The sequence below is a fragment of the Phalacrocorax carbo genome, chromosome 5 (assembly GCF_963921805.1).
Source record: "Phalacrocorax carbo chromosome 5, bPhaCar2.1, whole genome shotgun sequence".
Classification (NCBI taxonomy): Eukaryota; Metazoa; Chordata; class Aves; order Suliformes; family Phalacrocoracidae; genus Phalacrocorax; species Phalacrocorax carbo.
Genome location: NC_087517.1, coordinates 28,027,138 through 28,315,495, shown reverse-complemented (window position 1 = coordinate 28,315,495; position 288,358 = coordinate 28,027,138). Strand labels below are relative to the sequence as shown.

Here is a 288,358-nt window from a genome sequence, read left to right as displayed (position 1 = left end):
TTGTTTAAGGCTGCATCTGCACTGCATGATGTTGTTTTGCCCCTGTGTGACTGGGTTTCCTGCCCATGATAGTTCCAGGTGATAGTGCCAACCCAGTCTCCTCCTGTTATGTAGTCAAGATGCACACTCAAATCCATAAGATGGGAAGCATCCCAGTTTCAGTCTGTATGCAGCTGGACTCACCCAAAGTGACAGCGAAAGTTGGGATCAGAGTTAAAAGCAGACTTTAGTTTCAGCCGCCCAGCCTTTTATACACTGTGTTGGATAACTTCGTTTCAAGAAACCGGGAGAAGGAATGTTTCCAAAATTTGTATCAATAGAGAACAGTAGGGAAAAACCTGTTGTTTTTATAAAATACTAAAATGCAATATTTATTAATTCTGAGTGACAGCTTCCATATTTCATTTAGGAATTCACAAGGGATTTGGTACTGAAGATATTCAGTACCCTAATTGCACTTTATGTTTAGTCTCGGTTTATGAACGATGGAGCTAAATCCATCAAAATCTGTTTACAAAGGCAGTATTCAGTATTAACTGTTTTTTACTTGCATTTAAATCACTCTGTCATGCTTCTAGGTAACAGCAAGCATTTTTTCCTACACTTCACATTAGCAGATTATGTAAGCGTGTACTGCAACTTATTCACAGGGTAATTTGTATCAACATGGTATTTACAATTCAAATAGGAATGGAGATGTATGTAACTTATCAGGTCACACTCTCTCCATCCATCTGTTACACTGTGCTCTTTGAATGCTCTGTAAACGTAGAATATTCAGAAAATACTAACCTTCATGTCTTTCCTCAGTGTGTAAACCATTTGTCACCATGCACTACACTTGTGGTTTAGTCCAGATTGTTTTGTCCAGACTATTGTCGTTTAGTCCAAGTGCCTTCTAATCACAAAGAGCTTGACTGAAGTGGCTTTGCTAAGATTACTCCTAAGAGTAAGAAATCACAGCTGCTTGTGCAATTTTTAAAAAAATTATCAGCTGTTATGGTTGTTTGTGTATGTGTTTTAATATGTCAAAATATATTAATTCAGCAATCATATACATTAATGCAAAGCTATTATTTGTAATTTTTTTTCATGATTTGAAGAGTAGTCAGTGCTTTTTCTGCTCCCTGTCCTTAGCACAGTATGAACACAGAACTGTTAATTTTACAGGCTTTGTGGTGCTTAGCATGGGTGTACAAAAGGTTTGTAAGTATCAACCATCTGATATTCACAACATCCCTCTGAAGCAAAGGGATATTTCTGTTCACATTTTAAAATTGGCAGTACTATACTCGGATTAATACTGGAGTAACAAGTAACTTTATGTGAACCTTTAAGGAAAAGAAAAACTCTGTGGCTTTCTGAAACTAAGTCTAGATGCAGGTCTTGTTCTAGTTCCACCGATACTGGCAGAGGTTGCCAGCACTCCTGTTTTCCTGAAGGTCTGTGACATAAGCAATTTCTTACCCATTAGAGTAGAAATAAGCTGGGTTAGTTTAAATAGTAGGAATATAGTTTTTCTGACATAACTTTTCTTTCTTACTAAAATGGGCTGGGGTATATTATCATACAAGCAAATAGGCAGCAGATTTGGAAGGTGTGACACCCTATTTCAAGAAGGACAATAAGCAGCTAGAGACAGAATGACTTACTAAACTCTTCAGATGACACGGTGACACCAAGAAGAGAATATAGTCCTAAATTAGCAGGTTACTTGTAGCCTAACAAACTGTCATGTTAGGAATTTTTTTTGTAACTACCTACCACTTACTAGCCTTTTCCATTTCTAAAATAACATGTTAGTTTGCCCCACAAAGGCATGTGAATCCCAGTTCATTTTTGTCAGTTCCCTGCCCAGACTTCTTGATCTTTGATTATGTGTTGTCCTTGGGGATTTGGCTCTAAAAGGCACCTGATAGTACTGTTCAAGTAGCTCTTTCTGTTAGATGTGGAGTTTAAGGACCTGGGGGTGTTGGTGGACAGCCAGCTGAACATGGGCCAGCAGTGTGCCCAGGTGGCCAAGAAGGCCAACAGCATCCTGGCTTGTATCAGGAATAGTGTGGCCAGCAGGAGCAGGGAGGTGATGATGCCCCTGTACTTGGTACTGGTGAGGCCGCACCCAGAATACTGTGTTTTGGGCCCCTCACTACAAGAAGGACATTGAGTTGCTGGAGCGTGTCCAGAGAAGGGCAATGAAGCTGGTGAAGGGTCCGGAGAACAAGTCTTATGAGGAGAAGTTGAGGGAACTGGGGTTGTTTAGTCTGGAGAAGAGGAGGGTGAGGGGAGACGTTATTACTGCCTACAACTACCTGAAAGGAGGTTGAGGTGAGGTGGGTGTTGGTCTCTTCTCCCAGGTCACTAGCGATAGAACGAGAGGAGACAGTTCCAAGCTGTGTCAGAGGAAGTTTAGATTGGATTTTAGAAAAAATTTATTTACTGAAAGAGTAGTCAGGCACTGGAACAGGTTGCCCAGAGAGGTGGTGGACTCACCATCCCTGGAGATGTTCAAGGAACGTGTAGACGTGGCACTTCAGGCTATGGTTTAGGAAGCAGGGTGGTGTTGGGTTGACAGTTGGACTTGATGATTTTAGAGGTCTTTTCCAACCTTCATGATTCTATGATAATGGGAGAAAGCCTCTCTAAAGGACTGGCTGTGAAACCAGATTCTTTTGTTACATGGAGAAATGAGCTTCTTGAATTGCAGCCAGCAGGCTATAGGCTTCTAAGTGTTCTTCAGTTGACCTGCAGTTGACCTGGCTGGGACTGATGTGTTAAAACAGTATTCAGGTGTTGGTGGAAGGCTGTACTTGCCAGATTTCAGTGTCTGGAATTCAAGTTCAGAGAGTCTGGAGAAATGCACAGACCTGTGGATCTCAGAACTTTCCCAGTAGCTGGAGGTAAAGATTTCTGGATGTGAGTGGGAAAAAGAATCTTTAACAGAAGTAACAACTCACAAGTAGTGAGGGACTGAGGTTAAGTAGCTATGAAAATCTTCTGAAAGCATAATTTGGAGGAAAAAAGTTATTTACTTGTTTGAATGATTGACAATTCCATCACTAGCATTTTACACAGCCTAAAAGCTCTTTCCATTAGACAAAGCAAAGCATATGCTAGTCCTGCATCACACTGATGCATTTAGGACATAATTCTAGCTTTCTGTAATTGTTTACATGAATAACAAGCTTGAAAGAAAATTACTGAAAATTAATTGGTGAGTCTGCTTCCAGTCATGTACACAATTGTATTTGAAGATAAAAATCTGGAAGTGCCCATCAGACAAAATTGTCTTACATCTTTATAATAATGGTGATTGCTAACTTGCAGGAGTAAACCATAGCAGGGTTTTTCCACTTGCCACAAAGTGGGGGGGGGAGGGGGGAGAGGGGAGAGGGCAAGTCCCAACTACCTGCCTACTTGTTCCATGTACTTTCAAGTCTATTCCTGTGTAAAGAAGGAAACTCATAATATGACATTGCTTTTGTATTTACAATTACTCTGAGCACTGTTTTGTTTGCGTTCCCTCTCTTTGCTATGTGAAATATGTGAAAGGGTAGAGCTGCAGCTGCAGTAAGAGATATCTTGGTAGAACCTTGCATTATTACAATTAATTGTCTTGACCTGAAGATGGGGAAAGAGAAATAATACACTAGTGGAAATCTGTATTTAAGCATAGCTGCAGAAACCTGTTTTAGGTAAATAGCATGTTGTGTGCCCTGTACTGCCTCATGCAGTAACTAGAAAGCTTATGTGGGCTTGAATTTATTTGGCTGGTCTCTGATGAGGGATTTTGGTTTATTACTGATGTCTGTAAACACCAACTTCTTGAGAATGGGCTCTATTTAAAGAGCAACGTGCTGGCCAGCACACATGAAATATTGGGTAAACAGATGATGAGCCTTGCACCAGTGCCTGTCTTATTCTAGCTGATTCACAAACTAGATAAAAAATTTGCTGAAGGATTTTGTTTAATTCGCGTGATTAAGACACATATTTCTACAATAAAATGCCCAGGACTGCATGTTTCAAAGGCTGTATGAATATATGAATAGTTTTCACTGTATGTGTATAATCAAAGATTAATTCCAGAATAATATACTTATTTTAACCAATTATTTACTCTACACTGATTATTTAATATCCCTTTTGAGGCATTATTGTTGTGAGACTCTGTTGTTGTAACTGGTGTCAGTAAAATGAAGAAATATGACAAAGTAAATATACTTGAGAGGTATGCAAAGTAAATTTCAATGAAAGATGTCTCATTTTAGGATTACTTTCTGTTTTGTGAGAAAGAAGAAAGCCAATACTTGTGATTTAGATGTGAATTACACATTTTCTCCGTCTTAAGGAATTTATAAGGTACTTGTACCTTTTTCTCGAATCCTTAACCAGATGTGGGCTTCATTATTTTTAGGCAGATGCTTTTTATAGACTGTTATGTTTTATTGAACGGTAAATAATTTCCTACTGTATAAAGTCACAACTCTATGGACTAAGCTTTTCATTAAAAGGAATATCTTCATTACAACTTAAGTTACCTTTAAGCTGGAGGGTGATGAATCTGTGGAAGTATGGAGGTATGACAAGGTAGGGGTGACCATGAAGTGAGGAACTTGCACATGTAAGTTTTGAAGGGTGTCCTCTGTGATACTAACAAACTAGGAGACCAAGGGGGACTGGCAAGGGTATCGTCTTGACCACTGGTGATCTTGCTGGTTTGTACCATATTACTGGGTGATCCAGAGTTTCTTCTCTCTTCTCCTCTTTCTCCAGCCCCAGTATAAGGAATGGGCTTCTGTGGTTCTTCCTATCCTCTGAAACAATGAAGGCTGAATGTGGAAGAAGGAGATGATGTACTTTATCAGAAAATACAAAATTATTATTTCTTCTTGTGATATTAAATCTCTTCAATTTCAGAGTTGGGATAACTTGCAGTATTTGAATCTGGATGGAAATTTCTGGTGATTTACAGACAAATAAAAACAATCAAATTGTGTTCTAGTTCTTGTAACATGGTACATTATCCACTTCAAAAGTCATCTGGTAGTTTTGTCTTCTGAATTCCCTGCTGTTCTACCTCATATTCAACTTAACAGTTTCTGTGACTGCCTTGAAAACTAGATTGTGATTGTGTTTTGGCTACTTAAAATATTCGCTTTCTTATTTAAGAAGTAAAGGTCTAATCCTGCTAAATGGTGAACAGCTTCCATGGTTATAATGACTTTTCATACTTCCTGTTGTGAGGAATACTTGAGTGAGCCCTTTTTAAAGGTAGCTTTAGCTTTTTGTAAGCATGAGTCTGCTGCATAATACTACTGGTAAGCTCAGATAATAATATTATCAAATAATCTGATTCTCTGTGAAGGTTAGTGTGGCTAAGGGGTTCAGAGTGATTATTGATTTTTATTCCCCAATGTAAAATCTGGATTCCACTAAAGCAAGTCTCCTGTTTACAGGACTTGAGCAAAAACTTTCAAAATATGCTAAACCTTAACATTCTGTATTGTGTTATAATTTATATCCTTCATCTTATGTCCCCAGTACTAGTGCTGGCAGATAAATTCTCTGTTGTCATTTGTAGGGAATATCCTACTGCTACTTATGCAATCAATATATGAGATTTTTTTCCGAATCTTTGTTTGCCATGTGCATTTTATATAGCCATTTATTTTCCAGCATATACTTGGGGAACACTGCAAAAATTCTGGTTGATTGTCTTAAAGTCTTTCAAAAAATACATCTCTCTGTCTTGTTTGAACATTAATTGTTCACTTTAGAAAAGGTCATGTTACACGTAAGTCTGATTTTAGAAATTTTTTCAGAATCTTGCATATCCAAAGATGAATAAGAGCTATGCCTGGCATTACTTTTGACAGATAATGGCATAGTTTTTTCTTTATATAATTGTAATTCTATAAGCTAATTAATTATTTTTGCAAATTAAACTGGAAATGGGTACTGATAAATTATATTCCAGTGCTGATCGACAGCGTGGTCTAGGGTTACTTGATTAAATGCACTGTGTATTTGTTGAGAAAAGATGGATAGAATGTGTCACTTGCAGCATGGGTAAATTGCTATTGAGATCATTGTACTATTTTTCAAAAAGCAACCATTAAAGATAAAGGCTGACCTTTCAAGTATGTTGCAAGTGAGATTAATGCATGTACAGAAGTGGAGAAAGTACTTTCTTTAGAGACTACGGCATTGTCTAGCAAGTATAGATTAATGTGATGTACATAAGTTCAGCCTCAGACTATGGCTGATTTATTCTTGCCTTAATCTCTTTGCCTTGTTTTTATCATGCTAAAAATTGAATCAATCTATTAAAAATGCTGCATGCAAGGAATCTTCATTCTTTTATTCATCTGTGTAATATATTAGAGAATCCCAACAGAACTGGATAGAAAAAATCAGAATATTTAGCAATGTGTATATATACACATCTCTATGTAGGACATGTGTACATGCACATATATAAGTATACGTATGATGGACGACAGAATTTTCTGTGTCCTTTGCTTCTTGTGAAATCATTGATACTTTTTTCAAAGGAGATCCTATTTCTTAAGTATAGTATCACTTGTCATATAATTTTAAGCAGATATTGCTTCCTAAATATTACTTGATGATATTAAGCATCACAATACCCTTTACAGAACTGTGACTTTATGGTGTGCAGGTTTGTTTAACAAGAGTAACCACAGTAATGTGAGTGCTTGTTTCTGTAGATAAAGAAATCACATGGAAGTTAATGTTAACAGAGTGGTGCAGCAGCAAACAGTAGAAGATCACCCAAGTTAGGGGAGACAAGTGCTGCATTAGATATTTCAGGTGGCAGGAGTCATATATATGTGTTTAGTTTGCTTCTTTCAGTTATCTGCTGCAATGATACAGGCTGCTCTATAATTTTAGAATTTAAAAAATATTTTTTACCTGTGAAATGCAGCTATTTTTCTAGCATGGATTTATAGACATTAACATCTTGTCATTTCATTCTTCATAGGATAAGATCAATCTGTTTCTGCCTCTAATACAAGTTCAGTTTTGTATACTATACATGGTGTTGTATCTCAGAAGACAAAAAGGCAATAGGTATCGCAAAAACATTTCACAAACAATTGCCCTTTTTGGTTAATTTGTAGGTTATATGTAGTTTTGCAAAGCATCCTTAGGGTCCTTTTTACCCCTGTGGTCTGGATTGAGTCACTATAATGTTATATCTTGTGTGTGGCATAGTGAGAAACTTGCATTTATTAAAGTGGGAATTTCCTGTGGTTAGAAGCGCCTTTGTACTGGCCTGGTCAGATAAAAGTTGTGGGAGAAACTAAGGCTACTCTTGTATTATTAGCCCTTGAATCAGAATGAGTGGGGCAAAGATGTGGAGAAAACCTGTGTATAGACTGGTGGGAGAAGACAGAAACCCATGCCCTTTTTGCACTAAAGAACAAAATGCCAATAGAGTTTTATATTCTGGGAAGAATATGTAGAATGGTATAGTGCCTTTAGCTGCCAATTCTTTTGGACTACTGAGTGCTGGGGGGATGCTGTGGTGTTGGAGATGCACTTTCTAGAGGTGAAACTTCTAGTTGCAAGTCAATACCATTGGCAGTTAGAGAGTGGGAGGAAATAGGGATATAGCTATCCAGTAGTTTCAAATGCATGCATTTCCTTAAAGGTGTTATCTTTCATTATACAAGTAGTGGCATTGCAGCAGTCCTGCATGAGTGAATGTTGTAGAGCTCAATAACATCTGTATATGTCTTTTGCATCCTTTTCAAAGGCAAGGTGTTATATAGCCATACACTTACACTAGTAATTCTTCCTGTTTTCTTTCATGTCTGATACTGAATATGTAACTGAACTTCCATTCAAGGCACAAGGAGCTGAAATCTAAGAAATTCTGGGATCAGAATTCAGTGTTATGAATATCTGTAATATTGGAAGGATTTAATTAAATCCTTATGCACTGTTGAATGCATCCTGAATTTCATTTCAGTTGCAATCAAGCATCTACAAATGGAGTTGGTGTAATTGCAGGTTTTGTGACATCTGATAAAGGATTTTTATTAGCAATCTAAATCAGCTACAAGATTTGAGAATAATTTGAGGATTTTGCAAGTCCAGTAGCAAAAGATGAGTTTTATTTCATGGGAAGTCTAGTTGGTAGAATATTTTTGTTTAAAGAGTAAAGATCCTAAAGCTGTCATTCAGGAGTAATCAAAAAGTTAGGATTTAATGTTTGAGGTTTTTGTGCTTTTATGCAACTGCAAGAAATTGGACTCACATTTCCATTTCCTTGGGGAACTGTGGGCTCCAAAATGCTTGTATCTTTTAAATAAGCCATACGTCTCCAAAAAAGGCAAAAATGTCATAGGAATGACATTTTAAAATAAACTGTGTTTTTTCCACATTAAAGTTTCTTGTTGAAAGGCATAAGTTCCCTCACCCCCACCCTCATATGGTAGAAATAGATGCAGTTTTGCATAACCACTTCTGCATGATAAATTATCATGTTGGTCTTGAACACACATAAAAACGTGATTACAGAAGAAATAGAACTGAAGAAATTAGATTGTGCTTTTTGGTCAATAATGAAATTGAAAAGCTTCGGTTGCAGATATATCCAAATTATGTGAAACTAAAGCAGTTCAGATGTGGTTATTTTACCCGAAGAACCCTGAGCAATGGTAATGCCTCAGAGAGATATGAAAGATTTGCTATACCATGGAAATATATTGAAAAAACCATGAAATTAACAATTCAAGCTGCAGATCCTGTAGTTTCTCTACTTTATGCACTGAGGTCTCTACGCTGGTTAATTCACTCCCCACCTATGACTCATTCAATAGTATACCCAGCCACTGTTTTCATGTTTTGGAGCACTGACTGCAGAGGTACTATTTTGGTCTCCAAAGTAGGCTTTTGGTTTTATGAAGCGTGCACCATTTAGACCAAGTTTCACTGCTAGAATGACAGGAACGGTGTTACTTTTCACTTCAGTAAACTTATGTGCTTAAAGAAAATGATAAGCAGTCCTCTATAATCAAAGATGTGTTACTGAACCAAGTATCTCTGATTTTGATTACTAAGGAGATGTTGGCCTTTTTTCAGTGCATCTTAATTGAGGATAGAAGATGTACAGTCCATGGCTCAGATCTCCATTCAGATTGTTTAACTAATACCATGTCTCTAACGTTGGTGGTTTTAAGCCAGTCTTCTACTGAAAAGAGAGATCCTGCCTTCCCTTTCATCCTCTGCCATGCATTTTGCCATGTCCTTTGGGCTGTTGCCAAGGGAGCGCACAGTATGCTGGAGCAAGGAACCATGCTGATTGAAAATGAATCAGTTTTTATGGTTTTTTTTTTTTTTCTGGCTTAGTTCCAGCCAAATCAGTTTTCTGATAAGCTCACCATGTGGCCGCACAAATGCTTGCACTAATACAAGGGAAGCAGCACTGCTTAGGGTAAGGGGAAGTAACTTGCCCCTTTGGTAGCAGCGTGGTATTAGATCAGATTCATGTGGCCCATTGAAGCACAGTCTTTGTTGTCTGGCATTAAAAAATTAAACTAAAGCGATTGCACTCATGTGACTGTAACCACTTATGTCTAGGGTCCTTCAAAGGGTTGGAAGTGTCTCTCACCTTCTCTAGTTTCATTGCTCCGCATTCTCCACGGGGTCCATTATTACAGGACTGTACGGTTGATGCACAGTGAAGCATGGCAGTTGAAAGCTTCTTCCTTTCCTAAAAGTAAAGGTCTGCTGTTGTTGCTGTGCGACATAAAGAGGGGTCTTATGTGCACAGGCATTTTGCCCTATATCTGCAACAATAGTTAGCAGCTAATATAGTGATGCTGATGGAACTTGAAGTGAGAGAAAGAAAGCAAGCTGGCTTCCAGGTGAGGTAAGCACTGGTATTAACAGTGTTAGTGTTTGTAGTGGTCTTGTAGATACTATTTTTTGTTTATATCAGTAGTTAAATCATCAGTTGCTGTTACCCAGATGATTTCCTGTATTAGACATTTTTCCTGTCTGTTTAATTGTTTAATTGATATCTGCTCCTTGCCATCATCAGTAAGCTTCTCTTCTAAAAGTATCCAGCTCTTAAAGGAAGTAATTTAAAATCTGTGTTTTAGGCATGCAAATTTTCTTCTGTGGTCTAAGTTGCACATTCGAGTCAGGGATCTCGGTCCGTCTGCCAGTAGAGATTCTTGCTGCTGCTGCTGCTCCTTTGTTCAAAGCATTTTATTCCAACTTTCTGACTTTCTTAGTGGAATTTTAATTTTGTGTTGATGTAGCAGTAGCCTTTAGGGGTGGCAAAGATCTAGAGGTGGAGACTCCTTATTTTTCAAAACACACCTGTTCGTTAGCCAATCAAGCACTCAAACCAATACCCTCCAACCTCCTGAACATCTCTTTAGGGAGGAGTGCTGCATCTGATCTGACTAGCTTGTGGCCAGATGTGTGATGGAATGGAGCAGGTCTGGGAGTGAAGAACTGCTGCCTTCTGTAGCAATGAGTTATTACCATGTTCCTTGCTGGTCAGTGATAGCATCTACTGGCAGGTGGTTTCCTGTGGCAGGTGCAATGCCACAAAGAGTTGCTTAGTCCTTGCTTGGGCTGCTGATTTCCTAGGAGAAGGAAAAGAAGCTGAAAGGTTTATTTTAGTCATTAAAGTCAATGGCTGTTTCTGTTCTCAGTGTATATTCAAGTAAGAAGTTGGGGTATTTTTTGTTTGATTAAATGTGCAAAATTTAGAATGTTTTATGGAGGCCTTGATCCCTACGTTACTGAATGTGGGGAGAATGGAATTCCAAGTTAAGAACAGGTAGAAAAGAAGCAAATCCTACAAAAAGGGAAGTATTTACTGTCTTTGTTCTGTCAAAAAATGTATGTGATACAAGTATGTGACTGACTTTTTTTAACCATCAATTTATTGTTGTTTGCAAATCTTGTAAGGCTTCCTGATTCTTTGCCAAATCTCTAATTCATCTGATTTATATATTTATTCTTGTAACATGAGTTTGCTCAAGGATATAAATAATTCTTTTTTTTTGAGGGTGAGAAAGACTTTCATGGTGATGTTTTGGTAACTAGAATAATAGGGCCTCAATTTAACCATAGGAGCAATGCAAAGCAGCCTTAGACATGCTTGTTTTCAGGCAGTATTTTTAATGCAGTACTCCATGTAGCTTGATAATTCTTTTAAGTAAGAAACCCTTAATCCCATATACGCAATAACATTTTCACAAACTATATAATTCATTGCCAATCTATGTGAAATACATTTTATCCATTAATACAGCTATTGCTAGATGATGTTCCTATTTCAAACATTTGAAAGGTTAGACAATCAAATTAAAAGATGCGTGATGAAATGCAAACATTCTGAACTTGCTTGGCAGTGAATCTTAGGTTATGTTTCATGTAAGGATGCTTTTCTCCCCTTTTCTTCCTTCATACTCTCTCCAATCTTCAGATACTATCAGCTTTTCCACTTTTGGGATTAATGTGAGCTTTGGATGTTTTTAATAGGAGGGGGAAGGAAGAAAGACATTTTAGAAGATTAAGTTCTGAATTTTCGTGTTAGAATTGCAGAATTTCTGCAATAGGAATGGCAAACAATGAAATAAGAGTGCAACAAAAGAGAATGGGGGAGACATCTTGTTGATGATTAAATCCAGGTACTTGAGAGACAGTCACTGCTAAAACTGATACAGTTTAAGGTCTTTTATATCTTAATTACTTAGAAGAAAGGAAAGGTCATTTGCATGGCATGCTCTCAGACTTCGCAAACAATTCTCTAAAACATGAATTTCAAAGTGCTGCTAAAAATGTAGTCTTCCTGCTTGTTCGTACCGTTGAAGAGACTAACTTAGGCACATTTCCAAAGAACTATTTAGTGATTTTTTTTTTTTTCTATTAAGTTTTAGAGTGTATGGGGGTGATGATATAACAAAAAATAAATACAAGGAATCTTCTGATGGAAGGTATTTTGAGGTCAAATGAACTGAAATGCACTCATGGATTATTCTGCTTTCTTTGGCCATTTGTTTGATCCTTATTTTTATAATCAGTTTAACAGAAGTAAATGTAGGAACAACTACTATAGTCTTATTCTTTAAGATGGTTGAGGAATTTAATTGAATACGCAGAGGATTCACAAAAACACTTAGTGTAGGATGTGTACAATTTTTCATGCTGCACAGTTTCCATTGGCTGTACGCTCTGAGGAGTCAAGTTTGCATTTACATGTTTCCTTGTGAGCACATGAGCACAGGCTTCTTAGCAGAAATTTTGCATCATAATACCTAAGCTAATGATACTGGCCTCTATGAAGTACATGGAATGAAGAACAAATTAAATAAATAAAAGAAGTTTAATCAAATTATCTGCTTATCACTATTTTCCAATTTTTAACATTAGAGCTGTAAATTCTTCCAGTAAATCTAGTTACAAGGACCAGCATCTGGAAAAATTGCAGTGACCTGTGAGTGCTGTGGGTTGTGGTTTTTTTATTTGTTTGGTTGGGGTTTTGTTTTGGTTGAAACATTTTTGGCTTATTTTCCTGTCTTGCTGATTTTGCAAACATTCAGATGCTACCTGAGTTTTTTCATACTGGGGCTATTGTAAACTTTGGAAGTTTCTAGAAGAATTTTTACTAAATGCTTCTTGACTAATTACTGTTTCTGCTCACTTGATTTTTTTCCAAATGTGAAACTGTTCTGATTAGTCTTTGGTACGATATGGGTTAGGATTCCCAGATGCAAAATGAAATTGTCGCATAACATCTCCAAAATAATCTGGCTAAAAGCAGAAGCACTTTTGGCCCTGGGCAGAACAGTTCTGTCCCATTCCTGCTTTTGCCTTGTGTTCCTACTGGGCTAAATGTGGTTTGGCCAAAAAAAAGATTCAGAAAAAGTTTACTTTAGTAAAGACATTACTCTGATTAATACTGGTGTGGCTGAAGAGTATCAGGTTAAGGGTCCCTGTGGGCCAGCCCGTACATCTGTTTGGAGCAAGAAACCTTAAAGTCTGAGCCTTAAAGTCTAAGCCATATAAATTGCTTTATTGCTGCAATAAAGTTTCTTATTATGACAGAGGATGGAGTTCTCTAAAGCACAGAACTGGTATTTCAAATATGTCCCACATTGTCCAGCGTTGTGCACAAATTAATTTGAATCACAGAATCACAGGTTGGAAGGGACCTCAGGGATCATCTAGTCCAACCTTTCTAGGAAGAGCACAGTCTAGACAAGATGGCCCAGCACCCTGTCCAGCTGACTCTTGAAGGTGTCCAACGTGGCCGAGTCAACCACTTCCCTGGGGAGACTATTCCAGTGGTTGACTGTCCTCACTGTGAAAAATTTTCCTCTTGTGTCCAATCGGAATCTCCCCAAGAGCAATTTGTGTCCATTCCCCCTTGTCCTCTCCGTGTGACTCCATGTAAAAAGGGAGTCTTCATCTTCTTTGTAGCTACCCCTTAAGTACTGGTACATGGTGATGAGATCCCCTCAGCCTCCTTTTCTCAAGGCTGAACAAACCCAGTTCTCCCAGCCTATCCTCGTATGGCAGGCTTCCCAGTCCTTTGATCATCTTGGTGGCCCTTCTCTGGACCTCCTCCAGCTTGTCCACATCCTTTTTGTACAGCGGGGACCAGACCTGTACACAGTACTCCAGGTGTGGCCTGACAAGCGCTGAGTAGAGCGGGACAGTGACTTCTTTATCTCTGCTGGTGATGCCCTTTTTGATGCAACCGAATTTGGTTTCATTGTCTCACGTTTATATGCTGTAACAATGATCCAGGGAGTTCATAGTAGTTCAGAAGCATCTTGAATCCTGAGTTGTTTGTGGACCTCAGTGCTGGAATTGTCAACATATTTTTTCCAGTTCAGCAGTAGATTGTAAATCAACTATACTCTGGCAGTTTGCAAATTTAATTTCAAAAAAATTAAACTGGATAAAGCCCTGAGCAATCTGACCTCATAGCTGACCCTATTTTGAGCAGAAACTGGGCCTAGAGATCTCCTGAAGCCCCCTTTGACCTGAATTATTCTGATTCTAAATAGGAAGTGGGTTGGGTTTCGGGGTATTTTTTTGTTTGTTTGTTTGTTTTTTTTGTTTGGTTGGTTGGGTTTTTTTGGGGGGTGTGTGTGTTGGGGGGTTATTGTTGATCTGTTTTTCCCCAGAATGGGACTGCAGGAATTCAGGTTTAGGAAATCGTTCCCTTTGTGGCCACTCCACAGTCAAGAATCTTGCAGAGTGCCAGAAACTGGAGTGGTTGTGTAGGTGGATCTGAGAACTCATTTCTACCCACTTTGACAGTGTAAATATTTGTTCCACTGAATAGTGCAATTGCCTTTTCCTATGGTCTTTCATTGCAGTTTTTGACATGGATAATCTTACTTCAGAATCACAGTCAGAAAAGCAGACCCTGTGTTACCCACTGGCATTTTCTACATTGTCCTGTCATTTGCAATTCGGGTCTGTGTGTCTTTTTAAATTAAAGCAATGCATATGTTTTGTAGTCATAAAGTAACAATACCTTGGGACCCATAACCAGGTAGTGACATCTCCTGTCCATCTTTATCCCTTCTAGGTATAAACATGTCAGTCAGAGGTTGTATGTATAAATTCCAGGTGGTCCCTTTATGTCTCCAAAGACCAGCACATGAGAAATGGCCTTGACTACTTCACAATGAAGAATCAAAATTTCTGCTTTGAAACTGCATGGGAAAAGATCTGACAGCACAGGCACGTATAGTTTATTTTACTTGAAAAACAACTTTGTCTGTTCTCGCTTTGACATTGTTTATATCATGAATTCTTAATAGGGATAGGGAGTATAGAAAGCATGTCTGTCATGAAAGTGGTGATCAAACACTGGCACAGGTTGCCCAGAGAGGTTATAAAGTTGCCATCCATACAGATATTCAAATCCCGACTGGACATGGTCTTGGGCAACCTGCTTTAGGTGACTCTGCTTCAGCAAGGGAGTTGGGCTGGATGATCTTGATGGGTCCCTTCCAACCTTGACCATCCTGTAATTCTGTGAAAGTTTCCTTGCAACCAGAGAGCTGCAGTTCCTGCATTGGATTGCATTTTACTGTCAATAATCCTGTCTTGAATGATTTCAACATTTTTTTTTTCACTATATACATCATCCCTAAGGCATTTAATCACAGCGTAATATCCTGCTATTGATTTTAAATCAAAATTTCTGTTGATTCCAAGGGGAATGATGACAGAATATGACTCTGGAGAGATCAATCAATGTCATACTCAAGTCTCCTAACACCTAATTTCCTACATGACTGAAGCTCAGCACTTGTAAAATTTACTGCCTGCTGATATTTTTAAAGGGCCATTTTGATTTTATAAACCATCCCTCAGCAATCAGGGACTACTTTGAAATGAATTACATTATGCATCTGGGAACTCTTGTTGTATGTGTAGTGAAATATGAACAATGTTTAGCATCTGGACACAATGAATCAGTCAAAAATTATAAGTGAAAAAACAAGGCATCTATTAAAATTTATTCCAATTGCATGGGGAAAACTCAGGACTTTTACCTAGAAATTTCTTTTAATCTTTTTAGTAGACTGCTGAGTTGGTTCACAACTGAAATTTGACAGCAGTAACTGTGGGTTTTATTTTAAGCTCCTGTAGTGTAGTAATTCTGTAGTTGATTTTTTCCCCATTGTATAAAATACTGATAGGAAATAACCACCAGGTAGAAACACCTGGTGAAAGAACAAGGAGTAAAAACATGATAGAATTTATATAAAAACACAACCCTAAGCGGTCCGTAGCATGAGGAGGAAGAAACCATCCCTGTATATCACAGAATTACAGAATCACAGAATCGTAGGGGTTGGAAGGGACCTCTGGAGATCACTTTGTCCAACCCCCCTGCTTCAGCAGGGACACCTAGAGCAGGGGCACAGGAACACATCCAGGCGGTTTTGAATGTCTCCAGGGAAGGAGACTCCACACCCTCCCTGGGCAGCCTGTGCCACTGCTCTGTCACCCTCACAGTAAAGAAGCTTTTTCTCATATTTAGGTTGAGCTTCCTGTGTTCCAACTTGTGCCCACTGTCCCTTGTTCTGTCATTGGGGACCATTGAAAAAAGTCTGGCCACATCCTCTTGATACCCACCCTTCAGGTATTTATAAGCATTGATAAGACGCCCCCTCAGTCTTCTCTTCTCCAGGCTGAATAAACCCAAGCCTCTCAGCTTTTCCTCGTAAGGGAGATGCTGCTGTCCCCTGATCATCTTCGTAGCTCTTGACTACCAAGATGGACGTGCTTAAGCAGTTCCCTGTCCTTCTTAAACTGGGGGCCCAAAACTGGACACAGTACTCCAAATGTGGTCTCACTAGGGCAGAGCAGAGGAGGAGAATAACTTCCCTCGACCTGCTGCCTACACTCCTTTTAATGCATCCCAGGATACCGTTGGCCTTCTTGGCCACAAGGGCACAGTGCTGGCTCAGGGTCAGCTTGCTGTCCACCAGCACTCCCGGGTCCTTCTCAACAGAGCTGCTTTCCAGTAGTTCAGCCCCCAGCTTCTACCAGGGCCTGGGGTTGTTCCTCCCCAGGTGCAGGACCCTACACTTGCTCTTGTTGAGTTTCATGAGGTTCCCCTCATCCCAGCTCTCCAGCCTGTCCAGGTCTCTCTGGATGGCAGCACAGCCTTCTGGTGTATCAGCCACTCGTCCCAGCTTGGTATCATCAGAAACCTGCTGAGGTCACACTCTATCCCATCATGCAGGTCATTGATGACTATGTTGAACAGGACTGGATCCAGTACAGACCCCTGGGGAACACTGCTAGTTATGGGCCTCCAGTCAGACTCTGCCCCGTGATCATGACCCTCTGAGCTCTGTTCTTCAGAATCCTCCTTATCACATACCTCGCAAAAAAGAGGATTCTCTTCTTTCTCCCTTCCCCCATCAACATCACCTCACCACCATCATGCTCCTCCAGTGAAGATTTGGGACACCAAGGCCTCACTATAGCGTTCTTGTAGGCTGAAGCGACTGACCTTAGGACCCAACGGGCAGTGAAAGGCTATGCATAACATCAGAGAAATGGGTAGATAGTAGAAATCTTGTGCATGTCAGTTCTGACTCAGTAAAATTTGAACTATAAATGTTAATATCACACTTTAACTGGACAAATAATTCTTTGATTAGACTGTTAAGGTTTTAATTAAACTATTGTAAGCTGTAGCTTTGCATATAAGTAGTATTCCCCCTTTTGCCTGCAAGATGTGAGTAGAACGTGAGTCATAAGTAGGCACATGCTCACACTCTGCTCCTTCTCCACCCAGTTCAACAGCGGTGTAGGTATGTTCGCATCCTGTGTTTTGGGGCAGTGTACGTGGAAGAATTGACATGTCCGTGGGATACATGGCATAGAACTGAGTGGACTGAAATAATTCGTACCATATTTTTCCACCCTTCTTTTTTTCTAGAGTGATCTGTGTATGAACAAAATCTTCAGAGACAAAAGATTGTGCTTATGACTATGCATCTGCTATCTCAAAGGGCTCAAGAGGAAACATTTGGCTTTTTTGTGATTATAGTATTTTTCTCTGATAATTTCTCTAACGTGCTAGCTGGCCTCCTACATCAACTCCTGAATGGCAACTGACAGCATTTTTTCTTCATGAAAAGAAATTTTTAATGGGCTCTACCATAAATAGCTAGAACTTGCTGTCTTATGTGAAAAATACAGGATATGAGTCATTATCAACAGTAGGAGACCTTAGATCCTCTGTAGCTTTACATTTCTTCTGTGGCCATATCAAGGAGTGCATTTAATCTGAGTAGCACATGTTCATTCCAGATAGCTGTAGGAGGTGACTTGTCTCCCACTGGCTGGTTTCGTAGTACCTGTTCTCTAGTAAAACCTACTCCAGTCTTTCAAGAAACTCCAGTTCATTTTGCAGTCACAGTTTCTGGTACCTTAAAGCAAAAGTGAGGAAAATTCAGTAAGTACTGGCTTGTCTTTGGGACAAGAAAGAGAACAGGCTAACTCAGGAAGCCAGACTTCTGTTCTTTTGGGAGTTTCTGATGTCCCCTGTTCTGCCAGAGGGGTCACTTTTGTGATGTAGCTGATGTCTTTCAATGAATCTTTAAACTAGGCTAACATTTTTAGTAGCCAAAGAGAAATTATTTGTTATTATGCCAGTTTCTGTAAATCTATTTTTTCCCCCTAACATTTTTAAACACAGTTCAAAAGCAATGTTATCTATTTCTCCTCATACCCCATTCCCAAGAGTTACATATAGATTTTGAAATTCTTGAATACAGTTTTGAATTGCTTTACAGTTCAGTCTTTCACAGATAAAGCCCAAGGACAAACATTATAATTTACATTAATGTAGGGCTCAATGGAAGAATACAAAAGCAATATCTTCCAGATCTTTTGACCCCCCAGGACTGTGCTTTAATCAGACACCATACTTCTAGTTAATTTAGCAGTAGTCTGCTAAGAAAACTCAAATTTAGGAGACCTTATTGCTTGAAACCAGGACTGAATAAACAGCTTTAATGGTTCATATCTGGCAGGTCATTTCCCACATCTTTTAAGGTAAAAAGTTAAATGTTTGTTTAACACAAGGTGAGAAAATAGTGGTGACACACTGGTAATGGCTGGAAAATCACATTTCGGGTGGTCAGCAGGAACTTCCAGTGTCCTTTGAAGGCTAAGCAAAGTCTGCCTGAAATCTGTCCCACTTCTTAATATTTCAGCATGCTGTGTTTTGTTGTGTTCTGTTATTAGAAAACACCAGAAGCAAGCATTGGAACACAGGTGATAATGCAGGTGTCTGTCTCCTGGGACACTAGCCACCTACTTGGCAATAAAGTTAGGCTGTTCTTGTGTACATTCTGTTTATCATTCTTTTATGCAAAAAATGTAGCCTTTTTAAAGAAAAGCACTGAATGAGTGCTTGGGGCCACCTGTCCCTGTTAACCTGGTGGTTAAATAAACTTCTGACAAGTGTGACCCATGAAGATCACATTTCTGTGTCCCTTTGTGGGTCCCAGCCCAGAAAGCCTTGGAATGAAAGACTGAAACGAACCTAATAGCTGTAAACTGAAAAACTACCTGGAATTTTTTCATCAATGTGTTTGAATACTGTAACTATAGTTATTTCTTCCCATCAGCCATCGTATATTGCATTTTTTTGAAGGTAGCATCCACAAGGAAATGAGGTACTACATAACTGCAATTTAAGCTTCAGATTTACAATTGTAGCTACAGAGAAATTCCATGTTCTGAAGAAGCAAGTGGAGAGAACTCTAGTTAGTACTAAGGGCTCTTCTTTCAAGAATGAAAGTGAATAATTCAGCCAGGATTAATTCTTAACAATTCTTAACAGAATTGCTGTTCTGGATGAAAATCTCTATATTTTTTCTGCCACACACGATGAATACATATATCTGAAAAAAATGGAGAGTTGAACTGAACTTTACTCAAATATTTCAAATATTTAGCATGAAATCACTTGTTTGGATTTGTCCCCATAGAAGAAAGGCAAGAGAAGGCTCAGGAACGTGGCTGGACTTCTGGTAATAATACATGTTTTTTAGGCATCAATCATTATTTATTAAATGTAAAGTAGAAGTAATACTTGTACTTCAAATGTTGATAGTCTTTTCCAAGTAGATGATTTTTATGTTTGGCAATAGTTAAGCTCTTATTTTAAATTCTCATACAAAGGTTGCCTGTTACATGTTGATGATGGCAGCCTCGTACCATGAGGGGGTTGTTCTCACATAAGAAAACCTACTGCCTTGTAGCTGTGATATTATACTGTCAAAGGAACTAATACATACAAATACCAGTTTTCTGCATACATTTCAAAGGAAGAAGATAAAAATGATGTATACAGTGCTGATGTTCCTTGGGAAGTCGTTTGGATTTGTCAGAATATATGCAGTGCTATTTAGTGTTATAGACCAGCAAGAACTCTAATCTGAATTTTCCTTAGGTACTGTGGAAACATCTTCTGTAGCTGAACTTACTTAAATGTTAATGGTTACTTAGATCATGATACTTTCATCAGAAACTGCATAACGTGTTCCTGCAAATAGCTTGTGAACTTTATGGTACATTAGGTCATATGGGAACACCTGTTAAGCTGATTTCTGTGGCTGTGGCAAGTAATAATGTGGAGATTTTGACTATGGAATTATGAAAATCTATACCATACTTACAGTAGGGTAACTGACCATGACTGGAAGGACATACCTATCTATGGAGTCACCACAGTGAGCCGAGGTTTAAATTGTGGTCTAAAGTGGCACCTAGCAGACACTGGTTTCCAAATACTTTTCATTCCCATGGAAGCTACCCCTTCAGCTCCCAGTGCAAGTATGTGTCAAGTGACTGTTGTTCTGCTAAAGCTGCAGAATAATGCACTGCTGGGGAGGCTGCTGCAGTCACTCAGGTGGAAATCTGGTATGTTTGGACTATAAGACTAAAGACAAAAATCTTACAGCTGTGTCTGAATAAGCTGCTTATGACATTTGTAAGTAAATAAGTAGGACAGGGCTGATGGGCCCTTGACTAACCTTGAACTGTCAGATGTCAGGCCAGAAAAAGGATGGGCGGCAATGTGCTTTGTATTTTTAGATGTCAGCTCGAAGCTGATTTATAGTAGCTTTCCAGTCTCAGAGCAAATGGCTTTAGGGCTTCAGGGACTGGGCTGGATGTTACAGACTTTCCGGCATGTACGCAGGCAGCTCAGAGAGGCTTTCAGTACAGAAAAAGAGTGGTCAAATTAAGGGATTTATGTAAATCCACACTCTGAAGTTAGTCTTTCTGCTATCTGAGATTTCTGATTCTAAAAGACGAAGTGCATAATCCTGAAATTTGGCAAGTGCCACTGAAGATGAGTAGCTGTTGCCTTCTATCGGCCTGGATTTTCCACTTCTATCGGAGCAGTTATGTGCAAAGTTACAGATTTCTGGCATTGCTCACCAGCCTTCAATGAGCACTTTTGCTTTGGTAGCAAAATACCTATTTAATGGTTAAGAAGTTACCTGCAACAGAGCAGACACGACAATCTCTTTCATCTGCTGAATTTTAATTAACTACCTGTTACAGATGTATAAAAGTTAGGACATTAGCCTGATTTGTATAAGGCCAGTTAACATCTGTGCTTGCTTTGTAGCTAAACAGAGAGGGAAGTTGTATTCTAGACACCTTTCCTTTGTGATACACTTTGATTTAGGGGACTAGCCAGAAGGTGAAGGTGCATATTGCTTCTGCATCTATCACTTCGTATGCTCCCCATTTTGTGGCAGGCAGCGAAGCTGACTCACAGTTCAAACACTAGTGGCTCATGATGTTCACCAAGTGGCGGTCCCAAATTTCATATATGCTTTCCTCCCATCTGGTAAGTGGATGAGTCATTTATGACTCAATTTTCTCTGCTCAGTTTAAGAATAATTCCTAATGAGTCAGATAGAATGTTTTCAGGAACTTCTGCTGTTGGAGAGCACTTCACCTCTACTGCTCTCATTTTCTCATCTTTCCCATACTGTCAGCTGTGGTCTAACTTCCAGAGCAGAATCCTTTTACTCGAAACTCAGGATTGGTGAATTTTCTGCTTTAGTGAGCCAGTTCTGATTCAAGTATGACTTTTATCTTTGTCTATAGTACTGTCACGTAGTGAGGTGGAGGGTCAGCTTCATGGATTGTAGTGAATTGCAGTGTAAAGCCCAGGTGCTGGAACTCGTGGAGGTGCTTGTGGTGCATGCAATGCTCCTTCACAGCACGCTGATATAGGGACAGGACCTGTGCTTTCTGGTGGCCATGTCCACCAGTGCCAACAGATGATCATGCTCATGGCTGTCTAATCCAGCGCCTCAGCAGCACAGGTACAGGCTTGCCTTCAACTGGAGGACATTCAGTGGGCCAATTAGGGTGACAAGTTTGTTATTCCTTCTCTTGTGCACAGTGAATAGAGAGACTTGGCCTGGGCTTTTGTACTAGATCTTTCTTAATTTGAGGCAGATCTTTGTATGTTGGCTCTGTATTTGGAGTGCAAGTTCCATATAAGTCCTTGTCATGGATGACTGTACTCTAACACAAGTGACAGTGAGAAAGGGCAGGCGCCAGGCTGCTGGCAGGCTGCTGACAGTCACTGGCAGGCTGTTGATCAGCGACAGGCCTCTGGAAAATGGTTAGGACTGCCACATTTGTAATAATATAAACTGGGCAAACTGTCTGCTAGTATGCAGCAACGGTCTGCATTTGTGCAGAGAGCTTCAATAATATTCTTAAAGTTGCTAGTAAAGTCTATAGGTGATTAAGAGGAGGTAAAGGGATGGCAGAGAACTTTTGGTGGACTTATCTTCATATGTATATATGTACTTTCTTGACATACTGCAGCTAAAAATGTATGCAAATGTACACTTCCCAGGGAGAAAAATGCAGATAGTGCATCCACGAGATGCAAATAGCAGCTCATGCCTCTTACCATTTTCCCAACCGTATGGCCAGTCCTATAGATGTGCCCCTTACGTAGGAGAGACCCTGTTCCATGTTTTACTGCTGCACGATAGATCGCTGGAAAAGGAGTTTGAGAACCACTAATTGAAAGAAATTTCAAGTTTCTTCCATATTTGAATCTCAGAGCTTTTTAATTTGCAAATAGTTCCATGAATAATAAAAGTTTGTACATTTAAAACTGAATCTTTGGACTGTATCTCCTTTTACTTATCTTTCCATTTAATTGGAACCAAATAGCTGTTTCTCCTAGGCTCATTCTTTTGCCTCTAAAGTAATTTTGTTATATTATATCCTCACTAATTATTAAAATCACATCTAAACAGCATCCATTCCTGATGGCTTCTTGATTGTTTAAGGATTCAGCACCAGAAATAGTATTTTCTTCACAATCTATATCTGAAATTAAATGCCTCAAAATAATGTAATTTACTGCTTGACTTCATTCTCTGTTAGCAGATATTTTCTAATTGGTGAATGAAGATAATGTGGATATTGCTGCCAAACTTAATACTTTGCTTCAGTTTTTAGTAAGGTTGATAATATAGAATGTAGAGGCAAAAAAAATGGATGGTTAACAGAAATACAGTTAACTGCATGAAAATGAGGATTCCTACATCTGGAAGGAAAATGAAAAACATTTTAATATGATCACCTGAAAGGGATCAAATTATTTCCTCTCCAGACATCTGATAGCCATGGAATGTGAAAGGTTTTTTATTTAATTTATTTGACACCAGAAGACTCTAGGATTATGTTTAAAGTAACTCAGTTTGAAGAAAGGCAGTGAAACAGACAAACTGCAGTCCCCTTTGTTATCAAAATAATAATTAAAAAAATCCTCTTAAACACATTTTTGAAGGAGAGAATATTTAAACAATCATATTTGGAGACAAACAGTTATGGAAAAGAGAAACAAAAATGCGCTAAGACAAAAGAAAAAAATCAGGGTGGAGTAAAATTAGTAGGTGATACTCCCAAGCATCAGCTTACAGCCTGGTCTTGGACTTTGGTCTTACTAATAGCTATAGCACAAAGTAGGAATGTACTGATTTCAGTTTATTCATGCCACAAAGTCAGGAGGAACAAAATAGTGAGGGTGATAGTAAACTTATTGCATAAAAACAATTGCATGACCTTGTGAAACAAAGTAATATCAATAGTAAATTTAATAATGGGAAAGGTAAGGTTATGCTTCTATTGATTAACATTTCTGTTAGAAACTAGAGGCCATCAGTTGGAAGTGACGGACAAGATAAAGACTATCTTTCACAAGGTGACTATGAGGCACAAGAAGATGTGTAACCTTGAAAAAAGCAAACATATTCCTAGGAGCATATTGGCTGAGGTCATTCCAGCAAAGATGTGTACCCAAAGATGGGTTCAGTGCTGTTGAATAAGGGGCTGATTAATCTTTACATGCTTCAGCATACTGAAGCCTTGCTTGTGAGAGAAAAAAAAAAGAAGTATGGAAACTATAACTTTTCAGTTCTGCATGCTAAACAATATATATAGCTTACATGCTTCCGTGACTGTCACTTAATAACATTAGTGACTGTAGAGGTGCTTTTAGCATCACTGGAGATAATGCTACTGGCTGCAGATTTTATAGCTTGAAGAAGATGCTGTTCTCTAACATGTAGTTTTCCAACGAAGCACTTCGATTTATCTACCACTGAACAGAACTACATTTCATTACTGACTTTAATGGAATTGGGAAGGGACCCAAGAATATCCTTATTGGTATCTGGTGTTTTGTAGATGCCTTTGGAAAATCTGGTATGCAGAACTGACCAAGAATAGCTGTCTTCTCATATGAAGTGATCTGCAAATAGAAGCAACTGAGAAAAAGATCTATGTTGTTGCCATTGGTATTGTTGTTGCCAACTATGTTGTTGCCATTTTATTCAAATTAGAAGAAATGGTAGGAGAAGACAGTTAATTTCGTTGCACGCACTGGCATATTATTCTTTATTCATCACTTATATTTTCAATAGCACAAGCTATGAAGTTAAAAAAAAAAAAGTAAGATAAATATTTGGAGAGTGTCCAGCAACAAGCTATGCCGATGGATCCTCCTGGATTCTTTTTGAACTCCAAATAAAATGTAATAGGTGTTTAGACTCAGTGTTGGTTTAGTTTGAAAAGATGTATTAAATTAATTTCTTCCATTTGTTTTGCTGGAAGAAATGATGCAATAAAGAAATGGGGCCAAAACTCTCAGCATTTTTGCATTTCAGTGGGTTGATAACCAAATTATTTTGTTGTCAGTGAAACATGCATAGATTTACATCCCTCACATCATAACTAGTATCACTAATGAAATATGAACTAAAAAGTAGTTACTGAAATATTAACATCCAGGGCACCTCTGCAGCCTGACAGTCCCACTTGCATTAAATCCTATCCTCTCTGTCCTGTCACTGGTTTATTAACTATTTTACAATTCTTATACTGACCCTCACTTTCTCCAGTGCATTAAGAAACTTTCCATGTGGTTCCTTATGGTTTGTGGAAGTGTGACTTTACAAGTTAATTGATATTTATACTCTGGATCATTCTCTAGCTCAAAAGAATTTTCTGAAACTTTTAAAAAGTTATATTTCTGTTTAAAGGGAAAAGTAGCTGAAGTTCTCCTTCTGTACCTCCCCAAGTTTGTACATCCATGTTTTTGCTGAACCCAGCTAGGATTCTGGGAAAGTAATTAAATTATCACTAGTCATGGCTAGGCAAGTCAGTATTTTCTAGCAAGGAGGAGTAGAGCGATGGATATAAACTTAAATGTCAGTAGATAATTCTCCCACGGATAGCGGATGTGAAATGAAGAGGTGAGGTGGGGCTGAGCAAGAGTTTGATGCATGCTATCCAGGATCTATTACCTGATATGATTTTTACCATACGTAACACTTATTTTTGGATTCATTATTACTTTTTCCCATAGTATGTGTTCTGCTACTGTGTTTCAAATAGTTCAACAGAAAATCTCCAATAAATTGTCACTTTCCTCAAAGAAATCTAAAGGTTTATCATTCAAGATGCTAGTGTTAGAGAGGTCCAACTGTTCAGGCAGGGACATCTGAGCTTTGCATGGATATTTTGGGTGAAGTCACGCGAGTTACCACAAGTAATGCCGCAAGAGTAATATGAGCAGCACTGGAGAGCTGCGCTCCTCAAGGTGCCAAGGCCAGAAGGCTTCTGATATATGAGGGCTACATCTAGTCTAGAAGATAATTCTTAAAAATGTTGTAACTGATCTAATTTTCACTTTGAAGAGTTAAGCAGGTGCATCTGCAGTTGTCTTCACTTGGTACTTCTGTGCTTACCTCTGCAGAAGGGTAGTGCTTGGATCCTGCAGGGTATAAACTATTCAGTATTTTTTAGTTGTATCAGGCCCAAAGAAATCCCTCCACATTTAATTAGAGGTGTCAAAACAAGTTTCTGTGTGATACTATGACCTTGGTGTCTTAAAAAATTTCAAAATTGTTTACATGTCTGGAACTGTATATTAAAAAACTCCCCAAAGCCCAAACTGTCTTAATTCAGTTTAATTCAGTCCTCTGGACTTGCATATTTAAAATAATTTTTTCTAGTAATCTTTATGATGTTAGCAGTTCTCCATTTTTCTTTGAAAATTAGCAATAAACTGGATATTGTCAGTAAGGGTTCCTTTTGCATGCAGAGGAACGCTTCTTCAAGGTATTATTGCCGTCTCTGTCTTCCTTCCAAACCTATAAGCATATACTCAGCTCGCCATACAGAAGACAGATGGAACAGAAAGTCATTGGATAATAATTCCTTGTTCACTGATTAGTCTTTGCTTTAAAAGTTGTGTTTGAATTTACTGCTCCATCATGCCAGAAAGAAAGGGTGAAGTTGGTTTTTTTTCCTCCATGTAGCAAGCACATGGCAAGCAGCAGCAGCAACATTAACTTATCCATGTTGCTCTGGCAATGTACTTCACTCCTCTGCAGGAGCCATCCCCTGTGTGAGATAAAATGCTTATCTCTGTAGCCATCAGTTCTTAACATTTTAGATAACCAAAGTGAAGGGCAGCTTTAGTGGTGATTTGCACTCCTCCAACTATGTTAAGAATTTTCTTCCTCAGGAAAGCTATTGAGTTTTGTTTCATATAGACCAGTGCAGAGCAAATTAAAATTATTGCAGGGATATGAACTGAAACAGCATTCTAAAGTGAACATAATTTTTGGAAAAAAAAAAAAAATCTGCAATATGATTTTCCACCTAATTATATACATTTTATTAAGGATTATATACCTGTATTTTAGAAACTTTCTAAACCCATTGTTTTATATTGAGTTTAGCAAAGGAAAAAAATGAGCCACCTTTCTGTTTCATTCTTTTTTTCACTCTGTATTTTCAATCTTTATTTTTTTATCACAAAGGCAGCTTGTTTCCACATCGCTTTCCCAATCGAGTGCTCTTTTTTTGATGTACTTAATTAGATGACTCCAGACAGCATGAACTGCACTAAGCTTAAGCAACATCAGCAGCTGATGGCATTGTGTTGCCTAACAACTTCAGAACAGTTTCTCCAATTGTGCTGAGTTGCCATAGTAATATCTGCCCACTGGTGGTGGACTTGCTTGAGAAATTTAAATTAAAAAACCTGTCAGACTAGCGTCATGACAGATACATTAGCCACAGCAACAATGAGCAACTGGAAGTTAGTTACAAACATAAATGAAGCTTAATTTTGCTTAGGATCATCCCTAGTTCTATGCCTGGTTTGGGAGGTCCAACATTGTGCTGCTTTATTTGATAAATATAAGTATATAAATATAGGAGAAGCGCACACATGAGTCCACAGAATTACTTTCTATCCATGACACCACTGTCTCCTCTTGTATAGGGTCAACTGGATTTGTACCTTACCTTATATTTGTGCTTTATTCTGTGGAATATTTCAATATTAGACACGTAGCATGAGTGTCAAATACTTGTCTCATGTGAACAGTACTCAGAGAGGACTGGTTTTAATACTGTGTTTCTGCAACATATTTCCTTTTCCTGCTTTTTGGTATGGAACCATGTTTTATTGTATTTCTTCAGCTTGCTGCAAATGTTCTTGAGATAATCTCATTCTCCTTTTTAAGCAGTTCAGTTATTTGGAGAATATAAAGGAAAGAGGGAGAATGTTTGTGGATATGATTTTTAATTATATTTTTTTTAAAATACCTCTGAGTTCTGAATACTTCTTTGTCTTCCCACTTCTTTAGAGTCTTTCAGATATTTTAATGTATATGATATAGTTGTAGCATTGAGGTTTATGTGCCCTGGAAAGCTCGTGTAGCAACTTTAGCCCATTAATAATTATTAGCCCATCTGTTTTGCTTCACTGTCCTATTGAGACAGATAGAAATAAACCCAAATCACTGCCTCTGCAGAAGACGTCGGAGCCTTTACTTTTGATGCGTGTTTCCAGAGTTGTTCCATCTAACTCAACAGATTGAGAGAACCCTTTCCCCTCTGCTGTTTGGTCTGTCTGTTTAGGTTTCCTGGATTAAAATGCAGTTTGGTCAAATACTTGCACGAAACGATGCTTTAATTTTGTCTCCTTGACAGGGATTTTTCCTCCCCTAAACAGCAACTGCTTGCTTTTCTCAGTATGCTCTGCAGCTGTGGTATTATGTGACAATTGACCTAGGTTTCTGTCTTGAACCACAGTGTCGAAACCTGTTTAGAAAGTATCGTATTGTCCCATCCCACTCTGCCTTAACTGTCCAAAATTAAATGTGATCAGAGTGGGACCCTGTTTAAACAGACACAGCGTGGAATATTAACTGCTTGCAGATGATGTATTTGCTTAGCAATTTGCAGGCTATCATTCTGATTAATAAAAAAAATCTCTGTATCTATGGAAACAAAGTGTGGAAAATAGCTTTTACGTCTGAAGAATGTTCAAGGAAAATGGCTAGGTGGTCTTAAAAATCATAGCAGATGTCTTCAGAGCAAAACTCAAGGCACTGCTGGCATAAAAAGGAATGTAGCAATGTGCAGTGTGTAAAACCTTAACATTTTAACTGCATTCCAATCAAAAATTGTGTTAGCAAATTATATTTATGCAAATCATTGCATCTGGAGTTTTTTATGTTATGGGTGTCGTGTCCCCCCCCCCCCACTTTTGTGAATTGCCATATCCTAATTAAGAAGATGTCCCAACAGATTATTTAAATCACATTTATTATTATTAATGAATTGCCCCATGTTAACTCTAAAAGAAATTAAAATTGCCATGAGGAAAATAAACAATATTTGCACCAAATTTGCCATTGCTTTGCTCTCTTGAAGAGCTTCTGTGTGGAACTGTGTCTCCTGCCCAGATTTGTGCTGTAAAGTAAGCACATAGGCATTCTTCTTTCTTTCCCCTTTTATTTTTGTGGCTAAGAAGTGTTGGCCAACAAACAACAGTTTTAGAAAGGCTCCTGGCATTAAAAATTCTAGCCTTAAAGATGTGTTTTTCCCCCATTTTATTGACTTCTACAGGTTATTGTTTGATCTGCTCAAAGCATCTGTTGTCATGTGCCATTGTCATGGGAAACACAGGAAACGTCTACATTCTTGTTATGACAAATAAAATTGATGACTCAGTTTACGCACCTTCTCTGATACTGTTGATAGATGTGGAGGGTCATAATCTTCCTCAGTTATCACACTTCCATTCATATTACAAATTTGTCTTGGAAAACATGAACTAGATTCCATCTGGATGAAGGTAAATAAGATTTGCTCCAGGAACACACACTGCTTTCCAGCCAGTAAGTGGTGGTTGATCCAAGGGACTAGGCAGAGCTTCTCTGGAGTAAATTCCCCTGATACACATGTAGAGGAGACATCATGCCCTAGGCTCTACAGACTTACTCCTATTGCAATCTGTTATCGAGATAATTAACTGAGCTGTGAGTAGACTGGAGTGAAAACCCAGCTCTCCCAGGATGATAGCTCTGAACAGGGCATTTTTCCTTAGAAAAAAGAAAGGACCTGATGGAGCAAGTGGATTTTATATTTCACTATCTTCACTGTTTCATTAAGCATATTCTTTAACAAATTATTGTGAATGAATGAAATGTCAAAAAAGAATATTCAATTTTGTTAGTAATATGTTAGTATAACATATTTCATAATTCAGGTCCTTTATTGTAACCTGTTCCAACGTGCAGTTAGGCCGAAGGACTTGCCTGTTGATTTGCTTAAAGGAAAGGCTTAAACTGAAAGAATAAACAAAAGCTTATCTAGTGTATCTTACCTTGGTCAGCATTAAGCAGGACACAGATCTGAAATCCTTTGTCAATAGTAATTTCTATAGGTTTTGGGTAAAGGCAAAAGGGTGGAGCTTTACAGAATGTACATTACATGGCCTTGGGTGGTTTTTCCAATTTTTTTTTTTCAGTGAAATACTGCTCCTCAGGGGCCAGTGAAGGCATCTTGAGTATGATGCAAGCTGAAATGAGGTGCAAGCGCTGTGTGGCAGCAGAGGCCCCCCCCCCGTGCTCCTGGTGAAACCAGCCTTTGCTGACGGCCGGAGAGCGGCTGAAGGAGCTCTTCTGTGACCGTGTCGCATTTAGATTGATTGCAAAGTTTGGTTTTCATTTAAAACTCATATTCTTGCCTGTGCTCTGTGTTCTAAGGGAAAAGAAACTTCTAGAAGTAAAATATTACTAGTGAGTCAACCGTGGGAGCTTTTGCTTGGGTCCATCTTGTAGACAGAATCTGAATGTATATTTGGAGGCTTAGGGTCCTTAATTTGGCCTGGCCTGGACCTCTTTGTAACAGTAGTGGATCAGTTAGTGGGGAACAAAAAGTAGATAAAAAGAAGGAAGGAAAAGAAAATGTGATATAACACATGAAACAAAAATAAATGAACAGACAGTTACCAATAAATATTTAAGGTATGTCTCAAGATATATTTAAGGTGTATAATATATTTAAGACATAATGCAATATAATAGAAACATTGTCAAAATATACATGCATGAGCCTTTGAACATTTTAACACTTTTTAGAGGCCCATATAAGGCATAAAAATTCAGCTTTTTAAAACTGCTATTATTGCATTGTTGGACTATGAACGTTTATTTGCTTGAAAAGAAACTGAGCTCAGTGAGGTATCCAAGTATATTGCAATAGTTCTAGCTGAATTTACACCTTTTCACTACATGTCAAAAGAACTGTTTACATGGATGAAAATATTTTAGCAGTTAACTATTACAGTGGAATTTATGGGCAGCTGAGTTTGGAAAACATTCATGTAGAGGCAGTACAAAATTATGTAATTTCATCTGCAGAAGTGCTACACTGTGCTTTATCTAGCCGTAAGCAGCAAAGCGCTCCTTGGTGGATGGTACAGCAGAGTTTTTCTGTGCAAAAGATTTTTGTTTTGTTTTGTTTCCATATGCTTCCAGATATGGTAAAAGTTTACAGGAGTGTTTCCAGATCATCCTTGTAAGCTATACCGTGTGTGCAGTTTGGAAAGTCAAATGTCTGCAAATGTGTCTGGATATTCCAGACATCATTGGATTGGCTTTGCAGTGGGATTCTCTTGGAGGGACACAGATTTAATTCCAACGAGTGAGACAGAAACTTGGCAAAACTTGGTGAACAATCCTAATGTAGACAGTCTTCAGATTTCTAGCACTGAGAATTAAAAAAAAAAAACAACACAACCCCCCCCCCCAAAAAAAACAAGAAGCAAACCCTGCTCCCCCCCCAAAAATCCCCAACCCCCCAAAAACCAGAAAACCAAAAAATCCTCCAGATGTAATACATACCAGATAGCTGCAAAAATGCCATTTTTTGTTTTGTCATCCTCTTTAAGAAACATGTCAAGGAATAGTTGAAAGTTATAAATATTACATGCACAAACCTATGATGGGACACATGCTTCGCTTTCACTTACTAAAGGGGAGTCTGAGTCATGGGGAGAGTGAGCAAGTTAGGCAAGGTCATACAGTCTACCTGTGACAAAAATAGACCCTCCCTCTCCAGATTCTCAGGCTGGTGCACTTAGAGCAATGCTTTTTTCCAGTTTGACGGTTTTTAAACTAATTTAATTGAGAAGACGTCATCACTGATAACATGTAAAAGATAAAAGGATGAAGTAGTTGAGAAGACTTTTAAAAAGGCTTATGCTAAATTAATGGTGTTTCTGTAACAAAGTTTGGCCAGAGACCAGAATATTCCTTACTTAGTTTCTAGGAAAGGTTACATCCTCAGTATATAAATGAAAACAACTGCAAATAAAACAGTACTTTATTCTAAATCTAGCAGATATGACCAATTTACCACAGTATAATTTGCGTAAATTACCCCATTCCCTTCAAAATCTGAATCACGGCTTTTAAAAGTTTCCAGTTCAGGTCTCTGTATCACTGCATGTAAAAGAAGTCGTATAAAAAAATAATCAGAACATATTCTTAGGATATCACATCTATTAAAAAAATTATTTCAAAAGCTCCTCAGTCTATGTATGTATCTATATCTGAATTAGAATAGTTTATAATTGTACATTTAGTGTGATACTGGTAAAAGATACCGAATCTTCATCTGCAGAAGCCATACTTCAAGAAAGGCACACTTCTGCAATTCCTTCAAAAAGCATCTTTTTATCAGTGGAAGATGGACACAGGGATACAAAGATATAAGAATAAAGAATTGTTAAACTTGGAACTTTATTTAAATGGCTAGTGTCTGTGGAGACACAGTGTGGTTACAAAATCACAGTTTACTTACAAAATCATTTGACTTCAATATTACAAAAAGTTATTAAAAGTAAACAGGAATACTCTTTCATGTTCTCTCAAGTATGAGTGGGTACAGAAAGTATCCCATCTATTTCTTTTAAATTTTCCTCACAGGCTTAACATCCTCATAGGTATCCTCATGCCCGTCTTCCTGTGTACCAGAATGAATTCTTTGTGAAGTATAAGAGTGGCTTGAATGGGTATGTGATAAAATAAACCAACTGGAATTAATAAATATTATTATTCTATAATATACACCATAATTAAAAAATGTACTTAAAAAGAATGGACTTAAGCAGAACATGCCTTTGTGTACCATATAGCAAAAACATGAAAATGAAATTTTTGCTGATTATAGGTAGGCTTTGTTGGGATGACCTGATTGAGTGCAAGCAATTTGTAACAGTGGCTTTGGGTTTGTATTTACATAAATCTTCACCTTGCACCAATTTAAATAAATAGGTGATCATGCAGAAAACAACACATAATCAAACCTCACAACACCAGTGCCCTGTTAACGTGAACGTCCTTTAAAATGCAACCTTAGTCATTTCGGTCTTTGTTTTTAATAGAGGGAGTTTTCTGCAGGTGACTGAGAGAGAATGTGGAATATACAAATGACTTTAATCTAGGACATGTTTTATTATTTGTGCTACCTTGCTTAAGCCGAGTTTTGCTGTCTGCAGCTGTTTATGATTTTAATTTATTTTCCTTTGACAGAATGCTTTTCTTGCATAGTATTAAAATGTTGCCAACGTACTTTTGCTAGTAGGAAAAAAAAACCTGTGATGGTTTGTTTGGAAGAGAGGTTCATTTTAGCTTTGCCCTGCAGTTTTGTTGGTGTAGCAGGGACAGGGTAAGTGCCAGTTCAAGTCACATTTCTGTGTACTATGTACAAAGAAAATAGCACATGGTTGATTTCCCTTCCCTGTCTGTCATTTCTTACAGAATTGTTTCATCACTTAGTAGATGCCTCAGCTTATTCAGTTTTCAATTCTTAAATGAGTATTAAATTTCTACTTTCATTAAACCTCGGTGTATGTGTTACATTACAGCTTTAGGGTACTCATACAGATGATTACACGTATAAATTTAGTTGCAACTGCTGAAAGTTGTGTAGGATTTTGGTCTGCCTATTTGTTGAACTTCCATGCCGCATTTAAAGGAAAAGAAAAGGCCTCTTTTAGTTTTATCCACTGGAACTGAAAACTTTTAAAAGCCTCTTATTTTAAGGCAAAATGAACACTGCTCCAACACATTGATTATTAAATAGTCTGCTCTGTAATAAAGTGTGAGCAAATGTTATCTCCATCTGTGGTCTTCACTGAAGACTAAATAAGGGAGAACTTACATCTAAGAACATTTTGAATATGATGCATTTGCTGTTGAAAAGGCCAAGCTTATGGAACTTTTATATTGCAATATTAGTACTTGGAAAACATGGAGTCTGTCTTCATTCATGTAAATGAGACTGCAGATAGGAGGACAGAAAGACTGACAACTCTGCATTTAAAATAAAACTTGGATATCAGTGTCCCATTGCTGTGCTAGGATGCATTTTACTGAATATCTTTGAATCCTAAAGGTCTTCTTCAGTATAAAGGTACATTGAATATAATATATTCCATGCTTTACTGTAATTTAGTTTTGAGGATTCTTCTCATGCTTCTGTTCCTTCCCAGTTTTAAACTCTATCTGAGAACAACAGGATGCTCTGTTTATTTTATATAGAAAAACAAAGAAGCAGAAGTGTAGGGCATAATTTCAATTATTTTGAGAAGTATAAAGCATCTTCAGTGATACCTAAAATCAGTGGGATTTAATCAGTAATTCTCACAATTAAAGGTTTAGGTAAGGACCCAGATTGCTATAGCTTAAATTAATAAGAATTTTTAAAATGTTTTTTTAAGAAAATAGGAATTTAAAAAAGCAGACTGTAGCTGCTATATATTCCGCATAACAAAATTTAAAATAATTTTTTTTGTTCTGTAGTAACTGAAGAGACTCCTAAGTCAGCTTCAAGTTCACTCTGATGTACAATGTCTGTCACAGAGGACCTAGCCTCAAGCGAGTGCACTATATAATTATGGACCCATGCTAGTATTTCTGTGGAAAACTTGCAACTGTCCTTGAGTACTTAATGCTGAAGGAGAAACAGGTTCATAAAGTGGCACATGAAGGGGCTAACTTGTCCCACTGAAAATATAGCTCCTTCAGCTTTAAAGGACAAATCCAAAACCAAATCTGCTAACTCTAAAGAATTTCTGCTTTCTGATTTTACAACATATTAATTAGAGGATTAGTAACAGTACCAGTTATATTGTTACAATGATATTGCAATGAACAATCACTAAAATGCTACTGGGATGATTAGTTCTTTTTCTTATTTCCTTTTTTATTTCTGTAGGGGCCAGCAGCTGCACCCCCTGACAAGTGGCTCTGCTTGCATTGTAGGTTGAGGCAGAGCATAAAGATAGTTCATAGCTTCAGAAAAGCTAGCAGAAGTACGGGATGCCTTCAGCACATAGTGTCAGGGTGTTGTGCGCAAGCCCACTTACCTGTTACTGTACACCATCCATGCAGTGGTAGCTAATGGCTATTGATACCCACACCAGCCCGCTCATAGCTCGCTTAATAACTGTGCTGAAACATCCACTGTAGGCAAAGGTGCCTTCCTGGGTTAGCAGGTCTGCTATTCAAAGTATAAGCAGACACTTGTCCGCATAAGCATCTTCAAATGGATATTAATGTATTTCAAATTATGCTCTGTCTTAAATACTTCGAAGTAGGTCTGCAGTTACAGTTTTTATTATTTGCTTTTCTAAAATTCAGTGTGTAATTTATGCAAATTTCCAAGATGTTTTGTTTATCAGTTAATTAAAAATCCAAAATAGTGTTTTTCAAATTTATTCTCCTGTTTACACTTTCTGTTCAGCAAATGGATTCTTGGCTTGGGACCAAATAACTGTGTTTTTGTATATTTAAGTCCTAAATGTACATATATAAGAAGGACAAAAATGAAAGGGATAGAAGGATAAAATGCAAAGATTTAATTTATTTAAAGTGGCAGTCTTGTAAATGTATTATTCTTCTTGATGCTGTTCTTGCTGTAAAAGAAATGGAAATCTAATTAGAAACTTTATTTAGAGAGCATAAATTCTTCATCAGGGAATTCTTTTTATACTTAAACTCCATGTTATTTCTTGCATTTTGAAGACAGTTGCCAACTGCCTGACAGTGAACAGATTATGGATAAAAAACTATATCTGCATTAGTGTGATCAGAGTGATGAGTGTTTTAGTTTTGTCTCCTGTTGTTTGTTTTCTTTGCTATTGTCAGTTTATTTTTCCTTTGTTTCTTTTCAATTTGAGCTTTCCAGCATGTCTGTAAATATTTTGTGGCATTGTTTGGGATGCCCTGGGCTTACACTGATTTTGGATTAGGTCTATTTATACTTACACTGAATTTACGGCAAGAACGTTGAACATAAACCTCACAGAGTTTTTTCCCTATTGTTTTTGGTGCATTACAGAAGATCTTTCTAAGCTGCTGTCTTCATCCAAATGGCTGAAACCTTGTATACAAAATGAAACAAAGTGCTGCTTTGGAAAATACAGAGAGATTATGACAAACTTGAGATACTCTGTATTTTTTAAATTTCTAGCAGAAATATTCTGTTTAATCCACCAGATACTTGCTATTAAAAGTATGTGGAAAATAGGAAGAATCAGAAATGATGGACAAAAGTAATTCTACAGAACAAAATATTTGTTAGTTATAAAAGGCCACTTTTTTTTTGCAATTTACACAAGTGCCAAGTGTAATTTTCTTTGTGCAGCTCTTGGTGCCTTGGTCTGGTGTTAGTTTCTTATATAGGAGTATACAAGGAAAGGTGGCCATAGTTTCTCTCCTGCATTATTTTGTGTCAGAGATACAGCCCTTTTATCACATGCTATAAAAATCTCTTATATTTGCCTGAGCTATATGTAAACTATGGGATACCAAGTATTTTACATTCATAAAGATTCAGATTAGAATAATAAACTTTCACCTACAAAGAGGGGTATGAAAAAGCATTAGAAAAGAGTTTTAAAAAATGTACTTATCCTGTGTCCTGAACTGTGTCTTACAGAGGCACAAGCAAGCAGTAAATTAAAGATGGGGTGAAGTTATCCGTAATGGCCTTGGTTAGCTTCTCCATTTATGGCCTACCATTGTGTCCCCTTGGAGCTGCCCCTGCCTTTCCTTACGTAAGAAGATGCTGCTCTGCATGCTTCCAGCTGCCAAGAAATCCGTATTTGGCAAACTTTAAAAAAGGTGGGTGCTATTGTCTTTTAAAATCCTTACAACTCTAAATCCAGAACTTTTAAAGGAAATCAGTTGTTTCGTGTCTGACATGATTGGGCTTTTTTATCTGAGAAAATAATTTGGAAGAAGACTTTCTGAGGTTTATTTGCCTTCAGAAAAGACTAGAACCCAGTTTAAATAGTTCTGACCAAATGGATCAGGCTTGCTTTTGAAACTTAATCTCATCTATCATCAGGAGCTTCCTGACTTTCATGAGTTACTGAGGAAATCTAAAACCATGTATGGTTTATCTTCTTTTTCTTCTCCTCCTCCATCTTTAAAAAAAAAACCAAACACAGAAAACCAGACAAACAAAAAACCCCACCCCAATTATTACTGCTGTTGGCAGAGGTCATAGCTGAAGAAGAGTTCTCCCCTTTATTAGGAAGTGACAGATGGAAACTGAAGAAAGGTAATGGGGAATAAAAAATTTATCAAAACAGAAGCTCCAGCTTGCTTAGGAAGTGGTTGCAGTGTGGGAAGAATTGTTTTTATCTGCTAGTAATTGTGTGGGGCGGTGTTGGGAGATGACATTTATTCTATTAAAACAAGTTAGAAACGTGTTTGCCTTCTAGTACTCATTTTAACGAAGTTCAACAACTTTGTTAGCATGGAAGTTTTTGTGCATATTCACAGTCCACAAAGAGAATGTATCTATTGTTGTATCTCTCAGCTTTTTTTCTGAAATACCATTTCGTAGTGTATAGTCGACTATGGAATTCTTACAAACAGAAATTTAATTTGAAGATATTTATTGATTAGGAATGTAAATCTAAGGAAACGTGCGTAACTAGATTTTCACTGATGAGCCCTTTCTTTTTTCAGTGATCAGCCCAAAGGCCACGGATATGTTGAATAACCTGATGTTCTGAGTGAGTTAGCAAAGCGTTTTTTTTGGCATGTTTTTTTTCGCCTTCTAGTCTAAGGGGTAGGAAAGCATTTCCAAAAAAGCTCCTGGATATGGATTTAATCTTTATCATTACCTCAGCTTTATTTTGAGGTATACTTACTTCTTTAACATTTCTCCTGTGAGGGAAGGAGTTGAGGAACTGAGAAGGGACTGGAGAAGGGGTTTAATATTATGTGCTTGGCACCTTTTGGGTTTTGTTTTTAAATGCTGTAATTTAAAAAAAATAAGTAGAAAATAGTATGTGTATGTTTCATTGCAACTGAAAAGTATTTACCCTCTCAGATATTTACAGATATAAATCCTAGGAACTATAAAAATACACACTAATGAGGATTAATGAACTGTTATGTAAGTTAGTATTTAATTGATTTGGCTAAATATCAGTCTGTATGAACAGATACAATTTTTTAAATGCAAGTAATGTTTTTTGCATATGCAAATATATGTGCTTGGAGCTGTGTCAATCCCCAGCAAATTCCAGTGTGGTCTTTTGTGAGATTATAGAAGGCTTTGCCAAGTGTACTTTCAGATAATTTTTCTAAGCAAAGTTGGAATCTAAAAATTTCCCAAGAAAGCTTCAAAGCATGCAATTTCCTGCCAATTTTGCAAAGTCAATAACAGGGATGAGCTAAGTACACTTTATTATCTACCATAAAAAGTAAAATAAATATAATTACTTTTAATCTTCCTTTTACCGTTGTCACAAATTTAAAATCTTGCTAAATGTCATGGAGGTAGGCCCGTGGCAGAGGTTTTCCCCAACTTGGTCTTTCGTTTTCTCTATTCTGTGCTTTGCTCACCATGCCGTACATCTCTCTTCAGTAGTAAGTACATTGTCACCATATCAATATATCAAGTCATCAAATTGTGACACATAGCATGAGTGTATCTAAAAGAAAAAATACATTCAGAAGAACTCTAAAGTCTGTGCTGATACTTACTTGGAAGGGCATAAACCATGCTAACAGTAAGCAGCATCCAATAGAACATTGTCCCAAGCCAGTTTAACATAGATTTCATCTATCCTTAATTTTAAGAACTGTTTACAGAAACCATATTTGGTTAAGTTACTTTTTATTGTCACCAGTAGATGATGTCAGTCAGATGGGTCTGAATCTGCAGAAGGCATTACTTTTACTAAAGCTTCACTGAAATTAAATTTGGAATTTGAATCGATGCCCAGGAATGATGTCAGCTGTAGCAGATTAAATTTGCTAAGGTCTCTTCATTTTAAACGTGTTTTTAAAACAAAGCAGATAATTCTTCCAGGCTTTGGCCTTTTAATGTTTTTAGCCTTTGTTTGGGCTGAATGAATGTTGTACTTTGGTTTATCGAATATTAAATTTTAAATCTACTTTGTAGTACCTTTTGCATACAAAAACATGGATTTCATAGATGCATATATTTCAACAATAATATGTAAGTAGTTAAAAATTCAATATTTTATCTGTCTTTTGCATGCTGTCAAAATTGTTCTTGTATGTTTTGGAGGAATGAGTAAAAGGAAAGGCAGATAAATAATTACTGTTGTGCAGTACTGTCTGTCACTTATTCTCAAAAAATCAAATACAGAACATAGTTCTTTGAATACTTATTAGTGAAAACAGTATGTATAACATGTAGGAAAATACTTAAATAATTCAATTTTCAATTTTCTTTCTGTGATAGTATTGTGTATTAGATACACCTGTCCAAGATTTTGTATTGTTGTAACAAGATAATTTTATTTTTGTTCCATCTGGTGATATGCTTACGGTCTGACTAAAGCCTGAAAATTGCAAGCCTTTTTATTTGTATCCTATGTTACATTAATAGCAGTTCTCACTATTATTTATACTTAATCTGCTAAAAATCTTAATAACATAATTAAATCAATTGCATCCTGCAGCAATGAATTCTTCAGGTAAATTATATCATCTATATCCTGCTACTGGAGACAATGTGAAGTGTTCAGACCCAAGTACTTTTTTAAAAGATCTTTCATGTAATTGGAAATGAAAAGTCACAACTTACTGCAGTGCAAAGCACAGCTTTGCTAATACAACTTATACATGGTGGAAGTACTTTGCTGTTTGTTAGAATCTTAGAGCCCCAGTTTTAGCTGGAAGGGACCTCTGGAGGTCATGTAGTCAAACGTGATCAAGATACTTGGGGACTTGTCCAGCTGAGCCTTGAACACCCCCTAGGATGGAATTCCAAAGCCCCTCTGGGCAACCTCTTCCAGTACTAACCACCCTCATGGTGAAAATTCTTTTCAAAATATTGGAATTTCTCATGGTAATTTTACCCCCCAAATACCAGAGTTTCTCATGCTTCTACTTGTCTGTTGCCTCTTGCCCTATAAACGTGCACCTTGGAGAAGAGTCTAGCTCCATATCCTCTGTATCCTTTGACTAGGTAGCTGTAATGAGCAATAAGGTCTCCCCTGAGCCTTCTCTTTTACAGGCTTCCCAATTCCCTTGATTTTTCATAGGTGATAGAGAGCAGCCTCACAAGGACCTTGTCCGGCTCCTTCAGCGCTTTTGGATGCCTCCTATCTGGTCTCATGGATTTATGTCCAAGTTGTTTAAGTGATCCCTTCCTTTTCTCCCTTTACAGCAAGCAGTGCTTCACTCTCACAGTGTCTGCTAGGAGCCGCTTAGGGACTTGGGAAGCCTCCGGACAAGCTTTTCCAGGAAAAAATAAAATTGGTCTTGTCTATTCTTTTTTAATGCCTTCCAAAGAAGGTACTTAGGAATATTCTTTACCATCCCTTCTTTTCCTCTTTTCCAGATTGTATCTTTATCTATGTTTACACCTGTCTTTCGCCAATGCTCCTAACTATCTCAGTACCATGAGAATTTCTTGTCTGGGACCAGTCAGAGAAGGCAGAGGGAAGAGGTTTGCCATTCCTGCAGAAAAAGGTTGGCTAGGTTGCACCTATGTAGCTTTAGTCTCTGTTTTTTCTATGGGATATTAACACGTGAGGATTCACTGACACATAATGCTGAAATAAGGAGGTACTAAAGTAACCTTTGTTGTACTGTTGGATTCTTCTGTTTCTGGACTCTGGCTTATACAAAGGTCTTTATGTGAACTGGCCTATTAGTTTTTTAAAAAATTTAGACGTAATGTTACTTTCTGGTGGAAAAAATGTCAAGCAGTAGGTTGCTAATGCTAGAAAATGTTTGTTAGGTTTCCTAGTGTAATTAATCACTTTGATCTCAGAAGTGGTACATGGGTGCTGTTTCACTCTCTTAGAAGAGCAGAAACAATGTTGGTCTGACTTCTGAAGACAAGTGTAAGATGAAATCTTTCGATCATGTTCTGCCGTTATACTTTTTTGGTCTTGTATACTTGTCATAGCACTTGGATAAATGATATTTCTGCTTGCTTGTTTTCCTTGTGTTTTCCTCATAGTATAATATAATTTTCCACACTGCCAGAAGTTATTTATGAAATTCAGAAAGCCAGGCACAAAGTTCTTGTAAAGCTTCTAGCTGCTTTTTTTTTTTTTGTACAAAATAGCTGCTTTTTTATGCAAGGTGAGTATATTTTAAAAATGTATTAGAAATCATGTTATCCACTACTCCTAAATTTTTCTAGTCTTCTTTATCAAGTCTTTCAAAAGACAAGGGAAGTTATATTTAAATAAAAAAGTTCATGTCATACATAGGAATTGTGTAAACCTTTGCTAATTTTAGCAGCACTCTTGGACAATCAACCTCTCTAGGCCCAAAAGCTCTTTCCTCTCCAGAACTCATTAGTCACATAATTCAGTCAAGTTTTAACTGGTAAGCAAAGGTACCATAACATGGTTAAGTGAGGAAATTTTACTCTGACCACACATTTTGCACAACACTTGAGCACAATTTTAGCACTGCTTTGTAACCTAAAGTGGGAATTCTTTGCTGTTGGACATCTGCACAGGGGATGTTTCTTTTCTTGTTTTATTTTGTTCTCTGCTGTGGCTCAAATTTTGACACCAGGAGTGGTCTGTTTTTCCTGAGAGTGAGGTGGCAGTGTATATCTTCTTACCTGTGACTGTAAGCTCTTCTTCTGTAATAAGTGGGAAGCAGGGTTTGTGGAGAACTGCTTTTCTTGTCAGTTGAATAGGAGAAGGAATAATACTTTACCCAGCTGGCGTGTGCTGGACAGTATCATTGCTTAGGGTACTGTGTCACCAAACAGAACCACCTCAGATACCTATCTTTTGAAACATCATGAGGACTGGTAAGCTGCTTGCAGTTGTCTCAGTGACAGTCTCACTCCTGAACTGTGTGATTTTAAAATACCAATACAATTGACAGAGAAAGAAAAGTTTAATTTGAGAGCGTTAGGCTTCCTCCTGTAAAAATCTCCCGAGTCAGCATTTTTTCATAGAACTGCTTTGTTTAGCTTCAGTTACATTCACTATTATACTTCTATTTTCAGAGAACACAATTCAAACTTTTTTGAATATATCTAGTGTTTTGCAAAGTAAATTTATACTTCTCTGTGAAGTACAGCCTTTCATTAAAACTTAGTTGTGTAACTGTAGAAAAGAATAATTTCTAAACTTTTATGAATTATGTATCAATGATTCAGACAGAGTTTAAACTCTATAATAACTGATCAGAATTCAGGAATAGAGCTAAATTCTAATACTGCAATAATAAGCTGCTATCAGTTTGAGATAGGTTACAGGGCCCCATCGAGGCATTCCTAATTTGAGGACCAGATACAATATGTAATTTGTGTTCTATGAAGGTTTGTTGGAATGCAAAATGTAGCAAAATCCACATGATGGAATGCTGAAAATGCTGAATTAGAAAAGCATGCTAGAAGTAATTGATAGGGTTTTTTGTTTCTTGCTAAAGTTGAGCAAAGAAAACAATGTTACGATTTCTGACAAATACTAGACAATTTGAATGTAGGCAATTTGTGGATAAATGAAGAATCATTAACACAGGGAGGGAAAAAACCCAGTCCTGAACTATATGTACACAGTACTGGCCTATATAATATTTTTGTTACTCAAGAAAGTGATTTCAATATCATTTTGATACTTATCCCAAAATGCCAGCTCAGGGCTCGGCAACCATGAAAAGACACGTGAAAAGTTTGTAATTCTCAGGAGGAGAACTGAGAATAAAGCATGAAATATTATGCCACTCTGTAAATCCACATCAGTTACATGTGAACAGCAGGGAACTGAATGGTATGGAGAATGTGAACAGGAAATAATCATCTAATGCTCCTCTAATGCAAGAATTTAGGGATATCATATACAAGTAGCATGTGTTGCTCTTAAAGCATACAAATGACAATATATTTTCTGTAATGGGTTATTGAAGTGTAGAATGAATTGCCCCAGGATGTTGTGGAGAATAATAAATAAGGGATTTCAGGAAAGCTTTAGGCAAATTCACATGGAATAAATGTAGCAGGGGCCATGGGACATCCTATCAAATGTAATCTCTGGCTCAAAAAGTCCCTAGTTTGGGAAGATGCTGCAGAAGGCTCATTTTATGCTTACCTAATTTCATATTTGTACTCTAGATACGTAATGTTGGCTGGTTTTGCAGACAGGATATTGGCATGCAGTAATCAAATCAAAGTCTTTATAGCCCTTATATTCCAGAAACTGAGCTGTTTTAATGAACAAAGGAAAGATATTATTCCAGCTATATCCAGCATTTTAGTCATCTCAGTAATATTCTGGCAGGTGCTTCAGTTTAAACTTGAGCTGTGACCGTTTAGTGTAAATGTTTGCAAGAATTTTAGTTACAGCTCAAATCGTGCCGATATTAAAAGTTTAAGATTAACAACTGGAGCACATTCTTTCTGTTTTATCTATCAAAATTTAGTACCTTTACTTAAAAATAGGATCACAGGAGATATTTCCTGTTGAGTAAAATTCCTGCTCTGTGACATAGAGGCCAGATCCTTCATAGTGCAGCAACCCTAAGGGACTTACTACCCTAAGACCCATTTGTAAAGGACCACCCAATGCAAAGGATTGTGTCACTGTGTGGCCTCTCTTTTGCAGTTTTTGTGTCAATTGCTTTTTATGTCAATGCTGATATGCAAAACAGCCTCACAAAGAAAAGTTCCCTGGGCCAGAAGACCTCAGTGAGAGCTGAATCAGGCCTTATAGAAACAGTGGAACTGTCTGAGTTATATTACCACTTTCTCAAGTAAAAGCCCAAAGCAGAACACCTTAGTTCACAGATTCATTAAAATCAGTATGGACTCACCAAAGTTTTGCCCTACATGAAAGGTAAATGAACTGTTATTTGCGTGTGTAAATACAAACTAATGTCATTAAGTTCACTGAGTTAATTTAAATGTTATAAATTACTTGGACCGATTCTATAAACAATCAAAGTATATTAATTACATTTGGGTACTGGAAATGTTTTAAACTAGGTTTGGGTTGATTTTTTTGTCAAACGGCAGCTTTCTGTCAAATTTTTGAGGAAGGTATATAGTAGTGAGGAAATCCTCGTAATCCTCAGACAGGCTGCATTTAGTGAAAATTTTGTAGCCTGAGATTAAAATTTATATTATTTAAGATCTTGTACCAGACTAAAAATGTTACATGTGAACTGCAAAAATTTATTACTGTCCATTGGAACCTAAAATGAATGTTGATGTTGTTAAACTATGACTTACTAAACGTCCTATTTTCCTCCAGTAATTTTCCATCACAATATAGTAAATATTTTTCATATCCTAATGTACAGTCATCTTTAAAACAAAACAACAACGCCCCCACCCAAAAAGCCACATCACCATGTGACGTTTGTTAAAGCTAGTTGTTATATTAGAATAGAAACACTGCACCTCTTTTTCTATCTATATTGGTAATTTTGTGTTTGACTTGAAATATTCCCTGAACTTAGCATTTTGTAATTTTCAAAGGGTATGCTGTCATTCTTTTATCAGAGGAAAAACAAGATGTCGGGTTTGAATTCCACATCTAGCTTTTCTTTTTCTGCAGTGATAGTGAGATATCTGTCCTAATGGTCATCATTTAGGCATCAAATGCTGCCCTGGAAGGTGGTTAACAGGGTAAAGATGCTTAAAGTAGTTCTGAACTAACAATCAATCGTTAGTCCTCTATCCTGTTTTACTGGGTTTTTTGTCTTACGTGTTCACCCAGGCCATTCTGTAGCCTGAAAACAAAGGGCTTACTTTCTTAAATAAGAAAAGGCTTATTGTCTGTGTTTTACGCATCTTTTATTAAAAGTCATGTAACTAATCTGATTGATGAACCCATCAATGTTGGAAGCTATCAAACATACGATACATTTGCTAACCACTAGTTATTAAAAAAAATAAAATTGCATGAACTTAATCTTTCTGATGACAAATTAAGTTACTTCACAGAAAACAGCTGTGGCAGCACAGAAAATAGAACTGTTTGAAAGCTCAGCTGGGACACTCAGGCTGATTTCACAATGAATTGATGTTAGCGAACACTGAAAATTGTTTTGATCTTGTAAAAGAGTGACAAATGTACCTTTTTTGTTGGAGATTTAAGAACTCAATTTTTTTTTTAGTTAATCAGTATGATTATGTGGTGATTGGAATATGATCCGTAGGTATGGACAAGAGGAAGGAATGTACTGCAGAGGGGGTTTATAAGGCAAGAGGTGAAAATGGAAAAAGATCCTATTATTGGAAGTTGGCGCTAAAGCAGTTGGAAGTGAGGGGCAAGTTTTTTAGTAAAAAGAATAAACACTGGAATAGTTTAGAAACAACTTTGGTTCTTTCTTACTGTCATCTATTACTCTAATCTGTAAAATTAAGAAAAAATAGTGTTTTGTAAAGATATACTTCAACGATACCATTGCTCTTGAAAATTATGTGGAATTGGTCAAACTAGTGAGCTAATCTGTGTTCAGCAATGCACCTGATGGGGTGAAACAATGCACTTTTTAGCTCACAGAATATGCACATATAGTCATTGCTTTCTGTAGATACTTTCTGAAGAGTCAGAAATATTTTCATTTTGAGTGAAGTACAAACTGCTATTTGTTGCTAAAGTGTTTCTAGAGTGTTGGATTGATAGCACGGATATTTTTAAGAACACTCTCTCTTTATAAGGAAATGACTATACTTTATTAATAGAAATGAAAATTAGATTTTACCAGTCACGTGAATTCTTCTGTGAGTAGCTGAGTGTTCTTGTGCTTATAATGTGCTATCCCATTGCTTCTCTGTGGGACCTGCTGCTCTCTGCTTTTTCATGGGATGTATTTGAATATCTCAACCCAAGCTAATTAAAATGCCTATTTTCAAAATCAAGGTTAAAAACATGGAAATAGAAAAGATACAAGGGACTGCCTGTATTTCTGATAGATTTTTGTCTGTCCTGTCCTTAAGCCTCAGTGGAAAAAAACATCCATTATCACCCTGGGTATCCGGCTCTAGTGTTTAACTATCATAATTAGAGAATGTTTCTTAATTTCTCAACTAAACTTTGTTACAAATTAAACTGATTACTTCTTCTGCTACCCTAACTACATATATTAACAACTACTGATTTTCTTTTTAGTTTGGCATCCAATATATATTAAAAAAGCATTGTATGTAACCAAACTCTTTTATTTTTATAGACTAGTAAATACAATTATTGCATCCTTTCTTTAAGTTAGCTTTATTTATAATTATCTATACTTACGCTATTTTTTATTGTTGTTCATCTCTGGACTCACTCTTATTTGGCCAAACTATTAAAGCTTGGTTCCAAAAACTGGACAGAAGGGTTTACCAGAGATCTCTTAAACACCTCCTGTATTATGCATTTCCTTATTTATATTCTGAAATTTGCCATTTTTGCATCATGGTTACTTTGTTGACTTAATAATGAGGAGGGAGAGCCCTGATGTCCTAAGGTAGCTGTATCAGATCAAGCAGAAATTCTTCATCTCTTTTCACTTCTGTAAGCTGATAAATCTGTACTTGGTTAATGCTCAGTCTGTGTTCTGTTTCAAGGGAAACCTTTTTTTAAACTGTTTTATTAACTGTTTAATAACTGTTTAAACCTTTTAACCATTTTATTAAGTATTTTTACATTTTTTAAAACAGTGGAGTGAGTTCACTCCTCTATCTCCCAGAGCTTGACATAGGTTCTGTCTGAATTAATATCCAGACTTTTTTTTGCTATTGATAGGAAATTTACAACTATTTACATATGCTAAAAATGGTTAGAAATTATATTGATGAAGATTAATACAGGCAGGAAGCATTACAAACGAACAGAAGGAAAATAAGATAGCCCAGAAAAGGATTCTGATGAGCTACATAGGGCTTACTTTTCCTTTACACTCCTTTTTTGTAAGTCTTTATCGCTAGTGCAATTTCACTAACCATATCAAAGTTTAGTCATCAGTGTTATTAACTGTACAGAGTGATTAAGATAAGAGATGGAGTAATGGTATTTTTTGGTTCCCACTTTACCCAGCAGTCCTATCAGTGGTCTTAGAATAATGTCAGGTGCAAAAAAAAAAATTAATGAAAACAGGCTGTGGTGGAGGAGTTATAGGTATTCTTAAAGTAGGAAAAGCTCTTTTTGTTGTATACCTGACAAAAGAAAAAAGTAGTTTTGCTGGCCTCCACTAACAATCAGTCTTTCAACATGTGTTTAACATGCAATTGCTCAGCAGTCAGTAAAGTATAAATTAATAAGGTAGATAATTAAATCATGTTTTTAGAACCTGTCATTCTAAGCAGCCTAACGTTTAAGAAAGAAAAATTCGTTTTATTTGAAAGCTCATCATTTTAGTTGGTTTTTGACTTGAATTCACATATTTCTCTCTTCTAATTTTTGCTTGGAAAATGTATGCACAGACATTTATAACAAATCATGGGTTGACAGGAAAAACTTGAGAGAAGATATTTTGCCAGCACAACTTTAAAACTTACCTAAACTTTACCTTTACACTTTGGTTGAACTTGCATGTTCCAATATCATTAAACACATTTAAGTGATACTAAACATCTGACTGTCAGCACAGTTTTGTTCCTGTCATTAATCTTTTTGCATGCTAGACTGTTGAACTAATTTTTAAATGTGCTGCCAGTTCTTACCATCAGTTTAATACTCCACATATCTTTTAAGATGCTGAAAAGCCAAAAGCTGGAATCCATCTTGTTGGAATTAAGGTTACAATGCAGAATATGTGAAGAAAAGGCCCTCCTGATTTCAGCTGCACTTAGACTTCAAGTCGTGTAGCAATTGCCTGAAGTGTAGAGGTTCTGAATAGACTAATTCTGAATCAGATAATATTGTGCATACTCCAGCACAGTCACATCATGTACTTAATAATATCCAATACAATTAGTTTCTCTTTCATACTGACTTTTGGAGAATATTAATTTTGTATAGATTAAATTTTTTTAAATTAGAAGCTGTGGAAAGTAAACTTGCATTTGCTGATTTTTCTCAGGTTCCTTACATTTCTACTGTAGTTTTTGCACTACACAGCAAGTTATCCAGGCCAAGTTGAAGGATGTGTGGAACGTATTCTTGGCTTTTTGTTTGATTCTCTATATATTTACTTTTTTACCATGCATATGCAGTACCACTGACCCATCATCTTGTTTACTGAAGCAGAAAGCATTTTGCAAAGGTTTTATCGGAGACTACTGCTTTATAAATTAAGGAGGAAAACCACTGCATGTACAGATACAGGGTTTTTTTATCTTGAAATTAAACAGAAATATTTTTCTATGTCACGAGAAGCACTTTTATATTGAATAAAGGTGTAAGAACTACCATATTTCTATCACTCAGTATTCTGTTCCCACTGATGGGCAGGAGAAAAAACTTAGGAAAGGAATATAACAAAGAATAGATTCATAGAGTGATCCTTCTCTACCATGGTTTTTTTACCTTGTAACATCCCACAGTTTGTTCACATCCTGAGCTGGAGGTTTCAAGTGAACCATTTTGTTTAACACTCATTGTTGGACTTGTGGTTAATATCTTATCTAGTCCTTTATGGAAATAATTTATATTTTTGGTATTTCCCATTGCTCCATGATGTCGAGTCCCACATTTAGTAATGCAGAAGGTGCAGAATTACTTTCCTGGAGATTTTTAGTTCTGTTCTGTTGCTCATTAACACTTTTATAAATCAAAGTAGTTATCAGGGATGTTGTGAAGTGAAAAAACAATTTTTTCCTGTTAACTATTTATGTGTTTTGTTGATTCTTATCCTCTGCTTTCCCTTTTGTTTTACCTGCCAGTCAACCACTACCGAATGCCCGTTTTGTCATGTTTTCTCTAAGGATGAAAGATTTGGTGTGGGACTGGGACTTCCTTCTCTCACTGGTAGGCAAGGTTCCAAGTGAAACCTGACAACCCAGGTTAGAATGCTTTTATTTGCAGATGTTTGTCTTTCCCCAGAATATGTAAAGTAGGAAAGAGGCTATAGTATTCAGTATTAACTGCTTAATTTTTTGAGGGGAAAGACATTTTCTGATAAGCCAAACCTAAAATCCTCTAGCTACAGTTTAGATAATCATGGTTTAGCTTTCAGTACACACCTGAATTTTTCTGATTTTTCAAATGCAAATTTTAGATGACTCTATGGGACTGAAACAGGCACTCAGAGAGTGAGAAGATAAGCCTGAAAAACTCGTCATCTTTGTTTTGTGCTTTCTTCTGATTGTTGGAGCATAAGTTACAAATTTAAACAGCAGCACAATAGTTGTGACTGTCTCTACATTGAAAAAAATATAGAGAATCAGATTTCTTTTACTGCCTTTCTCCCTGCCCCCCCCTTAAGCAGGAGCCAAGGTGGGTCCAGGTAATATCTGCAAGAACGTAACTGTGCATTTAGGGTGATGTGTCTAATTCTTTTTATTGCTTTCCTCTCTTGATCAAGTGGCTGTTTCATAGATGCAATATGCTGCCATTACTGAATAGATTTTTCCTTCAATATTTTTGTAACCTGGATTGAGGAGGTCATGATCATCTTATTTTTCTTTAAAGCAAAAGCATACATGAATGAAGACCTTGATACTTTTGAAAGCACTGTTTGATGTAATCTGCTTTTAAGTTATCACATGCAATACTGTATATCATCCAGAAGTGCCCCAAACTTACAGGAGACGTTATGATGCAGAAGGTCTTGTGTCTCAAAAAGGTTGCCTTTGCCCTTCTGTCCTGAAAACTCAGATTTGTAGTTCAGGTCTGGAAGGGACTGCTGTGTGGGGTGTAATGAATTGATTCCACCTGTTTGGGGTCAACTACTGGTGGAAAGCCGATTTACAGTAAAAACAGCTACAGTAAGGGTAGATTCCCTAATTTACATCTTTAGTTTGAGATGAAGAGACATTTTTTTCTTTGCTGGCATCTGTTCCATTATAGTCCTTTACAAATATCAAGAAACATTTTCTTGTTGCTATGGTCTTTGTGTAAGTAACGTATAGCAAAAAAGGAATGATTTTCTTGATTTCTTTTTTGAGTAGTCTAAAATAAATGCTTGAAATAACCTCTTTTAGACAATAATTAGCTGAAACAACTTTACTCCATGTTGTCTTTGTCTACACACATCTTGCCACCATGGACTAGTTATTTTCTTTACCTCTGATGTAGTTCAGTGGAATAAACTGGCAAATGCTTTGCCAAATCTAGATTTCCTAATTCCTTTTGCTTTGTATTCTATATTCTCTCTCTCTCACTGTTTATATGCTTATTCCAATAACTTGGCAGTTACACTTTTTCAGTCAACCACAGCTTTTTTTGTTCAAAGGACTTTTACCTTACCATTCTCTCTTCTGTCTATGATTATCGAAATTATAATGGCTTCATAAAAATTTCTAAAGAAGAGGCCGAAAACATATGAAATGTGATAAACGGGCCATGGCCTCTGATAAAAGGAGCAGAACTAACCTGGAACATTTGTATTTATTCTACAACTGTCTATTCTACCTATGGAGTCGGTCTTGCCCTTTTTGACAATGAAAGGTAACAATTTCATGTTGTTATGAAGTACACTGTTATCCTTGTGATTCTCTGTGGGAATTTCAATCCATTTTATTTCAACACTGCTGCTTATAGAATGGTTTCCTCTTCTTGCAAAAACCAGCATATTAGTTTTGTAGCCAAACTGCTTCCTAAGGGGTTCCTAAAAGTTAGTGTTTGTTTCATAAATGTTCCTTTTCAACATCAGACAATGCTTTTCAAAACCAGCTTGCCAATTCATCCTAAATAAAGAAGTTAAAAGCCACCGAACCTTAAAAACCTGTAACCTCTGTTTTCTTAGGTCATGCTGATTGCCCCATGACACTATATAAACTACGTGCAATTGCTAAAATCCCTGTTTTCAGAAACTTTAATCTGGGTTTCAGTGGTTCTCTATAGTTATGTTTTGAAGAAGGTAACCACAACCTCTCACTTTCTTTCTGAAGTACTACAGTTAAGTACTGAAAAGCTATAACAGAGTCACTTTTAATGGGAACTAAGACTAAAGAAGACCTCAGAACTATTCTGTAGTTCTATTTTTTCCTCACTCAACATCCAGTTTGTTTTCTGTGTATGAAACAATTGTCTTTCAGCTTAAATTACCAGTGAATTTCTGCTGACCGGTTCCCACATACCTGGAGAAAGATGTAGCACGCAACTGCCAACTGAGCATCTATCTTAAAAGCAGGTCAAGATGATCCTTTTATCACCCTGCCTTGAACAACTCGCATGCTTCATTTCATTCACTGACATGCAACACACTTTCTGCTGAACATTTGTTTCTTCTTGATTGACAGCTGTCTGTCTTTGTTCTCAACACTTTTCAAACTCTGCTTCCAAGGCCTCTTTTCCAAGCCCAGCTGCTCAAAAAATAGTCATCTTTTTATCTTCTTCTGTCTTGCTACTAATGATGCAGTAGCAAGTTTTCCCATGCTGTTCTTTTTGTTCGGGTTTTCCATAGCACGACTCTCATGCATTCCACATCTCTGCAATTATTCCTTTTTCACCATGTCTTGATCTCCCAGAATTTTCAGATTGTTTGGTTCACTGAAGCAAATGAATGATTCCTTAAAGTAAATGAGTGAAAGACCATATTCAAATTAAACTTAAAAATCGATGTGCCTACGTAAGGCACCTGGACACATAAATTCTATTGACTGCAGTGAGGTCCTGGACAAGATTACTGCAGATTTAAGACATCTGCTATAATCAACCCAACTTTACTTGGCACTGAACTGGTCTGTGAACACTCAGACACAGTCATGACAGACTTTTGGAGCTGGTGACCTCTAGTAAGGGCCAGTATTGAACAATCAAATGTGACAAGGTCTTAATATGTCATAAGTAAGTTTGCAGATATATGTCTATTTGTACCCTGAGGTTTATCAGCTGCTCTGCTTGCAAGCTTTCATGGATATTTGTTTTCATTTTTAGTTGCCTAAAAGCTTTGATAAATCTGACTCCATGTTCATTACTAACATGATATGCCATGCACTTAACAAATAGAAGATATTTTTTCTCCCTGCTGTACTTAAAGCTTGGCACTTGCAGGACACATGAATGAATATACATACTTTAGTGATTATATGAGAGAGCCTCAAATACAGTAAATCAGATGTAGCAGAAAACACTAAAATGTAAAAAAAAAAAAAAAAAAAGAAAATGTTCCTTGTTGGGTCTCCTGATGTAGATCATCTAATCACTGTTAATAAATCAATCCCAACTTTTTTACCTGCTTGAGTCAATGCCAATGCACTGTGTAGACCATATGTGTATGTCTTTAAAATTGCTGTTCCTCAATTATGTAACTCTACTAATTTTATTAATATATTCTATGGAGAATCTGAAAATCCAAGATTATAGTAACATTAATATTTTGCCATTGCCAGGTTGCTGGTGACCTATGTATTTAAATAATTCCATGAACTTTAATAAGACCAAATATTCCTTTTTCCTCTGCTGTGCTTCTTATTGATTAATAATTCACACATATGGGCATTGCAAGCAAGCTGGAAACTCTGCTTGTGAAGAAGGGTTGCGCATCACAAATGCGAACGTAATAGACAATGAGGATGGCAGAAGGAGACATGGAGAACGCTGTCTAGCAAGCCATTGCTTTTCTGCAAGGGCAGAATTTGAGTGATGGGATCTCTGTCCTACCTTAAGTTCTGTTCACTAAGTCCCCTGGCAGGCAGTTCCTCAACGATTTAACTCTTATTTACAATGGTGTTGAACTCTGCCTCACCTAGCAAATAAATGCAATGCTTTACCTGCTTAAAATTAAATGTGTTTTAGGGCTTGCTAGATCAGGGCCAGGCCAGTCAGCATACAGATCGAATACCTGCTACTTACAATAAATTTATCTTATCTTTTTGAGGGTTTGCTGGTTTTGTTTTGCCTTTGAGTTTGGGTTTTTTCTCCCTTATATTTTCAGATTTCTTAATTTGTTTATGGCTCTCCTGCAGTTCCACCACAGGGAAGTTTGTGTTGTCAGGTTTGGAGGGATGAGTATTAGCCTGACAAGTCACCCTGCCGGCCTCTTGATACTTCCTTAGTCTCCATTTGTCATGAATTAGATATTTTGAAGATAATTTCAAAGAAAGCAGCATATTTAAGTTTCCTTCAGGAGCAGAGGATTTATGTGAAATAAAGTTCTAATTCTCATCAAAACCTGCAGGATCCCTTTCCTGTTTTCATAGCTAATCTCTAACTGGGCTAGCTGGAGGGTTTTCCCAATTTTAAGGTAAGTTGTTTTCATTGTAAGTGTGTGATTTTGGCATAACTGTAAAGGTCTCTCAGTACTCAATATTGAAAAGCCAACCTGATTTCTTTACTGTTGGGTGTATTTTAAAATTATTTATTTGGATTGATATTACTACTGAAGTGAAGTGTTTTTAGATGAAAGAAAAGGAACTTGGACACATTATCATTAAGTATGGGATCCTATCTGAGGATTAAGTGGTACTGGGACAGTTTTATTTTTCCATAATTAAGGGTGAAAAGTTAATTATTCCTATTTTAAGCTCCATATTGACTATTAGAGGCTTTCCTTTAGCATTCACTTTAGTATGGAAATTTTAAGCTGGAATTAAAAAAAAAAAAGAAAAAGCTGTGGGCAAATGTCAAAGAAGGTTATATTTTTATGGGAGGAAGGTAGATTGTAACAACAACTTGCTAGAACTATAGCGCAAACACCAGGTTAGCTGGGGCAAGAACAGGAAACTGGAACAGGAACAGGAAGTGGAAAGAGAAAAACTATCTAAGATAACTTATCATTTCAGGTGCTATCTCTCTGGTTGATTTGGCTTCCTGAAGTAGCTGCTTCTTGTTTATTATTCTGGATCTTCTTTAGACCATTTTGTTCTGCAGGGGCACAAATGTATTTCTGAGCAAGTCAGGTTGTCCATAATTCCTCCTCCAATGCCCTCATTGTCATGTACGGTCTGTACTGTGTGGTTGTCCTAATATTCCCGTGGCACACTGCTGTCCTTTCTGCACCATGTCACCTCTTGCAGCTTTGGCTCTGTCATTCTCAGCCTCTGTGACTGCCTTCCTCTGAGTGGTAGGAGGCATGCAGGCTCTCCTGCTTCGTTCTCTGAGTGTTATTCGTAGAAGCTAAAGGGAGGAAAAGTCCTTCCTCTCCCCATGTCTCCATGAGGATTTCTTTGCTCACATTTCCAAGATAACAGCATACCTAAAAGTTGTTTGTTTGTTTTAAATGGTTTGTTTCTCTCTCCTTAGGGATATACAGGACGTGTGCTCTGGCTACTTCCTTGATTTTCTAATGCCTTATCTATCTGTTTTTTATGTGTTTCCTGCTGTTTCTTTCATTTTCAGATTTCACAGTTTCATCTTTCAGTGTTGTCTCTGATGGTTTGCTGTATCGGTCCTGAGGATAAACCTTTGGGGAGGAGGCTGCTTTGTTCATTCTTAGCTTAAGCCATGCCAGGTGCTTTCGCTGTAGGACTTTCTCTTGTTGCATTGGCGAGGTCCTGCAGAGCAAAGTTTTTACAGTTTTCCCTCGTGGAGTTCTGGTGAAGTTAACAGGTGTATCTCCATTTGCAGTGATATTATGTGGGCAGTTTATTCCTTCCTCCCTTCCTGAAGGATATTACATGTTCATAATACTTTTCTCCAGTAAACCAAAGCAATATCTTTTCAACTACTTATTTCCATTTAAGAGAGAGAGAACAGCTTACAAACACCACTATTTTTTCCGTTATAGAATTGGACAACAAGAGCCGGGAATACTTTATGAGAAAAAAATAGGCCCTTAAAATTCCCCTCTGTCCCTGGAGGTTTATGTGGTTTCTATAAATACTTAATTTCTTTGCATTGCTTCAGATGTCTGGCAGTTAAAAGGTCGGGAAGAGCCCAGATTAGTGTGAGAGGTTCTCATTAGTTATTCCATGGAAGGATATTTATACTCTTTCTTACAAAGTTTAGTTGGACTCCGTGCATAACAGGAGCAGAAAGTTTGAAAGTTTTTAAGTGGTTCCTCAGTGAGTTTTCAAAGATACTACCGCTGCCTTTAACCAAATACATGCTTTGCAGTTTTTGAAAAAACAGCTGCTTGTATCTCTTCACTTTTGTCCTGTGATGCTGTACAAAAATTCTAAGAGATGTCACTCACCCAGTAACTGTTTTCCAGATATTGCTAGTAAATTTTATGGGACTGAGTCTTATATGTCTGAATCAGGAATAATTCTGTGAAAGTCCGTGAATCGATACCAGTTTAAAATTGTGTATGTGTTAAGTCCATAGAAGTAAATGAAATGTACTATTTAATTATCCACCTGAAATCAGTGTGTAGAAGACACATCTCAAACTGGTTTATAACTCTCATAGGGTATATTTTAAATCTGTAACGTGCATAAAAGGTGTCCTAGAGAAAGAAAATTGATTAGGAAATTCTGAAGTGTTAGGATTTTTTCAAAGCAGTGAGCCTAATTTTTATTTTTTCTGTAAGATCCTGAGTACTTAACATTGTTATTAATTTCTGCCAATTGCATCAGATGGGAGCCTCTCGTCATCTCACATCGTTGTAAAATTTAATGATAAAGCTGTCTAGCTAAAGCCATACTGAGATATGTATCTCCTACCCTTAGGCTCCTTCCAGTCAGCATCCGAGGATACTCATCCTCACTGTTCAGTCATGGACCCAAAGCCCCTTTTTCCCAGCCATGAGTGGCACCAGTAGCTGGAAAAGCTCAGACATATTTACTCCTACTTGGCACACCCTTCTTGCATGGCTACTTGCACAGCTCTTACTCTGACTGAAACAAACATGATCATTGAGATAAGTCTGTGGTATATTTGATTATTTGGCTGCTGCTTCAGAAATGAAGATTGTTACTGACTCACCAAACAAGACAGGTGCTATTGACGGAGTACAGGAGCTGTTCTGCAAACCCAAGTCTGTGCCTGAGTAAGCAGTAAAGAAATCCTCTCCTTTGCCCTCTCCAAAACCCAGCTTTGGCTGTACAACTAGGTTCTTAGGTTTGCACTTGAAAGACAGAGCTGGCAGTCTGCTGCGTGGCTGGCATACTGTTTAGTCCTCAACCTTTTTGCTCTTTGCATGCACTTAATTGTTTTTTGCTGGTAGACACACACAGTTCAGCATCAGATTTTGATACACGCATGCTGCTACCCTGAAGGATTCGCTGAGCAGGCTGTCTTGCAGCTGCTACGTTTTTCAGCAGTTAAATTGACAGTTACCTACTGTGTGGAGTTGCTAGGAGAAGGTGAATAGTCATCATTACAGCATATTCCTTCAATAACAACCTGTAGAGCTCTCTGATTTCTCTTCTGCAGGGATTTATACATGCCTTCACTAGTGACTTAGCATTTGTACAGTCATATTTTTATTGAGAGGCTGGTAGATATTTATTCATTAAGAATCAACTCAGGATCAACTAAAGAGAGGAAAGCTCTGGCATTTGAAAATGCACTCTTTTTGTAGGGTGATGTGGCTGATACTGGCTTCTACCATCTGCTTTCCTATTGCAGCCTGTTTCTCCAACCTGCAGAGCAGAAACCAGCCTTTCTTTCCTTCTGGATTGTTAAAACCATTCACATTTATCCTGCATGGCAATGAATTATAGTCCATCTTAAGGAATCTTTTGTGCTTCTGTGCGTATTCCTACAGCAGAAAAAGTGCACGGGAAAGGAGCTTGAGCAGTCGGTAGTATAGTAGCTGGCACACACGTATGGATTAGACTTGTGAGGTCAGAGGAGCTGTGTGTACTTGCTCTGTGCTTGGGGAGGGGCGGGGGGGAAGACTGGATTTGTCTATCAAAATGAATAGTGATTCAGGCAGGATCATCCCTCAGCTGTTGTAATTCTGATGTGTTTTGATATGACAGAAGCTACCGTCTAACATGCGTGGATATTCTGCCATTTGTAGTGGACTAAAGAATGCTTTTACTTGCTGCTGAGCCTGACTGTAACTGTATCCCTGTAGGACAATAACGATGGGGGCTCGAGCGACGGAAACAACTCGGGAACTGGAAAGCACCTCTATAAAGTATCAAATAGGAGGACACGCAGAGAAAATGTGGCAACGGCTCAAAGGAATGTGAGTAGCTTCTCTCCTTGGCTTTTGTTCTGTTCCCTGGGAAAGATCATTTTCATCTGTTTCTTAAAATGACTAATTAGCAAATGAGAGAGTTATCTCTAAGCTGTGAATAGTATTTGCTCTCATAATACAGTACATCGCTCTCATATATGATGGTACTTAGATTGATGTCAGACTCTGTATAAGGTTCAATCACCTCATTTAAAAGATATATAACTAGTGAGAGTTATTATCCAAATTGAAATGCAGGTAAGTCCTTTCAGGTTAACACTTCTGTAGCTCTGCTATGATTTTGTAAATGTTTTCTTCAAAATCAGCATTGCTGGAGGTGTTTCATCATTCCTGTCAGTATATATGAGTAAGTACATATAGGTGAGTATATTATTGCAGTTCCAAAGGCATATCAATACTTTGCCTTCTGAGAGTTCAGATAAAGAAATCTATGTTAAAAGGTGTTTAGCTATTAGGAGGATGCTAAGTCTCTGGGGTTTTGTCAATTATTTTGGTGCTTAATGATGCTAAAAGCTGATTGAAGGACTATTTGAAGGGGCCACTGTGCACCTGCTGTATCTAATTCACTCCTTTCAAATGCAATTTTCAGTGTAGACTTTTGGTGCAAATGATCAGTAAATAAACATCTGCAACCTGTCAGAGAGAAACTCCATCAAACTAGCATGTTCTAAACCCCTTAAACATCAGCTCCTCTTTTTAAGTATTTGTCTGGGTTTTGCTGTGAAAGCTGATGTCAGGTTGTTACAAATAAATACATGTTACATTTTGTTGCAAGGAAATGACACTGTTGTTTTTGCTGGGAAGTTTTGGAATACTGTGTTTCTAAAGGTATTCCACAGATGCTATATAGTGCCTCTGCTGTTGAAGGAAAACAGGTTACTTATAGGGCTAAGAGGATTAGATACACTGGCTATGGCACTGCCTGTTTCCCCTAAGCATTGGGTTCAAGCTGGCTGTGGGAAAGGGAGTTTCCACCATCTGCTTTCTTTCAAAAGAAAGTTGGTTTGCTTCGCTGGGAAGTCACTTTTCAGTTGCGGCCAGGGATTTATCAGAACTTCTCTATGATATGTTTTTGAATATGTGCTCTGAATCCTATCATCACTCTGTTTAAGATTATGCACTTTGGGAACCATTTTGCGCCTAGAAACCCCAAAGCAAATATTTTGATCATTTCCTGATGCCACACATCTTACTTCTGAGTTTCTGCTACTACAGACCTCCATCAGTTTATGCAGATTTCTATTTGTGTAGGGTCTATGCTGCTGCTTTTATTCGTTGGGTAAGTTCTCTGTTACCACTAGGTTCTTGGGTTGCAACATTTCCTTTCAGCTGCCTCTGGAATGGTTCCATTAAACAAACTAATGTAAATAACTAAACATTAGTGACACTCAGTACAACAGCTCCAGGAAATAACGTTCATGCTTCTTTAGGAGTAGTTAAAACAAGAGTTGGAGTTTGTGGTTTATCAAAATCAAATGGAGCTTAAGTGTTTGAAAACCGTGCACTTTTTGCAGGTTGATGCCAACCTCAGGACTGTTGTGACTGCAGGACAAGGTAGTGCTAAAATACTCGTAATTAAAACCAACAGGTTAAATTATTAGATATGTGCTTAGCTGACTATTTTTCAGACATCCCAATGATTAAATTTTAATTACTTGCTAGTCAAGTGGAAATAACTGACTAGTCAATATTGTGAATATTATGTGGGGAAATTTCAGAGAGTTCAATTTTTCAGAGCAGCTCTCTGTGCTCTGTAGTGTAAGCATCAGTCTTTAAGGAAAAGGACTCATTTTGCTGATGTAGAGACATCGAAGTAGAAGTATGTTTGTATGTGGTAGGGGAGAGGGACTCTTAAGTGGGACTGCCGCAGATAATCTGACTTGGGAAGAATTCTGTTATAAATTGTCAGTCAGGAGAATTGTTTCATCTTAAAGAGGGGAACTGTTAATGAAAATAATATGTGTGAAGCAAATTATTGAGTTTTTAAAGGAGTGTACACTAGTATATCGACTTCAAAGTCAAGATGTGGTGTGAGTTATGAAGCTGAACCTATTCTTGCTCATAGAATCCACAGGTCTACAGAACTTTTACCAATGTATACATGTGATTTTGACAGTTTTACCATATTTTGCCAGTCGAAAGTGCTATTATTATCTTCTTGCAAGCAGGTCATTATTTCTGAAAGTACATTGGATTTCATTTAGGTAACTATCTGGATAGTGTTTAAAAGCTACACAATAGGTCCTTACTTAAAAGAAGCTTTTATTTTCTTTTAGCATTTCAGCTTTTCATATAATAGGCATTTAATTATGGATTTGGCTGCAGAATTCCATGTACATTTAACCTCATATGTCATGGGGTGTTTTTGTTGTTGGTTTGTTTTTTTCGCTTCTGTAAATGGAGGCTGTTCTGTAAGATAGTTGAGCTGAATACACTTAAGGATAAAATAAAGTCCTTATTTGAGCGCCCAAAGAGAAAAGCTGGGTATTGTGAAAGCTTGAATGAAAAGGCATTTCTATGGGTTTTCTACTCTATAGGCTTGCATAGACCTTCCTAACCTAATGCTCTTGTTAAGTGCTACAATAAAAGCTTGGATGTTTTGAACAAAACTAAAACCATGCCTAACTTTCACCAGGTCCATGTGGCCCTACAGCCAAGCTCTGCCTTCTGCATGGCAAGTCAAAATCCAATTCTATTTTCTTTACATTGCAATTGCAGCAATGCTGCAATTGTCTGGCATAAAAAAGGTTGAGATTAATAACTTCATCAGCATTGATGCTGAGTTTATTGATATCTGAGTGTATAAAACAAGCTCACTGAAACAGGACTTACTTGTGAAAATGAGTCATGTATGTTTCTGTCTTGACTTGAGCTTCTGATCTTTGAATTAAGACATTTTCAGTATGCAGATTGCGAGCTTCTAACATTTTGTACTTCAGGGGGAAATAAAAAACAAGTGACAACTAAATAACTTGTATAATAGAGGGGCTTTTATAATTCGTTATGCGGAAGAGTAAAAGCAAAAGCCATTCAAGCCACTCTGGAATTCCAGCTGCATGACTGAAGAGGAGTGTTGTACACCTTCCTACTTCAGAAGGCATGTCGTCACTGCCTGGCCAGGGGTTTTCTTCTCAGACTGTTCAGTACCACTGATTTATACTTTTTCTCCCTTAGCCTTTCATTCTCTATCAGATGGAATCTTACTTCAGACAGTAACTAAGTCTCCAGCTTAAATGTATTTTGGTGTCAATAGGACTAGCAGATTTGCTACCTAGGAGTTTCTCTTCAGATGCTGATAGAGCATGACAGTGAGGTCTGAAAAAGAAGCAGCTTCCTTAAAGCGTTTGATTCAGAACCCAGATAACCAGATTTAAAGCAGAGCTCTGTATGCTTACTGGCTGTACAGTGTTTGATATTCTTCTTAATCTGCAGATAGACTTGACTTTGTGTTTTACATTATTCTGTGAAATGGTGTGCAGTCTGTTTACAGTATACGTTGCCTGTCTTCCACTTCACTCTGTCACCCACGGAATGGCCAGTCCCCCTCACCTTATCATATCCTGCAAGCATCTTCTTTGCAAGTAGCTTCTTGTACCCCCACCACTGATGAACCTAGTATTAGCAGTGAGTTCCATTTCTGAGCTTTGAACTAATTAGTGAGAAAATAACTTGCTTTTCATAGATATACATATTTGCTAGAATTGTCTCTAGGAGGCCGGAAAATCTCTGAATGGAAAAAGTTCAAATCCAAGGTCCCGAGAGTTTGGGGGATTGGAGTTCACATGTGGTTAGAATAGGCGACTTTATGGAATTGTTACTGATTTAAAAAGAGAATATGTGTTATTGCTATCACTGTGCTAAAACTAACTTGTGCTAAATTGGGTGGCAAAAGGGATTTGAGAAAAAGCATAAGCTTCTTTCCTTACCTTCTTCCTTTTCTTTTCCTCCATAATAAACTCCAATTTCTGCACCATTTCGGCAGAAAGGGCAGCCTGTTTTAGACACTAAAAGAGACTGATTCATAGACCCAGTTTGTTGATCCTGCAATGCTGCAGTGACAAATGCCTGTGTACACATTTTGTAGAGACAAAAAGAGGCCCTCGTCACTGATTTGAAGAAACTTGACTTGATGTCGAGGCAAGTAGAGAAATGGCTTCCTCCACACCTGCTGAAATAAAAAAAGCAGAGAGAATGCCTTAAAAGGCATCAAACAGATTCCAGATTAGCAGCCTGTTAGGTCTGAAAGGGACCAGAATGGGTAACTAGTTAGGGAACCTCACCTGGTCATTCCTTCACCAGATCTGTGAATACTGGCAGAAAAGCTATAGAACAGTTGCCAGAACTGAATACAACAAAGAGGTCCTACCTTTGTTTTTCTAAGTTCCATGTTAACATTATATTTTAGAGTGTATTTGGTGTTTGTGTTTGCTTATTGTCCTTTTTTGTGTGATCAATTTGCCTAAACAATGAAAGTTCAGTAAAGGTTAGTTGAAGAGATTATCATTATCAAAACTTAACATTTTGTGATACAAATTTTATAAATTTGGGAGTACTGAACAATCAAAGAGAGGAGAAGAGGTAGAGTTACAGGTGGATAACTATGATAAAAATTGGCAAGACAGAAATTGTCATTTACTGCTAACTACATTGGGAACAAATGGATATACAGTTCAAGTAGTTTTTTACTTGTAATGTTGCCTATTTTTACTTTTTCCTAATGTGAAAACTTTAAAGGAAAATCTTAAGCTCTTAAAAAAATTCAAATGACAGCTATTTCTATAGGGAATCTAAATAAAATTAAAGTTGTTATTTGTCAAATATGATTTGAGAAATGCTCTGAACAGAAAATTGAAGACATTATATAATGATTTACCTGTTGATTGATATGTATCCTATTAGTGCTATAATTACAGTAAGAATTGTTCCATCATAAATCATGAATGGCTTCTGAGTAGTCAAGGTAAACGATTTATAATGATAACTTTGTAACTTAAAAATATTTATCTAATTAAATTTATAATATGATAAATGTTAGAATTTTCAATAACTATAGATATTTTAGCCATACTCAGCTACTTAGCAGTAGCAATTTAGAGAACACTTTTATCCAGTCATATTAGAACAGGGATCTTATTTTGCCTTTAGAAAGGTATCTCCATTATTATCATGTACAGGAGACACAGAATTAATTTTTTGTCTCATACTAATTTTTTTTTCTGAAATTTCTGGCACATATAGTGCTTTTGATGGATTACAGTAAATACTAATCCTCCAATTTACTGTGGGTAGGTGAATTGCTGTGCTTATAGAAAGCTCTACTAGAAATGATTGCAAATTGAAAGAGTGGTGTACAAGCCATAATTTGCCTATGATATCACTAAGAACAGCAGCAGTGTGTCTTTACAGGCCTCACAGTCATAATAAATATAATATAATATAATATAATATAATATAATATAATATAATATAATATAATATAATATAATATAATATAATATAATATAATATAATATAATATAATATAATATAATATAATATAATATAATATAATATAATATAATATAATATAATATAATATAATATAATATAATATAATATAATATAATATAATATAATATAATATAATATAATATAATATAATATAATATAATATAATATGATATAATTCTAAGTCCCCCATTTCTAGACCTTTAAATGTACGTGTACATGCTCTCTTCACATATGCTTCCAATTAAAATGAAGTATTTTATCTAAGGACACTGCAAAGGAAATTAATGATAACATTTCATGAAGCTGACTGCAAAAATGCAATGAAATGCAGTCTCAAATTTCTATCCTCTGTATTTTTGTGTAGCTTAGACTTCTGACTCTACTTATGCTACATCAAACATTTCTAAGATTTCCTAAAATATGCTTTCTGTGACTATTTAACTTATAAATGTTCAATTCAGATCTCCGCCTAGAGAGAGATTGCACATAACCCACTACACAAATAATTACTTTCCTCCTATTTTGAACTCCCGCCAGCTACTTGTGTAGGGGCCCTTGTTTGCCCTGCAGACCGAACAATTACTATAAACATTTCTTTCAAAAACCTCGTCCTCCAATTAGCTGGTACACATTGAAGCCTGCCACAAAATGGTTAGCAGTTTCTCAGAGCTTTTGGTCAAAAACCCTGAGTTCATACTTCCCTCCCACATGTAACTCCCAGTTTCTGCTCCACCTCCACAATAGAATGAAGTCAAAATATCTGGATAGGCAAAAAAGTGCCTTTTGTCTTGCTAATTATATAGAGTTGGAAAAATGCAAATACCTGAATACTGAAATTACATAGCTACAAGTGGAAGTTATAATAAAAATAGGCATTGACTTCATACATCTGAAAGAGAAACATAACCCCAGGTTTATCAAAATTGTGTCTGACAGAAGTTTTCCTGTAAAATGTCAAAATAATCCCTTAGGAGTGAACTAAGCATTTAGCACTGTTCCATTTTGTTTGCGTTTGCTATCTGATCTGGTTTACTCACGATATCCTCTCTGGAGCAGGGCTAGAGCAAAATAGTTGCCATTATTTCTGCTGCCATTTACTGGAGTCTTTAGAAAATGAAGACTGAAGAAAAAGGTTTAAGATTTACTGTATGGTAGCAGGTCCTCCTGTGCTACTGTATCTAACAGGCGGGTTTTCTTTTTGTCAAACAAAGAAAACATCCAAAGTGCCCCAAAAGGAAGCAAAATCGACCAAGCAACCAAGGACGGAATGGGCTAAGCTTGACCCACAAGCTGCAGAGTGTTGATGTATTTTGCACATCCTCTGGAGACAGCAGGTGTTTGGGAAGTTTTCTTTTTTCCCTTTAGTGCCTTCCTGTACAATTTCATTAAGTACTTGAGGTCACCAATGCAATTTCTGGAACTTTTAAAATAAGGCCTTGTAGAGAGGAGCTATAGTGGCAGTCAAAACTTAATGTGAAGTCAATCCTTTAATTTTACTAAGGAGATAGGGAAAAGGGAGCAGTTGTGACTAAAATAAGAGAAAATTGCACTCTGCTGTGTTTAAGGGAAGCTGAACAGAAATTGAGTACATCAGTTACGAAGTTACAGCTGACAATGAAGTGACTCAGTTTTCACAGTCCATAAAGCTTTACAGTTAGTCAGGCAGTGTTGCAGACTAAACAAGCCAGCCTTCTCCTGAACCTCTCTTTTCTTTTAGAAAACTGCTTAGACTTACTTGTAAATAACTACTAGAGGCATTCAATATCTGTTAAAGGCTTCAGCTGGCTGCAGAGCAGTCTGTGGCTCAGACCATAGACACACAGTCTCTGAATACATATATGCAAGGAATAATGGTCTTAAAGGAGTAATCAACTTACTCCTGAAAGTTTGGGTGATTCTGACTATTTACCAGCATATGTAATTTCATGAGTGTAATTCAAATAATGTTAGCATGACCTGTTGCATTTATTCCTTGTGGATTCTGCTAGACAAGTGATTTCCAAACTGGTGTCTCTGTGAGCTGAGGGAATTTATCAGCAACATGGTCCCTACAAGATGACTTTTTTCAGCAGCCGTCATGGATTAAGTTATCCCCCATGACTCATTCTTGTCTCCTAACTCTCATTGCTGCCTCCATGCTATCTTTCTTAGCTGTTCTAGTATGACTGGTTTGGATGCCATGTGGGGAATTCTGTGTTGAAAATAGCCTGTAATAACCTTTTTTTTTTTTACCCCTACTATGAATTCAAACTTGAATGAGTTCCTAGGTTGGATTCCTTTCGTGTTTCCGTACCTGGCTGCATCCTTACAATGGAGGAGGTTGCCTGAGGTTGGGAATATCTGAAGATAAAGTGAAAGAGAATGGTCCTGCTTGAGCAGCTCTCCAACAAAACAATCATAGTCTTAAAATACTCCTGCTTTAAGTCCTTGATTCTGTGATACTGTAAATTCTATTCTAGGGTACCTAGTATTGGATCAAAACATGACAGAAAGTGTTGGTTCAATATGAACTTGTCCTGAGGGTTCAATTCAGTTCCAGTATTTTGAAAGGTTAACTTTGAGCTTGCAGATTTTATAAAGATCAAGTACTGCCCACGTCACTCCAGCTTTATGATGCATCAGATAACATCTGTGCTCCTGTAGTCAACAGAAAGCTGGCCTGAAAGAAAGCCAGTATAAACATCTGTGTTGTGTACTTTGGCTAATTCAAAGCAATTGTAATCACATATTTGCACCTCAACTAAATCAGTTAAGTACTGCTAGGTAATCTGTAACTAGCAGTTACAGAACTGTAATCTAAAATCCCCTAAACCTATTGTTTGCCTTTGCTGTATAAAGCTCTTTGCCACCACTGGCAATATTTCGTGTGTCCGCAAATCAAAAAAGGTGAAAACTGCTATATTAAAATTTTGATTCTTCTTGATCTGAATGCCCTGAGAATGAGTACTCATTAGCTGCCATGGTGCTGTTTATGGTCTGTATGATGAAGCTGGACAGTCATGAGGTTTAATATGGGTTCCTTAGAATGAGTAAGAGAAATGATGCTCATCTGAGTCAGTGTCATAAAATGACAAAATAAAAGTATTCCTAAACTGCTTCTCTGTTTGGCAATTCAGGCAGATACATCTGATTTTAGACCTTCCAGAGAAGCCAGTATTCCTTGAGGTATCATCTGCTGGAGAACAGAAAAATGTGAGACATACATTAAAGCTTTACTTTTTCCAGAGCTAGTAGTTCTACAAATATGCCTCCAAAGTTTAAAAAAAAAAAAGTATCTCAAGTCTTCCTCAGTGATCTCATGGCTGCTGCATGATGGCATAACTAAATGTTTGTAATACTAGTCATTCAGCATGTTTGCCTGGTTTTGTTGCTATTTATTTAATGGATTTTTCAGCTTTAGAGACTGCTGAATTACAGCAGTGCAACCTTCCAAGCATAATGCAGATATTATTCGATGCAGTGTTATTTAACAGGGAGAGATCTAAAGGAAGACGTTTGTCTATGCAAGCGCTTACGTCCATTATCTATTGTTTGACATTGGCTGCAGTTTGTTTGACCCAACCCTTCTCCAGACTTTTGGCGCCCCCAGGAAAACAAGTAGCCTCCATAAATATTATGCAGACATTTAATTGTTGTGAATTTCTCTGACAAATAGTGTTTGGAGGCAGTTACATCTGAATGGTTCACTGTTAGTGTAATTTATGCCAGAAAGACTCTAAGGAACAGACTACTGGGTAGTATTTACTTCTTTCTTTTGTTCATCTACAATACAGAACTGTTTTTCTGCCAGGGAAATTTGAAACGAAATAATATTGTTGGCATTTTTCTACTGTATTGTCCGCAGAATTTATTGAAGAATTAACATCTAACATCATGCTTACCTGCAGTTATATGTTTTATATTTTTATTTACTGTTTGTTTTGAATAGTTTCTTTATTTTTAATACCACTGACACCACTTAGTCATATTCAGTGTCTTTCTTTTCCCTTTTTATTAAAGGCTTGATGAAGGTTTGAAATTTTTTCCTCTAAACTGAAGACTTTTCTTAATGTCACTGTATTTCCTAACCCCAAATACTGAGGGTACCTAAATAACTGAGACACCTGTTTGGTGGAGATGCCAAACATGCCAGCCTTAGCTGGATTGTGAATGGTTATCCCTTTTGACAGTCCCTTTTTATCATCAGTGTGTTATTTTCTGATGCACAGACAAGTGCACTGCAAAAAGCATTACATTGTTGGCATTGATTTCCATTAGGGTGGGCTGGAATGCAGAATTCCTGCTCTGAGCAATATTAAATACATAAAAAAAAAACCAAAACCAAACTTGAAAAAGGCTTCAAAAACTAAATCCTCAGAAGTATAAATATTGTGAAATGTCTTAAAAAATTTGAATCAACTTCCCTTTCTGACTTTTTCTCCTTCCAAGACCATAAACTGAGGTGGCAGTAAGCCAGTTATTTGAAGACCAGTGGTTCTAGTCCCTGTGCTGACAAAAATGACTCAGGAGCACAGGTCTGAGCAACCCAGGGGAAAAATTACCTATAGTCAGGAAATCTCTGAGATAGATATAATTTTATAGCAAAGTAAGCTGTGCACAAAATCTGAGATTTTCCATCTGGGAAAAAATTCAGTTTAGAAAATTACTGACCAACTTTTATTTAATTCTTTCCAACTTCACTAGAAATACTTTAGATTTTATGGGTAATTGAGATGTTTCTCTTTCACAGAAAACTGTTGAAGTATCACAGGTTTTCTCTCATCTTGTATTTTTTCTCTGGTAGTTTGGAATATATGTTTCAGTGGCTACTAAGACACCTTCCCAGCTGTAGTGTCAGTTAAAGTTTACAAACCAGGTTTTTAGGATAATCCTATAACAGTCAATGGCAGTAAGATGGAGATATAATAGTCTTTTCCCTGCCATATACTGCTGTGACAAGGAAACGCTATTTTAGTGTTATACCTCTCTTGAACAGACATTATTGGTCTTAATTCTAAATAATTGGAACAAAAATGAGACTTCAAATTAATTTACCTGTGACTATTTTGCGTGTATGCGTGTACTTACAGTTCTTTAAATGTGCTTTACAGAAAAATACATAGTGTTTTTCTTCTTTCTTTTCTTCTTGGTTACAAGCTTGGTTACAAGCTCAAGTTAATAATGACATGAAATTTCTATCTCAGTCTCTCCATGTAGTGCATGTATGTGATGCTTTTAACAGTGGCGTGTTATGATATTGTGCTGGAAAGTGTTGAGCCCTTCCTTCCTATTCCCACCATGAAGACTTCTCAAAACTGTGTAACTGGTTTTTTTTGTTGAGTGAAACATTACACTTACCTCTGGAAGGAAAACTGTAATCATTAGATGATAGGAAGTATTATGTAGAGGGGTGAGACTATAGGTAGAAAGAGTGAAAAAAATTTATACTCTTCAAAATAAGTTTATCGCTACTAGATACTTTCTGGTTTATGTAGATTTTGTCAGAAGTATTTTGTTCATCACTTAAAATGCTGTAGATAAAAACTTTGCCTTATTTGGGCCTTTTGACTTTGAAGTTCTTTTCTAAACAGATTGATTTAATATTGCTGATTCTCTAGAAATATTAAAAAATATTTGTCAAAGACATGTCAAAATGAAGAATGTTAATAACATATACATGTAAATAGTTTAGTGATAACTGTGAGGAAGCTTTGTCTCCAAGAGAGGAATATTTAATTCTATTTTTGGTTGTTCTCTTGAGTAGTTTGGTTAGCTATTGTCTGCCTTGTGTGAGCTACGCATCAAAAAGGGATTCCCTCTCTGCTTGATTACTAGCACATCCCTACTGTTCCAGAAATGTTTAATATATAACGTGTCAAAGTACCTAGGCATGAAATTGTTAAAACATTTTGGGTCAACACACTTCTGAACCTATATTATAACTAATAGGTTTCCTGGCTTTGTAATTAAAAAAAGTATGATGCATACTTAGTAGCTTTCTGCTGTTAAGTGGGTTATATCAGATGACCTTTTTGGTAAGAAATGAAAGATTAATAGTATATTTCTGTCCTGTGAAACAGAATTTGATTTTCCAAGAATGCCAAACAGACAGGTCACAAACACTTATGGCCTAGGCCTTATGATTCCTAATTCTGGTTTAATACATCAAAACCCTCCCCTTTTATTCTTCAGTACTGCAAAAATGCGCACATACACCCCTGTTGTAGATTGAATGTGGTTCCTATGCTGTGTGAAACTGAACATCAGCTAAGAGAAAAATGGTTTGCCTACATAGCAGATAGGGACCAAAAGGTTTCAAAGTGAATGTACAACAGCTGCAAGTCTGTTTTAGAGATGGATATGAGGTAAACACAGGATGTGAGCATCCCAGAAGGTTATGATAGTTCATAGCTCAATCCAAACTTTCTGAGTTGTTTCTATCACTGTTACAGACTAACCCAAAGTTTGTGTTCAAACACTTAGAGCCTTATAGAAGACTAAACTGTGATAGATTTGATACAACAATGCATGTCCTGATGTTTGAAATAAACACGGTATTAGAATAATTTCAGAAAATCTTAGCTTTGATTTAGTCCTCTTAATTGTGTTTCTGCTTTTTCATTAGAATCTTGCATATCTATTTCATATCACATGCCAGCTCTGCTACAGTCTAATTAAATTCAACACTAACAAACGTGCCATGATGTATTGCTTTTATCACTTTCTGGAAAAACAGGTGGCTCAGATGGGCATGAGCTATATCAAGCTATCTCTGTCACCTACTTCACCCTTGACTTACACTCAGCTTTGACCAGATTCGTTCTGGATGCACAAGAGAGTCAACCTTGTCTTAGCATGTTTTAGCATGAGCTCATGTTTACCCTCTGGCTCTGTGCTGATCTTCTTTATGACAAAGGGCTATATCCAGAAAGTGTGTAGTTTAAAAGTATCCTTATGTTCAATACAAGATGAAAGCAAAACGTAAAGAATGGATGAGTTAATTGAAGTATATAATTTCCTACAAATTTTACTGAAGACCTTTTAATTTGAAAGTTCAGAACATTTTCATCATCCGTTCAATGCTAAAATCGTCTCTTGCTTGAGGAGAGAACTCAGAAGTTGCAGAGTCCTTTAATCATGTTAATGTTTAGGGAAACATGGTTGTTAATAGAGCTTAATTTTTAAATACTTTTCAACCTTTATATATTAAATGTAATCTCAAATACATCCTTAGTTTGAATAAGCAAGGGAATAGAGTAAAACTTTATACTTTATAACATCAGTTTCAGTAGATGAAGATTTCAAGGGCAAGGATCTCGAGGAAAAGGTAGAATTCAGAGAATTTTTAGAGATTAACTATATTCTTTTCATTCCCATTAATGAAAAACAGTATTGCAGCTTTACATGCGGTGATTCTGCATGCAAATAGACTCAGAAAGATACTGCGTAAAGCTCTATAATGACAATGTAACGTGACAATAGATGTGATTTCTCATACTAAAATGCATTCTTAGCATTTGACAATGATTAACTTTATGATGATCCTCTTGGCAATGAACTTTCTATGTTGTACAAGCTATATTAAATCTGCCTTTAGCTGGCACCCATGCCTTACTGAAGTTGGCAGGCTACCACATGCATGGAACCAATTTCAGCTTTATACATGGGCATGAGTGCAAAAATTTCCATATCATGCTTCACTTCTGAAAATTAGTTGATTTTCACAAGAGGGCTGCTGCATAATACAATTCTGTATCTCAGCAAAAAAGTACTTCATGGCCCAGTTATGGGTTCTACTTGCTCAGTCATCTGCTTTTATCCAGTCCATTAGGATCTAATAATATATAAAGGCACTCCAGTTCCTGGCTGTTCTGGGACTTTGTGCTTCAATCTGAAAGATCTGAAAACCTTGTAGCTTTGTGAGACTGCGGTTCAGAGGCATAAGAAGATGTCAAGATCCAATAGTCAATTTATTCCTTCAGGTGAAATGTGGTGTTGGACTACAGATTTTTCTGAAATGGACAATGTGAAAGAGATTTGGGGTTTTTGAATGAGGAAAAAATGGTGTGTAATAATTAGCACCAAAGGGATGTCATAATTAGCATAATATAGTTGATGTCATGCCCATAGACATTGACCATAGAACTTCAGCCTGTGATTTCTCCATCATGTCCATAATTTAATAAAACTAGTCTGGTTCTGGCCTCATTTACACTGATATAATTGGAGGCTACTGAATTACAGCACAGTAAATGAGACCTCAAAACAAATTTACCTTATTGTGACAAAAGAGCACAGTATTTCATGGATGCAGTGGAATTTGACTAAGATTTATTGGTTACTCCTTTTTATGAACACTTTTTACAAACTATGTCAAATATGTAGTAATTTTTCAAAGTTAGTTTTTACTGGATGAGATTCTTCTTTTCTTAATTGCAAAGTGAGCAAGTCACCTGACAGGACAAGAATGGTTCCCTGAAGCTTCTCAGTTTTTTCCTTTACTTTTTTTTCCCCTTCTCCCAAAGGAAAGAAACATGTTTACCTCCCTTTGTCTGTCACTTGGCTACAGCAATAGTAGTAACAAAGAAACAGATTGCAACAAATTTGCTATTTATTGCTATGATTTTGGATTTTTGCCACTCTTGCTAATGAGCTATGTTTTTGCAGATAGACAAACTAAGGATTGGCTCCTCAGCTCACATGCACTTGTTTGTATCCTGGTTTGTCACTGAATTTATTTTTAACAATAAAATCAGCAGATTGTAATTAGTATTGTGATCGTCATTAATAGATCTTGCCATGTTTAACGCAACCGTGAAGCCTTCACTGTGCAGGTGAGGGGAGTTAGACATTGAAAGAAAAAATGGTTGCACAACATCATCTAAAATTTTGTTTTAGCGGTTCTTCTGTAGTAATTTGGGGAATGGAAACAGGGAGGAAAGGAGAGATAGGTGGAAAGGGAGACTTTTATCTAAAGCCACCCACACTTAGAACAGCATGCAACTAGCATGATCCACGCAATATTGAACAGGATTTGGTATAATAGTAGGAGTATATACTACATTAAGTGATGAAGTCTTAAATGTTGTATTCACATTTTTATAGGTAGCTGAAGGCTTCTCACTATACACTCAGCACTGCTAAAAGAGTATAACAAATAAAAGTTTGAAGTTTTTTTTTTCACTGCTGAGTTGCCCCAGAGGAAAGTGTCAGAAGCACAAAAGCCTTTGTTGCTTCACTTCATGATTAAATCCAGCCTTCCCCATTGAAAGAACTTCTTTTGCATTATTACCCTGTTACAAAATGTCTCTTCCCATCAAAAATATTTCAGTTTCCCTATGCTTCTCTTCCTAGTTAGCACTGAAAGCCATTCCTAACATTGTGTGTCTAGAAGCCTCCATTCTTTTGTGTGCACAGAATTAAGCTCAGCAGTTACACATGTAAAAGAGATGTTTTACTGAGTAAACTTTCTCTGCACCAAAAGTAGACTGCTAATGAGCAAATGTAGGCTACCATTTTTGATTTTTAATTTCATTATCCACAAAGCACCAATGTGTGGTTGCAGCTACCCAGACTGCCTTACCTGTGTAAATGAATTATGAAAGTGAAAATGAACGAAGGCATTGTCTGAGCAGCAATATGTTACCAATTATAGTGGTGTGGTTATACAACTATAATACTTCTACTCAGGCATTTGCACTTCAGTGGAAGGTAGCTTATTTCCTGTTCACATTAAAACTTTACTAACAAGTTTAGTAAGCATAAAAAGGTCGCATTTATACTGTGGGAAAAATTATTAACACCAGAAGTTATCCCACTTATGTGTGTCCAGCTTCAATCCACAGCTTTGGGTACAATGACACATGCTTACTTCAGTAGTCAGGCTAGTTTCTTCTCTCTTACTTCCCCACCTTTTTTTGGAAAGGAGAGTTACCTTTAATCCAGATTGTTTGTAGGAATCCGGATAATTTTAAGGATCTGATTTATTGGCACAGTTAAAGGGATAATGGATGTGGCATGGGAATGAACTGTCAGAGCTGGGGTGCAAGTACTAATTTACTGCTGAAACTGGTGTATTGAGAAACAAAATTCCTAAACTGTATTGAAAAGATTTTCCTTCGCTAAAGCTGACAAACACAAGGAAATGCTACCCCAGTGCCGTTCACAGCAATGCCAGTGCTGAAGCACTGTTAACAAAACCATGAGATTGCCTCCATCCCTCCCCCAGTGCAATCGGAACAATAGAAAACACCGAATCAAAGATTCAGTGGTTTACATTTGCTTGGCACCATGCTAACTTAATCAAGAATGAACTTGCTCAAGGATTTTTTCCATAGAAAGAGGACAACAAGACATTTTGGTAGCATTCCCAGAGTATGACTCACAAAGAGAAGGCAGCAGAGAGAGTGTGGATTTTTTTTCCTTTCACAATATCACTCTCTTCCTTTCAAGGTTATGCATTTGTTTTTGTTTCTAAATATGTTATTTGATTATCTTCCTATTAATATTTGAAAAAATAGTCTTAAAGGTAGATGACAGTAATATTTATGGAGTGCGTTGTCATTCCCGTCCACTTTTGCTGAAAGATGCATGCTAAATTCCTTCTGTGTTTAGTCACTTCCATACAACATGAAATCCTGACAAGATTGCAAGTTGTCTTGACTCCTTACTAAAGGGGTTTGTTCTAGTAAAACAGACCAAACAATTTATTAAATTGTCTCTCAACATTCATTCATTAGCATTAAGAAGTATTGTGATGGGCAAGACTTCTCTTGATGTTTAAAGTACTTCTCACTCAAGCTAAGCCCAAGGGCTAGCTTTTCATTTCTTTTTGCCCTGTCTGCCAAGGTGCTAGTCATTTTTTATCAGCCGCTTCTAAACAATATACTCAAATAAGATGCTCAGATTGCTCTCCACTTAAAAGTACTGATCAATAGCTTTGTCCTACTTATTACAGAATGCTAAGGTTGCAAAGTCCTAAACTTGCATTTAGTTGCAGTTACTTGGTATAAATTAGGCCGTTGTTCCACATTCTTGTTAATGTCATGCTTCCCATCTGCTGTAGTTCATTATGATAGTATTGCTTATACTGTCTATGTACATGGCAATCAAACAACTTCTCAAACATTTCAAGTAGTTCTTTGAGCTCTAGTAGCACAAAAACCTTAACATATCTGGGACTATTAAGAAAATGCCTGTTGTTCTGAGAGCAAGGGAGTGAATTAGTACCCGACCTAGAATAAAGGATTAATTTCTAGTTTCAATTGATTCTGTTTTGGTCATGTCACTGTGTTTTGCAAGCAAGAGAGTTTCTTTTAACACTTCACCTCTCAGAGAAAGAGGCTGAAGTAATATGAATGGTTGGTGGTGCTGAGGGACTTATTAATCAGTAAAATCTAGTAAGTAAACCTAATACATTTCAGATAAACTTATGTTAATGGGGCTTTGGGAAGTGTGCATTTTTTGGGTGGATGGGTCCTTGCTATTTCTTTGCAAGACAAAAGTATTAAAAAGGTATTTAAAAGGAACAGTTAAGACAAAAAAAAAAAAAAGAGAAAATATATTTTGGAAACATGAAATATATATCAATGCAAATTATCAGGATTTATTAATATGCCGAATATTTTGCTTTAGATAAGAAAGAAAGAAAAATAGGAAAGAAAGTGTCACACATGTTTGTGTTACCACCATGAGACATGTCTCTGTGACTACTGTTGATTCTGGATGTACCTAATCACATGTACAGATCTATGAGTCAGAGCTGATGTGCACTGAGGACTGTAGCTGAGGGCTATATACTCTAGATAGTTCCAGTAGCCGCAGTGTCAGGGTTGATTTCTGTGTTGGCTTTTCATTTTAAGGGGAATTCCAGCTTTTTTTTTCTTTTTTCTTTTTTTTTCTTTTCTCTTTTTCATGTCAAAGGTAGCAAAACCAGCTAACCAAATCACTTGACTAGAAAGTTATATCAAATTCTCCTCATCTCTACTCCTGTTTGCCTCTGTGGTTTTTGGCTTTTTGGTTGCTCGGTGTTCCCCTGATGTATGCCTGCAGGAGACTTCATTTCTCTGGACTGACTTCTGAGGCCTCTGAAATCCAGAGTCACTGGTAAACCTGATTAAAAGCTAAAATATCCATCCTATAAGAAATGTTAAATTCTGTAGGCAGAATTACAGATTGGAAACTGTTTCAAGGTTGGGAAGTTCGTGCATCTTTTATTTTTCTGATATCTTATACAATCTGTTTATCTGGGAACTCAGTAGGAGCCCAGACAAATGATTATTGATTGGTCAAGTGATTTATCATGACCGGACTTGCCCAAGTCCACCTTGCAAAGACATGAGAGTGGTATCTAGTTAAAGATGATGATACACAGGGAGAACGAGTTACGAAACCTCTCCTCACCCTCTTCCCCTCAATCTACAAATGAAAGCTTCTGGACAGTGGCCAGACTTGGAAAGTAGCTCTACACCGGGTTCACAAAAATGGTTTTTCAGTTTGACTTATCCTGGTTTGCTAATAAAGACAGTCTTTGTAATAGGGAGTTTTTACAGTGGATATATGTGGGTGCACCACAACCTTCCACCCTCTGCATACTCACATAGACTTACATCTCATTACTGTCTAGCTGTTAATTGTATGTGTCTGTGAACAATGATGGCTTCAAGTACTAAGCTGTCAATATGACTTTCTCAGATGAACATCTGAGTAGGTGTAAATGTCATGATAAGCATGCTGCCTTTATGTATCACAGAAAGTTATTATCTCCTTTTTGCTGATTCTTATGTAACTATACTTTTGGCTGATAAATAAGGATTTTTTTTCATAGTCAGTTGTGTTAAGCATATATGCATATATATGGGTGAAAATTCCTCTTACTATTAGTGATACTTTTTCCTTCAAAATACTTGTCAAGTCTGACTGATATTTTTTCACATGTTGTTACTGAGGTGAAATTGAATGCTTTAGAGCACTTAGATATGTGAAGTTAAATACACCGATATAAATTCAAGTCAGCAACAGCAATTGGCCCTCAGAAACTGGAGAAAGAAATTAATCAGATACTTTCTTTTACATAACAAAATGTAAGAATAATCTTTAGGGGTAGCAGCATTGCATACCATTGCCAAAAATGTATCTGGGGGGCTAGAGGCAGGTAGACTCATCCATAGTTTTGAAAGTTATAATAAATTTTAAAAATACTATTTGTATTCATTTTGGATTTTTTTTCTGTCAGTTTTCCAAACTGAAATAGTGTTAGACTCATAAAAATAGCAAGAAAACACACAGGAATAGTAAAAAAACACAGCACGAATTTGATATGTTAAACATAAATTGAAAACTAAAGAGGCATCAAAAGTAGGGCAGTGAAGTCTCCACATTTAAGATAGGTGTTGTTAATGCAGAATCTCACAGAAAAACATTTCCTTGCACAAAAAAAAAAGCAAGATCATTAAGCTCCTGTACAAGTTCTGTCCTTATAAGCACTTATTATTATTTAAAGTACAGCAGCTAAAAAAATTTTAGAGGTTTCTGGGCATTATTCTCTGGGCTGTTTAGGTTCTAGGCTGCTGGGGTAGCTGTTAGGCTGCCCTGTTAGTGTTGCTTCTTCCCAGGAGACAAAGTCTGACAATTGTGATGAAATGCAGAAAACTGATAATCAGACAAAAACCAGAATTTAAATGCAACAAAGGTTTGGGGAAATTCATATGTGAACTTATAGGCTGCCGGTACTCATTTTATTTAACATGTACTGCTACTCCAAGCAGGCTTTTTTTAAAAAAGATCTTTATTGTAGTTTTGTGTCTTTTGTGTCAGGGTCATGAGCAGATGCTTGAACTTTCTAATCTCTTCTTGGCAGATCAGGGCATGGAAATATCAAACAACGCTGCCTGCTACTTTTAAACCTTTCTTTTTCAGTGGCTATTGGAGAACATGAGTTTGAAAATGTTCAAACCAAACATTCGCCAGGCATCTCTCAGTGTTCACATAATCCTCAGTGCTCAAAGGCTTTGAGAAAAAGCATGAAGAGGAAAGTATTTCTTATTTCTTATTCCTCCTTAAAAGATACTGCTGATTATACTTGTCCATTAATGCCATAATTGGATAAACCAGAAAATGCTCCTTTGCTTCAGTTTAACTATTCTAAATCAAAGTTTCTAAATATTGTTTTCTTAAGTTACCTCTGTGAAGAGCATAGCTGTGTGCAAGACATAGGAAACTATGCTCAGGAGTGACTGACTTTTGTCTTTGTTTTTAATTAAGTCTCAGGTAAAATGAAGAAGTGAAGGCTGTACCCAGCCTTTAACTTTTGATGGAAACTAAGCAGAGGACTTTAAGGCACTTTTGATAGTCTTGCCTCAATCTGTGATGTAGATAAATTCCACTATTACAAGAATCTGCTCAGATAATGGACATAGCACTAATTATTTCACTAAGTATCAACATGTCACAAGAAACAAACTCACAGAATTACAGAATCACAGGTTGGAAGGGACCTCAGGGATCATCTAGTCCAACCTTTCTAGGAAGAGCACAGTCTAGGCAAGATGGCCCAGCATCCTGTCCAGCTGACTCTTGAAGGTATCCAACGTGGCCAAGTCAACCACTTCCCTGGGGAGATTATTCCAATGGTTGACTGTCCTCACTGTGAAAAATTTTCCTCTTGTGTCCAATCGGAATCTCCCCAAGAGCAACTTGTGTCCATTCCCCATTGTCCTCTCCATGTAACTCTTTGTGAAAAGGAAGTCTCCATCTTCTTTGTAGCTACTCCTTAAGTACTGGTACATGGTGATGAGATCCCCTCTAAGCCTCCTTTTCTCAAGGCTGAACAAACCCAGTTCTCCCAGCCTATCCTCATATGGCAGGCTTCCCAGTCCTTTGATTATCTTGGTGGCCCTTCTCTGGACCCCCTCCAGCTTGTCCACATCCTTTTTGTACAGCGGGGACCAGAACTGTACGCAGTACTCCAGGTGTGGCCTGACAAGCACTGAGTAGAGCGGGATAGTGACTTCTTTATCTCTGCTGGTGATGCCCTTTTTGATGCAACCCAGCATCCTCTTGGCCTTCTTGGCCGCAGCAGCACACTGTTCACTCATGTTGAGCTTCCTGTCCACCAGGACCCCCAGGTCCCTTTCCACAGAGCTGCTCTCCAGCCGGGTGGATCCCAGTCTGTGCTGCACTCCCGGATTATGTTTTCCCAGGTGCAAGACCTTACACTTGTCCTTGCTGAACTTCATAAGGTTCTTGCTGGCCCACTCTTCCAGCCTATCCAGATTTCCCTGCAGAGCAGCTCTCCCTTCTGGAGTGTCTACTTCCCCACTCAACTTGGTGTCATCAGGCTACACTTGATGCTGTTCTCCAGATCACTTATAAAGATAATGAATAACATTGGGCCCAATATCGATCCCTGGGGGACTACACTTGTGATGGGTTGCCAATTGGAAAAGGAGCTATTTGCCACCACCCTTTGGGTGCGGCCTGTCAGCCAGTTCCCCACCCACTGCACAGACCACTTGTCTAGGCCATAACACATTAATTTCTGCAGGAGGAGGCTGTGGGGAACTGTATCAAAAGCCTTGGAGAAGTCCAGGTAGACAATGTCCACTGCCCGCCCCATGTCAGCCAGTCAAGTCACTTTGTCATAGAAGGCCACCAGGTTTGTCAAGCACGATCTGCCTTTAGTGGAGCCATGTTGGCTTTTCCCAATCACGTGCTTCATTTGACTTGTGATGGCCCCCAGGAGGATTCGTTCTATAACTTTCCCAGGGATCGAAGTAAGGCTGATGGGCCTATAATTACCCAGATCCTCCCTCGAGCCCTTCTTGTAGATAGGGGCAACATTTGCCTTCCTCCAGTCGTCTGGGACATCCCCTGTTCTCCATGACTTCTCAAAGATTATGGAGAATGGCCTCGCAATGATGTCAGCCAGCTCTCTCAACACCCTCAGGTGGATGGCATCAGGGCCCATTGATTTGTAGGGGTCAGGCTCCTGTAGTAATTCATGTACTAACTCTTCCTTCACTGATGGTGGGTTGGTGTTTGGATCAACTGGCAATTTCATTCTCAAAGCCTGGGACCCAATAGTGTTGTTAAAGACCGAGGTGAAGAAGGTGTTGAGGACCTCTGCCTTTTCAGCATCGTTGGTGATTGGCTCTCCTTTTCCATTTAACAGTGGGCCTGTGTTTTCCTTCTTTTTCAGCTTATGGTTGACATACCTGAAGAAACCTTTCTTGTTATTTCTCATGTCTAGAGCCAGTTTCAATTCAAGCTGGGCTTTTGCTTTTCTAACTGCATCTCTGTACACTCTGGCAATGCCCTTGTAGCTCGACAGATAATCCTCCACTTCTCCATCTCTGGTATGCTTCCCTTTTGGATTTGAGTAGACCCAGGAGGTCATGGTTGAGCCATGGGGGCCTCTTGCTCCACTTACTTCCCTTTCCTTTGTAGGGGATAAATTGGCTTTGTTCTTCCAATAGAGAGTTCTTGAAGAACTCCCAGCACTCACTAGCTCCTTTGTCTTCCATGGAAGCTTCCCATCAAATCCCTCCCAGCTGAGCCCTGAGAGAGCTGAAGTTTGCTCTTCTAAAATCCAGAACCCTTGTCTTAGTACTGACCTTCAGCACACTCAGCAGGATCCCAAACTCCATGATATTATGATCACTGCAGCCAAGGCTATCGCTAACAGAGATATTACAAAGCAGGCTTTCTCTGTGAATAGCAAGTCCAGCAGCGCCTCATTCCTGGTTGGCACATCTAACGTTTGTATGAGGAAACAGTCCTCTATGCATTCCAGGAACTGGGTGGATGACATGCGAACTGCCATATTGTTCTTTCAGCAGATGTCCGAGTAGTTAAAGTCACCCATAAGGACCATGTTCTGGTGGCCAGAAGCTTGCTTTAGTGCCCCAAATATCGCTTCATCGGCATCGTCGTCGTGGTTAGGAGGTCGATAGCAGGTGCCCACTGTGAGGTCCTGCTTGGAGATGGCCCCTTTGACTTTAACCCAGAGGCATTCGATAGAGCAGTCACAATCACCATAGGTGACTTCGATACATTCAAGGTTTTCCTTAATGTAGAGTGCGACTCCTCCACCTCTTCAACCCTGCCTGTCCTTACGAAAGAGCCTGTAACCATCCATTGCGATCCCCCAGTCATTTGAGGTGTCCCACCATGTTTCAGTTACTCCTATGATGTCATACCCTTCTGAGTGGGCATGGAGCTCCACTTCCTCCTGTTTGTTGCCTAGACTGTATGCATTTGTATATATACACTTGAGGTGATTACTCTTCTGTTTCACCTCTTGGGAGGCAGCTAAGGAACCTTTATCACCACACTGCTTGGCCTGACTTACTCCCCCATTGGATGTGCTGGTGTGAGCATTTTTGCAACGGATCCCACCCCCCAAGTCCTTCAGTTTAAAGCCTGCCTCACCAAGTTAGCCAGCCTACTGCTGAAGATTCCCTTACCCCTTTTAGATGGATTCCATCCCTCCCTAGTATGTTGTAGTCAGTGAAGAACACCCCATTGTCATAAAAGCCAAACCCCTCACGGTGGCACCAGCCACGTAGCCAGAAGTTGATATACATTATGTGCCTGTTTCTGGCTGTTCCCTTCCCTCAAACTGGCGAAATGGAAAGGAAGATCACTTGGGGCCAATGTTTTTCACTTACTCCTCCCCCCACAGGGCTAAAAAGTCTTCCTTGATTTTACCCAGGTTGCGGCTCTCAGTGTTGTTCATGCCTACATGAAATAGTAATAGTGGCTAGTAGTGGATAGTAGTCTGTTTTCCTGATGGGTTGTGGCACCCTCTCAGCAACGTCTCGGACCTTGGCTCCTGGAAGGTAGCATACCTCTCGTGACTGCTTGTCAGGTTGGCAGATGTGTGCCTCAGTACCCTTCAACAGAGAGTTACCCACCACGAGCACTCATCATTTCTTTTCATGATGTCCATTGTATGTTGCTGGTAGTTTCCCCTTGCAGGGACTCAGCTCTGTCTTCTTAGCCACTCTCCTCTTCTTAGATCCATTTACATGTAACTGGGTTTCTGCAGCTGTTTCATCATATCCCATAGCTTAAAACTCCTCTTAGTTCTTCTTCAGGATTTTTTCTAGAGTTCTATTCGATGTTTCCTCCACATACCAGTGTGGAAAGCTTAATATTCTTGCAGTATAAGTAGAGCCTTATACCACATCTCTAGAAATTCTTGGACTTCTGTTGCCATTGGCTTTTCTTCCTTTCTTTTTCTTGTCTTCGAGCAGTTGTTTTCTTGTTACATTTTTCTGTGTGTCTGTTTTAACCCTTGGTCTAGAAAAATATGCTACAGCTTTTTGGACATATGCCAAAATAATAAAAAAAAAGGGATAAGTGCCAAGTTCTTAGTTTTAAAATAAGACCAGCAAGAGAGGATGAAATGATTCATCACTTCCTGGCAAGTGTATTTATCACTGCAATTACCATTCATTATCTATTTGCACCCTTTAAAGATGGGCTAAATATTACTGTAAGTTTAGAAAGTTATCATTTCAACTGAGTAATCTGAAAAAAAAATTAAGGCAGCACAGGTGTGTGCGTTAAACAGGAAACGATACTGACTTCTCTCCCTTAGAATGACCTGCAAATTACTTCTGTGTAAAACTGGTATATGCTGAGGTTAGGATAGCAGCTACACAAACAAAACTATTTCAGCTAGTTTAGCTATTGTGTTTGTCATTGTTGGAAGCTGACTGCTGAAATGTGAAACCTCTTAGCTGTGTGTTTATTCGCTGTCTAAACTGGGACATTGGAGGTCCACTAATGTTTAGTATTCAGTTTGTGTATTTATCCATCCTGTTTTAAGCAAATCACTTGTAGCTTCACTCCTATAGATGCAATTATCTATAAGCAAACAAGGAATCTTATTTTAACAAGGTATAGTTGTAATTTATCTGTATTTTGAACCTTATAAAAATGACTCAAAGCATAATTCATTCTCCCTATAAATGAATTACTGTGGGATGCAGATTCATTCTCACCAGTCATTGCTGAAAGTTTAAAACAAAATTCAGACTTGGTAACATATCAGTGTACTCATTTCTCAGATGACTTATTTTGTGAGATCTTTGGAGTAGTGATCAGCTTTCTGTTCTGTTTGTATAGCAACTGGTACAATGACGTCTTTACCTACCACTGGGAATTTTGGGTGCTATCACAGCAAACAAATGTTTAAAACACATTTTTTAAAAGTCTTACAATGCATGAAAATTTTTTTCCAAGTTGTTATGAATGACTGCTATGTTAGTGAAAAATCTTCACCTAACAAGTAAATGCTATTATTTAGTATTTCAACATCTATTTTTGCATGTCACCTGAGCTCTGTTCATGCCCAGGGATGTTAGGTGCAAAGAGCTGCCTTTATTCCCCTGATCCTGTGGCATTCAACTCTAGCTGAAGATCTCTCCTGTGACTTATATTGTTGTACGTTAGAATCATAGCCTTCCCAAAACACATCTCATGCTGCAATACCACAAAAAAATGGAGGAATCAAATGGTGTGTAACAAAAGGAATTTTAAGAGTGGAAGGGGGGGAGGAGGGAATTACTTCAATGGAATTAGTAAGGGAGGGAGAAGACCTAAAACTCCCCAGAACTGATGTGTGTGGGGATGGCACTAACCTGCATTATCTTCTAAATTCCTTGAATCACTATGCCCAGCTGCTGATTAATTACAGTAGGACAAAATAGCATTTCAAAGTAGGTTTCAGCTTTAGAATAAGTTAACATGTTGTCTGTCTAAAAGGGCTGTGTCAAAGTGTAGACATTTCAGTACTTTTACATCAGGAAAATAAATGGATATTTTGTACACTGTGATATTCAATTTAGAATCTTATATGGATTTGCTTATTCAAATTTCATAGTATGAAAAAGTGCTGGAAATTAAAGTAGATTTCATTTCCTTCTTCATTAGATTGATTAGATAGCTGGGAAGGGCACTGAACACCTTCTATGTTTTTTTAGAGTCCAGGATAGTTATATCTTTGACCTCTTCTCCAGGCAACCTGTATGAGGCTGACTTGTAGAATTTCAGTACTATTCCTACTTACTCCTGCCCCAAGTCAAAGATGTTAGTGAAGAGTCCTTTAAGAAGATGAAACAGGATAACCCTCCCTGGTTTTGTATCTTCAACCTAAGAGGAGTTATTGACAGATACTGTTCTTGCATTATAATGTTGCTTAACTTGCAAGATTGCATTGTGCTGATGGGAGAGGGTAGGTAGGTTTGCTGAATTCCAGACTCAACTAAAGATATTTTTTTAGTTAAAACCGAGATTATGATTATGCAGCAAATTACATGTAACCCTGTGATCTAGTGAGTCAGCCTGGTGGAGCATAGTGGCCACGTTCTACAAGGTTCTTCAGTATTTCTCACTGTGATTTGAAGTTTTATTTGCATTACTGACTGAGCAAAAGTCTGATATCATAGATAGGATTTGTCAGCAAGCTGGCAGAACATAAGTTTTCCTTTCCTGGCACAGATCACATTAAGAAATTTATCAGGGAATATTATGCAGACTCAAAATCTGTCAAAAATATGAATGACGTTGTGACAGAAACCACCTGCATAGCTCATGATGTTCTTGGATCAAAGTACCAGCAGGAAATTGCTGCAGTATTCCAAAGAGTAAGTGTGGTTTTGGAACAAAGCAGAAACGTCGAGAACAAGTTGATATTTGCCTTTTGTCACTTTAAAGCAGTTCCTTAAATCTCATACCAAAGGACATACTGAATTTGTGGCAAGTGCTGGTAAGAAATGGTGAGTTACATATCCACAAATTGACAAGATCTGTATAAGACTAGGGCACCTGATACATAGGAGGGATGAAAAAGATATTAGGTATTACCGCATAGGAGAGGGGTTTCAAAAGAAACTGTTGCTACAAAGTCACTGAAACAAAAATTTGCTTGATACAGGAGGAGAAGCAAAGGAAGAAAGAGTACCTAGTTGTTACAAAGAATTTAGTCCATAAAAATCAAAGCACCTTTTGAAGGGAAAAAATTTCATCAGCTCTGGATGTTTAAACTTAGTCAGTCTGAGTTGAAAGTGACCTGTCCAAGATAAGTCAATGGACTAATCAAAAGCTCAGGGCTTTTAGGTCCCAGCCCAGAGTCTTATCTATCAGTCCATGCTGTTTACATTTGTACAAGAGGGAAAAATAGCCAGGTTATTTTTGCCATTAATCTATTCTAAATGCCACTCATTTCACTTAACAAAGGACATTTTGTGAAGCCATCGGATTCCACCATCAATATGACATAAACATATGAGAAACATATGAGGCTTTGTGCAGTATTAGCAATAACAAGCTAAATCTCTGTGTCAGAATTGATGCTGTCTTCTATGCACTCGGATGCCACTTCATCATACTTTATAATAATACTTTCATAATACTACTTATAATAATACTTTCATAATAACTTTAGATTAACTTTTGTTCTATAGTTTGGAGTATTATTAACTTATAGAAAGAGCTGCAAATACAGAGAGAGCAAAATTAATATTCAGAATTATATTTGTGGTCCAAAACTACAGTGCAATTGCCAGGCTTTTGCCACATTTAGGCAATAGTAATCAGCTGTACAAACACAGGATGGGGAAAAACTAGCTGCATTGCAATACCACAGAAAAAGATCCAGGCAGTAATCACAAACTTGAATAAAAGTCAAAGGTCTCCTGCTGTTACAAAATAGGTAAAATATCATGCTGGGAGATATAATCTCTGCTAGCACTTGTGAACACTGTCATAGTGATAGAATTTGTGCAGTTCATGCATCTCTTTCCAAACACTAGTCATTGTCTTGGCTTGTATTGTTTCTGCTGGTTGCAAAACACTACTTATGTATCTGGTTTTGAGCTCTACATGCCCATCACAGTGTTCTTGAAAGGTTTTTAACCCTTTTTAATGTTCACAATGTCAACCTGAAGCGCAAAATGTTCTTTACTTGCAAATCTAACTGGTCAAGAGCAAATACGGTCTTTCAGTAGTATCATTCTGAGATATTTGTCCCATGTCATCATCATAATTTGTTTGGTTTTGGTTTCAGAGATTCAGACTGCATGTTTGTGTTAATGAATGATTAGGTCTCTCACTCTTCACTGTTTTGAAGGATATGTGTTTGCAGTTTTAAAAACTTCAGGTTTAGGTGGAATGCAGTTTTCTTCAGCATCTGCAATACAGTTTCACAGTTAGTCTCCTTGCCTGATCTAACAGGAAAATACTGCGTTGTGAAGTGCATCAGAACCAGTTATTCTAAGAACAAAACGTACTTACTGGCTTATTTTCTTACTGCTGGCAGCCATTCCTTCAAGAGACCAATGAAGTGCTATTTAAATCTGCAATTATTCCTTGTGTTTCCAGAAAGTCCCAGCTCTCTGGGAGCTTTTAATGGCTCCATTCTTGCCATCATGTTTCTTGCTTTTGATACCCTGAGCCACTCGGAAGTCTAATTCGTCGTTATCCCCAATCATTATCCCCCCCATGGCTTTGTAACAAGCTTCTGCACAGCACGGTCACTGTTTGAACTCCTCCTGAGCCCCTGCCCGAAGATATAGTTCCCCAAACCAGAGAAATCCAAATCACAAAACCAGTGATTTACATAGGAGTATGAAAGACAGACGATATCAGAAATAGAAAACAACTTCTTTTTATATAGACCTATTCCTGGCATTTCCGTGGTCTTCCCTGTGTTTCTTTTTTAAAAATGATCATGCCAAAATTGCCTTAGCAGAGTTGACCTGAGCTCATAACATTTTCCTTAGGCTACATGTTATTGTGAAATGTTTTTCTTAATCATGGTATTTGAGCTGGTCCGTATAATATCACTAAAAGAATAATTTCCTAAGGGTCAAAGAGTATAATGGAAGAATTCATATAACTAATCTGGGTAAAGGGATAATTAAATAGGATTGCATTGATCCAAGTGAGGGAAATTCGTAGTTGTAATTGACATTTTAATGACAGAATTCATGCAGGCACAGCGGTTTGTATAGAACCAGGGTGGAAGCCAGGCTCATAAATGTCTCAAATGCTCTGTACGGAAGACTGTTAAATGAACAATTCTATTTTAGCACCTGTCATATAGTCATTAATTATAACATGCTTATTTTATTTTACATGCTATTTAAATGCTCACCATTGTTAAATACTTTCTTGATTATATGTATCATCAGAGTGAAGCCATTCACCGCACCAAACTGGAATAATTCTACGTCATTGTATTTAAAGTCTTTAACTCACTATAGTGGCCTCGCAATAAATATTGTGGGTTACCTATCAGAGTAAAGGGTGCAAGCTCGGTCTGCATAGTTTGCAGTGAGGCAGCGGGCATTGGCAGGTGAGAATCGGCTACTGAAAGGTTAATTTGACCCATGCCTGGTTATCTCAGTCTAAGGCTTGGAGAAGATTCCATGCTAAGTGCCCTGCTCGGGGCTAGGTGGCAGTACTAGGGGCTGTTCTCTTTAACATTCCTGTTTCTGAGCTATACTAGTGCTGCTAACAGGCTATGTGGAGGGATGTTTAGCATCTTCATGGCTCATACTGTTCTTATGTAAAAGGGTGTAATTCCTTACTTGAAAAATGGCAGTGAGCTTACTAATATTTCTGGAAGCACATCTGACAGGTCTACCCAAGTTCAGGGCTCTAGTGGGGGAAGAAGGTTAAAATTCAGTGGAGAGTGTTTTTTCCAATAGGTTTTCTTTAAAGGAATAGAAATAGTTCCTTCCTAAGGCTATCTCAGATTGCATTTTTTATTTCCACTGCAGATGTCCTGATTAGCTAGGAGCTATCCTAACTGGATAGGTCTTTTTGCTGGGAGTATGATTTACCACATACAGCATATTTAATGAATATTGCTCCATCTGCTCTTTGAGGCCCACACTGACAGTGAGTTTAATTGTGCAATGAATGCTACTGACATCAGTGGGACTGACGTTATAACAACTTCTCTCTGATGTGAATGAGAGGCTCTCGGTTTTTCAAAATGTCCACGATGAGACTACTACAACTCATGGTGAGAAACACTGAATTCATATAATTTAACTGTGCACATCAATTGTAATGAATTGGTGTTAAGCGTGCTCAGCTGTGTCTCTGTTGGCTGGTTGGGACCAGTTACATGACCATGTACATCTTGTATTTCTTCTTTCTATGTGCTTGAATTTAATTCTTGTACCAAGCAGTCTGGTCTGAATATTCAAAAGCATAGAGTAGTAGACAAAATAAAAGTCTGATAATAGCAGAGCCACTAAATGCTTGGCGTTCCCCATGGCACACTACTGGGCTTCAGCAAAAACATTGGTTTCTGATATACATGGTGGTGTATCTGTAACATGTTGTTTGACTGGATTGGATATTGATATCTTGGATATGTTAATTCCAATTCTAGCTTGTCTTGTCAGGATAGTATCAGAGTAGCATTAATGAATGTACAGATCTCCCTGCGCAATTATAAATTCTGCAACAAGATAATTAAAATTTGCTGCTCAGGTATTTATATCATTAATTTCAAATTAGTCGTCTTATGCTTTACTGCTTGACCATTACATATATAAAAAAAGAGAGTTACTGTGCTCATGCCAGTGGTATTTAAAAGCTGCTGAGTATATGTATTTTATATTAAAAGGGAAAACGGATATTAATGTCAGTGGAGAGCTGATTTTGTTACTTATAAAAATGAGATTAGAAATTAATTGCTAGTGTCAAACATTTAATAGGTAGAAGCAAGAAAACAAATACTAGTGTGAAGTATACTTGTCAAATAAGAAATTGATGTCAAAATGACCACTGTATTGTACAGTGCAATGGCAACTTTTGCTTTTGTCATGAGAATTGGTAAATAATAGATGATGAAAATGCACAATATTTCAGTGTGCTGACTAAGGTGAACCATGAAGCTCCTGGGACTCAACAGAAGAAACTTGCATCTTCGCATTAATGATTCTCATCTGAACTGTGTTTCAGTGGTTTAGTTCAAATTGCCTATTCTGATTCTAGTCAGAAGGTACCCACATAACATAGTCCAGAATTATAATAAATAACACAACTCAGCATGTTTTTTTGACAGGTTCTAAAGAAAAAGGTGAGATGTAATGAGTGTGAAGCAAAATTGTTCATCCTTCCATTAGGGGATGAGTGGAACTGAGTGGTAAAATTTTAATAAGAGCTACAGAATTAACATCTGTTGGGAGGAGGGAAAATGCACCCAGTCTTCAGTTCAAATAACATAAAATATTTTGCAGCAATCAGTTTTAATCTACATCTTAACAAAATTATTTTCCAGCTGTTGTCAAGATGTTTTCAGATCCTGGAAAACCTTTTTCTTACTGAATACTGTGTTTTAATTTATCGTTCAGTAGTGACTCATGAGAAGTTTAATAGTTCCATGAAAGACATCAGTACACAGATTTTGTGAGGAATTCTGTCCTTTGTTGCTTTTCGTTCAATTTTAAGACTTTAGTATGAAATATATCAACTCATTCTTAGGTCCAGGTACACCTACAGATCATAGGTAAGGAATTTAACAATGCCTTGGTGTTTGTTTTGTCTTTTTAGTGGATAAGCAGAACAGTGCATTCTCTGGGGCTGGGAGCATAGCCCATTACATGTGTGCTAAATTCATGTGTAAAATAATTGCATGACTAATAAAACCAATTATATTGTACCCACATTCAAACATCTTAGAGAATTTAACTAGCAAAATGAATCTGCCTCAGCCTTGAGTTCAGGCAGATTATGGTACAAAATGAATGCATATTAAATTTTTTTTGCAGTTTGTGGTTCTAGTTCGGTTCTGAAGTTATTTTTTTCTGAAATAAGATTTAAAATGTATGAATGGAGAAAGATGTTTTTGCATGAAGAAGGGGAAGAGAAAAAGATCCAGGCAGAGACCTTGCAGGAAACCATGACTCATTGCTTGTTTATAAACTATAACGTTTGGTGTGTTTCACATTCTCTAGTCAGGTTGTTTTTATTTTATATTGCTGGCAAACTTTTGACCCCTGATAAAAAGTGTGAGCACTGAACTACTTTTGAGTACTGTTTTTATTTTAAAAAATTGTTGACTAAATAAGTGATATTCTGACAAGCTCACCGTAGATTAACTGACTGTCAAAATTTATCCAAAGGAGTAACAGGTCCTGAACACAAACACACTAGTGAACCCTTCTTCAGGATCATTACCAGTGATTTCAGTGGGAAATATACTGCATATCCCACATTCATATAATTGTACTCACTTTCTCTAGCAAGAGGCTGAAGGATTCTTTGTTGGCTTTGCACACACACTTTTTAAATCAAATGAGCTTATGCATTTGAAATAGGTTTCAGAGTTCTCTCATATCTAGACTACAGTTAGCAGAAGAGCCTTGTTTTATGTAGTTTAGTCATACTAAGAATTACCTCTACTGGGGGGGGAGAGAGAAATATTTGATATACAAAAAGTCTACATTTTTCCTTTGCCTGTTGTTTTTCTTCTCTGGAAATACTACTGCCAAAAACAGGGTGAGTTTTCTTCTGGGTCTCCTTAAAGTTTTGCTAGAAGAGATAAACTTCCCACCAGTCTTCTGTCATGAGTACACATAAACTTGGCACACTTGGAAGGAAGGATGTCATCACAGTAAATAGAGACTTGGGAAGAAGTGTGTGTGGTGCTGGGAGATGGTGAGCTGGTATAAGGAGGAAAATAATGTAGGTAATTTGTATGTAGAATAAAAGATATAACTCTGTGCAGTCTTCTTATCATTGAAAACCAGTACTGTGTATTGCAAAGGCCACAATAGAATCTAGATAGAAAGAAAAAAAATTCAGATCATTACTGTATGCATTATGTTTTGTGAATATCTTTGTAATAGAAAGATAAGAACGATCAAAATGTTATTGTGGTAGAATAATAGATTTCTGAGTCATGCACAAGACATTTTTTGTCTATGGCCATGTTACATATCTGAGGATAGAGCTGAACTCAGAATTTCATTTATCACTATTTGTAAGACTTTAAAATGATGAATGTCAGATTTCAAGACATCTACGGGGAAACTGTTATTTAAAAGCAATTTTCCCAATCAAAAAGCAAAGCTCTGGTATTATTAGGGTTGCTATTTCAAAGAAACAGCTTTGTAAGATGATATATAATCACCTGTAGAGTTTTTGCTGTTGCAGCTTCTTTTGTATCTAACCAATGGATAATGGCAGTGTGGCCAAAGAACAAATAGTTGATAGAAAAGGCACTGTAGCAACTTCCAGACACTTCTAATCCCCTAGGAAAATGCATGTGTGTATACTTCCAGATAGTTTCCATGTCTTTCAGACTGGATGCCAGAAATCTAATGATGAAAACCAGAAAATGTCAATAACTGTGCATAGACCAGAGTATTTTAACCAATAAGAATGAAGTACTAAGAAATAGCTGATCTTGGGGACTGGATTCCATGATGAAAGGCAGTGCAAAATGCTTTCAAAATCTAAAATGAAAAAAGCCCTTATTGTATCTGAAGCAGAATTGCCTGAAAATAAAATAATTATTGTTCATATACCATTAATCAGAACAGGCCTACAGTTCTTCCCCGTATTTTGCAATGGTTTCTCTATTTTGTGTGACTGATGGTTGTTTAAATTTTGTTTCAAGTTCATGCTATGCCACCTACACAGAAATTTAAAACTGGATTTGAATGCGAGTTAGGAAGAAAAACCTATGTAATGGAGAGGTAGTTATAATCAATTCTTGCCTCTTTATTCTAGTCTTTCAGATGAGAACTTCCACTGGATATAGAGAAAATTGGTATAGCCTACCCTGTCTCTTCTTATTCCTTTTAGCATAGTCTCTGTCCTATTAAATGCACATATATTTTCCATGGGGAACTGCAGTTTAGCAGAGGAATTCTTTTGGTCATGGTCTTGCTGTGGTCCATCAGACAGTCTTAACATATGCCACAGTTATGTTTTTCTTTTTGGACAATTTTGGAGTTCTAAACTATTTTTTGCTATGTTCAATTATTGTAGTGAATATTTATACTGACATACATTTTAATAATCTTTAAAGAGTTTAGCCATTATTTTTTGCTTGCTATTGTGTACCCCAGCTGTACTAAGTCCTGGGCATTTTATTACTTTTCTCCCCCTTAAAGAACACAGTATGCTTAGTCTGTAGTTGCTCTATTGTCCAGTATATAGTTGCCATTATATGTATACATTTAGAAAACACATGGCACGTCAATTACAGTGTTTTCCAATAGAGACTGAAATTCCATCCACTGTGGCCAATAATAATATTGCACTGGCTCAAAACCAAAGAATGCCATGTTTTGACTTGTGTATCTCATTGCTAATTTAGCATCATATATCCCAAAGGAATTTCTTTCTCCTTCTCATTTCCCCTCCCTTACCCTCCTTCTCATCCCCCTCTTCCCATTCACTGAGGATGCAGAGTATAAAATCCTAATAATATCAGGTAGAATGAAACAAAATATAACTGATACTGGTCATGTTCCTCAGAAGAGTTATATTAATGAGGAAGATGAATGTCCCCGTGAGACATTCCTATTTGTATTTTTTGGTATTTCAACTTATTTGCTTTGAGGTTGGCTAGTACTCTTAAGATGTAGTAAAATATAAAAGCAAAAGTAGAGGACTGGGAAGCTTCTTAAGCAAAGTTCCTGTGCTCCAGTCTGAGTAGGAAAGTCTTAGCAGTGAAATTTATGTCTTGAGTTGACAACATTGACAGCATTGATGTAAGTAAACTGCTCAGTTTGTATGTGCATGTAAACAGGGAAAGCAAGAGAAAATAAAACAATTTTATAAATATTCTTACTTATGAGAGGTAAAAAGGGAATGCAGAACTTAAAAACCTGCAGAACTGTTTGCACAGGGCTTTGCCACATGTACTACAATAGATCCAGTAACATTTCCCAACGTTTCTATCTGCATTCTGAATGAGTCACAATTATCTTCAGTACTGTCTAGCTTTTCAAGCTTGGAGAAGTCATTAGGTTAAGCTTTAGAGTGGGTTTTGCTGACGTCAACACAAAGGAAAAAAATGAGGTATGTTTATGTATGCAGAGTACAAGAAGCTAAATGCAAACCTGGTAGAGCAGTTGGGTGAAAAAGCATTCAGCCTGATCCATGACAGGATGAACTGTGCTAAGGAATATGGGTACCTATATGGAGAATGTGGGTAACTATAACTTAGTCCTTAAACCATTGCACAAACACCAGTAGGTAGTATTCTATATTAAGCATGACATGCTTGTGATCAAGATTACCCTTTATATGACAGGCAATCACAGCATCACCTATAGCATTTAACCTGTGTCTGGGGACAGAACAAGATATAAGACACCTGGGCAATTTTATTGGCTTGATGTGGACAGTTAGATTTGGAGACCCTGCATGTGGATTGGAAGCTGGTAAAAGGGGTGTTGAGAGACATATCCCTCTCATTATCCTGAAAAAGCTGTGACAGATGTTCTGTCTCAGAGAGAGTCTTGGAAGACCCCCTTCCTTGCTTAAGTGACAATGAGGGCATAGATAGATTTCACATCATCCCCTACAGTTTCTTATGCACTGAGTTTAAATGCTTAGCCTGTATGCAGCCATTATGGAGTAGATTTAATCCACCAATCATATAAATACGTATATAAAAATCTTGTTAGGAGTTGCACAAGATACACTGATTTCCTACTGTAAAAAAATTCCTCTTCATGCTTTAGTTAGTGATTTAATTACGTTACAAATTTCCTAAACAGTGAACTAGTGCAATGTACTGAAAAGTAAAGCAGCACTCCCATTGTATTTCCTGCTTTAGATTTTTGTATTTCAAACCTGTACATTTCAAAAAAGAGTGAGCAGAAAAGCATGTAGAATCACATAGAAGTATGTTGTCTTTGTGTTGTGTCCCCCCTCACTTCAGTTAGTCCAGAAAGTAAATGGATGAATGAAACTTAGCTCTCTACTTCTTCTCTTGTTGCTCATGAACAATAGGGGAAAGCCTCTGACCCCCACCTCGCTTTCTTATGGAAGCAGAACAGAGATTATGGCATTTAATGGATTAAAACTTTAAGTGTCACACTTCATTACCAGAATTAAGGACCAAAGTTCAAAATTTGGGTGAAGTGGCAAATAGATGAAAGACTTGAAAGCCCGAATGGTAGAGTGGTTGGTAAATGGTTTCATGCACACAAATATCCCAAACTAAACAGCAGGTTGAGTTAGAAGCTGATAATAGCAGTTGGTTGCCAAAGAATTTTCAAACAATAAAGTTGCATGGTATATTCAGAGATTATTTACTCTATTTTCTCCTCGGAGACAAGGTTAATAATTTCTGAAAGGTGTTTATACAGCCTTTTAAAAATCACAGAATCACAGAATCACAGAATGGTAGGGGTTGGCAGGGACCTCTGGAGATCACCTTGTCCAACCCCCCTGCTTCAGCAGGGACACCTAGAGCAGGGGGCACAGGAACGCACCCAGGCGGGTTTTGAATGTCTCCAGGGAAGGGACTCCACACCCTCCCTGGGCAGCCTGTGCCCCTGCTCTGGCACCCTCACAGGAAAGAAGTTTTTTCTCATGTTTAGGTGGAACTTCCTGTGTTCCAACTTGTGCCCATTGCCCCTTGGCCTGTCATTGGGCACTATTGAAAAGAGCCTAGTCCCATCGTCCTGACACCCACCCTTTAGATATTTATAGGTATTGACGAAATCCCCCCACAGTCTTCTCTTCTCCAGGCTGAACAAACCCAGGTCTCTCAGCCTTTCCTCATAAGGGAGATGCTCCAGCCCCCTGATCATCTTGGTAGCTCTTCGCTGGACTTGTTTGAACAGTTCCCTGTCCTTAAACTGGGGTGCACAAAACTGGACACAGTACTCCAGATGTGGCCTCACTAGGCAGAATAGAGGAGGAGGATAACCTCCCTCGACCTGCTGGCCACTCTCCTTTTAATGCATCCCAGGATACCTTTGGCCTTCTTGGCCACAAGGGCACAGTGCTGGCTCAGGGTCAGCTTGCTGTCCACCAGCACTCCCAGGTCCTTCTCAACAGAGCTGCTTTCCAGTAGTTCAGCCCCCAGCCTGTACTGGTGCCTGGGGTTGTTCCTCCCCAGGTGCAGGATCCTGCACTTGCTCTTGTTGAGTTTCATGAAGTTCTCCTCGGCCCAGCCCTCCAGCCTGTCCAGGTCTCTCTGGATGGCAGCACAGCCTTCTGGTGTATCAGCCACTCCTCCCAGCTTGGTATCATCAGTGAACTTGCTGAGGTCACACTCTATCCCATCATGCAGGTCATTGATGAATATGTTGAACAGGACGGGACTCAGCACAGACCCCTGGGGAACACCACTAGTGACAGGCCTCCATCCAGACTCTGCCCCGTTGATCTACTTTTAAAAACCTACTCATTGTGATTCCATGAACAGATTCCCTCAGCAATTAATGTGCTTATTATTTTCCATTGAAAAGTATTCTTTTCACCATTGAATCTTTATTATCTCAATTTATAGCCGTATGAGCTATTTTGTAGTACATTACTTCTTGACCACAAGGATAAAGAAAATAGTCTGTTTCCATAAACTTCCTTGGCTATGTTTATAGTCTGAAAGATTTTAAATTATGTTTACTTTTTCTTTTATTTTCTTTAGGCTACATTATGTATGACTTTCTGCCTTTCCTCATATAAGATATTTTTTAGATTTCTGGTTTCTCATGGCTTGGTCCAGTATGTCTCTGCTAAATCCTGTTGCCCCAAAGCAAGGAACAGTGTTTCAGGTAAGGTTTAGGAATACAGAGAGAATGGGAGGTTGCTCTTCTGAACAATACTCCCTTTTATATGTTCCAGGATGATGCTTGTTTTTTTCATAAGACTGCGATAGTATGTTTAGTTTGATACACTGCTACTTCCCATGCATTTTATGAAGAAGTGCTGCCTAGCCAATGGCCCTTTGCCCAGCAGATTATTCCCATGTGTATGCAGAGCTTGGTATTTTTTATATCCTCTTTTTTTCTGAACATTTTGCATTTTGTCGTTTACTAGCTTAATATTATCAGTGCTGGACTAAGTATACCACCTATCTCCGTCCAAACCACTGAAGAAAACATTGAATAGTGCTGGCCCTGGGACAGGAAGCTGCTTAGATAAATTATCTTTCTACTTTGACAGAATTACTACTCTTTCAGTACAGTTTAGCAATTATTTTCTCACTTATATTTCAGCAGTTTCATAAAGATAATTTCTTTTTTCCTGTATGTGGTTGATCATGCATTTGTAATTTCTTTGTCTTTCTTTTCTGTTCATCCTCCCAGCTATCTATCTTTCTACAGGTGTAGATGAGCCCTTAACCCTGACCAGCAATGCCTACATGTATCTTCATTAGCAAGTAGATATTTCAGCTAGAAAGTAGAAAGAATCAACTCTCTGACACATACAGATTACGGGTTCTTAAATTTACCGTCTTAATTGCCCATAGCTTTGAAATTAAAGTATGAAAAATAATTACATTTCTAGACTTCTGGCAAAGAGCTACAGTCCAATAAGAAATATGTGGCATTAAAACAAGCAGAATAAAATATTTTGGGTTCTAGTTCACATGTAGTCTTTTGCCTTGAGACATAGTAAAGATATCAAAGTACCTAACTGTTGCTATAGAACTTGAGGTTAGGGAAACAGGTTTTGTGAGTGGTAAAGTATTATGTGCTTTTGGTCCCAAAAGTCTGCTTTCACGTGAACATATGTGTGGGAGGTGAAATAAAAATACATTGCATCACATAGAAAGAGCAGTGGCCGTTGGCTGTGATGGGCCAACAATAGCAACAATAATTGGAAAATAAATTGAAAAATAAACAATTTGGGATTTTTTTCTTGAGTTTTATCTAGTGTTGGCAAAAAATTAAATAAGATATCTCTAGGGCATCATTTAAATAGATTTTTACCCTTCTAATTACTGCTGAAAGGATCAGTCTGAAGTAAAAAATATGTGGAAGATTATCTATAGAGGACTTTTAAAAATTGCAGTAATGCTTTCAAGCAAAAGACTTCCTCAGTCTAATAAAAATGCACCTCTTCAGTGCATTCTGTGTATCAAGTCTGGGTATATCCTACAATTGACTGATATTACTCCAATATACTCTAATACTGTAATCTGCAAAAAGCTACATGCTGGTAAATTTTATACATGTGATTTTTCCCCTAAAGAATACAGGAATAATCTTGGTGCGACTTGGGCTTCAGGCAGTCTAGTTAATCTATTGTATCTTTCTGAAATACCCTTTCTTGAAGAATTTGTGTGAATACTTGTTCAACATGTAGACATGATTTCTGAATATTTTAAGGAAAAAGTAAGCGGGTTGTTGCTGTGTTGAATGAAACAAGTCGTCAAAAAAGGCTCTTTGGAAGATGAAAAACAATGCAATTAAAGTGAAGTTCTGTTAGTGTTTTATATTAGTATTCCTTTTTTTTTTTTTCTTCAAACAGCTCAAAACTTGTAGCCAAAGTAATTATGCTGCAGGAATTTCACCTCCCCCAAACAGTACTTTTTACAGTGCCATGTTTGAATGGAAGTCCCATCAACAACAATGTGCATTGGACTAGGCCCAGAAGAATTTACTTTTAAGATGCATACTAGTTTCAGGGCCGATAAAATTGTTAGATGAAAGGTTGGGGAGTTCAATGGAAAAACATATTTGGTATAGCTCTCACTAAGAGTTTGGAGATTTTTTCTTTCTTTCTTTCTTGAAAATCTCAGAAGATATCAGGATTCTTACCCTGAGCTACAGATAATCCCTCCGAATAACAGAAGTATAGCAGTCCTATGCATATAATGTGAAACAGAAAGAGAAGGGAGATTTCTTTGTGATATTCAGCTTTCTGTACAGACAGTGAGTGAACACACTTCAAAAAGCAGAAAATTATTTTAAATGCTGAAACCCAGAGCAGGAAAACTACATGAAGAAAAATGTGAATCTTGGCAGGGAAGAATAAGTAAGATCATGACTTTAACAATATGACAACACTCTGAACACTGCATATTGTTGAAGACAGACCTTCAGATCCTTCAAGAACTTGGCAAAAACTAATCTGTGATATGATAAAGATAATTGTTTTCCTGATGAAGGCATGTTTCTCTCTACTTCTCAAAGAAGTAGTAATGAAAAGTGGGGCAAGGTGAAACTGAATTGACACAAAAGAACTGGTGATGTCTGTCTGATAATTTTTCCTTAAGATAATTACTCCATGGCTGTGTCAGGAAAATAGTTTTATATAGTGTGGGGTTCAGTTCTGGGTCCTTTCAGCCTAACCAAACTTGACACTGTCACTCTTGAGTAAACATTGTATATTAGCTCTAGGAAGAGATTCTACCTGTTTCAGTAAAATCCACTGAAGTGCTAAATTTTCCTTTGTGAAAATACGTGTTACTAGAATGTTTGACATCTCTCTGTTTATTATATAGCATTATTTCATGGAAATTTTATTAATTTAATAATCGTGCATAATGTAATATGAACTTTTTTGGTCACGTACAGCCTAAGACACGTCTCAGTGTTACTTATCTGTATCCACAGCAGATGACTTAGCAGTGTCCCTCAAACTTAATTTGATAATGCCAGTGTTATGCACTTAACTGTGTAAATCTACCACCCTTCTGCTCTCCCTCCAACCAATAATGCAATTGCAAAAGATGCCCAACCTTCCTGATCCTACTTGTCACATATCAATAACTTCATCTAGCAGTTACTGAGTGCTTTTCAAGAGTTAAGCTGCAAGGGAGCCCCAGTGCTGGGTCATAGGGAAGAAAAACTGTGGCAGGCAGGTCCTTTGCTTCCTCAGCAGGAAGGGGGCACATGGTTCCAGGGTAGTGTGCAGCCAGAGTGTACAGTTACACACATGGTGATGGCTTGCTGCTGGTTTACTGCTCCTCTGGCTGGGTTCCATGTTTCCCATCAAGCCCTGTGCCAGCACAGCTTTATTATGGGCCCTTTGATGTGCCCAGTAAATGGCATCTCACCTGAACCAGTCGTGACTTCAGTTCACTGAGAACCACAGTCAGATGCTTCTGCTTTATAGCTTTCTTTACAGCCTGTGTTCACTGCAGTTGAATTCTTCCTGATTTATGTCAGCGTGATGTCCAAGCAAGCTTTTCAGTTTGGATCTCTGTTGAAATCTTATCTTGCAAACAGTAACAGTTTGCTACCGTCACTATCTGAACTTGGTCATTTTTGTTTTCCGCACTCATGTAGTGTTGGTTTGTTTTATGTAATGGTCCTACCAGCTGCAAACATCATATTCTGCTGCAGCCAACTCTAGGTTATTAGGTTATGAATGCTAAAAATTATGAGCAGTGCTTTAATTTGCATAGTTATATCCACACATCATCCAGAGTGAATAAAAGCCAGATTGTAAAATAATTACAATCTCTTGAAGTAGAGCCAGCTTCACAGACCAGATCCATCCGTCTTCATTAATTTGTATACAGTTCTTTTACCAGAACAAACTTTCTAAAGGTAGTCGCATGGGAATGCTGAAACAGCTGCACAACTTTTATTTTGAAGAAAAAAAAGTTGAGCCTCGGAACAGTGTGTTTGAGAGAGAGAGAGAGAGAGAGAGAGAGAGTGACTCTGCATTTAAGACTTTGACCAGCATGTGTAAGAAGTGCTCTCATGGCTGGAATAATCTAACAAATTTTTACCTGGGTAGCACTTGGCAAAGCTCCTCTTTTTTTCTTGCACAGTTGAAAGGAATCCAGTACAATTCTGTGCTTTGATCAGCTTGACTCCAGTTTTGCACAGCCTGCCCGGTTTGGTAGTGCACAGCCGTGCCTGGCTTATGTGGCCTCTATGGCCCTTTTCTGCTCCACTGTCAGAAAGAGGGAGGGAGGCTTCCCCCAGCACCAAAATATCATTCTGTGTGCTCTCTGCAGCACAGTAGCTAAGAACAAGATTCCTGATTACTCCCTGGTCTTTTTGGAGTTATTTGCTCGAAGAAGTCTTTTTCCCCACTTTAAATGGATGATTGCGTTACAATTAAGAAAAAGCATCTCCAAAGACCAATCTTTAGGTAAGTGATGCTATTATTACTTTCAGCTGAAAATTTTATGAACTTTACTCTCCACATCATATTTGTTAGCTTAAAGGTCATACACAAACACACAAAAAATTGTTCAAAACAAAGAGTTTAATATTTTGTAGCCTAGTAACATTTTAGATGTTTTTGGTGCCCAGAATATTTTTTTTTAACTTGTACCGAGATTTTATAGAAGTTCTTTTTCTTCTCCCTGTCATCTGCGTTCTCTAAAGTTTTGTGTGGCATTGTCTTTCTTATGAAAGAGGAGCAGCATAGCTCTTGAAAACGTTTTTCTTGTGTTTTGTTTTCCTACAGCTCTGCAGTCCCTCAGTGTATTCTGGAGTTACAAAACTGTTTAGAAGTGGAACGTAGTTCTTGGTTGGTTTAGCTGCTTATGTCTGGATGGTAGAATTTTAATAGTTGAAATGATACACCTTTCAGAGTAAAGTAGCTTTCTTGCTGGGATGTACATACAAGCGCTTAAAGTATAACTAAACCATAAGACTCTTCTGATAGGAAGGGTTCAAGTTTAAAGAGTAACAAGCTGGAGTTTTTGTGAGGTGGTTCTTCACTGCTTCCTGCATATGTTAGTTTGATCTGTGAAACATCCTTCGGATTAGTTTATATTTTAAAGCCAATTATAAAACTCTTTCTACAGATCAGGATTAGATCTAGTTTACTTGTACTTTTTTACCACAGGAGACCCCTTTCTTTTCTTTGGCCAGTCCTAGCTTCAGGCCAAGTGTCCTTGAGTGGGAAATAATGTTTCTCAAACTACTGTGAATAAGGATGAAGTGGCTGTAAGATTAAATAAACCTGCAATAGCTCGCACTTCTGCTTATGGCTGGTGACATCTTTAGCAAAATCCCAGCTCTTACTGGGTGACATCAGTAGAATATTGTAACCACAGTGTTGATATGAGAAATAAATATAAGATTATAGATGGTCCCAGAGCAAATACAGGATTGTTATTTATTGGATGGCCGCTACTGATGTCATATATTATGGGACTACAGTAATGGTTGGTATTGCTGCTCCAGAGTATGTTCAGACAGGTAGTCATGCCAGGATTATGTCGTACTAATGTTACACATGGAGAAATCTTTCAATAATGTTACAGTTATGGTGCAGAAAGAGAATCTGGACACTAAAAAGGTTACTATGGGAGTGAAATGACTTAACCATTAACCTTAAATTTGAATGTCCTGTGCAGATTTGCTATGCAATTTATATTGTAAATTAAATAAAACATTTTGCATTTTGCTTTAATAAAGTGGAGTCAAGTTATTTCACAGAAAACTTATGACCGATGATTAAGAGACAGTTGATATTTTCCTCAAATGATATCTTTTTATTTAAGCCAATAGCTTATTTTAATATATTTCTATTTAAACATCAATAATTATTTTTAAGGATCTATGATAATTATCCCATAAACTGTAACTGGAAAAAAAAATTTAAACACTGTTCTTCACAGTCATTTGGGGCCATTAGAATTGCGGGTGAGTAAGTGCATATTTCCTGATGCGTTCAGGAATTTGCTATAGAAATCTGCTGTAGCTAGTGTAGTAGTGGATAGTTTGCAAGAGCTTTCTTAACGGATGTTTCCCTAAATTCTCCAGTGGGAGTGAACTTAACTCAATGAAATAGAAGGAGTTTCAACATTTCTTACCGAAATGCATTCCTGCAAATCAGTTCTAAATACAGAATGGCAACTAATTACTGTTGGCATGCTTAACCCAGAGCAAGAAAACCCCTAATATGGAAAGCCCCCTAAGAGTCCATGGCTCTGCAGTGACTCTTCTGGCGAAAGATCTCTGTAATACTACAGTAAATGCTTAAGAAACATTTTCAAGGTCAAGACCAGCATAATATTTTAGGCAGCTCAAAGAGAAAGACAATCTCCGTACGCCATAAAGATTGTATCATGTACAGTAAATACAGATGCTATCGTAGTACATTAAAGAGCTGGGTTTTTTTAATCTGTGTTCATTTTCCTTATGACTTTGGAAAATATTCCTCCAGTGAAAAAGTATTCTTATACAAGAATTGTAAAGATTTACCCTCGGTCCTTTTAATCCTGTAATTTTATCTCCATGTAGGTCAAATGGTTTTACTGGGCAAAGACCTTACATTGAGGTAACTGAATCAGCGGTCTAGTCAATTTTTCCCTTGAAAAGAAAAGAGAAGAAAATATCAAATTACCCAAAATGTATATATATTTACGTTTATCCATGCTTCCCCTACAGCCAACACTGTTACTCTTAAAAATCACATCTTTCTTGCGAGCTATGTCAGAACTTAATAAGTACATATGAATATCTTCCTACCTAGCAAAGTTACATTTACAGTGGATCCATACTTTTACTTGAGTTGCCTTCCCAGTAATGTAAAAAAGGCCTCGAGTATCTATTCTAAATAATCCATTCAATATCACCAATCTTCTACATAAGAATAGGATAGGTATTATGTTTCAAGATGGGGAACTCAATAATAAAAAGTAATTTCTGACTCATTTTCAAATTTTTTGTAAGTCCTGAATTCACGAAGAAGTGAACATATGAAAATACTGAGAATGAAGTGTAACTTCTGGAATTTGCTACTCAGTAGTTCTTGCAAAGAGCTAAAAAATTCATTCAGAAATATAACTGTGAAAAAGGCACATCAATTTGGATAAAATTTTGTAATTGCATCAGAAACTGACTGCCAAATACTTAGAGATTCCTGTATTCTTTAATATCAAAAGAAAAGTCTGCTATGTGCAAAGATGCATTTCAACAGACTTGTAACTTGGATGTTCACTGGCTATTCTAATGCTATCATAAATTACTGAGGACAATCCATATTTTTATTAACAACAGCATCTTGAACATGTTTGCTATAACTGGAGATGGTGAAATTAATCCAAACAATAAACAAATCAGCTTTCTCAAAGCAAGCAGTGGGAGCTGCATAGTTCTGGCGTTTAAAATTGGACTGAATAAAGCCATAGAAAATATGCTTTAGGGAACAAATCCTTCCCTGCCAAGTGCATAGATTAGATGACATAATAAGTGTTTTAATTCTCAAATTTCTATGATTTCTATTAACATAATCTACACAGTTGCTAGTAGAAGCTTATACTGAAGCTAACACACTCTACTTCAGTCTTCGGTGGGGTGGGTTGTATGACTTTGGTCTTCCTGGTCTTGACTGTGAATGGGAGCAAAAGGATTAGAGTATCACAACGGAAGTTGTTCTTCTGATATCTCTGCCTTGGCAGGACCCAAGAAAGCCTGGAATTATTTGAAGAGACTCATGGTCATTTGAGATTTCCAGATCAATAGCGGTTGGATAATAACATAGATTTTGTCCTTGCTGTGTGATGTCTTTGATTTAAGGCTCTTAAAGTGTTTTAAAAATATTAATGTGTTAGCTGCAAAATACCCCTTTTGTCTGTTCTGCACATTTTCTGTGGTCTCATGCAATTTTGGATCAAGGGTTTTCCCTTAGAGCAGTAGGGTCAGGAAAATAGGGCTCATGGTGCTGAAAGCAAGAGAAAGAACAAGGGTGAAAAACACTTATTTTCTAGCTCTTCAGGGAGCTCTGTTATTATCTTTTCTATGGTCTGCATACCCAGACCAGTCCATTGGTCTCTTGCTTCTAGTCCCTATAAATTTATACAGCTGATTCATTATTTTATTCTATACTAAAATCAGCTCCAAAAAGTGGATGCTGATCCTTACGGGCAGAAAGTATTCCAACATGACTTTTACACCACTACAGGGCACACAGGTAATTATATCCTGTATATACTGTATATTATATTGTAAATGTTTGCAAAGACCTGGTTTCCAGAAAGTGTTTATACTGCTGTTTTGTGGAATAAGAATAAACCATATCACTAAGTTCTGGGATTTTTTCATTTACATGCAGTGTAATAAAATATAGAAACAGCATGTTCTGTGACTTCTAGATATTATAAGTTTTTGGCAGGGACTCTTTTCCTCTTGAAAAAATATACTAAGAAGTATATTCTAGCAAAAAAAATAACCATCAGTGTAATGACCTTACATGGCTTCTCTTTTCTTTCTTTTCTTTCTTTTTTTTTTTCTTCTCCTGGGTGCTCAAAATATTCAGGAGTTTTACTAAGTACAAGCAGATACATCCTCATACTATGCTAATGCATTATTTTTTTTCCTATTTGTGAGTTATGTCTTAGTCTCTTTATCCTGTGGCTTCTATATAGTATGTATTGACAGGAATATTTGTGTATTGCATGGGTATAACTGGTGTTTGCACCCTTTCAGTTAGTGTCTGTAAAAAAGGTACCAAATCAGAGCAACATATGAAAAGGAAGCAACTTAGTAAACAAGAAAAAAAATTATCTACCTGTGAGCAGCCTCAAAGGTAGTAGATTTTAGCTGCTTAGAAGCTCATAAAAATAGGATGTTTTCTCCCTTTATTTGTAGTGGCCTTGAACTGGGTCCAAATTATTATTATCTTTATACTGTGTCTAGGGAATAAGCAGATGTATGGGAAACTTTGCCAGGTTTATGTTGAATCGTGCACTGCGATTACAATGAATGTACATGATATATCAATACTGCTAGTGATAGCTTAATTGTAAATTAATGCAGCATATTAATTTAATAAGTGACAATTTATTCCTGTGGTGTGGGAGGAAGGTGGGCAGGGAGGAGAAGATGCAGTCATCCTTTCCTTCTTGCTCCAAGGAAGGACTGAAATCTAAAAACACAGGTCCACAGGAAGACCCTGAAATCACAGTCTCTTTCCTGGTTACCCCTTGCCCTAATGGCAAAGTTTGTTGCAACTTCTGCAAAACTACACAGAGTTCATAGCCATGGCCATCCTGTTGATGATGTTGATAAAGGTCTTTTCTGCCTATCTGCTTGCTTCTATCTCTTCCTGTGTGGCTTTAATGGCCACACTGATGGGTAAACACCCAGAGATATTATATAGTTGTTGTGTTAGTTTTTTAAACGACAGTACCTTAGAAGAGCTAATGTACAAATTGGAGTGAGAAAGAAGTTGGTGTAAAAAAGTACTAAGAAGAAAAAAATGGACTTTGGGAGGAGGATCGAGAGGACAGGAACCATCTGCTGCTAGCATGATAAGAAGTTATGAAAAAAGAATTTGAAGCAGTAAGTGAAGACATTTTGAGGAGTATTCAGAACACTATGAAGGCTGTAAAAAGTTCTTATAAATTCAGGCTAATAAATTACACTGTTTTTGAGAACCATGGCACTTCCAGAAGATGTTGGAAAGGAATATAAAATGTAAAGCAGTACATCAAGGAATATGGACAGTAGATGGCATTTTTGTAAATTAAGATAGCAGGAGAGACAGAACAGTAGATTAAGTAGGGGGAAAGCATGGAGAATCCAATTTTCAGACAGATGATACGCATTTATTCAATAAGTAGGTTGAAAGGAGGCAGAACCAAGTATGTTAGAAATGTGGAAAAAAGGAGCAAATGTCTTACATTAGCTTTTGTAGCTTAAAGATGTTCAGATACATTTGAACAGCTGTCCAAATGTTAGTATTCAACCCCATAATCATACTAGAGGAAGGTGAATAAATAGATTTTAGAAATTTCAGCAAGAAAAAAACCTGATTGAAATTAAATGAATTGGTAATATGTTGTAGCATAGCATGCTCTATAATATAGGTAACTTGGCCATAATCAGACTGAGATAGGAAATTAGAAGTATTTTTATAGCCATCCCAGTAATGGTAGTCTAGAGTGCTATTGAAGTGATGCAGGAAATCCTGACTGGTTTTAAGAGCAGACTTGTGAAAAGGACCATTTGTTCTGGTACTTTCAACAGCTGAAAACAAAAGCTTTTGATGGATACGAACTACTGCTTTTTTTTAATATTTTAAGCCACTAAACTTCCTCACTGAAGACAGTTCATTAATGAGGGCATGCTTATTTATTTAAGTGAAAAACATTTGGTTTATATTGTTGTATATCCAGTTTTGTTCTGCCCTGTGTTACATTATCTAGAGAACATACCATATGAAAACCAATATTGCCCATGTATCTCAAGCTTTCTCTTACAACTTTCCCTTTACTTTTTTGCTACTTAATCAAGAACAGATTTAACACTAACTTTGATTGTAAACTTCAGAAGAGGAAATGTTAAGTGAGAATTTATGTACATTCAGTGATTAACAGAATTTTCTTTTCTAAGGATTGCTTTTAGCTGGAATTAAAGTGGCATTTGCATGGTTTGGAAGGACATTCTCAGGAAAGTCAGCTAATACCTTAACTAGGATCAAAAGTAGGCAATTTTTCAGATCGTAGCAGAAGAGCAGCAGCACATCAGGTATAGTTAGTTGCTTTTCAGAGGAGTTAAGAAGGGAAGAGTGGAACTTCACCTATTATCCCTGAAAAAATAGGAGTGATGACCAGTGACTGTATAGTAGTCACCTGGCTTTGTGGCAGTACTCCTTCAAGAGGAGAAAGCAATGAAGAAAGTACAAAAGAAAGTTCAAAAGAAGACAGTGAATTTTTTGCACATCCTAGAAAATGGAGAGGACAATAAGCAACAAAGAAATTGAATTCCGTTGAGATCTGAGGCTGAATGAATGTTTTCCCTGGTGGGGAATTTTTTTTTCTCCTATTTTTCTTTGAAAAATCAGGAGTGAAAATATAATTCATTGTGGGGTGGAATTAACTTATTCTGGAGTCAAATTGAAGAAGTAAATTATATGTGCAAGTATTTGGGGTCCTGCCATTGTGAAATATTGTATTGGAAATATGTTTAATCAGACCTAGTACCCATAAAAAACCCATTATTTTGCATTCTTCACTTTTTTGAGACAAGGCCAATAAGTGAAGAAGAAACACTGTAAATGGATATGGTGAAAAGAAGAGCACTGCCCCACTGCACAGATCAGCAGTGATTTATATTTTCAAAGTGGTAGGAAATGGAGCTGTAGCAAAAGGTAAGAGTCACTCCTACTTCAAAGATTTGCAGCCTTCAGTTTGGTGGGAAAGATTTATTTTTACCCCTCCCTTGCAGTATGTGGAAAAAGGGACTGGCCACTTGGGAGGAATACAGAAATGTTGTCAGGGTATGCAGAGCTGCAATGAGGAAGGCCAAGGCCCACTTGGAATTAGATCTGGCAAGGCATGTCAAAGATAACAAGAACGGCTGCTTTAAATACTTCAGCAGTAAAAGGAAGACTGGGGATACAGTGGGCCCACTCCTGAACAAGGAAGGGGCCCTGGTAATGCAGGATGCAGAGAAGGCGGAGTTAATGAATGCCTTCTTTGCCTCAGTCTTTACTGCTAAGGCTGGCCCTCAGGCATCTCAGCCCCTGAGGAGAGAGAGAAAAAATCTGGAGAAAGGAAGACTTACCATCGGTTGAGAAGGATTGGGTCAGAGATCACCTAGGCAAACTGGATCCTTGCAAATCCATGGGCCCCGATGGGATGCACCCGCGAGTGCTGAGGGAGCTGGTGGATATTCTTGCTCAGCCACTCTCATCATCTTTGAAAGATTGTGGAGGACAGAAGAGGTGCCTGAGGACTGGAAGAAAGCAAATGTCACTCCAGTCTTCAAATAGGGCATGAAGGAGGAACTGGGAAACTAGAGGCCAGTCAGCCTCACCTCCATCCCTGGAGAGGTGATGGAGCAGTTCATCCTGGAGTTCATCTCCAGGCATGTAGAGGACAAGAAGGTTATCAGGAGTAGTCAACATGGTTTCGCCAAGGGGAGATCATGCTTGACCAACCTGATAGCCTTCTATGATGGTGTGACTGACTGGGCTGACAAAGGGAGAGCAGTGGATGTTGTCTATCTTGACTTCAGTAAGGCATTTGACACTGTCTCCCATAGCATCCTCATAGGCAAGCTAAGGAAGTGTGGGTTGGATGAGTGGACAGTGAGTTGAACAGACAACTTGGCTGAACAGTGGAACTCAGAGGGTTGTGATCAACAGAGCAGAGTCTGGATGGAGGCCTGTCACTAGTGGTGTTCCCCAGGGGTCTGTGCTGAGTCCCATCCTGTTCAACATATTCATCAATGACCTGCATGGTGGGATAGAGTGTGACCTCAGCAAGTTCACTGATGATACCAAGCTGGGAGGAGTGGCTGATACACCAGAAGGCTGTGCTGCCATCCAGAGAGACCTGGACAGGCTGGAGAGCTGGGCCGAGGAGAACTTCATGAAACTCAACAAGAGCAAGTGCAGGATCCTGCACCTGGGGAGGAACAGCCCCAGGCACCAGTACAGGCTGGGGGCTGAACTACTGGAAAGCAGCTCTGTTGAGAAGGACCCGGGAGTGCTGGTGGACAGCAAGCTGACCCTGAGCCAGCACTGTGCCCTTGTGGCCAAGAAGGCCAAAGGTATCCTGGGGTGCATTAAAAGGAGCGTGGCCAGCAGGTCGAGGGAGGTTATCCTCCTCCTCTATTCTGCCTAGTGAGGCCACATCTGGAGTACTGTGTCCAGTTTTGTGCACCCCAGTTTAAGGACAGGGAACTGTTCAAACAAGTCCAGCGAAGAGCTACCAAGATGATCAGGGGGCTGGAGCATCTCCCTTATGAGGAAAGGCTGAGAGACCTGGGTTTGTTCAGCCTGGAGAAGAGAAGACTGTGGGGGGATTTCGTCAATACCTATAAATATCTAAAGGGTGGGTGTCAGGACGATGGGACTAGGCTCTTTTCAATAGTGCCCAATGACAGGCCAAGGGGCAATGGGCACAAGTTGGAACACAGGAAGTTCCACCTAAACATGAGAAAAAACTTCTTTCCTGTGAGGGTGCCAGAGCAGGGGCACAGGCTGCCCAGGGAGGGTGTGGAGTCTCCTTCCCTGGAGACATTCAAAACCGCCTGGATGCGTTCCTGTGCCCCCTGCTCTAGGTGTCCCTGCTGAAGCAGGGGGGTTGGACAAGGTGATCTCCAGAGGTCCCTGCCAACCCCTACCATTCTGTGATTCCATGATTATCCTTTTCTGGAAAGTCATATATTTAAATCACCTGGTAAGAATATTAATTTCTGCTTTCCTGAAGCATGAATTCCTGCAGTTCCCACAGAGTACACAGCACCTGTCTTGTCTCAAGTTAGCATGCTTTATATCTGTGTAAGAAATCCCATGATGAAAACTGTAGCTTGTCCAGTGTAGTGGCTCCAACAGGAAAGCTTAAGGAGTCAGCAAAGAAAATATGCCCTGTCTCACATGTTTAACAGGCAGGTTTCACGTGTTGTAAACTCAGTCTTTAATTTGTGGTGGTGAGAAGGATGCATTGGTGCATGGCTTAGCATGCAGCTAGAGTGAGGGACAGGGATGAAGGTATGTGTCTTGCCTCTGTGTCTGGGGTTGGAAATTAGTGGAGGAGGGAGGGGAGACTGAGTCTTGCTTGAAGCAGCAGCAGGGAGGGAAAGTGAATTTCCTTTATACGGTTTTTAAACAGCTGTTTCTGTCAAACCAGGCTAATTATCTTCCAGCATAATCCTGGCTAGATCACAGGTATCTCATGACCATTGGTTTAAAAACCAGGCTAGGATGACTTTCTGGGTTTCTGATTTGCCTGGGTGCACATAAATGCACTCAAAGCAAAAGAAATCATGGTTCACCCATGCAGCAGAAACATGTGTGTTAGGGATGGTCACAGTGTTGAGATGCTCATTAGCATTTGTTTATTAGTGTGCTTGGAAATCATCTTCACAAAATAGGAGAATAAGAACAGGGTATCTCAGGAAGACATGACATTTAAAATATTTTTATTTTTTCCTGTCATAGACTTAATATCTTTCAGTGAATTCTGTGGTTATAATATTTTGGCTTGGCCTTAATGACCTGTCAGATAATGTAATTAAAAATTTATTTCTAAACCAGGAGAGAACAGTAACGAACAATCCAAGCCAATATTCTGTTTATTACTGGATATTATGGGAATCTTGAGTTCTGAAGTATTTAATTTTCTATTAAGCAAGCTTACACTTGCAAGCATTCATTTTAATTCTTCAAAATTTCACCTTTTATGTACATAAAAAGGCAGACAATAGGAAAAATGACAGAAACTGTCTACCCACCTAAGAATGATAACTATATTGATTTACTTTTTAAATGAATCTGAAGGTGAGAACAGGATTTAGCAAGGTATTAAAAAGAGTTTACATTTTGAATGTTACTAACTTTTTGACTTGACTATGATGCCTGTGAAGCAATAATGACAAAGTAATGAAGAAAATTAGCAAAGTGAAAGAGGGACTGAGGAACAGCTTACATAAAGCTTTGGGACAGTTATCCCAAAGTATTTTCTGAATTCTGCTCTCAAGAATGATTTTCAAGTTGTTTTAAAAATGTGAATTTTTATGACCTTCATAGACAACTGCATAGGCTGCATTGGCATAAACCTGTGGTTTTTTGAGCCTAGCTGCTAGTGTGCAAAGGTGGACATATTGGTATGTTCTCTGATAAGAATTTAGTTGGCCATTGCAACACTATATTTAAAATTATACCACTTGCTCTAATGTTCTTTTCTGGCAATCTGGTTTTATTCAGAGTTTGGAAACCTGAAATTCAGCAGGAAAGAGGGGAGAACACAAAGGACTTCAAAGCTTTATGGATAATACAGGATCATCTGGAACTACTAACTTGACTAATACAAGCAATTCAGTTATTATTATTCAGTTAGCTATTATTAGCTATACTAACTGTACATATTATTAACTCTAGTATTATTCAGTTAGCCTTAATTAATATCTTAACTTGTATACATAAACTTGTACATAGCTTTAAATAAAACTCTGTGTCTTCATTTATATATTGTGATCTCAGTGTAAAATTAGCCTGTCCGATGTAAAACTAATCAGAAAATGTAGATTTTCTTCTGGTATCAAGCATAACTCATTTTCAGCTTCCTTATGTGTCTCTTGCAAGGCATTATATTGTGTTGTGGAGACATAACAAAATCTTTATTTTTAACAAGAAGCATGCATGGAAATTTAGAAAAAAATATTTTCCATTACTTCATCTTTAAGTTTTGAAATTATTACTATAATGCTAGGAGACATAAGTCAGGAATTTTGGATGATTACAAAAAAAGCAACCAAAGAAATTGCAAATCATAGAAATATGATTTATTGATCAAATATTTGCAAAAATTATATCCATCATGAACTACTACAATAGGTGCTTTCTGAGCACAGATATTTATAGATTATCATATGTCTAGATCATTGTGTAGATTACGAAAAACCCTGCCCTCAATTTATTAATCTTGAGGATTATGCTTTACCATAATAAGAATAAATCCAACATTGTCTATTACTACTTTACTGTAGTACTGTACTGTTACCTTTTAGTAGGCTCAGTCCAGATTGAGAGCCTTTTATGTTAAGTGATGTTAAGTCAATGCATTTTGATGATAGATTCACAAAAAGTTAAAAACATTAGAAATCTCATCACAAGGAAAGGATAATTTATGAGGATGGCTGTGGATGGATGTTCAGTGAGTTAAGGAGAGGGAAAGCCAGGTATGTTGTTGATGCTGGAGGTGCAGATCAGTTCATAGTAAGAGCGGAGGAGTCATCAAACCATGCTGTTTTTAAATGGAGAAGGTGACTGCATGCTGGTAGTGGGAAGGGAAGAGACCTGCGTTTTGGGAAAGGCTGAAGAAAGAGCTGGTGGCTGTGAGTGGGAAAGGACATAGGAAAGGAGACAAGTTGGAGGACTGGGCATGGTGTAAGCAAGTGAGGCTATGTTTACATTGGAAGTTAAGTCTGAAAGATCGCATTCTCTTACCTGCACACACCTTGCAATGGAGATGGGGTTTCTCCAGCACTGTGTGTGCCCACTGCTGCTCCAGGAGCCACTGAAGCACCCCTCAAGCTGGTGCCGATGCAGGTCTTGTGATGACTGCATGATGTCTTGTGGCAGTGTCAAAACAGGGTTTGGGTGTTGCTGTTTCCACTCTAAGGTCTCTCCCCACTGCTCCAAATTTCTGTACTTCCTCTATACTTTTTTTTCAGGATGACTCCTTTGTTTCAGAAGTCTCTTCTAACTGGTTAATGTTTAATGTGGCTGATGGTCATCTTCCTGTTTAACAGAAACAGTTTTGGGAAAACACCCTTTCAGTGTGTTTTGTGTATCCCGTACACATATGCTATTTACACTCATGCGTGTTTGTGGTGTTTGTGGTGTTTGTGGAATTGAGAAAGGGAGGATGGTGAGAAACTTTAGAGAGAATGTGAAGAAAAAAAAAGGAAAAAAGAGAAAAAAGAGAGAAAAATGAATAATAAAGAAGTTAAAGCAAAATTAAAAGAGGAAGAGAATGAGAAACAATGAATAATGTGGAAATGTAAAGATAAGCAGGTGGTGAGCTGACAAAGAAATTAATGAGAATATGGTCATTTGCAGTTTTCCATGCTTACTCATCCCTTAATACACTAAAACATAAATTGTGTTAATTACTCCATGTTATCTGTAGGTAGACTACAAATGGTGATGCTGATGAAATATATTAAATATTTAATGTTGGCCTAACAGCGTGTTTGGGACACTGCTGGTGTGCTGTTTTGTACTATTCCCAGGCAAACTTTTCCAAGGTTAATGATGAATTCAAGAGACATTACAAGAACAGTTGTTGAGTCATTTTCCAACTGGCGTGAGTGAGCTTTGTAATGCTCCTTGTTGTTAAAAATGTCTGACTCCTTAAGGTACTTTAAGGGATCTGAAAAACCCACTCAGGAAGCAGATCCTGGTGGGTCTGTTTTTTTTTAGTTTGCAATAATTAAGTAAAGAATTTCCTGATTACCAGAAATGTTGACATACAGCTTTCCTCCAGGCCCACATCTAGTATTTCAAACATTGCCTGAAACAGAGAAACTAAGTCCACTTTATTGTTCGCTACTGCCATTTTGATTGTTGGAGCTCAAAGGTTTTCAGTCCATGTTCAGATCTTAAAGAATGCTGCTTTTGCCGTGTCACGGTGGTGGTTATAGATTTTACAGGTAAATGTTTGTACTTGTTGAGGAAATGAGTTTTGTGTCCTAGTGGCATCAGCTGAGAAGCATTTTGTGCTGAGCTGATCCTTCTTAAATTATTAATCCCCTAACTTTAGAAAACCCAGTTTTCAGCACCAGAATAACAGGCCCTGTTAACCTCTCATTTGAAAACTAATAATGTGTTTTCTTGTGGCTTTGGATAGACACGGACTGGAACTTTTGTTTTAGGTAAAACAGGTAAAATGCACTGGTGTAAAACTAATATGTCGCACTAACCTTCTCTGTTGATAATGGACAATTACAAGGAATTGTTTAAACATTGTTGTGAACAAAATTAATAGCTTCCTTAATGCTGGAGAAAGGATTTTAGTGCTCTAACATGCTTCATAAAAATAAAAATTAAACTAATATTCTACCTGAATAACTGGGCTGTTTTTTCTAAATAATTAACAGCATTTTCTTGTTGTTTTGAACAAAAATAAATTACCAAGTGCCTGTAAAAATGCATGTAGATTTTAAACAATTTTCAGCAAGACTGATCTAACCAGAATGATTGCCCCTTCAGGGCCCAAATTAAAACATACTGTTGTGTTACCAGGTCTCTCCTTTTACATTCCATCCTCTTGGAATGTAGAAAACAGCTTTAATGACTCTATTACCTGGTGTAAAACCAGACTACATAAAGGTTCTCTTAGGAATCCCAAAGTCTATGTCTTAGTCCAGGCTGAGCTCCATTCTGCTACTGACTGCTTCCATGACCTGACTTAGCTTCTTTGCATATTCTCTCAATATCTGTGCACTACAATGAGCTATGCTGTAAAAACATGTCCAGTTTGAGGAGGAATAGTTTGTCATCAGCTCCTTAATAAGTATTTCCATGTGTACCTCTCTGGCTTTCAGTCATACCTTTGCTTGAGAAAACAAATCCAGTTCTTCAATATTTCCCTTCAGGTATTGTTTCCTAAATTTCTGGTGTTTAATATTGTTTTCCTTTCAGTCTGTGGTATGTCTACAGCTTTCTTCAAACTGGAATTCCTCCAAATGGACCTCCAGCAACAAGTTGTTTAGGGTGTAGTTGCTGGAAAAATGGTATGTCTTATTGTACACGCAACTCTTTTATCACCTCACTAAGACTTGCTTTTTTATCTTATAATCCATTCTTACTCATGTTACCATTCTCTATATAGTTTACAGATAGTTTTCTGCGTTGCTGCTGCCTCATCAGTTGTCTCCACCTCCTTTCTATTATATTTTTCAGTTGTCTGCATTGAATGTTATTTTGTGTAATGAGAAATATTTCTCCAGATTATAAATATTTACCTAAACTCCTAGGTACTTGCAATTTTACCCATTTTGTTGACTTGCACAAGCTCTTATCACTGATTTTTATTTCTTCAAGAGAATATGCAATAGATCTGAGCTGGTATCTTATGGTGCCCAGCTTGAAATCGGCTCCTTTGGCAGTGAACTATTGCTAATTATTTATTCAACCAGACATATCCTCATCTTAGGTAATTTCATCAAAGTTGTATTTCCTTACTTTCTTTATGAGAATGTCTCATTAGGACAGCAGGACAGACTTTACTAAAGTCAATGTATTACATAAACACTTCCTTCTTACACACTAGACCAGTTAGTCTAGCAAAGAAGACAATTAGATGTTTGCCATGATTTGCTTTGGGCAAATTAATTTTGGCTGTATTTATTTTTTTTTAACATGTATGTTCTTATAAAATTATTTATTAACTATGAGATTTGTTTCTTTCTGTGAATCTCGGTTAAATGGATGGATATATTTCCCAGGTTCTTCTTTACCTGCCAAAGTCAGGTACTATGTGCATTTACTCAGCCTTCTAATACCCCCTCCCTATTAGTTTGTGAAGCTATACCTAATGAATGAGAGCTGGTTCCTTAGGTACATAAGAGTGAATTTCATCAGGCTTTGCCTATGTGAATTTGTGTTAGTTTAATTCATTTTTATGCCTCAACTTTTATGATTTCATTCCCATTCATACTGTATTTCTTTTTTCTTTCTTTTTCCTTCTTTTTCCTGTAACTGTGACCTCGAAAGATGTCATAATTTTAAAAAAAATCTGTTTGCACTTTCCTGTCATTGCGTATTTCTAATATTGTGCATAAAACTGAAATAACGGCCCATCATCCCTCTCCTCTGTAAATATCTCTGCTTCTTGAAACAATTAGTTGCCCCCAACACCTTCCTATATACCTGTGCTCTCTGACATATTATTTACAAAAAAAACCCTCAGAGCTCATGTCTCATTATCTTTATATGCTTTTGGCAATTTCTTTCTTCCTTATCTTGGTAATTTTCTGTAAATTTACTTCAGTACTTGATCCCTGTAGTAGTCATTTAATAAAGCTACTTCTTCCCAAAGGCCTTATATCTTTCCAGCCTTTTTGCTTGACACCATTTGTCTACATATTTATTTCTGAATATTTATTTTTCTCTTTTGGGCCTTTAGCTTCAGCTGGAAGTAAGAGTTAGAATGCTTGCTGTGCCACTGATTGCTTCACTGCTCTAAGGATTGTCTGGCAGTGCCATCAGTGACCATGAAAGAGCAGCAGCAAGCAGAGAACTAATCACATGTGGTTTTTGAACATTATCTTGCACTGACTCCTCCAAACAAAAGTGAAGGGTGAATTCTCTCACCAGCAGGAATCACTGCTCTTAATAGGAGATTTGGGATCTTGGTGGACAGAGGACTTGCACTGAAGGTAGAACACTTCCTGACATGTGAGTAGGCAGTGGCCAGTCTTATGCAGCTGGTGATATAACTGCAGCCTTCCCTAGTTAGCTAATTTCCTCAATCCTGCACGTCTGTGTTCATCTTGTTGATTAAGTCCTTTGTTCCAGGAATTTTCACACTCAGACCACGCCCTCCTGCTGCTCTCCTGAACTATGGAGCGGCTTCCTTGGCAGACATCTCCCAGGCTGCATGATGCTTCTGCCCAGCTTGCTTTGGCAGAAATACAGAGTCTGCTTATTCGCACCAGGGTGGCTGTTCCCAGTGTCAAGATTATTTTGTGGACCAAGACTTACTAGATGCAGGCCAAAGAAGAGATATTGGTGTTGGCATAATTTTGCTTTCCACCCACTCTGAGTCTTCTCCTCTGTAGCATCTGAAATAGCAATGGAAAGACCTTCCTCTGTGACTATTATCAATAGGTGAATTTAGCAGGCAAATTCGATTTGTCTCCCAGCTTTGTTAGAGTGCTTCTACACAGCCAGATTAGTGTGACATCAGGACCATAGTAACACCTTACCATACCTTCTAGCACACAATACAAACTAGTAAGTATTAAAGCTCACCTAACAGGTGGGGGAAACTAGATCAGGGCTGCAGGACTGATCATAAGGAAAAAGGGAGAACCAGGGCTCTAGTCAAAGACTGGGAAGACTACGTGGTCGTTACTGTGTCTTAGCTGTTGGGGATCAGGTCCCAGAGGAAGCCTAGTAGCAGCAACTCCTTCATTCTAGTGCAGTCAAAGAAACTGGTTTAAATAATTGCCAAAGGAGGTTGAAATTAATCTGTTTGACTTGGCACTGAAAGAACTGCTCACATGGGCAATAGAGCCACGAGTTACCACCTCTCATTTAAACATGGAATGTGACTCCAGCTCAGCTTAGCATGGACTAACACACCTAATGCAAATTTATATCTGTTGTGCTGGTAAATAAGCTGTGAACAAATTCAGGGATAAAAGCAAAATTAATAACCATGCTAAAGACTCTAGAGAAGTGTCCGGTTTAGCTTCTGTTATAAAATTAAGAGAATTTAACAGTAAACAAACAGCATGGATTACATATATTACAAATTCTTCATGTTTAAATGTTTAAAACCACGCCTGCTCTTCTACAAGTGTTATTTAAAATAAGAGTTTTGGGTTTTTTCCCCATACAAGAAACTCTCCTTATTTTGCATAGTGAAAATTCACAGACTAAAGAGCAACTGGATGAATTGGATTGCTATCATCACTGTCCCAAGATGTTGTATAGATCCTGAACAGATCCATTAATGTGGTATTCTTTTTAAGCTGCAATGCAGATGTTTGAAACTTCCATGTAAAGTGTTCTTCTGAGACTGCCAAGTATGCATTTATAGAAACTTGCAAACTGGTTTGGTAAAAGGGATTGATTTCATTATATCCATATTTTTCCTGGTTATCCTTTGATGGTGTTTCTTTACTAAGTAAAGATGTGGTCTTGCAAATAAATGTGCCCATGGGTAGTCATTACAATGAAATCAATGAAACTGCACATAAGAAAACACTCTACTTGACAGTTAGGTTTTCAGAGTATTAGTCTGTAGAAGGTAAACAAACTATCCAACACTCATTTGGATTGAACACAGAGTTATTTTAACTCCATTATTCTGGAGTTAAAAATGAAACATTAAGACTTCTGCAGTGCGTGGAGCCATGATCAAATTACATTTATGTAAAAACGATCATATTTGTAAGAATTTAGAATGTAAATCTGTCTGGACATAATAGTATTTTTTTCTCTTTATGGGACTGTAGTAAAAAGTTTGAATAAGTGTGGTATACAAAACTGTTGTTGATTCAGTTCTCAAGAGAATATTTCTTTAATGTTCATATTTTAATTTTAAAGCTCTATCATGTAACTTTTCAGAAGCTTAGTCCAACTGCTGAGACAGATGTTACATATCTCTCAAGATTGAAGCTGCTCAGTGTGAAGGCCATTTGAGAAACAGTCTGTACACTGTTGTATAAAGTTATCATTTACATGGTGCAGATATATAATATCAGATGATATATTGCAGAAGGGAGCCGAATACTAAAATTTCAAAATATGCAGGAAATATGAAAACTGTAAAATGGCTTTAGAGATTGTACTCTGCTCCAAAAGCAAGAAACAATTATTTCAGATCCTCTTTTACATAGAAATTTGCAACTGAACAAAGCAGGCAAATGACAATTAGGAATGATTTAATGTTCGTATATTCACTTCTTTATTATTTCTAAATAAATACTGGTCCATTTTAATTTATGCATTAATGGGTTTTGCAAACAAGAAGGGATTACTTACTGTATTTACCTGTGTTGACTTCATGCTTAATAGAGTACGCACACTTACTCAGAATAAATGTCTGCTTCAAATCCAGTAATATTTATTAGATAAATCAAATCTTCTGGGGAAAAAATGGTTAAATAATCAGTGATAGAGGTTCTACCATACTTTTTGTGATTTATTTTAATGCTTAATTACTTTTATTGTTAAGAGAACTCTAGTGGTTTTTTTTCCTCTAATTTCAACTGCGTTTGATCCTTTTCTATAACCTGGCTAGACTGAAATACTTCTCTTTTTAAGTTTTTGTCTCTTACTTAAACACTGTAGACTGTGTGCTAGGAACTCTTTAAACTGGCTCTATTTCTGAATTGAATGAACTTGTTTTACTGTAAGGTATTAATTCCCTTGTATTCATGGATTTAGTCTCCAGTTTCATAGCCAGTTTTCAAACTCTTCCTTGAATTATGAACACCTGGTTAGACTGCAGTGTTCTAATGCTAAACTCACCACTCCCAAACATAGAGGTATATCACCTCTACATCTGCTTAAGATTCCTTTGTTATGCACCTCAAACTGTAATTTACTCTTTTTAGGTACAATATTCAGATAACTCATGTTTGGCTGGTTATCCCTCATGATACCTAGGCAAGGCTACATGTGTATATGTACCTTTATCTGTTTATTTAAGAGCTCAGCAGAAAAAAGTTAGATTTATTACATTTATTCACTCAAACAAAATGAAACAAATATGACAGTTCAAATTAACTGACCTGATATAAAAATACCTAATCACTGGATCAGAAGGTATTATGGGCTTGGCCTCATAGTGTCTTCTTTTTATATTTTACCACTTAAATTTAATATCTACTAGGATAGAAACAAATTCCAGTTTATGGCTCCCATGCTAATGTCTCAATCACTAACTATTTTCAAACTTAGCTCAGTGACTATTTCAGTACTTAGCAAAGAAGTGACTGAAGATCTGCTTTGTGATTGTCATATGGCGTGGCAATTAGGACCTTTCCATAAGGTATCAGAGGCCCCTTCCATAAATCAGACAAAGGGTAGATTTGAACAATTGCAAACCATAATGATCAGGTGTGGATTAAACTGCATTAACTGCTCTCAGGACTTTATGAAATCTTCTATAATTTCAATTATGTGAATCTTCTAATCAGATTTTAGTAATTAATATCACAATTAAAATTAATTTGTTAATTAAAGCAAATACATGCTTATCAATTAATAATTCCAGTCCAACTTATTATCCAGCCTTCTAACACTAGTGACAGTCAACAGAGATTTGTTACAGTGTTATTGGACTCCCATATGTAGCTTCTTGGTGTTTACCTTGGTACCCTCCAAAGGATCTAAGTTTTATTGCAATACTGTACCATACTTAAGTATTCATCTTCCTCGTCAGATTTGTAAGGCAACAGAGAGACTTTCCACTCCAAACCACATGGATCCTGTCTCTCTGTAATTCCCTGCACCAGACATTCTTAATTTCCTGCTTACAGGAATCCTTCTGTCTGGGCCTCAACTCTTCAGATGTCACCTCTTTTTGTCACCATGGGGTATCTCAAAACTCCATAAGGTTTCACCACAAAAACCATGAAAGATATATTTATTCCTCCTATTGCTCAGTCTGTTACTGATCTGGTTCCCTTGGAAAGAATTTTCAGGAGGAGGAATAGCAGATGCCAGTATATTTGTCAGCACCATCTGAGCCAGCCATCCTTTAATCATACTCTTTTATCCCAGATGATTACAAATCCTTCCAAAATCTTATGAGAAAAGTTGTTTGATATCTATGTGGAAGCAGTCCAGGAAAATCCTTACAGTGTTGGATGTATTGCACACAGCTGTGCCTAGATGGATAGCTTCACCCATCAGTGAAGAATTGTTGGACATGGCAAAATTCTTTTCGCACACAACACATTCTGTACCACCAATCTCCAAGAGAGCGGATTGTCATCAGTGGAGGCCTTCAGGTGAGCAGTTCTTTACTTGGCTCTGCTGGATTTTCTGGTGGTAGAAGCAGTGAGCAAAAAAGTCTGAACAGCGGTAGTCTTAATCTCTTCCATATGTAAAAGTCCAACAGATATTGTTCTATAAAATCCAACACAGGATTCCCGGACCCCCTTTACAGACTACTTTAATTAGGGCGTGAGGGAGTTTTGAGTCCTTTATTAATAATACTCAGCCCGTAAATGGAACATCACTGAAGGCACTTTGTGCTGATTCAGTAGATTCTCATATCCATTGCTACAAGTGTCAGGCATTCTTCAGCATTTGAGACAATTCTTTGAGGACTGCAGTTTTTACTGAAAAAAAATGATGAAGCTTTACAATTTACCTTAAAGATTCCAGTGTAATGGTAGGATACAAGAAGTCAGCTCTCCATCATCAAGACGCAATTGGGAACATGATGTCAGAAATGTCTTAGGTAGTGTCTGCATCTGTCCTTTGTGAGAGATGTTTCAGACCCTTAATCATCTTTGTGGCCTTTCGCTGGACTCACAGAGCAGTCCTGTTCCATTGTGTGAAAGTATCAAGCACCTCCTTTGTACCATAAGTACCAGTTCCTGTGGACTAGGTTCCATTATGTCAGTTACCAGATATTAACTATATACAGTTCCACATGAAATGCTTCCGGCAAAGTGATAAACAGCTCTTACAAGGACTATTAATGACATAACAATTTTATGAAAGTCGAGAATGTTCCAGTATTACCAAACCTGGCCTTTGACCACATGGATCCAAAATGCATCTAGAAATACCATGTACAACATCAGATCTGAACAGGGACATGTTTTGTGTGACATACTTTTTGCAACTATGCAAACGATGTTTTGTGGTCCCAAACCTCTGCCTCACAGCATGAAACGGGTTGTTGTAGCTTCACAAATTGAGATTTAAGTTTTGGTAGCTCTAGCTAGGTAAAGGAGTCTTTCCACATGCTTTCAAATGTAGAAAGAGTGATTTATGGTTTTTTTTTGTTTGTTTTTAATTTGTTCAATGTTCAGAATGTAAATGAAGGCTAGGCAAAATTGTGACAGTCTTTCTTTCCCTAAAGTGGTCATTAAACATGACCTACAGTTTCAGCAACAAGCATTTTGCCTCCTTAGAATCTTATAACAGAGGTCCATTTTATGTAATTTAAAATTTGTCAATGATGTTTTGGTATTTAAGGCTTCCAGTTAAAAGTGCTCCTAATTTGAGAAACCAACAAAATTATAAATGTAGGAATATAAATTTGTCTTTTAAAACAAAAAAAGGTATAAATCTGCAAGACTAAAAGTTAAAAGCTATTGTTAGAAATCGATAAATCAGGCTTAGAAATGTGCACTTCATTTTGTGTAAAACGCACTTACTACCTTTTAGCAGTTCTTTCCATTTTCTGCTTCGAGAATATTTGGCTTATTTCAGACCTTTGGTCCCAAAGTTTCTACTGAGTGCTGAGGAGGATTGGTACAGGATTTTCAAAGGTACAAGGAAAAATGTTCCTTAAGGATCTTTGAAAAAGTTTCCTTAAAATTCTTTTAGGACAATGAATTCCAAGATGCTGAAAAATGTTTCAGGATCTAATACTGGCATCAGATACAAGACACAAGATGTGAGGAAGCAGATATAAGAGAGCCAGCAGGCTTTTGGAATGAAAATCTGGGAGGCATAGGAACTCTGAAGTTTTAAAATTTGTCTTTAGTCTTGACAGATCTCCTGGAGGCAATTGAAGAAATGTTTGCAGGCATAACATTATTTGTGGATATTTGATTGTAAACATGTGGATAGCCATATGGTAGAATATGAACGAGGTATGGGAGTGATGACCTGTTGACCATGAATGAAGAGAGTGGATCTACAGAAATTTAAACGTGGAGTAGTAAATATGCTCATATAAAGGAGTTACTTGCTTGGTCCTCATTTAATCTCTGAGATCTCTAGGATTACCTTGGTTAGAGTCATAGTCTGAGAATAGCAGTGACAGGAGATTTCTGTGAGGACCTTCTGACTATTGAATTTATTTCCTGTTTTCTTCTAAAATAAGCCTCCACTGACTACCTCTCAGCAACTCCTACAAAACTTTGTGTCCCTGGCAGTAAATAACAGTGGTAAAGCAGCTTTACTAAGAAACTAACTGTAAGGGCCTTTAGAACATCTTCAAAAGTTGAACTTTATATACATATATGTATTATTGAGAATAATAGATTTTTTTTTCCACTGTATTTCAATTTAAAACCTGTCAAGTCATACTTAAAATAAGTAATCTCACTCTGGACTTACATATAGAGTTGGTTAGGAAAATGTCTTTTCAGACTTTTTAAAAAAATATTTCTCAACACAAATAAGTACCCTCCCTTTTCATTGCCCTTCTTGGGAGGGACATCTCAAAACATTTTTCTTATTTAAGCTGGAGTCACAATATGGAAATCTTTGACACCACCTGACCTTGGGCAAAATGCTTTTTGATTGAGTAAGTGTATAAGTAAAGAAATGTGTAAGAAATAGTTTCTTATATTTAAAGCATTATCTGTTTATCTTTTTCTTGATAGTTTCTACTTATCCATGAGTTTTAAGTACTCCATATGTATAATTAAGTTACTTTTCACTATTCATGTAAGATTATGCAAAGTACAGCAATTTCTGGCTTTAATAAACTGTGGTTGAAGTGGACAGGAAAACCTTGGCTGATTTAAGAGGTATACAGACTGCTGTATCTATTCTGCTTTAGAGATGAGTGCTCTGTCTCCTAGTCAAAATATTTCACAATAAAAATTTTACAGGCTGGAGAGCATTTCCAGGAACAAACTGTTAATGTGGATATGAGCTGGAATAGCACAGGAAAACAAGTTGTGAGGAAATGATGTTGAAAGGGAAATGAAAAATAGCTTAACTTTAAACAAATTTATATCCTGTGAATGCCATCTCTTGAATGGGAGGTCATAGTCTGCTAAGACTATGATGCCCCATCTGCAGCTCTAATAGGAGGCAAATACTATGGCTGTTCTCTGTTCAGTGGTAATGCAGTATTTTTAGCATATGCTGTTGTAGGTAGCTGCAGGAGGAGTTGGGGGAGAGTGAGCATTTCAGAAGGTGAATAAGCTGTTACATGCAGATAGGCTTCCAGGCAGTAGTACAATTTGAGTGGAAAATAAAGACAATAAAGATACAAATGTAGCAGAAGTAGTGGACATTGCAAAATGCAGTTGTGCTAAAATTGCCTAAAACTTTGATTATAAAGACCTGTTTTCTTCATTTATAACCTTGTCAAACCTACACTGAAATTTTCCATGCTAGGTGTCTTTCCCAGGCTGTTTGTTTTTTGTTGTTTGTTTTTTTTTTAAACTTGTGAAGGTTTTAGCTGAAACAGTACAGCCATTTCTGAAGCTAGGCAAAAAATGTTGCCTTCCACTTGAACAGAACCCTACTTTAGAGTGATTCTTGGGTTCCCTGGCACTTGGAGTGTGGCAGAGAGGTAATTTTGTCATCTGCATTGTACCTTTTACTGACTTAATGAAATTTTATCTCAAACTGATAGTAATAACCTTCCACTAAATTTGAGTTTTAATAGACTGGGTATTAGCTTGCTAGGGTTGTTAAGCATGGTCCCCAGGGGATTCTGTCCAGTGCAGAGAAGGACTGTCTTCACAGCTCTTCTGTGCCAACTGGGTTGGGTTTGAAATTACAAAGCGGCTATGCTAGGGAACTTTCCAGGATAGTCACATTGTTCTCCAGAGTGCTTTTGCTTGTAACTTTGCTATAAAATTCCTGGTTCCTGCAGGCCTGAAGCTCAGGGCAAAAATTCAAGGTTGTCAAAATGATTAAAGCTATAACTGCTACGCAGAGTTGAGTAAGAATCTGCTCAGTAAAGCAAATCAAAAGCCCTCACACATCCTGGGTTGTATTTATATTCATGTGAAGAAAAAAAAAAAGAGAAAAACATCTGCATTTTGATGCCAGCACAATTTCAGCATGTATTCAGGTTGCTTTCTTTCTGATAGCTCCATGTACAATACAGTGCAGTTACTCCAGAAAGCAGAAAGTTGAAATGCTGGCCCATTTTTTGGGCCAGGTTTTCCTTTTTTGATACCCTACAACTGAAGTCCTGCCATGCGCAGCTTTCATAAAACATTAGTTACCTAGTTACTTTTGCTGCAGAAGCAAACTTCTTTCCTTTTTTATCTTCTTTTTTTTAAAACCTTTGCAGAAATAGAACAAAGTGAAGCATAAACCAGTGTTATTAAATATTTCCACGATCTGTTCTGGTCAAGCCAAAAAGGGTATTACAAAATTTGCTCTTAAAGAGAAACAAAAGAAGAACATTAAATTTATCTAGGGACTTCTACTAAACAATGAAAATGTCATGCATTCTCAGGGAGTATATGAATCAGAAAAATGCAGTGAAATACTTGATTCTGCTTTTAGTATTTGTTTTAGTTATGCTTCTCTCTGCACCAGTTCATAAAGCTCTTCTCTCTCGATAGTTACTGCAAAGAAAACTTCTAAAATCTGTTTTACTATGAGAACGTAGTACCATCATCAAGGGAACAAGAGTGCATAAACAATGTCATTGCTTGGCAAAGTCACTTACTATCCTACCCCCACTTCACTGGTAATTTTTGGTATGATGTGACCATCTGAGTTTTCTCAGATGAGAAGGTTTATAACATGTAGGGAGCAAAAAGCTCATGGGAAAATTCCTTTTGTAACCTTTTCTCTGTTATTTTTCTTGACTGTTAGTTCTCATCTGTGTAAAATATGTCTGCCATAGTACAACTGTTAATTACTTAGTTGCTGTCTTGCTGTGAAAGTAGAGTAGAATTATTCATAAAATTACTTCAGTACGGTTTCTGACTGATGAAAACAGGGAACTTGGATTTCTTTTAAAAAAATCTAATAATATAAAAGGGGTATGTACTTAAGACATTTTAGCCCTGGAATCTGGGAATTCATTTGTCTGATACAGAACTGGTGATCAGCCTACAGTTTGTTTAGATCGTGTTACTTTTTTTGTTAAAAAAAAGATTTAATCTTCCTTCCTCCCAATAAAGTAATCTTAAACACATTCTATTAAAAGGGTATGATAGGCTGATGTATATCATTCTGTGAAACTGTGTATTTTAAAGAGAAATCACAAAGCTTTGGAAGCCTGGACTGTTCCTCACCATCTTTAGGTTGTGTTTAATATTCAGATTTGAGTGTGCCCAGGGTATTTTACGATTCCGATATATTCTGAAAAAGGAGGGCAAAACATTGTGGATTCAAAATAGTATGTGAGTAGAATTATAATTTCATTTAAAGCTGATGATTGCTCAGGTCCCCTTCAAGGAATACTTGAAAAATAGTGAATGAACAGTTGTGGAGTGTTAGCTGTCCATTATCTCTAAGTCATATCTGTCTGGGTTAAGGTTGTGACCTAAAAATTAGATATCCTGAAAAAGTGTCTGAAAGTCTATTCTTTGCTAAACATGGATGTTCATGTTCAGTGGCCAGTTTATTACTGATGTCTTCCCTGCAAGCACTGATCGTATCCACAGATATGCTTTTAGAAATAATATAAGGGCTATCATTCACTACTTTATGAACAAAATTGTAACAAACAATGTAAAAAAAAATATATTCTCTGACAAAATATTTTCTGGAGAGTGGCATTCTTCTAACTTTTTTTTCTTTTTATATTTAAACTAACCTTTGCTTATGGAAGGGTGAAGGATTGCAAATGGTTCATTACAAGTTGACCGTAGTGCTACGCAACCCCCTTCAAAGAAGTGTGGGCAAGAACTCTGTTTGATCATTAGTGCATGCACAGGTAGGAAAACAGTGGCATGGGAAACTGTACTAAGTAATGATTTTCCATGCTGGGCCTGTCAGCAGTTTTGAAATTTTCCCAGGGTAGAGGAGAAAGGTACAAAATGGATAAAAAAACCCAGATTTACTGGAGATTAACTAACACTTCGAAACACCCTCTACCCATGCCTCTTGGTTAGGATACCGCATATACTAAAGTAGACTTCTTATGGGAAAATCAGTATTACAATTTGCTTCTGCTGTTTCTTCCATAATTCATATTAACCTCTTTGCTGAAAGTGTCCTGTTGATCTCATTGATTGTAGTCAGCTTTCTGTTTCTTATAATTCCTTGTTGCTCTGCTTAATTAACGTTTTGTACACTCTGTTAACATTGTTTCTTCCTTACAGTTTAGTTATTTACCAGCTTCTCTTTCACCACAGGTTTGTCTATCTACTATATTTCTCACTGTTACCTTTTTTCCCAGTCAGAAGTAGCTTAATAGCTAATCTAAGCTACAGCATACACAGAGACCATCTTGCATGTGAGCACATCTCAAGGTTCTAATGTTCGGTTAACAATCTTTTTACAAATATAGGTACAGAAAAGAAATATGTCAAGACTGGTGTTGACAACATTCAGTGGCAAGGTTTTCCTCTACTGAGATCACAAAGATTACTCAGCTAATGCAGTGTTTTCTCTTTCTGACGTTAGGTATGACCTTGTGCAATAGGCCTTTTCAAAGAGTGTATTTCCTTTCAAGATATGGTTTCTGACTGCATCTAAACTTGTTGGCATCTTCACTCTGAGTCACCGTGTAAAGAAGAACTGAACAAAAAAACCATGGTAATTTGGACCTGTCGCTGGAAGCAAACAGACTTATGAGGGTATATACAAGGTTGCTGTGATAGGTAAAGGTGAAGGTGATTAGGTATCAAACCAGGTAGCCTGTAAACCAGAAACATCTCCCAGCTTCTTAGTGGGTTGTTTTGTACTGTCATACAAATCTAAAAGGAACATAATTCCCCAAAAGAAAACATTTATTTGGTCCCAACAACCATGGGACCTTCGCTGTACACACATGCAGTAACTCTAAGTGAGTTTCTTAACTGCGATGTAACTGGAGGCCATGCTGTGCTCAGAAGAACACAGCCTACCTGTATGCTGTTATAGGGGTAGCTTTGGTAAGAAAAAGCCTATTTTATGTTCCACGGAGATTGGAATCACTCCCTGCAGTGTTATTAAGAGTAAAGTTTCACACTACACCTACACTACACTGAGGTCCTCTTGGCTGCATGTTTCCTTTCCCTCCCTGTCACAGCAAGTTGCAGGGGTAGCCAAGAGGTGTGTCTGTTTAGCCAGGTGAGCCTCATTCCCTTTCTTGCCTACCTGGGTTGTAGAGAGTGCTTTCATCTTCTTCAGCTCAGGTTGTTGAACTGAATCACCTTGTGGCCACCCTACCAGGACCCTTCTGGAGAAGCTGGAAGGAGCATGTGGATGATGGGAGAACAGAGTGTGATCACTGCACTGGATATCAATCACTGTTACCCCCATTTGGTGGCATATGAAGTTATGTCTGGAAGAATGGATAGAGAGCTGTTCTAGGTAAAACACTGGTGCAAAGTTTGGCCCTGATATACCAGAATCACCATTATAGTCAGTAATGAACATAGATACACAGTCTTTTTAATAGTAAAGGCTATAAAATATTGATCTCAAGGATGGTTCCTTGCAGATATGCTTTATCACTTCTGCATCGGTAGTTTAATTCCCCTTGTGTATTTAATTATGCTGACTTCTCTGAATATAATGCCAATTTGCAGTGAAATTAGGGACAGTAGTAGACCTATTACCATTTAAATTCTACTTTCTTCCCCAAAGGAGAGTCTATGTTTATGTTGCCTTCTGCGGGAGGTGCATGTTCCTTATACAGCAAAAGAAATCTGGAAGATGGACGGCACGTTTCTTAGCTGTTCAGGGGACATGACCCTGTAATGGCAGTATTGCAGAATAGTTGCTCACAGTATAGCCTATTCCCTCCTGGTTCCATTACTACATGTTTTTTTAGCTGAAGAAAGTTTGCATAGTGTATTGGAAATATAAACAGAGCTCTAAAAGCCACAAGGCATCCTTAACTACAGTGCCACAAACCTTCTGTTTCACAAATAAGTATCATGTTTTCCTTGGTTTTATTAGCACTTTCTCACTGTTACTTTTTCCATCAGTAATACTATCTTAGTATGTTGGAATTCATTACAACAGTTTTAAAAGGTACAAAATTACTGTATTGCAACAATGCTCTGCCTTCTAATTGTCATCAGAGTGAAAAGCTCTTTCTTATTAAATATCTTCTTTTTTTTTTTTTAAAATTTAAGGAATAAATATTCCTGTTACATGATTTGTTTTCTCTGTAATCCTGTTTCATGATAGTTACTGAACACTGCTTCAAATATTTTGCCAGTTTAGATTTGTTTCTCAAACAAACAGGAGGTTTTTATAACTAACCCTGAATCAACCACCTATTTTTGGAAAGCAAAATGTTTCCATGTTACAAAGATTAGCCAGTAAATGAATATTAACTTTTGTTTCTTTGTGACATAAATAACAGGCGGAACAACTTTGCTCCAGGCAACTTTATATTTTTTTTTCCTCTTATTTTAGGGCACACAAGGTAAGTTTGTTTCTGAGTATTTAACTCAAAGGCTTAAATCAGGAAAGTAGGTATCTGCAAAGGTATATCAATAAACTGTGCAACTTGTTAAAACATTCTGGATTGGTATAATCACGATGTTTAATAGCTTATTAATACAGAGTGTACTGCTTAGCTCACTACAGCTAACTTTAGTTGCTGCTCTGTTGACAGTTACACCTGTTCATTCTTGCTGACGTCAGTCGGGTTTATATGGAAGTTAAGCAAGACCAGTAATTGGCACTCAACATAAAATGTTCTGTTTGTAAAGAAAACAATGTGTGCAGTAAGGAATGAGTATCAAGAGGGCTTAAAATGTTTTGGCATATTATTAAGAGGAAATATTTAACAGGATGGTTAAACTTTAAGCCAAAATTATTTTCCCATTGGCTTTATTAAAAATATCTAGAGATTTTAAATGAGAAAAAGACACCTATATACCAACTGTAGTCACCATGACAACAACTTAAACACAGAAGACACATAACCGTATTACTTGGCAGCATAGTTAACTTACAAGCTAGTAGATGAAATCAGCAGAATGTAAGCTATACTCCACCGAAAATAATAAATTTTTATTCCATTTTAATACATGAGCAAACCATAGCACGCAACAAACATGAACTCATGCTCTGCCCTATTTATTGAATATTTCTTTTTAAATTTCATCTGAATAACTAAAACCTTTTCTTTTAAAGACAGGCCTTTTTGGGGGGAACTGTGACTGTCTGCAATTTTTGCTAAAGTTTGTGAAAATAGAGACATAACGTTCTTGACTGTGCAGCTTGGGGGTTTGTGTGGGGTTTTTTGCAGAATTATGGAAAGCAGAGATGGCAATGACCTACCGGTATCAAATCATGCAGCCATATCTTTTGCCAGTGCAAAAATATTCCCCAAACTACACTGAATGTTATTGTCTAGTCTAGTTTTAAAAGTTTAAAGCTATGTAGATTCCATTGTTTCCCTTGGGAGCCCAGTTTGTTTCACTGCCAGGAAGCTTTCCTGATATTCAGCCTCAATTTTTCCATGTTTAATTTCAGTCTATTAATATGAGAGTTGCATACTGAATAACTATTCTACTTTTTGTTTATGATCTCAAAATATTTGTAGATGCTGCCAGTCTAGTCAAATATGAATCAATCTATACTTAATTATTTTTAACTTTCCACTTTAATTGAGCCTTTTAAGCTCGCAGTTAAGGCGCGCTCTGAGCAATTTCTACTTTCTATGGATTGGCTTGGTTACAGAAAAACTTAATTCCATTTTCTCTTATACCAAAGTCATATGAGAAGTAATGATCTCTTTCTTTCCAAGATCTAGTTAAACATCTCCAAATTACAGAATTCTTTTTAGTGGCATGATAACATGAATATTTGGGCCCCCGAAGTCTATCTCAGTAGTGCTCACTTTCAGCTCTCTCTCCCCTTGAAATGCATATTGAAATATGTTTCACATTTTGCTTAGAATCTAATCCTGTGAGATTATTTTCATAACGTTGTTTTCTGTGCATTTGCAATACCTTTTAAATCCTCTTTCTTCTCACCTGGCTTGAAATCTGAAAATTTTATTAAGGTTTTTCTGTTATTAAATAATAAGTTTTTTTAAAAAAAGTTTTAGTCCTGGATATTAGCGAAGATACAGCATCTCATCTTGACGTTACTCTGTTTATGATTTTTATGTCAGTTTTCAGTTCTCGAAACTAGCTGCCTTTGTGGGCCAATTTGAATTACATTTCCCGGTATTCCAGTGTCCAAATCTTTCTGGAAATCAGTGACATAATTCCTACTCTACTTAACGCACCTACTTGTTTTACTGCTCCATCAAGAAGGCACTTGAGAGTACTTGGCTCAGTGCTTATAAAAAACAAAACGCTGAATTGCTCACGATTCCATAATTCCCCAGCTAATCAGTATGCTATTCTCTTATTGTGTGCTCTGAATTACTAAGGAGCTACGAATTCAAATGACTTGTTGACAGCCACCAGCATTGCAATTTACTTTCTTCAGTTCTAACGTTTACTTTTCACAGGTCTCCAGTATTAGATATGTATATTGTCAGTATACTGGCAAGCTTTTGGGGTTTTTGGTTTTTTTTTGCTAATGCCTTCTAGATAGGCATATTTGGAGCACACATTGATATATTTTAAATTCTTTGCTATGTAAATCTGTTCATGATTATTGTGTTTAATGAGAAAGAAAATCTGAACATCTTGCTTATAGGAGAGTGACTTCAATCAGCTGCACAGTTTAAAAGTGGTGGTGGACTTCAGGGACTATTTGGATACATCTATTTGCATCCTGGCAGATCCACAGTAATGAGCTAATTTAATACTATACCTTTAACAGCTGCATTTAGACCACCCCAATGCCTAGAAGAAACTTTGTAAATCTTACCTTCAGAGCACACAGAGGAGTTAATTATCCCAGTACTGGAGCAATTCAAGCAGATGTCCTCTGAGATTCGTTGTCTCCATAGTTCTTGGACCTACTGAGCTTATGTAAATGAATTAAGGGGTTTGTGCAAATCTCTATCTGAAGTATTTGGTCAGTTCTTACTGGACATATATACCTTTATCTCACTCCTCAGTCAATACTTCCTTGGAGGCAAAAGAAGTACCCTCTGACTTGATACTTAATTCTTGACCTGATGAAGGTGCATGGCATTGAGGGCTCCCTCAACAGGGGACTGGCTGTACCAATCACCAGAGTGCCTGTATGTACAACAAAGTAGTTTCTTTAAGAAGCTGAAAGTAAATATCAGGGAACTGTTTTGGAAAGAAAGGAAGTAGGTAAATGAAATGCAGACTTATAGGAGCAGCTAAGTCTTTATGGGAGAGGTGTTCCTGACACATGCAAGACAGACAAAGATAAAAGCTTCATTTTTTAAGGGTATCCTAACACTTCTTATAATGGAAAGGAACATACAATTTTCTGCTGGGATCCAGAGTACAGTGCAGAATAGTACAGTGAGCTTTATACCTTTCCCTGAAAGCTAAGTATTAAAAAACCCAAATCTCTTAAATGTATTGCACAGAGTTCTCTAGTCTGTAGGTAAAACCTTTTGATGACTTGCATAGGTAACTGGGGGTTAAAAAGGACAAGTATTTTGCTGGTGCATATAGTGCCAACAGGGTTTCAAATTGTGAATTATAAATATGTTAAGAATGACTAGGAGCAAGAAACAAAACGAGCAAGAAACAAAGAAGAGATCATCATGACATTTTATAAATAAAAGATAAAAGGTTCTTTACACAACAGAACATTATAGTGCGGGATTCCTTGCCAAAGGACATTGTGGATGCCAGAAGTTTATGTGAGTGCAGAAGGAGACTGAACAACTTCATAGAAGAATAATATATTTCTAGATATACAAAAACCATCTCTGTGTCAGGGAGTCCTTGATCCCCACATCGCTGAAGGCTGGGAGAGTATCCGATAGCACTGTATACCGCTTAGGCTCTTTTTCTCCTCCCTGGACACCTCCTTTTGGCCATTTTCAAAACTGCATACTGAGCTAGATGGACTTTTATTGTAACCCAGTATAGATGTATTTATGTTACCAAGAACAAAAATAAAAGTGTGTGATGTCAGTTTTTGCTGAAAAGCTTGTAAACTAATAAGATTTCGCCTGAAAGGCTGAAGAAAGGAAAAAAGAAAGGAAAGAGACCAATGGTGCTTGAGTTATGAAGATATGTTTGATTTAAGATCTAGAACTTACAAAGACCCAAGGCATTTAACCAGAAGCATAATCAGGTGGGCAAAATTCATTCCTCTTTCTTGAAAGTCATCAGAAGCCAGTAATAACCACCGGGTGATTAAAGGAGTTCCACTGTGTTTAATAACTCAAAATTAACTCATACTCTTAGTTATCTGTATCAAAGATTACTTTAACTTCATTCAATTAAGTAGATAAGCAGCTATTTCATATCTTCTTTTTCAAGATCCCAAGCTTATTCTAGTTGTTATAGCTTATTGTATCAATTTTCCCTCAGTAAAGGTAACTTTACATTGTGAGAAAGGAAAATTTAGCAACTGACCTGATAGTCATGAAGAAAGAGTTTTTTAAATGGCCTTTATTGGGTTGCAGATCACAGAATTATAGAACAATTCAAGTTGAAAGGGACCTCTGGAGGTCTCCTCTACCTCCACCCCCAAAACAGGGACCAATTTGAACAAATTTTTGCAGGGTATTGTTCAGCTGAGTTTGGAAGAAGAGGGTCCATTCTTGGAGTCCAAGGATAGAGCTAATAATATAATTTAGTGTTGTTCTTTTTAAAAAACTGTCATTAGCTAAAGAACTCTGGCTTTATCACCTTTTTCATGATGAATGATACACATACTTTAGCTGATATGTTGCCATGAAACATGCTTATCAAAGATGATACATCATGCTTACTGAATCCTGGGGCATGAACAACAGGGAAAGTACAGTAGTTCTTTTTTCCGGAAAATAATGTAACATGGTGTTGAGAAGGCCTGGCTATTTCTTGTGTGGTAATGAAAAAACACAAATAGGCAAATGCCATTGCACCATAAAGCATAAATCAATTAAGTTTAAACACTGCAGTATTGAAGTTTTGAAATAAATCCTCCAAAACTTTAACTTGTACAAAAAGACTGGAAGAATTAAAAATATTTCACAATCCACATCTAGTTCCCCTATCAAATTCTGAATAATCCATTCTAATGTTGTGTGGTTACAGCATGATCTTTTTAACATTCAGAAAGGGATTTAAAATGAAAATCACCATTGAGTTGTATTGAGTAACTCTCCAAATTAAGGCCCTTGTGTCAAGCTACTCGGTTATGTATATCCATTTACTTGGGGATATAGTGAGAGGGCACTGAGGTACACTTCTAGTAGGCAAAGGAACTGGCAAGCAGACAAGTTTTTCTATGAGGATCTTCTGACACGCCACCACGCACATTGCAGCCTGTGGTCTGTAACTAGTGAGGTTCTGTGCTCCGCCTCCCAGGAGTCTGCAGACAGTAAGCAAGAAAATCCATGTGATATCTCTGCTTGAAAAATATTGTGGGGGGAGGAAACAGACTGGAAAGAGTTGTTGATCACTGTTTAGCTTGAGCAAGAGCAGCTGCAAAATTTTATGCAAGTCGTCAGAATAGGTGTGCTCAGCTGTCTGTTCTGACCCTCAGATCTGTGACGTTTAAATGTGGAAGTAGGCTGTTGACTTAAATGGGCTGATGGTGACCTTAGAGTTACACACATGATTAAATAGCCCGCTGACTGAAGGACTAATACTGTCATTTGTTTGCTGATATCTGACCCAATTTACATGTGAGAAAAAAACAGTTAAGAATTTAAGTTTTGCATTTAGTAATCAAACGTTTGAACTTCTCTGCCAAGCAATATGCACCTCTGACATAGCAGGAAAAATGTATTTAGCATCTGGGCAGACTCAATGAGAGACAATAAGGGAAGAGGCATCTGCTTGTAAGTACTTTGTCTGTTCCTCCTTAAGCATGTGGGGGACTTCTGATAGTTTCAGGAAACTACTTCTTTCACTAGTGGCTTCATATGCCTTTACCATCATTTGTGGGTGGAGCTTCCCCCATCTGCACAGCAGATGAGGATTTTGGACAAGCTGTCATCGCAGGAGTTCTTAACTGAGCTGTAAAATATCATATTTTAGGTACAAAACTTTTCAAGATCATAGTGAAATAAGATATATTTCACTTTGGTTCTGTGGAGTTTATTTATAGATGGAGACAAGATTTGAGAGCAATAAATTGTGGAGATTTTTCAAAAGAAAAATGTAGCTAAATAATCAGAGTTTCTTCATCAGTACCTTTCAGTGGGGTTCCTATCATTGGCATGTAAATACTAAAAGAAAAGTAAATGTTTTTAAAAGTATGCTTTGAGAATGCTTCTGAGGTTAGTAGTAAATAATTGTAAATACTGTAAATATTGCACATGGGAAACACCATCCGTTCATTCTCTGCTGTGGAGCTGTTTGTCCTGTTTAACCGCAAATGGGCTCGCTCTTTCTCAGAAGTTTTGTAATATTACATGTGGCCTCCCTCCCAGTGGCTTTCCAAGCAATTTTATTTCTGCATAACGAAATTGCTTTTTACATTATGAAAGCAAATCTTGGCATCAATACAACTCTGAACATCTAACACAAAATATGGCAACCTGTTTAAGTACTTATAAATAAAAGGCAGTAACTGTGGCCTAGTGTTGCAGTTTGCTAAGAGGCAGAAGTGGTGATGGGAATTCAATCATTGTGTAAGAGGCAAGTTTAGGAAGGGAGATTAAAGAAAATTAGTGTATGTGTCGTTTAATGATACCGAAGTATTTATCTCATCCTGTGCAAGAACTTTGAAAACATCGGACAATTATTCTCATGTGGTTTGAGAAAAATGAAACATCGAGCATTATTGTGTTTTTGAGCATAACACTTATAAAATGATTTGTAAATTAAAAAAAATCCTGTTATGCTTGCTTATTTTACTAGCTAAAAAAAGTCACTTTGGTAACAAACAGCAGCACTGAGTTATATAGCTAAACATCACTTGGACACAAGGATGGTCTCCAGTCATTATCTCTGTATGTGCACATATATTCAAATGACCCCAGCTTTCATGAGAGTAATTTGTATTTTGCAATATTGGAGAGTTATCATCAGTTCCATGAATTTTCTGAGAACTGGAGTACCACATCATGATTATTTTGAACATGATGCAGCTAAAAATCAATGCTTTTTTGTCAGACTGGTTATGGTTTCTGGCACTCTAGAATCATCTGTCTTTAATTTAAGATTTAGGAAAGATAATAAGGGTGATTTTCTTATAGTGAAAAGACTGACTTTACAGATTTATGACACTTCGATGGTTATATGTGGCTTACCCATTTTATTTTCCAATATTATAAATATATTGAATGAAAATATACCATAGTTTCCAATCAGATTATTGCCATGTACATTTTATATCCTTGAAATTCCTTTGCATTGAGTAATAAATTTGTCTTTCTTGGACTACTTGAGCTCTTGAGCTACTGCATTTTAAAGAAAAGGCAGAATACTAATGAGCAAAGTCAAAGAAAAATTTACTTTTTTATTTTTTTCAAGCTGATGCACTTTCTATATTCATTAATCCTAGATTTAATGACAAGAAATCTGCATTAAATAACTCCCTTTGGAGTGAAATGATTATTATAATCAAGTACCTTACTCAAAATTTCAACTTTTTTTTCTCAATTTTTCATAATTAATATTGGTATTGTAGTTTCTTCAGCGAAAATGTTAGTTACCTGCAAATATTATGGATCTACCGTATTGTAGCAGTTACAATATAATCTGTTTTTTGTTATTTGCCTGTGCTATTCAGTAAGGAAATAAAATATGTAAATTATGTAACTGAATTCTGTTTGAATTTTGCAATGAAATATAACATTTAAAGTTAGCTCTTCATTCATATTTAATCATCTGATAGGCTTGGCAGAATCAAATCCTCGAAACCTTTTTTTTTTTTTTTTTTTTTTTTTTTTTTTTTAAGCTAGAGAGTACTGTGACCATGTTAAGCAAAATAGAGATAACTTATCAGAGAGTATGGCAGAAAGGTGATTTAAAGACTGGAATGCAAACATCAGGACTGGTGTTAGTAGGAAACATTTTGAACTTCATCTAAAAATTAGGTTTGGCCAGGCAGGTAGTTTTCAGTAGTCAGTCACTGTGGTGTATTGAGGCTGTAGTTTTGGGCAATGTAGCTAACTCCCTGCTGGTTTTTCAGCATATGGGAGAAACACAGGGCACAGAGTGGCAAGAATAAGCCTGTGAGCCAAGAGAGTTGCGTTCTATTTCCCATGACCCCTGGCACCTATCTTCTCATGTTCCTCAGTATCCCTATTTGTAGAACAGAGATAAAATTTGGTGTGTAAGTCTCAAATTGTTTATAAAATGTCACAATATCCTTGGATAGAAAGTGGTATGAAAATATAACCTATTCTACCAAATGCAATCCCACACTACTAGTCTTTTCCACTCTGTACCTTAATGTTTTAGCACAGCTAATTTCTATGCAAATAAACTGTCTTGACAAAAATGAAGACGTTAACTCACAAGAAATAAGTACGTTGATGATAGAAATTCATACAGCCCTCGGCAAACAAGTTTATATGTAATTTACTCCTAGGTTAGTTTCCAAATAAGATGCCTTGGGATTGAAACACTTTTAATAGTTTGGGGTTTTTTTTAAGTTTCCATGAATTAAAAGGAAAATAGATTAGGAAATTTAGATAACCTACTGGTTCTAGCTATACAGCATAGAAACTCTTAATCATGTGTTCATTATAAAACGTGAAGAATGACTCATTACTACATTTATATGAATTGCTGCTTTTTGCACAAGACTGAATGTAGAAGCCAAATAAATATGCAATATTTAAATTTTGAGAAGTTAACAGAACCTCTTTCTTTAACTAGGAATAAGAAATTGGCAGGATTCTGTAGAATCCTTAGTAAACTTTTAATGGAGATGTGACTAACTTGAAACAGCTTTTAAGATTTTGACAGTAGAGCAACCCTTTCCAAGGTGGCACGGTTTGGGTGAGGGCAGAATATGCAGGTTATAAAAGATGAACAAATACCTCATTGCTGATTCTGTAGGATCTTCTACTTGTAATTCTAACTGATGAAATGTGACAAAATTACTGCAATTTCTTCTGAGAGTAGCCATTCAGTGATTGTTAGATTTCTATTTTTACGAAAGGTTTCTACAAAAAGTTACTTTCGCATAACATATGTTTTGTCTGTGAGCATATGCTTTTTTTTTTTTTTTTGAAAACCATCTTTTAAGCTGCAACTTATTTTTGATTTTGGAAAACTCAAAAATCAGACCTGACATCTTCCATAAAATTCTAGATTCTTTCTAAAAGCACGTAGTAACCTAAAATCACCATATTTGCACATCTACATAAATACTTTCTAAAGTTAAAACCAAGCACAATTCAGGTTCATATCTTTCTATGTGAAAATCACTAGGTCAAATTCATAGTTTTAATGTCATGACCCGTCCTTGTTGAAAAGGATAAAAATTACAAGACGAGGTTTTATTTTACGGTTTAAAGTTCAGATTAAGACATAATTTAAACTATCGGCATGTGGCCATACTGTATCTCCTTGCTTAAAAGAAGCGTGAGTTACAGAAATATTAGATGACGTGAAGATGAGAAGGAAAAAAATTTCCCTTGCGCTGAATGTCCTTGCTTAGTTAGTAAAAGATGTGAACTGTAGTTTTTTTTTCTCTTGCTCCCAACATAATTTTTTGTATTTTACCTTCCTGTGAAGAAATTATTCTGGCTGGGGAATGTGCAGGGCATGAGTGTCCCTGACCTTGAAGGGAATTCTTCTGTCAGGACACATAAGACTTCAGCACTTTCAGGCCTTTGCAGCTGCCCTGTCCCAGCGTAGGCTGAATTGGACGGTTTTCAGGCAATTCAACAGGCTCATTCACAGCAAATGAATAAACGCATCTCGTAGCAGAAAGTATGTAAAAAGTGCCAGGGCAGTTAACTATTAATTAAACAGTGGCAGTTACTCTTCTCTCAGGAAACAGCAGGATGAGACTGCGATCTTCTCAGGTTTTCCATAGAAAATAGTCAGGAAAGGTCAGGGAGCTGGGAACTTTCATACACTTTTACTACCATTATACTCCTCTGCTGTTGCACCGGTTCTTTTTCTGTCTATTGCTTCTATTTTCTTCTGGTACCTGTTATTATGACTAAACTTTAGTAATGCCAGTAGCATCATATGCATAAGCAAAACTATAATAAAATGAATATTCCAGACTGATGGATGGGTCCTGACATAAAAAGGTTGGGATGCTTTGAACTTATTTGGGGCTTTTTGAGCACAGAGAACTCTGAAGTATTTTGTACAACTGAAAGTATGATCTTACAGCTGACAAATGACTTTCTAACCTCTAGAAACACATTCAGAGACATATTGCTATGGAGACTCTTCTTCAGAGGTCATGGAGTGGCTAAGGAGTCTTTATATAATTATTGAGAGTTTGGTGCCAAGGCAGAATCACAAGCAAAAAAAACCCAAGAATATCCTCTTAATCCTCTTAACCTTTAGCTCTACTTTTCAGCTGACATTCGCTCATGTGGTACACACAGAAAACATATTATTCCCTGTTGCTTCTTATGTTTACCCCAAACATACAGTCTTTTTCAAAATCCGTTTGACTATAGGAATTAATAGCCAAATTTAGATAAAACCATTTGCTTGGAATAACTGAGGAGTCTCTTAAAATTAGTATTATAGGGCACTTGGGTTTCTGGGAAGGTTTTATTTTAGTCTCCAGTGACGTGATATGGTATGCTGTGCAATTCAGCAGCAAAATAGCTGGCGCTATTTGAAAAGTACACTTTAGTAGTATTTTCCATTGTTCACAGATGAAGCTTTCTGATTTAACAAATAGTACTTCTTTCCTTTGGAAAGAAGTAAATATTACAATTATAGATTTGCAGCAGAGCCAATTCAAGTGTTCTCAGAAACACAGGCTAAACTTATTTCTGCCTCAGCATTGAGACAGCTGTGTCCAAGTCTCTGTTATGCAGCTACCCCCAATGCTGTGCTGTGTGGCACTGGTGGCATTTCTGATGTCTTTTAAGTGGGAAAGAAATACGAGAGGGTCACTGAGATCTTAAAAGAGCTGAAGCAGGGGTCTGAATTATTTCCACGCCACTATTTTGCTCTGTCTTATAGACCCTTTGTATGTTTTGATGGTTTCCTAAAAAATAAAGCAGGCAGTCTGATTTTAGCGGAATAGATTAGGTATAAAGATAGAAGGATGTGTTTATTTACATTACTTTTATAATAACTTTTTAGGAGAAAACTTCTATATACCAATAGTAGTGCCATCGGCAGAAGCAAAATCAAATAACTTCTAGTAGCTGGGCGCTCTCTACAGCAGCATAAGATGGTTGTCTCCCACTTTGTACAGTGTTGCGTGAATAGTGCTAAAAGAACAGAACTGCTGTCTGCTTCAATGAGAATCTCAAAACCAGAATGTCTCAATTTAAGCATATAAAGCTACTAAATTAATTACTTGCATCCATTCCACAGACGTTTTCTACAGTCTGAACACATTAATTTTCTAGTCTGTAATAGATAAAATGGCATTGTATTAACAAATGTTTTCTTTAAAAAAAGAAAAAGGTATTGATCGTCCCTTTAAGGATGATATTTGTACCATGATCATTGTAAATATCAGAGAGACTGTTGAGATGTCTGTGAATTCTACAAACAGAAACCACCTGGAAAAGTTACTTTGATTGGTTTAATAAATTAGAGTGGGAATGCATAAGATGCAGATTCAATACATCCAGCCAGGATATTCTGGTAATTATCCACTTAGACAATCATTCAGTTACTTCTTGTCAGCCCCTGATTCCTTTTCTCCAACTATAAGTGTTAGCTTAGTATCCATCTTACTCATACACTTTGAAGTCTAAAAATATTCTTGGTGTGTAAATTAAATAGGAGTTTTGGACCTCAGGTACAATCATAAAGCCTAAAAAGTGTGACTGAACATGATAAACTGATATTTTTAAATTATAGTGTGTTTTTTCTAAAAAAAATAGGGTAAAGTGATAAGCTATTTTTAAAGATATTATCACTTTATGTAGCCTTTAATTATTATCTCATTTCTGAAAATTGTCTTTAAGATAACCATCACTTTTAAACAAGTTCGTCCTTTAGTTCCTTTCCCATCCTCACATAAAAATATCTGGATATGATTTGGAGGGATTTTAGGGTTAAATGAGCAGATGCCATGAGAAGGACAGGTGAGAGACTGGATTCCAGCTTTGGTTGTGATGAGCAGTGATATCAGTCCTGTTCCCTGGGGGCAGGTACCATCTCACACAGCTGACAGAAAAAAATCTCAGCTGGTGTCTCCCCAGGGAACAACAGCGTATGTCCTTGGTTTGGAGGGGCGAGGCAGGTGACTGGAAAGATTTTGTACTCAGATGGCAAAGGGGAGGAGGGAGATTCTTACGCTGCAGCACAAAAAAAAAATACCATACATTTTATCTGATGGATTTGGTTCCCATTTACATTATGGCCAGTACATTATTTGTCCAGCAGTGGAGGCAGATTTAATCTGTGCTTCCTTGATACCGTGCTGGTGTTGTAAAAAGATTTTGGTGTAAGAAAGTATGTTGCTTTCCTATGCATGTTACTCATGTCTCACGCTTGACTGAGAAGCAAGGTAAAACCTGGGCACAGTAGTGAATGACAAGGCCTCCTTTGTTAAACCACATTATAATCACAAAAGGTGAAAAATGATACAAAACGAGGGATAATTGTGCTCCCGACATCTCAGAAGGCTGCAGTATATGTGCGCTTTCTCTGTCTCTGTCTCTCTGGCTTTCTCTCTTTTTTTTTTTCTGTTCTTCTCACAACACATGTACAAGACCAGGCTTTTTATGTCATACTGCAGCAGTAGCACCATCCCACACACTCTCTGTCTCTGAAGAAATGTAACCCTTCTCCCGTTTATCTTCAAGTAGATTTCAGTGATTTCAAACTGAATGTCTTCTGTCTGAAGGAGTGTATATCTGCTTAACCTGTAAAGAAATGACAGCCTAGGCTTGAGTCAGTCGCTCAAATACAGGCATCTAGTGCCATTTGAGACACCTAAAGGTGCCCGAGTCATCCACCCAGGGCTGGCAGATATGACACAGGACCTGCAGGACACCTGCGCTCTTCTGGAGCAGCAGCTGGGGACCAGGTGAGATACTCCAGGGCATCTCCAATGGTGCAAGATGCCTGTATTAGATAACTGATTTGAGCCTCCTGTTTATGGGCATAATGTATATTTAATGTATAAGATGACTGATCAGAAATTAAGTTCCTGGTTTTGTTCTTGTTTTATTCTGAGGCCAAGTTGTACAAATCTATAATTACGTCGTCTCCCTCTTGATGCTAATGGAACTGCTTATACACGTAATTGCTACTGTTGTGGGTAAAATGTACATGACTGAGTTCTCCAGTCTCCAGTTCTGGCTATGCAGCAGCTGTTCTTGATGGGAACTTTGATAAATGACAGACCATTTAAAGATTGTCTTGTCCACAATATTAAAAGAGCAAAGCCACACAACTTTTAGAGCTAATAACTAAAAATGAACATGTATATTTACACAGAAGGCTTTGCACTTTAGGGCTTGTAAAATCTTCTCTCAATTCTGGCAGCATACAATTTGTGAAAGAAGCAAAAGACTAGATTATATAGCATCTATCTCTGAGACCAGATTTATGTTTGTGTGCCAGAACAACATTAAGCAAATCCTCTTCTTCCTGCTAAAGAAGCTAGCCAGTTTGTAGCTCTCAAGAATTTTCTTTTTTCAGTGATAAACATTACTTTGAAAACTTTTCCATGCACCTGGGTACTGACCAAAGACAACAAAAAACAGAACAGGAAGCTATAATTCAATTCTTTACTACATGGAAGGCTTTGCAGATGACCTAAACAGCTACATTATTTATATGCACTGGCTTTTTAAAGAGGTTGATATGCTTTTTTGGCTGATGGAAGGGGAAAAATCTGTCTCTTTTGGTGTATTCTGTGTATATTTAATTGGCTTTTAATCCTCTCCATAGTTACGTGCCTATATTGCTTTTCCTTCTATTTCAGAGAACAAGACAGAAAAACGGCATAAAGCATTTCCAGTGAGATGCCTTTCAAACATACAAATATTGTGGCTGCACAGCTTTAAATGCTGAGGATTTAGAGCAAAATCAGTATAAGATTAAGTTCTTACTTAAGCATTTCCTTATTTGAGATGGATATTAGTAGCAGTTGTGGTAAATTATATTTTTATTATGAATGTTGGTTGGGTTTTTTTCCATATCTAAGGTTGATTATCCATTTTGTTACTACTTTTTCAAGTCTGATTTCAGGTTTTCTTAATATTTGGAATGTTAACATTATATCAGAGCTGAAACTTATGGCAAACCTCAAACCTGAAGACAGACTGGATTGCTTTGTAGATTGGCTCCTTTCCTCTGACCTAGCTTGAGAAAGCATGCAGGCAGCAAAGTGACTTCTGGCACTGCTTGTTGGGTCATGGGAGGAAGCCAGTTCCTCTAGTACATCAGGTATATGCAATTCCTTGGAAGTGCTTCCTTTACAATGATACGTAGAAATACATCTCAAAAAAAAAAAAGAGATGGAGGGAAAATTATTCATTCGCTGTGACAGCAGTTGTCCTTTTTTTTTGTTTTTGCTTGGAAAGGTCCCAGACATTTTCAGTTACATGACCTCTCCAGCTGATACTGATGGCCAACTATCTGTACAGGCAGGTTAAAGTTCAAGGGATCTTTTGGTATCATGCCAGTTATGATTCTTCAAGCAATTTAATACAGTGTTTCTTTCTGACATTTGTAGATATTTTCAGTTGATGTGTGTCTCTCTAGAGATAAAGAACTGAAGCTGAAATTTTCTATCATTCTGTCAAAAATGACTGAACAAAACAGGAACAAAATCTACATCCTGCCTTCAGGAACTTTTAAAATTTCTGTGGAGTAGTTACAGTATGCTTTAGTTCTCCAGAACCTTTATCTTTTTTTAATCCATCCAATACTCCAGTCTAGAAAATTTGTCTTCTAAGCATACATTGATAGTATGGGATCAAAACCTGCTAAGTAATTAATATTTATTGCAGTTACTGGCAAGAGGTGTAAAATGCAGAAATCCAAATCTGTTGAGGTGAGCAGATCTTTAGATCAGGTATGTTTGCACAAGATAAAAGGCTCCTGCATAAGACATCTGTCCTCTTCTAGAGAGATGACACTTATGTGTCCACTCTAGCTGGCTGCATAGAGTCAGCTGGATCACCAGATTAAATTTTGAATCTATTTATATAAGTGGATAATTATTCCTGTTCTTTTGGAATTGGAGCTAACTTAGGTATTATAGTTATAATATCTATATTTATGTGCAAATAGCTCTTACTAGGTGGTCTGAGCTTAAAATATAGAATTTGTCACCCTTTGTGGAGCTGAAAACATGTCAACAGTGGTTTAAAATAATGTTGATAATAATTTATTGATTAGCTTTAAGAGGAAATTTAATTTTGTAAAAAGGAACATAAATGAAATCTTACTAGGTTCATTTATTTTCCTTGTGAATTTTTACATATATGATTTTTGTTCCTCCTTCTCTGTCAATGCTTTACCACCTGCTCCTCTCTGAAAAGATGAGCCGCTTGCCTTAAGTATGCACATGAAGAAACTACAGAATCATGAGTTAATATGTTTATTTTCCTAGCTGGAGATCCTGGTGCTTATTCCATCCTGGTGTCCTAGTCTGAGTGGCCATGAGCGAACTGGATCATAAAATCATTGAGACTAGGAACTAGGACTGGACTGTTGTTTGTTGTTGGGCTGCTGAGAGTTCCCTGATAAAACAGACATTCAGGAATTGGCTGATATATACTTACGTCAGCTAAGCAGAGGTCTAACGTACTTACTGATTTAGAGGAGCAGACCAATCCTTATCAGATGGCCCAGAGGCTGATGCACGTGAGAATCAACTGCCGAAGACATAAAGCTGTTGTTTCATGTACCACTGCAAACCTTCAGAAAAAAGCAAAGTGACTGCAAAATGCTTCCACTGTTCTGTGCTCTACTGATAAGAGGTTTTTGACAAAAAAAAAAAGGCTTGCTTTTCATAAGAAAATGCTAATTATTCAAACCCAAAAGCTTTTCTGATACTGTATAATTTTCAGTGAAATTTTAGTTGGAAAAAAGATCCATACTTGTAGCCTACTTGATAACCAGTACATTATTTGGAAATTGCTTATTTTTTGTTTTCTTTCTGGGATATATTGAAAGGTCTAAGGAAGTTTTTGTGGTTTTGTTTACTGTGTTAAGTAATATGAAAGCGAATAGCATTAAATGTAAACTTTATTAAATATTGAGATGGTGTAAAATCTGAATGTGGAATACAACATGTGACTAGGAGAACCACTGTAACATGTTGGTTTACTGTGATTACTACCAAATTAGACATTCTCATTTTAAATTTTAGATTGATAGCTAAATCTAGCAGCTAAATAAAACCAGTCCATTTCTATAGGAGGATGCTGGAAAATTATCTGGCAGAACACATAATTATACTGTCTAATCCAACAGTAGAGGAACCGCAAGGACATTTTTTTATTAATAGAGAGTACGCGCTACCATGAATCCATCTTACAACAGTGTTTATCTTTTTAATAATTACGAGCAGCTAATTAAATGCAATGACAGGTCTAATAAACAGAGGTTCTATAGGTGTTGTGAATAGGATTATCATGACATATTTATCTTAGTTTCTTTTTAAAACTCAAAATCTCTAAAAGGTCTGAAAAACCTCTTAACTGACTTTTATGGGGTTCTTATAATCCTGTTTATAAAAGCAAAATTTCCATGTTCATTCACTGATGTAGGTCCACAAAATACTGTTTAAAGATTTTTCTGTTTGAATAAGATTTATGAGACAATATGTTTTGGAAAAGTGCCACAGTTTTACAAATGTGGGATTGGGAAGTGATGACAAGATTCATAAAGGCAACTCAGAAACTGCCTTATTCATCACAAGAAAATGTTGAAGCAAATCTGAAGAAAAAGTAATTATAATTTCTGAAGCAGACCTAGACCTTACATGTATTAAATGCACGGGTTATAAATTATAAAGGATGCTACTGAAAAACACAGTGATGTTTAAGGTAGCATTTATTCCACCACCATCAAAGAAAGGAAAATTTGGATTGCTTTATGAGACACCTAAAATTGGTAGTTTAAGACATAATTCTGAAGCCTTCTGCTGGTAAAAATCTGTTGGAGTTAAACGGAGTAGTGTGCATAAAAGGACTGGGAATTAAAATAATTATTTATTTGTTAAAGATGTGTTTTCCTCTTAGAATATTTCATGCCATTTCAAAATAACTGTGCCATGTACTCAATTTATAATTTGGAACTTGAAAGAGGCTACATTGCTGAAAAAAAACCAGCATCACAACAGAAACCTGCTATCCTGATCAAGTTGGTTCTGGGTAAGTAACAAGAATAGTGGTGAGGAAAGGAAAGGTTGTTCTCAGTGAAGTTTAGTGCTAAGTTGCAAGACAGCATGGTACTTGTGTTGTTTGAGAAATACTTAAATAATGAATCCATCTTTGCATGGGAGAGCTGTTCTGTCTCGCGAGTCCCAGGGTCCTACCTTGCTGACACCAGTTGCTTGGCTCAGCTGCCTGCTGCATTGGCTTTGTGGGACACCACCATAGCTCTGCTCGTGCTGGTGATTTTCAAAGGCACCCATCTTGAATCTTTGTCAGCTAGGCCTGTAGTGAAAAGCAGATATACTGCAGGATTTACTGTCTTAAACCATATGATTTACGTTTTTTTTTGTATTTTCAGGTCTGAAACGTTGCTGGAGAGCATTATAAATGAACTAAGTGCATCTGAAGCATGAATTGTGCTTCATTGGTGACAGCAGTAAACTATCTTTCATGAACTGTTAATCCATATATCTTTACTATATGCATGAGGTATTCATGCATTTCTAAACAACTCTTCTTACCTGTCTTCATAATTAAAGTTGTTTAATGGCTTTGTAATGAAAATTTTAATACAGGCTGAACTAATAAAAATTCAGTGCGTGTAGTCTTCACCTAGAAAACACTGATTTTGTCTTCATGCCATTATACCAAAATGCATCAGAAAACATGTGTGCTCATGTAAACTGATGTAACTCCACTGTGTTCTGTGGGATTCATGCCAACTAAAATTCTGACCTGTGATGACTAACACCATTACTGACATAAGCATTATATTGCAGAGAGATGACATAGAGTGAGGACATAGTTTCCTTCAGTCTTAGAGAACATACAATATTTCATAATTACTTGCTTTGCATCAAGTAAATATTGAAAATAAATACCTCTATCATCATTCAGACAGGACTCAAGAGTAGTCTGTAGGAAGCTTCCTTGCCTAGTGACTCGACTGTTATATACTTGCAAGAGTTTTACTTTCATACCGTTCTAGATAAGCATTCGAAAAAATTTCGTCAAATCATACATCTAAAATTAAACTGTAACTGTGTATTAATAAAATTCCTCACTATGTGAGCTATACAGTTTTGTGTAGTATATTTTGTAGATGAAAGACAAGCTGAGGGAAAGTGCCCTCTTAATGCTGGTACTCCTCAGTTCAGCCCTTTGGCACGTCAGTTTGAGTGCAGGGAGTTGAATGGCAAGAAAAATAGCAAACCACCAAGAAACAAAACTAGAGAGGACCAAGCCCAGTTTAGAGCAAAAGTATCAAGGGACCTAAGTGAAGGAAGGCCTACAGGGGTGAAGTTTGTCTTTCACATGCCTGGCCCCAAGGTTAGAGGAAATGCTAGATACGTTAAAGGTCATGACTAGAACATGGAAGTGGACAGTGGGCATCCATGAGCCCTGGCAGGAATACATGGAGAGAGCAGGGAAGAGCCTGTGTTCGGTCAGAGGTGGAGGCAATCTGGAATAAATGGAAAGATGAATGGCAAAGCAGAGGAAAAGATAAAGGTTTTATTGCTGTAATCTTTGCACTTGCAATTATTTATCTTTGGGCTAAATTGAACCACAAGTACTGACTGTTTTTTAAAAAAATCTGAATAACTTTCATAGGATTCAGAAAAAAAAGGGTCTGTAGATGTACAATGTGGTTAGTCTTGTGAGGTTAATATAGTTAATGAAAAAGAATGCAGCCTGGATTTTTGGCCTTAAAATGTTAGGACAGCCTGGTTGTAACCAGAGGTGATAAGCCACAGGGGTAAAACTCAGAAATCTGCCTCACACAGGAATTATTCCCATGATTAAATTATGTTGTCAGATATGGGGGCTCACATCAATCTATGATCAAATATGTATCTGCATATTAACCTCTTCTGCCTCTGAGTGGAATTAATTCCTTCTGCTGCAAAAATAATTGAAACCCATGTCAGACAACTAGATAGTATAAATGAGGTCATGAAAGTTTAGTAAATTTTTATGTCATTTCTGTAATCATGTTTGTGGTTGAGGTGCCAAGATCTCCTTTTTCAATATATCAGAATCTAGCAGAATAACTGTGGTTGAGTAACTGCTTCCAACTCTAATAGCACAAAACAATTAGATCTTCTTTTGATTAATCCCCTTCAAGAATTATTGTTGCCATTCTGTGAAATCAGTTTTGAAATGGTTTATTTCTTTGTACTGGAAGAATATCTTACTTGGCTGTTTTGTGTTTGTTCATTTAATGGTGCTCCCATTTGAACTTTAGTAAGAGTATTCCAGAAGAGTGTCTGAGATTTACTATTCTGGATTAAAATTTAAACTAAATGCAGCTGGCATGACCTCAAAATGATAATCATAGTGAATGAAAAGCTTAAGCGAGTATTTATATACTAGTACATTTTGCAAACAAGAGTAGAAAACAGTTATTTTATGGCAAAGCATACTTTAAATTACTACCTGGATTAACTTCACATTAAATCCGATTCACTGTAATACAAATGCCTTTCTTTAGTACCTGATCTAGGATCTACAGGAGGAAAATTATTACATTGATTTTACTTACATTTATTCTTCATGTAAAATTCATTAACATTTATCGAACAGTAAATATCAGCAGTATTTTAAGATATGTGCTGATCTATGCAAAATTAGAATCACATTTGTCAGACAGCAAATTTCAGAGATAATAAAAAATGAAGATAAATAGAAAAATGATACAAAATACTTATAGACCTTTATTCTCCAAACAGTTATGGCATGGATCATACCTTTTTGGTGTATGTATACCTGCTTCTTCATAACTGTTAGCTGTTCCCACGTCTCACTTTAATTTCACATTATTGAGACTTAGGCAAGTTTCTCCATAAAAATAAATAATAATTTTTGCGATTTTAGTTACTGTATTAAGTGTCAGTTTCTCTATTCTGGGTTGTTCACATTTCATTCATATTCCTTGGCTGACTATGATAGAGGGGGGCTTTAACGTGTCTTCTTGCATGCTCTCGGTTAATCAATCAGGCATTTCAACACAGGTTTCGTAAAAAAGGAAGCAAATCCATCTTTTAACAACTGTTGCATTTGCCTTAAATGTTAAAAAGCTAGATTTAGATCTCTTTGTTGCTTAGGTTGACCCCCCCAGCCTCATGGGGAATGCACCTTTTCTAATTCAATGTGTATTTAATTTATTTATATATGGGAATACCTCTAACAACTTCTCACTACAAAGTTTTTAATAAACTGGAGCAAAGTTTCCAGCTGTGTCTTTACCTTCCAGTGAAGTGTTTTGCAATCCTTTTCCTTTTCCACAGTTTTTTTTTGAGGTGTATCCTCACTATAGTATGAAATATGGTTGATTTTTTCTCTCTCTTTGTTTGTGTATGTATAAATGCACAAAATTGAAATCTCAGGATAATGTTAACACTGAAATCTCACACATCTTTCTGAATTACATCCTTGATTCCTTGAATCAACTTAAAAATTGCCTAGAGTCCCCAAGTTCCTTTAATGTTCCTTACAATTGAATTTCTAGTCATCAATAATCATAAAATACGGCATTAAGAAAATGCAAAAACCCACAGAAATAATGAGCTGAGATAGATATAAAATGGCTTAGAAGACTCACTTCCTAGTATGGTCAAATATAGTGTTATTGAACATTGCATAGCGGAGAGCCAACCACAGTCCTGACCCTGTATTCAAGCCATATAAGCACATAGACAGTCTTTAGCAGTTACTGTCATTTGCTGACCTAGAAAAGGGTGGTGGCCTCCCAAAAAGGTGATATCCATCTGATTTGCTGTCATTTTCACATTATCTTTCCAGGGTGAAACTGCACTCTAACGTTGACTATTCTCAATCTGTAACAGCAACAAAATCTGAGAGACTTTTCGTCCCAATGATCACAGTCAAACAGGCTGTAAACACTCTCATTAACCCTGAGTTCTTATTTTTGTGGTTTGCTTGATCAAGGCACACACGCAAAACCACGTTCACCAGAACTGAACTGCTGATTAGCTTTGCACTTAGTTTTCCTTTCACCATTATCCCTTCAAGAACGTCCTGCATTGCATACTCAAGACATTATGTAGATATCTGCAGGTGAAAGCAATATATTGGTAGGAGACTATGGAATAAGGTACTTTCTCATTTTCTTTGATTTTATGAAATTTACCCCCTGTATGCTTTGCTCTAGTATTTCTCTATGGTATTCAGGTAAACGCTCCCTCACGACCAATGCCTAGATCGATCACTACTGTATTAAAGCTGCCTTGTTTTTCTTGGGCAAACTACTGGCTTACTTCTCTGAGTAATGCTATGTTAGATTAAAGTGAATAATTTGATATCAAAACTGAAGATTCCAGTAAAAATATGCTGAAATAGGAGAATCTCAAAAGCAAAGGAAAACAAAGCCATGTATTGTGTGAGAATATGACAGGCAAACCACAGTATGTAATTACACTTTCTAACAACTGTTTTTCTGCCTATTTTGATTTTTTTATACATACAAGGTTTTCCTAAACCCTTAGTAAGAGTGCAACAAACATTATCTTATACCATTGAATCAAGAACTTCACTAGTTTTCTATATTGAAATTAAAATGTAGCCAGGTTCTTACTTGAAAGGAATGTCAAGGCTTTGCAGAGACTGAAGGATAGTGATTCATTCAGTGGAGCTATGAAAAATAAGCACAATTTAGCAATTATGTTAGTCATGACCATAGGGGAGCTGAACTTTTCAGGTTAGATTTCATGTCCCTAGAAGAGTATATTTAGGGATGTCGTACTGTCATCACCTTGAAGAATTCAAATTTTAATTTCTGAGTCCTAGAAAGGCACAAACGTTAAGAACAGAATTTTATGTTATTAAAAGCCGGTTTTGAAATTTTCTTACAAACCACTGCTTGCTTAGAAGCTCTGTAATTTTCCAGCTGAAAGCTCTTTCTGTTATAGTATTTGTGTAGAAAACAAACAACATTTCTGAGCAATTTTACAAGTAATTAAATATAGCTGGATGAATATAGTTATGTGGTTAATTTTAAAATCAGTGTAGGACTTTTTTTAGAAAGTAATGGAGGAGTGCATCGTTTAATAACTAAGAAAGATGGTCATTGTGTTGGACAGAAAGCCTAAGAATTATTTTTAGTGGGGTTTTTTTTTGCCACAAGAGCACAAGAGGTGCTTTATAAGGCACAGTCCATGTACTTTGCCTTAGGAGAGGGTGCTGGATCTGATGCTCTAGTTAGCAGAGCCAGCTGTACAACCGTGTAGCTCCTTAGAACTGAGTGATCATTATTTAAAGAACATTCTTTCTACAACAAAGAAGCAAACAGGTCTCTTCTGTGAGAAACATGGCCTATTCTGAAAAATTCTGCTGTAATCCATTCAGGCTGAGAGATATCTTTTGTGTTATGTTTTCTTTCACTTGATAATATAGAGATGTTAAGTAAAATGTTATCTGCTGCAAAATCTCGATGAATTAGTATAATTTCCATGTTATTCTGATCACGAATATTCTCTAAATATTGTCATGATCAGTTTGAGCACTACGTTCTGAATTTTCAGTCTTGTCTGCTTATAGTATGTGTAAAGTATATATAAACAGGCAAATTACAGTCAGCTACATATATGAGGAAGAACGAAAGATTAAAGTAATATATTGGAGGTGAATTACAGTCTATGATAAATTTTCTAAGTTAAAAAAAAACAAGACAAAAGTAACACTTTTGGTAATAGATTCTGGACTGCTGCTGAGGCGTGCTCCACTTCAAACCTGGAACATCAACAAATTGGAAGCTATTAAAATATTGCCACTTTTTAGAGAATAAGCTGATAATCAAGTTGGTTTAATATCGTGTTTTCAAACCAGGCAAGACAATGTGAACAGCAGTTGGGGTTAGTACATCTTATTGGGACAGATGAGTTAAAGATCTTTGTGGGATGTGTAAGAGGAAAGAACCAAACTCATCAAAGTCCTGTGTGCTAGACAGTTCTGTGGTAAGGATAGCGGCCTGTCTCCTCATGGTGTCCTCTAGATTAGAGCAAGGCTGCAGTTTGCTACTTTCTGCATAACGCTTTCACAGTCTATTACTCGGGTTTTATTAAATGTGCAAGGAATAGGGGAAACTCTTATGGGTAGCCTGAATTAAGGCAAAGAAAACACCAGCAACTAAGGAATGGCCTTTAACCTGGTTTACCTTCCCAGACCTACAAAGCCTGAACCCTGAATATTTAAGTGCCAGACACTTTGCAGGCTGAGGAAAATGGCAGCTGTATACCAGGCATTGACTACAAATTATTTTTTATTCGGTTTGATACAGTTTGTGTTGCAACTGTTTCCAGAACCAAAACCAATATGCATATAGCCCATATATACTATATGCTAGATAATGGGCTTAATGTTGTATTGTTCAAGAATAACTTTTTTGGAAATACTCTTCCTGATGAGCTCCATGGACTTGTTTCTGTCTAGTTCTACTCACCCTGAAGTATTCAAAGATGGAGCTATTCAAAGACGGAGCTATTCAAAGACAGGCAGTGAATTTCAGTTTCTTTCCTGATCTTAATTAAAATTTAGTTTCTCATATGACAATTCCTAGATCAAGCTTGCATGTGTAAATAAGAATGGTTGTGTTACATTTCATCCTATTTATCATCATTCTTAAAGAATATAGGGGAAAAGTTCACCTGCTTGATTCTTTACTCTTTTAAACATTTATACAGCTCTCATATGGGTTTAAGCTTTTCTAATGTTCTACTTCTCGTTATCAAGACCTACTTTGAAGTACTTTGACTTGGCAATTCATCATCAGAACATTTATTTTTAACAATTCAAAATGCCAGAAGTTAGTTTTGCACATAACATAGATTCTAGCATCTCCTATTTTTTTTCTTCATTTTAATCGCAGTATTGCAATTTTAAATAAAAGCCCTATTCATATTTTTACATTGTCATATACATTACATGTACTATATACTTTCTTCAGAACCACTGAGATGGTAATCATTTTACATTGAAATTGTACTGTAATTACTACAGCTGTTGTGCTAAAGCATTTATGTCTTGCTCTGTCTTTTGAATTAAAAATTCTTTCAGTGAAAATAGATTTGTTGAAGCTGTTAATTATTCAGTAAAAAAGACTCCTGAATTAAGGTGGTGGTATTTTTTCTACAACATTTTAGGCAGTCTAAAGTGAGTCTTAAATTATTTTAATATTTTATTCAGTGGTCTGTAATAATTCATAATGCAAATATTTGTATTTTTTACATTTCACAATTTTATCCCAACAAATAGAGATCTGTACTGTGCTCCTCAGAACCCATGATACCCTTTAAAAACAGAATTCAAAATAAATTGGCTATGTCATTCCATCTGGAAGGTGTGATTATATATTAAAAGTATAACTTCTGTATTCTGGTAATTCAAGTGTTTAATTCTAAGTAGGAAAGTAGGACTTCTAAACCAAATGACAAGGTAAAGCTTGGTCTGAAGTAGGATTATGTTGGTTGTTATTTTGGTTATTATGTTGACCTTTTAGGCCAGCTGAACCAACTACCCTGATTCATCTGATAGCATAACTGCACATACCCATGACCCCTAATCTTGATCTGTGTAAAGAGTTCAGCAGAAATCCCCCTACTCTAAAATATCTTGAAGGTGAATCAGATTGTTTTGGCAGTATCAGGTTTAAGATGTATTGTTACACTTGTGCTGTCAGATATGGGGGGCAATAATTTTTTTAAAAAAGGGGGTGAGGATAGCTGAAGCATGATGTCTGACCATGTTCTTAGACTGCATACAAGAGTCTGCCATTTCAAAAAACTTCTTCTGTATTATATTTTTATGTAGGTCTTTCTGTAGCTTTTGTTGACTTAATATAACGTCAGTGATAAGTTGTATATATGTTGAGAGAAATGGAATGGAAGATGGCATACTAAGCAACCAAATTGTACTCTTATTTCATGTTCTGCCCATGGAAGTCAACAAGACAGAAATAAATATAAAATCTTTTGTAAATAAGCACAGAGGACCCAGATTACTTACCAGGACCCAGTTCCTACAGCCTGATGTCTCAAAAAATCTGTAACTATTAATGAAACAAATTTAAAAGATAGCTGTAAAGATTTGGCCACATTTATGTATGATGACTTGTGGTATGCAGCAAGGAAATTCTGTCCTGGTTCTAATTTCTATCCTGGGGAAATCAAAATGTTAATTATATTCAGAATATATAGTACATAATGTAGTTTGATTCCACAGAGAAATCACAGAACCAAGTGTTGTTATTTTAATGTCAGTGAAGGATATTTCCTGGGTTGTTTGCTCATATGTGACTTTATCAAGTAGAAGAAAGGATACTTGTTATAAGTATCCTTTTGACGTTATTTTTAGTGCCAAACACTTACCAATCTTCTGTCCTTAACAATTGCAGAAATTGCACCAAAAAGGCTTTCAAAAGCCTTCACAATGACAGCAACTTATTTTCTTTGTAGTAATCTGGAAAATATTTTCAGTACAAAATTACCAGTTCTGGTTAATGCAGTCTTAAATGAAAGAACATCTGTTGACTTTTTATACAATTGCTTTTTCTTACCTAGAAGGACTTTCTACCTCTTTGCATGCTGTTTTCAAAGGACAAATATCGGCAGTCTTCAACCCAGATTTTCTGGTCCCAAGTAATGAAGGAGATATTTGGCATGTTGATTCAGGCTGGGTATACCACTGACTTCAGGGTGAATGATAGGACAGACAGAATAAAAGAAAGAGTAATGAGAGATCCATTTCAAACCCCTATCATTCTGTGATAATTGGTAACTTGATAAGATACCACTGCATGGGAAGATACTGTCTCATCTATGAATTTCAAGACTAACTAAAGCAAAATGTAGTTTCTAGCAGGGCTAGGCAGCAGAGGGAATATGAGGGGTAGAAGACAAACATTTTCAGACCATTAAATTTATCTAGTTGCTGACAAGAGAGACTCCATTTACTGGGTTGTATGATGAAATCAAATATTTAGTTCATCACAATCATATTAAAAGAGTGTGGATCATGTAAAGGGGAGAGGGATTGTGGCATAATACTGTCACCAGGAGAAACGTCTTCTAGCAGAAACTCTTTTAAAACAGCAAACATCTCCCATGATTCTTTGACCGTCCCTGGAGCACAAGTAGGTCATGATCTTTCTTACAAATATGGGAGATGCAGTTGTGATGACTGGGAGCTGTGAGGTAGGGCTGAGAGAGTTCCTCTGAAGTGCAGACAGTGAGATATAGCAGGCCTGGGCTCCTTTGGTAATTTCCAGTGATACAGAGGTTTGGATACAAGTTTCTTGCTGGAGCCAATACTCAAATGTGAGTGGGAGGTGATCTATTTAGAAATATCTTTCTTCTGCCGTGGAATATTCTTTTAAAAATAATGGAAGGGACTGCTTTGGAAGACTTAGTGGCTTAACTTCTGTCTTTTAGCAGCTTCTTCAATCACCGTGCTCAAAGCTGCTGTCTGCAGGAAAAATAAAGCTTTTTAAACAGGTATGGGGAATAAGGGCTATGTGCCTTTTCTCTGTGTTTATTGCATTAGCTCCAGCAAGTAAGATGTACTGGAAGCCTTCTATCATCTTCAAGCATGATTTTTGGCAGGTAATGAGTTTACATTTGATTTCCCAGGTTTTTGTTGATAGTGAATTTAGCTAGATTATGATGAAGACTTTGAGACTTACAGACTTTTAAAGTATTTGGCAACTTCAAAATGAAATAGCTTTACCTATCACTCTATATAGTGTATATACAATGCAGGGGAGCCTTATAGATCAAATGTCAATCTTTAGACAAAAATAAACATTCAGCAAAATCCATTAGAAAGATAATTGGCAATTTACAAATTAGTCCTGTAGACTGTGCATTATTTGTCTTTGATTTTATGGATTGATTGTGACATGGGAATATCAGATAATGGAAATAGACATTGAGGTAATAGAAACAGTCTTAGAGTTTAGGTTAAGGAAAGACTAGCTGGTTACTTGGATCCAATAGAAGATCTACTAGAAGACAGATGAAACACCTGAATGTATATACATAGTAAGTAATTTGAAGTTTGAGGATTTTTTCATTAAGCTTCAACCTGGAAAGCGATTGAACCAAATTGGCATTGATGATGGATAATTAGCAGAAGCGAGAGAAAAGTTTGAAAGACAATTAAAGCTTGGCTGAAATAGGTTTCATTCTGTATCCTGGGTCTGCACAAAGGAAGGTGAGAGAAATTCACGTGTGTGAGAATTTGTGCTGATGCCATACATTGACTCTAATGGTGAAAGCTATTTTTGAGGAAGGGTGAGTAACCAGGGGAGGCAAGAGACAGAGCAAGGAAGAGCAGCAGTGACAGGATCCCAGATAAGCCTCCACCTGGGGTATCTCTCCAGGCAGTAGGAGGTGATGATGGAGGTGATGATGAAAGGTTACGTAGCTGCAAATAGCAGACCTCTAGTGTTACTGAGGTTAAGACGCTAAGGCTTCTCAGGCACTTGCAATTTGTTTGATCAGGTTTGTTGAGAATTATACAAAAATTCAAAAATGCTTTAGAGAGCTTGGATCAATTTTTGGTTTCAGGTGGACACTATGTAAGGCTCCATGGCTTTCTGTGATTTCAGCTAGGTGCTAAAGGAAACTTAGGCATTTTGACTGAATTTTGATTAAGCCTTTAAACACATTTGAACCTGTTACTAAATGAGACCCAAAGGATAATATTTACACCATAATAGAATGCTAAATATGAAAATTTATGGGATGAGTAAGGTAAAATGAATTGAAGCCTAGTAGAGAATACCTGCCTGAAGGAAAACCACTTCAACTTGCATAAATATGATCAATATCTAAACAGCCAAGGCAATTCTATCACTGTGAAAATGCCGAGTTTTATCATTAGGAAAGTGTAAATTTCAGTGTGTGTTATATAGCTGCAGAACTATTTTAGTTCTTCAATATGGGATTGAAGTTTTAGTATATAAAAATGTTGGCTGAATTGCCATCATATTCAATATTTATTTTCCAATGACTGAATCATAATTACAGATCAGTGTGTACCACTCATAGTGCTTAAAATAATCATGAAAGGAATGTGATTCGTGAAACCCTTAGCAACCACGAGGCTTCCTGTGCATATGCTTAGACACAGTGGTGACGGAGAAGTAATTTCATAAAACACATTTGCAGCACTGGAAATGTGATATATATCTTTCTTGCATTTCTCAGTATAAGAATTTATTGAAAGACAGCACCTCTAATTAAAAAAAATATTAGGTAACTGCATTTAAAACTGTATTAATTACAATTTCAGGGAACTGAAACACACATCAAGGTCTGAGCCAAGAGCTGTCTGTTCTAATCTTTGCTCTCCATTGACATGCTTGTCTTGCCATGACTGGGAAAATGTCCCTATATTGGCATGTTTTTCCCTACCATAATGTAAAAAACCCCACTGAAGTAAAGGTTAGCCATTTTGAAGCCATGTTAGTTGGCCACTTGGTAGCTGCAGGTAGGAGCAGGGGAATAGGAGTGGCTACCCAAAGGGATCACTCCTGAATCCTTGTTACTGTATTCTGGATATTTCTCCAGTATCTCTCATCCATTTGTATGATCAGGTCCAGTCTTTTATAGCCATATATTACAAATATTACAACTGTGTCTGGCATTTTCCTTTTTCACAGTCAGTGTTTATCTTCCATCTTGTCAAAAACACAAAAAAGGGAATTATATCCTTTATGATAATAAAAGATTTCTAGTAATCCATATATATAATTTCTTACTTGAAAAAGTGAGACTATGGACTTTGTGTTTAGTTGATTGTTATGATTACAATCTGTTTTTTATTTCTGATCCATGTTATTTTTAAGTATTTGTTGGGGGGACTAGTGTATTTAGATAAAGATTTATATTATAGAATCATAGAATCATAGAATTGTTAAGGTTGGAAAAGACCCTTAAAATCATTGAGTCCAACCGCTAACCTATCACTGCCAAGTCCACCGCTAAACCATATCATCAAGCACCACGTCTACCCGTTTTTTTAAATACCTCCAGGGATGGAGACTCAACCATCTCCCTGGGCAGCCTGTTCCAGTGTTTGACAACCCTTCTGGTGAAGACGTTTTTCCTAATATCCAACCTAAACTTCCCCTGGCACAGCTTGAGGCCATTTCCTCTTGTCCTATCGCTTGTTACTAGGGAGAAGAGTCTGACCCCTGCCTCATTACAACCTCCTTTCAGGTAGCTGTAGAGACCAATAAGGTCTCCCCTCAGCCTCCTCCAGACGAAACAACCCCAGCTCCCTCAGCCGCTCCTCATAAGACTTGTTCTCTAGACCCTTCACCAACTTCTTTGCCCTTCTTTGGACACGCTCCAGCACCTCGATGTCCTTCTTGTAGGGAGGGGCCCAAAACTGAACATGCATGTTCTTAATAGAAAATTGTAAAATTCAAATGATACCAATTCACATAAAAATAATTGGAATTTGGGCAATTTATCTAGGGAATTTTAGAATTCAAGTGAAATAGTGATATGTTTTGTTTGTTGTGTCTTTTCCAAGATGAAGTTGTGCTATTCCTATTTCAGATTTCTCCTATTTCAAATATTTTCCTGACTCCCAAATGTGTAGGTATGTAAACCAACTTGGAATCTGGACTGGGCTGTTTTAAATAGATGAGCTGAATGTCTCATTCTTAATGATTTGGAATTCCTGGATATTGGTACTTTTTCAGAATGTTCATGTTTGAGTGAGGATGTAACTTCTGCCTTTGAAGCTCACTCACTGAGTAAGCAATGCTTTCGACAGGTTGTGAAAATTATTCGACTGATTATTACAAGAATCACTACAGGTAGCAAAACTGGTTTCCAGTTTTAATTCTAAATAGATTTAGAGGAAATTTTCCCACTTCCCCAAAGTTTTTAAAAATTAGTGGTGTTTAAACTGTGACTAAGCATATTGTCAGAATATGGTTAGTCTCCTCCTCCTTACTTTTAATTTCACATTACATATCAGCCCATTTTTAGTTTGAAATGTTCATTTAGAGGATCAGATTCCTTGTATAATAAAGATTATACAAGGAATTATACAATTATCCACTTAAGTTGCTTATTCAGTATTAAATAATCCAAACAAAACATGAAATAATTGCTTAGAGAAAATAATAATTTGTTCTGTCCTTAAACTTTTCAACATGTTTTCAGTATTTACTCATAACCTTTTCAAGGAATTAATATATTTGGTACACAGCTAGGCTTTTCTTAACTAGTTCATGGGAACATAATGATTTACAACTTGTATACTGGACTTGACTTGACCTACACAGATAATTTTTAAACTGGCATTGTGATTATTGAATATTAATATGAATAACTATTTCTCTGTAATAAGCACTAGCATGTGTTTATTATTTTCAAAGAATTATCCTTGTGTTCATTGCCCATCCTTCAACAATGATTTCCATTAATTTCAAAATGTAATGGGAAGCAGGGTTGGTTTACGGTTTACTTTTTACGGTTTATTTTACTTCCCCTTTAATAGGATCTGTGGCAAAAGCCATCTTTTTTTGTACAAAGTTTCCAAAACAGTTTTAAGTGAAGTCCAGATGTGTAAGTTAGAAAGCTGTTTCTTTGCAGTGCTTAATGGAGGGGCTCGATCAGATGGCAGTCTTTGGAAAAGCAGACACGGCGTCTTTTTCTCAGGTTCAGAAGCTAATTTCAGGCTGAATTTTCCTCTCCTGGTTCTTGAAGACTCTTTAGCTGAACATTTAACTCTCATTTATTGTCAGCAATCACTGGTAATTTTCTCTTGAAACAGGAAGAGACAGTCTTTAAAATCTGAAATTGAAATTGTCCAACTCGTCTGCCCCTCCTCCTTTAAGTAATCCCACCCCTGGCACCTGTTGCTGTTATCTTTATAATCTGTGTTTAGGACAATTATTCAGTATTTCCAGGCATATTTCTTTTGTTGAACTTTGCTTGATTCCGTAGAAGAAAACATTTTCTCATGAAGATATTGCAAAAAGTCTTTTTTAAAAATCACTGATTCCTTGTCTTGCCTTTTTTCCTGTAGTTACTGAAACTGTCATAGGAAGCCATCTCAAATACCCTAAAATCTATTCTAAATTAATTTGGTACAACCCCTATAAGTTACAGTAGATTTATCAAAACTTTAATTCAAATATGGGGTAAGTAAAGAATTTTAACAAGGAAGGAGGGAACAATTGAGCCATGATTTTGATATTGTTAATAAAAAACTTGCTGCTTTAGCTCCTAGTAAAAGCCTCGTTTTCTCCTGGTTTGTCTGTGTTGCTGGGTAGGCCTCAAAGCTTATTGGCCATGGTTGGACATAGGCATCAGCTCTACAGGGAGCTGGGGGAAACACCGGCCCTGGTAACTTCAGAGACGGCACTGTTAAAATAGGTAGGAGCAGAGCACATTTAGATTGTCCGTAAAATCATTTAATACCACAGCACTATTCGTGGTGTTTACTCAATATGACAGAAGATGGTTCTCCACCCACTCCTTTTATTAGTTGCACATGTCTCTTTCTCCCTTACAAACCAGGGCTGCTAGTTTTAAAATGCTGTTTTCAGTTGTCCTGGGAGAAATAATCTGTTTCCTTTTCTCTATAAATCTCTTTCTACCATGTTGTGTAATGTTAACTCTGCACACAGCTTTCTTTGAACCTTAAAGCAGTTCAGACAGTCCATTTTTCTATTTCAGAAAGTAGCCCCTGCAGTTTTTTCTTGTTGCTATTATTTCTTAGTAGCACAGTTCATAGACAGGGTAGTACAACTAGCTCCAATTTTAAGTAGCATTTCAGGTTTTCTAGTGGTTTTTCTCATGTTTGTTTTCAATTTATCCCACTTAATTAAAAGAAAACAAACAAATAATTAAAAATCCTGCCAAATACAGCTGGAATAATAATTGTTTTCTTTTCCTTGTCCTTTTACAATTTTCCTTGTCTTGGGGAATGCTGGGCTATAACACTTGTTGGTTTGCCTTATAAATTGACATATTTATTCTATACTAAAATATTTGTTTCATTACTGAAACATAAGCTCTTAAACTCTGTGGCTGTTTCACTTTAATGCATAATATGTTGAGTATATACAGGCCATTCACATGCTGTTATAACTCTCTTAATTTTCCTGTGTTGGTAGTCCATTTTTCTAACTTTTGGGGTAGACTTCATGATTATCACCTGACAAGTGTCTGATCAGCAACACTGTGGAGGGGTTTTATTGCTGTGTCTGGCTTCCTAGTGGGAAACTGTAGTGTAGATTGAGCCAGATTTTTTCTTGGAAGTGCACAGCAGTGGTTGGGGGCCACTGGGCACAAGTTGCAATAAAGGACATTCTGATTAGATACTGGGAAAAATAATCCTCCATGAGGCTGGTTAAACATTGAAACTGGTTGCCCAGGGAGTTTGTGAAATCTCCATGCATTCAAAGTTCAAGTGGAAATGCCCCTGAGAAATTTGATCTAACTTTGAAGTTATACCTGACTTTGAGGTTGGCCCTGCTTTGAGCAAGAGCTTGCATCAGGTGGAGGTCCCTTCCAACCAAAATTATCCTGTGGTTCTATGATAGATCTGCACTGAGTCAGCTACAGACACTCTTGAGGACATCTCCACAAAGCGTGGATGCACGAGATGACAAGGTCACTGGTCATCATTGAATTATATGGATTTTGTCCTTTTGTGATTCTGTAACCTCTTCAGAATCACTTTAACTTTGCCTAAGCAGCTTTTCCAAATTGCCTGGTATGTTATTGTGTTCTGCATTCCTCCTAGAATATGAACTATAACTACAGGGCAGGTTACATTGGTTGAGTGCCATGTATGCAGCAAGATACTGCAGGGTCATTGTGGCTTAAAGGCTCTCCCAAGCACTCCTTTCTTCCTGCAAGCGTAAAAATGCTTCCACATAGCTGTCATCTGGTCTATGCCCTGAGAAAATGTAGAACCACTGGAAATCATACGATTTCAAGCCATTTTAAGCTAATATTGGTCTACCGTAACCTGGCCCTCCGCTGTGACATATTGCATTTTTGAATTCATTTAAATGCTTCCACTTTGGAAGGTGTAATTCAGATACTTGCTCTGTCAGACACGGAGGGAACAGTGCAAGTGGTAGAATCGCCCTATGGCTACGACTATTTGCAAGTAGTGGTGATGATGCTGCCAGACTCACCTGGGCATTTTGGCATCGGTGCTCAGGAGAGGTTGTATGTGTGTTTTTTGTGCATTCCTGAGGAGCAGACATCCCAGGAGAGTTACAGTGTGTGCGCTGGGTACTGCAACGTGAGTGTCTATGAATTAGGTTCTTCAGTCTATAGGTACTCCTGAAGTGGAAGGAGTTATGTACTGGAACTGCCTCCCCATGCATGAGGATATTCCTGTGTAGGAGATGCACCTCCACAGTATTTCATCCGCCCACTTCCCTTCTCTGAGAAAATTTTACATGAAATTTTCCATTTCATTCATATGCAATGCACTGTGTAAAATATCAAGTAAATATGGTTGCTAGGAGCCTTGTTTGTATTATGTTCTCTGCTAATTTGAATTGAATTAAGACTTTGGAGAACTGAGGAGGCTGATCTTAAAACTCCATTTGCTAAAATTATCCTCGCAGTCTTGGACATAATTATACTTAGGCCAAATAAATATAAAGAAAAAACATGAAAGTGGTTTTATGACAGAACAGTACTTTCCAAGTTTATGAGAGATCTGTTTTGAACATCACTGCATTTTTTAAAACTCATAAATTATAATTAGGTCCAATCAAATATTGTATATGCCCAATAAAAATAATATATAGTGTATATATAACATATTGTACATTTTTATATATGCTCTTCCATGTCATAAATCTGATTTTTTTCTGAAAGTAAAGTCAGTTTAGTGCTGACTTAATTTCAATCTACTTTTTAACTAGATACTTGTTTCACACTTTTTTTCCACATTTCGTACACACAACAAAGATTATTTTATGGAAGTTAAGTTAAAATAATGATGTATCTTTAACTACAGAAATCTTTATCTTGCATAATACAAAACTGTAGATTATTTCAACTTAGAGAGATAGAACAGAAAGAAGGAAAATACCCATACTTTTTAAAGCATCCTTTTAGTTACAGGTCTGCACAGTTACTGATAAGGTTTTCATTTCACTCCAGTGCTGTGACTACTCTGAATGGTTAAGTTGAGCAGTGTCAGAAGTGTTCTTCTCATCAGAGGGTTTAGGAAAAATCTGGTATTCAAGGAGTTTATCCGTATAAGTGTATTGCTACACAGGCATGAGTTGATGCATTACAAAATCCTCTCTGGGTGTATCCGTGTTTGTAATGTAAAAGAATGTTCTCAAAAAGTAAAAGTAAAAGCTCACTTGGGAAAATATTTGGAGTTTTCTAATGCCATATGCACCATCTTTCGTCTGGTATAATGTTGAATTTTCTGCAAACTCCAAAATAATGGAGCTCCACATTAGCTCATGCTACTAAGAAATACAAATTGTGCAGCACAAACTTACTGGAAGCCTAAAGAAAAATTAAAGACGTTGAAACGAAGCAAAATCAGTATTTAGTGGATATTTAAAAAATATAATAAACCTTCTAAGCACAGAAAAATTATCGTAAGACAACTTGTAAGGTTTTATTTAATATTTAAAAAAATTAGAGACTCGGGCATAATAGTAATGTCACAAATTAATATAAAATCACTCTGATGGTAGTTACTGAGGCCTCACTGGGATGTTTATGCCTTTTCTTAATATATCTCACAAATTTAGCAATCTGTAAAAACATACAACTGATCATTGTTATGTGCTTTCTAAAACCAGATTGTTTTTAAAAAAGACAAAGAGATGCAGTGACAGTCTCTTGCCTCTACATTGGCTATTTTATTGGTTCCCATATTTCAAATGGAAAATACAGTCACTAAAATTTGATATAAGCAGCATACTGATATTTTTATTTTCTTTTTCACAGATTAAGATGCTTGGTAAAGCAGCTGGAGAAGGGTGACATTAATGTGGTGGATTTAAAAAAGAATATTGAATATGCAGCATCTGTGCTGGAGGCAGTTTATATCGATGAAACCAGGTAAGTCTGAGGGGAAAAAAAAAAAGGAAAGGATGTTGAGAATCACATTTTAGAAATTTGGTCTTTGCATGCAATTGTAGCTGTCATGAGCTGAAGAATCATATGTGGCTCTTAGGTCTTTCAGTGACAAGTTTAAAGCAAGTAAGATTCCAAAGGTCAGATGTAACCGTTGTCTGGAGAGTTTGCCTAGTTCTCATCTCCCTCATTTGTCAAATGTCCACGGTATAAAGTCATAAGAATTTTCTGAAGGATGCGTTTTCTTTCCCCACGGGCCACATACTGATAATCATGCTGAGGTCTGTATCACTGAAAAAAATGAGCTGTTTTGGATTGAAATGCTCACAGAGATGAGTCAGAACATTTTAATCTGGCCCGTAAATACATAAATTCATGGAAAGCTGTGATTTATTTTATAATGTTTGAAGCTTTGTTTATGATTATTGTTACTGGCAGTATTACTGGCAATCATCTTTAATGTGGGTTGACTCCAATTAAATTAGAAGTTCTAAGAATTTGGCTTCTTGAAGGAATTTTAAGATATGTCCTATATTGAAGTTAACTATCTAACTTACAGTTTCTATTTCAGTGTCTAAGCAGAATGGTCTTGTAAAGGTGTCTGCCAAAACTTCTTCAATACTGCTGGAGCATGCAGTGTATGTCTCGGTTCTATACTACGTTTAAGAAGTCTGTCATCGTCCCAATTATTTCATGGACCTAACTCTTTCTCTCTCTCTCAGTCTGTCGCCGCCCATCCCACCCGCCTTGCAAATCTGCATATTTGATATGGTGCTTAAAGTACTGCTCTAACTTTTTCCTGCTTCTTTTCCTTTGATGCATGTGATTCACACACCAAACCTTGCCAGTCAGGAATTTGGAGCATCTACTACTGGGCAATCAAAAGCCTACCCATTTGAAAACAGAAGAAAGAAAACAATAGCAAATAAAGCTGTACCAATGGTCCATTTTTCAGAGATTATACTACAGACTAGGTTGGCATGATCACTTATACAGGTGCCCTGCTCTTAGAGTGCGTGCATGTCCCAATTCAGTAAAAAGATGACCTGAGCAGCATCTCAGCCACAATACAGTTCTTAGGGACACTTTCAAAGGTGTTCATAGTGATCCCAAGTTAAATACACAACTTGAAAAGCATTAGGGATCTCAGTGACTTCAAAAGTGCTCGCGTGTCATGAAGATTCTGACAGATTCCATTAAATTGAGGTTAACTGAGCAGACTTGGGCAAACCATTTTGTGTGACTTCCAAGGGACCTGGGCTTTGTAAGAAAACTGAATGAATTTAAATTAAATACTTTAAAATACTAGTAGTTAATATACCACTGTGGATGTATTTATATAAGTTTTGCTGACTGACTTAAGTTAATCAAGCTTCTTTTACATTGAATCAAGGGTTGTGGACTTACATTAGTTTGTAGTCAAATTTGTAGTTAAATAGATACAGGTCCTTAGGGAGTCAGATAAAAGAAATGATCAACAGACTTCTCTTTGGGCTTATATTACCACAACAGAGGCATCAAATTTCATTTTTCAGCAATTGTTCTAAATGTAAATCTTGTTGGCACATCTCATGTGCTCAGGAAGCTTTAGAAGATCACGGGCCTCTCTCCCCTGTGTTATGGGATACTGGATCGCCAACAGTGGTGAGAGCTTAAGTATGTGTTTTGTATTAATAACCATGGGAGCTGTGTCAAAGCTGCATAGGGGACAAGGACATAAACCACTGATTATTGCTTCCATTCATCTCTCAAGCACTGTGGTTAAATCAGTATAGCATTCATAACTCTTTCTCAGTAGTAGTACTGGGACTATGAAAATAATGTGAGATTTACTTAGGTTCTAAACTGAGGCCTCAGTGGAAATTAAAAGTGTTGTTATAGTGAGGAATACAGTCTTTCTGGCTCTGTGTGGGAGCATTGAGACAAGTAACAGACATTTCACACACAGAGAAAACTGGTACACCTGAAAATACATAGGCTTTGGCAGCCTATAACAGGTGCGTTATTTTTACTGTAAGCAAATATTGAAATAAGCTAATTGCCCTCTAGAATTTAACAGCAGGTTTATTAAACTGCCTAAATGAAAATAAACATATATAATTTTATAGGGGTTTGGAAGATTTTGATAGTCCTTGGGCTATTATCTTACTCCTAGGGGCATTATGACCTCATAACGGTGACTATTTCTTTTCAAAAATTCTACTTCCGTGTATGGATAAAGGTTTTCCTGTTCCCTAGCTTGATGCACAGCAATGTTTAATCTTATTTATTTATTATATCCAGTATTTTGCAGAACAATCTGATTTTTCACTGTGCTAAGTCAGAATGGATATCAAACAAACCCGAGACAGTTATCTTGCTTGGTTCTAATTTATTGAATACTTCTATTCTCCAATGCAACCTCAAAGTGAATTTGTAAACCTGTCAAATTTTTGGTAGCAGTCCTTATATAAATATGCATTAAGCATATGGTTTGTGTATATCTTTCCGTGTCTATAGCTATATTTCGGAAGTATATGTTTATAGACATATAAAACAAATTTTCTTGTCCATGTTACTTATGCTGTAAGTAATAGTTAAAAATGAAGTGGCTTTAATGAAACATACTTTTCAACTTTTATTCTCTTATTTTTAGTGTTTTGCATTTTATACCCTGTACTCTTCATTTTGTTTTATACAGTTTGATTTTGTTTTTAATTTCCCTTCCTTCAACTAATGCAGTCTCCATTAAATTCAGACTCAGAGTGATGCATTTTTTGAACCTGGTGGTTTTGTGTTAATTTTGTGCTGAGAATATAGGCTAGCCTCTGCTTCTTAGTCAGAAAATATTCCATAGAGTGCTGTTTTAAATTTTGATACTTCCCCATTAAAAACAATTTGTAAATTAAAATATTTATTGTGTGGCAGAGAGGAACTGTAGTCTCCACTAGTACTTTCGTAGTGAACTCTTTTGCATGGCAAACTGCAAAGAAAATCACATTTAAAATAGTATGACCAGTATTATGCAGTCTAAATCTGCACTACAACATTTAACACACAAAGAAGGTCTCTCCAGCTTCTGGGAAGCTAATTCTTAAGGAACAGAAGTAGTGTATCATTGAGTCAAATGGCAATGGAGGCTGGAATTAGCTTGTGTGGGTAGATTTGTCCTCGTTCCCACCGAAGAATACAGGTTCTTTGTCCTGCACAGGGCTACTGCTGTCAGGAGTCTGGAACTGAGTTAACTGAACTCATTAGTAGATTAGAAATAATGGTTTAGATCATAAGCAGAATGGCCCATTTCTGCTAAGCCTGAACATGCAATTTAAATATGTTGCAAAGTGCAAATGACTTGAGTAAGTTTCTTACATATGAACTGCTGTATGGATAAAAATAATTGCTATAGTATAGAGCAATAACAATTAATACACTGAGTAAAGCAGTGAGAAACCATCTGAGTACAGATTACTTTTATTAACTAAGTCCCAGAAGGAATTTGCATGCTTTAATATATATATATAATTGCTGAGATATAATAATTGCTGAGGTTTGGCTTACAAGATAGAAAAACTAATGATGTCTGGTTCTACAAGGTAGAAAGTATTTCAGGCCTAGGACCAAATGTTCAGTACAGAGTTTTTGCAACTCACATGAAAATACCCATGCTTTCTATTTTGAGCTCATGATTGAGCCCTGGATTTTGTGCTGATGAATTTACTGGCCCATTGCTTATATATCCAAGCAGAGGAAGACCTCAGCTTCAACCAGCCACCTAAAACTGAATCCTGTCTGTGGTGTCCTCTTCTTCCCCACCTTTCTGGGAGACAGACTTCAATATCAGCTGAGAGAAAGCCCTCTTAAATATCTCTACAGTCAGATTAGGAATTGCAACTAACACAGAATTGCTTAGGAGCATCCGTTTAGCTCATCTTTCAATTATGACGTACCTCCTATTAAACAGCATAATAAAATGGTCCCACCAGTGGTCCCAGACCTGTTGCAGAACGACCTTCTGCAATTCTTCACAGGCAGAGATGAAAAAAGCAAAAAGAAAAATCAAAACTAAGGTCAATAAAGACATGCAATTACAAGGTATCTCACAGAGCACGTTCAATAATGTAGCCAAGGATCAAGGAAGAGCCTGGCCTGTTCCACAGCTCTGGGGAACCATTTGTGCTACTTACAAAGTAAATCTCAGGCATTAGTCTAGCAAAACCACTTTTCTCTTTATAAGCCTGAGCTTTTCCTGTGATCAGTTCCAATTTCTTACAGTAGGAGATACAACACACAGGGAAAAAATGGGTTACTTCATTTGAGCTGATTGGAAATCCTGTATCATTCTATGAAGTCGTGTGTGCACATAGAAGTACTTGCAAATGTGTAAGCTGTCAGTGCCTTAAATCTTTATTTATGGTGCAACAATCAGCTGGAAATGGGCCATAGAATTCAAACCCTTTATAGCAGAGTATGAAGAATTTTTCTCAGGTCCTCTTACTTTAATTTATTTTTCTGTCTGCTCCTCTGCTACTGTACACTATAGCCTTTTATCTGAGAATAAGACAGCGTTTTCTAAAACTGTGTACACATACTCAAATTTGTACATGCCCTTTCTAAAACTACATGCTGTTGGGCTGGAGAAAAGGCAGAGAAATAACACAACAGGTTTTATTTATGGAGTTCTGAGAGCAGACTCCCTAGAAACAGGGATAGGCAGTAGGGTTAACCTTCCAAAATTACAAAAGTTTGGTTTGGGGCAGTGACTGTCAACAGACCGTAGAAAAGGTTCCAAGCTGATGGGAAGTTGGAAGGCTCAGAGAAATCAGACATGCATAAGTGCCACTTTCCTATAAGCTTATTTGTCTGTGGCCCCATGTCAATTAATAAGTTTGTTTAATAACCCCTGTTTAGGACTGCTGCATCTCTCAGTGCTGAATAATTATAAGCTGCACTAAACACTTCCTTAGAAGAGATCTAGTGCTTTGGTAGCTGAAGCAGAGGTTCACTGTCAGCTGAAAATAATAAGTGAAACTCTCACAGTTCCAGCCTCTCAGCGGATCTCCTCTATGGAAGAAGTTCAAACCCACTCAATAGGTGTTATAAATAATTCTGACAATTCTTGCAGAATTTTCTCCATTAGTACCTGCCACTTGGCTCAAGGTAGTGGAAGAAGGATATTTAGAGTCAAACAGGAAATAAATACAGCCTGATAATTCAGTCATGACAGCTGTTCCGTTCCTTGTAAACATAGCTCTTTATTCATGCTAACTGAGAAGAAAAGAAGTCAAATAAAATCTAATGGAAATTACAAGATTAAAAAAATATATGTGTGTTCCAAAGCCAAATAAAACAAAAAATTTAAACCTCTTATGGAGAATATTTTTACGTTGTTCTGGATAAAATCAGAATATTTTTTGAAAGCCTTAGTATTTTAGAAAATATACTTGATTTCAGGAGGATACTCATCTGTGCAGTTTCAATTCCATATGCGGTTTTTAGTTTGTTTTAGGTTGTGTAATGCCCTTTTAAAAGGCTTTAACCTCTTGGCAACTTTTGACTTAGAAGAGATCATGTGTCAGTAATGTATGAAGTAGCTTTGTTGTATATAGCTGGCAATTGCTTTGAACATCTTTGATTCAACAAGACAAAATTACAAATACAGGTTATGGCTACATTCATGAAGTGAAAGGAAATTTCATTAAGGGTAAGTGATGTTATAACAATACATGTTGGCATGAGAGCTCTGGAAATAGTGAAGATATTTCAACAATATTATCATGGTAAACACAGTCCTTCAGAAAAAATCTCTTATTTTTAAAAAAAGTACACATTCTGATATGTATAATGTTAGCAAAAAAGGAGTTCATTAAACCCAAACTTTGTGACTGCTGTTTTAATAAGCACCTTGGACCGTACTGAATTTCCCGTGCACTACTCCATTAATGCACCAAATAATTCTGTGGTTTCTGGACTTAAAGCAGGGACAAACATATCTTCAAATTGTGGACAAAAAGGAAATAGTTTAAACTGTGATCACGTCACTTGCAAGAGAAAGAGTTTCATCATTTCATCTCACCAAACGTCCGTATGATTTTAAAGTGTGCCACAGAGCTAGTTGTTAGGAACATGCATGTGTATATCTTTGTCTTGTGGAGTCTAAGGAAGGAGAAAGGAGCAAATGCTTTAGTAGCTGCTGGTGCTTACAGAGCTGTGTCCCATGCAAATGTGAATGGAGCTTAGCAACAGCCCAACAACTAACTTAAATTCTGCCGTTTCCAGGAGATGCTGAAGTGAGGAATGGTCAGTGTAGACTGTTCTTGGTCAGTACACAGTTTTGGTTATATTTGCAAGCTGCAGAAGGCTGTTCCCTGGTGTTCTCAAGTTTTTCAGTACTGCAACAGAACCGAAGTCCACGGCAGCTGCTCCATCCTAGGCTAGTAATTAATATCTCAAAAAATAATGAACTGGTATACTTATTTGATACCCATGTGCTTTCTTTCACTCTCTCCTAGACATCCATATAAGTTTAGCAGCTTCTCTGTATTTTAAATGAGAGTGAAGTTCAGTGAAGGCTCCATCTTTTATGTTTCTTGTTACTATTTTTCACAAGCCATGTTTTAGTATCAGTGTTTCAAGGCTCTAAGTTTGCACTACATCAGCTGCCGCTGAGCATCTTACAGCAGGAGTCTGTTGCTTGACATTACAGGACTATTTGCATTCTGTTCCCACCCAGCACATAGCATCCAACATCTAGCTGACTTTGTGAATCACATAGTTTTATTGACTGTAAGGCTCTGGTTAGGGAAGAAATTGTGCTAATTTAGATACCATTATTCATTAAGGGTAACCAGCAGAGATGGTCACGCTAGCAAATCTCTTTGCAGGTGCAAGGGTTAAGAAAATTAAAATCTCTTATATCAAAGAGACGTAAATATTTGTTAAGATTTCTAAAAACATATATTCCCAATCCCTGTACCTGAAAAGACAGATTAATTTGTTCGTTTATACATGAAGGTAACTGTTTCGTTCACAGAACAGTGGGGCACTTGGCCAATGATGTAATTTATTTTGAAGGATCTGGACAATATCTCTCCTCAAAATTAGCTTTTTGGAAAAAATATGGAATAAAATAATCTGCCTAATAATACAAAGATAAAACAGTGGAATGGGGTGCCCTTTTCGATAACTATTTGCCAGATGGCAGGTATGGTATATACAATTACTCTCTGAGTTGACTTAAAGTTTGGAAGTGGCAATTATTTAAGCATGAAGTTAAATCATAGTCCTGAATATTCAGTCAAGTTTGCTATGAGTGTGTATTGCTGTCCTCCACAGCCAACCCGTGGTTAAATGTACTTTGCCTGAAGTTGCTTTGTCACCAACAAATGCACCATTTGAAGAAAATAATTCAGTTCATCCATTAAGGGAATCTACAGATGATACTTCTGTAAAAGCTGCTGTTGAGAAAAAGCTTGTGTTGAGATTAATTCAGTATATTCCACTCGTATAAAAGCTTAAAGTACGTCTTTAAAATCTTTTGTACTAAACCAAAGTTTTTTTCTGAGAGGGAAGCTTAAAACAGCATCAAAGTTACATTAAAAAAATACACTTAAAATCACTGAAAATCTGTTAAACAGTGACTAAAACTTTTCATGTTAGCTAGGATATTTAATAAATGCCCTGCATACCTTTTCCAAAGATATTGAATTTTTCTATCTCAGATTTATTGCTGTTAATTTATGATTCATGCCCTGAGACAGTCCCTGCCATATAGAGCTTCCAGAATACTGCATTAAAGCAATTGAATTAAAAAAGGAAAATACATTAGCATACAGCTGTACTCCTGAAAAGTGATGTTTTTTAATCATGAATATCCTGACCTGAATCTGAAGACAGCTGATGGTCTTTGGTATGCACATCTGTATTTTTGAATAGGCAGTACATATCAACAAGTGAATGTTTCCAGTAGCGGTGGTCCTTACTCCATTATGTGCTGTTGTAATGCATCCAAGGTCTTTGCCATTTATTGTAATTAATTGGTAGTTCTTAATATGAGGACAATTCTTCTGAGAGTGTGCTAAATATAAGAGTACAATGTGTTGTTAAATTCATAATTTCCTTTAGAAAGACCTTTATGTACTAAAATTGCTATTTGTTTGTCCGCAGTGGGAGTCGGAGAATCTTTTAGTGGAAGTTAGTGGAAATTGTAGTGGGCAATAGAGGATGTAAATATTGATTGAATATATTGATTCATGCTCATTTGGTAAGATAGTGAGACACTAGAACACAAATAATTTATGAAAATGCAAATTGGCCATTTGGACTGTAATTTCTTTGCCTTCTGCATTCCAGACCTAGAAGAGGACTTTGATTAATTCACTTTTAAGGGGTTGATCGTTAGCTTAATTTGCTAAATGGTAAAGAGCTAATACCAATTTCTCAATCCTTTCTCTGGAAATCTTTCACCATCTCCGTTAGGTAGTATGACTGATCAGCAGTGAAGGATTTTTTTTATCATAGCCATTATCTAATTTTTTTTCATTTTCTTTTCTTTCCTCTCCTCCATAGTACATCTGATATATTCCTAAGGGAAAAAAAATATGCTTTGATTAGTCCATTACTATATTTAAAATTCTGATTAAATAAAAAAAGAGCTAGAAATTATCACTCCTTGAATTTTGAAAAATTATTCTTGGCAAAAAACACAGTACTGTGACAGGATGATCAGGTTATTAGTTCCTATGACTGCAATATTAATTGATTGCTAAGCTGAAATGCCATGGACCATATCTTACTTATTCCCACAACTGTCAATGGGAGTTCCACTCATGGAACAAATAGAATTAAATAACCCAGGCCTCCCCCTCTTCTTCCCACGCTTATCTCTTCCTCGTATTGCATATACTCAATAGGCTAATGATATATGAGCAAAAAAAAGTGTATAAAACGCTGAAATTCTGAGTTTGTGTTGAAAAAAGGTACTTTCTGTGGCACATTGTGTTAGAGCTTTTTTGGTTTGTTTATTAGCATTTTTAGGTATTGCTTAGCTTTAGGGAAGAAAATATTAAAGTGTGTGCCTTGGTATATTAATATTTATTTAATTCAACTAAGATATTGGAGTTCATGCCTCCCAGTTGAATGGGATTCTTCTCAGTAGGGTTTTACTTTAAGGCTGACTTTGTGGAACAACTTTAATCTTTAAAATTAAAAGTAAATGCCTGCCATCTCTGATTTTCAGTGTGGTTGATTTGGAGGATGGGTCTTGCAGTCACTTTACTCCAAATATTTTCTAAGCCAGAGGTTCTAGCCTTGTGTTTGACAGCTATGGTCACTTGTTATTTTGCTCATTAATTTATCCAATGGCATTTCTGAACCTATGTGGAAATTTACTTATCACAAAATGTTGTAAAATTATATTACAATTTAAAATTACACATTTCAAAATCTTGGGAAAATCGCTGTAATATTTGGCAGGAAGTTCAATGGTTTAACTGTGCTTGTCTTTGTTTGACCCTGTCTTCTGATACTGCTTCACCTTTTCCCCTTGTTTGTTTGTTTTGTTTTGTTTTTTTAATTAAAGGCATCCTGAATAATCACCTATAGTAATAATTTACCTATTCCTCTGTGATTCATAAAGTGGCAAGTTACAGCAAGAAGTCTACATAACAGTAGAATTACAGAATGCAGAATTTATATATTTTCCATTTTTCTGCACAATAATAACTTTCATTAGGCAAAAAACAAACACGAATAACTTCCTAGTGATTCACTGATTTTACTGAAGCTTTTGAAAGTTGTCAGTTCTAAGCAGATATAAATTAAAATAGCAGTAATGTAAGTACTCAGGAATAAAAATGTTCTGAATATACACTTTAGACTTTTATGGTTTCTTTCCAGTAATTATAAAAAACATCGTGTTGTAGAATTTATTCAGAGAAATGATAATGTTAGAATGCTCAGTGATTACATCAGAGTGATGTTATAATACGTCTGCTCAAGGAGTCAAACTTAGTTGTGGTTAAGTTCTGAGCAACAGAAGTAGTAACAGCAAGGACAGGCTTGTAGGGGCTCTGTGATCTACTTGATGCATTCACTGCAGTGATGTACATCAGTAGGCTAGGGGCCAGCAAACAAGCTGCAAAATGGTTCGACATAAAAAGAACAAGGTCCATCTAAAAAAATATGGTGGTGGCCAATCAAAAACTGGTTCTCGTTCGGTGAAAAAGAAAATTTCAGCTATTATTGCAAGGTAAGCGCTGAAGTACTGCTAGTACTTCTGGTTAGTGTGTACAAGTTCTGATACTTCTCCTGAAGTAGTAAGTAGTAAGTAAAATCACTGGTAAAAACAGTTGGATGTTTTTATGTCTCAGAGTATAAATTTGCTTTATTCGGCTTGTTTTAAAGAAGCTTTTTCACAATCAGTGAGTAAAAGTTGAATGATCATATGTATTTCACAGAATCCACAATGTTGTGTATGTATCTATATGTATGTATGTATACATGCATACCCATAGAAATATAATGGAAATACTCTAGTTTATGATCATGGTATAAACAGATGAATAAAATCGACAAAAGTTACAAACTGTGAAATGTTGACTATTGGATTCTAAGAATCTGTGACAATTAAACATAGTTTGTATCATGCAGTATATAGCCTAATTTATTTCCCTTCCTAAATAAAATGACCATCAAATTATTTACTCACCTAACCATCCATTTATTCAGAGGTGTAGACCTATATATGAGCCCTGTCCCTGTAATTACAGAAGAATGGCAGTCATTAGTGAATTTATTCAAAGGCCATTTATAGCAATGCATATGCCATAAGTAATTTTCCCCAATATAAATCTTATTCTTATAAAAGGTCAAGAAAGGGTAGAAAATAGACAGTTACGAGACAAATGACTAGCCATTGTTTCCTCTCCTTAAACGGTGTTTATGTTAGGCTTCTGAAAGAAACTAATTCTTTTTGAGAAGTTACTAAGGTTTTGGGTTGAGGGATCAGTAAGAGCTTGTACTTACAAAGGATCGTGCTTACAACATAATTCTATGCTGCAGTTGCTTTCCTGGTTGTTTAAGTAGGAACCAGAGACACTGAAACTCTCCCTCTTGCATAGCATGTTGTTCAGTCGCCCCTCATCAGAGAGCAGTGGTCTTATGAAAATTACTGGTTAAATAAACACTTTTTTCAAATACTGTTTTCTCTGTTCTATCTTCATAAAGTAACTCCTTTGTATGGTAGTACAATGATAGTAATATCATTTGCAGACTGAATAGTCCTCCTATTTTACAGATGAATGGTTAAAAAGATTAGAGAAACTGCAGCGTGTCTTGCTAGCCTTAATTTGTACTCCAGCAGCTCATATCTGCAGAGCTCAGGACTTGCTCCCAAATTCAGATCTGCACCAGGCTATAGCAAACTGATGTAGAGCTGTGCTTCATGCTGCACAGGTGATGTGGAATATCCCTGCTGTGTGCTCTGAGGCAGCCTAATGCCCATGGTCCTTTTATTGCTGGAATAATTTCATCTCATTTGAGTAACAGTTGGAATAGTTACAAAAATGTGTTTTAAGGATTATAAAGTTTATTCCTGATTACACTACAAATACATCAAATGTCAAATATTCCTCAGAAATATAAATGTACTGATCTCTGTGGGGATATTTAATAACAGTGTTAGACTAGTAGGGATTTAAGTGGACTATAACAGTTTTTAATTTAGGGAATAAAATCAATTTATAGCCTTTGAGCTATGGCCAGTTTCAGCCTTGGTTCAGTTTTGCAAGATTATTTGCCCAAATCCTTTCCTCTGTACAAGTCCTGCTCCTCCAAAATAAATTACTGACTTTGGGCTTGTGTCCCACTGTTAGAAAATCTCATAATTCTTGTCCATTCTGTTCCTCTCGTACTCTGTGTTGAAGAGCCTTCCTAGTCTTATAATTCTATGTCCCTATAACCAGGAACATTCCTGCTGTTCTTTCAGTAAACAGTGCTGTTTTGGGGGGCATTTTATGGATTTTTTAAAAATAAACTCCAGCTGAAAAGTCTCATAAAATATGCTGCCAGCCATATGAGCTGCTGAAACTGAGAACAAGGCAGATGAGCACAAATATACTGCAGTCACTCACTGTTCACAAATAATTTATGACACTTCTGGCATCATGCTTCCTACTAGGCATTTTCCTATAGTCACTCAGATAGTATTAGATTTATATGGGGATTCCTTTGAATTTTACTGTATTCAGACTTTTCTTCATCATCCATTTTGCTGCTTCATTCGTCTATAAGCCAGAGGTTGGTTGGTGATGCCATGCTTGGTTAGGCATGGTTTTGAAAACGCTGAAGAGAAACAGAAAATGAAATGTGTGAAAGAGCCACTGAATAAATATGAGGAGAGAGTACACAAATAAGGTGAGGAATCAACAGTTATGCTAAGAGTAGAAAGAAAAGGCAGCGGCAGAGGTGACAACATGAAAATGGAAAATGAAGTGATAATATTCTTCTCCCAAATACCCATCTGCAAATGCTGTTAGCTGAATTCCCACCGAATACATTTCCCAGGAATTCTGTTCGTTGAGGAGAGAGAGCCAAGTTTTCACTTGACAAGCAGACTGTCTGATAAGAAAATGACACTCAAAAATACTTTGTCCATTATTGCTTTATGTCCAATTCACAAAAACTCAAGCTGTTTCAGCAAGACATCACCAAAGAAATAGGTCTATGCAATCAAATAACGCTTGCAATTCAATTGGTATCACTTTTATTAAAACATTTTTAAAGGGTGGCATGCTTTACGTATGCTCAGGTCATCCTAACTCTGGGGTTTCTTGCATAATTGCATGAAGGAAAACTTGTTATCTGACTAAATAAGGGATTTAGTTCTTAGAAAACCTCAGCAGGCTGAGTGATATGGGCAAAGGACAGCAAGAAAAAGGTTATGTTCCTACATCTGGTAGGTTTACAAAAGAGTAGAATTGAATTGAAGTGTTGACTTTGTTTCAAGAGAATATTTGATTACATGTTTCTTCTAAATAAACTGATGTCCTCCAATTCAGTTCTGTTGAAATGAAGTTTCTTTTTAATACTTTTTATATTTTGCGAGAGGAATACATAGCTTTTCTAACCTTTTGAACAACTAAGAAGGCTGGCTTATAATCCAATCTTGTATAATAGCTTTACTGCTATGATTTTGTTACCCTGCCTTTAACAGGGATGCAGATCTCCACACAGAAGGAATTAATTCTCTTTAATACTTTTATTGCACTGGAATAACATGGCAAACGTATATGGGGTGTTCATTAAAATGCATTCTCCATTTGCTGTGTAATACAATTTACTTCGCATTTAAGTATCAAAATATTTTTTGTACAATTTTGGAGGACAGTTCATACAGACCGCTGGTGTTCTCAGTTATAACAGCAACCCCTCTTTCTATAGGTGCTCATGTCAGCCACTGTTTTAGACCTCTCCTCAGGATTTTGTAACTCATTGATTACACTTCAATCCAGCAAAGCTGTGACATCTTTGTAGGAAAAACTTCACTTGCCTTTACTTGAATATCTTCCATTTGAGTATCTTTTACCCTCTGGAATATGAGCAGGGGGAGAGAGAGAGGATATCTGCTGTGCCCAGCTTCCCAGTGGCCTTGATATGTCTACCAGATAGGACATTTATCTGAGTCAACATTGACTCAGCAATGTAAAGCAATATAAAGACGTTATATTGCTGAGTCAATTCTACAGATGACCTCCGCTCCTGCTAAATTAACTTTTGTAAGTGGCTCACCTGTCCGTACTCTTTTTGCTTCAGTCTGCCATCTTCTTGGTTACCTGCTATTTATTTTTTTGTAGGAAGCTTTTGGACACTGAGGATGAGCTCTCTGACATCCAGTCGGATTCGGTCCCGCTGGAAGTGCGGGACTGGTTAGCCTCTACATTCACAAGGGAAATGGGAATAGTGAAGAGGAGACCTGAAGAAAAGCCCAAATTCCGAAGCATTGTGCATGCTGTACAGGCTGGGATTTTTGTAGAAAGGTGAGACCTTTGTTTTCTTGTTCTAGCAAGTGCTGCATTTAACTGCAGAATCTGTCGTTGAAGATCCCTTAAGTGATGAACCTGAAGCAAAACTTTGAGCCAGGATTGAGGTTTCAATTTCTGCAATCGCTGTATTTTTCTACACAGAAATCCTCTAAAAACCTCTAAATTTGTAATTAAATTTCCTGGACTTTGGAAAATTCTGGGAGTGAACTTCATAGCTTGGCAACTTCTACATGACAGTGTACCAAAGACTACACTAACATAAAAGACCAGCAGAGGAGCTTTTCTCATAAGCTCATCAAAAGACTTATATCATCTTTGGGATCAGACCCTTAAATAGCTTAGTATTATTTCACAACTGTGAAAGAAGAATTTAAAAAAGACAAATTGTTCCAGTACTTTTTAGAGAAATACTATAACTTAATATTTTATTTGTTCTTTTAGGATGTACCGAAGAACTTCTAGCATGGTTGGTTTGGCTTACCCAGCAGAAGTGATAGTAACATTTAAGGTGAAATAAGTTTAATATTGTGGAATTTGAATGTATTTGTACTTACATTTGGTGACTTCTGGAGAGAAATAAATGTATTTTTTCTACTGAACATACCCTAGCCATATTTAGTACTACAGAACTGAACACACAGAGAACAGAGAAGTTAAAAATTCACAAATAGCATATGATTTTGTTTATACTTTCACTGATTAGTTGTGATTTCATTTAGATGTTATTAGAGCAACAGGATGAAATTTCTATAGAAATTTTTGTAGAAATGTGAGGCGTGGTTTTATCAGCTCCCAGTGGTATGGTAATCAGTGTCTCAGACAGCAGAATTTGTTTCCTTTTTAGGAAAGAAAAAGGAGAACTAATATTGAGATGGAGCTAACAAAAGAAGCCGCAGCTTATGGAACAAGTATACTGTTTGCTGTGAATTTAAGGATTACTGTACTTCACGTGAAAGGCAATCTTTTATAGTAGTAAAGTTCCTATGGCTGTGTATGCAATTAAAAAGTGGTATTTCTTGAGAACGTAGTGCCTCACCTTTTCCCCTGAAAGTCATACAATGTTATATTATTCTCAAATTGGTATATGGCTATAGTGCTAATGACACTGGATAACAGCCTAGTTAAAGGATGGGTATTCACATTGGCTCCATGGAGTTCTATAGACAATTTCTAAGCAGAAAGTTAAATTTGAAAGATTAAGGCATTTGATTCGAAGGACACAAAGTTGCATAGGTCATGTTACAAGTATTTTATTCATACCTAGCACAACTATTTTCATCCCTAATATTAAAATAGTTATTAATGTGTTTTCTACAGTAGGAGTTTGAAAGAATTGGACAATAAAAAAACCCACCAAACTCTCCCCCTTCAACCCCAAAAAACCCAAAATATCTTTTCCAGTGATTAACTGGAAACCTACTTGAACAGATGGAAACTTTATGTTCTTTTTGTTTTCCCCTCATCTACAGGATGTTGATAAATGGTCTTTTGACGTATTTGCCCTAAATGAAGCAAGTGGAGAGCACAGCCTGAAATTTATGATGTATGAGCTGTTTACCCGATATGACCTTTTGAGCCGTTTCAAGGTCAGAATCTAGCCACAAATAAAAATTTGTATGCAAAAATAAGTATGTCAAGTTTTAAATACAAGAAAGCTAGGATATGTTTGAAATGGTATTTTATTGTACAATGCAGTGCAGAATTTCAAAGGATATGGCAAATCAAACATTGTAATATGCCAATAGTTTTACCAAATGGAACTTCACCCAGAGCACTCAAATTTTTCTGCAGCCCAAGAAATGAAAAGTTATGTACACCATGTCACCTCTGTTTGGGATGGGATGTTGCTAGTGAGCAGCTAAATGATGTTTACAGCATTTAGGTAGACAGATTATGTATAATTATTCTACATATATTATTAAATATATATTTTTTAAATATACATAATTAATAGACAGATTATGTATACAGCCCATCTACTCAGCAGTACTGAATCAGAGTCCCAGCTTTATTGGACAATGATTCCTAATAAGGCAGAAAACTGTAGTTAGTCCTAAGTACTTTTTCATGTTTTAGATCGTAGTAGGTTGCCCAACACTGAGCAGGGGTTTCAGGTAAACCTTCCCCTCCTAACCAGCTTGGGAGATTTATAAAGAGAAGGCTGCTTTTCCATGCTGTTTGCAGAGGATTGCAATACCATATGGAGTACTTACAACCCACTTTGAAAGGCTGAGATTAAAAAATGGATCAAAGTGCCAAATTTATCATTATAATAATACCGAATGAAAGTTTAATTACAGTTTCAAAATCTCTCCACTGCAAAACACCACACTCCATTTGAAGGGGCTGCCTCACCCTGAATTGGTTTGAGTATTTTAATTTTAACTGATAACACAAACTCAGATTTTCCAATCAAGCTTTTCCCTTCAAGTTCTGGGTCACTGAAGTCAGAACCACACCAGGGCTACCATTAGCAACATAGTCAGAAGGTGCACAGTATTACTGGCTCATTGAGTTTAAGCCCATTCTCAGTCCCACTGTTTACCTTGCAGAGCTTTTAAATAAAGAAAAAAAATCTTAAGGAAAATGTAATTTCATTATATGGGAAAAAAATGGGACTAGATAGTACCTGTACTTCATACATTGCCTGGAGGAAGAGAAGGAAGGGAAGGCAGATTATCAAATTCAAAGAAACCTTGTCTCAGGCAAGGTGAAACTGGTGAAGAAAAAGAGATAATCCTATTGTTAGACTCCTATCTGTCATGTATTATATGAGAAATCTATGCATTCCTGGTACAGACAGACAGGCATCTCTTGAAAACAATTTGGTTGATACCTCTGCAGTCTCTCGTACACTAACCACATGCTGTGTGTGGTGTATTTAGAGGCGCATAACTTCTACAAGAACTGGGTGAAGGCTTCCTGATGCAAGTAAGATATTAGATCTTTTCATGTTAAATTTTACTTTTGTTGTTTATTAACTAAAGTCTATGGTATATTTATTTGTGGTTTATTGATTGCATGATTAACTTTTCAGCTGTTGCAGGAAAAAAAAATTTCAATTTTTGCTTCCCACCAGATTCCTGTTCCCAATCTTATTTCATTTGCTGAAGCTCTTGAGGTTGGTTACAGCAAGTACAAAAATCCATATCACAATTTGATCCATGCAGCTGATGTTACTCAAACTGTGCATTACATAATGATTCACACTGGTATCATGGTAAGAAATACTTCAAAGTTCAATTTATTTCTTTTCTTAACCTACGCTGTTTTGGATACATGTGTACGTTTGCCTTCCTTGAGGAAAAAGCTCCCTTGAAAATTGTGCAGAGATAGGTTCAAAAGTACCGTTCAGGCTGGGAACTTTATGTCATTTTAACAGTTCTTCCAGGCTGAAACACTCCTGATGTGGAGGAAAAAAAAAATAAGAAAAATCCTCCTTAAATGCTTTTTGCTTTTCATTGCCTGGGCTCGGGCATTATATATCACACTAAAAGAGATATATTTGCAGGAGTGGGTGGGTGAGAATTTTTTGCTTCCACATCAGAGCCTGGGAGGTGTGATCAGGCAAGGAAGCTTCAGTATCTGCTGAGGTCCTGGCTGTCGAAAGATACACTGAATCAGTGCAGGCTTACTCAAATACTCTGCAGCTGCTTTTTCTTTTAGTTTATAACCTTATTTAGGACTGCTCTTGCATACTGTATGTGCCTATAGTAGGCAGGAGATTCTGTCTGCCTTGCACTATTGCAATATCCCAATATTTTTTAGTATTTGCTTTGGGAACTGAAGTAAGTCTGTGCAAGCATTTTTACTCTAAACACCTTTGATTTAATACCAGCAGTGGGAGTGTCCTCACTATCAGTTTGCTAGACAAAAGTAAATACTGACCGAAAGAAAATGGACATTTCTGTTAATGGCCTTTTGATGATTTTTCTTCACTATGAATGCACTTCTTTCATAAAAAAAAAAAAGGTGGCAAGTGATAGTGTCTGATTTCTGTTTTTAGGGCTGACTCTAAATGTTTGTGCTTTAATATATATATAAATAAAAAAAAATATAAATAAAAATATAAATAAAAAAAAACCTGACTTATGTTAAGTCTTTTCTCACTGAAAGCTTTGCCTTTGGCCTCTGGGGAGAAAAGAACAAGTACCTAGGCATTGCAGGGTTTGATTCTACTGTTTGGAAGAAGTGTTCTGCTTCTAAGCATCAAGTTTTTAAAGGTACACTTTAACACAAATACTACTTGCAGAGTGAAGCCTGGAGTCTACATTAGCCAAGATTCCTTTTCTCATTGAGAGGTTGTCTTGAGAAAGGACTTCCCTACTAGACCGAAGGATAGGCTAGACAGCTCTTGCCAAGATCACTCCAAACCAAAGCTGTCGTACAAGATGTTCACCTATGAAAGTAATATTTTAATAAAAGAGAAAGCTTGAAAAGATTAGATCATGGTTCCTATCCTACCCTTGTTCTTCTACTGTAAGATCAGCTGCAAGCATTAAGTGATGTGGGTCATGTCTTTGTTGCAGGGATACATCTGGATCAGCAGCTTAACAGGGAAGAAAATCCCTCTTGTATTATAATTGATAAACATCCCCTTGGCCCATTGTAACTGTGCCCCTCTACCCTTCAAAAAAGACAGTAGCATCCATATTTTCTTTGTGATGCCAGGACAAGATTCCAACTTCCAGAGCTATCCTAGTCAATTTGGGATGTTTAGCCATTGATTAAATAACCTTGCAACACACTTTGAGTATCTCCGAACACTGGATGAAGGAACCTGTTTCTTATTTGAATATCTGCTATTCCTCCGGGTGCACACAAGAATGAGAAAGGCCTCTTCAACTCAACTTTTACAATACTAGGATCTTAACCTTGTAGTTGCACTTTGATGTGATTTGGACAACTGTTTTCAGAAAAGCTTAGACTTTACTTCTGTTATTTTGCTGCAAAATCTCATTAATATTGCAATGCTGCTACAAAATATTCCTATAAAATTAGGCCAGATTTTAAATATTCACATTTGAATTGCTGAATTATGATATTGGAAAGTTCTTGGAAAGATATCTAACTAGGACAACACTTAGTCAAGAGTGCCTTCAAACAGATGTAGCTTGCCAGGCAGAAGGAACGATTATAGAAATCAGTGTTTGAAAGAAGGCCTAGTGGTTCTGCAGCTTGCAAAGTATTTCTGTCCCAAATGTCATTTGCAGTTTGAGAATGCATCAGTATCATGCAAATGTTCTATTTAACTTGGGTTTTTTTTCTGTTGCCTGGTTAACCCTACAGAACCTTACTCAATAACAATTTAAAGTTTGCATCTCAAGCAAATAGTTTTCAGAATACGTTCATTGTAATGCCTCTTTTCACTCTGCTGTATCTTCTAACAAATACGTGGATTGGATGCAATTTGATGTAATTCTAGATAAAATTTTTGCAGATTGGCATGTGATTTGAAATTCTTCTGTTTTCGTTGTATCTTAAGGAACTGATACTCACTCCCAAATCTTGCGAAGAATTGATGTCTTCTTTGTTCACTTCTGAAACATATACTGAAGCAAATGTTTCAAGAAGCTGGATTTTAGAAAATTCTTTTCATGATTCCTGTTGTTGAGGTCATACATTTTGTATCTTTTATAGGCACCTGGAAAACAGCTGTATTTCAGCATTTGCCAAAAAAATTGGCTGGTCAGAGTTTATGCTTCTCCACAAACCTTTAGAGAGATTCCAGTGAGGAATAACACATATTCAGAGTCGCATTTAAAGAAATGATCACTGTATTTTCCTAAAGTAACTGTCCATCTTAAGAAACAAGATCCAGCGACCTCAGATCAGCATGTTAGAAAGTTAGATATCACAGATGGCACACCATCTATTAACCTTCCCAAGAGATTAAATCCCAGATGATACGTCTGAAATATATAGCTCAAGCTTGCATTTATGAAGTGTTCGTTTTTATAAAGATTTAAGAATCCAAGTCCCAGGGAATACATCTTGTAAAGAACTTTTGAGTCATCGATCATCTTCCCACCATCCCTTTTCTCCTCCCACGTACCTGTAATGCTCAAACTAAAGGAAAAAATTTCTTTACTGTCAATAAGTGCATTGTGAGACTCCCTTTCTTACTCATTTTTTAATCCATTGTTGCTTAAGGAAATAGTTTGAACCAGAGCTCATGAAAAGTTGAAATGTATCTGTTTACTTATAGGCAGTTTATAATACTGGAAAACATCTCTCAGTAGAAGAGATCTTTTCCAATAGGTGTTTCACCTGCATGGCATAGTATATTCCAAGAGGGAAGCAGGTTTCAGCTCTTTGCAGTCTTGCAGAGCTCCGGATACCTGTATTTCCATCTCCCTTTGAGAAAACCACTTGTTAACAGTCTCTGTAAGCTTTCACCTGCTTCCTTAGAAATCCTTTAGGGAAAGTAGTTCTTTGATTCTCTGATTTGAATACTGATCTGAATTTTAACCATACAGCTACAGTCTCTAGAATACATGCTCTCATATAGTACTGTATGAAGTTTCTGTGTAGCCCATAGATATTGTTCGTAAGGAATGTTCTTCTACTTATAAATGCGTTGTCTAGCAACTATTCTGGTTACTAAAAAAGCTGATCTTTGAAAAGGTGTCTTAAAGAAAAAGTTTATGTTTAGCTTTAGTTACTAATAATTTCTGAGTTTCTATTCTATTTGGTATGTTGAAAACATTGTGAAAGCCAGGACCGGTCATGGCCTGGTTTCTTGTGACACACAATACGATGAAGGTCATTGTTTCCATTTTTAGAACTGCTTACAGTACAGTCTCATTCCTCTGTTGTGACCTTTTTTAATCTATACTGCTTCACCAACAGCCAGTACTTGTTGTTCCTCAGCGGTCTTATTTTGTCGCTGCATGACCTATTTCATCGTTCTCTCATTACTTATGAATTTTGACTGTTTCCTTTCTTCTTGTTTGAAAGAAGTACTACTATTGGAAGCTCATACTACTTCTGGCAGCTTATACATCGTATATCCATTCATGCACATGTATATGCTTATATGAGTGCATAAGGATGACACCATTCTTCAATCCTTTAGTACAGAAGCTTACTTCTACACTAGAAAAATCAGAAATAGGTGTGGAAATGCTTGACTGGCGTTTGACTTAATCAGTCCTATGACTGCGGGGGTTAATTATCGTATGATTTTTCTGCCCCCATTTGTAGATGGAGTAAATTTTCTCCTCAAGGATGATTTATCATTCAAGAAATAGAAATTGAAAGATAAAACAACAGAGGTTATTTTACAAGCTGAGTGACACAGAACAGCCTAGGTTAGCAAGAGGTATAAAAGTGCACAAAACTCTAGGGTCTGCATTATTTTATATATGTGACCTGGATTACCTTTTGTTCTGTGTAACTGCATACTAGTCATATGCACTCTTTTTTTGCATTAGTACAAAGTATGATAAAATATATAACAGAAAAATCTCCCATGGGCCTAATTTTAGTGCTATGTACACTGGTAAAATATAGCTAATGCTGATGCTGTACCTAGAATTTATTATGTACTGTATATGTTGTTCACTAAAAGACAAATTATAACCTTAATTTCGTATCAAGGTTTGGCTAGTGCCATGTACAGGCTAGCAGATTAGATACTTCCTACTCAAAACAGCTACAAAGTATACCATGTAACTATCTCAATAACTTACATTTTTGGCTGCCAATATTTACTTTGCTAATGACCATAAGAATGTTAACTTGGTCATAGAGATATCATAAAAAGTACAAGGAGTAACAAGGAATTACAAGGTGTTGTGGATATATAGTTACCTGGAATAAGACAAGAATTAAGTTTACTTAAGTTGAAGGTAATGCAAAACATTTCCAGTCTGTAGTTTTAATCTGAATTAGGCTATTATAGAAAATATTACTAAGATTTGCTTTTTGTTTACCAGCACTGGCTCACAGAACTGGAAATTTTAGCAATGATCTTTGCAGCTGCCGTCCATGATTACGAACATACTGGGACCACAAACAATTTTCATATTCAGACAAGGTAAGCGAAGTGGTCTCTTAATTGTCATATCTGGAGTTTGCTGTTCATTGGTCTGAACTGTTTCATACCTCTTACTGACACAGCCAGGATGTAGCCAGGTCATTCCTGATTTTACAAATTGCTTCCTTGACCTCTGTACAGTTAATGGCACTGCTCACATGAACAAAAACAGTGTGGAAAAGTAACGAATTAGCTCCATAGAGTTTGAAATAATTATATTTTGGAGCTGATATGTCAAGAGAGATTTAAAAAAGATTCAGAACATGGACTTCAAAACCCCTCACCCCTCTATTTGCTCACATAAATTCTGATACTTTTGACTCAAAAATTTCTTCTACCAAATTTCTTCCCCAGAAAAATACCACTTCACTTTCAGCAATGTGTCTGCACATCAGGTTCTACATTTTGTTTCAAGTTCTGTATTAAACTTACAGGGTCCTACTATCGAGGGAGAAACCTTCAAGTACAGCTTTAGAAATACCTATCATGAGTCCTCTCCTAGCATTGTTTGACAGCATCTGCAGTAGTTACAAAAAAGAAATTGAGAAAGAAATCCAGTTTGAAAGACAGGCTAACTGTATTCTTTTGCAGATGCAACATGGCATCCTAGCCTCTGGTCCAGAACAACAGCATAGACCTCCCTCCCTTACAATATTTTCATCTTATCAAAGGAAAATCACTGACCATTCCATTAGTGGGTAATAAATGGTACACCTGATACTTAGCCTAGTACAAAGCATCTTATTGTTCTCTCACACTAGGCTATGCTTTGTTTTTTGTATCCTCAGTTGAGGAGTCTGCTTTATCTGCTCTTGAAAAATATTCATCAAAGCACTGCATATTCTAACAAAACAGCTCTGTGCTAGAAATTCTACTAGAAATACTGAAAATCTATATGTAATTTTGGTATTGTAGGTTAATCTTTAATTAAGAGGGAAAAGATACTCTAGAGGGTGCTAATGTTATGGTAAGGGTCTGGCTTTACGAAGCACTTGAATGCAATCAAATTTCAGCTTAGCATGTCTTTCATTCCTTTGTTATAAGGCTCAAGGTTTGGCTGTTTTTCTGACAAAAAATGGCATCTATTTAAAACATACAAAATTGAAGTTTTTAAATATTTCATTATTTACAGCTCCTTCTGATTAAGAGTGACATGGGCCAAAGCACATGTCTCTCAGAACTGGGATAGTAACTTCTTAATACCCATGCTGTGTGTGAAGCCCCCTCTGCTGGTGAATCCATTACGTTCTGAATGGTTTTGTCACTAAAGAGCACTTGAGTAGCCTAATTAGAGCATTTCTGTGGCTCTGTGATCCTATTTACAGACAAGAAGCTCAAAGATCTCACAAATTTTTGTCACAGTTATATAAATAAAACATTACAAATTTTAAAATATTACTTGCCCACCTACAGTATACACAGTGATATAACGATAATTTTTTATGCATTTGGGATGGAAATTTTATTAGTATTTGATACAGCATGAACAAATAAACATAGTCTGATATACAAAACAGAATCCTACCTTCCCCAATGCCATCATCAGGATGCTGTTGCAAATTCTGCCTTTTTATTTTAACACTAGGTCAGATGTTGCAATATTGTACAATGATCGTTCTGTTCTTGAAAATCATCATGTAAGTGCTGCTTATAGACTCATGCAAGAAGAAGAGATGAATATCCTGGCAAATTTAACCAAAGATGACTGGAGGTAAGACCTACTGTGACATTCAAACTTATTTCCTGTATTTAAAAATAATACAAAACACCAGACCTTCCCTGTGGAGTCTATTTTAAGGGTTCAAATTATGGGAAGCAACTTTGGCAGTGGAAGGAGTAAAGGATATTTAGAGCTTAGGGAAGGCTGCTGTGGTGTAAAGAAGGGCTGTTTGGGAGACTTCATGTAATTTTCCAAGTGAGGCTGTGCATTTATGAGGCACAGTGTTGGACTGTGTGGACAATGTCTCAGATGAGATAGCCCTTCAGGAAAACAACAGGGCTGCCTCTCTTGAACTAGGTTACCTTTGTATAACAGTGGGTTAAAACCCCAGCGCTGCCAGCTTGAGCACTACTGGAATTTCTGCTGTGTAGCAGAGCATACTCACATCTTGGTTAAGCATTAAAAAAAGAATTATCTGGACAATCCAAAAATAGTAAAATAAAGGCCCGGAAGCACTACAGAAATCTCTTTCTTCTTCTTCTCCTTCTCCTTCTCCTTCTCCTTCTTCTTCTTCTACTTCTTCTTTGTCGTCGTCATCATCGTCTTCTCCTTCTCCTCTTCTTCCTCCTCCTCCTCCTCCTCCTCCTCCTCCTCCTCCTCCTCCTCCTCCTCCTCCTCCTTCTTCTTCTCCTTCTTCTCTTTCTTCATTATTTTAGTGTAATTCCTGAAAAAAATTTGACCAGCTGCAAGGGTCAGAATCATAATTGATATGTCACAAATACTAAGACCTGTAAGACCAAAATGAACAAGTGTTAGAGATAAGACTTTCTACATTATTAAAAAGGACATGTTTGTATATCGTTGACCACTACATATAGCACTTAAAATGTCTCGTGTGTGTTTCTGTAAACATAGCTATTATTCAGAGATCCTAAAAGTAACTTTTAAATAGGTGGACTGTGAAGTCAGAGACAGATGTTCTGCTTCCAGGAACGTCTCCCACTGTGAATGATGCCACCATGAATAACAAAGTTATACACTACTTTTTTTACCATACTATATATTTATGAAGGAATATGTGAATGTCAGAACAAATTTTGGTGTGGTGTATATTTACAGATGAAGGTCTGTTTTATATGGTAGATTTACATGATTTTACCTATCTACGTAATTAGAGCACCCCAAATAAAACATTTATTGAATGTAAGTCTGCTGACCCTTTTGGGTTTCAGTTCATTATTTTTCCGTACCTTCTACAAAACACCTACTATTAAAGTATTATTAATCTTTCAGTTAATACAAAGTGAGAAAGGAAGCATACACTTTTTCATTCTCATAAAAGATTTCTTCTCAGAGGATACTCATTTGGATTTAGTTGTAAATATAGTTCTGGAGAAAGATCTCTGGAGGTAGATGGTAAACTTCAGCAATAATTGTCATATACACATAGATTTTCATTGCCAAGATGAGACAGCCTTGCTCTGCTTGGAACTATTTTGGAACTGATAGTGTTGGGTCTGATAGGTCTATGTGACCCTATTTTTGCTTGTTCTAGCTATTAAGAATGGAGAAAGTGATCGTGCCAGTAGACAGCCATCAGAGGCTGGTATTCTGTCTTTTAAAATGATCTTTGTAGAGAGGTAATTATTTTTGAATCTTCAAACCTGTTGCCTTGCGTATGTTTTTTTTGAAGTGATGTTTTTTCATATTGTATCCTACCAGAGAATGCTTCCAGGTAGAAAGGGGCAGATCTTCTTTAGTTGAATTTCAGTTCAGGACTGGCTTGAAGGATGGCTTGAAGACACTTACGTACTTCCCCAGTCCTGGCTTCTTCATCACTGGGACCACAATAAATGAGTATGGTTTGGGAATCCCTGCAGCAACATGCAGTTGCTCTAGCTGACAGAAATCTGGCTGCCACCTAGTACAGTGCATCCCAATTGTTCCTTTTTGTCATGTCACTGGGGAAAAGAGTGATAGGATGGAAACTCCTGTGAAAGAAAACATTTCCCAGTGGAAAGAGGAGCCAATGGTTTCCAGGTATGTGATGTTTACACATATTGCTGCAGTGGACTGCAACAGAATAAAGGGAGGAATGCAACAGGTTGTCTTCACATATCTGAAGCACACTCTTCTGTGCATAGATTGCTCAGTCTGGTCTTCCCACAGTTCTTTTTCTTTATATTATGGACCCTTTGCTCTAACTTCTGTTGCATTTCATTTCTCCGTGGTTTTTGAACCTGTGATAAACTACCATTCCTTCAGAAGTTGCTCAGTCACAGACTAGGTGCATTTGCACTTGTTCAGTCTCCTCTCACTGTAAGTCAATCTGGATTTCCTGGAGGATTTTATTTTAGTTTTGCGAATTTTACATACACTGGCTACACAAATTCAGTCTGCTATTATATGCAGCCAGTTCAAAATTGGTGGGATTTGGCAACCAGAGAAAGTAGAATTTACAGTCTCATGTTGGGGCTATTCAGTACAGTTTAGAAGAGATGTATGAACTGACTAATAAGCTCAAGCAACTAAATAAGGATGCTCAGTTCCGTGTTTTGTCACTTAGCTAGGTAATTGCAGTCTGTACTTTCAAACAAGCCGGTATCTTCCAAAGTAGCAGTTGGAGAACCTGCACAGCCTGTTGAAGTCTGATACTTAATTTAGAGGGTCAGTTGTGGAAATGATGGTTTCCTGGTATTTGTTTCTAATATCCAAAATCCCTGTTACCCTGTCATCAAATACAGTTGTTCATTGGTGCAATGACAGATCTGTTTGCCACTTAAAAGAAGCTCTGCAATTCTCTAATTATTACTAGTGTGAACTTCTTGGTTCTATACTAAAATTCATGGTGTTAGACTAACAGTTTTGAAGTTTGCACTGAATCAAATTGGCAGCAAATTGAAATGGTAATTTGTTCAACTTTTTAATGTACTTCCTGGCACTGATTAAATTCTTGACTAGTGTTAGATCTGTTTTCTTGAGTTGCAGTGATTTTGGTTTTTTAAAACTTAATATCCCTGCCTATTTAAAATCTGGTTCTGCTAATTATTTCAGCAAGATGAAGCAAAATAACTGAGAACAACTTTATAGTATTACATTTTCTTTTCTACATGTTAACGTTAAGAAGATAAATGCACTAATAAACTGACAGCTTCAATTAAGTTTAAAACATAGGGTTTGGGTCTGAGAAGGGAAACACTGCCAACGTTCTGATGAGGATGCCCTTTGTGGATAATGCACGTGACATTACTAGTCTTTTCTCACCCTTTTCTCAACTCTGAAAATATATTCTGGTTTTCCATATTGTCTTGTTTCTTTCACTTAGCACTCCTAAATATCTAAAGAGGGATCCCTTTTTGTCCCCCTTTCTCCTTTGATTTACCAGGCTTCTGGTGTTCTAGTACCCTGTGTTTTACATCAATAGTTATAGGTGGCTAGGTGGTATTAATGTCTCAAACCATTCCAGTCATAAGGCATATATTGATATATTGCCTGATTATATAAAAAAGACCAAAAACCAATATGCATTATATACAATGCATAATGAACAGCTTTTCTTCCACAACTTCCCTTGGGAGTCTTCTGTCTGAGGAAAGCAGGATTGCTGTAACTTGCAAGATGAACCTTACGTCTTCAGTTCCCAACTTGCTTTTGCTCATCTTAGCATGTTCCTGCATTTTCTCCTTAGTTTCCCACTAACTAAATGTCTTTGTCATGGACAAATCCAGGTAAAGCTGGTTTCTCTGTATTGGTTAACTACTTTTCTGAGAAATTCACATGCCACTCCTTGTCTCTTGTTTATTACGGCATAATTCATGTCTTTTTTTTCAATCATCTTGCATCTATTTTTTTACAGTACCCTATCCATAGGACATATGGATATAGGAGGGTTAAGAAAGGATGACAGCACAGGACATGACAATTTACTTAAGAAAAGTGGAGACTGTATACTCAAAACCAGTAAACTTCCAGTTGTGGGCCCCAAAATACTGCTATGCACTGTATGTGAATACTGTTACCACTTCCCATCATAGAACTAAGAACAGCAACACTTACATGTCTTTTTGCCGTGGTAGCAAATGAGCAATGCTAACTGTATTATCCCAATGCCTGTAGCTGTGGACTGCTTAATGAAGTGGGCAGAGGTTTCTGTCCAGGAGTTACCAATGAGACCAACTGAGGTCTCCTTCAGTATGGAAACTGAGAAGGTCTTTTTTCCCTGGAAAATATTTTGAGAATGGTTTAGACAGAAAGTTCCTAAGAAAATCTCCTGTTGAAATGGAGAGTGATAATTACTTCAGTGTTATAAACAACAGGGTTTAACAATGAGAAGTCCCCAGTTTTCATGCAGTGTTAGCTCTTCTTTTTTTTTTTTTTCTTCTTTTTTTCTTTTCTTTTTACCGTGTTTGGCTGTGTTTGAAGGGTACAGTTTCAAAGCAATGTGGAGGAGAACAGCTGGGATACAAATTAATTAGTATCTTATGAGGTCAGATAAGGTAAGGCATTTTCTAAACACAAGTTGCTATGGCTGCATATTATTGAGTAGAAGTGAGAGGATTGAGTCTTTATCCAGTTACATCAAAGCAAATCAGGAATAAATACACAAAAATCAATGAGGACTATCAGCTTAAATACAAAATTAATTTGGCTCAAAAGCAGTCTTAATAGTTGTTATTAAAAACTGCTCTAACAGCCCTAAAGAAAACGGCAATTTACCTCTCTAAAACCTAGTCCTTTGAAAAAGATGCATTAAGTAAATCAAAGTTATGAATACAACATGAAAGATCAGTGAGAATGACTGGACTAGGATTCTACTGTTGTAATTGATACCTGGACATCCTTACGAATGGGAGTGTGCTTATGAAGATATAGGCTACATAATTAAAGATTTAATGTGCTGAATTGTCCCCGATATACATATAAGCAACGCTCTTGCAGATAGATCCTCCTAGGCATTTAAAAAGCATGTAAATAAAGACCCAGTAGACCCCTGCATGGTCTATATACAATTATTCTACACTGAGGAAACTGAATTTCCCAAATGAGTAATTAGTGCTGATAAAATTAATGCACTTTCATATACAATGAGAATTAATACACTTTCTTACTTTATTCATATTTTATTCTTTTCATATTCATTTCATAGAAAGCTGATGGAAAAGACAACATCTCTGATCATAATACCAAGATATAGATAAACTATAAATCCTGAACTTGTTCTGATTCATGAAATAGGCATTAAGGTATTTTTGAGATGAAGGGTACTTTGTCATAATGCTCATACATTGGTATAACATTGATAGTGTTTCACATGTAATACCTGTTGCTTTTCTGAGGGTTTCCACAGCCTTCTTCCTAGGTTTAGTGTAATACCTGCTCTGCACTAATAAGAGGGCAGTAATAAAATACACAAACATATCCTCTTGTGTGATGGCAAGCCCAGAGACTGACTGGTTTTTTGAATGCTCTACTTTTGGAAAAATAAGGAAAGACTTATAATGGGTGACAGAACTGCATGTAATTTTAGTTTATACGTTAGAAAAGAGGGATTACAAAACAGTGTGACTCTGAAATAATGATTGCAGAGTGCATTTTCTGAAGTACATTGCTTTCACAGAATCTCTTTAGGGTACAACATTCAAGTTGTTAATAATTTATTTAAATGCTTTTTAAAACATAATAAAACCCGTGATGTTGTTTAGAGAGTTATAAATTAACAAGTACTGCTTAAACAAATGTACCATACATAGAATAAATGAATTGTAATCAGTCATTTTGCTTTTAATTATTCTTAGGGAGTTGCGTAGCTTGGTCATTGAGATGGTCTTGTCTACAGACATGTCGGGTCATTTTCAACAAATTAAAACCATGCGACATACTCTACAGCAAACAGAGGGGTAGGTTATTTTCCATTCTGTTCATTATCTATAGTCTTTCAATGAGCTTATGTACAAGAAAATAATTTAAAGAGTTGCTTTTGTTTTGAGGTAATTGGAACTTGTCCTTGAATTGACAGGGTAGACAAAGCCAAAGCCATGTCTTTGATTCTACATGCAGCAGACATAAGCCATCCAGCAAAATCCTGGGAACTGCACTACCGGTGGACCATGGCCCTGATGGAAGAATTTTTTCGACAGGTGCCATTTTAAAATCTTTTGATAAATCTAGTTCAGGAAGCAATGGTTACACAATTAAATTTTTTTCATAAGTCTACCAGCAAGGATGCTGTTGGTTGTGATTGACAAGCAATATATTCCTTACTCTTCATACATACCACTGACATTAATTCAACTTTTATGTGTGTGAATAAGATGAAATTGTTATAGCTCTGTATCTATTTCAGCTGATACCAGGATTCTAAGTGTTGTAGCATTTTTTGTTCTTTCAATAATAATATAACTTGTCAAGCTGTTTTCATTCTGTAGACAGAGATTTATATATGCCTTGAGTTAAAAAGAAGCACCAGCAGGGTAGGAAGAGGGACTTGAAAATAGGAAGAATTCACGTTCAGCAAAGGAGGCAAAAAGTTGTCTCCATTTCACATTTCAGAAAGCCTTCCTCTTTCTTTTCCTTGACAGTGCTTGCCTTACATACACTGCATAGATCTGAAGGTTTTGCTTTCATAACAACCTGATCCAAAGCTAGATGGTATCATCCTGTTAACGTTGTGGCCATATGTCCTAAAATAAAAACGAAGACACACCTTTGTGAAAGTCTCTTTATTTCTATGAGATACTGAATTCAAAAAGAAAGCCCAGTTGGTGCTGGTGACACTGCTGCCATTTTTTTTACTCGCAGCGTGTGAAAAAAACACATTTATCCAAAGGGGGAATACTCTTCCTGTAATGAATATTTATGACCATGCACATTTTTAACATAACAGTAAGCAAAATTCAGTGTAGGTATTGCACAGTTTCTATAGTTACACAGAACTTTAAAAAATGATTACTACATGTAACAGAAGAGTGTGTGTCTTGCTCATCTTGATTGTAATTATTTTGCTATATGCTGACATTTTCAAATTAGATAGGTCACACTGGAAAAAGGGGTCAGAGAATAAAAAAGTCAGTATGATAAACCATGAGGTTGTTAGGCCCATCTGCCCTAGAAGGTTCTTGCTTGGTTCCTAGAGGTTCTCTATAGGAATAGTCAGTAGGAAGCATCAGGACATCCTTGACTCTAGGCTTTGCACTAGGAAGACAGACTGGAGAGCTGGTGCCTTAATCGAAATAATGAATGGACTAAGTTTTGTGGAAATACTGAGTAGAGTCGTGAGTTTGTGTCTACTTCTGTAAATGGAAATGATGAGGATTTTAAACTTGAGAGGAAAAAGGAGGAACGTATTACCCCATATATATGCTACTTGAAAAGGTCAGAAATGACCAACTGTAAAAACATTTTAGACACAGATAGACTAGACAGAGCCCATGGGGCAGTGAGGCAATGTGTCCAGTCAAGAGACTGTAGCATTAGCAATAAACAGTACCACACTGGTCATTGAGTGCATAGGATCAGCTAATGTTTTAGTTATTCCTTTATCCTTTCATTAAAAGAAGTAACTGGATCCTAAATAAGCTGCCAAAAGACTTGAGAAGGCATTTAACAATAGAATGAAATCACCATATATGTATTTCTGCAACTCAGCAGTATAAATCGTGGAAGTCTTTCAGGCTGCAGAGGAATATGCCAGCAGCTGAATCCCTCTTTATACGTACTACTGAGAACAGTGTGTGTGGAGTAGTTCTAACACATTTCACATGTGATGAACTGTACATATATAAATGCACTCAGCAGTGCAGACACAGCAGATCTCCTGCTTCCTAGATGCACTGGCTTGGTTGTGCATCCTCTGGTCTGTTGATCTGAGTGTGTGTGGTAGAAATCTCTGTGATTTCCAGATCTGTGTTAGCCAAGATGAAATAGTCCAAATCTATACAGAATCCACTAATTCCGCCTCGTCTTTCCTTTAAAAATAGTAATTCAAGTACTTCTACTGCCTTACAGGAAAAAAGCACCAAAGCCTGTAGCTGCTGATGCAAAACTAATGCTTTAACAGAGAGCTTTCAAAGTAGTGAGCACCAGGAAAAACGAACCTAGACAAAAAACTTGGTTAATTGCAGCTAATGATTAAAATATGCACCAGTGTTAACTTCAGGGAAAAAGCCAAACAACACTTTAAGTTTAAAAGCAACTACAGAAAGTGTGTTATAATGCCCAGGAAAATCTGAGCTACTTGTTTGAAATAGAAATACACCACCCATCTCAAAACCTTATAAATAAATAAGTAGTTCAGGTCACTCAAAGAAGTATCACAGGTCCTGTAGCATTATGCTCTCAGTCTAAATAGATCCAAAAGCACAAAAAGAGAATTTGTAGAGTGAGTTTTTTTATTTTTTAATTTTAAATATAATTAAATTCTAATGATCAATTTACATATCAATTCTGTGTCCATTATTACAATTTACAATAGACTTAGACTTACATGACATTTAAGTATTTATTATGTATTATACTAATTGCAAAGTAATTTATAATTAGGTTAAAGAGCTACTTGAAAACATTAAAAAAATCAAAATGATTCTTTGCTAGTGTGGAATTTTCTCTTTTTTAATACCTAATTAAGGGAAGATTACAAAATTAATATTGCTTTAGAAATCCTGTGTTCAACAATGTCTGAAATTTCTAGAACGACCCCAGTTTATATTATATCACAGTCTGGCTCCTGCACTTACATGGAGGTACCACTAGCACGAGTAGTAAGTGTTCATGTGTTTTTCTATACTCTGAGGTCAAATTATGAACACTTGGGCGTCAAACTTAAAGGCCAGATTAATAAAACTCTCCATGTCCGCATGAAATGCAATCTGCGAGCTACATCTGTTCCTGTGGCTGAAGTGGTTTTATTGGTATTATAGTTCTAAACCAGTTCAATAAAAAGACTGAGGAAGGTTGATACTGCCCCCTTCATCCATCAGCTTTTGGTGAGATTTTTTGGAAAATGTTCATGTGCTGCTCCCCACTGAATGATCATGAAACAGCACTTTCCATGACTAATGTAATATGTAGAGCCATCTTACTTCAAAGACTTAAGTTTTCCTATATCTATAATGTCGGTGCTTTCTGGGGGCCAGGTTTGTTCAGCAACACAAATTATAGCCTACTTTGAAAGATGTCTCTTCAGGGTTTGGTTTTTTTTTTCACCACTAGACTTTCTTTTTGAGCTTTTGAAAGTCCATTGGTCTACCATGCTGAAAATGGAGATACCCCTGTCTGTTAAGACTGTTACGACAAAAAAAAAAAACCCCTTCTAATGTCTTAGGTGTTGATATATTTTCAGAACTAGCTTTGTACAAGTCATCTGAGTAGTGAAATTAAGCTTGTGCTTTTTTATGGCTTCAGCAGCAGAGATGCATGCCTGCTAGTGAGAACAAATTCAACTCAGATCATGCCCTTTGCCTGTGTAAATCCACTGAAGAAATTTTACATGTTGGATAAACCAATGTAATAGAAGGAAACACTTAGCGTTTGGCATACTATTACAAACAAGTCTAAGTATCTCCAATCCCATTACATCTGGGATCAGCAGGACTAAAGTGTAAATGTTGAAGGACTTCATATATGTTAAATCTCATTGGTAGATGCCTTGCTCTTGTGGAGAACTTGCTTTCAATAAGTTCCTTTATAAAATTGTCGAATGTAAGTTAGAATTTTGACTTACTTTTCCTGAAAATTTAAAGATAAATAATGAGGTTTGTTTTGCCTGTGGCTTGATTTTGGTTAGGAGTGTAAGTGAACAAAGTAATCTGTTGAATAAATACTAAAAATGTTCAGATTTCTTTGTCTTTCTGTCCCTCTATCAAATATGTGCTTATAATATTAAACATTGTTGTTTGCAGGGTGACAAAGAGGCTGCTTTAGGTCTTCAGTTTTCCCCACTCTGTGACCGCAAATCTACTTTGGTAGCTCAGTCCCAAATAGGTAATGACAAGTTGTGTTTTTTTCTTCTATGTGTAGGAGCATGTAAAATCATGTGGACATTTCTTATACCCATTTTGAATTTTAAATGTTCCAAATGCCAGCATATAGAAGGTATTTCTTTGCATCTGTCTGTTCACCAAACTCATATGCTCTTACAGCAGAAATGTGCTGATCTGAAAAGAACATGAAGTTATTTCAGCACATGTGATGCCAAGGAGAGGTAGGAGAGGGATTAACCAAAGTGCTGGGCATGAGCCCAACTTTTACTGTGCATGCTTTAGAGTTTGGTAAATCATGTCCTCAAACAGATTGACTCTTGCACAAGAACTCATAGGTCTGTCCCTAATACAATCTGAAAGCCTGCTACCATTCTGTAGATGCATCTCAAAGCTAATTCATGCATCAGATCTCTGGACTGCAGTTAGGACTGTCAGTGTGGCAGGGTCAAACTACACAGGGTCAAGCCTCCTTGGGTTGACAAGGGCCATGGCATTCTGTTCCCATCAATCCTAATTGCATTTTGGTCGACAGTGGCCAAACTTAAGCTTCCCATTTTCAGAAATCCAGGTCTTGGCTCTCTCTATCCCCATTTCCATCAGCAATAATAAGGAAATAAAAATTGGTGAAGATCACTGGGGCGAGTTACAAGGAGATACCCTAGAAGCATACTAAGTAAAGTGGTATGTCCTACTGACAGCTATACCTTTTGTGTGAGTGAACACAGTACTAGGGAGAGATTCTATAGGTGACATTGTCTTATCCTTGAACTGAAGCATGTCATCCTGTCTGATCTTGTCAATCAAAATGTCCTTTATTCCATTTTACTGGGACTTGAAAGGCAACGTGCTTGAGTGTCATACCTACTGCGGGAGGGAAGCTGACTCCTATGCTGAAGCACTGTTGCTCGCCTTTGTCCTGTGTTGCATGGTTAGAGGATGAAGACATCTGGAAATCCATTGCTAGCTCATGTTTTAGTATTTTTTTCTGTTAAGTGCTCAGCAGAGAATAATGCTTCATTCTTTCACTGTGTCATTCCATACCTTGATAAGCACTTTAAAATGTAAAAGACATTGTTCAGAACTGACATCTCAGAACTGTGGGATGAATGCTGTCTCCTAAGGATATTGCTTGTTCTCTTCACTGATTTGACAGAACACTCCTACACACTGTGAAATAACACTTTACCTCCACAGAATAATAAACAGCAGTTTGAAATATTGACTCCTTGGCAAGAAGATCTGAATAGTAAAAGCGACAGTATGACTTCTAGCCCCTTGGCTCAACTATAGCTTCCCTTCTATTCAATAATTAATATTCATTTCAAATGGTAGGTGTGTTCTGCAGTGCATAAAATTTACCAAAAAAAAAAAAAGGAATGAAAAGCTATAATTATTAATATCTAGTTAAATCTGTACGGCTTCAGGTGGTTTTGTTCTTAGTTGTGCTTTTTTCCTCAACATTATACTAGTGGTATCTAGTATTTTGAATCAGGACTACAGCCAGAAAATCAGCCTAATATCAAGTATTTGTTTTTATATTTGAGAGCTGTGAAAATGTAAAATCTGATTTTCTTTCTTTTTGTTCTTTAGGTTTCATTGATTTCATAGTGGAACCCACATTTTCTCTTCTTACGGACTCAATGGAGAAAATTGTTATGCCTCTTATAGAGGAAGCGTCAAAATCTGAAAGTCCTGCATTTGGGACACCCAGGTATGCATATACTGCTTATTTATTGAACTAACATAAACTAACATAATAACGTCATTCTCAGAATTATTGCAATTATTTTAACAGTTGGAAAAGTAACACAAATAGCTGTACAATATTGCCATCATGTGGTGCTATGTTGTATTTGCAGTATGCCATTATTCCATTGACTGCAGACAATCTTGCATATAAAAAGGCAAAAACACAATAATGAGCAGAATACACACATAAAAAATATAAAGTTGATTTTCTACAGCATATCCAATAATCTTTTTCCTTTGACTATAATCTTTGCAATAGATTATTGAAATTCCTAGTTCTCTTTGAGCCATTTTCAGTATAATTTTAACTGATAGTACCAAAAGTCATTCTTTGCTTTGTGAGAGACAATTGGAAGTGGAGGTGGTGAATGTGGTTTCAGGTTTTTTTCTGGTTTTTCATTATGCCATAGGTCACTTTCCTTCTTCACATTTCCATTTTAGTATTATTTGATATATACACGAGACAAAGTTGATTCCACTTACATTCCTCTTGAGAGATCTAAATACAGTGTAAGTGAGATGCAGGGGGGTTTGTACATCAAGCTCTCGATTTTTGCATCATGATAGTTGGCTATAAAACAAACTAGCTATGATAGACAGTGTTATCTGAGTGACTCCATGCTGAAAGCATCGTTCAATAATCAGATGCTGCTTTTACAAATATTGCCTCTGTTACGACATGATTTTTTTTTCATTTTAAAACTGTAATTTGGGCTTTCATTGAGGCTACTAATATGATAACTCTGCTGGGTAATTTTTCATTTGCTGTGCATTAGTTAGATTTTAATAGCAAAATTATGAACTTAGCTCTTTTCTGATCATGAGTTTGCATGTATTTTGGTTACTAGAAGTAAGTAGAAGTTACTAGAAGTAGGTCTTTATGGCAGTGTTCTTAGTGTTTTGGGGAACAGTGCTAAACTAAGGCATTATTGATAACAAACTTGTTTACCTACTCACTTCACAGATGGGTGATTAGCAGCTGCAAATGATTAGTAGCTCCAGGTTTCATTTTTGGTTGGTGTACATGACTGAGAGGTAGATGAACAAAGGCTTATGATCCAGCAAAGCTTCCTCATGTCAGGTGGAAGATAAATACAGGGATTTTTCTTCGTATGGAATCAGGAGCTACACTTATGAAGAGAGTGGAGAGCCTATAGCAGGATACAGAAATGTCTGAGCCAGCAGAGTTGCACAAACACTACTGGGTGGATGCCATGTATATGGTGTGACATTCACTGTGGTACCTGGACAACGTTAGAATTATAGCCTGTTCTTTCCATTCTGTCCCATTCAACACCTCTGGAGCACACGGAAATTAAAGCTAACTGTTCTTGTGCAGTTCTCGCTGATATGTTCACTGCAACTGTATCTTCTGATTAATTGAAATCCATTTGTATGCATATTAACATCTGTCTTTGCTACCAATGAGATAAATGATGTGGCATAATTGAGTAAACAAAACCTAATATGACATGATTACCTGTACAAGGCCAGAAATAGGTCTGATTTTTAATCCTAAGAAAAAACAGTGTTCAGTTTGACCTCTACTTTACCTTACATGTAAGGTAGCTGCAGTAGCCCTTAAGTGGATTTTAAAGCCACTGTACTAAATCCTGCTTTGACTACACTCGAACGCTTGTACCATGAAGGGAATTTTCAGCTGAAGCTGAACGAACTTACCCGTCATATACTTCTGTGTCTTGCTTTTTTAAAATGGGGCAACAAATTACAATCAGGTGTTTTTCCTTTGAGCCCCAAAGATACCTTCACTGTTTAAAAAAACACAGCTAAGAAGCTGCTTCAAAATGGCTACATAAACATTCTTTCAAGAACCAACTTAAAAGTAATGTATTTTCAGCTGTTGTATTTTTTTAAGAATTCCCTGGAAAAAGATCAGTAAGAATTGGTCCCACATTACAGCTTCATGGGTTGAAGAAATGTCTTGTATCTTAGGTACTCTTTGGTGTAATCTATTATTTTGAGTTAGTGATTGCATATAAGTCCTAAGGAATTTGATGCCAATTAACTCTTTGTGTATTATTAAAATTACCTGACTGTGTTCTTAACTTAGGGGTTTTTTACCTTCTGCAGCCAAAATAGTTTGGGAGCAGTAAGCAATGCTGAAGCACAAAGACGACCCAGTTTTAAAAGTACAACTGATGGAGGGACTCACACAGAAAATTCTCTAGCAACTGTAGACCTAACAAGCTTTAAGGACAACTTGATGAAGATCATTCAAGCAAACAAGGAAAGATGGAAAGAATTAGCAGTAGAAGGTATGATATACTAAGGTGGAATGTTTTCATAGGTTACTCCCTAAGATCTCCCCTACTTTCATTTTTTTTATTTCCTTCAACCTATAAAAACACGTAGTTGTCTTGTATTCATATTTTTTATGTCTTAATGTTTGTTTAGATGGTCCTGTTTTGCTCTCCCAGGAGGTATAGAGAGATGTAGGCAGTTAGGTGATGAGAGGAAGTCTTATAGCCTGTACAATAAGGCTCTGTGTTGATCAGCTTATCTTTAGAGGTCTGGTTTAGAAATGCATGCTTGCACATTTAATCATAACTGATACTGACATCTGCTTTAAATGCCAAAATCAACTATTCAAAGTAGTATGTGCTGCCAGATTTCTTAAGGAACATAAAAGTTGTACTTTACTATTAGAAATGCTATTTGTTCCCCACTGTATGGAACAAAATTCAGTATTGCAAGCTTCTTGGGACTATGCTGTAGGCAATTTTTAAATGATTCAGTGGATCTAAAGATTTGAGCAATTGCAGCATGTTTTAAACCAAAACAAGGCAAAAAGTGACTCTTCATTTGCTGGTTGATAGTTAATAAAGCCAAACCTGCATCAAGCATCTTAGCTCATAAGCCATACCTGAAAATTGTCTGGGGTTACACTTGTCTGAGTGAAATGATTAGTGATAATTGTTGAACACAATTTATAACCATGATCCAGGTTAAGTTAATGGCATTTGGGAATATTTCGACCACGTCTGTGTTGTTTCCGAGTAAGCAACTGGAATATTTCAGTGGAGTGTTTCACTGCTGGGACTGGTCTTGCTGTACATGACCTAATACTAGCTCCAAGGAATGGTACCCTGGAACCCAGTGTCAGCCTTGCCTTTCATCCCATCATCCAAAGCAGCATCTTCTTTCTCAAAGAGGTGTCAGACAAGAAAGAAAAACACTGCTGAGCAGTGCTAAAATTTCATTTAGTGCTAAATTGTGAATGACCATTCACATTAGGAGAATACTGAGTAAGAACAAGCTTCCATAATCTATTGTGACAATGACTTGAGAGTTAGGTAGAAGGGGCAGCTGAGGAGGAGTTTTAACTAACATTGTCTCTTCTTCATGAGCAGCTTCACATGATTGATTGCCTCTTTTGGTATTGTCTGACTAATACTAACTGATCAAAAGGAGAAAGCTGTGAATATGCGATAATCGGTAGTAATAGCAGACCATCATGGTGTAAGGTGAAATTTCTTTCAGACTGCACTCAACTTTGACTAAGCTTGTAAGTGAATAAACTGAGACCTTGAGCTTCAGGTAATTACTTCCATCCTGTCTGGATCTCCTGTTACCAAGATGATCAAAGGACTGGGAAGCCTGCCATACGAGGATAGGCTGGGAGAACTGGGTTTGTTCAGCCTTGAGAAAAGGAGGCTTAGAGGGAATCTCATCACCATGTACCAGCACTAAAGGGGTAGCTACAAAGAAGATGGAGACTCCCGTTTTACAAGGAGTCACATGGAGAGGACAAGGGGGAATGGACACAAGTTGCTCTTGGGGAGATTCCGATTGGACATGAGAGGGAAAATTTTTCACAGTGAGGACAGTCACCCATTGGAATAATCTCCCCAGGGAAGTGGTTGGCTTGGCCACATTGGACACTTTCAAGATTCGGCTGAACAGGGCGCTGAGCCATCTTGTCTGGACTGTGCTCTTCTTAGAAAGGTTGGACTAGATGATCCCTGAGGTCCCTTCCAACAAGTGATTCTGTGATTCTGTGACTCTGTTGCTTGATTAAAAATATTTGGGTTGCTCTGGACATACATATGAAGCAGCGTTTTATTCATATGTTAGTAGGAGCACATATGGAGGGAAGAAATACCAGGGGTAAGTCATTGTCAGGTGAAAGGAGTTTTGTTATTGCTATCATTATTCCTAGCTAGATAATTTATGACAAACCACAGAGCTGAGTGCACTGAGAAGGTCACATTTAAGAGGGCCATATGCCATAGTAGTATGCAGGCTGGCTGTTAGTACAGATTTCCAAACACACTTCTTGAGCTATGACAAACAGTACTCATGCTGTTAAAAGAACCATCTGCATTCTTGTCAGTGGGCTCTGCAAACACTAGACATTGTTCCCAGATTTGTTCACGGCTCAGAAGTTGTCGCTATAAAATGTAGTAATACAGATGCATAAGTAATATAGAAAGGAAACTAGTGACAATCCATATAATTTGCTGAGCATGGCTTGAACTTATTCCATCTTCTCACCTTTTCAGGTTAAGGCTACACCAGTAGTACTGGTTGGGAGGCAGTCCACCCAGAGGTGAGCAAGGGCTGAGGAAGATGGTCTGAGTCCTATGCCTAGACAGGCCAGAGCAGGAGACCAAGACACACCGGCAGTGCTGTTGACAGGGCAGCTTTCCTGGAGATACAGCAGGCCCAGCTGCTGGTTCTACCCCTCCCTGAAAAGGCAGTTGCTGCTGAGGCTTGATTCAGAGCAAGCAGCTTGTGCAAGGAACAGTGTCCTTTGTTTTGGAAAGGCCTGTGTTAGTAAGGAAAGCGTTCATCTACCCAGGCAGCTGTGTGAGAGCTTTCTTAACAGAGGGCTCATGAAATGAGATGGCTCCCTTTCGCTAAAAAGGCTATGTCTTGTATAATTGATGCAGAGGAGCTCAGTGCTCAATAGCCTAAGGGTCCTTAACCTTTCACCACTGGAGAGTTAGAGGAATGTTTCTCAGGCCTTTCAGGGAATGCTGTTAACAGGGAATTACCATAATGATCAAACATCTGGGATTCTAATTTGAAAGCCTTGATGTTTAATTAATATTCCAAACCCCTAATCACCAGATAATCTGTCTTTGTTCAACTCAACACAGTGATAAAGAGACCATTCCATCCCGTGCTTTTTTCAACACATAGGAGCAATGGCTGCTGCTATTTGCAATTGTGGTAGGCCTAGCAAATGACAGTAAAGATGCTCAGATGAGTCTGAGAGGTTGTTTCATTAGAGAAAATGTTTGCTAAATGGATTTTAAGGTCTGGAAGATATTGACCTACTGAGAAAGCTGTAAGAAAAACACAACTTGTTGAGAAAGATTTAAATGTCATGTAAGATCCTTCATGATGCAGTTCTTAGAACATAAGAGAAATTGTAACACAATGATTTAATATTTTTAAAATACAATTTTTATTCCTTCTGCCTACAACATTTATTCCTTCATTCTTATTTGGTTCTATAAAAATGTTCTAAAAATTTACTGATCAAGTTGGTCCGTGGTTGGCAAGCTCAGGTACTCTTAACACAGTAAAAGAGTATGGACTAGTAATAATGCTTACCCTCTGTTCAGTAGATGTCATTGTAAATAAAGTTATAGGGATAAATAAGTATCATTAGTTTCACTTTACAGTTGAGCAAAAAGAGGCACAGACATCTTAGGACACTCACCTCAGGTCATATAGTATCAAAAGGGAATGCAGCGTACAGACCAAGGGTCAAACTGCCAGTCTGATGGGTCCATTACTGAAGCGTGCTAATGTTGTGTGTCTCCAGGATAATACAACAGCAGTGCTATTTGTTCCCATTTTATGCTTATGTAACTCTTCTGAAGAATTAATTGTTACCGGTCCCGACCAAAGGTTGCATTATTTGTATGGAAAGTGATATGTGCCAAACCTCGTCCTCAACACCTTTTGGCAGTGCACTGTGCTGCACAGCTCAAAGGTGTATGTCTGGGATGACTGACTGCATTGGGATGGGATCAAAAATGTGTGAGGCTGAATAAGGCTCCTGCACTGTCCTATGCTTAATTTTCATGGTAAAAATAGGAAAAAATAACATCTATTGCATCTTTGGAGTAAAGACCAGCTTTTTTTTTTTTTTCTTTTTCTTTTTCCCCATGGGCAGCAACTTTGAATAACAAATGTCTCTTCTGAAAGACCTCTGCATGGTACCTGCAGGCCCCCCTCGGGCACTTTCAGTCTTGCATACTTTCAGTCACAAAACCAGGGTTCGTTTCCATTTTGTCTTAAAGATTTTCTCTGCAGACGTACTAATAAGATAGTACCAGCTGCTGAAATGCAAAAATCTGAGAGTGATGATCTGATAGCATGTTAACGTAATTTAGCAGCCGCTAGGAAGGGTGGGCAGTGGGAGGATGTGTGTGACAATCACAGAAACCGACATACAGTTTGGCACATGAAATCTACCCTAATGGACTGTTTTAATCTGTTGGACAAAAATAAATTCAGGGGCTAAAGGTGTCCCATCTAGGACCAGTGACAGTGATTTTAATTGCAGTGCTAAAATGTTTAGGTCATAAGCAGTTTTTGAGCTCATGAAAATGATCATGATATATTCTGTTTTATTTTTTTTCATGTTCAAAATGATCAGCTAATCCAGAAAAGTGTTAAGAACAGTGGGAAAAAGAGACTTTTTCACCATGGTCTGAGGAAGTGCCATAAACTGGTTGAGCTAAGAGTAGTAAGAAACTTTGTAACTTTTGGTAACCCACACACTAAGGAATGATAACTGAACGTGGTAACGGAACCTGTTATATATCCCCCTGGAGTATACACCAGAGAGCTGGCCTGCCTCTGCGTGTGACAAACTACATGACTTAAAACACCTTTTCCCTCTAGTAGGCTCAAAAAACCATGTCCCTCCCTTCCCTTCTCCAGAAAGTCCCAGCACTTAAGCCCCTGTGCTTACAACTAAACAGCAAAAGAGAAGTAAAAGGTGGAGGTAGACACCCTAGGAAACAATAAACTCACAAGTTATTTTTAACCAAATCTTTTAGTAAAAAGTCTTCGTAGCTAATTAAGCCTTTGCTACTTTCTCTGTATGACGTAATGCTCTGACATCAAATGCCACTGGATTATGTGGTTCACAGTGATTTTATATACTCCTATATCGGTGATGAAATTTATGTGAGGAGTTGAAAGTGGAAGGAATCAGTGTCTAAATAATGCCATGGGTTACTTCAATGTATTCTTGGGTTTACAAATGGCAGGTTGGTAGGGAAAAATGATGGTTGTTTGGGATCTCTTGGACATACCTTTAAACTTACTTGGGAGTCCCTGAGGCACCAGGATCAGGCCTTTCATTTTCTCCAAAGTTTTGATGCTTATTGCCAGTCTTTTCCTCTTCTCTCTAAAATGGCTGATGTGAGGACATGTCTTTTAGGAAGGTGCAATTCCTTCCCATGATGTCCCGGTTTTGGTCCAGCAGACAAAAAATCAAAGTTTGTGGTAATTTTGATCATAACATCCAGAAACATTCTTCACTACAAATTCCTCAAATAATTTAATTCTTAGTGAGATGAACAGCTTTTCTCTCTAATTCAGTACTTTGCTAATTCTTAATACTTCAATATCATAATGTCTTTCTGTAAGAGTAAGTTATTGTAGCTTATTTTCAACACAGCCAAAGAAAACTGCAATGTGATTCAGCAGACATTTGCCTTTCTGGGGTTTAGTGATATGGCAGTCGCTGCCATTAGCTGAGTCGAGGTGTTACGTTTACACGTGGCTTTTATGTTTTTCCTCTCCACTCTTGTTAAGCTAGTACATGCTCAAGTGGTACAGTTGCTGAAGACAGAAAGGTATCTTAGAAGCCCTGTACTGTGCAGATTATAATAGTTGAATGCTCTGTTTCTTATTACAGAAAGGCCAGGAAAAGAAAGACGTTGGACATATACTGAAGAGAAAGTACCAAAATGTAGAAAAGCTTCCTCATCATTTAATAGGCCATGCCCTGAAAGTGTTGCTGCATACACAGGCAGTAACATAACTGAGCTGGTGGAAATCAGCATTGTAGTTGATAACACAGACTCACCAGATCTTCTAGAGCAGCAGAGCAGCGATACTTTGGAGACCACGGCGTCCTGCGTCATGGTGCTAGAGAATGAGCTGTATGACAGTTTTAGTGTTTCGTGGACAGTTTAGTCCTTCATTGGGCTGACAGGAATTCAGTGCTCCCATTCACTCCAGCAAACAATAAAAGAAACAGGACTTAAAGAACTCACTTCAATTTTCAGAGACTTATTAAGCCAAAAGAAAAGGTGACTTAATGAAAGAAGAGTAGCATCTGGTGAAAAGGGGAGGTGGAAGAAGTCACCTTCACTAATTAATGCATTTTCTGTAGATGCAAAATTACTAAGTACCAGAATTTTTCAACTGTTCTGAAATTTGGCTATTGCCTTATATGACTCCACGAGTTTTCCAAACAAACAATGCATTACAATTATTTTGCCAACAGCCCAGCCTAAACACAAGGAAAGAAAGACACCACTTTTACCATGTTTACATATCAAGTGCCATTGTGGCTTCTCATGAAGGACAGCGATTTAAGGCAGGAGTTCGGAAAGGGCACAGAAGTACAGAAGAAAGGGATGAGATTGAGTCACCCCTAACAGACCAGTTAGAAGAAGCCATTTGTTTTACAGATTAACTCACACAATTTTTTTTCTGAGTAACACTTGGGTTCTTGTAAAGAAAACAATACCAAACAGTTGAAAATATGTAAAGAGGCCTGGCTCCAGACACTTTTTACCAAGTTAAAACAGAGAGATCAACAATAACACATACCCTGAGTTGACTGCACTGCACAACACACTTGACTGCCTTTATCCAAATGGATGTGATAATCCTTAAGCTGTTCAGTGCCTAATGACAGCCCTCCCCCCCCAAAAAAAAAAAAAGGGGAGTTTTCTAAAGGGCCAAGAAGGTTGTTTAACCTTATTAATCATATTCATCTATTTACTCTTATTAAATATTGTCAATGTTGCAAATGCCAAGTTACACTGTTCATTTAACATACGCCATTTCCATCTGCAGCTGGCCATGGCAATGTGTGCCCAAAGGGGAGGAGGAACTTGCTCTTCCCAGCAGCCCAGTACAGGGTATGGGGCAGCAGCCTTGCCTGCTGCCCTCGGTGGGTCCTGGCAGTTTGTGGCTGGCTGGAGGCAGAGGCTCTGCTGCAGTACTTATTGCAATTCTTATTGTCCAGCACTGGGGATCAAACATCATGCCAACTCTGCTTCTCTTACGAAATTGCTTCTTATGCAATTTCTGATGGTATTAACTGAGCAGTGCCTCGATTGAATTTTAGTTATTCAGCCACTGTCCCAGTCTCAGCCTCTTTTAAAGACTGCTAAATATTTCTGTTTCATCGGAGTGATAGGACAGCAGAAATGATAGAAAATGCCGGTTATAAAGGTCCTATATACTATAGAGTACAATAGTTAGCTATTATGGAAATCTGTATTTTTCCAGCATGTATAGCATATTCCACAAATGGCTGATATACCATAAGAATCCAGTTTTTTAAATCTTTTTGGCACTGGATTTCAAAAGGATTGAAGCTGAGTGGAGCAAAGCAAGTCAGAACATAGACTCAGACATCCGGCAGATGAGAGACTTGAGACCAAGAGAAAGGATTGGGGGTCTTAGTGAAAGTTGTGATATTATCATTGAGGATTTTGTACTTGAGGCTTCTCAGGCTCAGTCACAACTACCAGCCAGTCCTCCTCGTTGCCCTGAACAAACTCTTCTCACATGAACAAGATACTTTTCTTCAAGTTTATTTAACTGAGAGTGACTTTGAAATTTTATCACCATGGAATGGTAATCACAGATATGATTATCACCATAAAAAGACTGATGTTTAGCAATAGTTTTAACTCCACAGATTTTAAAATGCCAGAGTATTTTTCATACAAGATCATATTTTTCTCACATATTCCTTTCTACTGACTTCTGGAATAAATAGTATTGCACCAGTTTAAATGCAATAGGTATGACATTTAACTAATATGTTATCAGGTACTTGGTACACTTGGTACAGTGATACTCCATTTCAAAGCCACATCCATCAGATATGCATACACCTGAGTTTTGCTGTGTTTTAGATATCCTTAAACAGACATGCTTGAGATAATCTCAAGGACAGTCATCGAGATAAAAGACCATCATGACGGAAGTTAAAAACAGGCCATCAGCATTGTTCTGATTAAACTGTTAAGCTTCATTTGCCAGTTTAAGTTCAGTAGGGAGTTAAGGAAAGACATTTTAAGTTTAGATATTCAGCTTTATGAACTAAAAAATAATAGTGGGTTTTGCCTGTATGAATATTCTGAGATTTCTAATATGGGAATAAAGTGGTCAGCCACCCAGTTACACCAAGGCAACTCTGAGTTCTGGTTAGCATTGTCCTAAAACACCATTCTGTGAGAAAAATACTGTCTGTTCTTACCAGCTTTCAGGTTAAAAAAGCCACCTTTTGTAGCATGAGTTAAGTTAATATTACAGTTTCATGTGTGATTATAGTTCACCTTTGCATTCCTCAACTTACAGATGCATCTGAACAGCATCTGAAATATTTTATGTTGGATTTTCCATGGATTTTTTATAAAGTTAAGGAAAAATGCTTGTAGCTCTGCCATATGGAGGCAAATATGGCACATAAATCAGTTTCTTGGGACAAAAGCCTTAGGTAGGTAGATTATACCATGAGTGACAGATGCTTTAATTAACATGTCTGGATTGAACATGAGATTTCCTTCAAGCTGCATATACATATTTCTTAATGTCTTTAGCCCAACGACTTCTTTGTAAGAGCTGCACTGAAATCTGGAGGAAAAGAGTATCTGTCCAAGTTTCAGAAGATTTGGAGTCCAAAACAAGCAGGTCTCTAAAGTTTGTAAAAAAACTGGCTTAACAATGTAGAAATTGCTCAGATTTGAAAGTTCTTGATTTTTTAAAAAGCATGACAGGAAGTATAAGAACTGACAAAAGAAGGAAATATTTAATTGTTCCATGCTTCTGCACATCAGTTCAGATTTGGAGGTGTTCCTTTCCATCCCCTTTCACAGGCCAAATTGTACTTCAGGGGCAGCTTCCTTTGGATTCAGAAAAGTGAGGTGATGAAGATGCCAAATGCTGACTGTGGTAGAAACATGACTACAGACTGGGCTATCTTTCAGTTGTCATATGCAATCACTTTTGACCTGTATTTGGGCTGGTCACTCACAACCAGAGTTTCTAGGAGCTGCTGGTTGAACTCAGTAAATATCTCAGTGCTTGGTTTCCTTCCTTAATACATTGTGCACAGCCACATTAGAAATTTTATGCAATATCACACAGTTATTTTGTGGAGGTGTTGTTCAAACTTCAATGCTTTCAGTTTTTAAATTGATAGTGTTTTGTATCTTTTATAGTAGTACACGGATTCTAAAATCTGAATTTATGAAACAGAGATTCTAATAGTAAGAGAAATAGGCCCTCCATGAAGGTGGTACAGTTATTTTTATCAGACTTCTCACCCTCCATTGCAAGTTTTTCATTCTCTGTTTCATTCATCTTCTAGTTCTTCCTGGTACCACCTTTCTGTGCTGCGCTGTTCTGTCTCCTTTTACTCTGGGCCATTTGATTTGTACTGTTCTCCAAGTCTGCAATAGAGCAAGAAATAGAGCCTTCCACAGACATTACTTTCTCCTGTAGCTGCTGTCCCCTGAAGCACAATTTCCCCTGTATTTCTTCCTTCCCATCCTGTATGTGCCACTAGCTGTACCGGCAGCCGTACTGGATTGCATGTGTGTAACCCTCTATAACTTGGTCCAGCTGAAGCTCTGTATTAGCTGGCATTCTGGACTTTTCCAGGCTGATAGCTCAACTCTTTTCAGGGCATCCCTTCAGTTCTGATGCCTCCCCCATCCCCAGCAAGGTGCTGCCCTCCATGGCCTTTCTATGTTGCAGAACTGAATGAGCTCTGCTCTGCCTAGTCCTGTGGTGGTAAACACCACTGCTGGGGGATGTGCCTGCAGCATGGGGTCCTCCTGCTCCCATCCTTCAGCTTACAGTGTGTCTGGTGATGCTCCTCGCTTTGTACTATGGCCAAAAAAAAGAGGGGCAAATCAGAGATGAAACCAGAAAGTGGACCACTATGGTTCAGTTGCTATAGTATCATCAGGAGCAGAATCTGACTCATATTAAACACACCAGTGCACGTGTCCCCATGCAGAAAGTCAATGTTCACAATATTCCCATGTGCAGCTCTATCAGTCGCTACTCTGATATCAAGCAATTGTAGCATATCCTTCTTATCTAATTCACCTATTTTGTTCCCTCTTTGTAGAAGAACTTGTGAAAAATGTTGGTGAACAGGAAAAAGACCAAAGCAGAAATTCCACAGATGCACAGTTACAGGAAGAGACAACAAGGATACAAAATGAGAGTAGTCAGGGAAGCGATGGTACAACCTGTCCTCCCAGATCCATCGTCCTACAAGTAGTCTCTTTCGACACTCCTCTGAGTGATGAATCCAACTCAGAAAAATGCACTAACTCTGATCCGAACCAGAAAGATCTCACCGATGCCCAGCAAGAAACACAGAATACAGACCCACTGAATGGTAATGCTTCATCACAGAGCACCAGTCAATCTAATGAAGCTGTCCAGGGTGAAGCTGCAGCAGTGTCTGGTATCTCCCTGTCAAACATCGACAGTAATGTAAAATATCAAAATAAGGTGTCGTACAAACCACCAGTGTAAGACAGTTTCTTCAGGCATATGTAGAAACAATAGTGTCCTAAAACCAGCAAGTAAAAGCTGTTTGATATAAACAAATATAATCTCCTTGATATTAGCTCTTTAGTATCTAGCAGAAAATTTTTTATGTAAAATACCAAGACCTTTAGTTGAACTGGAAGGATGATTTTAAAGTGATTTGAAGATGCGTATTTGCAATTAAATTGCAGGTTTTTTATCGGAAAATGAGGTAAACTTTCAAAACGGAACTATCTAATATTTTCTCTTCAAATAGGTAATTATACTTATGCTATTACAATGCACCCCTCTTAGTTTAGGCACCTAAAATGATTATTATTTTGTAAACCATATCTATTGTACTAAATGTAATGTGAATTTTAGAATTAACTCTAAGTAGATGGAATTTGCTAACTGTAGTAGTCATGGGACAGTGTCATTCCCTTAATCAGAAACATCAGTCTCCTGACACTGTAGCTAGCAGGACAAGTGGAACAACCAGGAAATCCCTATAATGTCAGAATATTTTTTTTAGAATATAAGCATTTTATCACAAGCTAGCTGTGATTTGGTATCTGTTGATGGTAAGACAGTATCAAGGGCAAGATGCCCAAGCAATAGGAATAGATATTATCAAAGAGACAGACACTGCACTTTCTTTTTATTTTCTGAATTTGGTTGTTATTAGAATAAGCTTTGAGGAATTAAGGTAATAAGAATAATCAAGGCATATAATGACACTTCGTTTCCTCACTTCTAATTAAAATGCTTAACTCATTAATGCTTTTATGACAGTGAGCCTTGCAATAATGTGCCAGAAGTATGTCATTGTCTGAGCAGCAACACTGAAGGCTATAAGGCTTAGCTTAGACATAAGTATACGACTTGGCATATTTCTCAAAAATGCTTTTTATAGATAACTCCCACTTATTCTAGAGTTCCCCGTTCCAGCGCTCCATGCTTTTCTTGTTGACAGGTTTTTAACATCAGAAATAACAGATGGTTAATTTAGGGTCCTAAATCAAAATATTTACACTAAAATTAATTTCACAGCATTAGAAGCTGTCTAATAATTGACATTTTTGTCTTCTGACATGTATTTTTTGTACTGATTTTTGTATTAAAATCCAACTTGGAATTTAAGTGCCTTAGAAAAGTTTCCCATCTCCTGGATGATGAACACAGTAGAAAAAGCTATATCTTGTATCTTTCAAACTATGCAGAAGGCAGTTGTGGTGTAGCTGTCCTTGGGGGTCTTTAGATGGCTGACCAACAAAAATGCTGTTTAAGAGGTCAGATACAACTCAGCAGAGAGTTAATGCACTCTGTTGCCTTGTCAATCTTTACATTCCACCTTTCCTATGAGAAAAGAGATTTCTTATTTTAGAAAAAGCTAATCTCATTCATTTTCTAAGGCAGGGAATTTTCTACAGAATGCTTTTTATTTTAACACTTCAAACTGCAAAATTTATGAAAAGGGTAAGAAATGGCTGAGTTTGTAATAGTGTATTTCCAGAGGCAAACACAATCTGGAAACTACTTTTTTCTTGAAAATGGTAAAAAAGTTTTAATAACATGAATTCCACTGGTCCAAAGATGTTCCTTCACTAGAGATGGCAATATTCAAAAAAAGTTCAGATAAATAATGAAATAGAAATAAGAGATTGATTCAATTATTTTGTGAAAATAAATAGTATTGGTAAGGTCTGGAAGTAAAAGCCTGAGCTCATACGAGGACTTTGGTCAGCTCTTGCATCACTAAAGAGGTACTTAAGCCATGGACTAATAACAAGTCATGGAAAAAGGGGAGATATAGCAGGAGACATAACTGCATCAAGTGATTAATCACACAGTAAGAGAAGCAGCAAGTTATTTTTAAGGCAACTCCAGAGCCTGAGTGATGAGCCAATACTCCCTTACTGGGATCCCCCAACTTACATCTGAGCTGTTGGAGGTTTTGCAGCACACATTTCTCTTGCTGCTTATTGCCACAGAAAGTTTTGGTATAGAAAGGCAGGTTTCTGTACTAAAACTAAATATCTATGCCTGAAAATCTTAAACTGCTGTACAAAGATCTTTGGAAATGAAAGGGAACTGAAAGGATTTTTCCCCAAACCCTCCTTTACTGCAAGCTGTGCCTTTTCCTGCTGGCGAGAGTGTGTAAAAAGTAGAGGCTACTGCTCACACCATTGATTGAACACGTGCCCAGCCAATGTAAAATTCTGTTTGGAACAGGTCTTCAAATTAGTTTGAAAACTGTTCATCCGATATGGTTTGTGAACAAATGTAGTCATCAGTTGTTGGTGTTGTCATAGGAAATTATATTGTCACAGGAAACGATGTTGTCAAAATGCTGTTGTCATGGGAAATTCGGAGAACTTATGCGTTCCCAATTCTTTGGATCTTGCATTCTAGAATAGTGACTTTTCACCCGTTTAGACCTGTGAATCCTTAAAATTTTTCCAGTAGAAATATGCATCCCTGGTGAGCCAGCTTAAGCCTACAGAAAGTTTTTCTTTTAGTCTCATGAACCTTTCATGGATCCCTTTGTAAGTAATTTATAGTCCCTCGAGTCAGAAAACCACAAGATGAACCTGGATTTCTGATTTACACTATCATGAATTTTTAGTAGAGTGCTACTATGCATAGAATAAGGATATAGGTTAAGTGTTATTTTTAAAGGCATATGACATTTAAAGGCATCTTTAGTTGTCATTTTATGTGAAACTTCTGTTCACTGTAGTATGTTGAATTTACTCTCATCCATTTCCTCCAGTGATTTTTGTGTTCGTTTTCCAGCATAGATAAATACCCAGGTAAATGGAGAGATTGATGAATGTTTTGCCTGGATTCTGGTGCATATTAATGTCAGAGTCCAACACTCTCTGACCAGGTTCTTTTAGATATTCCATATGTGAAGGATGTAATGTTAACTACCGGAAGATAGTTGATGTTACATGGAATTTCTGATTTAGCAGAGTGATACAAAATATACTGAAAGCACAGTACAAATGTAAGTTACACTTAGTAAAATAGAGCAATTGCAATACACGGCTCAATGACAATGCTCAAGTGAGTCCCATTACTGGTCTCTAGAATATGCTCACTGTCACAACGCTGGGTGTCACCAGTAAGGCATACACACGTTGAAGCCAGCTCAAGCCCATTGCTCGCTTCAAAATTCTTTTGCTAGTTGTTTAGTTTATACTCTATATTGGCTTAAGCCATGTGTTCACTCCCTCCATGCTGGCCTGGCTAACTCAGGAAGACAGTCACACTCTTTTAATGAACTCGGGGAGAAACATCTACACCACCAGTTGGTCCCCCTCAACTGTGATATAGTCAGTGGATTCACTTAACTGACACAAGTACTTATCTAAACCAAAGGCCACCCTCTGCTCCCCTTTGTGCTGAGGTTGTCAGGTTTCTTGCAACAGCTCTGGTCAGTCACCCCTTGCATTATCTCCTGAGCTTGATGGGCACATGCCCACATGCATCTCCATTGAGCCTTCTTCCATTGTAGGGATCTGTGGGTCAGTCATGATATCATTTACATTCTGATTTTATGTCATTAAATAGTTTGATTTATACTTTAAATTTAATAACAACTTATTCTTATGTTTTCCCTATTTTCCCAATATTTAAATGTCATAGAAAAATATTTTGAATATTTTATGGTCTTTTGAAATTATTTACAGAGGGACTATGTCATCATATTCTTAAAACATTCTTTCCTAAGGACAGACCAGCCATGTTACTATGTAGTGAGAAATCTATCTATACATTATTTAAATACTGTAATCTGTTAAGTCAGCACTGATCCTTTCACAGAACTTTGTTCTTCTAATAAACTGCAGAGGAGACCTAGTATTAATTTTTCAACCAACTATGTCATAGATGATATAAATAAATGACATATATGGTGGGCTTTTTCTGTGCCTGCCAATTAAGAATGTATACTGCAGGTATTTACCTCACTGTAATGCGCAGTGGCTGGGGCAGCAGACTTTCTACAAACACATGGTGAGACTCAGGTCATGGCTTTTTGAGATGACATGAATCAATATTGGGTTTCAGCAGCAACTTTAAGTACCTCTGCAGAGATTGTGCCACCGTGTTAAAGGTAACTGAAAAGACAGGCAATGCAGGCATTTAGTACTGGAATAGTCTGCAATATTCAATACCAAAGGGAAAACACAGGCTAAAGAGTTTCATAGAATCAGAGAATGTCCTGAGTTGGAAGGGACCCGCAAGGATCATCAAGTCCAACTCCTGCCCCTGCACAGGACAGCCCCAAATTGACACCATATCTCTGAGAGCGTTGTCCAATTGCTTCTTGAATTGCTTCACATTTCTATTTCACAGTGGTGAAATGTTTTAATATCATTCTAAATGAAGGGAATGACATTAAACTGTCATTGTTGTTGTCAAAAGGTAGATATTCAATATTAGTGCTTTTGCAAGAGTTTTCATCGCTGCAGTGTGTAGAAGTCTCATAACTACAAAGCACATCAGTGCCTGTTTTCTCACTCCCCCCAACTTTTTCTCTGTCACGTGATGTTCGAGATGGTCGAGAGTGAGTGTGTTGTGTATGATGCAGTAGCACCTGGCACAGAAGGGAGATATAGCACAGGTAGCATCTCTACTTTTCACTTTTGCACCTCTGTTGACGGCCAGCAGATCCAGACAGGACTCTTTTAACGAAGGTCAGATATTTTCAATGGAATGTCACTGCAAGCAAGCAGAAGGTAGCATACACATGACCTTATTTTTTTCCCTGCTTCCCAAATTAAGATTATTTGAGTATTCTAAGCAGCACTATACATCCATCAGGACATCATTAGTGCTTTCCATACTACAGGCTTTTTTACCTCTATACTTTCTGTACTGAGGATGAGGGGTAGAAGGCTAAAGAGATGTCCAGAGTGCTTGCTGACTCCTAGGGCTGAGAAGTAATCACCTGTGGGCTCTGGGGCTGGGAGGATGAGACAGATTATAAGAAAAAATGCAACATAGTTATTCAGATTAAAATGTCATAAGTTAGCTGTAATTGTTCTGTCTTTATAAAAAGCAAAAAACTCAGATCGGTTTTCTGCGAGTGAGCAATTGAATTATAACAGAGGTAGGGAACACAGGGGAGGATGATCTATCTGCATTCTTGGGAACTGTCACTGAATGTCTGGATGTCCTATGATGAGGGGGTTCCCTGTTAAAAAAAGAAAAAAGGGACTGTTTTCCTCTCCTTGTATCACATCTCTTTTTAGGTGTACTTCCTGAGACTATCGCATTTTATTAACAGGAGTAGCTCTGCCCTGTGTCCTGGTCAGTGTGAAGGGAGAACTGGAAGGCTGCTATTACAAGAACTCCAGTTCTGACTGAATGTTGTTTTTCTCCACAATACAATTGTCCTTTTCATCATCTCACTTCCACTTAATTGAATGTTACAAGGTTAAGTGGAACTATTACAAGGTGATTTTTTTTAAGTGATGATTTTCCTTTTCTCCTGAGTGATTTATTAATTAGAACATTAATTTTAAAAACTGCTTATGTTTAATTAAACAACTCCATGTTTCAATGATTTATAAATGCTAATTGGCACACTTTTAACTTTTCATTCATGATGATAGCCACATTAATCCTTAATATCAAAATGTAAAGGAGATAATAAATCTGTGATAAAACAGATTATCAGTAACTTCACTCTGTATGACAGTAGAGGACTACCCAGTCACGTGGAGTTATACACAGCGTTCAACATCTGCAGTCAGTAACTGAAAGCCTCTGGAGGATAACCAGGGTGGATAGCAGCGGACAGATCTACATCAACAACGTGCCAGTTTGATTTATGGTAATGCAAATGGCATCAAAGAATTATCCGTGCCATGCAAATGCTAGTGACCGTTCAGTGCCACGATGGCTGTGTGGTGCTCAGCCAAGTGTGGAACCCCCTGCATCCATGCAAAGCGGGTGCAGATCACTGTGATGCCTGGTTCGTTGGTGTTTCTTGGGCACACTGTGGCTGAACAGAGTAACAGTACATCAGGATCCTGGTACTAAGGGAAGGTATCTGTGCTGGTGCATGGGATGAGGATGGAAGGAAGGTTATATTAAAGAGCAAAGGTTGAGCTTAAAAAAAGGATAGTGATTATAAGATAACAGCCATTGGCAGCCATTCATAAGGCAGAGTTGATCACATTAAAAAAAAAGTGATGCATTGACAGGAAGAAAGTTATGTATGGTTTAGAATTTAATGTTTAGATTTTATGAAAATTAAATATGCAAAGTTTTTGTTTTAAGGCCTCCACAAACCACTCCTGTCCCACTCCTAAAACTCTACTAACCACTCTATGTCAAGTATAAAATTTAAATATTTAGATCAATAGCTTTTACTTTCGTACCCCTCCCCACCCCCCTTTTTTAATGGAAAATAATAAAAGTTATGCTAAATCCTTAGAAACAACTGCAGGCTGAATGATCTGGAGAAATTAATGTTCTAATTCATGTTAGTCCAATTTTGAGACTTTAAAAACCTTTGGAGAACTGGTTGCCTATGTTCCACCCACACTAAATTTATGTAAAATAAGAGGTGGGGAAGAGTGCTGCTTAGGGCAATATGGCCCATCTGCAGGGGGCGTCATTACAGACTGGGCAGCGCTTGCTTTGCCACTGTTTATGGCAATGAAACAAGGGTAAAATCAGTAGCAATTCTCACTTGTTTACAGTGATGTCATGCTGAACTCATGCTTATTAATTTTATTCTTTTCTCAGTCTCATTCTCTTAAGCTCCCTTTCCTCTCTTCCTTTTTTCTAAACTGAAAGCCTCTTCTTCAACGTCACCTTGATGTCTTTCAATTTTTCTTTCAGGTCACAAATCACACTTTCCCTTTCAGCTGTTTGTACCTTTGTGTTCTGTCTTTCAAAAATCTTATTCTGCCTGTATTTTCATTTTTATAACTTTTCTTATGCTTCTCCCAGAATATCTTCTCTGCTTTGAGACTTCTGTGCTTTATCACGTTTTCAGCTCAGCATTATTAATCACTGATGGGACCACTCAATCAACTGGTTAAAACAGAAAAGTTACTATATAGTTCGTAAATAACACCATAAGTTTGCTACATTCTCCCCATACTTGCTATCTCAGTTTATAATTTCCTCATCTGTACTCCTTCAAAATTACTGAAGGAATAGCTTAAACGACAGCTTAATATTATGATTGGAGGGTTGAAATTCATGTTGTATCACTTACTTTGAAAGCTGCTTGTGTCACTCGGTGTCATTTCTCCTATCTGATTGAATTAATTGAATTCTTAGAACTTGACACTGGCATCTTTCATTATCTGAGAGAAGCTTACTCCCAATTTGAAAGCCTACATTAAAGAAGATTTACACAGCACTTTGCTGCAGAGGGTGAATTTTGACTTTCATTAAGTTGGAAGATAAAATAAACCAAAATCAAACCCTTACTTACACTTACTCATGTAAATGTCTTCCTATTTTTTTCATGATGTGATCTGTTGCTTTTGTTCTATCTTTTGCCTTATGGATAAACCGTCATGATTAGTTTATTCAATCCTATGCTTACTCTGGTGAGAAAGCAATTAAAGAAAGCAGTGCCTGAAACCTCATTTTAACCTTAAAAATGTTAGGGGGAAAAAGTTCCTGTCTGTCTAGGGCTGTGCAAATTCTTTTAACTTGGTTAACTTCCTCACTGAGGTTCCCAGTCACATTTGTTTATCTTCCAGGTGAGCCTAAACACTGTAAGAAGTCAGAAGATATAGTAAAAGCCACTGAGCAAAAAGAAGCACTGATACAGAACTAGATTTGCTATTTCTTAAAAGCTTCTGACATTTCAGGCACAACAGGTAATTTTCCCATTTCTTTCTTATAATGGGGAGAGTTTTATACCATAAAGACTCAAAATTGCTACTATTATTCTCTTTGTTCTATTCCGGTTGTGATTTTATTACAAATTTTTAAATGGGGACATGGTACACCCCCATTCTATGTCCTCTTAAAAGCCATTCAGTATAAGGAAGGGAAAAACAATATACTTTTACATCTCTGAATCCTTAATGTCGGACTAAATGGTCATGCAATAAACCATCCTCAACTCAAATACATTAAATACTGGAAGTAAAGATACTAAAAATCTATTACTTATGAATTTTCATTTGACCTCTGTTGCAGGAGAAAAGAACTCTAGCTGTTCCTACCCCATGCTCTCAGAGGCTGTTATCTGTCAACTTGTTCTTGGATCATCCTGTTTCTGTGGAGAGTGATTGGACAAAATGATCAAAATTGTAAAACATAAAACCCTGAGCCGGTAACTCAAGGCACTTAACAACTCCCAAGATTTCAGCTGTATTTGTTGTTGCAATTCCTCTTCTATTCTGCTTTCTTAAACTAGCCAAAATACTTTTTTCTGCCAAAGTTGGACCTTGCTTTATTGCGTCACTGACACCAAACATTTCCAGTTAACCATGAGACATATGAAAACATGACATTTATCATCTGCACTGGATTGCTGTTATGTGTCACTGCTACTGGTGTCCAATGGAAATGAAAAGTCAAAATGAAATGTTGCTATAGACACTTGTTCATGCAACCATGCTGCATGCAACATTAAACTCCTACCTGTTAGCTTCCTTGAAATATCTGGAAATAAAAATATGTAGACAATACAGGGAAGTTCTAGAGTTATCCTGACCAGCCTGCGTGAATGATGATTCTTCCCCACTGTGGTGGCTGCCATATGGAGAGAACTGGTGTTTAACAAACCAGTATTTGAAATATATCTTTAAAATTAATTAAATAGCATCCAGGATTAAAGACTAAAACATTTTCAGCCTATAGTATTTTGGAAGGCATCAGCAATGGTGTCAGCCCTACCGCGAAGCTGGTGCGTACTGTTTTGTAGGGCAGAAGAGACAGCTGCAGGAATACAGGAAAATTGCTTCACATCAGCAAAACAGTGTGTTGCCTCTCAGACAGGACTCGAAGGTGACACTGAAGCCTTATATCGCGGTTTGTCTCAAATGCAAAGGTGACAACATGGATCCAGCAAATTCTTGATAGTGTTTGTTTTGTTAAAAGAAAACACCAGACCATCTTTAACTGAGATGCTGTGGAAACAGAGCATGCAGGCAGTTACCTCTGCAAGAAGCCTCAGAATGAGCCCTCCCACCCAAACTGTACCCAGAAAGAGACCCCATTTTCATCTCTGCTTCCCTCGAGCTGCACGTGACCTCTCCTGGCTTGCCCAGGCGCCCAATGCAGCTGCAGCCAACCTCATTTCCCTCTGCTGGAACCTGCCAGGAAACTTCCATGCTCCCTTTTGCATTGTAGGTGCTTGGGTGGCTCTGGTCACTGCATTCCCAGTTCTCCTTTTCGGACGCAGTGGTTATTACCTCACTGAACAAAAAGTCTTTACAATCAGCCATGGTCCGTTCTGAAGAAGACTCATGGAGGCGGTGGCACTTCCCTCTATGCAGAGGCCAATGGACGTTTGAGACCTATGTGCTATCCACCTGCTGCTTCAGGGATCTAACCAGAGCTCAACAGGCGTCAGGCTCAACCTCAACAAGGGCATGCTTTGTCCCCATGGAAGAAGGAATTGTAAAACAATCACCCTAGACTGAGGGATCCTTACACGCTCATACCTGTTGACTATCTCTGTTCTGACAGTGGAGCAATCGAAATTGAGCTGGGACCAGTGCGAGCTCCAAGCCCTGGGATAAGGGCATGCCAAAAGGTGGAATTCCTGTCATTGAATATGTAAGCCATATATGCACTATGCATAAATAGTGTGCATAGTTTTAACTTAAGAAATGTTTGTGCATATAGGATGTAAAAAGTGCATTTAAATTGTTTTGTGTATCTAGTCCAGGGCTTGTATTTAGCATGGACAAATTTCTGTACAGTGCAGTTAACAAATGAAATGTTAACAAATGAAATTGTATCATATATGTTATAACGCAATTGATATTTTTTGCTAAGAGTTAAAAATTTATATATTCTCTGCTAGTGTTGGAGCAAATCATTAGTAGCCTGGACCACTCTGTGCACCTTTGCATCCTTTTGGGGAATGTTGGACTCTTTTTTTTTTCCTTTTTAATAAAATATAACCCATCTTATAGTTTCTTATTGTCATTATGACAAGAAAAGAAACATAATGTTCATACCCAACATTTTTTAATTGTAAATTGCCATATGCTCTGGCAGCAGAAAACCTTGTTGTTTAAGAACTGAGAACTTTGGACCTTATTTCAGATATGTTGAGCATCTGTAGTTCCCATGAAATTTGAAAAGAACAAAATGTGACTGATGTCTTTAAGAACTAGGCCAGTTAGGTATTTGTTTGTTACAGAGTGTTCTTCAACATTGTAATTGAGACTGAAAGTCTGGAGCAATCAGAATTTCACGTTTTTATTGTATTTTCAATTTAAAACTTTTACCATAGTTGAACCAGACTTTTTTTCTCTGTGTCTCTGTCCCATCGTGATTTATATACTCTGCAAGAATTTTTCTCCTGGAAATACAAGCAGAAATTATAACAGATTCTGCAGAGCACTTGGAGCATCCCATGGGGCTCTCAGTGTCCTGTTGTTATTATACCCGGCATCAAGATATCCCACTGCAGAAACTAGAAGGAGCTCCTGATCTCACAGGAGGCACTCAGTGCCTGCAGAACTCATTCATTAATATAGAAATGTGATTTTTGTATAAATAATCCTATTTGCTCATTTGTATTCAGTTTTAATCACTGTGGTAGATGTTACTGAAATACAAGAAAAGTCCTTAGTTTTTCTAATGCCAGCTGATTCTCTTTCTTTCTTCCTTTATTCTTAGCAAGATTTTGCCTGGACGTGACCCAAAGCTTAGTGTGTTGTTTGAATGAGGAGAAATTTTCTTTGGTGGAGAAGACCGATATAGCCAACACATGTTAGTTAAGGCTTTGACCTTGGGTGAAATTCACGTTTGGATGACAGAAGGGCTTCTTGAGAGAGCCTCTCCCTGAACAGTAGTTTCTCTCCAAAACCTGTAAGGCTGCGCTACCAAAACACTGCATGGGGCCATAAGAAATGGTGTTTGTATATGCATCTCTCCCACAGCATTATGGGCATGTACACCTGCATTGAGCACACTGAGGAGCTGTAGCTGTAGATTAGCCCTCAAGAGTTTTATTTTGTATTTTTATCTTGAGATATCTGACAGATATGTTATGTAATATTGTTATGGGTTATGATCTAGCCAGGTTTTTTTATTTAATTCTCAACAAAGCAATCTACAACTGTGTGTTTTTATTCTGCTGTATTTGTCCGTATTTCCTATGATGATATTCCCAAATAAATTTGATTTGAGGGCAAGGATTTTGAAGCTCCTGAATGTTAGTTACAAGTCTGCATTCCTGAAGTGTGTTTGCTTATTTGCGTATGGTTGTCTTTGAAAAATGACAGAGCATAAATGGTTGTTTCCAACCTTTTCACCTGCTTGTGCCTGTTTTTCCGTAACTGTGCTGGTTTGCCGTACAAGCTAACTTGCATTCTCATAGCACTCTTGAAAACAATTTCTTTAAGCAAGTCTTGCCTTCTTAGCTTTTACTGCTGAAATAGCCCTCACATCAAGAAAGCCATAACCGATTGAACATTTTTTCACACCAAAAAATTCTTACCATGGGTTGCTATTGATGGAGCTGCTGGGACTGTTCATGTTAGCAACAATTCTTCAAGAAGGGTATGAATTTCAGAGGCACCTCCATGGCATGGTGCAAGTTCAGTGGAGCAGGGAGTAAACAAGGCCCCTTCCTACTCAGACTGGAAAACAGTGGAAGGAATCCCATTGACCTAGACATGTGTCAAATCCTAACAAGGTACATGATGGAAATAAATCAAGACAACTACTTTATATCACATTCTTTGTAATTCCTTTTTCCCAGATGCTATCCCAGGTACATGCGCAAAGAACCTTCTGTTGCCGGAAGTCAAACAAGCTGCTACTGTGACCAAAATAACTTCAAATTAACAAATAAATCAAGATCCCCAGTGGTAAGTGTCTAAAATGTATATTTTTAAAAAACTATACAATTATTACATGAGAAAGAGAAAAATGTAGGTACGACTAACAGACTTCAACAGAAACTTAAATTTACAGTAGTTTAGCAGACAAAGATGTGTCTCAGAGGGGAGTGCATCTACTTTTAAATCATTCTTTGAAAAATCACATCCTTGAAAACTGGTGTGGAAAAAATGAGTGGAAATGGTGTTTAATACTATGAGGAACAGAAAATGTCCTCTGTCAAACATACTATGTAAACATTTAGGCCACTTCCCTGGGATAATTTTACTTTCCTGGTCATTTAATTATTTAATGGGTCTCCAGAGACCCGTTTTCCATGTCCCAGGACAAACACTCAGAAGTTTTATCAAACTGTGAATGTCTAACTAGTCCCCTGGGAACAAAGAAGCAAGTGATAACCACAAAGTTATAAATGTGAACAATCTCTCATAAAAACTGGGATTTTAACTGTTCTGGGCTGAGCTTTGCTGCAAGATACTTCCCTTGTGCTTAGGCAAGTCATTTGCTTATAGCCCTTTTGTGGACAACTGTTGGAGAACTTTCCATTAGTTGAGCTTGAATAGATAATATCCTAACCAAATACGCTTTTCTGACAAATTACATAATATATGAACTTTAAAGCTGATGAGTTTTATGCATTTGTAACATCCTGTATAGATCATTATTACAAACCTGAAGTAATATAGAATTATACATAAATAAGGTGGTCAAAATCAAAACGGTAGGTGCAATATGGGACTTGAGCTGGAACATGGTTAAGAAGATAGACATTTTTTCACTTTTGTTTCGACTGTAATTATGAAGCTATCTCATCGTCACACAGGGCCTAATGCTGACACATTTACAAGCAACACTTCTGCACCTGCAAGAAGGACTTTTGTTAGAGTAAGACTTTGGGACCTGTTCCATAATACAATGAACAACCATCATATAACGTGAAAGTATTTTCTATTTATTTGTGTAAAGATTGATCTGATTGTCTGAATCTAAATTCAATGAGCCAAGGGGTCAAATTCACCTATGATGCAATTCCATGAAAGCTGAGAGAGCTGGTGTCATTATACCAGGAATTAGTTTGATAATTAGATAGTGATTGGTTGTCTCTTGCTTCCTCTGTTTTCAGCTGGTTTACTGATTGTTTTCTGCAGTGGGGGGGGTGTACTCTGGCAGTCTAATGACTCTCTACAAAGCACTACTCAACTTTAAGCCATCTTAAATTCTTTCATTGAAATTGTGCTTCCTTTTCATTGAGACCTCTCTCCTTTGAGAGAGAGCTGCATTTTTCTTTCCAGTCAGAAATGAACATTCACCTTTACTGTTTGGGGTACTCCAGTAGTTCACAGCTGGAATGAATGGCAGTATATTTGTGTCAAGCATTGTAATATGATGCACGATGCATCCTTATTTTTGGCACTCCTGTCCAAGAAAACCCCCTGTTCTGTTAGTCACAAGGTGGTTTGGTGTAGGGCAGAACTATGACTGCAGCCAGGGTAGTCCTGAGGGACATGTGTGTGTTCTCAAGTAAATAGTAGGTACAGGAGCAGGGCTACAGAGTTGATATTTCCAGTAAATTAGAGAATAAAAATGGCACGAGCAATTTAAATATTATTTATAATTGACCTTCATGTCTGTTTTTAACATTCAATCTGCTGAGTGTTTAAAAAAGCAATTAAAAGTCCCATATAATGTTAAAACCCTTGATAAATGTAATAAACAAATGACATATTCGAAAGAGAGAATCTATGTCCCATTAGGAGAGAAAAAGAAAGATGAGAGCAACATATGGCAGTATAATTAGCATGATTAGGGAAGCACATCAACAGAATTTATGCTGCAGGGAAAATGTAATAAGAAACCAACACACTTTCCTCACTGCCTTGAAAACTGCAAATATCGCTCTCTGAAAAGAAGATGCAGAAAGGCTCTCTGGCATTTAAAGCTGTAACTTGTGTTCTTCTGTCATTATTAAAGATGCACACAGCCATCTGCAAACCATTTATTTTTTGCAGAGTTCACATTGTCCCATTGCTTTGATTAATAAGGAGCAATATTACACCTCAGCTGCTTTTCAGAAAGATGCTATTTTGGAAACCTAATTAATACTCGTTTCACAGTTAGCTTGAGGTGTTCGTTAGTGCCAGATACTGAGTTCTTATTTGTTTCTCATTATGTGGAGGGTATTGCTTCTCAATGCCAACGTTTTTGTTTTGCATTTTGGAATAACCTTTCGACACCCTCACTTCCCACAGCCCTCCCTTCATAAGGGCTAATAACACCTGTCATCATTATTTTAACATGCCTATTATGTCTGCTGAAGACAATGTGAGCTATTTACATAGATAGACTATACTGATGCACAGCAAATATTCCTGCCATTTTCTGAACAGTTGGGCCAAAGAGAAAAGCAAAATTTAGAAACTTGGCAATGTAATTCAAATCTCAGCTTACCACTAAGGGTCAGTATATACTAAGCAAATGAATCATTACAAAATTCAAACAGAGTATGTTTGGCCTAGCAGTAGTAAAAAAAATATTATTTCTGCCCTGAAAAGCCCAGATTATTTAATAAAAAATGAAAACAAAACAAACAAAAAAAAGCTATAGCAGATATACCCTTTCTATAGATATTGGACTTGTATAAACTCCCTCAGCCAGCTTTGCTATAACCGGAAATTAATAGTGTTACCAAGTGGCCTGAGGTTTAGTAGAGGGTGCACAAATATCTTGCTTGAGATCTACACAAAGTGCTGCTATCCTCACTGGAGGATAAAGGAGAGAATACAGCAAAGCACAGCAGACATTTAGCATCCACTTTGTTGCCAAGCATAACGCTCTGCGTGAAAAGGTCAAAAGTAATTGTACATGTCAAGAACCAACAGAACAACTGAAACTCTTACTGCATCTCACCATTGCACTGAGCTGCTAAAGAAAGAAAAAAGAAAAAAAGAACAGGTGTGGGCCTGAGCGCCAACCTGAATGCCATAGGAGAGGAAGAAAGGGGAGCTTTAGGCACAGCATGTTTTACATATGCCCTTACATTGTACCCCCAGGGCTAGGGGATAGGTGACACCTTATGTACTGCAGGAAACATAAAAACTCTCATAAAAACCCCTGTGTCTCAATCTGGAAGATAAAGAAAATGAGAAGGGCACCCTTCACTTAGCTAGGGAAATTTCATTGGATGGTGCCAACTGCTAGGCTTGTACAAAAGCAGCCCCATAGACAGCAGCACCCCCACTTAGATCCCTCGCCAACCGCCCACAACACTGCAGCCTACCCACATCAGCTCTGGAGAGACCTTGGACAGCCACCGAACAGTGATAGCTCAAAAGCTGCCACTGACCTTGTCCTGGGTATTTTAGTCTGTTAGACAAAGTGCAGGTGGACTGGAAGTCCCTTCCCTACTTACTGGCCTGGACCCTGGATGCTGTGGGAGTCCCTGGCCCAAGCACAGCCGCAGGACCTCTGCCAGCAGCCCCGCCTCAGAGTCGACACAATGGTGTTGGATGTGATAGTTTTGGTTCAATAACACCAGCAGTGCAAGACCTGAGGGTGATTTTTCAGTTTACATTACTGGGGACAAATTATGACATTATGACAAGACAGTGGGGTTAATCTTTGACCATTTCAACAGCATTTATGGCAGTCTTAAAAGAATGCAAGAAATTCAGTAATTAAACTGATGGCAGGATAAGAGAAGCTTTCCTGTATACTACACATCATATTTCCCCAAACGAAAGTATGTTGGCCAAAACTTGTGGCCATTCTCAAGTGAAAATCCTCTGACTTCAGGGGAAATTATGCTTTAGAAAAGAGCAAATCCTGGCTCTTACTTTGTATCTATTTAAGTATTATCTGTTTTTGCACCTGGAGAATAAACAACATATACCATCCTGTAAGTCAAGCTGTGGAATTTTTCCAAATAACTTACTAGCACAATGTCTCAATAAATCTCTCTGAAGGGAAGAACCTGTCATGGAATAACAAGGATAGCATAAGAGAAAGAAACAAGGCTGTAAAATGCAATAACAAAATGCCTTTAAACCACTGTACATTAATGAGTTAAGGGATACTGGGAAAAGACTGAGATCAGTCCGAGGAGACAGCTTCCTTTCAATTCTGCAAATGACATTTCCTGCAATACCTTGAAAGCAAGAACAACAGCAACTGTACCACAGTATGGAAAGTCAGTGGATTTAAGAACATGGAGGAGGGAAAGCAAAAAAGAGGCAAATCAGAGTTGATCATTAGGGAAGAACTATGTTTATTACCTGCCTGCGTGGGGTTTCTCTGCTTTATTTTCCCATCAGCCTGTTTGTGGAAAATGAACTAATACAATCCTTCTCTAAAAGTCCTGGTCCCACCAAACCTGTAAGTGCTCCCCAGCAGGAGCAGGTATTGTGAGAGGAGACAGCTCAAACAGGGAACATGTCATCACGATTTTCCTTTAAGGTATTTTCATATTGGCATTTTCTTTGAGACGTTTGGTGTTCGCTAACTTTTTACTTTCTCAATCCCCTATTGATTCATTTGCACTAAAACAAAAGACAAAATTAATGATTTTTTTTGTTGGTTTTTATCCATGCTTTGGTGACATAAAGCTTTTGGGTAACAATGATTGACCACTGACTCCCACAAAGAAATCTACATCGTTCAAGTGTACCTGTATGGAGCTGACCATGCTGTGAGACAACCAGAGCTTTCAATTACACACCAAAGCATATGAAAGGCTCTCTATTTAGGGGTGCTGATCGTAAATGTCAGAGTCTGCATGAAAACCCAGAGAAGACCTAGCTTAGTAAGCAGACTGCTTTTCCTGACCTTCCTTTCTGATTTCCCCGCACCCAGACATTTCTATCATGGGGCTCACTAACAATCCACTGCAATGTTTCAGCTCTGCTTCATGACAAGCACTTTTTTCCTGGGCTCTGTTGTTGTACTGAGTCTTTCCTTATAGGTCTGCTTGCTGTACGCCTCACAAGTGGAAGATCAGACAAATAGAGTTTGCTTATCTTTTTAAGCTAAAAACGTCTGATGTATTAAAAAAAGAGCATCCTGACTTTGTCCTTCAGATGAGGTCCCACCAGCAAATGCTGTCAGGGTAGATCTATAGTAAAATCTCTGCAACAAGTCCTGTCCCTTTGCCAGAAAGGAGTGGTCTATTCCTGTACTCACGCATGCTGCTTGCATAACCTTGGGTCAAGAAAGAGAGAAAGAAACAGGCTTTTAAAATTATAAAACACAGCTGGAATATTTAGAGATGGGGAGGTGATAAGACCTGGATTTAGAGACACATCTAAATACTGGTGTGGCTATCTGGGGCTCTTATCGGACCTTGATGTTTGATCCAGATCACAGCTGTAAAACAGAATTGTCCTCTTGTTGCTGCAGTAACAATCCTGGAAATACTCAGATACAGTTCAAACTAAATCTACTTTTTATTTTTTCCTATTGTTCATAAAGTGTAATCATCCTTCAAGTCCAACACTCGTCCTGAAACCAGATGTTCAGTGACGAATTCTCCAAGCTCTTATCAGGTGTTTTGTATTTCATCTGAAATATTGAGATTCCAAGTGTTCAATACCTTGTCTTGGTATTATTACAATTCACACACATTTTTTCACTTGACCATAAGTCCCAGAGAGTCCTCATCTGAGGCTTATGGGTACTAATAACCAGCAAAAAGCCATTAGTATCAAAAGCGCTTTATTAGCTAGCAACACAGATAGATGGTGTGAGGTTAAACACTGATGACTGTTTTACAACTGGGAGTACTGTGACAACGAATAACTATGTGAAGAGCCCGGTGCTGTGCAAAAGCAAAAGCTGTGGCAAAGCTGGGACCAGAGCCCAGCTCTTACTACCATTCCAGTCTTAACTTTGGTCCATTCAAATTTTTTCTGAAGGGTCATTTCCTTCTTTTTGTTGTTGGTGGCATAAAAAGCCCTTAGTCCCCTAAGTGCCGTAACTGCTTCTGCACAACTGAAGAGTCCTTCTTTTAGTCCGTCTTGCACACCCAAGCTGAGCTGGAGTCATGGATCCTGTTTGCAGTGTTTCTACAGAAAATGGAACAAAGAGGACAGATACAGAGATACAGGTGGAGGGCAAAAAGATGGCTCCCGAATATAAAGAAACACTTGTTGACAGAGCCTGTTCTCAGCAGGTCTTCATGGAAGAGCTTGGACTGAGAGTGAAACCACCATGCAAGGCAGAGACAAAAGGCTCTGTGTTTTCATACACTTAATCTCCTTTTCTTTTTTTTTTTTTTTTTTTGCTAGCTCAGTCCTTTAAAAGAAACTTAAAGCAGTGGAAAGCTAAACTGAGGGCAAAACTTTGTATCAAAGGCAAACAGTTAATACAAAACAACAGTGAATTGGTTTAAAAATTGGCCATTGACAAAAAAGGAAATGATCTGACAAGTGTGATTTTAAAGAAACATGGTTTTCCTTCCCCACTTTATTTCACTTGATGCCACAGAGTTTACATAATCTTAACAAATGGAAATGTTGGTATGAACCATGCCAAATTTGAACCAAAAGCCCTAGGGCTCAGACACATGCTAAATAATTGTATCCTGATATACTGCCATTTACTGGCTGCAACTGTGACAAACGCAGAATAATCTGGCCCTTTTTCTGGCCCTGTACTTGCTGCAGGCGACGAAGGTGAATATTCAGCTGGTGCATGGGATCCTGCTCACAGGTCTTACACCCACCTGTGTTTCCTCTGATTCCCAAATTGAAACTTTTTCTAATGCCTCCAGACAGCAATGATCTTTTGTAAAGAGAAATCATTTTGGCTGATGCAACTAGGCAGTCTCAGACCAAAAGCAGGACAAGTACTTTAAGCATGGTATATCCAGGGAACGCAGGGAAGAATGTCTTTGCATCCTTCTTCACTAGACTAAGAGTCATCTCTGCTTATTTGGCTTCTATCTACATTACTGCAAGTAACTCTAACACCACTGGTAAAGCTGCCCTCAACTGACAGGATCATTTTCTGTGAACTGTACATTAGACAAACCCACTGTACAATATACAATCTTGTCTAAATGAACGCATTATTTATTTTGTGGCTTTTAAATCAGCTTTATTTACAACAGGTCTTAGAGTACAGCTCACACGCAGTAGTTAAGCTCTGGCAGTACTGATGTCAGGTCACTAACACATTTGCAAATTACATTTCTAAGTCATAGAAAATGAAAGAAAAAAATACTTTAAAATAACTGTTTTATCTTTGGGTATAAGGATCACAGAAGAAACTTGCAGGTCACTGTAAAACCCAGCCGAGGGCACTCCCCAGGGAGCCCCGGCGCTGCCGGCACGCCGAGCGCTGCGGTGTGGGGACACAAGCAGTGGCAAATGGTCTGACACACACACGCTGTGCAGTTCAGTTACGCTCTGTGATGGGGCTCGAGGCAGCTTGGTGCTCTTTAATGGCCCCACTCCTCTTCCCTTTCACTAACGCCCTCTTCTTCCTCTGGAAACGCAGAATCACTCTGACTCTTCAGATGCTTAATCCCTGAAAATATAGAAGTCACGGTTAAAGTTGTGTTAGCTCGTGTCAGACATTTCCTTCCTTCCCTGAAGGAAGAAACAAACAAAAAGCCAAGCCTGTGGAATGGGTTATTTAATGCCCATACTGATTCCCTTTTTCACAAACCTCTTAGTTCAAGCAATACTACAGTGTATTGCCAACAGAAATATTGTCTTCCTTGAATATAGGCTCTTAGGAAATTTATCAAGTTTTGTTGGAAAAACTGCTGAAAGAAACCTTGTAGAACAGAACAAGGTTGCTTCTCTTTTTTCCTTGGTGATCTTTCATCAGGTTAGTATTGCTCATCTCAAATAAGTTAAAACTTTTCAAGGCTCAGCTAGTAGATGTGAGAATTATTCTACCAGAATTTCAACTTGAGCCTCTTTCTGAACTGCTGCTGAAGGTTATTGCTCACATGGACCCAGTGCCCCATGGTCACAGTTTCCCATGTGCACCAGAGCTATTCTCCAGAGTGTCCCCATAGCCTGTACACGACCTACAGAGCAAGGAGAGCATCTCACCTGACAGAGGGAACTGCTGGAGTTGAAGTTGAATAATTTCTCACATGAAGAGTGTATTCTGTTGACCTTTAAATACCACATGCGGTTGGATGAAAAGGTTAAATACCTATCACAGGATATTTGGAAGTTTAAGTTTGAAGAAATTTGTGAAGTCCCTGCTGCTGGCTGGTTTCAGCCAGCAAGTGAAATAGGATCTATGAAAATTAATCAAATTGCAAAGTTATTTTCCTCGTCCCATGTTCAGTACAAGCAAACAGGATTCAATGAATGGGCCTAATCCCATCTTCTCATCCCCACCTTGGTGTGATAGAAGAATTCAAGCTAAAAAAGGGGGCAAAATCAAGATAAAAAGATGACTGAGAAGAGAGACCAGAGAACAAAGGCTGTTATTTTAAAAAAATCTTTACAGCAAATGCACAAGATTAGTTTCTGGGTACCCTAGTTTTTAACAAAAGCAGTCATCGTGGGAACATAACTGTTAGTGAAAAACATGTGATTTCAACAAAACATAAACCTGAATTAAGTTTTCTGGTGTCATTACTGTCATAACATGAAAACAGTTTTGGTTTTATTACAGATCATACACAGCTCTACTCACCGTTTTAAATTGTCAGAAAAAAAAACTTCCCCTATGCATCAGTTCCTCTGTTGATGAGTAATTGCATCCCAGTTGCTTTACAGCTGGCTAATCAAACACCCCACTGTCATAGCACTTGCAGAGGCACAATTTTCAAAAAGGGGTGCACCCTCAAGGCATACAGGGCAAGATCCAGATTACCTCAAATTGTGAGGAAGAGGAATTGCTGGTGTATGTCTAAGAGTTGTGGCCCCAACATCACTTAACCTGGAGGTTGCTACATTTCACTGTTTATGTCCATATCACTCCAAAATATGGGATACGTTTTTTTCCAAGTACACTGCATGAAACAAGTTTCAGCATAAGTTATTCTGGTTCAGCCAAGTTACAAACAGCTGAAAAGAGGATCTTACAATGGGTCTTACAACAGGAGTGCAGCCTGCTCCACTTCCAACAGAGCCCATCACCGCTCTGTCCTGGGCTCTGGGCTCCTCTCTTTTTTGTTTTTCTCCATGCAGTCCTTGGTTCCCTGGGAAACTGTTTTTCAGATGTAAAACAAGCAAATAAATTAATGCTCCCAAGCCACAGTACTTGTAAGTGTGCCCTGCAATATTCAAACCATTTCCAGTTAAGTAACTGATACATGAAGAAACTCTTAGGGTGCTCAGCTACCACCAAGCTGTCCTCTAACAACATTCTTCAGTAACACAAACACTTTAAATATGATTTCACCTAACTATAGGTTAATGGGCATTAATTTGAAAATAATATTGTGTTTGTAGGGCAAATTTGTCTCCTGTTGCTTATCTCTGGATTTACAGCACCATTTTTTTCACATTCATAGTACCTGTCTAACAGCTACTATTCAGTACTCCAAAAAGGACTTTCTAAGAGCCAGAATGTATCATGTTTCAAGAAGTCTTTCAAAGATGAAAAAGGGAAAGTTATGGACAGAAAATAGGATATGTTATATACAGTTAGTATAGTGAAGCTTCATGGATGGTATTTTTGGTAGGAGTAAATACTTTTGGTTTTGTGGTTTAATTGCAATATTCCATATGAAAACTGTGGGAAATGGAGAGGAATTACATCAGTGAGCATTACCCGTTGATTTTCATATAGCAGGCAACTATGAATCTTATTTAATGATCTTTTCACAACCTTCATTCTACAGCCTGCCTTCACCTTTGCCAGTCATTTAATGCCACAGTGTCATTTAGAAGTAAAGACTCACAGGGTTTTCTGGACTGACCAATAAGTGCGCAAGATTTGATGTCATTATTCATAAGCCTCAAGATGTTCTGACAACATCAGATTATCAGAGTTAACTGACCCTATATGTGGAATTATGAAATAAGACACTCAGCCGCACAACGAAGTAAGTTAGCATAAGTCAACATATAGGTAATGAAATTCCTATCAGTAACATATGAACATTTGTGTCAGAAAAGGCTGGTGGCTTTCCTGAAAAGATATATTTAATGCACAAAATGTCAGGGTTTTACAGTGCAAAAATAGTCTGGGGTAATAAAAATACTTAGTTAAATGATAGCAATCATACTCTTAGTTTAAAAGGATATCTAGCCTCATAACAATGCAGTAAACCGCAGTGGCTGCAGGGTGGTCAGAAGGCGCTGGAGCTGGGCATGCCCAGGAGAACACTGGCACATTCATCCACAGCTCCTGCTCAGCTAAAACAGTTCAAGAGAAGAGGCCAATACGGTGGCTCCCAAGCGTCACTCCAGCAGGGTTATTCAGGCTGTGCGCCCTGCCCTTTGTCAATGCGAAGTGATAAGCAGGTAGCGAGGTGGACCTCTATCTACAGAGATACTTTTTCTAAGCAAGATAGATCTATTCATACCCAGTATCTTTGCTTAGCAATATCTAAACCGTTTGCTGAAAGGTTATAATCTGGCTAGAGATGGAGTGAAAAAATATTACTCAGATCACCCCAACCATTTTTACAACTGCTACTATGGTAATGTTAATTTACTAGAAAGGCTATTTCCTTCTCATCTTTTCAATCTTCATACACCAGTACACAGTTCATGCCCTCAGCTTTCTCAAACAGTAATCAAGAGGTACCAGAACGCTGTTTTTTAGGGTTTGTTGCTATTAATCAATTAGGCACTGTAGAAAAGATGAGTAACAAATATAAACTTAAGATTTTACTCATAGAAGAAAATCCAAATCAAAGCCAGGATATTTGGGGGGATATTAAGGGGGATGTTTTTGACGATGCTGTTTGTACATACAGCAGATCCAAGTTCAAAACATCAAGTTACTGGTTCCACATAAACTACACAAGCTTCATAATGATAGTTGCAGATAGGGAGGACGGCAAATGCTGATCCACAGAGCCACCCTGTCTAACAATGTCCCTTATTCCAGGCAGTGGGTAAAGCTGAATTTGTGGGCACCCTCACCCTTCTGAAGCACTGCGCCTGCACCGTCCTGATGCTGTTTCATTTTCTCTCTCTGCTCTGCCCCCCCGCCCAGGTTGACCTGCCCTGCCCTGCTGTCCCCTTGTGTGTGGAGGTGGCTCATGGGGTCTGAGCCATCCTGCTGACCCCGCCAGTCCCCAGTCCCCGCTGGCCCTTCTGCCTGGGGATGGGGCTCTGCGCCCAACCCAACTGCTGCTCCACAACATTATGCCATGGCTGGGGCTTTGCTCTTTGCCCAGGAGGTCTGACAGCAAAACCCTCCTTCCAGCCTGAAGGCTGCCCCTTCTGACCACTCCCTGACAGCAATTTCACACCCACAGGTTGTTCAAACTCTGTCTTCTGCCTTAAATCAAAGCCTGTCTGAACAGTGACACTTGGTTTTCTTCTTCCTTTTTTTTCTCCCCCTCCTTTTTATGCTTCTGAAGTCAGAAAGACAAGAACTGTTTTTTTCAAAGGGCTTATATTTCACTACAGATCATTCAGTCCAATTAATGCTGATGAAGAAACCCTTAATGCTAAGCCATATTCAGCAGGCATGCACTAATACACTTTGAGCAGGTAATTCTTTTTAGATGAAGTCACTACCTCAAAGCATATTTCTAGATTACTTTTAAATTATGAGTCCAAATGGGACAACTTTCTGGCATTTTTGCAGTCACATAATAACATCTATGCTGTTTATTCAACAGCTGTCTTTTTGCTTCTCTCCATCTGACCAAAGCACCAGATATAGAAGGCTAAGCAGTGTCACAAGATATGAAATAACCAAGTGTTCCTGAATGAAATATCTTGTGGAAAAAAAAAATATTTGAGTAATTAAGACAGCTCCCCATCTCAAGTAATTAAGGCAGTTCCCCATCCTATTTAACACTTCTTTCTTCATGCAGCTTCACTGCCCAAGGAACAGTGTTGACATTTACCAAACTCAGAATTGAAGTCTGGCTGGCAATTTGAATTCCCTGAAGTTTGAAGGGTTATTGAGTTTTACGATTTGGACTTGATCTCTCTGTCAAAAACACATTTCCAGATTTTCAGAAAGCAGCAAAAGGTGAAGCTGGGCCACAGACAAAGCAGTCTGATTTTCAGAGTTTCAGAACTTAAATCACTTTGAAATTATCAAGCAAACAAACCTGGCCAAAGAGGATAACCGCCAAATAAAAATGTCTACTTTAAGCCAATCCTAAATGAAATATGTTCTGGTTCCCTTAGCAAAAATGAGAATATCAAAACAAAAATCATGTATTCATGCCACTAAACAGGAAAAAACTTTTCTTTTTTATGAAAGATTTTTATCTTTTATTTATTTTTTTTAATTTATCAGTCAAGTATGTTTTGACTTCTCTGAAACTCCTTCCACATCTTTTTTCTTTCCCAAACAAAACCGAATTTTTTAACTTTTTTTTTAAAAAAAAACAGGAAAAAACCAAAACTAATGTAATGAAAAACAGCATCCACCACAGGTCTTTGGCTAAGTTGGATCCAGTGAGAGTCAACTGTAAAGATGACAGAGCCCAGAAGAGCTGGCAGGTCTTCAGCAGCAGCCTCCTTCAAGCACAGGAGTGGCCCATACTGGTACAGAAGAAAAAGTAGCTGTATCAGAAGACCAGCCTGGCAAAACAGGGACCCCATGACTGAGCTCCAGTACCAAAAAGATGATGTGTAGAGCGAATGAAAGTGGAGACAAGGTGAAAATGAGATATAGAAAAAACATACAGGCCTACAATACAGGGATGGTGTTAGGAAGGCTCAAGCTCAGCTTGAGTTGAAACTAGCAAAGGGTGTCAGGGGCTATGGGAAGAGTTTCTTCTCCTACCTTCACAGTAAAAGAAAAAAAAGGAAAATGTGGGCCTGCAGCTGAGTGAGGTGAGTGATCTAAACATAGACAAAGCTGAGGTGCTCAATACCTTCTTTGCCTTGGTCTGGACTGAAAAGGTCTACCAGACAAGGCCCAAGGAGGAGATAAAAGGTTGAGTCAGGGAACCCTTGAGAAATTTTGACCTACAGAAGTCCATGGGGCTGGTGGGCTGCATGCAAGAGTGCAGAGGGACCAGCTGGTGTCAGTGCAAGGCCATTCTCTGTCATCTCTGAAGGGTTGTGGAAACCAGGAGAGGTCCTCAATTACTCACCATCCATTCTGCTGTGCCTGCAATACTATATTTGACCCCTCCTGTACAAGAAGATAGTGACAGATTTGTTCACATGCAGTGGAGGTGACCAAGGCTGTCAGGGGACATGACCTCTGAAGAGGGGCTGAGGGACCTGGGCTTGCTCATCCAGCACAAGGAGCAACTTTCATGCACCTAACCACAGCCTGCCTGTACTTACAGGGAAGTTACCCAGAAGATGGAGCCAAGCTCTTTAAGGAGATATCTGGTCATGAATTGGAAAAGAGGATATTCTGACTGGATATATGGAAGAAATTATTTCACTGAGTATATTTAAGCACTGGTGTGGTTTCTCAGAAAGTTTGTGAAGTCTCTCTCCTAGGAGTCTTTCAGTACCGGACTAGACAAAGCCTTGAGCAAGCTGATTACATTTGGTGCTGATTCTGCTTTTGCGCATCAGGCTGGACTATATGCTTTCCCGAGGTTCCTTGCAACCTAAATGACTGTATGATTTTATGAAATCAAAACTCAGCAAATCCATCTTATAGTTTATAAAAATATATTAACATTAAGTGTGTGACTGAAGGTTAAATTTTGACCCAGGTGAGAGCTTCAGTTGCCTCCCTTCTCTGGGACAGAGATGACGCATCTAACGGCACCAGTCAGACTGATCTCAGGAACAAGGTTTCTTTTCACTCCTTAAAACCATGGGGCCAGACTAAATCACCATTTAAGTACTGATTTTGGGAAACATATGAACTCATACTTAGGTTATGTGGCCCACTGTGATCTATACATACCTATAAGTGAGACATATATGTTTGTATTTGTTCCCAAATACAAGGGATGAAAACAATGGGGTTAAGGGTTTGCATTGGACCAAGTGCTACTGTATTTCCAAAATCAAGGAACATGGAGCATGTTTTGCATGTGACAGATAGATCTACAGTCAAAATCTCACATATCAGTCATGGCCCAGAAATGTCGAAGAAAAGTATTTCATTTCCTGAGAGGGAGGCATAGGAGTAGGCTGTCCTGCAGAGCAAGTCCTAGCACACCTACTGCCTGCTGCTGAAATGGCGCATCTTTCTGCTGGGGCTTCAGGGGTGAATCATCTGTCTCAGCTGCTCTCTCCTGACACATGGTGCCTGAGGACTGCTGACTGTCATTGTAGCTAAAAGACTATGCTCACTGCCTGCAGATGTAACAGATTTAAAAACCATGTACTCTGGTAGTATAAACAAAGCCTATACGCTCTTGTTACAACAGGAATTGCTTTCTTGCTCAACTAGGCATCTGCACAATGGAAGTAACACAGACTCTCAACATTTCACAAGATGTTTTGCCAGATGTTTCCAGAAGCATCAGATGCTCCATGTGAGGAAACTTGCTCCCTTCTGCTGGTCAGTGCTAGCAAGAGAGCAGCGAGGCTCTCCCTGCGACAGACACTGCGGTACAGGTCACCTGGGCACCCTGCCCAGCCCAAGGCACAGTCCCCTGCACCAAGGAGCTCTCTGCTGCGAAAGGCATGAAAGGCTTCCTGCTGTTACCACCTCCAGCAGAAGCCAAGGACTGTCAGACCCCTCAGGAGCAGCTGCCCACGAGAAACCTCCTTCCACAGGAGCTGAGCAATTACTAAATGCTTTTTCTCTCTGCAACTTTCATCACTTCAATAGAATATAGCTTAACAAGCCTCCATTCTCAGCATTTTCTGCTTCATAGAAGTTTAGAAAAAGCAGGTTTAGTCATCTTCAAACATTCATTGTCAGGTGCCCACCAACTACACTTCCATATTTATTTAAATGTAAGAGTACTTGTCTTGTCTTCCCTCTGCCCCGTTTGGTGAATGTATCAGATACACAGCTGTCACTCTTGGTCATGGAAAACCTCAGAGCTTAGCCCATGCACACACACTGGAAACACACATCCCAGGTACTTTGACCTTCTTCATTAAAAATTCAGTTGCTTAGCCAGAAAAAAAAAAATTCCTACTGTATCTTTTTCTGTTTGTTTGTTTTAAACAGCAAGAGCAGGACAGTAAAGCAGTAAGGAAAATGCTATCGATTCCCAAATGTCTATTTTGAGCTTTGTCTTGTTTCCTCTTTGCATACATGACCTGCTAGCTCCTTCCTCATCTGTACAATCAGTTCCTGAAACCTTTAATCCATTTTTACTTAATTGGTTGGTTTAGCTAATCTCTTCTTGCATACAAGTCAGAGTTCATTGCATAAGCTTTTGTTAGTAATCCCTTAAGAATAATTAACCCCCGTCCTTAACCCTACTTGTCTCCCCAGCTGCTGCCCAAGACTTCCTTCTACCCTCCAGCTCACCAAGATTGATGCTCACTGTCTCCACCTGACCTTTTTTATTTTCTTTTTTTCCCCCTCTCGCTACATCCTCTGCTTCCTTTAACCAAGTTGCCCTTGGTCTTGGTCTGAAAGTTTTTTGGCAAAAATGCCTGGTGATCTCTATCTTCATCTTTTCCACCTTGTTGATGTCTTTGCCTCTGATTGGTCTTTGCCCTGCTTTCCACTGTTTGTAATGCTTTTTCCTTTGCCACCCTCCAAAGGTCATTTTCCCCTCACTCCGTCCTCTTAGGATGGGTGACAGAGGCTGCAAGTTTTCTTCTGCAGTACTCCCTATCTTCAACAGTGTACTTCTCAAATATAGAAGTAATAAGCACCGTTATAAAGGCTCTGATGGAAAGAGTTTGTTCCTTCTGTCCAAATTAAAACTCCAGAGTGCCTCTTTGGCAGAACCTTGCAGAAGTCTAAGCCGTCAACTCAAAGGGGACAAAATCAAGCTCTTGAGCTCCACTCCTTTCCAAAATGATTTTGTTAATTTACTGTGGACAACACCATCATTTTTTTTTCTCTGACATTCAGACTTACACATTTCTGATCTCCACTCTTCTCTAGATCACCAAACCCAATTTCCACCCAAGTTCTGCACGTTTTTCTTGCTTAATGTGTCCAATATGGTCTTTAGCATTTATCCAGTACAGACTGTCATGGAAACTCTCCTTATCCTGGGGTCTTCACTACTACCACATCTCCGTCTCTAGGCTTTATAAACGTACCTTTGCTCCTGCATTCAGCATTCTGCAGTTACAGCCACCTGAATAATTTCCTTGATCACTTCCTATGCCACCACTGAGCAACTCACTTTCCCTCTTCAGTTCCCTCTATGGGTTCCCTCCAAGATCTTTCAGACCAATGGTGGCTATTTGTGCTTTCACGGAAAATTAAGTTTCTTTGCATATTATGAGCACCACACACTGTCATCTCAAATCAGGAATTGATACAGCTCTGGGGCTCCATTTGTTAGGCTTTCGAATGAGCATTTTCATCCTTTCTCCCACATCATGCTGAATGCTGGAGAGATACAACTATCAGACTCCATGGCCACTTCCAAACCCTCCTCAAAATTCTCAGTTATGGAATTTGAGAAATAACCTGACAACATTTCGTTTGCCAGCATGTTGAGACAAAGACTGTCACACTCCTCCCTAACGCTCTGTAGCTGTTCCTGGGTTTGATTGCTGTACTACAGCTGTGAGTTCCCTTGTGCAACAACTGGCTGCTGTTAAATGCAGGTTTAACGCAGCATAGTCCTCATCGCTAGTGTGAGTTCCTGGGTGCTATGTTAACGTCAATACAATATGACAGGAACTGCGGCATGCAGTGATCAGTGGGGGATTACTGAGTATGATCCAAGAGTTAGACCATGACTGGTATTTGTATGCAAACAGAAAATTTGTTTTGGATACCTTTTCTTGTGTTTCTTCATACCCACCTATAAGAATGGCTTTGGTCTGCCAACCTGGCAGCAATTATTTCATTTGCTGATGTTCATAAATCATGCAGCTCACCTCTGGCAGGAGGCTAGCCCTGCTTCCAAGCAGACCCAGCAGCCCAGCCTTGCAGCCCTGGTGTGTCCCAAGGCAGTCCCACTCTCTTGGGTGGTCCCTGAGCCACCAGTGGCCCAAAGAACATCAAAAAACAATCTGTGAAGTGACAGGAATAAAACACACAGACCCACACCTTGACAATTCCCATGTGTGTGAGTGAGCAAACGGAACAAATGTGAGGGAGGGAAGACAAAATATAAGTAAATGGACATGGAAAATTTTGCTTTATAGATGTAGGCAACTGTGAACAGTCTGCCTGATGCAGTGTTTGGAAGTTTCCTGAAAGTTAGGTTGTTCTTTTTTGAGAAAGACTGAAAGATGCTGCTCTGTGGAACAGTCTCAAAGGACTCTAAATTCTACTTGTGCCTGTCAGCTTTTGTTAACCAATGTTTCATGACAAAGTAATGCTAATCACTTGAAGCTTTATAAATGACATGCAAAGGTCTGCTCTTACTCCTGTGGTCAGTGAGTCTGAACACAATCAGGTCATTTGTTATTACACAGGGCTTGCTCCTGCTCCTCCAGAGTTAATGAGACTTTACCTTTTTGCTTTCAAAGAAATAAGGGTCAGCTTTTGTAATTGATCTTAATTTTCATTTATAAAGAAGAAATAACTTCAAACAGCCACTGTTGATTTACAATGAATGTATGTGAAATACTATAAATTAATGTTGTGTGTGGCTTTAAAGTTTGAGGTATGCGATAAACAAAGTGACACAGAAAATTGGCACACTATGTATTCTCAAACTCCTGTTTAGATTAGCAAAGGAAAAGCGAAATCAGACTGTCACTCTGTCCTTTATACTGATGGAGTCTTCAAAGGTCAACACACATGGTGGGCCTTCAACGTTTAAAATAAAAAGAATCTGAAGAACCAGTGTAGCAGTTTAAACTGTGTTGACATTTTAGCAATCTATACATCAGCAAAAAAACATGTGTGCTACTTTATTTTATACCTAAGCTCAGGCTTAGGAGGAGAAAACTATTTTCATGTGTCTGTTATGATTATGAGACCAAGATATTATTCAGTCATGCAATTTCATCTACTCTTTTTTTGTTGTTCTCTAATGTGCATGTCTTTCACAAGTGCTGATGACTCAATCAAAACAAATGATCTGAAGCACTGGTAAATATGACGGGTATATGAAGGTCACATATCTGAACTGGAGCAGATCAGATTCAGCAGGTCACCATGGCCTCATAAATGTTTGTGAATGATCATTCAGATACCAGGTAACGAGGATTGACTAATTTTGTATATGTCTGTAAATGTCTACCTCTTCTCTTTGCTCCAGCCATGCAATACTCAGCCCTCATGGTGAGCCTATGACAAATTTTAGGGCTCGTGCTACTTTTTCCACAGTCAAAAGACTCAGTGTTAAACTGTCACAATGAAGACTGTATGAGAGCAGCAAAATTCATGTTGCAAATGTCTGGCTGCGTTCCATTTTGTTCTCTCACACAGCACTTTCCACTCCATTTTGCCTCTCAGAAGTCACTTGAAGCAGCACTGGCTCCATAAGACTAACATGAAGGAGCTGTTTCAGCACAGAAAGGCTTTTGTTGGTCCTCCACAGGCTGGCCAGAACATGCACTGGAGACAGACATCAGCTTCACTGTGGCTGAAGGGACTGCATCTCCCACTTACAGTAGCCAAAAGAGTAAACAGTGAGTTTTTTGTCACCCCAGACAACTTCTGCTAGTATGTAAACATCTCATTTTGCTGGTCCCTTCCTTCCCTCGCTAGCCCTCAGACTGCAGAAGTCAGCCAGTCTCCAGAGTTCAAATGAACAGCAGAAGCCCCTGAGTCAGTTACGTGGGTGTTTTGGCCCGTAACAATCTCAGCCCAACACTAGTTCACCCTTTGGATCATTTCTCAGCTGAGCCTGTGGAGGATGGCTCTTGGTCAAATACCTCAAAAACAACTTGAGGCAAAAAACATGCAGAGATGAAGAAATGACTTCCACATTGGTAATGAAGCTGGACAGGACTGCAAGGCTCGCCTGCCAGCTCAGGTGTGCTGGTCTGGCTGGGAAGCTGGAGGCTGCAACCAGGATTAAAGCTCTTCAGCTGACATTTTTTCATCCCAATTTTTCATAGTTCAGAGATAGACTTAGAGCTGTTGATAAATGTGTCTGAATTCAACCAGTGCAGGCAGATTTCAAAGGTGCTGTGCTGTGACAGCTCCTGGGAAGCTTGCTGGATGGTCAGAATCAATCCTCAGCAAGCAGCTCTCCGGATGCCAAGTTTTTACTGGGCAATATGTTTATTGGCTGGAATTGCTAAACCCTCACTTTTGATGCTGGTACCATTTGCAGCCAGGCAGCTGTCTGTCTAACAATATATCAAAATCACAGAACAGGCAGAATTGTGCCTTTATGTTAAAGGATTACAGTAATTCCATCAAGCATAGGACCACATTTTCAAACCTGAATCAGCTGCTCCACAGTAACAGAAACCAACAGCAATGCTACTGTCACAAAATGTGTTAGAACTAGCCTTAAAAGTTTATGACTAACATTTCCTATGCATGGCTTCTTTAAATTAAAACATCTTACATTTTTGCAGGCAACTTCAATCTTATAATTCACCACATGCTGCTCCAGGCTACTTTATCGTTCCAGTCTGAGACACTCTTTAGGTTGACTACCTTAAAATAAGCCATGAGGGAAAAAGCAGGAAATAGGCTTTACAGCTAGAAAATCACATCAGTCAGGACTTGGGAAAGCTGATGCTCAGGACAACATAAAACTACGCTCAATATTTCGACTGCAGCATCTAAGTCTGTTTAGAGGTAGGGACAAGGCAAATATTAGTTGGATAGTCTGCTATGTACAAAAAGCCCCAATGTTGTCATCCTACCTGCCGTAAGTAAAGGAAGGGAAAAGTTAAGGACAATTAGATAAATCTTAACTTTCATAAGAAGTCTTAACTTCTGCATTCTAAATTATATGCTATCATTCGACATAAATTATGGATCAAGTGTAGAGTTAGGTTGAAGGGTGTGCTTTATGCCAGAGATTCAATTGTATAAAAACAGTAGTCCTTTCCTAGCTGTAAGATCAATGAGCATTTACAAAAGTGATCCTCCTCTTGTCTCTATAAACAAATGCTTTGTTCACAGGTACTATTTCTTTTGCTGTAGACAAAAAAAAAATTATGCTCCCAATATGTTAATATATTAAATGGTGATTTATATGTGAGAAAGGACATCGAGTCTCATACCAGTTTAATTTCCTCTAATCTGTTCCTGCCAATAGTGGCCACCAAGAACATTTTATCTGGTTTTTTTTTTTTTGGTTTTCCTTCACCAGTTCTTAATGGGAAATCTCTGACCTGCTCCCCTGGCCACTTCTCTTACTACAGCACAGTTATTCAAGCCTTTATAACTTCTAATGACAACTATAAATGCATTCTTCTCCAAAACTGCTGTTGAGGCTGCACAAAACAGTCTTCAAAGCAAATGCATAAGCATTTCTCAGGGATTTTACTTCAGCAATTATTTCCTGGGAAAATACTGTATTAGAGAACCTGAACTGAAGGGTCTGAGCTGTTTGGTTGTTAGGTGGGCTGAGACTTGCACCCACTTGGGATGTGAGGTAGTTATGGTTGCCATGATATGGAAAAGTACACTGTGACAGAACAGCACCATGGCTTTTTTCCTGCTATATATTTTATCTTCAAATTAAATTGCTTCCATTTGAATGGCAACTTCCATTACAGTTTAAAAAATGTATTGGCCATCAGAAATCTATTTACAGTGGGGACCGATGAAGCGGTATGTTGGTGCTGAAAAATCTGCAGCGAAGGTAGTGTGTGGCTCTGGTGGTGCTTCAGATGCTTGGGAGGGCTGCGACAGCCAACCCAGAGCAAGGCAAACCCACTGCATGCTGCTGTTCTGGCAGCACATGTGGCAGAAGCAAAGTGAAAAAGGAAACTGCTGCTTAAGTGCAAACTTTTAAGCAGTAGGAACAAAGAGTAGCATTTGTACCTATGCTTTGCTTACAGTGGTTTCTTCCCAAATCAAAAGAAATTTGTGGTATAAACTGCAATTAGTAAAGCATAGGAATAAAATTTTATACAGCAAGATCACAGAGTCACAGAATGGTAGGGGTTGGAAGGGACCTCTGGAGATCATCCTCTCCAACCCCCCTGCTTGAGCAGGCACACCCAGAGCAGGGGGCACAGGGCCGTGTCCAGGCAGGTTTTGAATGTCTCCAGGGAAGGAGACTCCACACCCTCCCTGGGCAGCCTGTGCCCCTGCTCTGGCACCCTCACAGGAAAGAAGTTTTTTCTCATGTTTAGGTGGAACTTCCTGTGTTCCAGCTTGTGCCCATTGCCCCTTGGCCTGCCATTGGGCACCACTGAAAAGACCCTAGCCCAATCGTCCTGACACCCACCCTTTAGATGCTTGTAAGTACTGATGCGATCCCCTCTCAGTCTTCTCCAGGCTGAACAACCCAAGTCTTTCAGCCTTTCCTCATAAGGGAGATGCTGCAGCGAGCAGTTCCCTGTCCTTCTTGAAGTGGGGGGCCCAAAACTGGACACAGTGCTTCAAATGTGGCCACCCTAGGGCAGAGGAGAGGGGGAGGATAACATCTCTCGACCTGCTGGCCACACTCCTTTTAATGCACCCCAGGATACCTTTGGCCTTCTTGGCCGCAAGGGCACAGTGCTGGCTCAGGGTCAGCTTGCTGCCCACCAGCACTCCCAGGTCCTTCTCAAAAATAACCTCTCGATGTGTGGCACCACCACTGATAACACTAACAATCACCTTTTCACTCCCCAGCCCGGTCCCTCCACAACCCTTTTTTTGGAGAAGATAATTCTGTAGGTTTCATTTAAAAAACTAAGCAAACAAACAAAAAGGAATATAAAAAATAAAGGTACATAAATAAAAGAAAACAGGTCCATTCCTTTTGTGAAAACAAATATTTGTTTCACCATAATTTTGCCTTTGGTTGGGTCTCTGGATGGCAAGGATCATTTTTTTTTAATCCCAGGGACATTTATAGTTCTAGACATTAATCATGTAAATAGGATTCTCATCCTGAGCTGTTCTGACTGTAGGTATTGCTGAATCTGAAGTGGTATCTGAAAGTACTGCTCGGACAAACCTTTGCACTGCAATACAGCTGCACAGCGGAACTGAGGAGATGTGAGACATGTAAGAACCCATCCAGATTGGATGTACCAGGTATTTGACAGTTGTGATTCGATTATCATACAAGGACCAGCAGTTAAATTTAGGTCCACTCACAGGTCAGGTGTAGATGGAATCTGAGATCAGATTTCACCAAGATTTAATTATGCCCCCTTTTGCTAGAATATATAATAGGAGATGCTCGTCCCTAGTTACATGGGGCCAGTGCCACCACAGTCTTACTGGTTTTGGCCATGCTGCCTGACAAACAATTTTGCTCAATGCAGAATTAATTGTTAAACATCAGGGAGGTTTTGGTTTGGTTTTAAGTGCAAAGCTATGTGATTCTCCTCCTTGTTGTAATAATGATAAACCAAGTAAAAAGGTAACATGGCGAAAGCCATCCTTGCTTTACCTCTGCTTCCTAGGTCTTTATTTCCCTTGTTTCCTGCTCACTGCTGTGGCAACCTAAGAACTGTCCCTGCGGGCTGTCCAAGGGCAGCCTGGGTTTGTAGCTAAACACAGATGCCCACCTACCTTTAGGTACTTCAATACTGAATGCACTTTCCAGTGATTCCTTATATGGTCAGCAGACAGAGAGACTTCCAGGGCTTGATTCTTCATTTGGCAGCCTGTAACAAGCCCAGGGTAACTCCATGCCTGACTTGGATTAAGCAGGATGGATTCAGGCCAGAGCATTTATAAAAATGACAGTAGCAGACTTCAATAGCTGAATATTTGCACTTGCTTGGAGCCTTACAGTATTTGTTTGCTTGTGATTAGAAGAAAACCTAAAACTTCACGATTTCCTTTATGTGGAAAAAAAGAACAAACATTTCACCAAAACATTTAATATTAGCAGTACTGAAACATTTAGTTTTGCCTAGTTTGTTAAACACAAAAATTTAGACATGCTATAGGAAAATTAATTAAATGCTTACACGAATTCAAAACACAAAGGAAATTACATTTTTTTCATACGAAACCTTACTGAAAATGCTTTACAAAACATTTTCATCTCCACAACTTCACGAGCCATTTCTGAGCAGCTGTATTTCAGTTTTTCTTTAGGCATTATTATCTGACTTCAACGTTAATGAACAGCATTATCCAGCTGCTTTCTTTTGCCTGGACATCTGCACTGTGGCTCTACTTTTTTATATTTTGGCTGACGTGAGGAGTTTTCTGAGGTTGTGAAATCCAAACAGATGAAAAAAAGCTTACTGTCACATACTGAGGAGAGAGAATCCTTGACAGGGAAGAGGAGGCTGTAATACTGAGAAGCAGAAGCCTGAGTACATGATGGGGTGAATGAAGCCCTGCTTGTAACGAGTGAGCAGCTTATGCTGTTTCACAGCTTCTTCTGTTTCAGCCCCAGGCCTGGCATGGTACCCTGAGCATCCTGTATGGTTTATATTCCGGATCCATATTTTCTATTTTTGTTATTCTTTTTGTGGCTATTACTTCTTACTGTGGTCTGGGGCAGATACAGTGCAAGATTTGTTAGTGGCACATTTAAATCTCTTGCTGAATACTCTGTGCAGCCTGAGATTTTTAGGGTCCAGATAAAAAGCTTTCCAGTGAGTTGTACTTTTAAAAATGAAGACAGGAGCAAAATCTTTGCTGGTCAGCCAAAAATCCAAGGAGGTGTTTCTCTCTCATACTTCCATGTGCTGTGTGGCTTTCACTTTTAATTAATCCAGTCTGTTTGGTTTCTGTGAGAAGTCTATAAGCTTCTCTGTTAGTTTGCTGATGAATCCCCTACTGAGTTATAATTATAACCTTCATTGTAATCCTTCTTATGATGACAAAGGAGATAGGATTTTGGCATCAGCATAACCTGACATCAGTAATATTGTAAACATTAGAATGAGCTCTTCTTTTCTTTTAAGTGTTTTATAAACACCTTCAAAATTGCAAAAACATTGTGATGATTAAATAAGTGATTGATAGGTCAATGTTTACATTAAATTATCCCCATTGCAGTGTCTTCATGGGTGGCATACGAATAGCAGGCAATGGCCGTTTTCTTTATATTACAGGTACTGTAGCTGTAACCCTTACTTCCAAGCAGAAATCTGTCATGAAGAATGAACATTTTCAGTTTTCAGCACCTCAGCGCCTGTGAGCTGCTGAGATCATCTCAAGCAGCTGGGATCCATTTCAGAAGACTGAAGCTGAAGATGGCTTGAATCCTTCCCCTCTCCTTCTGCAGCAGGCGTTTCAAGCTAACCAAAGCAAAGCCCACAATATGTGTTATGAATCAAGTCAGCTTAACTGCCTAGGAGCACTGGAGTATTTCTGGAGGATCGGAGCCAGTCCCTCTTCTGGGGTTATTAACATGCCCTGGTGCTGAAGAGGTTTTTCTTGTGTTAAGAGCTAACTTATTTGGGGCTTGCAGCCTGCCCTAACCCTAAGTTTTGATCCTGAGATATTTTCACCTAAGACACAGTATCACCCAGACAAACTGATATTTAAAGAGCTCTCTTACCGCAGTAGGAAACATACTACCATTAAATAAGATGTCATCCATCAGACTGAAAGGTGAAATTCTTGTATGGGCAGCTGCAGGATGAAGTTTTTACTGGGCTTGTCATTACCATGATACGAAGGGTTTGCATTTCATAAATGGTAAGTAAACCAGCTATTGAATCACAGAATTGCTGGGGCTGGAAGGTACCTCCAGGGACTGTCTAGTCCAAACACCTGCTCAAAGCCGGGTCGGCTGGAGCAGGTTTTCCAGGACTGTATGCAGTCAGATTTTTAATATCTGCAAGAATGGAAATGTCACAAGTTTTCTAAGCAACTTGTTCCACTGTTTGACCACTCTCACAGAAAAAAAAAAATATTTTTTTTCTTATATTTAAGTTGAATTTCCTGTATTTCAATTTGTGCCCATTGACACTTGTCCTTTCCTTACATAGAAGCTCCTCATTTTTTAGCACAGAGAAGTGTAGCTGAGGGAACTGTGCCTATCATTACTGTTTCATAAGGCACAACTGTATCTAAACATAAAATTGTGTAAAAGAGGCAGTGTGGATGGTGAATAAATTTCCCTACTTTTCAATACTGTCCCCAGTGTTCAACATACACTTTTCCAAAGAATTCATGCTCCTAACTCTTAACCCACATCTTGTAGGCTGCAACTAAAAAACACACTGCAGAGTGCCAGGACGCAGCTCTGGGCACTGACCTATGCTGGCTGCACTGACCAGCCATTAGCCAGGTCCCCAGTTTTGTCTGTGCCAACTAGCTTTCACCCAGAAAATTCCCGGTCTAGTTTAAGCACATGCCAGAGGTCATTTCCACTGGGTGGAAATTATTTTTGGATGATTTTTTTGTAATTATATTTTTGGATGGTTTGGGTATCACTGGGTATACCCATGGTTTGGGAGCATAAAAAAGTCTGCAGCATGGATGTGAGCTGTGTGGAGCCAGCTGGCCTCAGGAGAGAAACGAACCCTTGAGCAAATGTAGCTGCGGGCCCTTACACTGCTGAGCATTTTGCAACTTGACTGTCTACCTTGTTCTCCTAAAAAATTGCACTATTAGAACAAGAAAAGCATGTCTAGTTCCTTTCTCTCATATAACAGTTTTGTAGGTTTTAAATATGCTCAAAACCATTAGTGTTGACCTTGTGTCCAATTACAGCTCTTCAGATTGAGTAACTGATACACCCTGCATGACCTGTTATCATTTCTACCTCCTTAACTTCACCATCGTGTCCAAGACTATGCAAATATTTTTGTGTGCTGAAATCTCAGACACACCAGGCTGCTCTGAAGGAGTAGCGATAGCACAGCTCTCCGTAGTTTGGTGCAGCCACTTGTAGAGGCTGAGGTTTGATATCAAAGCTGGAGAATAAACACCATGAGGTCCTGTAGCACACAGCAACCCCCAAACAGAGACCCCAGGCTTTACATGGGGTCCTCACCAACCTGAAACCGAGGTGGGAGACCAGCTTGGGCAGCAAGGTGGCCTCATCCACCAGCCTGGCAGGGTGCTGGGGGCACAGGGGCATGGCGAGCTTGGGCTGCCTCAGCAGCCAACCAGCAATGAACCAGCAGTGAACCAGCAGGTCTGTTTGCCTGCTGGCTGGGGCTTCTTCTGGAAAGACCACCCAGATGCAGGCTGATGCCATTAACCCTTAAGAGATGGCTGGCGACCTGTTAGGTCCCACTACTGCAACCAGCAGGAAGGGAAGGAAGCAGGTACCCCTCTTAGTCCTAACCAGGGGCTGAACTATGCCCACACGCTCTTGCTGGCCAGAGGGCGAGTGGGAAGGGGGACTCCTGCCCTGCAGCACCTGGGAAAACAAAGTGACCCTTTCCCACACAACACCAAATCAGAAACATCTGGTGGAAAACGGTTCTCCAAAACCGCCCAACCACAGTGACTTCAATGGGAGATATAGAACAGCACCACTTTGTTGCAGGGAACAATTTTCACAGAGTAAGTGTACAAATCCTTTGAATCAGGGGAGACAAATAAAACATAGTGATTTATGGTTGATTTATGGTGTTTTGCACAATAATATAGGTGCATTTCCCTGCCTCTAAAAAAAAAAATCCCACAAAACAATTCCATACATAATGCTTATGCACAACCAGGGTGCTTCTTTGTCATGCAAATTCAGCAAACCCGAAGTCCTAGCTTAGACATCAGAATGGGTTTGGGACAGTGTCTCTGCAATTATCTTTTTGGAGAGGACAAAAGAGAAGATGAAAACAGTGAAAAGGTTATTTTGACACCTTTAGTAATATTTTAAATGTGAAATGTTCTCATTTTAACCCATGAAGCTTACTGACAACCCAATTCTTATATTTAAAGGTTTTTTTGATTGCTGGCAAATTAAAACCCGATATTAAGGAATCAGTTATTCAGCATAAAATGCAGTCACCACAAAGTATTTGCATTACAGTAGATACAACCAGTCTCACTATGCAGTTGCCATGGGCAGCAAAACATCAGGGGCAAAATCTTTAGTGGCTCTTTATTCTGTGAGTGACTTGAGCTTGTGAGAAACCTACCTCTTCTGGTTTGCCTGAGGCATCAAAATACCCCAGAGCCAGCATTCAGTACAACCAGACTGTAATTACACCATGGAAGCACACTATCTGGCACTTGTTAACAGGCAGAGCCTGAAAACAAGTATTGCCCTCAATTTTTCTGGAACGCATAAACAGCGATCTAGGAGAAAGAGTATCAATTTAATCGATTTCATTGTGGAAAATACAGACAAAGTATAGAAAAGGTAGACTCTTCTGTAAAGGCTTAGGCGTATTTGTATCAGAGTCATAGATTCTGTAAATATTATTTTTAACACTGTTCTTACTTTTGATCTTGCTAGGAGTGAGTTTGAAGAAAAGTCAGGGATCCCTCCAGGGATTTGGGGAAAACTGCTGGCATGCAGCTGAAATGCAGTAATAGCCTAACAGAGATTAGTTGGAAATTATAAATTGCAGTCGGACTTTAATATAGTTCTACTCTTTCTCTTATAACCTTACTTGCCTATTTCCAACGTGCTTTAGAAAAAAGCATTTAGTAATTCACCAGAACTAGTGGTAAGGAACTACTCCTACGTGTCACCAGGGGGAGCTTGCATGCCAAAAATCCCATTGACTTTTTTTAATAACTCTGCTTTCTTGGGGCTTGCAAGGAGCTTGAAAGCTGAAATTACATAATTTCTCCTAATTTTTGAAAGAAAAGGGAAAACCTGCTTCCTACCTTTGCCTTTGGAGGAGAAGGCTAGCCTGTGGTTATGCTGTTATTTCGGGATACAGGCAGCCACTTGCTCTGCCGGCTGGGTCATGCAGCCCCTCCCTTCAGGGGTGTTTTCGCTGCCTCCAGCTCGCCTCTATTCAACTGGCCTCATCTTTCTTGAGCGTAATGTCTCAAACTGGACACACTCCCAGCTACGCTGGGTAGGCGTGCATGGGTTTCCTATGCCCTACCAGCTGCTTTCCATGTAAAAGTGCGGGTCTGGTGTGTCCGGTGGCCCTGCCAACAGACAGATGCCACCGTAGCAAGTGCCACAAAAACCTGCACCATTTCCAGGGTTTACCAGACATGTGTTTACAGGTCCTTCTTGCTGTGTGTGCACCTTGAGCTGAGAACAAATATTTTAGGTTTCTTTTTTTGCTTCTGAGTGGTCATTAGATCCCACAATTCCTTTAAAAGTATACTCAGAATTAGTTACTCTTTAGACTGCTGACAATCTTCTCTGGCTATAAAAGACTCATGGAATAATGTTGGTTCACAGGCTGGGTGAGTACTGAAAAACCTGAAAAATCCTCCTACTGTTGCAAGAAAAATTAGCAGCTACACCAGATGAGAGCTTTTTAAACAACATCCTTCTGGCCTGTGCAGCTTGCAGGAAAACTAATCCCTTTTCAGATCCATATGCTTGCTGCAGTATTTCCTGTGTTTTTCTGGTCACATTCACACACATAATTCATGTCAGTGTTCAGTCCTAGCTGTGGGCCTGAAAGGATGTGGTTGAAATCTTCAGGCTGCTTATGTTCTTGTCCCCATGCCAAAGCTCTGGTGGATGGTTTTGGGAACTCTGTGTTCCTGCTAAACTGGGCAATGTCGCATCCCAAGGGGTGAAGGAAGGGAGAAATTATGGAAGGGAGGAGAACCACATGGCCTTCTTTACAAAATTTTTGCTTTTCAATAAATTTGGCCTAATAGGCACCCACTTCAAAAGGAAAAAAAAATCAATCCATAAAAAAAATCAGACAACATCCCTACCACAAGAAACCCAACACAGATGGTCCCTGAGAATCAGAAGCATGTTTTCTCTTAGCCTTATTTTGGTCTAACTGCAGAAATAAGGACCACATTGTTCAGGGACAGATAGCACAAAGCTAACACTACTTGGACATTTACTTGGGTCAGAGTGAAACCTTATGGTAGAAAGTAAAATAACTAATGTCAAGCTACTTCCCCTGGAAGAGCAGCTTGCGGGTAGGAGCTGCTCTCAAGGAAATGGTTGCATTTTCAAACCTCCCAGCCCTGATCCCAGAAGTGCGTGAGGGTGGAGGGAGCTCTGCTGATGGGCTGAGAGCCTGTGCCTACTTACACATACTTGCAAGGGCCAGCACAGTTGATGGAGTCTTAGCTGGAAAGTCGTGGGATGATTTTACTGTACCAGTCACCGCTCAGTGCACGGTAGTGCCATTCACGCTATCAAATTCACTATGAACCCTGGGCTTGCCTCTAGCTTGTCATGTTGTCTTTTGACAGCTTTGCCTTTTGGGGGTGAAGATTTTTGTAAGTGAAATCTGACTTTCTGGAAAGGAGACATCAATACACTTAGAGGAACTGTTGAAATACACAGTTAGATACAAATACAGGGAAGGCTTTTCTTTTAATGCTTTTAAATGAGACACAAGCCCGCATTCTACAAAGGCTTTTTGGAAAAATATTACTTAGAGAGGTACCTCTGTAGTTATACCTGTGTACTTGTCATTACCCTGTACCAGTCTCTATCTCCAGAAGACCCCAATATAAACTGAGCGAGCTCCTCCAGTGTCTTCCCACATGCCAGAGCCCCTGGCAGTGCCGTAGCAGGAGTGTGCTCTCCCCAGTGGGGCTGATTCGTGGCACAGAGCCAAGGAGTGGTGAGGACCTGACAAATACACTTCCCCCACTGTATGCATGATCCTGCAGCTCCTGTCCAAGAGCCCAGGAGGTGTCAAATGCTGAACAGGAGCAGTAGTACGGGTAGGCAGGGCCTGCTCCCATGTAATCTAGGCCTTCATCTGGTCATCTTTCTTGGGATAAAATTCAGGATTTTAAATGCTTGAGAAAAAACAAAGGGGAAATTATTATTTATTACAATAGGACTTGCTGGAGTCAGGGTCTGCTGTGTGGCTTGGTTGTTCACCTCCAGCGTAGAGCACACAGCTAAGGCCAGGAAATAAATTTTAATGTCCTTCTGAATGACTGGCTTCATAAGAGCCTTACATCTTCTCCTACAAAAATATTATCTTTTCTTCAAAAGCTGTTTCAATTCAGAGCACAACACTGCCAAAATCTTTGGAATTTCACTATAAAGATGTCTTATGATATAAAGTAACCAGAACAACACATGTTGCCCTTCCTGGGCTTTCTACTTTATGTTTTAAAATAAGTACTAAGTGTCCCACATTCTCTTTCTATAATACTTCATGATGTTATCTCTTAAAAGGTTGACTTTTTAATGTTGTCTGTTACTCTTAGAAGCAATTAATAATACTGTGATGTTTACACAGCTCTATATTTAGTACAACACTGCTTAATAACACTATTTTCAAGTCATAAATGCTGTTTCATGGATGTTGTAAATTACCCTTCTATCATAAAAATAAAGTCATACCCTTAAAAAGAGGCCAGTTTAGTATTCATTGCATGAAGATTAGAAAGAACTATTAGATATGTGGACTTCATGCTGAACCAAGTGAAGTCAGTGGAAATACTCCCCTAAACTTTGGTCCATGTTGGATCAGGCCCTTAAACCACATGTGGTGATTTAGGGACCAATATTAGTGCTCAGCACAATCTTTTCATTTTCACACTGCAGGTAATAGTGGCAGATGACAAGTTATAACACAAACATCCCAGTTTTGCTGTAGAACAGATGTCAAACTTAATCTCCACTGAACACCTCAGTCTCTCTAATGGTACTGTGGTATTTATTGCAGCCAAGGCCAGAGACATTTTGAAGCAGAAGCCGCCAGCTGTGTGAAATGAAACATATTCAAAGCTGCCAACAGTAAGAAATTAAATACAGACTGCGGTGGTGTCTGCCAACTTTTTGGGCAGTAGCAGAACAGCAGCAGCCAACTGAACTTGAGATGGCAGCAATCTAATGTATCCCATTCACCAACCCAGTGATTCACTAATTAATTTAGCTAAATTTTTTTTAAAAAAAATGTATCTACTATCATCATACTACTGTACAAGCCTGAGGAAGGAGAGAGGATGGTAGAGAGAGTGAGAAAAAGAGACCAAGCACTGGAAGGTAGCATCTTGAAAAAGAACAGTACCATAGCCAGGAAATTTGTTCAAGGTCTTACTACATTAAGCGGTGTGGTTGCATCTAGGTGCAGTCTGATTAAGATGTGGGTAAGAATGGTATATGAATGAAGAACTAGTTTTGAAACCAAAGCTGTACCTTTCTTTTGTGACCTGGTTAGGCAAAAGGAAAAAAACAAAATGGTACAAGACTGCAGCATGATTTTTCTTTTCCCGGTGCTTCAGGAGGTCCTGGCAGTTTTGCACCTCCCACCCATGAAACTAAATGCACTGATGGTTCTTTGTTACATCACAACACATGAACAAACAAGAGCAGCACACACGAATAATGAGGCAGAGCTTTGCCTTCTGTTACCCAAGAAACATCATCTTGAGACAGATCTTCTACCTAAAAGGAATGGATTGAAGAATGGGTGTCACCAGCCTAAAGAAAAGATGCTGCTCCATGAACACCACAGCTCTGCTAATGGATTAGAGGAGGATGCAGCCCAGACCTCGGGGTTTGCTTCAGCTGCTGGATGGTGCCTGCTTTTGTGGAGAAGTCCTAGCCATTTGCCCAGTATTTATCACAGCCCTTTAGCCTACTGAAAAGGTCTGAAGTACACTATCAGGACTGAGAGGATAGTTGAAAACCACCTCCTTCTCTTGTTCTGGCCCTGTGGCTCATGTGCAGCACAATCATGTTAAAAAAAATGGTAGGTGCTTTGTCTTCATTGGAGAGATTGGGGAAATGTAATACCCTGAACCAAAGCCTCAGACATAAGTCTGAGGGAGCACGAGCTCGGTGTGTTAATTTTTACAAACTTGGGCTTGATGTTCAGAAAACTGTGTAAGATGTGTTATATTGTGGCTCATATTAATTGCCTAAAAATTAAATTTAAGCCCATGTATGAAGCAGAAATCACACGAAGACATGGTATTTTTCATTGTAGTACAATATGATGTTTCTTGTTCTTATGCTGATATGTTTAGTTGATGCTAGAAACTCTTCACAGTTTGCCATATAAGAGGGCAGCCTGTAAAATGATGCAAGTTTCTGTAGTCACTGCTTAAGACTTACAAACTTAATTCCTCTGCCACTTGAAGTAAATTTAGCCTGCGATTTTTGTTCTGTGGTGATTCTCGTGGGCTCTGAACTCAGTGCTTACCAGACTAACAATAATCCTTTATGTCTCCAGACTCTATCTGTGTTCCTTGTTAACCTTCAGTCACAAAGTAATGAGATGCATCAGACATCATCAAGCTGGCCTAAGGGGTTACAGATTTGGACGGCGGCCACATACTGTACTAATTGCTTCTAATAAATTACATATTTCAGGAGGGACATCATGATTTTAATCATTTATTCTGCATGTTGTTTCCTTTGGAGGGAAGAACAAGCAGGCACTAAACAAGCTGAGCATCAGAAATTCATGGCAGAAGCTAGAAAGAGCTCATTTAATATCAACCATCATTGTAAATACTAGAATTATGCATGTAGCAAATCCCTGGGTCTGAACACTTAGGGAACAGCCAGTGAGTCCTGGTGTTTTAATGAGTCAAACCAAAATGATGTCTTTGAACATTCCTTAGATTTATAATAACTGAGATTTAATTTCATTTAAAATGTTGTAGCTGGGGCCTAGCTCAAGAAAAAGTCTTTGTTTCTATGCAAAGAAAAATACATTAAGAGGGGAATTTAAAGGATCTATTTCCCAAAAGGCTGGGAGGGAAAACAGTCAAATAAACCTTTCACCTCTGTGGGGAAAGACTTTAATTATGATTTGATGGCAGCTAATTGCAAAGGTGGTCCAGTGAACATAGAAAGCTGCAAGAACTTTCTTTAAAGCCCACTGATATTAGTAGGATCTTGATGCTGATCTAAATAGCCTCCTGCAGGGTGAACTAGGATGAGTGAAGGTTTCCTATTTCCCTAACCTCTAGCACACCCACACCAGTAGACTCAATGAAATCCTCAAACCACTTGGGAAGGCACTTCCTTCACTGAGGAAGACCTTGATGGTATTTAAATAGATGCTAGTATTAATAGCTATAGCTGGTAGATAACGCAGAGACTTGGGAGCTCTAGGGAGTGATGCAGGTTTGGGAACTGCTCAGACTGTCTTTGTAAACCTTTTTTCCTGACACTTCAGTCTGCATTTCCTTTCAAGGATGATCTGATATGCCAAACAAAACGGGCCTATCTAGGTAAAAGGAAACCTGCCTCTGTACAAAATATGCCTTTGGATGGAAAGTTGGAGTTGTAGCTCTGAGACTCAAATGTTTTGTTTTTCTAGTGGTAATGAGTGGCCAAGGAACAAACATTACCTGAGATAAGTGCAATCTGCTTCTGCCTTGGCAGTCTAATCTGCCTTCCACTTGGTCCCTCTCAGCCTGGGAGGGTTATCGTCCCAAATCAGACTTCTCTGGAGAGTGTGAGGGAAAAAGGGTGAGAATCCAGCAAAGCTTCCAGGGGATCCTCTAACCCACTGACCAGAATAATGAAGATATCTCTAAGTATGCTATTTGTGGATGGATGGATGGATGGATGGATGGATGGATGGATGGATGGATGGATGGATGGATGGATGGATGGATGGATGGATATTTGTGCTAAAACAGTTGGACTTCTTTGTAGAGGCAAAAAAGACCAAAGGATTTTTCTTGGTTTTGTCATAAAGAATGAGAAGCAGATTAGTAAATAGGAGAAACAGGCCTTACACAATAAAAAATTGACTGGAAAAGATTGCCCTAGGTAAAACTGGTGACTTTTCAAGCTGAGAAACCTTCCTCTGGTTGTTTTTATACTGTTTTTCATAGGGAGGTTCAAGAAAACTTCAACACATGAAGAAGAGGAGCTTAAAATGAAAGAAAAGTGATGGAGATTCAAGATTAGTGTATTAAAGCATTTGAACTTACAGAAGGATGAGAGAATTTCAAGTTCAGACATAAAAGCCCAAGAATAACAGAAGGAAAAAGTGACACAAACGGGAAATAGAGGTGATGAATCCTCAGTTAAGAGTGTTTCTATACCTAGAAAACAATGTGAAAAGAGGTAATCACAACATACTGAAAATATGATGGATTAATTTCATGCAATCTTCAGATACTGACTTTTGCCAAAATTGCATGATATGTAAGAGTGTGGAGTTAACAAACACTAGTGTGGCCAGGTTAGGAAAAAAATATTTTTGAAAGCAAAATGGAAAACTTCTTTGACATCCATTAAGTTTGGTAATATAATACTAACAAGAATGCCATGCTGAGCTGTTATCTGGTTTGCTGTCTGATTTGCTCTCCAGATTACCACTTAAATCAATAGCTTTCACATTGATTTTTCCAGCACACTGTATTCCAGTAAAAAGAACAATGCTCTGAGATGAGTCAGCTATTTGCTCCGTCTGCAGGGACTCTGGTGCATTTTCATTTAGAAAATAAAAGCAGGAGCCAAAGTACACACAAGTATGTAGTAATAAGAGCCTGCCTGTTGCACCATAACACAGCACTGTCTCTGCAGACACACGGGTTTGCTACAGCATGCTGCAGCAACTACAGACCTGCGTTGAGCTAGAGCAAGCAGTTGTACGGATGGAACCAAAATACCTGGGGGCAATGTTAGGCAAATAATAACGTTAACTTTCAGTTTACATGACTGCTATGGAAGAGGGGAAAAATATGCCTGCATTTAACTAAGAGCCTCTTCTTCATATATTTACCATGACATGTAAGACATCAGCAAGACTGTATTTTCATTTATTTCAGATATTTTCATGTATTTGCATATTCCATGTAACACATACTATGGTTCTGGTGTTGTAGCTGGTCATCACTATTATCTGATGTTGCTTCCACTCATTTTAACCACGTTAACAATTTCTGATTTTGTTTGCAATCACAACATGCAGCTTCATTTACTCTTGCTTTTTCTCTTGCTTAGCCATGAATTCATGAAACAAGAAACTCTTCTCTCACACAGTTTTGTAACACTTTCAAGGAACTTGCAAGAAGTGCAGCAAAAATATTTTCAGTTCAAAGAAGAAATAATAATCTCAAGAGCTACTTGGAGATTTGGAGTCAGGCTGAAGCATGACTCTCCCTACAGTTTCTCTCGACTACCTTTCTGCTGCAAGCATAGAGCAGAACTTGTGCCATGGCCCCTCGTCTCCCCCACAGCTCTGCACATGTGGCTGCTGTCTTGTCTTCCAGGCTCTGCACCTGCATGCGAGCTTGTCTTACTTCTGGGAACTTCGAATTAACAGCAGCTAAAAACTACTGAAATGTCAGAGAAAAGTAACAAATGAAAATGTTAGTCCCTGTTTTCCACTACAAGTTCTGCTTTATGGAGATTTATTATCTCCATCTTCAAATGTAAGGTACCAGATTACAATCTATCCCATCTTCCATTAATAACAGCCCTGGAGAATACAGAGCAGCCAAAGGCATTGTAAAGGAGAGAGGCTCAGCATGCAGAATCTCATTCTTTACTGTATATTGAAGACCATATTGTGAATATACTGAAGGAGAAACAGCCCACAGGAAATAAACATATGCAAAGCTGTGGGAAGAGTGTGTAATTATGAAGCCTGTTATTCAGAAAATACTGCTGAATACTTGCTGTCTTCAACTGCTATAAAACTAGAATAAGTAGAAAACCTCTGTATTTCTCAGTAATGCTTTCATAGCATTGTGTATTTCACATTGCTCCATGTTTGCCTCCTAATCTCTTAGTCTAAACAAAATAACATTCATGTTTTCTTAAAAATGAAGAGGAAGGGATAATGACTTTTCTACTTCAAATAATTTTTGAATAAAAAAGATAGCATTTATGGCAGTTAAAATATGGTGAATCTGGAGCAATCCAGCCTGTTTACAGAAAGGGTTGTCAACTTCCAGGAGACCACCCGTGTATCTGGGAATACTGTGTAGTTTAGGGTGTTGAAGTATCAAGGAGAGGCATTTTGTGCTTTGCTTTGTTCCATTTACAAGATATTTCAGGTTTGTTGTGATCCATCTTGAATCACCTACTTTCCTACTTTCCTACTGTTCCCTGGGAGTTAAGTTGATGTAGAAGCGATCTATGCCAGGTTTGGTCTCAGCAGGGTATTAAAGGTAAGACTGAGTAGGCTGTAGCCCTTGAGAGGGGATATAAGGACCCATTTCACAGAGCACTTCATTTGCACAGTATTTAGTTTAGGCTTGTACAGCAAAATAAAACAGCAGTGGAGATCAAAAGGTATTATTGGTACCCATGCAGAGCTTTTTCCTTCCATATATTATTATAATTGACTGTAATAATCTTATTTCTAATATCCAGTACACAAACTTTAGATGATTTTGACAAACGGATAGTTTAGGCTTGTGTGGCACCGGAGGGATATTTTAACTGTTGCTGAGACAAGTACTCGAGAACTAAAGCTACAGTATGAGATACTTAGAACTGCCTGATGTGGTAAATTACCCAATGACAGTGGCAATATTTCACACAACAAATCAGATGCCCTACTTTTTTATTGCCAGGTAATAAATTATGTTAAGCAGAAGGAATGGAAATTGAGGCTATTCATTATCTCTCAAGAGACACCTGGCAGGATAGCTCTTGGTCTGCAGTCTGAAAACAATCCTGCACTGAAAGTGTCAGGCTGAAGTGCTGGTGAATCACTGTAGGTTTTGCTTTGCTGCAAGCATGGCCAAGTCAAACTGTTCAGTCTTTTGAGATACAAGGCCTAAATGCAGCTGTTCTGATCCCAGCTAATACTCCTGCTGCTTTTATGTTCATTCCCGAAAAGCACGTAAGCACTTTAAATGTTCACCAAGCTTTCTCATTTCCCCTTGTCTTCGCAAGGAAGGCTTTACACTTCCTATGATCAGATACCCAGCCCACAACTTCAGCTATTCTTTTCACAGCTGCCTGGCAAGGGGGGCAGAACATATAGAAGTGGTTTAAATAGCAAACAGAAGGCTGTATGGAGCCAGAACTGCTAAAACATATGTATTCTAGGAGTCCTCTTCAATGTTTGGGATGGAATTATCTGTTATCCCAAACTAATAAAAGTATTGAGGCTTTGCAAAAAAAGAAGCTTTTTTTAAAAAAATAAAAAACCAAAATTGCCACTGCTGCAAGATTCTGTGGTGAGGATAAATAGATGGTCAATCAGGTGGATGGTCAATGCCAGACAGGCACTTCAAAGTGTAAAAACAGCGATGGCTAAGCATGACGCTTTCATAGCTGTGCTGCTCATGGGCAGAGAGCCATTGCTCACACCCAGCGTTTCCTCTGCAAAGGAAGACACCAAGCCACGGCGCAAAGCGAGCGAGCCCTGCCAGGGCAGAGACAGTACCTGCACAGTACCTTTGAGGGCAGGTGGGGTGAAGACGCTCTGCTTCCTTTGCTTGGGAGAGGCGCTCTGGGACTGGGGAGGGACAAAACACAGAGAGAGGCAGTAAGAGACAGGCATGGGGGGAGTTTTCTGTTCATGACAGCTCCAGGCCTTGCCCCACAGCTGCTTTCAGAGGGTGCTCAAACCAATCTGAGAAGTTTCTAAGAAGATTATATTGTAAAAATCTGATGCCAGCTCCCATGCTTTCATGAACACAGGGAAAACTAAGATTAGATAGAAGAAATATGTGTTTAATGGGCAACCTTTACGGCTCCCAGGCAAAACAAAAGTCATTACTATTGAAAATTACCCTTCATTCTAAAAAAATACTGTTAAGCATAAACGTAAGATAGCCTGTGCTTTTAACAGTCTATGTAACTGATTCTCATAAGGCAAATAAATGTTTGCATATATTAAAATAGTTGCAAGATTTATATTAACCAATATTCCAATTGAATACTCTAGAAAGAATGATTATAAGGTATTACTAAAATTATTAATATATACTTTTTTACATAAATAAATGGAAGATCCCTCCCCCTGCACTTTTTCCATGTATTCTATTACTCCTAAAATAATAATTTCAGCAACCACTCAGCCTTTAATTGGGCCAGATTTGTGTGATATATTTAGACAGAGTTAAACTTGTTACATCCCCAAAATCACATCTATGCACAAAAGATAAATTATTCCAAAATAATGGTAGCAAAATTACACATAGAGTAACAGTAGCATAATTATACCAATGAACAGTTAGCAAAACCAAGCTGGAATACATTCCAGTGCTAAAGCAGAGCAACTTTTGCACAATTAAAGCAGTTAACTTGATGTCCATATTATACAAACAGGAAATATCTCCATATAGAAAGGATAATAAAACTACATAAGGTCACACACATAGCCAGCTTTTGAAGACACGAGCACCATATCACATTCCTAAGAAAAGGTTAAAGAAAAGCTCTGTGTAGGCAAGCTTTATTTTTTTCTCATCTAATCAATTTCTAGATGTATTTGATCATAACAATGTTGCCTTTTCCCAAATATTTGCTAAAAATGCCTCTTTCCCTGAGTACTTTGACTGGTATATAGTCTGTGGATTTTAATCAGATCTATTTCTTCAAGGAACATTTGAGACAGCTCTTAAGAAAACCACTTTCACACAAGTACAGCCGATCCTATTACCTTACCTTATCACAATAGATGGAATGGTAACATTTATAAATAAAACATTGTCTTCTTTTGAAAGAGAAAGCTATTTATAAACACCATGGGATAGGTTGTTGATCCTCGCCCCAGTAAATCTTTATAAGTCTGTATTTGAGTCCAAATTTGAACCAATCAATACCTCCTACTGCTATTTAAAGTGCTGCCTGCTTCTCTGAGCAATGGGTAAAGGAGAAAGAGATCAGGGGACTGCAGGAGCTACACAAGGGGAGGCTGGAAAACAAGATTGGAGGAGCTGACTTTTAACTCTTGTGCAAACATCAATGTACTGCCTGCTGTGGGCTTGGCAAATGATGGGAAGGGGAGAGAGGCGTTTGCAATGCTTTTGTAGACCAGTAGTGATCTGCAGACCCAAAGCAAAGCTGGATGAGGTCACCTGGCAGGGCCGTCTTGGGTTAGGTTGGCCATGATTTGCCAGGGCAGGGCAGCAAGGCAGAGGGGAAACTTGCCTTTCCCAGTTCCCTGCTACAGGGAGAAGGGAGAGCCGGCAGAGCTGAGACTCAACACAGCTTTACATGGCCCTGATTTGAAAGCCGTGGTTCTTAAAGGCCTGTGTTTTTGAAGATGGCGTGACAATGTAAATAAAAACATTAACCAGCATGAATCCGTGAATTTCAAAGGGGTTTTAATAATAAATATATTTTTAAAAGTTTTTTTACTTACCTCTGCCTGTGAGATGTTTGTTCTCTTCTCATCTTTTTCTAGGGAGGAAAGGATATGGAAAGAGAAAAGTTAGTACAAAAACATTTCTCAGTGCTAACACTTACGACTCTGCCCTGAACCTACAACACTATTGTAAATAAGAAATTATCCTCTGATTTACAGCTTTTCTTTCTCTTTTATGTTTCTCAGAAAAAAAGAAGCCCTGATTAGCATTTAGTCATAAGCACTATGTCTAAACCACTTAACTCCCATTTTTTGCCTGTGAATTAAGAGCAAGCAAGCGTCTTTAGCAGCAGGTCCTTTGGCCAGGCTGGCACAGGAGTCTGCGCTCACTGGTGGCCATCGGGGTACATGGCTGCTCTGCCCAGGGACTGCACTTTCCTCCATGGTCAGGAAAGGCTTAGTTGACAAATGGTGTGTAGCAAACTCACAAAGAGCTCTAGTGGATTCAAATAATAATAATAACCTCACCTCAGTTAAGTTATTAATATACCAATATCTCAAGAGCACCTAACAACAATATGTAAAATCAGCAAACCAAAGACGAACAAAGACTAAACTTTCATCTTTAAAGTTTCGTGACATTCCTGGACTGAAATTTTTCCTGGAACTGCTTACTTTTGTTGCCTTAATTTGCTTTGGACTTTAGGGATGGCAGAAATAGTCAATACTAGAGGTTTCTAATGAAAATAAGTGTCTCTGAGAACCTATCTGAACAACTAAGTAAAATTGTATGAAGCAGAGGAGGGTGAAGAATCTTCCTATACATTGCACTAAGCCATTTTTTTTCATGAGATTAAATTATTTTTCTACTGTTGTCTTGATGTGGTTAATGGACAGAAAGCGATAACTTCTTGAGCCGGGTAATAGACAGCCCTACCCGAGGTGATGCAATAGACCTGATGGTCACCAATGCAAGTGAGTTCATTGGTGACATCAAGATTGGAGGCAGCCTAGGCTGCAGCAATCATGCATTGTTGGAGTTCACACTCCTGAGGGATATGGGAAAAGCTAGGAGTTATAGACAAGGCCCTAAATCTTAGGAAAGTGGACTTCCGGCTCTTCAAGGAGTTAGTCAGCAGGAGCCCCCAGGAAACAATCCTCAGGGGCAAGGGAACAGAATAGAGCTGGCAGACCTTTAAGGACGCATTCCATACAGTGCAAGAGCTCTCATTTCCCAGGTGTAAGAAATCAGGCAAGCAAGGGAAGACACCAGCATGGCTGAGTCAAGACATGCTGGTCAAACTGAAGAGCAAGAGGGAACTGCACAGGCAGTGGAAGCAGGGACGGGTATCCTGGGAAGGGTATAGGGGTGCTGCGTGGTTGTGTAGGGATGGGATTAGGAGGGCCAAAGCACAGCTGGAGCTGAATTTGGCAAAGGATGCAAAGAATAACAAAAATGGTTTCTACAGGTACGTCAACCAGAAAAGTGAAGTCAAAGAAAGCATAGTCCCCTGATGAACAGGAATGGTGGCCTAGTATCAACAGATGAGAAGACTGAGGTACTCAAGAACTTCTTTGCCTCAGTCTTCACTGGTAACCTCTCTCCTCACCTTTCTCAAGCCAATGGACTGCAAGTTGGAGACCAGGGGGATAAAGCCCCTCCCACTGTAATGGACGATCAAGTTCATGACCACCTGAGGAACCTGGATATACATAAGCCTATGGGACCTGACGAGGCGCATCCCAGAGGCCTGAGGGAATTGGATGATGTAGTTGCTAAGCCACTCCCCATGATATTTGAAGTCATGGCAGTCAGGTGAAGTCCCTGGGGACTGGAAGAAGGGAAACATTGTGCCCATCTTTAAAAAGGGTAGAAAGGAGGACCTGGGGAACTACCGTCCTGTCAGCCTCACCTCTGTGCCAGGGAAGATCATGGAACAGATCCTCCTAGAAGCCATGCTAAGAAAACTGGAGGACATGGAGGCGATCCAAGGCAGCCAGCATGGCTTCACCAAGGGCAAGTCCTGCCTGACCAACCTAGTGGCCTTCTATGGTGGACAAAGGAAGAGCTATGGATGTCATCTATCTGGACTTCTGTAAGGCCTTTGACAAGCCCCTCCCCCAGCATCCTTCTCTTTAAACTGGGGAGATATGGAAACATTCAAGGTCAGGTTGGATGGGGCTCTGAGCAACATGCTCTAGTTAAAGATGTCCCTGCTCACTGCACAGGGGTTGGACTAGATGACTTCTAAAGGCCCCTTCCAACCTAAACCATTCTATGATTCTGATGATGATTTCCCAAATATTTGATGAAGAGCATGTAGGATCTTTGATGCATGGTAGTTTGGAGCTCTAAAATAAGGAGTCATTAAAAACAGAGACATTAATCTTTCACTGTACCAACACCCCCTCTAAAATTTTCCACTTGCAGATATCACTGTGCAATTTCTACTGATCTGTGGCAGATCTGTAAATATAGGTCTGAGGGAAGAATTAGGTCCATGCAATATCACTTTATCTAATATTCTCTAGATATTGGCAGCTTGTGGTGCTGTGTGTAAGGGGATGAGCCAGTCCAGGCAGATTGCATTTTCTCTTGTATTCTTTACCTTCGTATTCATGCATCTTGCAAATGTTAATTGACTTAATGGATTTTTTCAACATATATATTTCCTATTTTCTTTATATGAAAGACATTCAAATCACTTATATTCAGGGTTAAAAAAATGTAATTGAAAACAGTGCTGATTAGTAAAATATGGTCCCACAGATACAGAATTAGACAGGACAACCAGGACGCCAGTTCCTGCCATTGACATTTGTATGAACTTTGGTAAGGTGACTAATCTCTTCCTTGACTTCCTGACCTGTAAATAAGTATAGCAGTGCAAATTTAAGAATAGTAGTGTCTATTTGCCTTTGTAAAGCAAGGAGTTCTTTATATTATACTTTGGAGTATGAAGTTAGGCTGGCTAAATGGGTGATTCTTTATGTGCTTTTAATCTTTCTTATTAGTTGCACACCAAACAGCCACAAACTTCAATGATTCAACATTGGACATTTTTTTAGCTCAGGATCCTGGATTTAGTTTCGAGGCTGACACTTGAATAAATCAGGAAATTTGAGCAGAGAGTATTGAAAAGCAAGTTATGTCCCATTCCTTCCTGAATCTCTAAACTTGCCGAGATTAAAAATATGTTTTGTACACCCAGGTTGAAGCTTGCATAAGGAACAAAAACTGCAGTCAGCAGCTTTGTCAGGTTCAGGTTTTGTTCTTAAGTATGTGCACAACTCTAACTCTTTGGGCTTGCACATTTAGTGTTCTTAGTGGGATGCCATTAAACCTACCAGAATTGGAGAGTATCCAGCCTCTCCCTTCACTCAGCAGCCTTTATATGACAAGCAAATTTGGGAACAAGAACTGGTCCTGTATGGTGTTAAAGAAATCATTCATATCCACGGGGCAAATAGTGTCAATGAATAGCATCAGGCAATGTGGAAATTTAAGAATGACTTACAAAATCACACAAACAAACAGGTTTTCAAATCCAGTAAACAGAGATGAAAAACAAACCTAAAGGAGCAAAAGAGATGAACTTGAGGCTACAGACATGAAGTGATTCAAGGCAGCTGTGAGACAAAGGGAAAGGAAGAGCTGGTTGAAGACGCAGTTTGCCCAAAGGTACATTTTGACATGCTTTTATTTTTGAGGACAGAAAGATCATTGCATGCTTACTTTTGACAGACATTTTGGTGGATAAGACTCAATGGAGAATACAGATTTTTTAAGGAGAGATGACAAAGGATGGGAACGAGGGAAGCCAATATCCCTGAGTGCCGTATACTGAGACAGAGAGTAGAAAATAAATAAAAACTCTTTTTGTAAAGGGGCAAAAGATGAAAGGCAAGGGGGGCACAGAAAGAAGATAGAAGTGCTTATATGTAGCTGAGGTAGGAATGAGAGACAGGGACAGTGGGCTGTAGCAGAAATAAAAGGGTGAATTTAGTGGTGACAGAGAGCAGAGCCGGGGTGCAGTGTGGGCTGGAGATCAGTCAAGAGCTCTCTGCCTGGCGAAATACTTAGAGCCATCTTGGTCTAACTGAAGGATTACATGAATAATTGTGTGAATATTCTTCCTTGGACAAATAGTGTTTTTCCGGTGTAACTTACAATGCTTTGAAAGCAGTCAAATTAATGAACGCATGTTCTTATAAGAGTCTCAAAGTGTTCTTGTGAGAGTCAGTGCGTGTAGGAATTGATGCTCGCAATACAACAGGTCAGTTCTGGCATCAAGAGATTCCATGTAGAAAATGTGACAACAGAATTTGTGATGAGAATGGAAGGTATAACGTAAGAAAGAACATAATCAGGTAGCTACTGCAAATCAGACATATCCACCTACGGAAGTCAAACAAGCCACACATTTCCCACCCTTAAATCCTTCTCAAAATCATTGACAATTATAAGCTGAATTTCTTTGCTGAACCCTTTGAGCATAAATTCCTCTCGAGACGGGTCAGGAAATAACTGGAAACTAAATCACAAATATCAGACTTTGATATAATTTGATTCACAGGAGAGAATTAAATCCCTAGTTTCTCAGCATCCTTTAGTTCCCATTGACTACTGTTCAGTCAGGATTCTGCTCATAAAAAAAAATCATAGTTATACAGAACGAGAAATTTGTTTATCGGGTTTATAACTAGGCAATTATATCACAGAGAATGTGAATCCAAGTGATCAGCAATTTCTCTGTTATGTGAAACAAAAACCAAGCTGTCACTAGATAACTTCTCCCTACAGAATAGCTCTCTTTTTGGGGCCAGGAGGGAAGGTGACTTTTTAATGACGCTCCATTTTCTCCCTCACAGACCATAACGTTGCTCACAGAACACAATATAGCTGTATTATATTCCAAATCTCAACATATGGGTTTTTTCCAGTTTAACTCATTCCTGGCTGCTCTAATTAGCTCACAGGCATCTAATTACTCAAGTAATTTCTTGACAGTTTTTGTGGTGGTGTTTTTTTTTAAAGGGATATAATAGAAATCATACGAATAGCTGAGAACAGATTTGTACATACCTTAGTTACTGGAAAGTCAAGGTACGTAAAAATAAAATTGGAGCTTTGTCTAGAGGTTTTTTACACCTGTGCTAACGAAAAAGCAGTTGGGGACTTTCCCCTGTACTGGGTGAGCGTTTGAAGCTAGTGTGACCCTTACCTCATGTAGACTGGAGTAGCACCCGACAAAATAAACAGGGTTTCAGGCTTTAGTCATTGTCCTCAGGAAGAGAAATGGTCCACGTTCATCAATAAAAGTTTCAGTCTAGAGGATGTTTCCTTCGGTCCAGATATGTACACAGACTTTCCGAAATTAAGCCTTATTTCTTTAAGAAGAGATACTTCTGAAAGTTGATCTACCTGCACAGAGCCCACTTCAACATTAGAATTCTAAGCTTTAGTCTTCACCCAGGGCAAAATCCTAACCACTTGCTGGGAAACCTGCAAGATCTGGTCTGGCTATGTTGCTGAAATATGGAGGAAGAAACACCAAGGGATTTGCCTCCCACACACTCTTGTTAGCACAATTCTTTTAAATGGTTATCAGCACAGCCACCCAGCCAAGGTGACGTAATGAGCTGAGCTACCCCAAAGGTGTCATCCTATGAGGTCAGAACAGAACTGAGTGGAAGGAGGCTGGTTATAGGCAGGATGACAACCACCTGACGTTGCTGATCACTTTTTCTGTGAATCTCCGCTGTCATGCAAATGGCATGACCATGCTGGGGGAAGCCTTATGGTCGCTTTAGAGTAAGATCAAAATTCATCTGCCTCTCTTCTCCTACTGGATAATATTAATGCACTTGGAGCAGCTACTCAGGGCAAGAGGTGACCTATTTTAAAAGACTTGGCCTCTGATATCACCCATGGGGTCTTCAGCGGAGTCATCCAGCAAAGGCTTATCTCATCCAGCTAAGTACCCTGCTTTCTTTTCCCTTGGCAAAAGCAAATAAAAGCTTTTTCTGAGGGGTTTCAGTCAGGAAGGAGGAACAGAACAGGTCAAAGAGGCCAGCTTTTACACAAAAGAAACTCAGTAAGAGCCTGATATAATTGTTGGAGAAAGCTTCATGTAGGGACTTTGGAATTTTCCTTGGGAAAACAAAGCTGACAAGTTTCAGATAAAAATCACAGGGGGCTGGTAGGGCTTTGGATTTGGTTAGTTTTCATTGCAGTGTCTAAATTTTCCTTTAAAATAATAAACACAATACTCTAATTGCTCAGATAGTAGAAACAGCCCATGAGCCACATGCCTATAGCAGGTTCTAGTTAAAGAATGATTTAAACAAGAATGGTTTGAATCTGAAAGAAATGAGCCTGGATAGAGACTTTAAGGACACAATGTCACGGTCAATCTGGAGCCTTCTTATAGTTCTGCCCCCACCCCTGGATTAACAGTGCCACTGGAGAGAGTGACGTAGATGAACAGAAGCATGAATCCAGCCGTGCAGGACACCCCAGGCTACAGACAGAAGTCAGGTGATGCTACTGTTATAAAGCGTTCAGCCTGTTTTGTTTAATTTCATTAGTTTTGATGAAATGTCTCCATGGCCAAACAGTACTATGTCCAAAGCTTTCTCTCTCAAAAAAATGTGAAAGAAATGAACCAATTGCTGACTTTTGAGCAATGTGATTAATGAGGACGTATATTTGGAAAAGGAAAATAATTTTCCTTTGGCCTTGGCTCCACTTAGCCATCTCCTGTGATGAAGAAGAGGGTGGCTCTCTCCTCCTGCTGGGGAGTTGGGGGATGCTTGTGTACCCTGTCAGTGGAAGGGGGAGCTCTGCCCCTAGTCTTGTTGCATGCTAATTGTGCAACAAGGCAGATGACATGTTTCAAAACCTTACATTTAAATGTATGACCCTCATAATTTTAGGAACTAAGAAAAGAAACAGATTATTTTCCAAATAATTCTTCATTATCCTGCCACTTACTGGCAGGCAAACCTGAAATTTTCTGAATATTTTATTTCAGTCATTTCACACTTCGATTTCTTCATCAGTAAAACAAGGACATTTTTAAGCTACCAGCTTGCTTTGCTGCTGTTTGACCACCACCGTTTGCATTTGTCATTGGTATTTGTAAAACAAGCTCATTGAAATTTCATTCAGAAATTAACTGGCATAATGCTATTTTGTTTTTTCTGCTATCAGAACTATTTTTTCCTTTCCTCCAGAAGACCAAGTAAGATGAAAAAATATTTCTTGCTCTGCTTTTGCCAGAGTTCTAACTACACATTGCCAGATCATCTAGCATGTTATGTCTTTCTGCTAAACCACTCAGGTAAGGAATGGAAAAAAGTCCAAAAAGGCAAATGTAGAAAATGCTTATGTAGTTAATTGTTTGACTTTTGCTTGCTGTTTTTTATTTGCTTGTATCAATGAAAACTTGACTACTGGTACACATGTAATTACATTCAATTACAAAAAAATACCATGGTAAGCCCTCCTGGTGTGAGTATATGTTTCTGAAAATCTTCACATTGCAAAAGCACCTCATTAAACTCCACTGTCTCAGCTGCTGCGGTAAATGTAGCTGGTGGGTCTGCTCCCCTCCTCAGTCAAGTGCTGACAAGAGAGTGCATACATTGCGGTTCTGCTGCATTTCACACACTAATCAGCATCTAAATTACTGCCTGCCCTTTAGGGAACACTAATAACAAGGTCTGTATAGGAAATATTTAAAAAACAGAGGGGAGAGAGGAATTTGCTATATACACAAGCATTTGCATGCTTATTCTGTCAGGTGTTTGCAGTTAAGATATGTAGCGTGGGAAAGGTCCCATGTTACCCTGACAGCGCCATCATCAAGAGACCTCTTGTCACTCTGGCTCAGAGGCGATCATACAGTAGCTTTTCCCAACTAGCTCCTGACTGTAACCCAGCCCTTTGTAATTCACTAAAATGCCACAGACCAGATGAATCAGCTGTTCAAACATTTAAAATTTTCTTTCCAGGTAAATTAGCCCATTTATATTTACATAGCTCTGTATTTCCCACTTTCAATACTCAAGTAGCTGTTACTAATACCAAGCATAGGGGCAGCGATCTCCTTTGTTAGACCAAATCCTTCCTAATGGTCCTCAAAATCAACCTCTAAATGAAAAGAATTATCATCTTTTTCCTCCCAACACACACCACATCTGATCCAAACAGCATCTATATCACTGAACAGCATACAGGCAGTATCCAAGGACCCAATTTCAACTGCAGAGCCACAAATACATGAAATAAAACCACTGTTCATAAATTACAAAGATAAAAATTTCTTTAACATACATTCTGAGATCGTAATCTGGTTTGGAAGAAACTGGAGACATTGCAAACCTCAAATGGGAATCTAAATGTATTTGTTTACATCAGACAAATCTCAGAAGGGAATTATAGTGCCTGATTCACCACCTTGTTATCCCAGTTTCATGCCAGACTCGTGGAAATCAGTCTAGTTTCACTGGCATTAAGCTAGAACATGACAGTGATGAATCAGGTTTGGAGCCTTACCACAGAGCAGGGATGAATTACTGCAAGCAGCACAAAAAAATCATTCCTCTCTTATGCATTTTGTTTTCAACTTTTCATTCTATCTTCCTATGACACCTGTTAAGTAAAAATATAAAACATATTCTAAATAAGTCCCATAAATAAAGTATTGCTTCTCAAAATATACATTGGAAGAGAATTCAGATTTAATTCCTTGTTTTCACCCTTCTTCTTATTAATAAGGACTGAGTTGTTCTGTCTGCCTTCTTGGAGTTAAACTTCTGCCTGACTCTGTGGTCTTCCAGCTGCTGCCAGCTCTGTAAGGCTTTTTCTGGTACTGTCCTGGCTTTGAATGACAGAACACAACACAGGCTTTGTGGAAAAACCTGTTATGAAAAAAATCCTTCCATGCAGAAGTTTCTTTTCCTCATATCACAAGAGTCCCTGTTCTATAGGCCTGCTCCATGAGAGGGTCAGGTGAGCGAGGAGTGTGGAGCAGACCTTCCTGGCATGACACGGAGTCCCTCATCCATCATAAGGAGACAATTACAGACTCGGCAGGTCTTCTCAGAGAAAGTAGTCAACCCAGGGAAAAATACGCCTGAAATAAATATTCTGTTTGGATAACCAATGTAAAGATTGACTTTAAATCACAGTATAAAAAATGCTAGCCTTGAAGTTGCTTTCTTCTAGTTGCTTTGTAAGTGGCATTAACACCTCTTTGCTGAAGGAAATGGAGATGGCTTTCAAAGAACAACTGTCTAAACAAGAGGAACCAGGAGGACGTAAGTAAAAGTCTTTTTTTTCTTTTGACCTTTCAGATGAGATATTTTCTGGGCCTAATATAAAACTCTTACTAGATTACCAGGAATGACTCTGAGAAAAACTTTTCATATAATTTGCAGATGACTAGTGTGGACTCACGGCATCAGAGCTGGGAGGAAATTCTGGCAAGACCACAGGGTGTCACTGTGTGCAGAAGCTCCAGGTCAGGGTCTGCCTCTACATTGCTTCATAGCTCCCTTAAATTAATTCCTTCCAAAATAATACCATTTAGTTAACAGCAAAGCACTGTTTTCCATTTCCAGCACAACAAAGTTAAGCTTAATCACAAAGCTGCACTGTCTGATGCTCCAACCCTCTGCAAAGAGGAGTTCCATCACTGCCTAGCTCAGTGGGGCATTACGGGTTGCTGAGCAATGCTCCAGACAAAATGAGTCCAGCACAGGAGTTCAACACATGTGGAGGGCTGCTCAGTGCAAATACTGTGGCAAATCTATGGTTTGCATCAGGAAAACATATCAGGCAAAAGAGAATTTTTGAGGGACATGAGGCAGAAAATCATTTTACCACTGACTTTATTAGACCATAAAAAACAGGAAGTTTTGCCTTTGACTTAAAAGTCAGGATTTTATCCTAGATATATAGCATAAGTTTGGTAAAGAAAATGAAAAAAAATATTAAAAGGGCAAACTATTTTCTTATTTAATGAACTACTTCTAGGGTTAGTGCAACTGGGAAAGAACTTCAGCTGTACATAAACTGGCTTCTTAGTCAGAACCCTTACTCATATCTAAACTAAATAATGACAGTCACATTAATATTCACTGCTTCTCTGAGAATCTGGGTTAATTTGTTCAACTAATTAAAAATAAGTGAGACAAACTGAAGGAAACTGCTGTGATTGGTGATGTGAATTTTGAAATCCTTGGCCTATTGGGAAAGTTGATGGTAAATTCAAGTCTCAGTATGTGCAAAGTAAGACTGAAAAGATACCTGATGACATACATGTGACTCTCTTTTATGCTCATCTATTTAGGATTTTCCAAATCCCTCTTTTAGATTAAAATATACATAAGAAAACTTCCCTTATTCTTGAAGCAAATAAATGTAAACCAGGGTGACACTGATTTTCTGGTGTCAGCCAGAAGAGGAAAGTGAGAGCCAGCATTTCTGGGTGCCCTGGGTGGTGCTGGAGGGCCAAACTGAACTACAAGAAGATCTTGGAAAAACAGACTTTCACAGAGATATGGAACAAGGCAAAGGACAAGGACTGGAAAACAGGGCTGAAGCACAATGTGGTGTCTTAAAGTTTGTCCACCTGTGAGGAGAACTCATTTCACTGTAAGGTTACATTGACACAGGGTCTATTCTGACACAAAAGCAGATGCCAATAAAGATTACATCTTTGCTGCATAGAGTAAGGGCAGTTTCCACACTCACAGCATAACCTCACCTGGCCTGAAACCTGACAGTGAAAGAAAAGACACATACGAAGGAAATATGAGGGCAGCGGAGATAAAGATGATTTTTGAGAGGCTAGAGGTGGGCCAGAGCTGTTGAGAAACAGCCAGCAAATACTCAGAGAAACAGGTTCAAAGAGAAGAAATATGCCTCTGAAATTAATGTGCCCAAGGAAAACATACTGCTAGACTACTAAATATTTGCAAATAATGGTTACTGTTTTACCAAACATTACCAAAGCAGTTACACAAAAACTTCCAGAATAGCTTGCAATTACTTTGTCCATTGACTCAAACAGTCATAACAATGTATTAGCTTGTGGAAAGACTTAACATGGTCATTAAGTATTTTCAAATACAGAAGGAAGCTAAGTATCTTGAGAAGATGGTTACCCAGAGTTGTGAATTCATCAGTAATGTTGAATAGTATTAGTAATGTGTTACCTTTCAGCTGCTTGCTTGCTTGCTTTATGTTCAGTCTATGCTCAAATGATGTATTGAAGAGGTTGAACATCTCAATACAATTGAGGGAAAAATCATGAAGAAAAATCATGGTTACCAGAAATATAATACTAGCTGATCCCCTGATATACATTTAAGCCATTTCCTAATAGCTTCACACGCAGGAATCAGTTGTGATGGAAAAAGGCTCAGAATTGACTCACCGATTGCTATCTTTGTATTGGAGTTACAGCTGCAATAGCTATCACTGTGAGCAGTTCCTTTCTCGGTGTGAGCTGTAGGAGTATTCTAAGCTCTAAAATAAAAACCAGCAGCAGTAGCCAAAACTAAAAAAGTCAAACATTTCTTAGCATGCTATAGCTCATAAAGCCATTAAAAAAGGTATCTTAGCCAAACAGTTGTGCGTTGCACATTCTGGAAAGTGACATTTGCCAGGGGAGAAGAAAACAAATAGAAAACAATAAAACTCTTCCTTAGCCAGTGATTATTATTGCTGCCTTTGCAGTTTCCTTCCTTTTGGAATAATACCTTAAGGATTTCAGTAAGAATGTGTTGTAAAGCTAGTCCTGGCCAACTGCTCACGACTTGCTTGTGGTTAGAATGCACAGGCATAAATCTTCTCACATCCTATGCACGAATCAAGTGAGCTACTAATAATAGTACTTCTTGGGGTTTATGACCCTTTTTACAAAAAGAAGATGCAAATACCAGTTTTGTAAATTCATTGTTTGGTTTTCTAAGCTTTCAAACAGTAAGCAAAACGAGGTTCCATAATCTCATTCTCACATTCAGCAAGACTAGGTGGGATGGAAAAGACAGGGCAATCACTGTTAACTCAGACTGAGTCAGCTGTAATTTCCAAAAGCATTTTTCAGAATTTCTACTATCCTCACTACATACCAGAGCCAGAGGGGACCCTGGGTTTTGTTTTGTACATCTCCATCTGCAAGGTCACAATCAGAAACACCTCGCTGTGATTCCCATAGAATAAGCTGTTCCACACCCTCCTACAGGATATGCTGTACACATTAATGCCTGAGTCACACACTAGTATCAGCATTTTAGGAGGCTTGAAAGCACATTTCTAAACAATTACATCCCTGCTGTCTATTTACCATGTTTCAAAAACAGACAGTAAAAACCTGATGTTGATCTGGATCAAAATATTTTCTGGATCACAATTCTTTAAAGGGAAAAGTCTTTTTTCTCCCCTATCCCCCAATCACTTTTTAGTTCATCAGTACAACTGCACTTCAAAATGAAAAGGTTATAAAAGTGGACTTAGTAGTACATATATGTTGCATTCAGACCAGCTGGGCCTGCAGGTTAAATTGCTCCCTTGATTCTGCAGATCCTAATATAACAGGGAGAAGGTGGAGCAAGTGCTGCAGCTACATAGTAGCAGATCTCAGAGATGCTACTGTTTAGTGGTGGTCAAAGGAAACATATCCAGAACTTCTTCACTTTCTGACTGTCTGAACAGGCCTATGGCAGGGAACACCAGAGAGGCTTGAGGGGAATACTATCACCGCAAGCCTTTCTCTTCTCTCAGTGATGGGAGCTCATGCTGAACTGTTTAGCCTATGGAATGCCTAGGTACCGGGATAAGCAGTACTTCAAGGATGCAATAGAGCTTACTGCTTTATTGAACTTTCCATCTGCCTCGCTCAAGCTCATGTTCTGCTCCATATGACTCTTCTCTGCTTGCCTCATCAGAATGAAGGGCATGGCCTCTGATGAAAAATGCTGCCTTTAAAATGCACATACACCTACTTAGCACTGCTAACTCTGTAAGTGCGGTTTGGTTCCACAAGATGAATAACAGCAAGACATTAATTCTCTGTGGTATGTCTGCATCCCAGGTATCCCAGGGAAAACAAGAACAAAGAGAGAGCCTGTAACTGTGCTTCCTTCTGCTACTATGATATTCTCTCAGTCCCCCAGTAAAGCCATTTGTGAAAAATACTAGAAGTGATGACTTTAAATACAGACACATGAATAGTATTTTGAGGGGGAGAAGAGGAAAACAGAGTTCTTTCCAATATAGTTTAATTCTACCACAGAACTGCTTTGATTACTGTACAAAGAGACTTGGCTGGTCCAGCTGATCTTGCTTCCACCATCTGGTGACACAGACAGCTTAGATTCATGGGAAAGCAATGCTAAGATCTACACCTCCCCGCACCTTCTCTGAATTTCCACAGTCCACCCCTGTGTAGTTGGCAAAAGCTTCCATGACTGATAGCTTTGTTTTGTTTAGAGTCTCTACTAACTTTCAGTCCAGGTTCAGTAAATTCCCACTTTTATTGTATTTTGAAGTGAAACATTAACTTCAGTTACTCCATATAAAGAGTTAAATTTTGTCTCTGAAAGCTTAATAAATGGGGCTATCTTGATTGATGCTTTAAGTGCAACCCCTTCCCGATATTCTGAACATAATGAGGTTAGTGCTAAAAGCTGGATTCTCTCTCATCTATCTGCATTATCTGTTTATTCCACACATGTCACCATGGTAAATGAGTGCTGCATTAAGTACTAAATAGCAGAGGTCAGACAAACCCTGTGGGGTTTTTTTCCCCTCAACAGGGCTGAAACATTTATTAATGGATTTTAGTTTATTACCTGATGTAAATAAATAAAGAATTAAGAAAAAAATCAGTATTATCACATTATCAAAGTATAATTTAAACACAATCTGAAAACAAACTAATTTGAATTTCATATTCAAAACATTTTTTCTTGCAATGTTTAAATGGACTTCATTTCAAATTGTCAGTATGATTTTTTACCATTTAAAAAAAACCACTCAAAATCAAAGAGAATGTTTGCTCCAGGCTAAATGGGACCTATTTTGATCCAAACATTTTTTTTTCTTTTGAAGGCCACCAACCCCCAAAATTGTATTGTCATGTAGCTGTATGAAATACAGCTTAAGTACTTCTGACTGTAAGAAGTAGTTAATTATACCTAGACATTTTTTAAATAGAAAAACTCACATTCACACAGAATCACAGAATCACAGGTTGGAAGGGACCTCAGGGATTATCTAGTCCAACCTTTCTAGGAAGAGCACAGTCTAGGCGAGATGGCCCAGCGCCCTGTTTAGCCGAATCTTGAAAGTGTCCAATGTGGCCAAGCCAACCACTTCCCTGGGGAGATTATTCCAATGGCTGACTGTCCTCAATGTGGAAAATTTCCCTCTGGTGTCCAATCGGAATCTCCCCAAGAGCAACTTGTGTCCATTCCCCCTTGTCCTCTCCATGTGACTCCGTGTAAAAAGGGAGCCTCCATCTTTGTAGCTACCCCTTAAGTACTGGTACATAGTGATGAGATCCCCTCTAAGCCTCCTTTTCTCAAGGCTGAACAAACCCAGTTCTCCCAGCCTATCCTCGTATGGCAGGCTTCCCAGTCCTTGGTGGCCCTTCTCTGGACCCCCTCCAGCTTGACCACATCCTTTTTGTACAGCGGGGACCAGAACTGTACACAGTACTCCAGGTGTGGCCTGACAAGCGCTGAGTAGAGCGGGGTAGTGACTTTATCTCTGCTGGTGATGCCCTTTTTGATGTAACCCAGCATCCTGTTAGTCTTCTTGGCCACAGCAGCACACTGTTTGCTCATGTTGAGCTTCCTGTCCACCAGGACCCCCACGTCCCTTTCCACAGAGCTGCTCTCCAGCCAGGTGGATCCCAGTCTGTGCTGCACTCCCGGATTATGTTTTCCCAGGTGTATGACCTTACACTTCTCCTTGTTGGACTTCATAAGGTTCTTGCTGGCCCACTCTTCCAGCCTATCCAGATCTCCCTGCAGAGCAGCTCTCCCTTCTGGAGTGTCTACTTCCCCACTCAACTTGGTGCCATCAGCAAACTTCATCAGGCTACACTTGATCCCATTATCCAGCTCACTTATAAAGATATTGAATAACATTGGGCCCAATATCGATCCCTGGGGGACTACACTTGTGACACATTGCCAGTTTGAAAAAGAGGTATTTACCACCACCCTTTGGGTGCGGCCTGTCAGCCAGTTCCCCACACACTGCACAGGCAACTTGTCTAAGCCATAACGCATTAATTTCTGCAGGAGGAGGCTGTGGGGGACCGCATCAAAGGCCTTGGAGAAGTCCAGGTAGACAATGTCCACTGCCCGCCCCATGTCAACCAGGCAAGTCACTGTGTCATAGGAGGCCACCAGGTTTGTCAAGCACAATCTGCCCTTAGTGAAGCCATGTTGGATTTTCCAAATCATGTGCTTCATTTGACTTGTGATGGCCCCCCAGGAGGATTTGTTCCATAACTTTCCCATAACTGATGGGCCTATAATTACCCAGATCCTCCCTTGAGCCTGTCTTATATATAGGGGTAACATTTGCCTTCCTCCAGTCCTCTGGGACATCTCCCGTTCTCCACAACTTCTCAAAGATTAGGGAGAGTGGCCTCGCAATGATGTCAGCCAGCTCTCTCAACACCCTCAGGTGGATGTCGTCAGGGCCCATTGATTTGTAGGGGTCAAGCTCCTGTAATAATTCACGTACTAACGCTTCACTGATGGTGGGTTTATGTTTGGATCAACTGGGAACTTCGTTCCCAAAGCCTGGGACCCAACAGTGTTGTTAAAGACAGAGGTGAAGAAGGTGTTGAGAAACTCTGCCTTTTCAGCATCATTGGTGACTGACTCTCCAATTCTGTTTAACAGTGGGCTTATGTTTTCTTTCTGGTTTTGCTTGTGGTTGACATACCCGAAAAACCCTTTCTGGTTATTTTTGACATCTACGACCAGTTTCAATTCAAGCTGGGCTTTTGCTTTCCTAACTGCATCTCTGCACACTCTGGCAATGCCCTTGTAGCTCTCAACAGATAATCCTCCACCTTTGCATCTCTGGTATGCTTCTCTTTTGGATTTGAGTAGACCCAGGAGTTCATGATTGAGGCAAGGGGGCCTCTTGCTCCACTTATTTCCCTTTCCTTTGTAGGGGATAAATTGGCTTTGTTCTTCCAATAGTGAGTTCTTGAAGAACTCCCAGCACTCACTAGCTCCTCTATCTTCCATATAATCATCCCATGGAGCCCCTTCCAGCTGAGCTCTGAGAGAGCTGAAGTTTGCTCTTCTAAAATCTAGAACTCTTGTCTTAGTACTGACCTTCAGCATGCTCAGCAGGATCCCGAACTCCATGATATTATGATCACTGCAGCCAAGGCTATCACTAACCGAGATGTTATAGAATTCAGAATTCTCAACAAAAGAACTGTGTGTAAGTATTTGGCACAGTGCAAATCTGTTAGAGTTCCTCTACCAAAATATTAAGCCTTATGAATGCAATAAAGTTAGAAGCTGTCCAGCTAAGTTCCTCACCAGGATTGGTAGCCGTGCAGACTGCTATTCTCTACCCAAGGCACACCTCTTTGTCATGTTAATAAACACGAAGGTGATAACAGAGGTAAACAGTCTGAAAGCTTATCAGTCCTGATGCTGAATAATCAAGAGCTGGAGATCTGTAACATGAAGCTATATATATTAAAAATGATTTGCAAATAATCTCCTGGGGTGGAAGAAGGCTGTTTCTATGGTGCTTTTGTATAAGGAATGAGGAAAACAGATGAAGAGTACAAGGTTCAACTCTAAAAATACCTCCTTCGCTTTCAGATAGTTCCATGGACGTTGACCCTTCCCCACACAAAACTAACAGAAGGCTGGGAGCAGGAGGAACAAGTAACGTCACAGGACACATTAGGGGCTTAGCTGCACTGGTAAATAAAAAAGTATGTCAGCTCACCTGTTGGGGATTTAAGACTGGAATAAGAGAAATGGATAAATGCAATTCCACCTAAACTGGGAGCAAGTAAACTTTTTTTTGGCTTCATGGCCTCTCAGCTTCACCACTTCTCCAATGTAGATGTTAAGGAAAGCTTTTTTTTTTCCAAAAAGAAAAAAAAAATTGCTTCTCTTTGGAACCTGTGAGTTGTCTCTTCTGGACTGCATTAAAAACAGCTCATGCCCAGTTTCCTGACATTTTTTTTTTTAATGAACCTTTCTTTTTATTTTCATGGGTCAGATCATGGAGACTTTACTCACACTGGAGATATGTGAGGAATTTATGCTGTGCCTTGTCTGAGGGGCTTCTGTGAGCCTGAACTGCAGAGTAAATTCAAAGTAACCCAAACAAAAGAACATCTGAGCATAGTGTATATAGGTAACAAAAAGGGATGTAGTTTGCCACTGAATATTTACAGTCAGACATCAGCCTGCAAACAGCAGAATATTTTCAAACATAGACATTTTCATCTCTGTTCTGGAGTCCCTGTTGCCTGTCAGGTCTTATGCAATGTTTGTTTCATGTATTTTGTTGCTTTACTGTGTCAGATAGTCCTTTCCAGAACAGACCTAAAGAACATGAAGGTCTTCACTTCCCTAACCAACAGTGCCTGATCTCTGAGCATCTTGGTGCCATTGATAACGTACACTGAGCTGTACCGGTCCTGTGGTAGGAAGGAACACAAATCTTTTTCATTGCTTATTGCTGTACCTCCATGAACTCCTAGACTGAAATAAAAACAAACAGCACACTTAAATGGTATCCACATTTAGCATATAGAAAGGCCAACTAGTTTGACAGAAAAAAATATACACTCAATGACAGTTTTTATTAATGTACTGCTTTTCTGAACGCTTTATTACCACATCAGAAGCCTAAATTTGCAACTGAAAACAGCTGCTATTTGGCTTACTCACTTTCTGTTTCCTGAACCAAAGTAAGCATTATGTCCTACCAGAATCTCAAGCTTTTGAAAAACATATCAGTTTTCATGAACTGTGAGACCAAGCATTCTCCACTGCTTCAAGATTCAGTGAGACTTTTGCCTGAGAAACTATAGCAGGACTGTTTGACAATGACCCAAACCAGCTGCCTCCTACCTAGTAGGTCTTTTTTGATCCCAATTTATTTTGCCTTGGCAGGAAAAAAAAAAAAGTGACCATTAGATGTGAAACACACACATTCATTCCACCACCCCTGGATGTGTTCAAGGCCAGGTTGGATGGGGCTTTGAGAAACCTGGTCTAGCAGATGATGTCCCTGCCCATGGCAGGGGGGTTGGAACTAGATGATCTTTAAGGTCCCTTCCAACCCAAACCATTCTATGATTCTATGTTTCACCTAGAAGGATAATCTAATAAATATTAGTCACAAACCTGTTGGGTAGAGCATATCGCATTTATTCCCTCAAGGATTTTGTGCTGGTATAGTTTGCATCATCAGAAAAGCACATCTGTATGAGCTAATGAGATTCTTTTTGTGGGCAAAATCTGGGAGTGTCTAGAACCAATTTAGCATGAAAAACCTTATCTAGTTCAGGTTGTCATGGGATTGCCACAGGTGTAAGGGTAGTTTTTCCTCCCACCACCCACCTATCTGTGTTGTCTGCTACTGCACTAAATATTGAGGCTGCTCCTGAGGCATCTCTCCAGACCTCTGGGGAAGTGGCAGTAGGCTGAAAGGCACGAATCCTTCTCTGGACAATGGAAAATCAGCTGGGAACAAGACAGAAAAACTGCTAATGCCTAAAGACAAGCTGCAAGCAAGTTCCTTGTCTGGAGACAGGCACAGCTTGCTTATCTTCAGATTATGATTTCCAGCCTTCAGAAAACTCAGATGTAATGAGTTGTACTTGGCATATATGTTTTATATTGATTTTGCAGTGATAATATACTCTTTCTGTCTTGAAATAAGATTTGCAAAATACAAAAAGGCAGCTCTGGAGAAGAGTTATCAAAACACATTGCTATGTTTTTCTTATTTCCAAACACTGAGTAACATTTACATTACAAGCAAGGAAGCCAAAACAGGCAACTGAGCAGAAAGGAGAGCTGGAAACAGCAAACACATAGAAAGTTCAGAAATGCAGAAGTTTATCCTAATGTTTATCCATATTCTAATGCTTCAAGAAGACTGAACGCTTTGACACAAATTGAACAGCCTTTGCCAGCCAGACTGTTTGATGTGTTGGCTCTGTGGCAAAGCCAGGCCATACAGGAACATTGGCATTGCTTTCTGATCAAAGTGAGGCCTAATGGCATCAAACTGGAGTTGTGGTCTGATATGTTTTCCTCCCTCAACCGTCAGTTCTTTACATTGCCACCAACTTTTTCGTGAGCAATCGCAGTATGATATTCTGCTAGTTTAAAACGTGGTCAGACTTTTATTTCAGATTATAAGACCTGATTTTCATATATATTCTGCTATGCTTGGTAGGGAGACAGGAGGTTGTGAGTATATTCTGGCAGTGCAGAAAAGGTTGCTTTCAGGGTATGGTGATCTTCAGTTCCTGGTGGCTCCAGTGATATTGCAAGAGAAAGACGAAGCAGGAGAGTTTTAGCAATTTTTGGATTAAGGTCTTGTGATCTTAATAGTTAAATGTATCTTTTAAACTAAGCATATACTTATGTTACTTTTTTAAAATACGGACATAGAGCAATTGTGGCTACAGCAGGGTATGAGTGTGTTACCCCAGTAACCCATACAGGCATCCTGCACAGGATGAGATGCTGCATGTTTATGTAGTTCTGTCCACTAATATTTGGTTTTGCTTTCACAGGAAGTAAAAGGGTCTTATAACATCACATGAAAGTAAAACTAATTAGATATTATGAAATCAAATACCAGTTGCTCACAAAATATTACTCCATAGATGGCAACTGAAGCACGATAAAGTTAAGTAACTTCATAAGTCTCAATTTTCTAGTCCTAGTTTCTCTGCTCAGATGTGACATAACCCATCACAGAATACTTTACAGAGCACTTACAGAAAGAGTTAAGGGTTTATTCATTGCTATGTTGTTTCACAGGCCCGTATCATCCACTGCAGTTATTGTTGCTGCTGCAATTAAAATTTCTCTTCTGTTGACTTTGATTGCAATTATGTATGATGTCAAGCAGAGTGAACAGGAGAAAATGCACCAGTCATTGATACTAAAGGCTGGATACTAGCTCCTCCAGTCACATCTACTACCTGTCTTTAAATAATTTGGTGTGGTCTAGCCCTTACTGTCTCCTTGAAGCAAGGAAGCCAAGCAGACGACTCTTATAGTTTTTGAGTAGCTGTCATTGGTTTAAAATGACTTAGCCTTAGTAGATATTCCATCTGCACTTTATAGCACAATGGACCTAAACTAAATCAGTGAAGACAGATTCCTGTCAAAGCTGTAGCAGGCATCAGGGATGGATGAGAAGACTTAGAAGAAAACAACTATTTTAGATCTTTGTACAGCACAACTCAAACTGATTTTATTATAAATTATAAATTTCTGAAATGTCCAAATGCATTTTACTGCCTTCTGGTTTCCAGATGGGTCTGCATCCAGAACACCAGAATGCCACAAAAATGCTGCTTTTTTCCTGCTGCAATCAGAAGCAGCTGCCACAGAAGGCTACAGAAAAGTCTGATTCTTAGAAAATGCCTGTCTCTGTTTTTCAAAACAAAAGAAGTTTAGATAATTTGAATAAACTTTTCAGGGGCAACCAAACATTTAGAATTGCATTAGGACATACATTTCAAACCCTTGGAAGCATATCCTTCACTAGCTGTTTGCTCCTAATGAGGGAATTGGCGTACTCCAGCGGGTAAAATTCAAGAGACAGGATTCTGGTTTAGCCCAGCTCTAATTTAATACGTGGCTTTGGCAGTATTGCTTAAATTCTCTGCTGCTCAGTTTCCTTGCTGACCTCAGGAATCAAGCTTCTAAAGCAATTTGCTGGGATTTCAAGTTCACACCCTTACTGTTATTATTTTATTCACTGTAAACATGTGCAGTGGTGAATTTAACATTTTTGGAGACAAATCGCTATCCAGCATACCATTGAATTCTATTCAAAATCCAATAAAAGACCATCATTTGGGGCTTAAACAGTAAGGTGGCAAGAGCCCCTAGGACCAGCTGGCTCCTCTGAAAGTTGAAAGTATACAATAATTTCAGAAACTGCACAGCGCCCTGAAAGATCAAGCCCACAATGAATTTTTTTTAGTATTTATACTTCTGTGGTAAAGCTATTGTCTGCCTTTCCAATTTGGCTTGCAGTCTTTGTATTCAGTGCGTGTACACAGCTACATGTGCGTATCCGGTTCAGAACACTTGCCATATCGAGCATACCATATGGAAATATGCATGCGCGTGCTCATGCATAAACCATGTGATGAGGTGCAGGAAAATGAAGGTGCTTTTAAAGTTTTTATTTTTATCTAACTTCGTGGAAAATTAAAAAAAAACAAGACAAGATTATAATTTAACCAAGAATACCTTTGTCAATATTAGTTTCCAGTATCTAGTAAGAGGGGATAATATCTAAATGAATAAATATAAATAAGTGAAGAAGGTGAATATACAGGCTTATATGGAAGTTGACTGATACTTGCAGCAACTCTGGCTTGTAATAAAAATGATTTATTTAAAGATTTATTATGAACATTGCAGGAAATGAGATAACAGACATGGACCACTTTGTTTACAGTAAAATTTCCTGTAAATTAAAGACAGTTCTTATTCTCTGTTTGGTTTTGATTTGGTACTGTACCAAGTATCTGTTTATAAAAGGAAATATGACAGTACAAAGAGTACAAAGTAAATTGCAAAAGAGGTTAACAAATCAAGGTGATTGCTTTTAATGAAGGTCTAGCAACACAGACACTGTAGATCCCATTAAGGTAAGGAAAGTTGGTCTAAGGCAGATCTTTCGTGCACCGTTACTGAGAGCTGAGCTGCCTGAAATTCAGGCCCAAAAGCTACTCTCCAAACTGGGGTTGGTGTTAGCCACACAGCAAACTCATGGGTCACACTCGGTGTCAAAATAATATAACCTTAGCCATGTATCATGCTTGAACCTCCCTAATCTGTGTGCTGTGCAGCAATGACCTCAACCCAAAGAGCAGGGTTCTCTAAATGCTTCTTTCTGCACTTTCTGAGGAATTTCAGCTACTAGTGATGTTAATCAGAAGTGGAGAACCTCAGCACAGTGCACTAAGTGGAGATCATAACAGAGCTAAGATGGTTCTGGTTCACTGACGTGCCAGTGCATACAGTGATGACCTAAGAGACACATCAGTGAGAAAATGCCTGAACTGCTTTCAAAAAAAAAGATTCATGTAATGAAGAGATTAGGCAGGAAAAGATGTTGCAGAGTACTATGTAAAAGTTTTGACATAAAGTAGGTATTGTGTTTCAAAGGGATTATGTCTCAAGGACTTTTTCCTGCAACCCATTTTTGCTGAGCTTTTCCACTTATAATACTCCCTGAACAGCTTATTAAAGAGTCTTTCTGAAGTCACATTTATGTGACAATGTATGTTGGAACCTCAAATCGTCCCATCCCACAGAAAATCTTCTGGGAGGAGTTTTGGATTACGGTAATGTATTCACGGTTGAAAAAGAATATGAAAACAGACATCATGTGTTTCATCAGAAAACTAGAAAACAACTTGTTTTGCAGAAGCAATTCACTGTTGAATTAGCCCTGGAGCTGCCCTGGTATCCCTAGAGATAAGAAAACCAAGACTAGGACTTCATGGATCTCCAAAGTATCCCCCCAAGGAAAGAAAATGTTTATGGATGGAAGTGCTACATCGGGGTCATATTCTCCATGTACTTACAAAAAACAGTTTACATGGGGGATAAAATCCTGAAATTATTTACATTATCTGGAGGCTAAGAGTTACTCGTATTCATGGGGTTTACTCGAAACTGTTCTGAGATCCATTGTTTGATATGTAGCGTTATGAAATTAATGCTGGAGTTTTAAAACCATGTGGTTAATAAAACCAATTTGCAGACAATCCTGTGGGTACAACAGGTTTAGTAGTTTAGAAGGTACATTGGCACTTACCTGGGGGCACGTGTTCATTCATGATGACAAGCGATGCTGGTGTAGGCCTTCTTTTCCTGATCTGTAACATGCATAAACCAATGAGAGTCATTAGGGTCCACCAGCTGCCCCACATTCAAAGCAAAGAAAAAAAATTAATCTGCTGCATTCCTGAGTATAAACCAGGCAAAGTGGAAAAAAAACCAACACATTTAAAGAACAGCAGCACATCACAGTCTTACTGACTGCTTCTCTGGTCTGACAGTGATCAGGGTCATGCTGCTGCTCAGACATAGAAAACACAAGGGAGAGCTTTCCAAAATACCTTCAGGATTCGCAATCATCTTGAATAAGTTTTTGGACATGTATTGCTGACATGTATCAGTCATATATTAAAATATTGACATTTAGCTTTGCTTCAAGAAAATGATTGCAGCAGTTTGTGAACTTATGTGTGCAAATACCTAGTACTGTCATAGCATTCACAAGTAATTGTTAATATTAATATTTTGTAAGGGCACTTGAGAGTTGATATGGCATGAATGCCTTCCAATGAATTTATGCTATTTCTAAACTGTGGCCCGAGGTGTTAACTGCTGTTCTTTCACTAAAGAAAAACAATACTTGAGACTTTCAAAGAATATTTGCAAAGAGCACTATACAACAGATCTGTACATGTCAATATACAAACCTGAATTGTATGCAGTTCTTCCTATTCAGAGGTTATTTGATTAAGTACTTTTGTTCTATTAACACTGGTTGAACTACATTATATTAGACTATCCTCCTATAACGCACATATTTGCATTGAAAGCTTTGTGTTGCTTCACTAAAACCTCCAGGCTACTGACATTCTATTGAATTTAAGAGAGGGACACAGAGTATTTAAGCTAGAAACCATTCTGACACAAAACCTCAATGTCACTGTGTTCGTTCTTCTTTAGTTGCTGAGCCAACATCTGTATTTAGCTGGGTTCAAATTTTGCTTTCAGAGGTGTAAATGGAAAATCACGTCATCAGGGTTAATGGGTTTATTCCAGATTAACGTAACTGTAGCTGACAGGAGAATGTACTACTTTAATTTCATCACACACCCACAGTGAAACTGTATAGCACTTGGAATTAAACTCTAAACATAAAAAAAGGACTGCCCATAAATACTGGGTAGAATTTGGGCCGCAGCATTTCAAAAGCCATGGGAATTCCGGGAAATCCTAATCCTAGGGTTCTCACAGATTTCAGAAAAATATCAGAACACATTCTGTTTGAATTCATTGCAGGACTGTTCCATAAGGTATGGACATCTCTCAGCTCAGAAGTACCTATGGACAAAATGAAGACCTGCAGCAATTCTACCCTGCACCCTTCTAGTATTTCTTTGTTCAGTGGTCACTCACAACTCACCATTTTCTGGCAAAGGCGGCTGCCTTTTAAGAGACGTGACATTGGAATATTCAGGAAACCAGATACCTGTCCTAAAGGTGTAAATAACTTTATAGCTAATGGCACGGAACTGTTACGGTTATGATATTCCCCTGGTATAATCTAAAACTAGACTTACCAAAATAGAAGCAAATGTCAAGAAGGACTTGCTCTGAGAGAAATATACTGGGTCACCTAATTATGATTTATCCAGCTTTTCTCATAAGACTCCCTGTGTCCTTTTTTTATGCACATCTGTGCATATCTGTACACAATAACAGATATCTTTTCCTCCTTAGACATCTGTATTGCTATATATATATATTACATGTCCATGTATGTTTTGGTAGTGAGCCAAAACCTAAAACAGCACACACATAATTCCAACGTGGATATAAGTCAGGTATATTTCTACACGTATATATTTTTCAAATATATAAAACACTGTAACAATGACATAAAGAAGAATAATGAGAAATACAGGAGGTAACTGAAGTGATAACTATTGTGCAAAACATAACTTATATTTTCTTATGTTAAAATGAATGGTACATAGAATCATAGAATGTCCTGAGTTAGAAGGGACAGCCAAGGGGTCTTCTGTGCAATATTTCCGTTAGGTACCTATTGTCGGCTTCATGCTTTGCTGGATGTACAAATAATATACTTTAGTTGATTTGTTGAGAATGTGAACTCATGTGAAGTGTATGTATTAGGGCACAAGTCCAGCTATAGGAAAGGCACAACAAATATATACTGAATAAACGTACCCAAGGTAAAGAAGCCTTATTCTGGCTAGAGGACATATACGCCTCCCTCTTTGAGTGTATTGCTATAACCTCCAGAGCATTTATTCTATAGTTACACTAATATAAGTTAGAAAAGCATTTAGGCCACAAGTATTATCTGTTCTCACCCCACATCTTGCCCCCATTCCTACCTGCTTTCCTCAAAACACCAAAAGAAACTCATCTTCCTTACCTGTTCAGCTGCCTCAGGATCTATTTGACTCTGAAACAGTGGCACAGCAAACTGTATTTTTTTAGGACTGTTGGGCTCCATTGTGATGCTGAGGTGAGTCAGACTAGAGAGGAGCCTGGAGCCTGAGACTCGGTCTGCGCCTCTCCCAGGGCGCCCTCCCCACAGTCAGGCTGAGTGCTCCTCAGTAACAGCTGTACCTCCCGACTTAGCACAGGAATCTGCGTGAGCAGAGCAACTCCCTTATTCCACATCCACAGAGATGCCGCTGCCTTGGCTATTTTCTTTTTTTTCCCCTCTCCCCTCTCTTCTGCAGTCCTTCAGATCCTCTCAGCACAAAGCTGAAAGGAACAATAAGCTAATTGTGTACCAGTTCACTTCTACATATGCCAAACATTCACTCAGAAGCTAATTGAAAATGCAATACTAGCATTGCATGGCCTGGAGCTCTGGGATTTGAAAAAGAGGATCTCTCCACCATACATTACTATCCGGCTGCTCAGAAGTGCAATGCAAGCTCCCTTTGAGTATTGCTGATGGGCTCTTAATTATTGATGAACACAAATCAGGAAGTTTTCAGATTTTGGGGGTGGAGGTAGCAGGAGGGGTGGATGCAATAATTCCATCTCTGTTACAGTGTGCCAGAACTGCTCTCTTCTTCTCATGTATCAAACAATTGCCTTTGCTCTTTCAAATCATTTTCTAAACCTCTTTCAGGGAGATTTTTGATGATGATGGTACACAGATGCCTACACTTTCATGAAGTTTATCTGATGTGCTAAGTGGGTTTGCAGATTTAGACTGCGATCTCTTCTGGTGGGCTC

General features: G+C 38.0%; 2 protein-coding genes across 5 annotated transcripts; one reads left to right on the top strand and one right to left on the bottom strand.

The window, feature by feature from the left end:
* The first annotated feature begins 56,293 nt into the window (after window positions 1–56,293).
* On the top strand, window positions 56,294–221,890 carry PDE1A (phosphodiesterase 1A). 4 transcript variants are annotated; one of them, XM_064451753.1, is made up of 17 exons: window positions 56,294–56,715; window positions 56,952–57,065; window positions 162,162–162,275; window positions 176,120–176,302; window positions 176,750–176,816; window positions 177,778–177,894; window positions 179,388–179,528; window positions 184,249–184,349; window positions 185,935–186,060; window positions 191,805–191,906; window positions 192,026–192,146; window positions 195,906–195,987; window positions 197,577–197,697; window positions 199,827–200,011; window positions 210,115–210,390; window positions 218,267–218,386; window positions 218,712–221,890. In XM_064451753.1, the coding sequence occupies exons 2-16, from the start codon at window positions 56,962–56,964 to the stop codon at window positions 218,341–218,343; spliced, it is 1,917 nt and encodes a 638-aa protein (XP_064307823.1). In that variant the 5' UTR covers window positions 56,294–56,715; window positions 56,952–56,961; the 3' UTR covers window positions 218,344–218,386; window positions 218,712–221,890. The 4 variants fall into 4 exon arrangements, with proteins under 4 accessions (XP_064307823.1, XP_064307827.1, XP_064307826.1 ...); XM_064451756.1 differs by lacking the exons at window positions 56,294–56,715; window positions 56,952–57,065 and adding an exon at window positions 98,185–98,606; XM_064451755.1 differs by lacking the exons at window positions 56,294–56,715; window positions 56,952–57,065 and adding an exon at window positions 139,589–139,868.
* A 6,430-nt stretch (window positions 221,891–228,320) lies between these two features.
* PPP1R1C (protein phosphatase 1 regulatory inhibitor subunit 1C) lies at window positions 228,321–287,819 on the bottom strand. The gene is given in 6 exon segments (XM_064453320.1): window positions 228,321–230,120; window positions 260,185–260,245; window positions 262,100–262,137; window positions 285,156–285,216; window positions 287,538–287,659; window positions 287,662–287,819. Coding segments are annotated over 6 exon segments (498 nt in total). The 5' UTR covers window positions 287,789–287,819; the 3' UTR covers window positions 228,321–230,031.
* Between the last annotated feature and the right edge of the window lie 539 nt (window positions 287,820–288,358).

Bases quoted from the DNA above. Each gene is read 5' to 3' on its own strand.
- PDE1A (XM_064451753.1), top strand. From the start codon at position 56,962: ATGGGGGCTCGAGCGACGGAAACAACTCGGGAACTGGAAAGCACCTCT. The intron at 192,147-195,905 runs GTGCCATTTTAA...TGTTGTTTGCAG, and splicing joins TGGAAGAATTTTTTCGACAG to GGTGACAAAGAGGCTGCTTT. The intron at 200,012-210,114 runs GTATGATATACT...CCCTCTTTGTAG, and splicing joins GAAAGAATTAGCAGTAGAAG to AAGAACTTGTGAAAAATGTT.